Genomic DNA, 237,385 nt, shown 5'->3' with positions numbered 1-237,385 from the left:
GGTACTTTCAGACGGCCTTTAAGGGTGGCATTGCTTGACTTTTGGTCTTGAGTGGAGAAAAGAAAACTGTAGGGCGTTTTTTTGCCAGCTGTCAGCTTTATGTTCTCACTCATAGACAGCGTTACACATTACTTGGAGCGTAGGAAGGAGCAAATGGATACAGTCACAAACGCTTCGTGATGTCACAGCACACATACACTTGGTACAAAGCATCAGCAGTCACTCAAATTAACTCTAGTTTTTTAGGCCCATAAGTCCCTGTTAAACAAACGTATCGTTTATTTTTTTACAATTTGAGATCTCTACGTGGAGCTGCATGCTAAAATATTTTACAGGGCTTTTTTTTTTTTTACATATTAGAGATTAGTGAGTTTAGACTCTAAGTTAAGCTTAGATGTATTTTTCTGTGCTACTGCAGGCCCTCGGGCCATATTTAATTTCCTAACACTCAAAATCACAGAGGTAATTTTGTAACTCTCTCTTTGTCTCTCTTTTCTTTTCTTTTTTTTAAGTGTATCACTAGATCTGCCTTGACCTAAAATTTTATAATGAGATAGGCTGAACCATTCAAAGGCTAAACTGGAATAGCACGGTGTCCTTGCCATAGTATGTGTCGTGTAGCCAAAGCAAGGCCAGGGGGAAGATTGCATTTAGAAACTATGGAATCCACCTACTGTTCTTTTGCCCAGAGGCATCACACTAAGTGCTGGCATCAGTTTTATGGTAAAGAATACCAGGGTTTAATGAGCTTGGTCAGACTTTTCTTCACTAGTTCGCTCTCCAACACCGTCTTAAATACCCATTCTCTAAAGCAATTACTGGCGCAGTATGTCAGATAAACTCACTGCACTCAATACCCTAGTGCATGTTTTATTACGAGGTGGCACCTGTGCCAGGGTGACAGCATAAAGCATGCAGGTGTCACTGGTGAATAAATAGTTTCCCACTTTACAACAGAGGCTGATTAACTACATGTTATTAAATATGTGCCTCAGAGAAACACTTAAGGATCTGAAACAGTCTGCATTGTATAAATACAGGGAGTGCAGAATTATTAGGCAAGTTGTATTTTTGAGGAATAATTTTATTATTGAACAACAACCATGTTCTCAATCAACCCAAAAAACTCATTAATATCAAAGCTGAATGTTTTTGGAAGTAGTTTTTAGTTTGTTTTTAGTTTTAGCTATTTTAGGGGGATATCTGTGTGTGCAGGTGACTATTACTGTGCATAATTAATAGGCAACTTAACAAAAAACAAATATATACCCATTTCAATTATTTATTTTTACCAGTGAAACCAATATAACATCTCCACATTCACAAATATACATTTCTGACATTCAAAAACAAAACAAAAACAAATCAGTGACCAATATAGCCACCTTTCTTTGCAAGGACACTCAAAAGCCTGCCATCCATGGATTCTGTCAGTGTTTTGATCTGTTCACCATCAACATTGCGTGCAGCAGCAACCACAGCCTCCCAGACACTGTTCAGAGAGGTGTACTGTTTTCCCTCCTTGTAAATCTCACATTTGATGATGGACCACAGGTTCTCAATGGGGTTCAGATCAGGTGAACAAGGTGGCCATGTCATTAGTTTTTCTTCTTTTATACCCTTTCTTGCCAGCCACGCTGTGGAGTACTTGGACGCGTGTGATGAAGCATTGTCCTGCATGAAAATCATGTTTTTCTTGAAGGATGCAGACTTCTTCCTGTACCACTGCTTGAAGAAGGTGTCTTCCAGAAACTGGCAGTAGGACTGGGAGTTGAGCTTGACTCCATCCTCAACCCGAAAAGGCCCCACAAGCTCATCTTTGATGATACCAGCCCAAACCAGTACTCCACCTCCACCTTGCTGGCGTCTGAGTCGGACTGGAGCTCTCTGCCCTTTACCAATCCAGCCAGGGGCCCATCCATCTGGCCCATCAAGACTCACTCTCATTTCATCAGTCCATAAAACCTTAGAAAAACCAGTCTTGAGATATTTCTTGGCCCAGTCTTGACGATTCAGCTTGTGTGTCTTGTTCAGTGGTGGTCGTCTTTCAGCCTTTCTTACCTTGGCCATGTCTCTGAGTATTGCACACCTTGTGCTTTTGGGCACTCCAGTGATGTTGCAGCTCTGAAATATGGCCAAACTGGTGGCAAGTGGCATCTTGGCAGCTGCACGCTTGACTTTTCTCAGTTCATGGGCAGTTATTTTGCGCCTTGGTTTTTCCACACGCTTCTTGCGACCCTGTTGACTATTTTGAATGAAACGCTTGATTGTTCGATGATCACGCTTCAGAAGCTTTGCAATTTTGAGACTGCTGCGTCCCTCTGCAAGATATCTCACTATTTTTGACTTTTCTGAGCCTGTCAAGTCCTTCTTTTGACCCATTTTGCCAAAGGAAAGGACGTTGCCTAATAATTATGCACACCTGATATAGGGTGTTGATGTCATTAGACCACACCCCTTCTCATTACAGAGATGCACATCATGCTTAATTGGTAGTAGGCTTTCGAGCCTATACAGCTTGGAGTAAGACAACATGCATCAAGAGGATGATGTGGACAAAATACTCATTTGCTTAATAATTCTTCACTCCCTGTAGTTGAATCTGATTTTGCCTGGTGTTCCCCTCCAATGCATTTTAAAGTCAGCGAGTTTCTATTCGAGCAGCTTTGTTTTGTTGTTTTTGGCTGGATGGGATTGCCAACACTGACACTGCAGATTATTTAGTCAGGTAACATCTCCAGATCTCAGTTGTTTTTCCAGACATGCGACCTGCTGCTAGTGCCATTAGAGATGACAGAGATGTGGCTGGAGTCACCATCTGTGACTGCAGTACTGGATATAGAGCTGCTGCTACCAGGTGGCGCAAAGGTTTTTAGAGGTCATTTGATGTGAAGCAGCGGTCAGGACACTAATCCATTTAATAATTTATTACATTTCTTTTTAAATGGAAGACTGCGCCTCACCGAGCTGTTGAAACAGATAAATAGCAGAAGAAATGACATCCAGTGTTTTTATCTACACTTGCTGGCAATGTCTGGCAAGTTATTACATGTACAGTATGTTGTCTTTGTAGTAATTGGTAAGTGTTTGCCTTGCGATTGTTGTAAACATACATGCTAAAAAAAATGAGCTGTTAAGCATATTAAGATCTGTTGCAAATTATAAATGACACTGGTTTTAAAACATACTCAGCTCTTGTCTGATGTTTCAAGCATGCAATTCATTTTGCATTAATAATTAATTATACATAAATAATTATATTTGTTATGTGCATTCCATCTGTTGTTAGCTTCAGTGCCTGCTTTTCCAGATCTGTCACACTAACTCATCTATAACTCATCTCTTCATAGATGTGACACTTCAAAAGTTTACTAATCTTAAATCTCTCATTTTTATGAGAAAGATGCTGGCAATAAAAGCTGAAGTTTTCTTCCTCCTCAAGTGCTGACAAAGGTCCTGGGGTCCTCTCTCTAGCAAAAAGTTTTAAAACAGCCAGAGTCGACCAAAGAACTAAATGTAGACATTAATAGACCGGCAAGCTCAAAGAAATACAAAGAACAAGGCAGAGCACTTTAAAAGCTAAAATGTTAAGACCACTAAGAACAGCCTAAGGCCATTGAAAACATTTATGTCTTAAGATATCTCTTAAAAGTGTCAGTGAACGCAGTAGTGCCACAGATAACTGAAACAATCTTTTAAAAGTGGATACAAGTGCCAAAATTTGCATATTTGTCCCTCTGGAGCTATTAAATTGAAAACTCCCATTAGTCACTTGAAATCTGGCCATCATGCAGCATGGGGTCCGTGCTGTTTTTTCCTACAAAATTTCAACCAACTGGATGCATTTAGAAGGTTTTACTCTTGATTTATATGCTTTTCACTATAAGTAAGTAAACGTCTTCAGAGATTCTTTGTTTCGCGTAAAACAAAATAACTGCAATGACACATTTGTTATGTGTTTTTCCTTTGGTCCAGTGATAGCTTTAGCTGCATGATGCTATGCAGGTCAAGGGATTGACTTTTTACCTCTTTTACCACTATGATATATACAACCATGACATTTAACATTCACTTATGTATTCAGTGCATGAAGACTCCTTTATCCTTGACTCAGCTCTGAGGCGGCCAACAATGTCTTTGGACAGGTTCAAACCCACAACCGTCTTGTTTTAAGACAACTAATGACCACTGTGCTGGCAGGCTATCTCCCATAACTTCACTCTCAAGTTTGTGAGGTTAGTTAGTGTTCTGCCCTTTTCCTAGTTTAGTCCTGCAGTCCAGTTTATCGAACACCTTTTTACTTTCACCTAACATTCAGTATTTTTCACTGCAAGCTGCATCCACAGATACATTGTTAACATTCACACACACATGCAGAGATGGATGCATCAGATGATACTTGGGGTTGAGTACTTTGCCCGAGGATATTTCAGCATAAGTTTGCAAGAGCTGGGCATTGAACAACAGACCTTCTAAATAACAGACAACTGTACATCATAAAGAACAATATTTTCTATGACCATGATTGAGACATGAGTTACCAGTGAGGACTATAAAGACCCATAGACCCCACTCCCCTGTTTGCAAACTGGTAAAAAGTAATTTCAGACTTTTAAAGTCAACTTCTACATGGTTGAGTATGCATGATATGACACTAAGACAAGAAACAAAAGTGGCGGGACTTCTTTAAGTTTCTTGAAGATGTTTCACCTCTTATCTGAGAACCTTCTTCAGTTCTAAAACCAAATGGTGGAGAGTTCCAGGTATTTAAGCCATAAGTGTCCCTTAAGAGGGTTGTTGACCCACTATTGATCATGTGCCTCATTACAGGTGCCAAGGTGTGTAAAAGGTTGTGTGTCTGAAGAAGAAGCTTCTCGGATGACAGGTGAAAAATCTTCAAGAAACTTAAAGAAGTCCAGTTGCTTTTCTTTCCAAGCTCCCATCTACATCATCTACCATGACCTGGATGACTGAGAACCTACACAGACACACAAAGACAAGGCAAGTCTAGTTTACTTTACTTTACTGGGGGAAAAAAATCATATTTTCTTGCTTTTGTTGACAGTCATCTTTTAAAATGGCCACCGATTTTAGTTTTCAAATTGATAATAAGCTTAATCAAAAAATATCAAAAACTGTATGCACCACTCATCGCACTTGTATCCACCCATGAATGATGTCTCTGCAATGTTAAGTTATCTGCTGCACTACAGATCATATTGATGTTGAGTCATATTGATGTTGTATTTGCCAATACAAAAACCATGGTCCTCATTACTCACTAACCTGGAACAGTTAAAAGCAGTTGATGAGAGCAGACTACCCGTGTAATGCTTTTTTCTTTTTCTGGTACTAGTTAGAAGACTTGCAACTGCATTGTGCACCAGCTGCAGATGAGACAGTGCAATATCCAGGCATAGTGAAATGCAGTAATCCAGTTATGAGGAGATTAGCATGGTGGTGTTCATGACATTGAAAGAGGGAGAGAATGGATTTTACTTTGGTGTAGTTCCTCAGCTTAAAAAAAGCAATTCAAGCATCCTGTTGATATAGTTGCCAAATTTTAACATGAAATAACCCTAATCTCCAGTCTGCATTAAAGAGAGAAAACGTTTCTTAATTGTCCTTAAGATTAGAGTAATAGAAGTGGAGTCATGCAGATTAAATGGCATTATTCGTGTGTCATCAGCATACAAATAATAAATACAAATAAGCTGATATTATCTTTGTGGAAAATCGATCCAAAGGGAGTGCAATATTGAAATTTAAAGGAAACCTTTAGGTACACTACAATTGCATGAAGAAAAATCCCTGATCTTTCCAGAACAGACTCTGGCTGTTAACTATGAGGAAAACTGCCCAAGGACATTACCTCAAATGGCAACCAGCCACACACTCTCATATACACACATCTAAACTGGCTTGTGTGTCTTTCGACTGTGGGAGGAAACCAGAGTACATGGACAGAAGCTGGAGCATGAATATGGAGAACATGAAAACTCCACACAGAAAGACACTGGCTGACTAGGAGGTCTGTTTCCAAAACAGAAAATATAGAAAAACAACAAATAGGGGTTGCATACAGTTACACAGTTACATACATATTACATGATCACCAGGTCAATGAAAAGTTAAATTTTCCATCTCATGAGTTCGTTCATACTGCTTCTTATTCATCTTGAGCCAAAAAGTAATAAAGTTTGCTTTCATCGATGTATAAAGCAGGGCTCAAATCAACTCAACTCATTTTTAACCTGTTGGGGATTCACCCATATGGCAGGGATCACATGAACAAAACGAATGAATGGAAAAAGCGGCCCAAAAACAACCAAGTCAATTGCAGCCATATGCAATCCCTCTGAGTGGAAATCACTGCAAACTGCTTCTGTATTATCTGCTAAAATCTCTGGGGAGTACTCAAGTGTAGTCTGCGAACATAAAGCTGTCGTCACACCTGCGTAATGACACTTACAGTAGTCCTATAGCTGGCTAAAGAAAAGCCAGGTTCTTCAACAGTCATTGCACTGGAGCTCCCAGAGCTCTTCAGCCTAGTCATGCACTGTGGATGTCTCCCATTTCAAGCAGTCTTAGCCAAAGACAAATCACCAGGGCAAGGCCTGTATCCTGGCCTCTTCCCTTCACTGACGTCAGCCAACAGCCATCCTCTTATGACAAATGAATGCTCTTTTTGGAGTGTGGCTGCCATGAACATCAGTTTTCAGCCCCTGTGGGATGCCTCCATTGAGTTACTGGCCAGGTGATATATCCTCCAACCAGCAACCTTCCCACAGAGTGCTGTGTCGGACAGGTTAGAAGCTTACCTCCAACCACCTGCTGGGAACCCCATTAATGTTGGAGGGGATGGATGGGCGCACAGTTGAACTATTTGTTCAGTGTGATCAAGCTTTTTTGTTGAAAGTTTCTCACCTAAGGTGAAAAGAGACTACATGCAGCTCCAAAAGATAACATACCATCCGGCTATATTTTGCATTTTCTGGCGCATAAATTCCATTAATACTTGTGCGGGTAGTGTACGTCTGTGGCATTTTAAGCCAGACAAGAAATTATTCCTTTTTTTTTTTTTTTTTTTTTTTTTTTTCTCTTGCAAGGCTGGGTTACTGCAGGCAAATTAAGCAGGCGCCTCTAGGGACTAAGAGCTGCAGGTTTACAGTGTAGCAATTAGTTTCTGATCATTTGATTAATGTGAATTTGTTTGGTAATTACTTATGCTTCATTAATGGGGCCTTGAGGCAGTTTAAACATTTGTACCTAAACTTGAATTATTCTGTTCTTTAGATTGTCAAAAACAAAAAGAAAAACTGCTGTGAAAAAGTCTACTTGCACAAGAAATGGGAGAGGAGAGCAGTACATACCTTATTGCTCTTGTGTTGTTGGGCAGTTTTGTTTTATTGTCTTCTGGGCTCTCTAAGTTGGTAAATCATCAAATACATGTGACATATGTAATAAAACGTTCTTTTTACAGCACATCTTTAAATATATTCAAGCCAAGAGACTTCAAAAGAAATCCCTGACTCTTTGCATGACAAAAGTTCTGTCAGTACATCAAAGTCACATTAAAATATTTCACCTGGAAGATCCGTGCTGTGATTTGGGGGCAGGAGGGTCAAATGGACGTGGAGTGTTTAACTGGCAGTCAGAGGTTTTGTAAAATATTCAGAAAGGCCAGCAGAAGATGAATGTCTCCTTATGCCCCCCTGTGGTGGGGAGCCAGGCAGGACGAAAGCGAGTGATAGAGAGGTTACAACTGGCAAGAATTTTAAACATCCATTGGCCCAGGGGACTCCGGAGACATACAGCTCAATATAGATCAGTTGGATAGCGAGGAAAAAATAAGAGCAAGAGCAAGCTGAGGAGAAAGAGAAGAGGTGGATGGAGGGGTGGGGAAGTAAAGGAAGGGGGCCGTGTGAGAGAGGTAGGCAAGGGGAAGAACAGGAAAAGGCAAATATATTAGAAGCAAGAAAACATGGATTCATTGATATACAAATTCAATCTCCTCTCTTTCTTGCCTCCCTGAGAACAGAATGAGCATTTCAGAAAAACTCTTGTGAAAGACTGCAGTATTTTCCAACCGTGCTGCTCAGTCTTCAAAGGTTTTTTTTGGGGGGGGGGGGGATTTTCCCTTGTTTAAGTCAATATTCAGTTTAAGCGAATGATGAAATATCTATGCATGTGTAAGACGTTGCTAGAGGCAGGGAGGAAAAGGGCTGAAGAACTTTTCCTCAAGTTCAGCCATTTGAGATTTTTGTGGTATAAAGCTTCTCTGTGACACCCAATTAAAAGCATTCCTGAGATCCACTGGTTTGTTAGTGCATGTATGATATAACTCATTACTTAACTACACTCTACATGTACTATCAGCATCCAACTAAAAATCACTGCTGCCCCCCTGAGGATTGCTGTGTAACAGCACGACAGCAGCTGTACAAACCCCTAATAAGAGCAGAATGGAGGAAATAAAAGGTAAATATTAGTCTGTTGTTTATGCATTTTCGATTTAAAATGTACCTAAGACAATATTCTTGTCACCTTCAAATTCTTTCCCCTCCTGACTCCTATATTTTTGGGGAGCACGGTGATATTGATACATTTGCATGTGTTTCTGAGAAAGGGGAGAGCAGGGGTGTCGCTTTGTAACTGGGATGAGACAAAAGCACGTGGTCATGTTTGAGAAAACAATTTCTCGGTAGCTATAAATAATAATACAGGCATAATAATTCGTTTCCATTCCCTAAATGTTAACTTTAGTTAGCCATTTCTCTAAAGTATTGTTCCTTGTTGAAGACTTTCCTCACTTATCTTTACTGAATCAGAAACTTTGACAACACTGCAATTCAAATTCAAAGACTTTGACTCAATTGCCGAAGCTCACAGAGATGAACCTTTTTCACTTCCATTCCATTAAAGTGAAAATTAATGCAGAGTCAGTAATAACCCAGGCCAGCTGTTGCAGCCACTTCACTTCTGAATAGTACTTAATAGTACTTCAGTTATTTCCTGCAGACTCTATATTGCAGTTAATGTCTGCATTAGTGTTTTTTAAGCAAAGCGTTTAATGTTAACAGTCAGTTCTACAATTATAAGTGATCCACTGTGACTGTCCTTCATAAAAGATTTTTAAAAAAATCATTGTTACCTTCTCTTGTGATTTATTGCACCATCTAGTGGCAAATGGTAATTCTGACCGTCTATTTATAATTGGAAATGTGGCAACAAAGATCCTCTATTTCAACCAAAAACCCTGATCTTTCCCTGTATGTGTGAGACTCAAATGAATGACCATAATTTGTATGGTATTTGTATTACTATAGAGTCGCCTAAGAATTATTATTGTTTGCTATATTAACAAGGAACTACTGCAAATCTAACCTGCCATGTAAAGAAAAACACATGACACGAGTTTTTAAAAAATATCAAATTTAATTTGGTTATAAAAGTTGTATTTTTCACATGCACACCCACACATAGTTAATCACCATAAATACTGTCCAGTGATTTCTTTTTCTTCTTTTTCGTTGATTTGTTGTTTTTGTTTTTGTTTTATCTTGATTCACAAAGCAAGCACATACGGTGGGCTTATACATGTGATTTCAAAGGACACTATGGAGAATGCTTGCAGTTTTGTTTTTTTTTTTTGTTTTTTTACGAGAGGAAATCTCAGTGCACTGAAAAAAAAAAGGCTGTCGTAAAATCAAGTAGAAACATTTACAAATTATCTACAAATGAATCGAAGTACAAAAGAGCTACAGCGTTTCGAAACACTACGCCCATTCACAAGTGAATGATTTGGTATTGGAACACCATATAATTTCAACATTGTGAAAGACTGAAAGTGAAACTATACATAAACAGCTTTGGAAAATAATGAAATGTAAACTGATTGCCAGCCTAAATTCCCCTTTGGCTAACCTCTCATGTCTTTGCATGCCCTCAGCAATATTCACGAATGAAGGAACCCTGTGCCACAAAACAAACCCACATCCAGCTCATCTGTTAAATGCAGCTTCACATAAGAAACACAGAAGATGATTGGGACATAATAAATGTTTATAACTAAATATAATAATAGAAACTTAGTCTTTTTTTTTAAAGCTATGCCAGGTAGTAATTATGTTTGTGAGCTCCAGTAATCCTCTCCAAAGCACACAGAATGCTTATAGATGAAGCGGGGTCTTTCTTTCAATAATTCAAGTTCATTTTTAAGACTTTATTTCAATAATGTTGTCAAATTAACACACGCCTGTCACCTTGAAAAGTAAAGCAGTGGGTTGCCATTTAAAGCTAGTCCATTCCTGGGGGATGGATCTCATTACACCAGCCAGTTTGAGCATAAGAAATATATGGAAACGCTTAAATGTTTAAAAGTCAAAACCCAGAAAAAATGGTCTCGCCCATAAAAAGTCAAATAAATTTGTGTTTGCAAGCACAGAGAAAAAATAAGATGTGTTTTCTTCCTTTTTTTTTGCTTCATTGCAACAGTTTCATTTTGAATTTGTTCAGCTTGCTAAGCTACATTTTCCCCATCAAAGAGGATATCCACACCACCAAAGGATATAATTTAAACCCAGGAAGCCACTTTCAAACTACTTAAAAGAGAAGAGAAAGAAAATGAACTGTCTGGCATTCATTTTCACCAATTACACACACAAACTCAGCTTCTGATTCTTTTATATTTTTCTCCCTCTGTGAAGCCTGGTCTGTTGTTTGTGCAGCATTAACACTAAGAATTCATTGAATAAGAAACTGACTAATTAGACAGTCGGCTCAACAATCTGCAGGATATTAAGCTTCTGCTGATCTGATCATACTTTAATGGTGGCAATCTTTCAGTGGCATTGTGCAACTAAATTTGCTTTTGAGGACTTGATTAAACATATTAAACATTCAGAGAGTCAACAAACAAACAGAAAAGCAATAAAATATTGACTGTATTAAGTGGAATCACTTCATACTTGTTTTTTTTATATAATTCAATATCATGGGAATAAAGTAAAAATCTATTATGTACCATATCTTCTTATATAATAGCTGCATATTAGCTAACATGTTGATTCAGCACAGTATAGTTCTTTATATAATGAAAGTACAGGTCATGATACAAAAATTCATATTTCTCTCCACAGACAGCAGGTAGATGTAACAAAACCAGAGAACAATGCACATCTTAACATTTTGATTTCCAGTTTTTATGAGGCTTTAAGAGGCTTTATGAGCATGTCCCTCACTGGTTTCAAAAGAAAGTGCATCACCCAAACCTTAATAAGAAATGTTGGCATTTTGTGGCGTCTACAGTTGCCTGAAAAACAAAAATCTGTAAACTTGAGTCATAATTTGTGTTTGAACACAAGTTAATCATCTACAGAGATGGGCTGCTACAGATGAGGGCAAAACTATTGCCTCAAAATGTTCCCAAGTTGTTTTTTAACAGATCAAGAGATTTTCAACATACTGTTTCTAAACATACTAGTTTTCTTAAGAAAGCATGCATTATTTCTATTTGCCCACAATAACAGAATTATTTCAGAAAACAGAAATGACCAGGGTCGATATTATTTGCAAGCTTAAAATAATGTGTCTTCTTCTTATCGACTTATTGGAAGGGTTGTCTTCCAATTTACTCATTGTATGAAAACTTCAGCAAAAGTTTGAGCTGTCACTTGAAAAAGCATCACACTAAAACCAAAAAATCAGTTTAGACTCAAGAAAAAGAATCGTTGATGCTCACGAAGCAGGAGATGGATATACGAAGTTATCACAGCGTTTCCAAGTGTCAAGAATTGGACCGAGAAATTCAAAGACCGACAAAACAAAGAAACACGGCAAAGATACTGAAGGAAGTGAAAGATTTCCAAAACCCTGGAAAGAAAAACAGTGAGAGGTGCATCTAAAGACCAGTGAATGACTTAGCCAAGTCAAAGAAGCCAGTTACTAGAACCCTGCACAGGGATGAACTGCAAGGTTGCAAACCAAGAAAAACTCCACTTCATTGCAAAATACATCTTCAAACAACACTGAACTATGCATAGGACAAGGTGAACAACTCAAAGAAGACTGTTCCCATGGTGAAACACAGTGGTGGGAGTACTATGCCGTGGGGATGCTTCAATGTGTCTGGAGATGGGAATCTCATCATCGAGACAGGTTTTGTTAAGATTTTGAACAAAGCCTCAAGCATTCAACAGCAACACTGGGTCTGAGTCGTTCCTTGGTCTTCCAACAGGACAATAACCCAAAACATATATCACTCCTGGTGAAGAACCCCCTCCTGAAGACCAAAGTGAAAGTTATTGACTGGCCTGTCAAAGCCTTGACTTGAACCCCCCTGAAAATCTATCGTGAGATCTGGAGGAACTGGAGAGATTTGCCAAAGAAAAAAAGGCTCGTGTTGCACAGGAGACATTTGCGAGACTTGTTGAAAACTACAACTAAAACTGCAAAAAAGAAATACACCTGACTATTAGCATCAGAGGGGCTAATAATTTTGACCCTGTTAGTTTTTGTGACATAATTTTGTTTCTGTGTGCAAAGTAAAATAATGTAAGCATACAAAATAAAACCTGGATGTTTGGAAAAGATGTGTTAAAAATTTCTTGCCATGTTTAATAGCATGTTTTTTTTTTTTTTTTTTTTTTTAAAGTGGCATCTTTCATGGGAGACTAATAGTTTTGTCCTCACCCGTCTATAAGGTTGCAAATGTACATTTTGAAAAGTTTAACTGCACTCGTCTAATAATAACTAGCTTTGCTTTTACTATCAACGATTGTGTTAGCAAGTTAATAATAACATCATTCACATCTGGGTTACAAATGTGACATTTTGTGGCGATCCACTGTCTTTGAACACCAGTGAACATCACATAAGCTAAACAATGCACAGCCAATGGAGGTAGCAGCACACCACGAGATCACAGGACCAACAATTACATGGCCTCTCCTTCAGAAAAAAAAAAGATAAAGCAAGTGAACAGCAAACATGAAAGGTGCAAAATATGAATGCATCGCATACATACATGTAGTATACACGCGCACACACACACACAGGCACACAAAATATATCATTTACCAGTCGTCCGACAAAACACCCACCTTTGTGCAATAGGAAGATAAACACAAAATTTCGTCTTGAACTAGGCGTTTCATGACAGTTTGACAGCGATGACAACAAACATTACCGCTCTTTGTTTAATTCTCAAAAATGACAAAGCACAAGCGGCCCGTCATGAAAAAAAACCCTGGAGTTAAGTCAACCTTGCAATCAAACTAGGAATGTCGTGCTCATATTGTTTCATAAAGGCCACTGAGACAGCTAAACTTGCCTGGTGTTTCTGACGTTAATGCCCTGTTGCCAATCTGTTCTTCTCTTGCAAAGTCCTTTCATCTCAGAAAAAAAAAATCCTCTCTGCTGAATCACAGGTACAAGTGGAAATCTTATTCCCACATATGCTACCATCTCTCTATGATATTGCACTGAATAAAGGATTTTGTAATATTTTTTTAGCAGCCAGCATTACTTCACACAATGCCTCAATAACAGTGTAGTCTTTTTGAGATTTTCTTGGAGGAGCATGGTGTCTGCTCCCTTGTAGTGACATCAATACTCCATTTTTTTTTTAACATTTTATTTTATTATTTTTAATTTCTTTTGCTGAGAAAAGTCTTTTGGAAAGTTTTATAACCAGATGCTTTGATACCCTGCTTAAAAAATGTGCGAATTACTTTTGCCTAATGATAACAAAAATAGAAGAAATACATGTCATGAAAATCCTAGTTTGTTTTTGTTTTTTTAATCACCCCCTTGATTTAAAATACATCATAGTTACAAGATTTTGTGTCTGCAAGTGACCTCGCTCTTGATTTTGGCACTGCACTGTACATAATCGATTTGTGGCCACCTTTTTTTTTTTTTTTTTTTTTTTTTAATATATATATCACTGCACTGAAATAGGCTCAAGCAGTCAAGGAGACACAGCTCACATCCTCTCTGTCATGTGTTGTTAGATCAGAGTTGATTGTATGAATGCAATACACCGAGCCCAGCATGAGCACTTACTGTACATTAATTTTGTTTCTGTGTTCTTTTATTTCACAGGGGAGAGTTTCTTCAGGAGTTTCTTTCCCTTGGAAAGCAGTCCTTTCTTCTTCTTGTTTGCCAGATCTTGAGAGTCCCGGGGGTCCACTGGGACGTGGGGACCCCTTGTAGGGCTGAGGGGCCTCATGGTTCCAGGGAGGAGGGGGCGAACAATCGGGGACGGCGCCCGGACGGGTGTGGTGTCATTGTTGACGGCTTCGGTAGTTTCTGTGGTAGCCTGCGAAGAGAAGTGGTGGGGAGGTATGGAGGCATGGGGGCAGCATATTACAAATGAACCAACTCTTTCATACTGAAACTCTAAGCCTTTCCCTCTGCGTTTCCTCGGCTAAACGCTGTTTAAAAAAACACTTCATCTGCTTTAAGTTCGATCAGATTCCTTGAGTAACACAAAGAATGAAAATTAGCTCCCTTTCTAGCCTATTTCAGAAAAACAATTTTGTTTTTTAATAGATTTACAATAATGTCCCTCACTGTATTCATAATTTTCAGCTATTTTCCTTTTGACTTTTTTTTAATATGTTCAGAGCCAGATTTTCTTATACATTTTTAAAGTGGTCTCAATTGTTAGTTCTTCAGGCTTTCTAAAGCCCTTTTAAAGTTGTTTAGACATTGGCTGCTTTTTCCACTCATTTACAGTCCAGCCCTTGTACCTGACCATATTAGGTGTTATTTTCTTAAGCCACTTAACACTGACTCATTAATCTTTCAAGCATAAATAACTCGAGGGATGAACCAGTTGTGAACTTAGCACTTTGACACTTCGAAAAAATACATAATTTGTTATTTCTTTTGTTGAATCCAGGTGAAAAAAAGCAAAAATAATACAGTTGACAGACATAAAACAATCTTTTTTTTTTTAACGAGAAGATCATTCCCTTTTGCTTTATAACTGCTGAAATAGATTTCCACTCTCCGCAGCCCTGAATTGAGTGACCGGAAGAAAAGAGATGGAAGGTGATTGCCAAAGAGCTACTAGCCAAAAAAATGGCATATCTCATGGAGTGTCCTTAAAGAAATCTGAAGTAAGTGGACAACTGGGGGACAAAAGAAGTGTCAGGCATAAAAAAAAAAAACTTTCTACAGCAGAGGAACAGTTTCTTAAATGCGTGTCTTTAAGAAAAAATCTACCAGAGACCTGAGAGATCCATCTACTGTTCACTGAAGCCTCATCAGATACAGTGGGGCAAAAAAGTATTTAGTCAGCCACCGATTGTGCAAGTTCCCCCACTTAAAATGATGACAGAGGTCAGTAATTTGCACCAGAGGTACACTTCAACTGTGAGAGACAGAATGTGAAAAAAAAATCCATGAATCCACATGGTAGGATTTGTAAAGAATTTATTCATAAATTAGGGTGGAAAATAAGTATTTGGTCACCTCAAACAAGGAAAATCTCTGGCTCTCACAGACCTGTAACGTCTTCTGTAAGAAGCTTTTCTGTCCCCCACTCGTTACCTGTATGAATGGCACCTGTTTGAACTCATCATCTGTATAAAAGACACCTGTCCACAGCCTCAAACAGTCAGACTCCAAACTCCGCCATGGCCAAGACCAAAGAGCTTTCGAAGGACACCAGGAAAAGTATTGTAGACCTGCACCAGACTGGGAAGAGTGAATCTACAATAGGCAAGCAGCTTGGTGTGAAAAAATCAACTGTGGGAGCAATCATCAGAAAATGGAAGACATACAAGACCACTGATAATCTCCCACGATCTGGGGCTCCACGCAAGATCTCATCCCGTGGGGTCAAAATGATCATGAGAACGGTGAGCAAAGATCCCAGAACCACACGGGGGGACCTGGTGAATGACCTGCAGAGAGCTGGGACCAAAGTAACAAAGGTCACCATCAGTAACACACTACAACGGCAGGGAATCAAATCCCGCAGTGCCAGACGTGTTCCGCTGCTGAAGCCAGTGCATGTCCAGGCCCGTCTGAAGTTTGCCAGAGAGCACATGGATGATACAGCAGAGGATTGGGAGAATGTCATGTGGTCAGATGAAACCAAAGTAGAACTTTTTGGTATAAACTCAACTCGTCGTGTTTGGAGGAAGAAGAATACCGAGTTGCATCCCAAGAACACCATACCTACTGTGAAGCATGGGGGTGGAAACATCATGCTATGGGGCTGTTTTTCTGCCAAGGGGACAGGACGACTGATCCGTGTTAAGGACAGAATGAATGGGGCCATGTATCGTGAGATTTTGAGCCAAAACCTCCTTCCATCAGTGAGAACTTTGAAGATGAAACGAGGCTGGGTCTTCCAACATGACAATGATCCAAAACACACCGCCCGGGCAACAAAGGAGTGGCTCCGTAAGAAGCATTTGAAAGTCCTGGAGTGGCCTAGCCAGTCTCCAGACCTCAACCCCATAGAAAATCTGTGGCGGGAGTTGAAAGTCCGTGTTGCTCGGCGACAGCCCCAAAACATCACTGCTCTCGAGAAGATCTGCATGGAGGAATGGGCCAAAATACCAGCTACTGTGTGTGCAAACCTGGTAAAGACCTATAGTAAACGTTTGACCTCTGTTATTGCCAACAAAGGTTATGTTACAAAGTATTGAGTTGTATTTTTGTTATTGACCAAATACTTATTTTCCACCCTGATTTACGAATAAATTCTTTACAAATCCTACCATGTGGATTCATGGATTTTTTTTTTTCACATTCTGTCTCTCACAGTTGAAGTGTACCTCTGGTGCAAATTACTGACCTCTGTCATCATTTTAGGTGGGGGAACTTGCACAATCGGTGGCTGACTAAATACTTTTTTGCCCCACTGTATCGCCTCAATGGAAGGGCAGCTGTCAAAAAGCCATTCTTAAGAAAGGGAAACGGGGAGTAAAGACTGAGGTATCCCATATTACACAAAAAGAACTGTACTGGAAATCAGAGGAAAAGGGTGTTGTGGTGCGATCCAAATTTGAAATTTATGTTTTAAGATGTTGAGATCAATGTGTACAGGGGAGACCAGGAAAGAGTCTGTGTCGATGACCATCTGTAAAGCAGAGAGGCTGCAACTCAACATTACTGAAGCTGTGTGGGTTCACATTAACACAGAATGTAACAAAAGGAAGCAAACATCCAAAGAAGAGCTTTAAATGTGCTTCAAGAAGCCTTTGAGAACTATTCCTAAAGATTACTTTGAAAATGACAAGAAAGCTTGGGTAAGAGATTTCAGGCTGTGTTGAAGAATAACGGCAGTCAGACCAAATGTTTAACTTTAAACCTCACTAGAATTATGCAAACTGCTTTCTCCTTTACATAGTTTATTTCCTTTGTTTGCAGATATTTCAGTAAATCACTTCATATCCCATTTTCCTGGCAAAATATAAAGACTTTTGCACAGTACTGTAGTTTACATTATTGGTGGTTATATCTCAAAACCCCTGAAAACAAATTTATGAGGAATGAAAAAAAAAATCTTAATTTTGGGTGTTTTGGGTTCGATTATGTTTGATTGACAGCATGTAAATAACTCACTTGATGTGGCATGCTTCAGATTCAAGGATTCTTTCACAGATCAAAAGGTAACTAAAAAAATAAAGGTTTCTAGTTCTATATGAAATATTCAGTTTATTTTCAGCAATTGATAATATTAACTCTTAATATAAAAGTTTAATATTTTCTATACTATTTTACATTATTATTTCTCTGGAGTAAAAACTGATATTTCAGAGTAAAGCCGTCCAAACCTAGGTACTCTGCCTGTTAATCTGGATAAAACTGATAGTAAAGATGTTTTTACACACGAATACATGACTTCAGATAAAATTCTTCTTTTCCTTCAGAATTATTTTCACCTTAATCCTAACTGCCATTTAACATAGTCCCAACCTAAAAAAAAAAGTAATTTTTTGTGTTATTTAGGCTTGCTCTGTGTCCCTGTACATAATGCATGTCCTCATTAACTGAGTCCACAAACAGTTTAGGGTCTGCAAAACATTGTGTAATGCCTCGTCCACACTCTCTCACACACACAGAAATCAAACTGAGGAAGAAGCCATCAAATGCTGAGCACAACATCAGCACACCACAGAGCTGAAGAAGTCCATCATCAGTAGGCCATGAGGGAGTATACAGTACAGTCAGATACGGTACAACACCCAGGGACACAACTGTAGATACCAGGCTTCCCATCTAATGCAGCAGCTGCTATTTCGGATAAAGCTATCGTCCTATAATGAAATCTGAAATCTATTCCAAATTGTAACTATAACACCTACGGATGACAGAAGGGAAGCTACCCACTAATGTGAGTCAAATATTTTAGTGAGTCACTTAACAGAGAGCTAAAAATCAAACAAAGAGACAAATCTGCCTGATTCGAATCATGAAACAAGTCAATGACTTGAAAAGCGCCTCCGTAATATTGCATGGCATTTAAACAGCTTCTGCTGCAACAAGCTGTGTGCATTAGCACAGCGAGTCTGGTATCTCAAGTTGCCAACTTACTGTACAAGGCAGACAGAGCCATTTATGGTGTGAAATGAACAATCTTCCTCTGCTTGTTTGTTTTGTTTTGCCAAGCGGGTGAGGAAAAACAAAAAAGAAATCAGATGTGGCAGCACTGTCACTGTCGGTAAAACCCACACCACTATGACAACTGAAAACAACAACACCACCAACAACACACATGAACACAGAGCATGAATGTTTTTAATATCCAATTGCTTTCTTTTTATTGTTCCATTGTAACAACAGTACAGTATGGACGTCTCAGTGCTGCGGTTAGTTTTTTTTTTTTTTGTCTCTCGAGCTCAGAGCAAACATGGCATATCCACTGTCACCAGGGCTGAAAAATAGATCTGATGTGTGTGCAGTATACATAAAGAAACAAAGCCTCTTCAAGGAAATACAGCAGTCGAGCCAAGAAAGTTGCTAGAAAATGTATCAAGTTTGAAAAAGGCATGCTTTTGTCTTTTTGTTCTCAATATAATTTATTTCAGTGTCATTGGGTAGCAATTGTTATGTGTTAATAAAGCACTTAATATATTTATCTTTAATAATACAATACATAACCACAATTTGATTTTGTGTTTCAGTGCAAAGAGGCCCCAAATTATCTTGTGTAAAGAATGAGCCTTTTTCAAGTCCTCCCTTAACCAGTGTTACATGCATATACCACCTGCAGAGCTCCCACAGTCTATCCTCTCTGTCCATGTCAGGCTTTGCTTCTTCCTTTCTCTGAGACTCAGAAAGGTGTTAACACTGGATTTTGTCCCCTTTCCCCCCTCCAAAGGGTGAAGGGTGGAGAGGGAGTTGTTAGTCTGTATAGAGTCACCACTGTCACCACATGGACAAACACACACAATGAACAGCACACAGACGGCAAGTGGAGGAAGCGAGAGACGAAAATCAAGAGAGGACGTATGGACACAGGGCCTAGCGCTGAGAGCGGCGATGATGATGTACCCGTTTGCTCTCTGAGACGGCAGGGATGGAGTTGGCAGGAGGCCGGTTGGCGGGCTCTTCCTGGGGGTAGTGGGATGGAGTATCAGTCAGATAAACCTCCACGTCATCAGGCACTTCTTCCAGGAAGTTAGAGGGAACCAAACCGCGGTGGCCATTGATCTCACCCTGTGGAAAGAAATGAAGAGAGGTGAGAAGGCATAAACTTCACTGGCAGAATACCAACTCATAAGATTATGCTATGTCTGCACAGCTGCCACAGTTAACTGAACATAATGTAATCCATTCTGTGGACCAAACACATCTAATACATTTACATCACATATGTCAGGCCTCCAATTGATCTGAATCATGTCTCTCTCATCTTCCTACCCATCTGTTTCAAGTACACTCACCGGCCACTTTGTTAGCTACTCATGTTTAACTGCTTGTCAATGCAAATATCTAACTGGCAGCAACTGAGTTCATTTAGGAATGTAGATGTGACCAAGATGATACGCTAAAGTTCAGAGCATCAGAAAGGAGATTTTAGTGACTTTGAATGTGGGATGGTTGCTGAAGCCAGATGGGCTGGTCTGAGTATTTCATAAACTGCTGATTTACGACAACCATCTCTAGAGTTTACAGAGAATGTTCCCACAGAGAGAAAATGTCCAGCGAGAGCCAGTTCTCTGTGAAAAAAAGAAGAAAAAAGCCTTTTTGATGCCAGAGATCAGAGGAAAAATTGCCAGACTGCTTCAAACAGACATACAATAGTAACTCACATAGCCATTGATTAGAACCAAGGTATACAGTACAGTACAACATAAGGTGGTCAGCTTTAAATTTAAATGTATTTTCATGTTTTACAGATTTTCTTACTGCTTCCTCGCTTGATTTTAAACGAGTCTGATGTTCCTGCAGTAGAGCGCAACATGTTAAAATTAGCAGATGGGCTACAGCAGCAGAAGACCACACCAGATGACAGGCCCAGAACCACTAAGCTTCAAGCAGAAGAGGCATCTATTAAGAGTCATCTATTAATCGCAAGGTTATTGGTTCGATCCCTTCTTCTCCAGTTAGCAAGCCAAAATATCCGCGCATACGATGCTGAACCCCAAGTGGCTGCCCGATGTAAATGTTAGATAGAAAGCACTTAGATCTATGACTGTGTGAATGAGACCTGGTGAAGCACTTCGAGTAGTTTAATCAAAAATGGTGCCTAATACAAATTTTGAGGAGTTCTCTCGAGGAGAAACCCCAAAAACATGGACAAGCACTCACATAATAGAAACCATCTTCGTCAATGTCACCAAACACAGCAATGATGTCACCAGCGCAAAATGTGAGTTCAGCCTATTAGAGAGATAGAGAGAAAGGGATACACAAATAATACAAAGTAAAATCCTGTTTTTGTTCCAGTTTATTTAAACAGACTGAATTAAGGAGTACAAAAGTGCTATTTTTGGACAATCTTTGTGGTTTTGTGTAACAATCACATTTCTATGTATTTGTGAACCAAATTATGCACATATAAAAGTGTTTAGGTGTGTTGTAGTAGCTGGTTAGATATTTGTGCGTTACACTATAAACACTTAAGCATTGAGCAGTTTGTCCTTTACAGCAAACAATACCTCAACATCAACATTAGGAGAGCTCTCCCTGGGGTCGTAGTCGTACAGAGCCACCATCCTCCTGGAGGCCTGATCTCGACGCAGGCCTCTTCTGTTTTGCTCTGAAGGTAATTGTAAACGGCATTTTAACAGGAAGCGTCCCGTTACATGCTTTCTCTCACAATATCTAACCATTTTTTTTTAAAGCTGTACATGGTTGTTATTTGTGAGGGTGTGTATGCTCTTGTGGTACCTATTCTATCCACAGGTGTGCTGAGCGGCAGAAAGCCCTGTTTGATGAGCTGGTCCATGGTGTCCTCATCGTCTGCTCGTATCTCTGACACCATGTTACAGGGGATCAGACCCATCCTGCCCTTCACTTCACCTCTGTAAAACCCATCAGTATCTTTATCCCCATACACCTGGTAGATAAGAAAGAGCAATGTTTAAAGCTCATGCTACTACTACTTTCTTTATCCATTTGACATTTATGCTTGGTTTAATAGTTTACCTAACAGTATGAATTCACCTTAAAAAAAAAAGAAAAGAAAGAATGCATTACATGAAAGCACTTGAAACTCCCACCCTAATGATCTGCCCCTCTTTGAAGGGCAGCTCTTCATCAGCAGCATCCGGGTTCGGAGACATGGACAGAGGATCGTAGTCAAAGAGAGCCACAAAGATCCTAAAGGGCTCCTCTGGCTCCGACTCATCATAGTACGTGGGAGAGCGGCGATCCCGATCCCTGTAGCCATCTTCAGCACATAAAACAAAAAGTAAAATCCCATTATCCAACCTCACCAACCAATAGACTTACAGAAATGTGGATAAAGTACTGCATTTTTCAGACCATAAGGCGCACTGGATTTTAAGGCGCACTGTCGATGAAGGAGTCTGCTTTCATACATAAGGGGCACCGGATTATAAGGCGCATTAAGCGAAACAAAGCAGTCAGATAAGTCCAGTGTTGTCCAGTGTGCCTATTTCGGGTCACTTTTGCCGGTCCCAAGTCTGCGTAAAGGAGGAGGGTTGGAATTATTGAAAACAATAATAAGAGAGAAATTTAATTTGTAGTTCTAAATATTCTAAATATTTTTAGGGTTCTTGGGGGGGGGGGGTACTCACTTTATGTCTCTTCCACGATGTTATTTCTCTCTCCTACAGTGTCTGTTACAATTAAATAGGCAGGATAAATTGTGCAAATTAGGCGATGACGTCATTTAGCGACTTTTAGGATAGCCAATAGCAATTTTCCTTACTGAGGAGTTGGCTACACTGGATAAGTCAAACTCAACTCATTCTTCTTGCTTCCACCACTTCCGTACCAGTGATTGTGATCCTGTTACTCTTTATCCTTTATTATTCTAGTTAATGTTGAATTCTCTCACAGCTGCTCTATTCCCATGTTGTCGCAGTATATTCATGACTAACCTCCTATTGTGGATAGATTTTCTTAGTTGTTCTCCTGACTGAAGTTTGGTCCGTTTCCAGCGTCCTGTCATGTGATTGCATTTGTCCCTAACCATCTGGAATCTTGCCTTAACTTTTATAGAGCCAGTTCACTGTTGTTATGTTATGCTAGCATAGCTGTGTTGCTAGCAATCACGTAGCACATCACTATATACCAGCTAGTCCAACTTCACTGCTGTTTAGTTTCCTGTCTTCATTTATGTTGGAAGTGATAGCAAAGCTGTACATTTTAATTTTTTCAGAAATCTCTCAGTCAGAACATGGTATATCATCTTTAGGTGGAAACTAGCGAGCTAACTTCCTGCTAACGTCCCACTCAGTTAAATTTAATACATTCTGTTTGCATGGATGCCTGGAGTTAAACTTAATTGTTACACCTGGTAAAGCAGCAATGCTGATCATTTTATTAAAGTTTAACTCTCAGTGATGCCGCAGTGTTAGTTTGACTTTGAGACATGAAGAGAACTGAGTTTTGGACCCAGATTACTCCGCGAGGCTCCTAACTATAGTAGCCGTAATGCTCCAACAATCCATCAAGCAGTACGGCTTCATAGCTTACCAAAGTCGTACTAAAACATTTGACAGATTTTTCAGCGCTGTTTACCACATAAAATCGCATCGAGGTCAGTAAGCACAACCAGAATTCATACATAAGTCGCACTGTCGATTTTTGAGAAAATGAAAGAATTTTAAGTGCGCCTTATAGTGCGGAAAATACAGTAGATGACTGTACATTAACTTTACTTTGTGTTATAAAATGTCGTAAAGTGTGGCTTTTCTATTACTGTGAAGTAAACATGTGAAGTAAAGCTTTAACAGCCGGTGATTTTAAATCACTTCCACATTAAAAATTATTCACAAAACTTATTGCTGCATACAGTGAACGCCACTTCTGTGATAAGCAAGTCTGTGATGCCGTGCTTCCGGTCACAAGAAATCAATGAGAGGATCCTGATAAGTCTTATTGATTTGACCATTCAGTATTTGCATGACAGATTTCACTTTCCGTATCAGGCCATGATTGTGCTTCTAACCATGCAGGAAGAAATCTGTGACCCAGTGAACTATTTTCTGCAGCACGCACACATGCATCCACAAATACACACATGCTACGTGTGTTTTAATTACTTTATTTATTTTATAGTATTTTTTTTTTTTATGTTTGAATTTGTACATGGTGTCATGCATGAAAAAAAATAACTTTTTGATGTAAAACCTCATGAACTGTCAGGAAAATGCACAAACTATAAGCACACTGCATTAATAATGCAACAACTCAGTTATTGCAGTCATTATGAATCGTTAATCATGTTCATGTGTACTACAGTTTAGTCCCTTCTATGAGCTGCAGACGTAAGAAACTAAGCATAACAGCAGTGAATCTGTCAAAATGTTGTGTTAGTGGTTAATTAAGCAAAACTTCTTCATGACGTTACTGATACGCTGATAGTTCATAATGCTTCACATCAGTCAATTAGTACTTCTTCATACATAAAATCATGTAAGCATTCATAATAATTTGTGTGCCCTTTCCATTAATGGTCATCAAAGACTAACCATGGTGCAATACATAGACAAATCGTGATTTATGTGCATGACAACATCCGCGACAAACAAGACCCTGACATGCATGCTAAAGCCTTAGAGAAGAAAAAAGGAAAAAAAAAACCAAAACACCTGAGAAACAAACAATCTAAAACAACCACACTGTGCCAACCCTCAAGGCAAGAAGAGGTCTCAAGAAGAGGTCTCAAGCTGAGGCGGCAGTGTTGTTGTGAAGACCTGTGTATGTTTTTTGATTCGCTACGATAACACTGGGAAAATGCACCACCTAGCAAACACTATATGGCCAGTGCTTGAAAATACAAGCTTACAATATAAAAGAAAGCTAACATCTCAAACTCAGACATCTAAAGAAACAAGAAGCAATGCCAATGTGGTCATTCTTTAGTGCCTACCACTGTCATATCTTTTGAGTTTCATGCATGACTGGTGTAGTGGGTGTGGTTGTATCACAAAGGGAAGGGTTTTAGCAGGCGTCTGGAGTTCAGTGCAGTGTTGTGAGGCATTCCCTAAACAGTCAATCATTTATCATCTGCAACTGTGGAAATGTTGATCCTGGACCCAAAGCATGGTTTGCCAATGGGTCCACCATTTCAGTGCATTGCGGTCATGCTGTTCAACTGTAAGCATAATAACAATAACTATTATTTTTGAAGACAAAACATTTGCAAGTGTCCACAGCTATTTATTGCAATTTGCCAGGTGCTGGTGGCACTTTTGTTGCCATGCTGTGGTGGTAAAAACAGGACTGCAGGCACATACCATGGGGAGACCTGGTGCCGCCCATGTGCCTGCGGGATGACCAGGTCCTGTGTCGAGCTACTCTGCCATAGTAAACATCCTCGGTGATGGGAGAGAGGTTTCCCTCACTGTTATTCTCAGAGGTTACCTCTACAGAAAATACCAGTTAGAAGGTGATGAGGTTACAAATCAAAGCTCTACTTTCTCCTCCCAATATGTTAAGTGAAGATTTGCGTTGCCTCCTAAAACAGGTGATAACAAATTTTCAGTTATATATTTCTAGCCGTCGTCACTGTAGATTAACTTATCACTCTGTGCTGCAACAGTGCAAAGCGGTTTAATCATCATCATCATCATCATCTCCATCTCTGGAAGATCAAAGTCAAGGTACTGAAAGGGATGAGCATGGTTCGCAGACACAAAGGTGATCTGGAGACAAAGACTTCATGAGCTTCTTGGTATTTAAAAGAAAAAAGAAAAGAAAAAAGGAGCAAATGCGACTGCACTAAGGGACAGAGAACCTAAAATATAGCCATCTGCCCATACTGACCAATGGAGGGGACCATTAGGGGTCGTCTCTGAGGCTGGGGACCGCCGTGATGCGCTCGTCTCCCACTATCCCGATCATGGCGGCCTCCAACAGGGGTTGTTGTCTGAAATATACACAAACATAGAAAGCATCCGCAGACAAAGCATTCATGTGTCATGTGTTGTCACAGAACCGTGAACATACCCGTAAACAGCGTGTGAAAAAGTGCATGTTGAACATACTTGTACAAACTGTATGTAAACAAAATCATGCAGTACTCACAGGCAAGCACTGAAACATAGACGCACACACGTAGACTCACATTCAGACACACACACACACACACACACACACACAAGCCCATGGGAAATATTTCTATTCCAAAATTAAGAAATAACTAGTATCGCTCTACCCATCTACTAAAAAAGAAAGGCAAAGATATTTGTCAGTGCAGCCTAGGCTACACCCCTCAGCTATATGTCTCCCTTTGTCATGATAATCTTTTCAACCCAGTCTCACCCTTTAGCTCTCCAAGTTCTTTCCTCTGTGTTTTAATCAAATCCAGTCTATCCCCGTTTCACTGCAAAGCACCCAAACACAGAAAGAAACTATCCCTTTCTGTGTTTCTGAGAAATTAAAGGAGCTTTTTGGCAGCAGCAAATGGAGTCTTTGGTCCAGACTTTGAAGATTGCATTTTTCTACACTGACATGTTTGTTCACTGAAGTAAAATAACCTTCTGTAGTTTCTGCGATGACATGCTTTAAAAAAGTGGCAAAAAAAAAGTCACGTGTTTATGAAAGCAGCAACAGCGGTGCCTGAAAGCATCTAAAACCCAGTCTACATCTATCTGTGTCTCTCTTATATATATTCCGCACTATCTTTCTCAATAGTGCGGAAAGATTCAAACCCGACAGCTTTCATCATCTCTGTCTATGGTACTGAAATAGTCAAACCCACTGCATCTGCCCTTCTATCCATGGGCTTTTTCTTTCTGTATAAAATTTGAATTAAACTCAGCACACACACTAATGACACATATCAAAAGCAAGGCAGCAGTCTCAACTGAAGTATCTGTGCCTGTGCAGTTCACTTAATAATAATTTGCTTGGATAAGTGCAAAGAACTGCACCTTGGGTGTGTTGTGCGAGTTGCGTCGACGTCCCTCTTCCAGCTTCATCTCAGAGTACAGTTCCTCCTCATCCTCTTCCATGATGTCAGACAGGTCAGAGCCCCGGCTGCTTTCGCTGTGATAATCTTCATTGTGACTATAGTGAGGCTTTTGGTAGTTACACACACAAACGAACAGACGCGATTAAGTCCGCATACAAACATACATACATGCACACACCAAACACACATGGATAAGGCCAGCACGCCCACGTGAACACACATAAAGACACGGGTTAAGGAGTGTGTACACATGCAACCACCTCAGACGCACATGCACACACACACGTCCAGATGCACACATGTGAGGTTTTTCCACTGAAACACACGTTAGGTGCTTGAGCTCAGAAGTGTGATAAGCAAAGTGTGTCGCTTATCACACGGGTCTTACCGGCCTCCCCAGCTCAGAGCCTCTGAGGAACTCGTCAACCGAGGGTCCTCTCCGTCGACCGCGAGCAAACCCTTCCTCGTCTTCCTCTTCCTCATCAGAGTGATGCTGGTGAAATGAATGACCCTGTTCTCCATATCTGCCCTGCCTTCTGTCACCCTGAAAACATGTGTGCGTAAATAGGAATGGAACAGTGTTAACGGTGTCTTTAGGTTTTATTATAGTAACAATCACAGAAAGCTCAATATTCTTTTATGTTTAGCAACTTGTGACACTTCCCTTCTTCAGCTACTCTAAATTCAAATTAAAGCAACAGTTTAATCTCAGTGACTTGTGCTAAAATATATAACATCATTTTCATTAAGCATCTAGAGTGTTGTGTGAGCCAGCATTTCCATTTTCACCAGACCTTTCCGCTTTCTGCTGCCACCCTCTGAGCTGCTTCTCGAGCAATAGCTTTGGCCACAGTGTCTGGGATAAGCGTGCCTCTGGGCTGAGGAAGAATCCTCTGGGGTGAGGGAGACCGTGGATTGGCAGGTGATGGGGCTTCAAGGGTGTGGCCTTGCATGGGCACTGGAGGCTGGACAGAAGGAGAGCGTGTAGGATCCCAGCCAGGTTGGCCAGGTAGAATGGCTCCCCCGTGATGGGCCACATGGTCTTTGGCATCCAGGTCTCTGGCACTTACTGGTCTCAGAGGTATAAGGTGGGGTTGGGGGTGGGGCAGCAGAGGCAGTTGGTGCTGTGGCCTGGGACCTTGGTGGGGTGGACGAGGCTGAAGATGTAAGGGCTGCGGATGGGGATGGGGAGGACGAAGCTGGGGTTGCGGGGGTCCACCTTGATGGGGGAGTCTGGGATGGGGTTGAGCATGGGGAGGACGGGGCGGCAGTTGTTGTCCATGTGGTGGAGCGGGAAGTTGGGGTGTGGGATGAGGAAGGTGAGGGGATTGGAGGAGAGGTTGAGTATGGGGGTGTGGAGGGGGGCCCGTGTGAGGATGCACTGGTGGTGGCAGGGGAAGCGGAGGTAGAGGCACAAGCAGGTTGTTTGGAATGACAGCAACTTGAGAGTCCTGGGATTCTCCCTGGACCGACAGTGTCCTAACGATGACCTCCCTGGCCTCGAGGCATTGAATCCTTGTCAGTTCAACCGTAACATAGTCTGCCATAGGGAACAGCACCTCAGCTATCTAGAGCCAGAAAAAAATAAATAAATGTTAACATAAACAGTGGCTGCAGTTTCATTTGAACAACAACTAAAACATTATCAGTATCAGAGTCAATACATCCAAAACAAAAATGGACAAATCCAGCTGCTGAAATTTGATTAGCCCCCTGCACTTTTTAGTGCCAAATAAGTGATTTCACTGAACTAACAAAAATACCTCTTTAATTTGATTTATTATGGTGGGAAAAAAATGCTCTTAAGATTTCCACCTGCAGGGGCAGCTCAAAAACAGGTTTCTGCCCAGTGTGGCTGAATGTTGATTTTCCCTTTCAGGTTTACTGTGATGATTTACTTTAGCAGTCACCAGAGGGAGCGAGAGACCTTTCCAAGACCCAGACCTGCACCGCACGTTAATTACAAGTAGGTGGCATTGCTGAGTGAACTGATGGTAATGATGACATAATGCCACGCTGAAAGGCAGACGCTGTTAATGTCCCATCTGTGGTGTATATTCTCATGTTTTGACTGGATTACGCATGATTAAACATTTCACAGTGTTGTAAATACTGTACAGCATGTAGACCTTAGGAATATACATCCCATATGCTTAGGATTTAGCCACAAACTACTGTAGTTTCTCATAACAGAACACAATACATCATGAGCAATGCCTTTAAATCAAGATGAGCTCTGTGTGATCACTCATATCCTTTTAAAAAGAATGATATATAAAAAGTAAACTAGTCCAGGCAGGCGAGACCTAGACATGCTAACTCACCCTCTGCCCTTTAGTGCAGACTGCGTAACCAATGACATTTGCCCCATTGGATGTGCCTGTGGGAGAGATGTTGGGGGGCTTCCAGCAGACCTGCAGGACCCCTGGAGCCTGCCCACAGAGCACCTGAACATCCTGGGGTGGCAGCGGAGGCCCTGGGAGGTAACCAATCCAGTGTGTAAGAAAAATAATCTCTTACGGTTTACTGATTTAGTACATGTAGGATACAAACGAGAGGGGGAATGATGTGAAGCATTCATTAGATGCACACACACACACACACACACACACACACACACACACACACACACACACACACACCACCATGCACAGAAATGCCCAGACACAAAGGAGGAAATGAGGACGTGAGGTTGGGGTGGGGGGGGTGGGGTTATAATTTGACTTGCATATCTAAATTTATGAAATTACATAACAGCTTATTTGTATTTTGCAGAGATACACAGTTCATGCGGGCTACTTGATAGCATGACATTGCTGGTGGGAAACATTCACAAAACACTTCGTGTTGTGTTTAGACAATGTCATTTAAGTGTATGGTGAGTTTTTGCACAACACTAATATTTCCTAACCCAAGATGATTGTCAGATAAATCAAAATGAAATTTTTATTTTTATTTTTATATACAGACCTATATTTTTAGGTCTGTATTCCTTATATATGCTATTCTACTATAACCATTCAGTAATCTTTGGAAGAGATGAAAACTTTAAGGGTTGCCCCGAGATATACACTGCTGTCTCCACATGCAGAGAGCCTGATTAGAGCTCAGCATTTCTTTTTTCTGATCTCTTTGAAACATGCACAACTGCATTCGAGCAGAAGCAAATGCACACTGATAGAAAATGGTCATTTCAGTGAGCAGTGGAGGGGCACCGCTTTATATAGAACTGGCTATGTCAGGCTAGGCTATAGGCTGAGGAAATGACTCATCGTAATTATTGATCATATCTCATGCTGCTCTGGTATTCTCTAATTAGTGAAGTGCACTGTGCAGCAAACTTGGGCAAAATTGCATACAAATTTGGTTTCGAACAACAAATTGTGCATTTTCAAAGGACATGTAATGACAGACTTGTTTTTAAAAGGTTTTCAATCTCAGAACCAGAATAAGATGCCATTTTGCCCACATTTCATAATAAACTGCATATGCTGAACAACATGGCACAGTCACCCTCCCTGCAAAATGTGTCAGAGCACTAATGACATCCATTAGGTTTAGTGCTTGAATATATGGGAAACCAACCCCTCAAGCTTTGTTCTGACCTGTTCTGCAAAATGGTGTTGGACCTAGACAAAATACAATACACAACAACGACATGGTAAAGAAATGTGACGCTATACTATTCTAGAGCAGAGTACAATAACATTAGAATTCATATTACAGTACATGATCTTGCATATGAGAGTTAAACTAAGATTCTTAGAAGCATGTGAAAGTAATCGCCAGCTATTAAGCTGTGCATTATTGATACAGTATCTCTGTGGATAATAATAAACCTTTCTGACCTGCTGCCTGAGTGCAAAACTCCACGCCGGCTTCCTTCCTCTCTCTCTGCTCCAGCGGCAGTTGCCACGGCACCTGGTGGGGCTGCGCCACCACCGTCACTTTGTAAACTGTCAGGGGCTTCAGGTTGTGGAACCGTAGTCTATACCTTCCCGGTTTTACCGCTGCGTGCTCTACCCCGTCTAAGAACACAGTGTGAGCATAGTTGCTGTTGCTAGGCAACCAAGAGAGCTCGGCAGTGTCACGCTGAATGTCATCGACGCGCAGACCGCACGGCGCCACCACCACATTGGCTCCCACTAGCAAGGTGCAGCGCAGCTCATCTGACAAGCCCCGGTCCGTGACACTCTGCACTGACACACGGTGGACGCAGCCGTCCAGGTCCAGCTTCTCCAGCAAACACTTGGTCCGACCACCGTATGGTATATTGGCACGAAGCTCCCCATCTACTAACACATTGTAGCTAGAGATGTTCCCCCAGCCCAAAGGCACTAGTGGAGGCTCCCAGGCCACGATGACACTCCGTGCCAGCTGCTTGATCAAGGTGATCTTTCTGGGGTAAGGCACAACGTCTTCCGCCAGGTCCTCAGGATCCAAGGCCCCACCTGTCCCATTGCTACAGTGAACCAAAGCGTTTGCTGAGCTCAGAAGGCCATCCTGGGAGGCACCTCCATCCACAGCCATCAAGGCTAGGGATGTGTGCTCAAGTGAGCTGAGATCTTCCCCTGCGTCTCCAGCCTGAATGCCTGGTTTTTCCTTGTCCTGGACAAACTCCACAAAGTTGGAAGGAACAAGTCCTCTTTGGCCATCCAGCAGCTCCCCTGTCAAGCATAAACAAGTACAGACACAAAGGTAGAAAATAACAGAAATATGTTATTCATTTTTTAAATTGATATTTCTAGTTAAAAAGAATAAAAGTAGATAACAGAAAATCCTGCTACTATTTAATAAATGTCTCTTTAGGAAAAACTTTCTGTTTTGATGCCACCTGTAAGTGTTAAAATTAGGCTTCTCTCACAACACAAAGACAAAAGCAAAGCAATAACTTAAACACATAAATCGGTGAGAGCTTCTTCTTTTTTTTAACCTGCAAGGTGAGAATGAGTCACTGAGTGAGAGGTGGAAGATATGTAAACATACAGCATGTTCTATTCCCTAAGATGTAAGATTCCCCACGGGTTCTCTGATGCCATCTTTCATACTCCAACACACAACTTAGAAAACACTCCTTTCAACATTTCTAAGGACCTCAGCGTTTGAACATTTCCAGGAGCACCCCAGAGTACGTAGATGCTGCGGTCAATGAAGAAAAAAAAGAAAGAAAAGAAAGTGCTTAGATTTGCAGTGTAGTTTTTCCCCAAGGCAATAAGTTTGTCTTCAACAAAGCTCCCTATCATCTCGTCCTTCAATCCCTTTTTCCACAGAGGCCTGGGGGGCCTTAAGACCATCTTGGTGTGTCTCTACAAGTGTATCTGAGCGAGTGTGTTTGTTGTTTATGTGTGCTGATGATTAAGCTGAGCCCTGCTGGATTAGTCATCAAACTAAGAGACCAAGGTCCCCATCCTGACAACAGCTTGGTATGCAGCCCAAGTCGCCCCTCCTGTGTGGTAAATACAGGGACCGTCTGCAATACCATGCAATCTGACTGCACACAGCTAATGAATCACAGGGCTTTCTATGACGGTCTGTGCTGGCTGCAGGATTGCTAGCAAGGGGGATTAGGATTGCCTCTGATGGAGAAGCCTTCATAATTATAAAGAGATTATACAGAGAGTGAGTCCAGCCACCAGTTATGAAAAAGTGTCGGGAAACTTTTCTTCATGACACCACGCACTGACTAAGTGGAAGTCACGCGATGAAAGTAGCCAACTAGTATGTATGACGGACTTATTCTATATCAGGGTGACAAAGCCTGTCAAGTAGTCCTTGCAGCACGTTTACAAAAATGACTGCATCAGCATTACGTTTAGATTGTGCTGTATCATTACATAACACGACATAATGTAAAGAGACTGCAGGGGCACAAAATGCATCACAGATACAATGTGTCATTCTACACATACAACATTTTTGCATATACCACTTACTGCACAGTGTGCTGTAGGTGCAATGCAGTAGGGCGATCGTGGCTCAAGAGTTGGCAGTTCGTCTTGTAATCGGAAGGCTGCCGGTTCGAGCCCTGGCTCAGACAGTCTTGGTCGTTGTGTCCTTGGGCAAGACACTTCACCTACCACCTACCAGTGATGGCCAGAGGGGCCGATGGCGCGATGGCGCCTCGCCTCTGTCAGTCTGCCCCGGGGCAGCTGTGGCTACAACTGTAGCTTGCCTTCACCAGTGTATGAATGTGAGAATGAATGAATAGTGGTATTGTAAAGCGCTTTGAGGGGTCCCGAAAAGCGCTATATAAATGCAATCTATTATTATTATTATTATTATTATTATTACTACATGCTACAGTCAAAAACGCCACAGACATAAATACGATGGTGAAAGACAAAACAACTTCAGTGGAGAATAAATGCCAGCTGACACACACTACTCGGCATTTTTGTGTCTTTTTTGTGTTTTTGAGACAATACATAATGATGCATACACTTGTTTTCACTGTCAGGCAGCATCAGCAGACAAGCACTCAGGCAAAACTGCAGGCCTGAACAGAAGAAAACCTATCCTCCCAAATAGAAAATTTGTTGCAGTATTTTCAGATTTTTGCCAGAATTTGATTTATCGAGCCAGAAGCACATATCGCCTCACAGACCGCTTCAAATGCTCTATGTGTGTTGTGTACGACTCACCTTCATAGAAGCCATCGTCATCCATGTTTCCATACACATACAGATACTTTCCAGCCACAAGGGGGAGTTCTGCTTCAGGATGCTCATTTGGTCCATCGTAAGGGTTATAACTTGAAGGAAAGAAAGGTTTTTCATTCATTTGTGAAGGAAAATTAAAGATAATGCGCGTTAAAACCCAAAATGAAATTATTTCTGTATTTAAACTTGTCTTATGCACCTATAACGGGCAGTGCAAAGGCGGACCTGGCCTGTGTAGCGAGATTTGGACCTGGGTGATGGGCTGGCCTCATCCTCCATCTATAGATAAATGAGAGGAACAAATTAAAGTGTTATTAGCAGGGATAAGCGACTTTCCTACAGCATATTTAAGAATTAGCAGTTTGCAGCAACTCTTGAACCATTCCTTTTCAAGATATGAATATGTAAGTTAATTATTTAAAAACAATTAACATAATAGGTTATGCATGCATTATTCATGGATGTGGCATCACACAGACCCACCTCTGATGAGGGAAACTGTCGGGGGTGGATGGGGTGGTCCGTTGTCACGGTGCTGGATTTGACAGACAGCAGTTCTGGTGGTTCTCCGTCTCCAGTCTGCGGTGAGCAGGGCAAGAACTGGGATATCAGCAGCGGCGTGTCTGCCGCACTCTCATCACCTGGGAGACATTGATTTCCATAGCAAATAAAGAGTAACTGCCTTTTCCTTCCACAACCATTTCGCGCTCTTTGGAGCAAAACCATTGATCTCCTGCGGGTACAGCTAACACCCTTCATTTGGAAGGCTACTCCACCCCTATCAGCCCATCCTATTGGCAAAACAGACTTAAAAAAAATGCAGAAAACACAAAACGGAATTCCCTGAAGAAATTAACGATACGTAAACAACACAGATCAAGTGCATCACTGCGTTCTTGTGGTTTGTATGTAATATTATGCATTAGCACAAAAACATCAGTGAATTCTGCCCGAAGTGAAGAGACAGATAAAACAGGATTTTCAGCACTTCAAAGACCTTTGGTTTGTGCCAGACTGTATAAATCTACATCACTGATACGGCTCTATTTGCTGTATCTGCAGGTTGCACTGTGTTGTTAGAATACTAATGTGTTAAATTACATTCGTGTCGTACATCAGGCTTGTGATCAAGGGCAGATATTGATCATGAATAAGCACCGTCTCCATTAATGGTATCCACCTCTGGTTTGCAGTGAGTGGGTCCAGCTGTAATGTGAGCTGTCTGGGGATTAGATCACTAATTATCATTTTATCTGATCATAACCCTTTTAAGCACTAATAATTTCGCAGATGCTTTTATCTGGAGAGCACATGTGTTTTTAGAATAGTTAGACCCCACTAATATTTAACCCTGCTAGTCTACAGTTTTATATCACCACTTTATATTACACAGTTACATTAATACTCACAGAACCACACTCACACTCAAGTAAACACATAAAACCGCTCAGCTAAAACTGAGAAAAATAAATAAATAAATAAAAATCAGGGACTGACTTTCTAAGACTTTTGATTTGTTTTGATATGTCCCCGTTCCCCAGCCTCATAATTGCCTTTATGGCTCAATGTGTTTCATACAAAGCTGCCTGTGAGGTGAGACTCACCTGTCTCTGGTTGGGCTTCGAATCTGACCTGCGAGAGTTTCTTCTGTGGTGAGGGCGGGATCTGGGATGCAGAGGTGGTATTACTTTTAGGGATATTCACAGGTTCCGACTGGAGGCGGAAATTCAGCAGCTCTTTGGACAGCTGGTGAAAGTGTTCACTGTGTGACCGGCATTCCTGCTCCAGGTCACGAACCTTGACCTTTGGCAGTTAAGAAAAAAGAGCAGTAAGGATTGTGAAGACTGAGAGGAAAAAAAAAAGAAAAAAAAAAAAGAATGAGAGGTGAAAGGTGATTATTCTTCTGGGCTTTGGCAGTATATAATTTTGAATGTCTAGCAATCTAATCTAAACACGTGGAAGTGTAGAGTCATTTACTGATATGGTTAAATCGTGATAACCAAGCCTGAGCACTCCATGAAGTTATATCATAGACATGCTATCAGAGGAAGGCCTAGAGGGGAAAGCGTGAATATACATATAATCACTTTTGGTGATACAGAATATAATTTTGGTTTCACAGGTTTGCAATTAAAGGAAAATTCGAAGAGGAAAGAAAGGGTGATGTAACTAACTAATCAGGGATGAAAATAAATACCTGAAACATTCTGTCCTTATTGTTCTGTTCAGACAAAATGTGGAAATCAGAAGTAGTAAGTAAAGAAAGGAAAAAAATGCAAAAAGAACCAATCGTTAATAAAAGCAAACGGAAGGGGAACCAATGAGAACACAAATGTATTTATGAGTCGACAAAAAAATAAGACAAATGTGTTTGTCAAACTGAAATGGACTCCTAAGCACAAAAACACAGAGTGGAAAACATATGGGGATTTCACACCTACAGACAGCACAACTATGCTTTCCCTCCTGTGGCCATATTTGCCCATAACTATAGAGAAACGCGCCTGTGAAAGAGACCAACTGATTCAGGGATTTCTAGGAAGAGATCTCCTTGACAGAGTTTCAATTTCTCTGACCAAACTGTTTTTTCTGAGCCAAACTCAGTCTGCTTGCTCAGTAAAATCGTATTAGAGCGCTCCAGATGGATAATAACGTGACCTCATATGAGCCGCACACAAAGGAGTCTGCGACGTATTCTCGTAGCAAAAGGATTTAAAGTAAGACGAGAAAATAATTTTGAGTAGAGGTCTGTGATGAAACAGCGGGTCAACGATTACCATCCGGGGGGGGGGCGACGTGAAGCGTCAATGCAACGCGTGACAACGCAACTACTAAACAGAAGCGTTTGGAGCGCTATAACAAAAGCAGCCTGAATAAGAAGATAGAAATGTGACCGCAAGCACAAAGGATACGCTATTGTCTGACTAGTCTGATGTATGAGTCACAATCTGGTGTGGAGTACTGGAAAAAACTACACAATAGTGTAGCCAAGCAGATAAGTGTTTTGCTGGAAGAGAGACGGGGGGAAACTTACTTATGGGACTTCATTAGAAGAGAGTCCAGAACCCCAACGGTACCCATGTGTCATAAGTTCAAGTTTAGAATAAACTTGCGTCGTATGGCTCCACATTAAAACTCTGCTTGTCCACCCACGCAGCTGTTTTCAATTAGCCTGATTAGACGTCGTTGAAGGCCTACGTAGGCGTGTGCAGACGGTGCCTTTTTTTAACATCTCTCTTAATGTGTTGCCAGTTTAAATGCACTAGTTAGTCCAAGAAACGTCACTTTTCAATTTACTTAATTTAAATAATTTCCTGCGTCTCTGCGTTCGATTTCAGGCTCAGCAGAGGTGATTACTGAAGATGGTGTGGGTGTGAGTCACGCAGTTAAACTAATACATTCGTTTGACAAATATACCTCGCTTATTTTATTTTAGCCCCAAATGTAGAATGGCTCTGAGGATGGCAGTGTTGGTTGATGTTAGCCCAGGATAAAATATCTAAAGAACTGCACTGGAAACAGACATTTAAAAAAAAAAAAAAACTGCTGGGGTGAAGATTAAAAAAAAAAAAACAACCTTCAAGTTTCTGCATTTACACAATTGAATGTTGGAAAGAAAAACTCTATATTGTGTCTTGCAACATCAAAGGTGTGCGCTTTCATCTCCTTTTTGATGTCAGATTGTGAGCTTTTGATTAGCTAACATTTCCTCCCAGTTACGTTTATATCGCAGCTTGTTGCTTTGGCATGTTCTTGACAGACAGTAGATCGCTCTTTGCATTTACATTTGGACTGAGATGTTTTTCAAAATGACCTCAGAAAAATCTCAGTTTTAGCAAACACCCTACGTGTGGACATAGCCTAAAATTCTCACTTTTAGAGCCCAGCGTTGGACATTTTGACCATCTCTGTGGTGTCTTTGTGCCTCTTACAGTACTTTTAATATATCAGACAATTAATATAGCTTGCTGTGCAGTTGTTATACTATAAAACAATCGAAGAAGTCTCCACACTGCACCCATAGATATATGTACAATCAAGATTACTGGCCTTAGTTTATAATTTAACACTCCACTATCTCATTTAAATATGGCCACTTCCTGCTCCAGAAAAGAAGATGGAAATAACCATAAAGCTAAAACTGAAGCTAAAAGTTCAAGGCTAGTTCAAAGCACTGGGTGCTGTAGTAGAGCCAGACAGGATGTTTTACAGCAGCTAACTTGATACATAGACAAGCTTCGAGTCTTTTCCATATGTTCCAAAAAGGAGAGCTTCATCACCAACTTATCCATGTTTCCCCTTATTTCATCTGGAAAACTGACCCAATACTACATGAACCATCTTAAGGATGTGTTTTGATTCGCCTGGTTAAAACAGAAAGCTCCACTATGTTTAAGAAACACAGCAATCCAGGAAACATAAGGGTTTGTTCAGCTTACTGTACCTCTAACAGGTGTACTGCTTCCTCATGCTCTTGGTCAGTTTGAACCCAAGCCTGCAGAGAACACACAGAAACACACAATGACAGCTGACACTGTGATCACGGTCCATGAGGTAGAATAGACAGTACACAGCTGACATACTGTCAACGCAATACCCTGGCGGATGCTCACTGGTTCATCAAACAGAGCTGGTACTTGAAGAGATGCCTACTTCTGATGGTACAGCTCCAATAAAAAGCAACTGGCTTATTTTAGGACATGTTAGTGTCCAAGTACTGGCTGTTAAAGGCAGTGAAATTAAACCCACTCTTGAGCGACTGTGCAAATCAATTTGTCTCAGTTTGAATGATCTGCATCTTTGAACATTAATGATTCTCTTTTGAACAAACATCAATGCAAAAATGGGACCAAAATGAGACAAACAAACCTCACAGACTTCCGAGAAAGAGACACTTTTCATCATGTTAAACTTGTGGTCTAATCCAGAAGGTATTTGATATTATTTCAGTCATCATCATAGGAAGGAAACAGTAAGCAGGAACACATGCGCACATGTATATCCTTTTTTTTTACGAAATATCAAAAAAGAATAAAACAACCACAACAGGTCAGATCTTCATGCTGCAAGATATTTGTAATGTGTACAAATATATCAGCAACTACAAACGCAGCATTTTTAGCCGTGTTCTTCATCACACGATCAAAGGGACCATGGCTGCATTTGTAATCACATCTGCTGATTTTGGGGCGGGCTATATGAGGTATCTGTATTTTCTGATACAGTAGCAGTGATTCAGCATAAAGTGGCTCAAGACACATCATTATCCAAACAAAGACCTTTGGCATAAATTCACTACACAAAAGTTGATAACCAAGGAGGGATTCTGCCAAAAGTATTAAAAGAATAGACTTAAAGCGGTTTTTAAACATACCTTTTGCAATTGATTGATCTCCTTCTGCTTGGTGTGAAGGGCCACCAAGGCTTGCTCATGCTCTGTCTGCAACTGTTGCTTTAGCTCTACAGCCTCATGCATATGCTAGGAAGAAACAGAGGAAGCAGAAGGAGGAGAGATTATTTCCAACACTACTGCAAAAATAATAAATTACCCAGCTGCAATCTTTTGTTGAAAACAGTATTCTCACGTTTCAATGTCATCGAGTAAATCTATTCTCTCTACCACTCTGGCAAGAGCTTTTGAGGAATCTGAGCCCTGTCCACCTGATTTAGCGACATTGCATCCATTTCTGAGGAAAAATGAGGACTGCTTGGAAAAATAGGAATAGCCACAGTGTTGTTGCATCAGCTTCAGTGTAATAAATCCCACAAATTGAAGTGAAGCATTGCCTAATCCTCAAAGATTAAACCAAGCAATTCATTTGAAAGGTTGCCAAGAGTTGGATAAAAATATTAATACCAATTACCACCTAGTTTATCTAAGGCTGAAGTGGAAGAAAACAGCTTGCTTCTATATGACAGTTTAGAGATCTGCCAACTAGCAGCCCGTTAAGCTTAGTAATTAGCACATTATATGTTGGTTGTTTAAAGTTTAAAGATTTTGCACCCTCACATACGATGTCACTTAAGAGGCAAGGTACGTGAAGAGAAGAGCATTAAGTAACACTGGCTTCTGTAACATATATATCTCTGGCACCAAACATACTCTATAGTCTGCACTGACTTACACAAAGCTGTCACGCATAGTCGCTCCTGATCCAAATCTACCCTTTGCCAAATTAGCCAAGTCATGACTGTACAGTATCTATGCATGAAGTCACAACCAGCTGCCACATCTTGCAGAAACAGAATTAAGGCCATAGGATGTCTCTGTGAGCTTAAGAAGAAAAGACAGCTTAGAAAGCTCTGACATTCATATTTTTTTCCCTGTTCTTTCTCCCTTGAAAAAAGAAAATCTTCTTTACCTCCGGGAGTGGCTTCGAGGTGTCCTGAGCAGCCAGTCGCTGCTTTGCATAATCATGGAGAAGCTCTAAGCTGCAGAGGACCGGGGTAGCTGAGAGGCTGTCACTGGAGCCTTAGTGAAACTGCTTTTTTAACCCTTGCTTTTTCACACGGGAACCAATGGTCACGCCTGCATTTAAACACCTCGTTTTGTCATTTTAAAAAGATCTGCAATCTTTCACTTTATCTGCTTTAGTTAACTTATTACAATTTCAAACAGCTCCAACCCTTGGACTACTGCAGAGTTATCCAAGGTCTACACTGCTTGATGTGGACTCGAGGCCTTGAAAAGTTGACTAAGACTGGATTGAAACAGCAAAAGAAAGATGCTGACTTATTAGAGACAGGAATCAAAACAGACTCTATTTAACTGGGCATTAAAAGCACGTGACATCAGGCACCTGGAAAAAAAAATGCAACTGACTGCCTATAAAACTCATGACGTCTTATGAACTGACTTAAAATTATTGTCAAAAACTTCAGGCTTGACCTGATATTTGCTGTTGAGAAGTTTCAGACTTTATTTGGAGCTAATGCTTTGGCTGTTCCTCGGGACAGTCTCACTTGTCAACATCCATAAACTGGTTGTGTCTCTACTGAATGAGGAGGAAGACACTGGCAAATTAAAAACATCTGTCAACAGTATACCAAAACAAAAGCCAGGAGGTCCCCAAAATCCAACTGGAAGATAAATCACGGCCTGATAATGGTCAGCTCTCCATCACATTACTATAGTCACGCTATAATTCTATACTATATACTATACTATAATACTATAATTCACAATTTTTAAGACTACACTCTGGATTTACCTCTGTTGACACACATACATGTCTAACAAAGGTCTGATGTCACTGCAGATTATTAGTTTATATGTTTGTTCTCATTTCTAATCCTGTCCCTTCTGATCACTGCCAATGAAAATCTTACCATCTTAAACTCTGTTTTGTAAGTGTAACATGAGCCATGGCCACAGATAAGAAAAAAAACTACTAAATACAATATAGTGGGGTTTTTTCTTTTTAAAAAAAAATCTGTTTCCTAGTTAAATTGGTTGCTCGCTTTAACCTCTTAGGACCTGACATCCACATATGTGGACATCACATTTTGGGTTATTTAGACCAAAATACTCAATTTTGCTCTGCAAGGGCCTGATATCCACTTACGGGGACATTATACTGCTACTGTTCTATCGCAGTTTTAAACGAATATCCTCATATGTGGCTCTTATTTTTCTTAAAAACAAAAATAAGGTAAAAAAAAAAAATCTGGTAATTCTTTGTTTTTACATTCATTGGGTCCCAATATGCCCAAATATCAAAGAGAAATTAAAAATGCATGTCGTGGAAGAGTTCGGGTCTTAGGAGGTTAAAGACAGCAGTGTTTGATCCTCTGTATGTTTGCTCACAGAGAAATTAACAGTCTCTCATTTTTATAGTAGTTCCATTGTAATGGATACACAGAATAGTAACCAAAGATCCTGAAAAAACAAATTATGTGAAAATTATAAATTGATTTGCACGACATTGAATGAAATGAGGAAAACATGACTTAGTACTCTGTGGAGAAACCCTTGTTGGCAAGCACAGCAGCATTTCTTGTAGTTGGTTACCAGGTTTCCAAACATCGCAGGGCTAAGAGATCATGACCTTGAAGTTTTCCTTCTTTACCCACTCCTATGGTACCTTGGTGGTATGGTTTGGGTCACTACCATGCTGAAAGATCCATCCACAACCCATCTTTAGTGTTCTTGCTGTCTAAGTTCTCATCCAAGATTTCGTGGTACGAGGCCCAAACCACTGGCCCCTAAATGTGGTAAAGTTGTCTTGCACCCTCTGGAGAAAAACGTCCCAAAAGAATATGTTTCCACCTCCGTGTATGGCAAACAAGTTGATGCCAAAGAGCTTGATTTTGGGTTCATCTCTCCACAGCACTGCCTCCCAAGCCTTCTCTGGATCATTTAGATGTTCACTGGCAAACTTAAGTCGGGCCTGTACATGTGGCCTTGAGCAGGGGGACCTTACAGTTGCTTCAAGACTTTAATCCATTATGCCAAAGTGTGTTACCATTGGTGTCCTCGGTGACTGTGGTCTCAACTGCCTTTAGAATATTAACAAACACCTCCGATGTAGTTTTGGTCTGATCCACCACCTTTCTCACGATCATTCTCATCAGGATCTTGCATGGAGCTCCAGACCCAAACACACCCAATCGGTGAGAGCCAGAATTCAGGCTGGGTTGAAGAGGATCAAATGTCTATTCTTTTCTGGATAATTGGTTGATATTCTGTCTGCCTGCATTAACACTGAACTACCATAAAAATTGGAGACTTTTCATTTCTTTGTAAGTGAGCAAACTCACAAATTCAGCAGGGGATCAAATAATTATTTCCTCCCACCTTGTGTTCTAACTTGTATACCAGACTTTGACCAAAACAAACAACAAAAAGAAAACTTTTGTTATCAGATTATATGATTAAAAATAACACAGACAGTGCTGCATCTCATTAGTTTTGAACCAGGTCTTTTTCTGTTCTTTCACACTGTGTTTCTACCATCTCTGCTTTCTCCACCCACATTATCCTGTGTAATTTTCTCTAAATTATTTCTTTGTCTCCATAATCAATGCACAATGAGAAAGTGACAAAGCTTTCTCTGCTGTATCGGGGAGCTGGTCAGTTTTTCTCATGCGGGTACATTTCGCTCTCAAATATCCTGACAGACACACAATCGATAGGAGATGCAGGGAGGCGAGGATTTGTAATGAGAGTCCCTCTCGCAGTGCAGCGAGACTGTGTCTGATTACTATTGGCAGACCAGAACACAATAAAGAAAACAGCCTTTCCATGAAGCCGGTGACACTACACCTCATGTATTGCCTCAGTTTCCTTCTCAGGTTTTCTGAGGACACAAATGCATGGGAAATGGGAATATTTCCGAAAGAGTGACAGTAAAACTGGGCCTGAAAAATCAGTTATCGTGACTGGTGTGAGGACTACTGAAGTGAACACATGTTGGACTATGAAGAAGATGGGAATGCTGGAGAAATGGAGTGAGATGGATTGATGTAATGGAGAAAAAGAAGCAAGAAAAGGTGGTTTAGGCTTGGGTCATCACATCTTCTACTCATAGGTACAACAGGTGTGTGGTTGACTTTACAGATTGTTTAGTGGTCTGTTGAACTAAATTTAGACTCAAATAAATGCACAGAAACTGAATAATAATTACAGGTAATTACATCTGAAATCTGTGCGAAAAGTAGGTAAGACAATAAAATTTATACAAGAAATGAGTGAAATCTTTAGTCCAGGGGTTTATGTGTGGTCAAATAGCACAGAGGAACTCAAATCTGATATTATTAAGGCAAAAAAATTTGTCCCACCTTTAAAACGTGTTCCAGGTTATCCACTTTTTCCTGGAGTTGGCTCCTCTGCTCCTGGGCCACGTCTCTCTCCTGACTCACTACAGCAAAAGTCTGTCTCAGCCGATCATAGTCGGATTGCACCTGCAAGAGTTCGAATCATGAATTGAGCACAGACACAACGAAGGGATAGATGAGAAACAAGCGAAGGTTAAGTGGATTGTTAAAACATGAATTTGAATAACTGTGGGTGGAAAAGAAAAAAAGGTCAGCAGCAAAAGAGGCAAAGAGAAAACCACAACAAAGCGAAGAACGAAAACACTTTAATTGCGTCGTCGTTGTTTTACTTGAAGAGTCTCAAAATGCAGTCTGTTTTATAAAGAGCAAAACAAGCATGCAATTTTTATGAGGTTTGTTCTTGCAGCAGACCTACTTTTCACATTTATGAATAGAGGCTGCATTTTTGTGGCTCGAGGGTTGATTGAGAGTTCACAGTTTGAAGAGAAATTAATCAGCACATTTTCATTTAGCGTTGATGAGACAGCGTTGCTGACTTGAGCATTTCTGCCGCTCGTCTCTTCATCGGTCAGAGGCCTTGAGCTAAGCCGGTTCCTCAAAGGACTGAGCTGAACCACACCTATCATCTCGTTAATTAGCATGAGATGAGAGACACAATAGATAAGCTTACTCACAAAAATAACATTTAGAAGTACATCAAAGATACATGCGGCTTAACACGGATGAATATTTCTATTTTATCTAATCATTTTATTTAGAGATCAATTGTGTCACTGCTGATGTTACTAATTAAACCAGACAAGCAAAGGAGTTGTTTTTTATTCAACATTCTTTGCTTAACATTTCGATTTAATGAGTTATATGTCTGATATTTCTTAAAAACTCAGTCGCTAAAAGAAAAGTTACCACTAACGACTCTGAGCAATCAAAATAACACTGCTTCTGTGATAAACATAAAATAGTTAAGTTGATCAGTTCTCTCTAATCTATCAAAGATCCTACGAAGCAAATGCAATTTATGTACTCTGATTCTCTAATCACATCCCCCGTCTTGTTTCCCGTCTCTTCATTTCTTACTCTCAGCTTCTGTCGTTCTCTTCTCCCCTTGTCATTAATTCACTATCTATTTATGCACACGTAAATACATTTTCACTGTGCCTTTGTCTTAATTGCCCTTACAAGCCAGTCACACTCAGTTATACAGTATATGTGGCAGGACTGCACACACATTTGCCCCACTTTCTTTTCATCTCCGTGGCCACCTTGTCGGTGAACAGATGGCATCGTTTTCTGTGACACTTTGGAGCAAAAGCTCTGAGCTGAGTCCCTGGACACATGTCAGATCTGTCCCCTCTGTGAAAGTCACAATTAGCGCCAGAGCAGCTAATCGCCTACCATCACAAACGGTCACTGTCTCTCTTTATGGGTCTGTGTGCATGCGTATGTATCAGTATGTGAAGTCAGGAAACCAGGGAGCCAGCATTAGTAAAAGCACAATATTAGGAAAGGGAAAGTAGCAGTAGTGTGTGTGTGTGTGTGTGTGTGTGTGTGTGTGTGTGTGTGTGTATACAACACGTCACAAGTTTTGAGCAAACCCTTTTTTCTGTTTATTTTGCTAGAAAAATCGGAGATAGGTGCAGCAATTAATTGAAACACGTCCAAACATACGTGGAAATACAGTAGATAAGAGTTTGCACAATCCTAATGAGGTTAAAGTCAATAGTTGGTATGACTGTGTTTATTCTTTAGCACAGCTTAAACTGTCTTAGGTGAGCTTTCTAGTGATTTCTTCAAGCAGTCTTCAGGAATAGTTCTCCAGGCTTCTTCTTCAAGCTATTCTTTGAATGTTGGCGTCTGGTTCTGTTCTTTGTCAAGATGATCCCACAATGCTTCAATAACAGCTCCAAGGAGGTCAATCCATGACTGATAATATTCATTTGTGTGTTTTTCTATTCAGGTGTTTTACTTTTTTCCTTTTAATGCATTGACAGTGTGTTCGGGATCATTGTCATGCTGAAAAATTAAGCTGTAGCTAATTGGGGCAGGGATAGCTCAGTAGGTAAAGTGGTCGCCCCATGATCGGAAGGTCGGCGGTTCGAATCCACTTAACGGCTACCCTGAGGTACCCCTGAGCAAGGTACCGTCCCTACACACTGCTCCCCGGGCGCCTGCTTAGTGGGCTGCCCGCTGCTTCACTGAGTGAATGGGTCAAATGCAGAGAAAAACAAGTAATTTCCCCATGGGGATCAATAAAGTATCCATTATTATTATTATTATTAAATGCTTTCGAAGGTGGACCAAAATCTGACACATTTTGAATTGTAGGCCCAAACCATGAGAGAGCTTCCATTGTGTTTTCCTTGCTTAAGAATGGTGTCTTAATAGCCATTCTTCCACTGAGACCATTTCTGTCTGGTATATGTGTTATTTTCTTTTGTAGATTGACCTAAAGAAATTAGTGAATGAAACCAGCCAGGAACGAGGACAGGACTGAAAGTGAGTGAAAAAGAAGCCAATGTCCAATGAAAAACAGACCTTCAGAAACCCTGAAGAACTATTGCTCAAGAACAATTATATAATTGAAAGCAAAACATAAAAAAAACAAAACAATTGTGGCTCAACACTGTTAATATTTGGAAATCAATCTGATATATTGATCTGACAAGATGGACAAGTTCCGTCGTTTGACTGCTCCTTTTTCTCAAAGCCACTGTGTGTGCGTTTCTTTTCCTGCATCGTTGATACAGAAAAAACAGATCATACCAAGCTCATTCACTGATTTCTTTCATTTTCCTGTGTGTGTACTTCCAATGCATACTTGCACAGTACATGTGTGAATTTCTCACCTGGTCATACTTGGATGCCTTCAGATGGTGGTTGATCAACTCAAGGTTCAAACGATTTTTCTCCTGCAAGGCAGCATGGAGCTTTGCTTTCTGAGAAGGAAGAGAAAGCAACAAAGAAAGAGTTGGTTGTCTTGTTCCATTATCCTCCTGCTTACAAGGAAATTTACATCTGAGTGCAAGCCACACAGCAAAACTACACCTCAAAATTATTATATAAGTGAAAGAAGCGACCTAAGCAACTTAGGTTAGCGTCGATCGCTCCCTCCATATGTATGCATCTGCGAGTGTGTGTGTGTTTGTGTGGATAATCTTTTTCTAAGATGCCGTCTGGAGGACAAAACCCACAGCTGCATACTGTCACCCTCCATTTGGTATGTGGCTTTAGGAATGGAGGGTGAAAGCTGAAAAAGATGAGGGAATGGGAAGAAAGAAAGAGAGGAAAATGGGGTGTGGGTGGGGGGTGGGGGGGGTGGGGGGTAAATGAAGAAAATTGGAATTGTGAGAAAGAGCAACAGGAAGCAAGAAAATATCTGAGGGAGAAATAGGGGGAAAAAACTAAAGTGAGGAGAAAAAGATGTAACAAGGGAGTCCCAGAATGTTAGTCGAGTACTAAATAAGCAATCGTGCGCACACTGTCAGTAAAACCCTCCTAGCTAAAGACGAGATTAACTTGCAAACCACGTAAAAGGATTGAAAAGTGATGTGCAGTTCCTGTCTGCTCCCTCTACATTCAGAAGTTGTCATGCCGCTGGTGCTGCAGGTACTCAAGCATTACATAATTACGCCAGACTCAAACTAGGCCAATGCTCTCCTCCTATCACGCCGCAGCGCACTCAAGAGTGATTTTTACTGTGACTGTTCATATCCTGGCACGTAATACCACTTCACTGATACTGCTCATTGCCATTCTCAACACTACGGCATTAAAATGTGGGTAAGTATTTTATAATAGCAGCAAGGCCTTTCCTCTTTGTCTTCAAACAAAAAGCAACAGGACTTAATGACAGGTTTTATTTTCTTGTTATGTCTAGTCAGGAAAAAGAGCAGGGCTTGTTTTTAAAAATACTGTTTCCAAATGCAACAGTTACTGTCCAGGGGAGGTTTGAAAGTAAACTTGGATTTCAGATACACTGAAACACAACCTCTATACATTTATATTCAAAACGGCAGAGCCACACTTGTAATGGTTTATGTTATGTTTACTGATATTGGGTTATTCTTTGTTTCTCCTGCATTGAAAGTACTATATTACTACTTACTACTATTATTGTGTCATTCCTCATTAGTTTCAGTTGTTCCTGTTTAACCTGGCCTCCTTGTACAGAAGTCTTGAGCTACACTTCACAACATAATTTCTTTATATGTTGCTTCCAAAGAGCCATAACTTCTTGTCATTTTTAAAGACGTCTTGAGTATCAGTTCTCCTTTTGGTATTGGCTGTTTTCTTTTTTGTTTGTTTATCCACTTTGAAGTTCGGTTGAATGACCTTTGAACCAATCAACCTAACTGAATAAGTCCCTCTTAGCAAGATACCAATTATTAGTAGACTGTCAAAAACGTACATGATTTGTTCGCATGTCTTTAGCTGAATTTTTAAAAAAAAAAATAACACAGTTTGATAGGCATAAAATAGAATTTTTGCACTAAAACTAGCTGTAAGAAAGCGTGCTGTGGAGTGTGTTCTTAGAAAAATTGCAGATCAGACATGGATTGGCCTCCCCAGATCCCAGACCTCAACTTTACTGAAGCAGTGTGGGATCATTTTGACAGAAAATGAATCCAACATCCAAAAAAGAGCTCTGGATGTCCTCTAAGAAGCCTGGAGAACTGTTCCTGAAGACTGAAGAAGAAATGACAAGAAAGTTTGCCTAAGAGAGTTTAGGCTGTGTTGACGAATAAAGGTGTTCATACCAAATATTGACTTTCCACCTTGTTAGAATTGTACAAACTGCACATGTTTGTACATTTTTCAGTGAATTACTGCCCTTATTCTCCATTTTCCTAGCAAAATATAAAGGAAACCTTTGCACAGTATTCTATTTAGTTTGAGTCAGCCTTTGTCAGATTGTGTGTGTCTACCATTTTTTGTGCTATTGTATGTTTCACTGACTTGTTCTCCATCTCATTTTTTTTGTCTTTGTTGTGCTTCTCATTTGGATTGTTTGTTACCCTTCAACAGCTTAGTATAACAACCCTCAGTCTATCTACATTCTCTTTTGTATTATGCTTAACAGCGCTAATCGCATATTGACACACCATACATCAGCGCAATATGCTCTTGTGAACCTGACTGTCACGAGTTAAAAAATGGCCAAAGCTTTGTATCACCTTCTGCAAGAGAAAAGACTGTGGAGCTCAGAGGTTTATGATCAAATTTATCAGTACAATAAATCGAGGAACTCAATAAACTCTGGACAAGAGGAGGAGAGAGAAAAACAGACAAAGTGAGGGGCCAGCCAGATTCATTCATCTCTTTGTGTGCAGGCAGAGTGACAGCCAGGGATGTCAGAGAGACACAATCAAACCAAGACCGAGATAGAGAACAGACAAGGACAGGAAGACACAGAGACTGGTGAGTGAGTTCACTTGCTGCTGTTATTGTGTAACTCATGTCGCCACATCACAGCCCTGCAGACTACAGCGTTTTTCAATGTACAGAGCCACACCTACAGCAGCAGTTACAAATCCTCCAGCTATGCTGCTGTTAATTAAGCAGAAATGAAAAACAGGGAGATGTCAGTCTCAGTCACGCACTTCACTAAATCTCCAGGACATGGTCTTGTAGCAGACACCATAAGACAGGCGGGGAGGAGATGGACTGAATGTACAGATAACTGGAAAGAAGACAGCAATAGAAACCCTAAACTTTCTTTTGCTCAACCTTCTTTCCCATCAAGGAAAAGAAAGTTTGAAAGAAAAGACAGAGAGTAATAAAGAACCACAGAAAGAAAGAGAATGACCTTTTAAAGCCTTCTTTTTATGGGCCTCAGGAATGATGTCTGCTTCTCCACTTCCTCCCACTTACAGTGAATCACACATTCACAGCTCAGCTTAACACTCCCTAACATCTTGTATACACACAGCTAAACTGCGAAGCCAAAGGACACACACATTTTCGTGCCAATTTAAACCTCCAATATCCACAAATAAACAAAGAAATCTGGTTTGACGATATGAAGGATATGGAAATGTGGTGTACTCTTAAGAAAAAACGCAATTTAACACCACTGACATCTGTGCAGAGCAAGTGAAAGAGTAGCAGGCATGTGTGAATCTTGAAATCTGTGTTCCATATGTGCATGCAGAGAGGCTGGATTGGCTTAAGGGAGAGGCATCAATACAGCTAATGTCTAATTCACTCTGATAACTTTCTTTCTTCCTTTCCATACTGTCATTTCTCATTGCCTACCACACAACACCCACACACACTCATACAGACTCTCCCTTCCATCACCATAATTATCATTCTGTCCATAAAACCACAAATTTAGCTACTGAACCCACCTTAGTTCACGGCTGCCAGGCACCAAGGTCCTAAACTCTCAAAATGTTCTGTGCATCTATATTACTGGCTCATATCTTACTTTCTTGTTGACACTTTCTTTAGGAGCTTCATAATAGTAGAATTTCCAAAAAAATGAACTGGCACCTGCCACAAATAAGACAAATACAGTGTATTTAAGCAATGATTCATCAAGTCACGAAAAAACAAGCTGCAGCTACATTATTTTGTTATATGGATTGCACTATTGTGTGAGTTAGACTATAAATATATCTTTACCCAGGCCCGAAGATGCCCTTTTAAGAAAATATTTATTTTCTTATTCTTTTGTTCTGCCACATTTTACTGACACAATAATGTAGGATACAGCAGAGTGGCTTAGAAGTAATCAAACTCACAGGATAATATATTAGCTATACCAGTGTAACTGCTTGTTAACAGAAATATTTAATGGCAGCGACTCATTTAGACATGTAAACATCGAGTATCAGAATGGGGAAGAAAGATGGAAGAAGTGACCATGACTGTGGCACGGTTGTTGGTGATGAGACGATATGCATATATGATAAGCATTTTAGAATTAGCAGAGTTACTGGTAACCCTCTCTGGGTTTATAGAGAATGGTCCGAAAATGAGAAAACATCCAGTGAAAATACCTTGTCGATCTGAGATTTGCCAGAATGCTTTGAGCTGAATGGAAGGCAACAGTAACCCAAATAACCACTTGTTACAACACAAAAGGCACAGGCTCACCAAAATTGGACAAAAGAATATTGGAAAAACCTTCCCTGGTCAGTTATGTCTCGATTCTTGCTCCAGCAGTTCAAGGGTCAGATTAGGTATACTGTAAACAAGATGAAAGCATGGATCCATCCAACTTTGTATTAAAAGTTCAGTTGTTGGTGGCATTATGGTGTGAAGGATAGTTTCTTGGCACACTCTGGCCCCCTTAGTACCAATTGACCATTGTTTAAAGTTCACAGCTCTCCAGAGTATTGTTGCACGTCCATCTCTTTGACCAGTGTATACCATAACCAGCAAGGTCCAGCTAATAAAATAGTCAGTGACTGTATAATTATATTTGATCTACTCAGATTCATACACACTTGAATCTAAACTGGGCTACATAGGAAAAAGAAAAATGGCAAATAAGTCCTTATGTCAATCACAGAGGACACTCAGCTGTGTTTGATGAAATAACAAATTATTTAAAAAATATTTAAGAGATTAAATTCTTCTGTTTTTTAATTAAAAAACCAATTAAGTGACATTAAATGCAGCATTCAAATATCCTTTGCAAGCTAATATAGGATTTTATGGATGTGATCTTGGATTTGCTGAATTTAGAAAAACACATTTTGGATCCTAATAGCAATATTAAATGTTGCAAAATAATACTTGAGAAAATAAGCCAGGAGATGATGCATTTCTAATGGAGAATTGATGGGGGATGAAATCATGATTGCAGAGATTTGTGGGATGGCTACTCCTGACTCTAAATAGGATTCTTGTGGGGAGAGGATTGGTGCTGTTTTCCGCAGGAGGATTGTCATTAATTAGATGTCATGGCGGAAACACTTTGTTCCACTTAACTGTGGGCGGAAAGACACACTGACAACATCTGCCGTCGTCACTGTGAGCAGCAAGTCACAAACAGAGATGTGCCCATAATAGGTAATTACTACAGACATGACCTTTTTATACAAGTAAAATGCAAAAAGAAGTTCATGGCTTAAGTTTCTGAAACTATATTCTCCTCACTGTTGACAAACATTCGTATTTGAATGTAAATTTTATACCATTTTCCCGTCCAAAAGGCATATTCTCCTCTGTGTTTAAGATATATAACATTCATATCTTGCTACATTAGATTATCTCAGTCCTCTTTAAATCTTGAGATATTATAAACAGATTATTTCCTCCAGATCTCTTCATTAAACTCTGGACTGCCGTTGTGAGTGAGTGGTATAATAGGACATCTACAGTCAATGTATCTATGCATGCAGCTGTCCTTAATAACTGAGTGTGTGAGAGAGATTGTTCTGTACTTGTGGTTAGTGAGTGGACAAATTGGTAATGTTATATCCTCACTGACATCTTCTGCAAGAAAATCAAGCTCACCACTATTGAATAGTTGATGCAGTCAGGACCATGGACAGCTCCTTAGCTTTAGTAATGCAGACCAGCGCAAACGCCCTGAAAACTGACCTGGAGACTGTAAATGTTACCTTTAACTTTTTTTTTTATTGATCATAATTTTAAAAACAGAACAGCTGGTTTTGCTTTTATGTACATCTTTAAGGTTAAAATGTGAAGGGTTTTAACATCTATAAATTTGAAATAACATTTATGAACTTAATTGAAGAAATATTTCAGTTTGAACTCATCCTTTAAAAACCTCTATAAGCCTGCAATTATTTAAATCACACTCCAAGTACAGTGTGTCAGTGGGCCACGTTAGACAAAAGCAAGCCACCAGTCCTTTAATATCTCACTGTAAAACAACTGTGATATGGAAGCAGGTGACAGAGTAGCATATCAGTGTGATATATGCGATCATTTATTACACAAAATGAAATCAACAAGAGTAAAATAATACAAGTGAGTAATGTGATGACTTGTAGGACTATACATGGAGTATATTTACTTACACGTCCTTGTGGGTTATGCTATGTGAGTAAGACTAAGAGGGAGTTAAGGATTCGAATTTCTAAACACGAAAAAAGATCGAGAGAGAAGAAAGAGGTGCTTTATAGTGAGACATTTTCAGCTGACTGGATGTGGCATTTTTGGTCTACCGTTCAAGGGAATTGGAGTCATTATGTCACTGAAAAGAGAGAGCAATAAGAAATAAACTTCTTTCAAAGGGAAGCACATTAGACGTATCATTTGCAAACTGTGTATCCTGGTGGATTAAAAAAGGAATTTTATTCAAGTGTTTGGTTTGTTTTTGTCTGTGAGTATGTTTCAGTGTTTTGTGCACATTTTGTTGATTTGGTGGTTGGAGCGCACTGTTGGTTTTGCATGTTGACAAACTGTTAGTTGTTGCCATCTGTGCCTGTTACTGATTAGGTCCTGGTTGTGTTTTATGGCTGGCAGCACCCACTTGTATCAGAAACCCTGAGGAAAGCCTTATGCTGAAACACATCAGTTTTTTTTCTTACTTCCTTGTAGTATTTAGTACAGTATATACTGTATGTAATTGTTAGCTCTCATGAAATTCTCATTCATTATTATGATATCAGTGTGCTCACAAAGGCAGCGAAGAAGAGCGTAAACTAGGGTGTAGCAGAGTAGGATTTAAACTATACAAAAACGTATCTTTGGATATGTTATATGTAACATTTCCAATAGAAGAACTCAGTTTAGTGTTCAGAGTCAAAGATGCATATAAATCTGTTTGGTGTAATCATTCTAGTAATAAATTTATACTCTTGTATTACTTTACTTTTAACACGGCCACTGTGACTCCCGTGGTGCTGTCTACCCACTGGAAGGTCAGGGGAGCGATCCCTGCCTACTCCAGTCTGCATGCCGTATCCTTGAAGTATCCTTGGACAAGACAGTGAACTTGAGTAGCAAATGTTAGACAGCAGCTATGGAGAGATAAAAGTGCTGTCCACAGTGCACCTGAAGCACATCTGAACCAAAAGAGACCAACTAAGTCACTTCAGTGCCGATTACAAAGCACTGAGCTACAACATAACACAAAAGAGTCTAAAAGAGGACACACTCTCAAGGTTAACTTTAAGACAGTTGTACATTGACACTGTATGTCCCCACTTAAGGAATTGGTTTTGAAAAGCTGGGACATTTTGGAGGATTTATTGTATAGCATTAGCAAGCTTTACACTTCAGCATAAAAGATGATGTATAACACAGGCTTTGTCCTCTGAAGAGCTTAATAGGTGTTTGCCCTTTCGTGAGAGAATGTGTGACTTCCATCCCACTTGATCTTCAGCCAAACATTAGCTTCCTTGGCATAATGTAGTAAGTCTCAAGAGCATTTTGAGATCAGTCGTTTATAATGCAGTTAATACCGTGCATTACTTTTGGATTGGTAGGCATGACACAAAAGCAAATGCTGGGTTATAACTGTGCAGTCCATTCACAACAAATGATTTGCGTTAACATTTAATACGTAGTAGTGTTTATGTGTGTTTATTTTATTTGTAAACTCTGCCCTTCCGATGACAACTGCAACCTTCTGCATCGCAGATTGACTTAATATTGTTTCCCTTAGCATGGAATGTTGTTTTAGCAACTATACCATAATGTCATTTTTAAAAGACACTGTAAAGATGTCAGTTTTTAATGTCAGTTTCAAAGCATTTTCAGCTGATTTCTCTAACCTGTACTGCTGATTATGCAGCTACAAGTGCCTCATTCATAAAACATAATTGAGTGGCCAATCTAGTTTTGAGAGTAGTGTGTGTTTGGTTAAAACCCGTGTGTACATGTGAGCAGTCATAATAGAACGTCACACAAGACCTATGAGGTCATCTCTTTTATTTGCAAACTGTGGACACAGATGGCATGGGGTAATACCAATACAGTGAAGCGTGAGCTGAAGTGTGTGCGTGTGTGTGTGTGTGTGTGTGCATGCAAGCATGAATGAGTTGCATAACTAGCATCTCCAGGCATATATTAGCCTTAAGCCCTTCTGCGCCCACTGTGTCACAGAGCAGACCTTTCAACTGAATCCCACGCATTTACAACCCCTCGAAATAGCTCATGTAGTTAGAATACCTCATATGATGAACACGCTCCGTCACTTTAATACAGCAAGTTGTCCTAACATACGATACAGTAACAATCTGGGGAATTTTCACACACATGTAAATAAAGGCTTGAAAAAAGGTCTGCACATGAATTATGTGACTCACTCCTGCACATCTGTAGCCTATATGTAGTCCCAGACTTTTAAATTTAACACAAAAAGCTCCACTTCAGTTCAATGTGGCAACCAAATTTTATGCACATTTACAACCCTCTTGGAGAGAAGAAATCACAGTACAGTCTTTTGCATTTAGTAAAATCACACATATACAGATTCTTCTTGAATGTGTAGTTTAACGTTTTGCTCGCCTTCTAAGCAGAAATCAAACAGCTACCATATCAGCAGGACCAAGAGCAGGAGACCATCCGTGGTTTTATTCAGTGAAAAAACCAGAGGAGAGGCAGGGAGAGGCCGGCGCTACAGTCAGAAGAGATTAACTTCTCCTTCACGTAGCAAAACATCCTCACTCACGTCACCCTTCAAGCTACTTTGCCACTTCTCTCCTTACTCCTTGAGCTCAGCTAAGATAATACCGGTACTGTAAACTGTAGTATTTGCACTTGTTTATTTGTGTTACGGTGCTTGCTTTTGACTCAGCAGCAAACCGGAGTTGACTTTTTCACGTCAGACATCTCAAAGTTTCAAGCCTGAGGCAAGGTAACAAGTAGCTACAGCTGTTCCCCAGCAGGGGCACACTTCCCCAAATTTGCAGCAGCTATCAGGCCCCTCTTCTGTCAAACCAGCTCCCAGATCAGATTTAAGAAACAGACACTCTCTCTACTTTTAAGACTAGGTTTAAAACCTCCCTTTTTGATATAGCACATAACCAGGGCTGGATCAGGTAACCCTGAACCATCCCTTTGTTACGCTGCAATAGGCTCAGGCTGCTGTGGGAACGTCCCATGATGCACTGCGCATTTCTTCTTCACCTCTTTCCACTTTTTGTGTGTTTACACCTGTTTCTCTCTGTTCTCCTCTCCCCAGCACACCCCAGAGGTTTCTTTCTGTTAAAAGGGAGTTTTTCCCTTCCTACTGTCGCCAAGTGCTTGCTGACAGGGGGCCGTCTGATTGTTGGGGTTGTTTCTATTGTAGGGTCTTTACCCTACAATAGAAACTGCCTTGAGGCAACTTTTGTTGTGAATCGGCGCTATATACAAATAACTAGATTGAATTGAACTGAACAAGCTACATTCTCCTAAATGAAATAATTTTCAGTAGTTTTACTTTTCTTTACTTTTAACACATTTAACCAACCAAAACTGTGACAGATGCTACAACTGTGTATTACTACAAAATGATAAAGACACTTTGGGCACAGACAGCTTGCACTTGTTTTAGCTATAAGCATGCTGAACATAAAGAGACAGAGTGTCAGAAAAATGTGTTTGGTAACATTTGATGTAAGTATGTTTTAAGCTTTAATATTATACTAATTATGACCCCATTCTGGTCACAAAAGCTCTTAAATCATCAGGTGGAGAACCAGAAAGTAAGAATATGCAAAGGGTCCTGTAATGTAAGTAAGAGTAGCAGCCATGGCTTCCACCAAGCACTCACCAAAAATAGGTATCAGAAGCACAAACTGGAATATAATATAAAAAGCATTCAGTCTGAAAATGATCTTAACAGGGCGAGGAAAAAAGAGTGAGCCCAGATGTGCAAACTTAACTATATATGCTGTGTAGGAGTGATCCAGCTGGACAGAACATGCACAGCCCTCCAGGGAAAACTCTGGCTTCCCTTAAGAGTACAAATGCCCCACAGGAAACATTAAGGCATGGGAGTGTAAACACTGAAGTGTGTGTCTGTGTGGTATGTGGAAAAATGTGGAAGCAGGCAGTAAGAGTGAAATCAGGCCCGACTGACATGGGCAGTAAGGCTTCAAGTCACACTTATGACATAACACATTTGATGTGAGCACGACCTATTGTTCCCTCCGGCCACGCAGAGAATATCAGAGGGTTGGAAAATAAGTTCGGAGGAACGTCAGTGTAATGCTAATGAGGAGCCCAGGAGCTGGTTAGGGATTACATGTGCTTGGATGGAACTTAATGCTCACATAATGCTTGGGTGGACCTTCATGTTCAGAATAGAAAAGTGCATGCGCACACACACACACACACACACACACACACACAGACAAGCCAGCACATAACTCCTCAACCAAATTTAAAAAACTTGCTCACATATACACACACACTAAGCAACGAGGCGAAGCATGCACATACCCAATACCCACAGACACACACTCACATGACCCCAATCTGCAGCAGAACATACCACATAAATGCTAAATAATTTAGATCTGACCCCATTATGCAGTTGCTAAAATGTACAGTACGCTTAAAATACATTAGCAGAGCCTCACCACAGGTTTCTTCACCAATGTTTCAACCATAAACCCCTTACACATGCAATATATTTGTAAATGCATGCACTGTGAGTATATATAAGGTACATATCCAGTGGCAAATAGTGCAAAGCATTTTTATACTCATCAGGAGACACTTTGAAATCATCCAAAGCACTTTTATGAGTTATATTAGTGCATGCTTCTTTCCATTGTCACTACAGCTTCAAATTGATTATAATACTTTTGTTTTTAACCTATCTGCCACTGTGCACTGAAGCTCTTGAGTACAATTGAGAACAGAGTATGCTGCAGAGCCAGCCTCAAAAGTTGGTTTTTAAAATAATGAGAGATCAAGCGTTAAGCTGACTTGACTACTTAACTTTGGAAAGATACTTAGCAGCGTTTCTGTGACTGATTAACGTTTGTCAGCAACACATTTTTGTAGCCTTTGTGTTGGTTATTATTTAGGTTATAGTTCTTTATTTGTAAATTGCAATTAAAGTAACGAATTATATCTAAATCTTTTCATAGTGCAGGTATAGACTTAGTCTGTCTCTTATATTAGCAGTGTGTGAGCCACCAGATGGTTGATTTTGTGAGCAGAGCAATAAAAGAGCTGCAGTGCAGCATGGGACAAAGAATTAGCGCTGCTGCCGCTACATTTAGCCTTTAAACAAAACATGCAAAGCAGCACTTAAAACTCCCCTGGACTTCTGCCTTGTCACAGCTGTTTCAGAGTGTGCGATGAAAAAAAAAAAATCTAACAACACTCACATCTGAGCAAAAACCGCACATCTGGTTCCCAGCGCTGAGTTATAAAAATGTTCTTGGGGCTTTGATTTTACTGCATAACAACAGACTGATTTGCATCCGCTGGTTTCTCCAGAAATAGATTTAGGATTCAATGACAAAAGTATAGTTTTACAACTGCTACTGTAACACAGTGTGGTAGATGTGACCGCGTCTTAAGTCTCTACTGAGCAGGACTCAGTGTCACAGAGCAATAGGTGACACTTACAGAAGCACAGGTCCTGTCATGTCATCTATGTCCAAACAGGAGCGCCTGTCTGACATTGTGTACTCCTCTATCCCTCCTTCCTCCTTCCAGGTGCCCTTGATGTTCAGTTCACTGAAGGTTTCTGTCCTATGTTTAATCATTCAAGCCTTCCCAGACACACGACACTAGGGACTAAATGAAAGGGAGAAGAAGAATGGCTGAGAGACAAAAAATGCAGCAGTGATAGAGGAGCAAGACAGGAGATATTTGGAGTGTAAAAAAGAACTTTTGAGGGTGTTAAAATATTACATACTTATATTAGAAGGAAGGTGAAATTTAGTTAAAAACTGCAATCAGTATCTGATTTTTTTGTTAATCAAAGCTAACCTTACCTAAATAGGTATTGTTTAGGTAATAGAACTTAGCCTTTATTGGACAGTGAAAGCCAAGCGGGACAGGGAAGCATGGAGAGATATGCCACAGAGGGCCGTGGGTCAGACTCAAACCCGGGCCACTGCTCATGCGGGATGTGATTGCCTGCTCACCTACTGACATATACTGGCACCCAATAGTAACGACATTTAACAGCTGTAACTCACTAAGGAAGTTAAGGAAATTGGGCAGTCTGCCTAATACTACTCATCATGTTACACAACTAATTGATTGACTGATTGATTGATTGAAAGGCTTTGGAATTCAATAGGAGCAGTTGGTACAGCTTAAGCATAATCAAGTCGGTATTAAGAGGAAGAGAGACGACAGACTGGGAGAGAGGCGTATAATCAAAAGAGAAAGCAGCCTGAACACAGCGAGAAAGGTGGGGGAAAAAACTTAGAGGGGACAGTGGGGGGACTGTTAGTGATGTGGAATTAACAGGCTTTTATCGGCATGTTCCTTTGCCAAAGGGCTCACCTAGCCTGACAGTGTCACGCTGGGATTATGTACCAATACAGAACCAAATTTTTTTGAAAGAGAACCTCAAGCTGCAACCCTTTCCTACAAATATGCTAAAAATATGAACAGCATTGTATAACTTGGCTCAGAGTCCCAGAAGCTTTTAGAAATATTATCCAGCGGACATCTACACGTGTCCTTAAGTGATTCTCAGTTACAGTGATATAGATTTCAACAGGTCCAGCAGTAAATCTTGACTACCTGGAAAAACAACTAAAAACACATTTGTTTTACTACCTGATGATGTAAACAGAGTGCACACACTGACGCTCAGTGAGTTAGTTAGAAAGCAGCTAAAGCGAATCGCTGCTCAAGTGCAAATCTGCACCTACTTATTCCATGAGATGGGATATAACTTTTTAAAAAAGAAGCAAATACGCACCATGCATGACAACATAAATCAAGCACTACTCATTATTTTGTTTATTTGACTGTCTGTATTTAGACTTCAGAGACATCCATTTTCCACTGTGATATTAGCTCTTTCTCCCCTCACTTTCCTCCACTGCCCCACCCTCCTGCCTCTGCAGTACTCTGTGTCTTTCCTTTATCATAACTTCTATGTATCTTGAAATGCTGCCCACAAACGCTCCTTTATTGTTTTTATCTCCGTCATCCTCCCACCACCACCACCACCACCCGCTGGCTGGGTGACAACACATACGCTACCAATCAATACAGCGCTCACTCGCATTCGGGGCATGTGCAGGTACACATGTTGCATGAACACACACAACATGGATAGGAGTGTGGTGACGGTTTATGCAGTTGCTATAGAAACTGCTCTCTTTCAGGTATGGCGTGTCAAGATGAAAAAAGTAGCAATGAACTATCACATGCAACATATCTTATGCCCTGAGAGTCTGCACACAAGCACTGCAAACAAAAGCCTTCCATACTGAGGATGCACATTAAGATACACAGCTGTAAGATATGAAATATGCATGACAAAAAACACACTGAAGACAGACAGAATATCATGTGGATTTCCAGTAATCCAGGCTCTTCATTTATAATAAAGTGAAATTGTGCACAAGTATGTATTTAAAGACATGTAGTCTAGAATAAATTTGATTGTATGTCACGTCTGCTGGCATACGCTGTTTTACTCTCTTAGTAGATGCATAAAAATTGATATGTGCTGCCACACCCCTCCAAGGCTGTGACTATAGGGATTATTGCAGAGCCTGTATGTCTGGAGGAACATTTTGATTAGTCAAGGAGGCTGTCTTTTGGCTGCCAGACTCCCTGATTATCTCGAGAGAAGAGCAGGAGAGAAAATCAGTTGTAAGACTGAAAACACATGTTTCATTTCCCCTGCCTTCTTTCCTCTTTCTCTCTCCTTCTTGCCCTCTGGCATCCAACTGAACGTCGGTTGGCAACGCCGACCAGCCTGCCGCATGAAGATGAAGAAGGAGAAGGAGAAGAAAACAGGGAGGAATAGTGCAAAAAGCAAAAAAGCAAGGCATTCGTATCCTCACAGGGAACAGAAAAGGCAAAATTACTGTACACAGAGAACAAAAGTGATGCCAAATGTATAAAACAAAATGCAGTAAAGTAAAACTGTAAAGCTAACAGTACACTATTCGTCCACTGGTGTCTCACCCACCCACACAACCATATATTCAAACATATGCAAGACGAAGGTATATAACACACTCACTTGTTCTTAATATGCACATACAGGTTCGAACACATTTCCTGAAGAGGTATTTCAATATTTGCTAAGTAGCTGGTAGTGTAGTGATAGCTCTCATGTCTGAGAGCTGTCTCATGGCTCAAATCTCTGCTCTGTGAATTTAACACAACTGTCAAGTTTTCGTATCGTGAAACAATTCCAAGACGATTAAAAGAAGCATTGCGCTTTCCATTAAGTTTTTATTTCCAGTCATATTGTCATCATATTTAACTTTTACCATAACTTTTGCATAACCGTTCCCATTCATTAGGCAGATGAATGCCTAATGAATGGGAATAACCCTAACCCTTACAACCTACATGGCAGAGCAGTCACACCAGTGCTCACTAAACATGCCACTTATTTTTGAAGATTTCATGCATAAAAGAGAAGTGCTTCATGTATTATGAGGTGAATAAATTTAAATACTACCCTCACTTAAAGTCTACCCTCACTGCCATAAACCAGTGGCCAAAATAAAAGAAACGCCACTCAGTAGTGGTGTAGTTCAATAACCCCTTAATCTACAACCTTCCAGAAAGCCAGACGAAATAACACCTCTCTCAAACATTTATAGCCTCTACGAAGGCGGAATTTATTGCAAGATTATTTTATTAGACTGCAGACCATTTAGCCACTATAGTGTATATAGTAGATCACTTTGCCAAGCACTCACAGACACACCAAGACCTTTAGTGAGAGACTTTTGCTCATGTGAATAAACAACCAGCAGAGCGCAAACGTGAGTCAGTCATGAGTGGGTTAATATTCTTCACCAACACCTGGCAACCTCTCAGCAGGCAGCAACCAGGAAAAGCTCAGGTTACCGGAACTGACAACGCCAAAGCACAGACACACACACACACACACACACACACACACACACGCACACACCGAAAATCAAATTTGTAGCACCACCTATTTCTGTTTATCTGGCTTCCCGCATTCCCCAAGTGTCTATACATCTTGTTTTACACACATTTCTTACATAAGCACACAATGAGAGGAGGATTTATTCATTATTTAACATTTGACAGCAGTCACAAGGCAGCAGCACTCCTTCAGAAATCCATGCAAACACACATGCACACAATATCCTTATCATGCACTAAGCACACAATTAGACCATACACTGTAACCCCACCCCTCACCCCTCCATACACACCCACACATCTCCAAACAGGTGGCTCTGCCTCAGCCAGGAAACCGGGAAGCTGGTTGTTGCTTTCTTCTCATTACATCCCAAAAGAGACAAAATGTACAAATCCTCCCCTCCTCTCCGTCTCCCTGTGCACATCTGTCTCCTCCTGCAGCCACTGCACAGACAGGTTTTCCCCAGCTGCTTGGCTAAGCTAACCCTGAGCACTATATATAGGACTCAGCAGAGCCAAATCAGACACAAAAACACTCGAGCCGGTGATGCGGAGACAAACAGCAGCACTGAAGAGGAAGCAGAGTGGTGATAAAGGCTTTGTATTTACCGTTCGCGCCGGCTTAGCACAGGAGCATCTTTACTGAGGTGTCGCTTACTCCTTCTTCATCCTTGCTCTGATCTCCTCCCTTCTTCCGCGCTCTGTATGGGTGGGGAATTGTCAAACGGCTGCAGCAGCGGCAGCGGCAGCATCAGTAGCAGCTCTGGGGCCTCTCTCTCTCTCTTTTACTCTCTTTCCTCCGCCCCCTCTCCACACACTCTCTTTCCTAGCCTCCCGTTCCTCTCACTCTCTCACCCCACCCCCAAAGACCCTCCTTCTTAACAACCTTCCTCCATCATTTTCTCCTTTTCTCTCCTGCGTTCTCTCCCCCCGTTCTCCCTGGACCTGCATGTGTTTGCGGCGAGCTGCACAATTCCACTCTGTTGAATAAAAATCAACACCGCTACAGCCTTCGGTTACATCAGGAGTCCACGGAGGAAAGGTGTCACTGGCAATTGGAATATGAACAACCAAATAGACCCGCCCTCATCTCTGCTTCTCCCAATTTCATGTCTTAAGTCGTGGCACTAATTTAATAAGGTCTTGACTGATGCTGCTTTTTCTCATTTCGCCTTTTCTGCTAAGATACACATCTAATAAACGTTTATGGCATTAATAAATGAGGCGTAGCGTTAGCTGGCAGGTTTTGTAGTTATGGCTGTGCAGGAGCCTGTGTATAATATTTATACATTATATTACAGGAGTTTTATTGTTTGTTTTTACAGTATTCTGGTAGGATTTATGTCTCACTGTGTCTTTAAGTGGTGCTCTGCACTCTTATGGTCACAGGTTATATGTATATAAAAATCTTCTGGAGAAGTGATACCAATGTGTAATTCCTTTCTAATTGCCAGTGGGGGACAACTTTACGGTTGCAAAATACCTATGATTGCATAAAGTCTATGAGAAAACTACTCCACTTCTCACTTGAATGTTGTCCTTGGTGTACGCTTTCCTGGTGGGTTTATGATTTTAGTCTCTAGTTTCAACTATTACTGGTGTACTGGTTGCAAAGTTTCAGCCGCATTAAAAATCCAAGAGGGCTATAAAGTAGGCTATGCTTTGAGTAGCTGCTTTATGAGCATGCTGTGTAGTGTCCCTTTGTTTCTCAGATCACCCACCCTTTGCCCCTTCAGAGCACCAAGGAAGCAGATCTGAAAAGCTTCAAGATGGGCACTAACCAATGACTGGCATCACAGTGGCTACATATGAGAAAAGCTGGCCAAAGACACAAAAGCACCTGAACAATGATGCAATCAAGAACAACCAGACATCCCAATGTTTCCAATATTCCTATCTTGTAACATCACTGTCTATAAATATCTCCTAAACTATGTCCAGATCAATCTGGAACAGTGAGGGAGCCCCTGCTCAGGGCAGCTACACACACTAGGGGTTTGACCTGACCAGTCACCCAGCACATTTTGCTCCCCCCCCCCCCCCCCCCCCCCCCCCCCCCTTATTGATGCTGGCAACTTTTCCAACTTTAGCCAGAGGCAATAATGCTGTGTGCGTTGTGATCAACTCACAGATTCTTATAAACCTTGCGGAGGTTTTAGCAAGAGTTTAATCATTTACAAACAAGTGAGAATTTATCTATTTGCATTGTTAATGAACTACAATAAATAAAAGAACTGATATAGTTTGACATCTTCCAATTTACAACTTATTACACAACTTCCCGAGTTCTTAATAACTTGTAGCCAAAAATGTGGCAGAAAAAGAAAGAAATAATACAATAACTAATATTTTGTGAGAAACACTGTAATCATTACAGCTATCACGGCTGAAAATCAATTGTATCAACCCTGTCACAATGACCAATGGCTTATTCATAATCAAGTATACCAAACATATTTCACAGCGGTGTTTTTAGGCTGCAGAGAGTGAATGTTTCACAGGATCATTACTCCACATTCGTGGGCTGACACGTTGCCTGCTGAGATGCACAGACTGTATATAAAAGATGGGTCTGGATTCCAGGTCTGAAAAATGAAGCCAACATGAAAGTGCCTAAAACGTGCTTTCTTTCTAAAGGCCAACAGGGAATGACTCCTGCAGCTGCAAAAGGAAGTCGCATTATGTAGAAGTCTGAAGTCACGAGTTTTATCATATAAACTAATGTTGCTTTGTTTTTTCAGTTTTATGAGCGTTCCAAGTGCGATGTAGTTTCAAAGATTTGGACTTTAACTGCACTACTTATATTGTTGTAATAGTTATACTGACATAAACTTTCTATGATGTGCATGTGTGAATGTGGGTATGCCAATGTTAACCCCTAAAATTATTTAATCCAGTTAAGGTGATTTTTTCCTTCTAATGCAGCAGAATTTGGTTTCCTGTGTCACTAATGGATGAAATCACAAACCAACTCAGCCTTGCCTCTCAAACTTTGTCTCCAAACTGCTCAGCCTGAGCTGTCCTTCTGATGTCCTCATTTCTAATCCTGTCCCTTCTGATCACTCCTGCATCTTCAACCCTGCCACCTCCAGCTCCACCTCCTGTGTTTTAGTCAGTGTCACACTTTCAAAGCCATAGCTTATAGCAGGTATATATTATATAAGAGACAGAGTGCCATTTGGTTGGAACCAAAGGTCAAATGTGTTCGCTCGTATCTGGATATTTGAATCTGTTCTTGTATATGTTGTAATTATGTTGTATTCTTGGCACCATAGGGAAATGACATGACATTGACATCAACTGACACTGGTTTTATCATTTAAAAATTATTAGGTCATGAGCTAGAAAGCAACTCATCTGAAATTTTGTCTGGAAGGAACTGTCAGAAGATGTCTCAATTCGATCGTGGCCAGGCACGGCCCGCCCTGATTTACATCATATCTGCTTAGATTAGCACAAACATGAAGCTGCACAGGCCAGGCCTGTGGCGTCAGTCAACCTCTCTGCCTGGGTGTGGACACTGAGAAGGTGTGTGTATGTGTGTTTGTGCTTGCGTCTACGTTGTACTGAGCTGTTCTCTCTCCATTATCAGATCTTTTTCAAGACACTGTGAACGACGCCACAGAAAATAGCCATTAAAGTCGAATAACAGATTTTTAAAACTGTTTAAATTCATCATTAAAACTCATCCCACAGGTTTTAGAGGTCAATGTGGTGCGACCTGTTGGTTTTGTTGTTCTCTTTCTACTGTTTCTCCTACAGGGTAAATCTCAGTGTGCTCTGCTTTAACTCTCAGCAGTTTTACGTAGGTAAAAAAAAGGCAAGGGGATGAACTGGGGGGGGGGGTAATGTAGTTACACAGGAATATCTTAGAGAACACACCTGGGATGAATTGAGTTGGAGAGAAAGAGTAAAACACATCTTGTTAAATGTCAGCTGATACAACAACCTTGTGAGTCAAAACAGTGTGAGAAAGTGGGTGGTGATAGTGTTATTCCTGCTGAGTTGTGAAGTTAATTTCAGCATACTGTTCTATTGTTAACCTCGTTTTATTCGTGTGTCATTGATTGGAAGAACTTAAGATACAGATTGTGGGGTCAGGTAAAGCAACACAGCCATTTAGGATTATTGATTAGCCGTTGCTCCTCTTTGCACCGGCACAACTCATATCATTGTGAGGCCTCTCATCTTAGTTGGCCAGCTGCTAGCAGTACACAATTGTTGCCATAGGGATGGTGTCCAGGGAGACAGCTGTGGCCTTTTAGCAGCAGCCACACAACAGACAGAAGGTCATTCCTCACCGAGGGAACCTTTCTCCAACTGTCCATCACAGATTGTTTCCAGGCAACAGGTCAAAAGCCCTTTTTTTTCTTCCTTCTTCCATCTTCGCAGTGTTTCCTCTTGCCATTTAGGAAGCAAAATAACCAATTAAATTCAAGAAAAAGCAGACACATGGGAATATAACTAATAAGCAGGCAATGAAATTAAGTTTCAGCATCACAGCAAAGATTCAATTAAAAACTTTGAAATAGTAGCTTATATAACTTCCTGGTACCCTGGTCTCACACCTCCCTATAATATATTAGCACCTTTTTAAATTGACATGGGGCAAACATGTTAGCAAACTGTTTCCTTTTTCTCATCCAGTTAATACTGACCCAACATGAGCATTTAAGCTCTCCCTATTAGTCCTGAGTCTTCATGTAGTAACAGACTGACTCCACACCAAAAAGACCCATGAAGCCATGCTGGCCCAAATAAAAATAATTTAAAATGTTAAAAAAAATGTAAATATTTTCTCAGTTTATTATAATCCGAAGTAAATTGTATGCTATTGTTACCTTGGGAATATGTGATTATATACTTTATGCATTTAGGTATGCAGACATCGTCGAGATGACCTATTCAAGTTCAAACCCAGCATCAGAATGGGGAAGAAAGAATTTAAGTAAGAAACTCCTGATCTACTGAGATTTCTGAAAAACAAGCAACTGTTGGGTTTACAGAAAATGGTCTGAAAAAGAGAATGTATCCAGTGTGAGCCAGTTCTCCAGGTGAACATGCCTTGTTGATGCTAGGAGAGAAGCCAGACTGCTTCCAGCTGACAGGAAGGAAACAATAATTCAAATAACCACTCATTATAACCAAGGTATGCAGAACAAATCTCTAAACCAAACCTACAAGCAGAAGGGCTTCAGCAGCAGAATACCACACCAGGTGCCCCTCCTTGGTCATTGCTGCTGCAGCATTTCAATGGTAGGGTAAAAATATAGGGTAAATAACATGAAAGCATGGATCCATCCTGCCTTGTATCAATGGCCCATCCCATTGTGACCACAGTATACCAATCTTGGCTACTACCAGTGGGATAACACACCATGTCACAAAGCTTACATGATCTCAAACTGGTTGGTTGAACATTACAGTGAGTTCACTGTACTCAATGACCTCCAAAGTCTTTAGATCTCAGTACAATAGAGCACCTTTGGGATGTGTTGGAAGAGTAGATTCTTGCCATGAATGCACAGCTGAGAAATTTCCAGCAACTGTGTGATGCCAGACCTCAAAATCCAGGAAACAGTTCTGGTGTACTACCATATTTCTTCTCATCTTACATCAAAGTGTGTTTTATTGGAATTTGTTATTAGGCATCTTTTGACTGTGACAAAGTGGAAGAGCAGTTGAAATGCTTTCCATTTGTCCCATATGTGTTTACCTTTTTTTGCACATTGTACACATTATTCTGTTATTGATTTGCTATTTGTCAAGTAACATTGCTTCACTCACCATCCCGGGTTTGTTTGTGTAAGCGTTCTGTTGCCGGCAAATCAAACATTCTGCAAATTAGGACAAATACTAAGTTATGTTTCTCTATATTTTATTATGTTACAGATTAAGTCCTTTGTTCATACTGTTTTCAGCATTCTCAACAAGACAAGTGATGGAAGGGCTATCCAAAAATAGGCTCTTTTTGGTTTCGTTTAATGCCCCGACAAAGGCCACAGTGCATCTGCTTAAGGAAATGTGTAAAATGAACCCTTTCTCATTACTGAGCTTCTCTTTGATCCATAGCTGAGTCTGTCTTTGCATGAATGACCATGGTGCAGTGCTGACTGTGTGAGTGAAGCTATCAGCAGCAACACCAAAAAGATTGTCAGGCACCCAGCTGGATTGCCTCCTAACAGTATCTCCCGTATTTAAAAATAGCACGCACACACAAAATTACACAGCATTACTGCTTTATGTTGTGGTTACTTTGAATGTTAGGGAGGGGAAAAAAATAAAAGACAAGTTTTGCTTTGACGGTTTTCTGTTTACATAGAGAGAGCAGTTTATCAGAAAGTTTTACATATAACGTTACTTCTCAGTGGAAGAAAGACTGATGGGAGACAGAAAGTTTGGTTATTTTGTCATTTGTACAGTATCTAGCTTTAATAATTTTTGTCTGGAAGGAACTGTCAGAAGATGTCTCAATTCGATCGTGGCCACAACCTTTAACAGCAGGTTGTGGCAAATTTTCAAATATGAAATTATGTAATTGATGTTATTATTTTAACTTGAAAAACACATTCAAATAAAACAAATTAAAAGGCTGCAAAGGAGGAACGGAGCTTGCAGATTTCACTCTCGAACTGATTTCAAACGATTGCCGCTCATAGCAGCAGCAGCCACTACGCTCTGTCAGTTCCCCTCTGTCAGTGTGTCAGCGCTCCTGCTAATGGGCATGTTGCCAAGACAACAGCTCAAACACCTTGCCATCTGGGACCACCTGGTGGAGGCCTCCAAAAGACAACTTCACTAACTTGACTTCACTACACAAATACATGCATGAAGGCAGAGTGCAAACTGGCACTCGCATCTACAACACACACCCAACCACCCGCCTATCTGTTTTGCACTGAATTATGCTAGCCTACTGTGCTCCTTTAGTAATATTTCATCTGGTATATCCAAGCCAAAAGAATATATATCATTTGAAATATGACTGCGTTCGCTGTCAGAAGAGACAGACAAATGTAGAAATTATGTGTCAAAAATTATGTCTGTGGAAAATGACATAACTGGGGTTCATAAAGTAGCAAGCATACCACTTTCTTATACTGCTGTTTCTCCTGGCGAAGTGTGGTTACTTCAAGCTTTAGAGCTCGGTTTCTCTCCTCCAGCAGTCGAAAGCGGCTTGCGTGGTAGACAGTGGAGTGGCCTGTAGCTTGCTGAGATGAAACATCATATCTGGACTGCAAGACAAATAATAAAGATAAGAATAACCAGTGTTGAACATTCCTGTATTATTAAATACAATATCATTTTAGTAGTAGCTGTAATAGTGCTGGTAGAGCCAGGCTAACACTTCTGTGAAGCAGTCCTTCAAGACCAACATTATCCTGCTGCTAAGATGTTACAAGTGATCATGTTCATATGATGCCATGCAGGTTTAGAGGTTTAAAGCCTCAGGCAGACTGGGACCAGTTGGTCAGCCCCAGGCACCACTGGTTGTTAGGATGAATGTGTATTCCATGACACCAACAACCTATATATATACATATACATATATATAAAAACACCCAGCACGCCCCTGCGGGCGGTTTATCCTTCAAGCTCGGGTCCTCTACCAGAGGCCTGGGAGCTTGAGGGTCCTGCGTAGTATCTTAGCTGTTCCCAGGATTGCGCTCTTCTGGACAGAGATCTCCGATGTTGTTCCCGGGATCTGCTGGAGCCACTCGCCTAGCTTGGGAGTCACCGCACCTAGTGCTCCGATTACCACGGGGACCACCGTTACCTTCACCCTCCACATCCTCTCGAGCTCTTCTCTGAGCCCTTGGTATTTCTCCAGCTTCTTGTGTTCCTTCTTTCTGATATTGCTGTCATTCAGAACCGCTACATCGATCACTACGGCCGTCTTCTTCTGTTTGTCTACCACCACTATGTCCGGTTGGTTAGCCACCACCATTTTGTCCGTCTGTATCTGGAAGTCCCACAGGATCTTAGCTCGGTCATTCTCCACCACCCTTGGGGGCATCTCCCATTTTGACCTCGGGACTTCCAGGTTATACTCGGCACAGCTGTTCCTGTACACTATGCCGGCCACTTGGTTATGGCGTTCCATGTATGCCTTGCCTGCTAGCATCTTGCACCCTGCTGTTATGTGCTGGATTGTCTCTGGGGCATCTTTACACAGCCTGCACCTGGGGTCTTGCCTGGTGTGATAGACCCCAGCCTCTATGGATCTTGTACTCAGAGCTTGTTCTTGTGCTGCCATGATTAGTGCCTCTGTGCTGTCTTTCAGTCCAGCTTTGTCCAGCCACTGGTAGGATTTCTGGATATCAGCCACCTCCTCTATCTGCCGGTGGTACATACCGTGCAGGGCCCTGTCCTTCCATGATGGTTCCTCGTCTCCCTCCTCTTTCTTGGGTTTCTGCTGCCTGAGGTATTCACTGAGCACTCGGTCAGTTGGGGCCATCTTCCCAATGTATTCTTGGATGTTCGTTGTCTCATCCTGGACTGTGGTGCTGACACTCACCAGTCCCCGGCCCCCTTCCTTCCGCTTAGTGTACAGCCTCAGGGTGTTGGACTTGGGGTGAAACCCTCCATGCATGGTAAGGAGCTTTCTTGTCTTGATGTCAGTGGCTTCTATCTCCTCCTTTGGCCAGCCTATTACCCCAGCAGGGTACCTGATCACGGGCAGGGCGTACGTGTTGATGGCCCGGATCTTGTTCTTACCGTTCAGCTGACTCCTCAGGACTTGCCTGACCCTCTGCAGGTACTTGGTGGTTGCAGCTTTTCTAGCGGCCTCTTCATGGTTCCCATTTGCCTGCGGGATCCCCAGGTACTTGTAACTGTCCTCTATGTCTGCAATGTTGCCTTCTGGTAGTTCAATCCCCTCAGTTCTGACTACCTTCCCTCTCTTTGTTACCATCCGACTACACTTCTCCAGTCCGAACGACATTCCAATGTCATTGCTGTATAGCCTGGTAGTGTGGATCAGTGAATCGACGTCTCGTTCACTCTTGGCATACAGCTTGATGTCATCCATGTGCAGGAGGTGGCTGACAACTGCTCCGTTCCGTAGTCGGTATCCGTAGCCAGTCTTGTTAATGATCTCACTGAGGGGGTTCAGGCCTATGCAGAACAGCAGTGGGGACAGAGCATCTCCTTGGTAGATCCCGCACTTGATGGTGACTTGTGCTATGGGCTTGGAGTTGGCCTCTAGTGTTGTACGCCACATCCCCATTGAGTTCCCGATGAAGGCTCTTAGGGTCCCATTGATCTTGTACAATTCTAGGCATTCCAGTATCCAGCTGTGGGGCATTGAGTCATAGGCCTTCTTGTAATCAATCCAGGCAGTACACAGGTTGGTCAGTCTGGTCTTGCAGTCTCGGCTGACTGTTCTGTCTACCAGTAGCTGGTGTTTTGCACCTCTGGTATTCTTGCCAATCCCTTTCTGTGCCCCACTCATGTATTGACCCATGTGCCTGTTCATCTTAGCCGATATGATGCCTGACAGGAGCTTCCATGTAGTACTGAGGCAGGTTATTGGTCAGTAGTTGGAGGGGACCGGTCCCTTCTTGGGGTCCTTGGGGATCAGGACCGTCCGACCTTCGGTTAGCCATTCCGGGTGTCTCTCGTTAACTAGCAGCTGGTTCATTTGTGCTGCCAGACGCTCGTGGAGTGCAGTCAGCTTCTTTAGCCAGTAGGCGTGAACCATGTCGGGCCCTGGTGCTGTCCAACTCTTCATACTGGAGACCCTTTCTTGGATATCTGCCAGTGTGATGGTTACTGGACCCTGTTCAGGGAGGTCGCTATGGTCTGCCCTCAGATCCACTAGCCACTAAGCATTGCCGTTATGGGTTGTGTCCTTCTCCCATATGCTCTTCCAGTATTGCTCCGTCTCCAGCCTTGGTGATGCTTATCTCTTATTGTTCCCTTGCCACTGAGAGTACACCTTTGCTGGTTCTGTGGAGAACAGCTGGTTTATTCTCCTGCCTTCTATCTCTCTGGTGTACCTCCTCAAGCGGATGGCCAAGGCTGTGAGTCTTTGCTTGGCAGTTTCCAAGGCCTCAGGTATGGACAGTTTGCTGTATTTCTTATGCACCTTCTTTGCCGCACCTTTCTGCAACTCCGTTAGTTGGCTAACCTCCCTCCGTGCTACTTTGATCTTGCCCTCTAGCCTCCTTCTCCATGGAGGGTACTGCCCTTGTGGCTGTTCAACTTGTAGCCAAGTATCTCACTGATCGCTGTTGCTGTATTGTAGATCAGCTTGTTGGTGTCGGTAATCGTGGTTGTAGGTATCGTCCGTAGTGCTGCATTAACATCATCTAGCAGACCTTCTGAAGGTACTTCCCGTAATCTTGGTAACCGGCTACGGGGGATCCAGGTTTCAAGCTTGGCCATGATCCTATTTTTCAGGTCAGTTCCTCTCGCGCATATATATATATATATATATATATGTATACATAAATATTTGTCCAGATACAGACGGACAAAATGGTGGTGGCTAACCAACCGGACATAGTGGTGGTAGACAAACAGAAGAAGACGGCCGTAGTGATCGATGTAGCGGTTCCGAATGACAGCAATATCAGGAAGAAGGAACACAAGAAGCTGGAGAAATAGCAAGGGCTCAGAGAAGAGCTCGAGAGGATGTGGAGGGTGAAGGTAACGGTGGTCCCCGTGGTAATCGGAGCACTAGGTGCGGTGACTCCCAAGCTAGGCGAGTGGCTCCAGCAGATCCCGGGAATAACACCGGAGATCTCTGTCCAGAAGAGCGCAATCCTGGGAACAGCTAAGATACTGCGCAGGACCCTCAAGCTCCCAGGCCTCTGGTAGAGGACCCGAGCTTGAAGGATAAAACCGCCCGCAGGGGCATGCTGGGTGTTTTGTTTATATATATATATATATATATATATATATATATATTAGATAGTGAAAAACAGGAACTTTCTGTCATTTAATTGTTTATCTGTTACATAATTACTTTGCTGTAGTATTTATCGATGGGAAAAGCTATAAAAAGTTTAGAAATCTATGCACTCCTTCACATTTCACATTTTCCAGAGCCATCCAGTGGTCCCAATTGGAGTCTTTGCCAGGCTAATTCTGGCCCCCTGGATTTATGTTTGATACCTCTGTCCTAAACCAAAAAACTAAATCAAATGTGACCCTGTGCATATTAGCAAACATATTATCCACAGGGAAACATGAAAGTGTCTGTCTATTATCGTCTAATGGCAATTACCCAAAACCTTAAAAGTGAAATTCAGGTGGATCTCATGGAAGATGTGCAGCGGACAAGTTTTGTCATGAAATCCTCCAGTGTGTATAAAACAATCTGTTGTCCACACAGGAGTCATCACCCTTGTAATAATATTTAAACACACAATCACATTATATTATTAATGTGGATATCAGTGCCACATTTACTAGAGATATTTCACTACAAAACCTGGCAACCTCATGGTGACCTAACAGGAAACGTAAGGCAACCATTATCTGCATAAAATCATCTGGGACTTTATTCAAGTTACTTAACCAACCAATTCACATGATTAATATACAGTAAAGAGAAGCCATATTGACAGTGTTTCTTACAACAGTCTACTGCTTCAGTCCCATATGGTCAGTGACAGGAAAGGGATTAGTGGGTCTGATAATGAAGCTGCTGCAGCTCAGTCTGCACATCAGTGTATTTTTTTTAACATTTTCTTGATGGCATAAAAAAGCCTTTAAAATCCAAAATTTCACTTGCTTAAATTCTCAGTGGAAATGTAGTGCATATCTGCAACAGGCAGGCTGGAAGCATCCCTTGTGCTGCTGAGTTAGTCTTCTTTCATGAAAGACATCCATCGGAGCAGTTTGGTGGCACTTTTCCATTCATAGCTGTCGTGTTTTGGAATAGAACTGCTATGCTGTCTGTCTTTTTTCAAAGTTTCCAATCACGCTGGAGCTACCAGAGGGACTGTAGATAGCAGAGGTATTAGGCAGCTTTTTTGCTGAAGTGAGAGAAAATCTGATTTAAGATACAGTAAAAATGTATTTGTGCCTCCTGGAATTAAACACAACCCCGAAGATAGAAGGATGCATTTTGCTCTGATATATATACAGAACATTCCCCTGTACGTAAGGCTAAAGAAAGATTTGGTGCTGTGCTACACTCTGCTTACTTTAAGTATTACAGGAAAATGTTAGAGAAGTATAATCTGAAATGCCCGAAAAAGCATTAGTCTTTCATATTTGCCTCCTGAAAAAGCACACTTAGCCTGCCCAGACACACAAGTATTACCACATTAGCACCTCAAACAAAGGAAAGCTTTTGCCTGCATTACTTTGAAGTCTGTTCTCTTTTGTCTTTTCCCTCCCTATACTAGCTTTTCATCTAATTTTTTTTAAAGTTACTAAACCCATCTCAAGGAACTTTAAAGCTGTGGTCAAATTGTCAGCCCACTGTTCTCATCAAGCATTATTTCTTTTTACCAATCTCTGACAGACCAACCAACAGATGGCTCTCACTTCAGTTTATATTATTCTAATATATCAATTTGCTTGTTACCAGAACAGTTGGTATTTTGGCACACAAAACAATTCACACACTCGCACACATACAAACAATAACCAGATCCCCTTGATGGAAAGCCAAACCATCACACTCCACAAAGCACATATGAAAAAACAAAGTTGCAGACAAGATGACAGTTTACCCACAGAGCGTAAGCTTCTGAAGCCAGTACGATGGAAGTGCCAAGTAGACAGAAAGACAGCCAGATCCACCTGTTAATACACCAGACCCGCTAAGCAGTCGAGCCTACACATATATCCACCAGTGTAATATGGTGATCTTTCCAAGAACAGACAGAGAGATGGACCTGCCAACCAGTGCTGTTGGTTTTCCAAACAGACAGACAGACTAACACATTCTGTCAGGCTGTTCAGAGCAAGATATTAGGCCATATTGACGTCCCTATGAGAGCTGATTTTGTGAGTCATTTACCACAGAACCACTGGTTTCCAGATTTAACATGCTAAAAAATATATATGGCTAAAGGCAGGTAACCTCTTTAGTGACTTGACAACAAAATGAAAATATTTTCTCAGCTTCATTTAAAATATTTTGGACATTTTAGCATCTGGGTGACTGGACTCTGGAGCAAACACATAAACTCTAATCACAGGCAGTTAAGACATCCAAGGGAGACATGATACCATACAATCAGACTCCTAATTTAACAGAGTTTGGTGCATCTAAGCACTGTAACCAGTCCCTGTCTGGCAGGGCCCAATTGTGCCGTCCACACAGGAGTCGTCATCCTTGTACTGAGAAAGCTGGCAAAGCTGCTCTGACAGCAGTTACGTCAGAGTTTAGAATAATGGCACACTCATGCACACTGGGGTCACAGGAAATACCAACAGCATTTGCTTCTAAGTGTGAGCCAGAAAAGGCGCAATTAAAGGAAGATTATAAAAAGTCCAGATGCTAAGCTGGTATTTTATCCATTCTCTGCCTTTAATTCAGAGAGAATGAGCAAAAGGCAAAATGTTTTTCCATAAAACACATCTGAGTCACTCCTGGGTGACTAGGAGTGACTCAGATGTGTGACTAGGTAAAAGGTATAGGTGTAGCTAACAATTCACCTTGATCTCTTGATTTAGGCCACCAATGTCCAAAGTAAAACTTTAACAGATCTTTAAAAGGCCTGGAGAACTGTTGGTCAAGAGCACAAATAAAAATTACAAGAAAATCCAGCTCCTGAGGGGTGGCTCAAGATTTTTGCACAGTGCTGTACATCCAATATTCTGCACAAGCTATGGATAACCATAAGACAACAGAAAATATTACCAATATTAATACCATATAAATCGGCAGACTGAGGGCAGAGGGATGAGATGAATTAATTAGTTGAGAAAATTCAGACGCAATACAGTCTCAGAAACAATCAGCGAGAAGACCTTGCAGCAGTATACATAAGATTTTTACCATCTGAGAATTTTCTTTTGTATTTAATATCTCAATGATTTTACATAAATAGTAATAATAATTTACTCGTGTTTGTATAAATCTGCCACAGCATCTCATAAGTTGCTCTGAAGTAGTAAAATCTGCCTGTTCCCCATAAAACCAGTCTGTTTTACTTCCACTCATGCAGTCTCCGCCTGCGTGACAACCTTTGGGAATACAGCAATACTCCACTCTCAGAGGAAGTGTATGCCTCCAGTCTGATTTAATGCACTGGCCAAGGTTCTTACCTGTGTGCAGTGTGGTTGGTTTATATTGCTGTTGTGTGTGTCTTTGTTGATTTCAGTGACCCACAATGTAAGATACTTTCACTTCAGATTTTATATGTTCCGTCGAGAGTCTTTTTAATTTTGTTTTGTTTGTTTTTTACTTCCATCTAAGGGATATATTCCTTTTTTGTGTTTGCAATCGGTAAAGGTCACAGCTGTGGAGTGCTGTAGTGTGTGTACTGCTCAAAGGCAAGTCTGTAAAGCAGGTAACTGCTACAAAGGGATTTGTAGAGCTTACTGACTGCTATACTTAACTTCCATGACATATTTCACAGAGCCGTGTTCATAATTTTCTGATGAAGTGCCAAGGAGCAGCGCACTAAAAAAGGTAGGCAGGTGAATGACGCAAATATTTATTGCATTGATACCAACACTGGTATTGGTATTGGGTCGATATTAGTGTGACAGGATAGATACTTTCTTTCTATCCTCCACGTTTAGTATGATGGCCACTGATTTGTGTTAAATAATGAAAAGCTGAAAGGTGTGTATTGTGTTAACTAAGTATTTTGGAAACTGAAAATCTCACTGATTTAGTGGTTATTAAAATGTGTTAAGAATTTCTCAATTGATGATGATTAATCTCATAAACACTGAGGCACTGCTCTCTACTCTACATAAGCTTCCTTTATCAGATAAAAGTATCGGTATCAACAATATTGGCCCAGCGTTTACTTGGTATGTAATCTATGCCAAAATGTTCAATATGGTACAGCACAAGAACACATTTCTGGGAAATAAAAATAGCAAAATAACATTCATTAAAGGCTATGAAGGCAAGCAGCAGAAACCTAAAAATACAGGGAGCTTAATTTCTGCACAATACCGGTGACAACAGCGGTGATGGACGCACAGTGAGTGCATTATCCATTTAAAACTAATGAACAACTGGAGGCTGGGGGAACTGTTTATTAACCAAAGCAGATAATGTGGGTAGCTATTAAGATATTACAGCATATGATTATGTAATACGGGCTTTTTACTTCTTTATACCCCTCACAGTTAAGCTTCACTCCCATTTTCCAGCAATTAATAGCTACCAACTTTATCAGCACGCAGACAAATGCTGTGTGCTTTCAAGAGTCTGCTTAATAAGAATCACATTTTCTGGGACGTCTGTGGATTGCTGCTTTGTTTGATGACTCCCGCTAAAGGGACACAGTAGAATAGATTAGGGAGGCAGCATGTGGTGGCTGGACTTGAACCAAGGGCACTGTGGTTAAGTGGCGTGTGCTCAGCCAACCGAGCTGCCAGGATACCCCGAAGGTAATCTTTTTTTTTTGACTAGGGGGAATTTAAATTTATTGTCATGTCGCCATCTGGTGAGGAAGTGAAACACTTGCATCCGTGCTGCCTGATGCCTGAGGTGGATACATATGATCAAAAACAAAGAAAGAAAGGACGAAGCAAAGGAAGAAATCCAGCCAAGATTTTCAGAGAAACAATTCGCCCACTGCTCCTTTGAGGAAGAACCGTTTATATTTTTAATACAGTTACTTATTTATTTGTTCATTTATTTATTTATTTATTTTAGAGAGGTTTGCACAGTGATGCTAGCGTGCAGTGGTTTTGCAAAGAGACCCACGGTAATAACACTGTCCCTACTGCAAACGCAGTATCTTTTTTGTCCCGAATTGTCTCTCTTTTCTTCCCGTCACACCACGGACCGGCAGCGGAGGCGCAGGCGACACGTCACTGTGCGTAACCCACGTGTGTGTGTGTGTGTGTGTGTGTGTGTGTGTGTGTGTGTGTGTGTGTGTGTGTGTGTGTGTGTGTGTGTCGGGGTCTTAGTGCATCTGTGTGCGTGCTGCAGCTTCAACAGCTTGCCTAGTCCACACACACCCGTGGCTGGCCTGGATTATCACCTTAACAGCGAGACCAAAAACAGTGCCACCTTCCTGGCACCCAAACAGTTCCTGCACCCTCTCACCATCGCTGCCAAACACCCCCCACCTCCACCTTTCTACTGGTGTCAGTACCTTTCTCTCTTACTACGTCTGTCATCCAAAGGATGTGTTCAATTGACCAAACATCAACGTCACGCACGCGAAAAAAGGAGGGATGTGTTGGAGGGGCATGCACGGCATTACATCATACATCGTCCACTTCACCTGACCTCGCAGGTGAAGTGAGGCTCATATTTTGAGTTCAGAAGTTCTCTTCTGTAATTTGCTAAATAATCTTAGATAATCTTGATGTTAGATAATGATGTCTGCTTTTCTCACTTGATACGTACATGTTTCCAGAAATGAAGAGTTTTTGCTGAAACATACAACACTGTGTAAAAGTACTGAGCCACCCCACATTTCTTTATAATGTTGTAGGAAAATGGGAAATATGTGCAGCAATTTATTGAAAGGTGTGTGGAAACTCACATGGAAATGCATTATATAAGGCAAAAACAGAGTTTGTACCATTCTAATGAGCTTGAAAGTCAATATTCAGTATTTAGGTTCCTTTGTAAGTGCGCATCCGCCATTAGAGTGCTGCATCCTGTAACCTATAATTTCCTTCGGGATTAATAAAGTATTCTGATTCTGATTATTCTTCAAGACAGTCTGAACTCTCTTAGGAGAGCTTTCCTGTGATATCTTCAAGCAGTCATAAGATTATATAGTTCCTCCTGCTTCTTGAACTTCATTTAAAGTTGTTCTTTGGGTGTTTTTTGTTTGTTTTTGTGTTAAGTTGGTTGTTTTAGTTTGTTTTTGCTCCTTTATCTGTCGAGATGCTTCAATAATGCTGAGGTCTGCACTCTCAGGAGGCCCATCCATCACTCATAGTGTTCTGTATGTTTTTATATCCAGGTATGCTTTTACTGCATTAGGTATGTGTTTGGGAATACTGTAACGCTGAAAAATGAAGCCATTAACAATGAGATGCTTTCAAGACAGGTATTACATGATGGATCAAAATTTGATGGTACTTTCCTATATCAATAATTCCATCAATTTTAACAAGATCTCCAAGCTGAAAAGCAGTCCCAAACCATGGTAGAGCATCCGCCATATGTTACAGATAGACACTCACTGTTGTAGTTCTCTCCTGACGTCCTCTGCACATATCAATGATGATTCAAACCTTAGATTTACAGTTTTTACTGAATGCTTAAACCCTAACTGTGATTCTTATAGCACAATTTCTAAAACTATTAATACTTATAGCAAAACCACTCACTGAGTTTGCAAAACTAAAAGCACAAACACTGCTTTGCACTCAGTTTGCCATTTTGTAACACACACTTTGCAAACCTGTAGCTACAATCCACTGCACAGCACTCTTTTTGCAGAACTATAAACACAACTCACTGCTTTACACTCAATTTCCAAATGATCAACGCACTCCTAGCAAAGCTAAGCTATACTATACAACCGTGGCTCAGGGGGTTGGGAAGCATCTCTGTAACCAGAAGGTCGCCGGTTCGATCCCTGGGCTCTCTGTCCTGGTCGTTGTGTCCTTGGGCAAGACACTTTACCCTACCGCCTACTAATGTTGGCCAGAGGGGCCGATGGCGCGATATGGCAGCCTCGCTTCTGTCAGTCTGTCCCAGGGCAGCTGTGGCTACAACTGTAGCTGCCTCCACCAGTGTGTGAATGCGAGAGTGAATGAATAATGGCACTGTAAAGCGCTTTGGGTGCCTTGAAAAGCGCTATATAAATCCAATCCATTATTATTATACACATTTAAGGCCATTATTTACACTATTTTGCCAACTGTCTGGCACACTGTCACATGTGAAAACTTTTTTAGATAATTAGTTCACTTTGCAATCAGCCTAAGCACTATAATACAGGTAAGGTGTGTGTGCGGAGTACAATGGAGGGAGCAGAAAGAGTGAGAAGTAGAGGAGGCCGAGGAAGAGGACGTGGAGAAGTAGGATGAAGAGGACGACAAGGACAAGGAGGAGCAAGAGGAAGACGAGGAGGGGGGAGAGGAAGATGAGGAGGGGGGAGAGGAAGGGTAGGAAGAGTAAGAAATAGAATTGCTGATGACATCAGAGCTACAATAGTGGACCATGTAATCAACCGTGGAATGACCCTGAGGGAAGCTGGCCAACGGGTCCAGCCTAACTCGAGCCGCTACACTGTAGCAAGCACCATAAGGACATCTTGAAATGAGAGTCGGTTAGTACAGTCACTTCGCACAAAGATTTGTAGCACTGCCATATGCCAATGAGAAACACACCAATACCATTGATGTAAAAATACTGAAATTGTTACTTTACAGAATTGCTAGATGACCAGATGCTGGGGCAGAGGAAGCATGTTCACTGCAGACCAAGTAACCCATATAGTCATTATGGCGATTGCAAATAATCCTATACTTGGAAATAAACACTTGTGTTTGTTTTGATGTGTTTGAATAAACACCAGTACTTGAAGTTTGGATCCCTCTATGCTTATGGATCTATGACAGCAGTATGAGCTCAAACTGACATAGCCTACCTTGTGCACAGAGAAAGCAAAAGCCAGATGTGTTTTGTATTCATACCATCAGTGTGCAGTTGGCGCATTGTGTGCTTAGTAGATGATGGCTTGTGGGTACTGTTTGATACGGAAACACCATTTTTACGAAGGTGTGAAGAGTTAATCTAGCTGTGTTTGCTTTTGCAAGAGAACTACAATGTTTTGATTATTGGGTGACAGGTTTTCTTATTTGTGTGAAGAGTTTTGCAAAATTAGCCAATAGTTACAAAAAATGTGCTTAAGCAATCAGAAAAAACTGTAAACACCAGTACTTGAAGTTTGGATCCCTCTATGCTTACGGATCTATGACAAAAGTATGAGCTCAAACTGACATAGCCTACCTTGTGCACAGAGAAAGCAAAAGCCAGATGTGTTTTTTATTCATACCATCAGTGTGTAGTTGGTGCATTGTGTGCTTATTAATATGATGGCTTGTGTTAACTGTTGGATACAAAAATACAATTTTTACAAAGGTGTGGAGAGTTAAGCAAGGGTTATTCGCTTTTACAAGAAAACTACAATGTTTTGCTGATTGGGTGACAGGTTTTCTTATTTGTGTGTAGAGTTTTGCAAAAATAGCCAATAGTTACAAAAAATGTGCTCAAGCCATCAGAAAAAACTGTAAAATCTGGATTCATGACTCTGTGTGTTCTTATGTAATTTTGCATGCCTCAGCCTTTTCTCCCTGCTTCCCTTTGTTCAGAAAGGCTTCTTTACAGCCAAACTGTTATCTTTGGCATTTCTCACAGATTTAGATAAAGAAATGGGAAGAAAGAAAGGGGGTCTGTAACAAGAGAAATCATTTTTTTGCTAAAATGTTTGTTATCTGTAGCCATATCACTGGTTCATCCCTTGAGATAGGTCCCTTTTTATGCTTGAATGATTCATAAGTCAGTGTTATGTGGCTTAACAAACAAAGACAAAAACCCCTAACACTGGTCAAGTACAAGAAGTGGGCTGTAAATGAGAGAAAAAGCCTCCTATGTCCAAACAGAAACTTTGAAAGACCTTCATAAAACCTTGAGAACTATTGCTCAAGACAACTTAAAACATTACAAGAAAGTCTGACTTCCAAGTAGTCAGACTTTATTTGGAAGTAGCCACTTCTACAAACAAACAATACAGAAGTAGACCTTTATGCCTCAGAATCAACACCTTGTTAAAAACTCAGACTATACCCTCGACTCCACTCTGTTTCATCCATGTCTACCTATAGCATTTTAAGGTTTGGAACTTTTCTCTAGGATTAAAATCTACACTGTCATGTTCCTGGTCCCAGTCCTACCTTGCATCCTATTTGCTCTTTTCACCTCCTCTAAATCCCTGAGAGAGGGCTCAAATTAAATTAGGTTTTAGTGAGGTTACATCAGCACCAGGCACTCAATGTATTATGTAGTACTAGTTCTCGGTTTAGCTGGGACAGAGCAAAGAGTACGGAGGGGAGGACAGAATGAAAGAGACACATGGGACAGAGGACAGGACAGAAAGACAGGAAGGAGAGGTGAAAGTGGGATGTACGCACTGCTCCACGCTGTTGCTTAGCAACACGTGCTTGCTGTCTGTTCTCATCTTTACTGTAGGCACATTTACTCTTGCAGTGAACTGGTTTCCAGCCATGACATGACGCCCTGTGAGGCTGGGAATGAGGAAAAGATGGAAACTGGATTGGACAGACTGGCTCCTTTAAATATGCAAATAACTGAAGGCAAACTGTAATTCAAGTACTTCAAAACAGGGTAATTATGCTTTTCATTATCATTATCTCCTGTCACACATATATATATATATATATATATATATATATATATATATATATATATGTGCGTGTGTGTGTGTGTGTGTGTGTGTTTCCAAATATATATGGAAACACACACACATCACACCACTCGCATGTACTGTACCAGTGGTACCAGTATACTATACTATAATATATATGTGACAATAAAAGTGATTTGATTTGATTTGATCACACACATGTGTGTGTGTGTGTGTGTGTGTGTGTGTGTGTGTGTGTGTGTGTGTGTGTGTGTGTGTGTGTGTGTGGACATATAAAAATATGGAGCTGGAGATGAGAATGGCGGGTTTGTGCCATTGTGTTTTCAGAAGCATGCTGTCTTCTCTGAGACATAATTGTCAGTGACTTAGAATCACCAGTGATCCTCTAGAGGACAAGTGGTTTACCTGATAGATCAATAATTTTTCTTTAGGACAAGGGGATTCAATTCAAAGTGCCCGAATCACACAGTAGTATGTCTGCTGCTGTTAAAACCTTTACAATTGTTTTAATGTTGCTGACAGGTGTACATTTGTTGGGATCAAATAAAGCACAAAAAGAAAGAGATGTAAGCAGTGACAAGATAATCAAGAGATGCAACTCTTTGCACTCAAATCTCAGTGCTCGCAATAAATGAAGACTCCCATGTAGGCATTTAACATTTTAACATTGAATGCATGGCTTACTGTCTGAATAAAGTCTGCACAGTTAAAAGTTTGCACTGCAACATGGCAGTAAGTTCACTGTATCTACAGTCACCAGATCTCAGTTCAGGGGAGCACCTTTAGGATGTGGTGGAGATTTAAGCCAGTAAAAGAGGATCTGACCAAATACTGGCAAGATGTACCTGATGAAATGCCCAGTGAGAGTATATTAATTTATACAGTTTAATCCTATCTTATAAGATCACTACCAAATATTACTTAAAACTGACTTCAAATCACAAGTTAAAATTTTATCAGCTACTAGTAAATGCCATTTATCCTACACCAAGGTCAACACTAATGTTTCCACACTAAAGTTTATCTTAGCTATAAAAGCAGTAGTGTGTCTAAGGCCTATAGTATGATGTTACCTTGCCCTTGCTCTGCAGGTGGTGATGGTGCAAGTTTCTGGCAGCAATCATGGCGAGCTGTCTCTGGATCCACTGTAACTCCCTCTGAGACTCCCTCAGCAGGTTCTCCACATTAGCACTGGACTTGTGATCCCGCATTATCACCTGCAACACCAGTCTGCAGGTTACATAGTGAATCTATGATGCAAACCTCATATTCTGCACGCACACACACTGACGGTGCAATGCTGGAACAGTGCCATCAGCATATATACAAAGAGAAGCATGTACGCATCATTGAATAATCAAGAACTATTGCTTTTTGACCAGCATCAATAGGTGTCATTTATTAAAGTTGAATACTTAAGGATTTTGAGCTACCTTTGTAGTTTGTGTCTGGTTCAGATTTATATTTTAGTTTCACTAAACTTCACCTGAAAATAGAGCATATTTATGTGCATTCTTTAGTAGTTCAAAAACCTATCCATCTAATCACCATGTTTCCAAACAAACAATAACATATAGTGTGTTTGATCGATATTAAAATGACAAATAACTGTACATCATGAACAAAAAGCATTTCAAATATTTCATTATAATTCATAATTATTGTTTTCTCAATGCAAAATTCAAATTGTTGCAGTGCATAAGCTAAAAACGAAAGGTCTGCTGCTGAGAAAAAGCACTAATGCACTAATAAAGAGCTTTTGACACTTACTGTACAAATCCTTCATCTTCTTTCATTAAAAAAATCAACACGCAACTTGTTTTTTCATTTTGAGAAACACATTCAGTCCTTGAGAGTAAAAGCCACATTTTTAAACGATGAATCATTATTCCAGTTGAACTCCGTTGCCACCCGCACAAGTTCGTCCACATATACATGTAAGCACTGACTAGTATGTTCATGTGTGTGTCCATGTGCGTGTGCGTGTGTGTTATCACTGAGAGAGAGCTTCATTCGGTTACATAAGAGAGGATTAGTGCACAGACACACAGTGAAGGGGTGTGTGAGTGTGTGGAGGGTATGGTGGAGGGGGGCATGGAAAATACAACAGCTCATATTAATTGATACTAAATCTCCATCTATGTTGACATGCTTTGTGCGTTTGGTCAAACAGACACTGACTTCCACACTGGAGTGTTGCATTCACACTAACCATACAGAGCACAGATACATGCAGGGTAGAGACGGTTAATGATGCTTGCACCTCAGGGGATTTGACTTATTGGACTCTACCTAATCTACACTAACAAATGCTCCAATGTCTGACTGTCTGTTTTTTCATTTGTGTTTTTTTAATACTAACAAGATCAGATTCCTTCTTTTTTTTCCTTTTTGCTTTTCCTTTTTGATTCATTCATTCAAAAAGTGGCTTTTTTAAAATAAATGAATGCCATTGTGTTAAAAACTAATGACCAAAGACAAAAAAGAATAATAACTGGCCTCTTCTTCTTCTTCTTCTTCTTCTTCCATTGTTTCTCTAACCTCGGCCAAATGCTTGAACAGATTCTCTGTGCTGACTCACCTTGGACAGCTTTTACTTCCTTGCAGGGGATTGTGGAGGAGGAGGAGGACAGACAACAACAACAACAGCAGCAGCACACAGAGCTCAGGAGTCTTACAGATTTATGCAAAGCATCCCACCCTTCAAAGACCTCTATGAACCACCTCTGAGAGCCAAAGTATCTCTGTCGCAGATTTATCAAAGGCAGAGAGAGTGACATTATCCAGGCCTGATCATTTTTATTTATATATTAAATAATCTATAAATCCATTATTTTAATTAATTCCATTACAGTATTTTTTTTTAAATTCAAAACCATCCCCTTTCTCTAAAGATTTAAGTTTATTACTGTGGTGAGGCAATGTACTTAGCTCATATTGATTCTGAGCAAATAGCTCTTCACTGTTTACACACAAGTAATAAGAGCTCATTTAAAGAAGACAAATGAACTAGAAACTGAATTTAGAAGTGGATTCATTGCATTGTTTGAAATTATATTTTATTAAGTTAGCTGTGAATGGCTGTTAAGTGTTAGCGTTGTACACAACTGTTCAGGAGCTGAAAAAAATGTGTTTGCAAATATTATGGACTAATAGATATAATGCTGCATCATAAAAACTGCAAACGCCTTCATCTATGATGCTTTAAAACTTCTGCAAGGACTGTATTTCATAGTTCTTACCCATTTAACAAATGGTCTTCAGCTTCTCTCATCCTCTTCACAAAGATCGTGTTTGGCTGGGTAGTATCATGCCCATCTTGTAGTTCACCATAAGCGAAGCCTACAAAAATTATAAATAGATTTTCTAATCTTCAAAACTGTAGGGATTTACTGCGGACTCCGTAGCTTCCATGGTTTGTTGCATGTGGCGTGTGTCTCAGTACATTTTTGGAGCGCTTCTCCCTCATATGACTTGTTCTTTTGAAACAGAATTCAGTTATGATTCAGAATCTTTCTCTCACAGCGCTCTTGTACCCAAGGCGGCCTGCTGTGTGCCCATATGGCAAACTTAACAAGAGCATGAAATATGAACAGCAGACGGAAAAAGATCATCTAAGGCAAACCTTAACCTCACCTGTATGAGGGGAGAACACCCTCGATAAGGCCTGGCTGTATCCTTGCAGTGTAATTAACTGTGATGTTTTAATGTAGGTTTAAGATATGACACACAGAACTGTGCAAACGTTTTGAGTACTCCTTAATTTCTTTATATTTTGCTAAGAAATTAGGAAACATGTACAATGGAAATAAAAACAAAGTATATAACTCAAACATATGGACAACATTTATTCTTCAAACAGCCTAAACTCTCTAAGGCAGCTTTCTTCCCATATGGAAAAGATATATATAAATCTTATAAGGTTTTTATCTGTCTTGTGTGAAACTTGTATGAAAAGCATACAAGAGTGAAAACACATATAAGATCCCTTGAAAAATTATATAATGAAACTTGTATGTTTTGGATACTTACTAAAAAAATATATGAAAGTAATGAGAAAGTGGCCACTTTCATGAGTAACTCGTATATGTTTTTACTATTTCTTTTCCATATGGGTTCTTCTTTTCTTTAAGTCGTTTTCGGGAATAGCTCTCCAGGTTTCTTGAGGAAATTCACATCTCTTCTTTGGATGTTGGATGGCTTTTGCTCTATTCTCTGTCAAGATGATCCCACACTGCTTCAATAATGTGAGGTTCGTGCTCTGTGGAGACCAATTCATGACTGATAGTATTCCATTGTGTGCTTTTTTTCCCAGCTTTCCCCAGCTGGTTTTGCATGTAGGATCCAGGTCTGAATGTATCAATTTTGACGTGATCGCCAACACCACTGTCGGCAGCCCCAAACCATGACAGCGCCTCTACCATGTTTTAACCATGCCTATAGACCCCCACTATTGTACCTCTGTCATGACACAATGGGGATTTGAAGTAAAAACTTTAAATATAGATTCTCAATGCTTCTTGCTATTGATTTTTAGTCCAGATCAGGTGAAATTTGGCATACTTCAGCTTCTTCTCCCCACTCCCCTGCATTATGAATGGCTTCTTCACAGCCACCCTTCCACTAAGACCATTTCTGATGAGACTTCAATGAACATTAGACACATCAACTGAAGGGCCACATGCATCTCTCAGCTTTTGTATCATGTCTTTGCTGGATGCTTTGCCATTTTCAACAGTAATGACTTTAAGACCGTTCATCTGCTGTAAATACGTTTTTTAGGCCTGACACTACACACCATGCTGAGATATACCAAGTTTTTTGGCTAATAGCTCTTTAAGAACACCTTGCTGATGCAAATCATCATAACATTTCCTTTGTTTTTTTTTTTTCAAATATTCAACTAAAAAAAATTTATGTGTTATGATTCATAAAACAAGGGCAGTGATAAGTGGCTTAAGAAAAAAAACTGTTCCTCTGAAAATGGTCAGGTACAAGGACCGGAGCAAAGAAACAACCACTGTCCAAAGATAACGAGGGGTGACGAGATTTTTGCTCAGGACAGTATAACAAATTGAGCATCTCCTGCCTGATTTTGGAGGACCAAAATGCAGCCACATTAAGTGAAAATACGCACTGAATGACTTTGTTGTTTAACTGGAAGCAGAAAACCTGAGTTTTAGCATAGCTTAACATTTACCAACAATTTCCTGTTTACATTCTTTCTTTGAATTCTTGAAATTGTGTATAATTGATTTCAAGTAACAATGCCTTCAAAGACCATCAGTTCTAGAAAATGTTTTTATTGGCATACAACAGTCACACATCGAGGACAGTAATATAGAATTTAAAAAAGCAAAAAAGCATCTAATTTTCATGGAGAAGATTTGGGCAACACTTTCTGAAAAGCACTTGAGATAAAAGATGAACGAGTGTAAAAAGGTTCTAACAAGGCAAACGTGGTCCGTTGTTTTGACTCATTTTATGCCAGACAGAAGTGCTGTCCTAACACGTCTCCCCCTCCTTTTAGTAACCGTGTGGCAGTTTCAAATTCCAGTGGGACGCTCTTGATCTCGGGTTGCTTCAGGTCTTTTTCCATCAGCTGTGAAAAAGAAAATGAAATAACTTATTCATCTAAACCAAATTTAATTTGACCAGAAATAAGAGGAAAACTAATTCTTGAAGCGTCACCTCATACGTTGTGACCTCTAGTGTCTCACTGATGTCATCCTCCTGTTCTGACAAAGGTGTGTTGATCAGCAGTGCAGCTTTAGCCACATCTGGATGGTAATGCTTTTGCAGCGACTATAGAAAAGACGACAGGAAAATGTGTCATTTTAGTGACTCCTCCACTTAAATTGGACTTTCAATCGTTTGTGACATCTCTTCAACATGTTTTCCCCAAAGAGAAAAAAATGAGAAATATCAAAACTCAAAAGTCAGTTGTCATCAGCGACAGAGGTAATTCATTTGGGAATCTAAAGTTATTGCCTGCACACCTTAATTTCCCACAAGCTGCTTTCTAAGGCACGGCACTGAGCAGGATCCTCTTCATCCGTCAGATAAGGATCCTCAAAAGGTTCTGTCACCACACAAAAGCAAACATTTATCACATATCCTACAGACAATTCATAGACTGTTAACACACCGATCCCAACTACAAAAGTCTGAAACTCACCATCTTCTGCGCTGGGCTTGTGAATGAGGACTCTGCAGGACGGGTGGCGACGGATCAGGTTGTAGATGAAGGGCAGCACTATGAGAAGGGCTGTAGGCGGTGCCGTGAGAGCCAGGCGAGCCAGACGTTTGGCAAATGCAGCCACTAAGTAAACTGGCAAGTGACTGAAGGAAACCAAAAACAGAACATGCATTTTAGCAATGTAGATCCTGAGCTTTCATGCTCATTATTTAAGTAGTAGGACGCTTATATTTGGTCTGTTTAGCAGCTTAAATAGTTCAGCCAAAGCTCATAAAAATAACAGCAGGTCACCCACAAAACAACATTCATGCTGTGTAAAGAGTAAAAACCTGAATGCAATCATTTACAGATTTGATAAACTCACAATAGAACATAGAAAACATAATAAATGTTTAAACTGAGTAAAAGGAAAACATTTCAAAAAAGTCTGGACAGGGCGTAGTATCATCTTTCTTTTAAACATCTGGGAACTGAGGAGAGCAGCGGCTGGTATAAGTTTCTGATACAGGATTCTAACAGCTAACTGCTGGTGCAGCGCCGTGACTTTTCAACAGTGAAGCCACGCTTCTGTAACATCTCCAATATGGAGTTTAGCGTTGTCTTGGTAAAAAAATGCAAGGCCTTTAATTGGAAAAGACTTAATCTGGATGAGAGCACACGCTGCTCTCAGCAGTGATGACTCTATAGGCACCAATGCACCTTCATACCATCAGGGACTAAACAAAGAGCTAAAAAAACCTGAATGGTCCCTCTCCTCTGTAATCCGGAGGATGTGGTGTCCATGTCCAACAAAACAGTTTTCCACTTTGCCTCAGTCCATTTTAAATGAGCTTTGGCCAAGAGAAGATGGTGGCTTTATTGGATCATGTTCACATACGACTTCTTCTTTGTATGACAGAGCTTTAACCTGCAATTGTGAGCGACACAGTGAACAATGTTCATAGACAATGATTTCTGGATTTGCACCTAAGCTCATGCAGGGATTTCCCATGATCGGAAGGTCCGGGGTTCAACTCAACTGAACAGCTACCCTGAGGTACCCCTGAGAAAGGTACCGTCCCTACACACTGCTCCCCGGGCGCTGCACTGGTGGCTGCCCACTGCTTCACTGGGTGAATGGGTTAAATGCAGAGGAACTATTTCCCTATGGGGACTAACACGCACACTTTACACTTTACTTTTACACTTTTTACTTTACACTTTACACTTCCATGACAGGCTCAAGGATCATGGTTATCCAGTATTGACTTCAGCGTGAGATTTCTCCAGATTCTCCGAATCTTTTTATTTTATGTATTGTAGCCTACAACTGTATGTCAAGGAACATGATTCTGAAATTGCTGTAAAATTTAAAGACTCTGTTTTTGCAAATTTGTTCTGAGAAACTCTGCCTCTCTAAGATCCTCTTTATATATCCCATCATGTTACTGACCTGTTGCCAGTTATCCTAATTAGTTACAAAATATTCCTTCAGCAATTTCTTTTTAATACCACTTATTTTTCCACCCTTTTTCCCCTCAGTCCCAACTTTGAGATGTGCTGCCATTAAATTCTAAATTTTTTTTCATAGAAAATCTTAAAACTGTTTGCTATGTTCTATTGTGAATAAAATATCGATTTATGAGACTCAAAAGTCAGTGAATTCTTTTTTCTTTTTTTTTTTAAATGTTCCAACATTTTACAGAATCTGATTTATAAATGAATAAAAAAGGATTTTGAAATATGTGACTGAATTCTTACCTGGAGCTAAGGAAGACATTGGCTAAATGGAAAAAGCGTGCTCTGTACTTCACATGAAAAACAGAAGGCTCAAGTAGATTATACAACTTCTTGTAGAAATCAGGATAATCTCTGCAAACACACAACACGTGGTTTTGATTTATGTGATCAAATGTCTCCCATTTTACTGTAAATAATCTGATCTAGTAAAAGAGACAAAAAAAAATGTGCTTTTCACTCACAGGTTGTGTTGATGTATGAGGACAAAAAGGCCATTGAGTGCTAGCAGGCTGATTGCCCCACCTGTTCGATGAAGACAAGAACCTGCTGATTACCATCACTTTATAGCAAAGCTGTAGATGAACATATGAAAGTGTTGTTTTTCCACCTTTCACATTCTGAAATAGTATTTTTGAACATCTGATGGTACTTTTGTGCTCATAATTCTATCAAGATTCTCAACACCAAACCATGACAGAGCCTCCACCGTGCTTTACAGATGTAGACACTCACCTCATCCATACGCATTGACAATTATTTGAAATAAAACTTGTATTCATTACTTCATAAAATTTGTTGACATTGACGTTCAGTCCAGTTCTTGTGTAATTTAGTATACTTCAACCTTTTCTCCTCGTTTTGCTTCCTTAAAAACGGCTTCCTGAAAGTCCTCGTATGTCACTGAGACTCTTGGGTTCTGTGTCAAGTCTTTGTTGCATCCTCTCTTTTTTCCTATTTCTTAAGGACATGACTTTCAGATGCTGTTCATTTGCCATGGATAGGTGTTTAAGCCTGCCATGTCTTGTTTTGTCCTCCATTTGTCCAGTTTCCTTGAATATTTTTTAAGAACACACTGCATGCTATGCTGACATATGCCATGTTTTCAGCTAAAAGCATTTTGATGGAATTTTTCTAAGATTCAGCTACAAAAATGAAAAACAAAAAACAAAAAAAACAACAAATGATTTATTTTTGTGACCATGGTGCTAATAACAAAGTGCAGAGAGACAATTTAAAACAGGTTCTTTGCCAAGTTGTTTGTTATTCCCAGTGTTGGGGAGTAACGGAATACATGTACCGCCGTTACGCATTTAAAATACAAAATATGAGTAACTGTATTCCGTTACAGTTACCGTTTAAAAAGGTGGTATTCAGAATACAGTTACTTTGTTGAAATAAATGGATTACACTGCGGTACTTTCCTGTTTCATTTTGTCGCGGGTCAGGACTGTTTGGGTTTTGTTTGACAGCTACGTTCTGTTGTTCCAGGCAGCAGCGTTACGGTTGCCATGGTTACAGGGCGACGCTCTCTCTCTCTCTGCGACTGTGTGTTTCCTGGGTGACAGAGCGCCTTTTCGTTGTTGTTGTTGTTGTTATTGTTGTGCTAAGCTAACAGGCAGAATGCTACAAGTATAGCTCTAAAGAATGTAGCCTCATGGACAGTGTAGTCCGTGCTGCAGGAGAATGGACTGCCATACACGTTATGTGTCTGTGAGCGCGAGGAGGGAGAAAAAGGCGAGTGGAAAGGTACGAGTTGTCGTCGAGGAAAAACGGGAGCTGGAAGCATGTAAATATAATAATAACCACTGCAGCCAAGAAGAGTGCCTGACGAGCCCAGTTGTAAGTAAGCTATTAAGACTCGACTGTACACCGTGTTCGTGTTTTCCTCCGAAAACAATAAGTTCCGTTGGAGCAGTCTTTCAACGCCTCTCTCTGTCTCTCGCAAGAAAAGTTGACCCAGACAACAAAGTAAAGCTATTTTTCGGCTACGAGCCGACAGGGACCCCGCCGTATTAGTCAGAGGTCCCTTTACTACAGTTTGGAGTCGCGGACCTTCAGTAATAGTAATAAATCACACAGCAATAGTACATTCACGTTGTTGTAAAAAGCATGATAATATATTAAGTAATCCAAAGTATTCAGAATACGTTACTGTCATTGAGTAACGTAACGGAATACGTTACAGAATACATTTTGGGGCATGTATTCTGTATTCTGTAACGGAATACATTTTAAAAGTAACCTTCCCAACACTGGTTATTCCTCTGTAAATGATTAGGCACATGGACTGGACTGAAAAAGGTTAAAAAGCAGTCAGTGACTAAAGAAAAACTTTGAAAGACCTTCAGAGTGCTTGGAGAACTGCTGTTCAAGTTCATTTAAAAAAAATTACAGTATGGAAAGTGTACATACTGCACAGCCCCGCCAAAAAGCATGTCACATAAAAACAACTTGAATCCACAAAGCTCTCAAATATTTTTCATGTTTATAGGATAGCTAGACAAACAGATACACGAGTCAGGTGACGCAGACGCGTTATACTCTGCGTGAGGTTAGGCTTGGGTCCGAGTGCAATAAATTTGGTCAGAGGGCATTTCACTATAGAGGTCACTATAGTGAACTGGAAAAATAATATTCTAACAACTACTTCCCCCTAGTGTTCGCTGATGTCCATGCACAAGCAGATATAATCCCAGTTGAAGTAAGTAAAACAACAAAACACTGTTAAATTCTCATTAATCAATCTAAAACTAACAAAGCTAAAGAATCGCTTCACTGTAACTCTAATAATGAAATCTTCCTGTGTTTTTTATGGAGCATTTACATTTATGCTGTAGACAATGTACTGTAGCATTTTTGTTGTGTTTGTACCAAATTAATTATTTAATTCAAAATATTTAAATTTTAGGATTCTTTTATATTTCAAACACAGTCACTATCACTACAGTTCAGACTTCTAAAACTATCACAGACCAGATGTGAAAATACCTTAAAAGTTACAGATGTCAGTCGACCTCATGGTGAAGTACCGTCACCATAGAGCCACGAGCACACACATAACTTACCAATTTCATAGGCAGCAGTCAAGAAGTCGATCATGAGCGTGGGTTTGCTCATATACGGCAGAATGGAGTCATGTAGTATCACCAGGACCTTTTTATACATGCTGTTTGGCAACTACAATGCAGACATCAAACATTAATGAGACATATCACAGAGCACAAAACAGAGAAGAGACTGTTGGTCTAATCTACTTACCTTATACTTCAGAAAGCCAAGCCACATCCTCTCAAAGACACGCTTATGTTCCTGTGTGGCAGAAGATCTAATAGCATTCAGAAAACCTTTTTGTTGGCAAACAGAAATGTGAAGATTTGATTTAAAGTATTTTACTTACATGCAGCTTGGCAGCTTTCCAGTCCTCATGCTTGGCTGAGAAAAAAAATGCCATTATTGACTTATAAAAAAAAAAAAAAGTCCCCAAACTGGATTTTCTCCCTCTGCAGTGACATTTTATCATCACGACAAAAGACAGAGGGACTCCCACTGTGATTATCACATCTTAAAAAGTATTACCTTCCTGTTTGACCATAAAATTGGTCAGCTCTGACTCCTGGTTTGGCATGCTGATGCTGGACATGAGTGTGAACACATTGTTCTGATATACAGGCACCACAGCCTGGAAGGAACAAACAAGCAGTATTTAGCAAATCCCATAATGTCTTTAACACAGAAAGAAAGCATCCACCTAAACGTCTACAGCAGACAGGTGATGATTTCCTACCCCTTTGCTTTTGTCCATGACTTTGCCGACGTTGTCCCGGATGGAGCTCATTACATAATAGCGCACATCCTCCATCTCGAGAAACTCCTGGAACCTGGAGATCAGCAGGGAATTGTCTGTAGCTTTAGACAGAAGGTTGTCCACCAGTGCCTGGCAGTACAAGAAAAAAGAAATATCAGGAGGAGCCACAAATGACAAAGTGTATCTTTCGGGAAAAGCTATTTTTGCCTTGAGTAATAAGCTGAAAGAAGTACTTAAGTCACCCAAAAGAACACAGAAATTACTAATACTTATTAATCCTAGAAATCATAGCCAACATGCTACCTGGATCAGTTCCCTTGGGAAGCTGTAATGTTCACTCCAGTCCAAGTCCTCAAGAGGATGCAGTCCTTCTCCGGCAGCAAATTTCATCAGGCAGCACATGGCACTCTCCTGTATCCAAAAAGTTATCTAATCATGTATTTTTCTTATTTAAATGAATATCATTGCCTCCCTCAAGTCCCCAAGAACTGCAAGCAACGTAATCAATTGCACAATGCAAAACTGTAAAAGATAACTCCCCGTACAACACAGAAACTTTCAACACGTCTGTGCAAAATAGATACTGAACCCCCAGCAAACATGTCTAATGTGAGCCTTTCGTTCTAACAGTCAGGTGGATAAAAAAGTGAAGACATGTATTAATTTGTTTCTCTTAAGTTTAATTAACGTGTGACGGAAGGAGAAGTCACAGAGAGACAGCTCACCTTGATGTCATACTGCTCATGGCTGAGGTGCTCTAACAGGATCTCAACACAACTGGTGTACCGGTGTCGCATAAATATCCGGTACTTGTCCTCGGCGCTGTAGCCCCCTGGACCAGACAAACCCAGGTAAATGGCGACAGGAGCAACACGCATACATCCACCTCAGAACTGCTGTTGGTAATCGGGTTACAATCGTATACTAACCGCTCAATGCGTCCTCCTCTCCAGGGAGCTTTCCCAAGAACAGCTCCTTCCTCTCCAGCAGCGCACAGAACAGCTCGCTGCACGCAGCGACTGCGCTGATAACCTCCTTCTCTTGTTCTGCCTGCTCACAAACACGAAGGAAACAAACACGTATACTTACTGAAAGCTGCCCAGCGGTGATCATGCTAAGGTTAGCTAAATGGCAAGGTTTTAGTACAGCGTGGATGTTTAGGTGTGGAAATTTATACCTGAAGGCTCTCGAGAATGTCGAAAACATCGTTGGCATGCTTTCTGCTCTCGAGGATACGCTCGACAGTTTTGCTGAGATCTACTTTGGCTTTTTTTGCACTCTTTTCTGCTGTTTTTACCGAACTCACGTTGCGCTTTTTGGCCGGTGCCATGTTTACTTGATGGTGCTTCTTCTTTGAGGTTTACTGCCGGTAATAAAGCAGGAACTGGTGCGTTACCGCCACCAGCTGGTATGGAGTGTGAAGCGTCATAACCTCTCAGTGATGTTCGTCTATCTTCCAGAAATATGGCACCCTTATAAAACCTTTTGCTTTATAATATTAATTAGATTTTCCTTATACTTCTGACAGTGGACTGAAGGACACATAAGACAGATGTACTATGTTAAATATACTGCCAGGGGCACCTCCATATGGGGCACACTAAAGATTTTGGTGGAACACCAAAAACAGAATTTCATGTTTTATTATGCTGTTGTCAAATATAGGTTACTTGAAAAATGTGGCAAAATCAAGAGACGGTTGAAAAAGTTATATCACTGAAAATGGGCACATATGAAAACCAAATAAGATTTTGAAATTCATAATTATCTGTTTAGAACAACTCACTGTTTCAAGGCTCACCACAGGACATCTCTGTGATGTAGTGGCAGGCACTGGGGTCGTTTTGGCGCCCCTGTGTACTGCTTGCTTTACAGATGTGTTGATCTTTCTTCTGGCACGTCCTTGCTTTGCAACGCTCTCTTACATTTCTTCCTGAACCTCCCCACATTAAGTAATCACATAGCCATAGGTCATCATTAAATAGTTTAACAAACTGAAAAAGATTCCTTCAAAGAACTGTCAATGAGTGAAAAAGCAACCAGTGTCCAAAGAAAAACTTTTAGAGTCCTTCAGAAAGCCCAGAGGATTATTGCTGAAGATCACTTTAAAAAAACTTCTTCTTGAAAATAAAATATAAAGAAATGAGGAGTGGGGCAAGACTTTTGCAAAGTCCTGTAAATACAGCTCACTGCTATTATCAGAGAAAGTCATAAATGTGGGATTTAAACTTATTAAGAGATGAAACGTCATAAGTTGATGTTGTTATTTGAGTATGCAGTAGTACACAATTCTTCTGACAATTTAAATGTCGCTGTAGCATTAAGAGTCTATTTTCAAGAGTAGGCAGCCAGTTATTACTGCAGAAACATCAAACAAACCAGCTATCCAAAGTTGTTTTAGTGGTAAACTAATATTAGGAAACCAAGCAGGTTGCATTAAAGAACAGAAGCTTTTATTACTTGCTTGTTAATAACATTTGTATAAAAGAAACAAGATTTAATCCCAGTGAAAATGTCTGTATCAGCAGTTAAAAAAACAAACAAAAAAAAAAAAACACATGATGATGCATCTTCTTTCTGCTGGCAGAGTGGCCTAATCAGAGTCATTTCCTTCATCTGCATCATCCTGCAGGAAGAGAACAATTACATTTAAAAATAAAAAACAGATTTTCAATGTTAAAAAAACATTTTAAAATAAATGTATCTTCTTGGATACCTGTTTTTTAACTTTATCGTCTTGCACTTCAATAGATGTGGCCTCAAAGTCATGGATGGGGAGAGTGGCCATCCAGCAGACCATGGAGCCCTCTTCACACTCAGTCTCAATAATGGTGGGGTAGATGTGTGCCTCTTTAAAGGCCTTGATTTCCTCCTCCTCGCGATCCCATTCCAGCTTCTCATGCAGCCCGTCCCCCCCAAAACGTTTGTTGTACCGGTCAAAGTGAACCCTTTCCAGGATGAGGCCAAGTCCCGGAGCTTTGGGGACATCTACCTTCTCATGTCCCCAGCTCCGCTCCATCACCTCCTCCTTTGCATAGCCCTTGACCACTGCAATCACCAAGCCAATCATCTTGCGGATTTGATGCAGCATAAAGCTCTGGCCTCGCACAGTAATCACTGCAAACTCATAATTTCTGCGGATAAAAGGCTCCCCACAGGACATCTCTGTGATGTAGCGGCGGGCACTGGGGTCGCTTGGAGCCTTCTGAGAGGTGAAGTTGTGGAAGTTATGTGTGCCTTTGTAGAGAGCAAAAAGGCGATTCACCTTCTGTAGTGTCTCTGGTTCCAGGCGAAATGCTGCTATATTCCCGGTATCATAGTCTTTTGGGGAAAAGGCCAGTGTTGGAAGCATGTACGAGTACGTACGAGCATCACAGTTATTTTTAGAATTGAAACCCTGCGTCACCCGTTTTAGTCCTGTGGGTTCAAAAGTTGAGAAAAAAAATGAATCATACACACTCATGCCAACAGTACTCATCATACCAAAAACCTAGACTTGTAATTCACAATATAAAGTAGTGTCTCACCAAGCACTTTGATCTGCGGTGGCAGATGCTCGTTGATTTTTTCAATGATATCATCAATCAACCTCACTTTTAGAGACACCACTTGGCCAGCAGCAGACACACCCTGAATACATTCATATAAAAGTCAACGACATAACTCAACACATAAATAAATACTAACAATGAAATACACAATTTAATTAATTCTTATTAACAATTACATGATGACAAGAAATAAAACCAGCACAACATTAACAGACAGATAACACGTAAAGATACATATCCTCTAATCTGCCTTGTTGGCCAAGCTTTGACCAGTAAATTCTTATTGTGCACTGAGCACATACCTTATCTGTTCTGGCACATCTTTGGAAAGACATCTTCTTCATCTCATCACCGTGGTTTTCAGGAATGCAGCCAGATTTAATAAGAGCAGCAACCAGATCATCTTCAATGGTCCTGAACTGAGAGTTTCCAGGATTTCTCTGGAATAAATAAATAAATAATGAAAATAATAAGGATGTTGCACTTTATTGGCCAGTGTTTTCTATGTGCCATTGACTGCCACTAATTATGATGACATTCACTGATGGCAGCGGCTGATCTTCATCTGTTTCCACCAGTCTCATATCTAAGATCTGTTTCATCCAGCCAACCATTGACTTTCTTCAGCTTATTCAATTCAGGGATATGGGGGGCTGGAGCCCATCCCAACTGTCATAGGGTAAGAGGTGGCAACACCCTGAACAGGATGCCAATCTGTCACAGGACTAACACAGAGAGGCAGGCAACCATTCACACTCACATTCACAGTTTGGAATCACCAATTAACCTAAACCCACTGACAGCATGTCTTTGGAGTGTGGGAGGAAGCCTGAGTACCCAGGGACAACCCACAGACACGGGGAGAACATGCAAAATCCATAGCTAGATGGAGGAGTCAAACCCAGGACCTTCTTACTGTGTGGCTCACCTAAGATCTGTTTTTATAAACGTATATAACTACATTTATTCTCTATTGTCCACCCCAGAAGGGCATCCGGCATAAAAAATGCCAAATGAAACACATGGAGCTACCTGCTGTAGCGACTCATGAATATGTGAGCAGCCGAAATAAGCTTTTATCAAAAAAGTGTGGTAAAGGGCAGAAAAACTTTAAAACAAGACAACTGCAGAATATAAATGTATCTTTATCTGTTGTACAGTGTCCTTGGGTGCTTTGAAAGGTTCTATTTTTAAATAAAATTTATTATTATCATCATTATTATTATTATTATTATTATTATTATTATTATTATTATTATTAATACCTGCATCCCGTAATATCCTTTTCCCGAGTACGCCATGAGCAGGACCACTTTCTTCTTTGGATATTTCTTTTCATCTTCAGCGTGTTCCCCATCTGTCTTCACCCTTTTAGCTGCCTGGACCTTCTCAGCAGAGTCTTCATTTTCCTCATTGGTCCTTTTTAACAGTGTAGCTGTCTGCTTATCCATGCCTCCTTCACTCATCTTACAAAAGGGCTTATAAAGACCCCCTGTGAAGGAAACACAGTGACAGCTACTACCCTGTTCTGTGATACACGGATTGAGAGGCCTTTTAAGATTGGAAGTACGATAAAGACAATATAAAGGTAATAAATCTAAACAAAATAGTAATAAATAGCAAAAATCGGACAGACACTCGTGATGCCTTCTACATTTATACTGTGTGGCGATAAAACACCTTCACAAACAAATATACTACACATAAATATATATATGTTTACCACTGATGCATTTGTTTCCAGTTGGTTCGATGAGTGAATTAAGATACCAGAAGCTAACCAACCACAGTCTGGAGACTGCAAATGCACATACTGTCACATAGCTTCTGTCAGGTTGGCTTACCGTTTGTCTTTAACGTCTGTCGGTGGTTAACTAAGGCACTCAGCAGCGGTCTGACCCGAAACATGTCACGCTAAACCATCTTTAGAAGATCTAGCAGCTAAAAGAGACTGCAAAAGATTCAATCTGCTCTACCAGCTGAAAAGCCGAGGCTAGCGCGTATTAGCGAAGAATTTAACAAACTAAAACCAACTTTAAAAAGGTCTCCTAAATATTTAAACAAGGTTAAATAACCACGCTCATAAACATATATGAACACCGGGGAAACTGTAGCTAAGTCCCACAGAAACGCTCTGTAGTAAACCTGCACATACAGGCACATGCACACATGGAAAAGCCAACTTTGACCTCTAACAAAAATCTCGCGAGACTGTCGTCATTCTCCTTTCTGCTCTTGTCATCGCGAAAAAATAAAGTATTTAAAACAAACACAGAAAAGGACATTAGAATTTAACTCTTTGGGGAGAATTGTAACCGATATATACCTCTTTGTCCTTCTTTGATTAAATTTAAACTTTATTAACTATTTAACGCCAAAAGGGTACAAAAAGGTAGATATGACTATTTATACTTTTTATTAATTTAATAATAATATTCGTGTAAATCAAAAGTCTTTTTTATAACTACAACATAGGATAATTTTCAGTGTAACAGGAAATTATCAGAATCACAGTCTGGGCAGGCGACTCAAAAAAATTTGCTGTCTTGAGGTAGCAATGTAACAATAATGGCTCAGTGTGTTTACATTTAATAGGGAGAATAGAAATTAAGAAGATAATGAACACATGCCTACAAACTAAAGTTACATGGAACTAAGAGGAAATTCATATGTAGTTCTGTGCATATGTAGTAATATTTTCGACCACTTGAGAGCAGCAAAAACCAGTAAACACATTAATAATCATGTTTTCTTTTTCTTTTTTTAAATTCTTTTTTATATGAAGAGAACAAGTTTAAGTGCTTGCGGTGTCATCTTGCTTTCTTCAAAACAACAATGGTGTCAGTGCAGACATTACTGCAATGATCCTTTTGCTTTTTGCTGTTCGCTTCAGGATCTTGAACAGTAAAGGGAGTAAAGGACACACAATAAATTATATTATTAATCTAACATTAGATATTTATCATTGACATCTCAGGGAAGCCTAATGTGCTAAAGGCAAAGGCTAACCCTCACCGCCTTGTTGTGAAAGGTAGCTGCTTGTTTCTTGAGGGTTACAAAGACCTCACCTTTGCCACTTATAACATGCTGTGTTTATACACAGGTGTATAAACACTAAAGTCAAATTATGGAGACAAACAGGTTAAGCACCCCCAGAACAGTGTGTTTATGTCTTTCCCAAGAACAACAAGGAATGTGCTGGTTTCCAAGTAACAAATTAACTTTGCCATCCTTGAATGCCCTTATACAATTACACTTTTTTTAGAGAGCCTTATAAGGTGATCAGCTAGTTTTATGCTGAAAACCCAAAGCCAAACATAGGCAAGGTATGGTAAAAGGGCCTTGGTTTCAACAATTCGATATCACACAGTGTATGAGCCCATTTTTCCAGTAAAGTTAGAACTAACTGGATGCTCGACTGGGACCATTACTGTAATATAGTGATTCTTGAAGATTTGTAGAACAGCTGATAAATGTAGGTGAATAAAGGAGCTCAGAGGTGTACTTTTCTGTTAATTTATGACTTCATACAGCCTTTATACAGCCATCTTCACCACAGTATTCAACAAGGGTATGGCTTGTTGAATACAAGCTTAACCATAAAGATAAAGATACATCTGGGGGGGGGGGGGGGGGGGGGGGGGGGGTTGTTTTGTTTTTTGCAATTAAATCATTGCACAACAAACGAATCACATCATTGATGAACAAGGGGTAAGGTTCAACCACTGGTCTAAGTCTTCCTTTTATTCTCAACGTGCTGAGAGGTCTCATCCTAAGACTTGCAAGATATCAATCTAAAAAAAAAAGAGTTCCCAGCATGCCATTCAGCATACTAACAAAACAGACCTAAGCCTTTTTTTCCTTTTTTTTGCAAAGCTTGCACTCACCTGTACTCCTGTGCGCACTGATATATCCTCATATGAAAACAACTACAGTAGAACTTTTATGAGACTGGACTGAAACTCACTCCTTCCCACACATAAAAATGATTAAAAAAACTATCCTCATTGTCAGCAACAACATCCACACCATCTATTACCCTGCTGGCTAAGTTATGTAAGCCTCTGATTGTACCCGACATTACTAAACATGAGAAGAAAATGGATTTATTTTATGTGCAAATACTGAAACAGGTTCTGTATGAGTTTCACTGTCCTTAAATTCATTCTACTTAGTCCCGCATCTTGATTTGTTTACACTACATCGAGGAAGAGGTGCTTCAACTGTCAAGTGATAATTGCCTGTCCTTATTTGAGATAAGGGCAGTGACATACCACTTTGCTTTCAAACTGCAACCACTTTGTGATCATACTTTATTTTTGAACATTCATCACACTGCAGTAAACAACTAAAGTGACCAATCATGGCTCCACTTTGGTCCATTAATCCACAGTACCTACTTCAACGTAAGTACACCGTGTCATTTAGCTGTCCTTTTCTTTTTTTACTTCATGCGACACAAGGTGAGAAGTGTTTTATTGATTTAAAATTTGAGGGGGAAAAGTCACAATAATGCTCATGATTGTGCTGCCAGGATCCTTTTTTTAACAACAGGATCTGTGTTTTCAGCATAACAGCTAATAATAATCAAGTCTTACCAAGAAAATAATACATCCATCCACTTTCTTTACCTCTTATAACCATTCAGTGACATCTCTCTTTTGGATAGGGCGATCCTATAAAAGCTGTTTCATCACAGGATAAAGGTGAACACTCAGAGCAACTTGATGCTGGTATGCATTAACAATTCATGATAGGAGGTCGAGTGGATCCAATGCAAGCACAATTCCCCAGGGCCACCAGATTCTCCACACTGGAGATGTAACTATAGTTAAAACTATAGATAAAGCAGTGTTAAGCAAACATTCAGTTAAAGCACAGTTACTGCTGTTCATTCCTCATTTTTTATCTGAAGCTGTCGTGTGAGTAGCTGACTGACACGTTTTATTTTTTATTTTGTTTTCAAGTTATCTTTTCTATCCTGCAGAGAAAGCTCTGACTTTCCTTCTCAGTGAGGAGGAAAGTCTCAGTGCGGCAGCACACATTAATCTCCGTGGCTGAAAATAACTTGTCTTTTAGATAGACAGCAGATAGCGCAGTCTGCAAAGCCATTTTACGCAAGCAACACTATCTCAACATCTTTGGTGTGTTTGATTTTAACAGCTTAAAGCATGAAACTGGATTTTTCTTGCTATAGGCAGCCTTTTCCCTAAAGCAGTCATGTTTCTGTGAAAGAAAAGTTAGACATGGCACTGACCAAGCTGACTGTACGGTATCAGTTTAAAGATGGTTTCTTGGACCACTTCCACTGATAAATTCTCTCTGACACAACGTTAGAAGGCCAGGGAGCAAAAGATAACGCTGACTATGTTATATCACTGGTAAGGCTGGTTTGTAAGTCTGCCAGAGACTACTGGGATTCTTTTCACACAACTCACACTGACAAATATAAGATAATAACTCCGATGTGTTAAGTATTGCATTTATTGAATGAGCATAGAATTTATTAACATACACAGTAATGTTTTACAGGGTTGTAGATATGAATGCTTCAGTATAGAATTGTTGAGTTTTGTCAGTACAGTTAGCAAACATAACAGAAACCATTTAAGCTAATTCCTTCATCCGTTACTGAACATAGCATCTACACACATCCCCACTGCTTTGGTCTGGTTACAGATTCAGAAGCAGTCTATCTCTCCACAGTGTAGTGTAGCACCTCTTACAATTGGCTAGTTAAGGTCTTGGAGTCAACACTGTCAAATTACACACCTAATTTGTTACAATAAGCAAGTAAGCATTTTCATGGCATCATCAAGTGTCACTTTGAAACTTGTGCTCTATATCAACAAATCTTGTATTAATCCTGTTATTTTATTTGGAGAATACATCTGTGACTCCAGACTGCTATCATTCTACAGTGCAGTGAAAAAGTATCTGCTCCTTCCAGATTTATTTTCTTTCTTTCTTTCTTTCTTTCTTTCTTTCTTTCTTTCTTTCTTTCTTTCTTTCTTTCTTTCTTTCTTTTGCATATTTGCCAAACTTGTTTTAGAAATTTTACTATTAGACAAAGATAACTGGAGGGAATACAAAAGGCAGTTTTTAAAGGATGACATCATTTGATAAGGGGAAGAAAATGTCTACCCAAAGCTACCTAGCCCATGTGAAAAAGTAATTGCACCCTCAACTTAATAACTGGTTTTACCACCCCTGGAAGCAAGAACTGCAATCAAGTATTTGCAGTAACTAGTGAGTCTTCCACAGTGCACAATTTTTGTCCCACTCTTCTTAAATCAGCCACATTGGAGGGTTTTTGAGCATGAACAGCCTGTTTAAGGTCATACCAACGATCTCAATCAGATTTAAGTCCAGATTTTGAATAGTGCTCTCCAATGCCTGATGTTTTTCTTTTTTTCTTTTTATTTTATAGTCATTCAGAGGTGGACTTACTGATGTGTTTCAGTTCATTGTCCCGCTGTATTGCCCAAGTGTGCTTGAGCTTAAGGGTAACAGCTGATGGCTGGACATTCTCTTTCAAAAAATTTTGGCAGAGCGCAGAATTCATGGTTTAATTTTCCCCAAAGTCTTGGGGGTCATCAAAATGTTTTTTGGCAGATATGAATCAAGTGTCTTCTTTGTGGTTAGCAGTGTTTTTCTCCTTGAAACTCTCCTATGAATGCCATTTTTGCATCTTTTTCTTATTGTTGAATCATGAACTTGAATCTTAACTGAGGGAAGTGAGGCCTGCAGTTCTCTAGATGTTGTTTTGGGTTCTTGTGTGACCTCCTGGATGAGTCATTGATGCACTCTTGGAATAGGTAAGCCGGCCACTCCTGGGAAGGTTCACCACTGCTCCAAGGTCTCTCCATCTGTGGATAATGGGTGTAATGGTGGTTTCCTGGAGTCCCCCAACCTTCAAAGTAACTTTGTAACCCTTTTCAGACTGACTTTGAATGACAGAATGACTCAATAAATGAAATAACCATTTTTAAAAAAGAAATTTTTTTATTAACTCTATTTGTCTTTGGCTAATAATTTTATTAATTCATAAGGGTCTGGCAGTAATCAGATCTGGGTGTGATTAATGAAACTCAAAAAGCTGTGTGTGTGTGTGTGTGTGTGTGGGGAGGGGGGGGGGGGGGGGGGGGGGCTCACTTCCCACAGCACTGTGTATATGTATTATAACCAATATCCTATAGTACAAAATTTTAGGGAATTTTTAAAACTTTATCTGTTATTATTTTGAAAACAGGAGAACGGATATACTAAATAATTGATTTGCATTAGCTAATTATTTACAAATAATGGTGAAGCTATGTTATCGGACTGTTACTTTTTCTGGAATGTTCTATTATGAAAGTACAATTTGCCTCAAAAAAACCATGCAAATTACGATAGTTGAATATCAATAACAAATCATGTCCTTACAGTAAAAATCAATTACATAAGTATTTTTTTAAAGATACGATTGAAAATCATTCCGACTCACTGTCACATGTACAAACTGACTAAACACATGCTCCAGTGTACTGTTCCCACCGTGCAATGACGAAAAGCACTGAGTGTGTACGTAAGAGAGCGAGAAGGACTTCCGGTATCTCCAACCAATGAGGTGATTCCACATGCGGGCACCGAACACCGCATTCGAGAAGAAACGCTATTGGTGCTGATGAGGACGCTGCTGATTCCGCAACACACAGGCAAAGCGGGCGACGGGAGCCAAGCTGCAACTTACCCACATGTTTAAATCATCCATTCGGACGCAATTTTTCCGGGAGTCGCTGTTTTAAATGAAAGGGACAACATTAACAACATCCAGCTGAGACAGCAGCGTTGATATGGTTTTTTTCTCCAAGGTCTCACGAGGCAGCTAGCGAAGCAAAGCCGGCGAATTCAAGCAGAGCCAAAGGACCAGAGGCAATAGTTAGCTAGCTTTAGCCAGTTAGCCGCTCGCTAGCCCGGGAGCCGCTAATTTGTCCACTCTCGCCGCACACCTGTGCGCCGCGCTATCCTGTGTTGGAACTACTTAGCTCGTAACACTCATCGCTGTGGGTTTCCGCTTAAATATATATCTATTTTTAAATTTCAATTACGGTGACACCGAAGGAGGGGGAGTTAGAAAACCCACCTTGATAGGTTGAGGTTGGAACCAGCCAACTAAGCGGTGTCCTCAAGTGGCCATTCACCATGGACAACGCACACACAAAGACGGTGGAAGAAGTTTACAGCTTTTTTAATGTGAACGAAAGCACGGGTCTGAGTTTAGAAGAAGTGAAGAAACAACGGGAACGATATGGGCCAAACGGTAAGGAGCTGGTTTACATAGGTTTGTTCAAAAACAAGAAGCTATTCTCCCGGCGCCGCGTTATGGCCCATGGCTCCAGATATGTAACAGGCGAAAGAGCAAAAAGGAAGCTTACGTCACCATGTGCATGTTGAAATACTGGAAACCATCTCTTCTGTGACCAATTTTATGAGCAACTTGTCTTTATCATCCTACTACAGTATCATTGGCTGTTGATGTACTTCACTTGTGCTGAAATATGCTATTATGTATCAACTGCTTAACTTTAACTGCTTGTCCACCTTTTTTGCCTTCGTTATGAATGGGATGATCTACAGAACTACCAGCGGAGGAGGGTGAGTGAACCATTCTGGATGCTTTGGGGGGGGGGGATGACATGCATATGTTTAAAATGTATCACACTTAAGTTTGATGTTAACCCTCCCCAGGTAAATCACTTTGGGCACTAGTGATTGAACAGTTCGAAGATTTGCTTGTGAGGATCCTTTTACTTGCTGCCTGCATATCGTTTGTAAGTATAACACATGTTATGTTAGCAGTGCGGGTGATGTGTGCAGTGGTCTTTCAGACAATACTGGCTATTCATAGTGGTAATAATCAGTGAAGAGGATGTGACACTTGTACACTGGCAGTATTTTAATGATAGAATAGTGAGAGAGTCATTCATATGGAATACTTGAATAGAAGCACTCTCTCGCCTCAAGACTGATTACTTAGTACAAAATGTAATACTAAAACTTGGCTTTCAGCCAGTTGAACATCATTTATGTTCATTTCTACCACCATCCTTCTTTCAACCGCTCAGTGATGAGTTTAGAAAGCTTTTTTTCCCCTTTTCTCTCCACAGTTCAGCTTTGTCAGCCTACACATTGTATATAGTTATCATTTTGCAATTGATTCTGTGCAGATTATAGCTTAGGAAGAAAACTGTTCAAAATAAGAAAAGAAAGTCACCCAGAATTTGTCTGGTGACAAAACCCAGATTCATATTTTTCTTTTTTCTGATTCTGTGCAAACACGGCATTGCTCTTGAAGCTAATCATAAATTATCGTGGCTTCTTCAAGCATGTTGTTTTTATAGAGATTCTGTTAACACATCAATGCTCCAGAAGTCTGTAATTCAAAAGGAGCACTGACGCTGAGGCAGTTTGAGAATGGGTGAATCTGCCACTGTAACAAGTCTGAATGCGTGGCGTGTTGTTGACAAGAGCAGCAAACACTTGGCTGTTATAAAGAGAGAAGGCGACAGACACATGAGAAGTCGGTATACTTCAGTGGTGATTGATTTTACTGGTAACATACTGCTACAGTATAGCGAGGACTAATATTTGGAGTCATTAGTTGTCCGGTATGAACAAACATAACTTCTGAATGCTTTATATTCTTACCACCAATAAGTGGCGATCCCCAGCGTAGAGTATGCTTGACACAGTGGTAGGTTGAGTATCCTGTGGCTCTGCTTCTACTCAAGGATTGGCCACTCTCCCATTGGCTCAGACTATCCTGAGACACCAAGGCATGGTGACAACAGCCAGCTATGCTTTTCAGAGCTTATAAATCATCAGCTGTAGTACTCGGCCTTCTCTCAGTCACACCACATGCAGACACATTTACTTCAGTGTGAATATGAAGTTATATGCAGACATTTGTTAGATGTTACATTAAAACATTCAGGAACTGATGGGTGGAGTGTAAATTTCTTTAGTATAAAGTCTAAATTTGATGTTTGATTGGCAGTGTTGAAATAGGTTGGAGTAGGAGAGAGGCAGTTGACACACTTCTCTCCTGGCACAGTTTCTAAAAGAAGGGAAAGTGATTAATACCCTCTCACACACTTGGCCCCGTTCGCAATGCTGTCAGAAGCTGGCTTGGTATAAAATTTTAAATGATTATTGATGATTAAAATAATTTTTCCAACCACTATTAAGGCAAAGTGAGATTCTACCACAACTCCACCAACAGGCAAAGTTCATGGCAAACAGTGTAAGGAAATAACAACATGAACCTGACAATTACTATTGTCCAGAAAGTTGATTGAAAGGCCTCAAGTCCAAATTGTAAGTAACTGATCATAAATAAATATTCAGTGTAAGCCACAGTTTGACTTGTTTAATTTTGTTTGGCTGTGAGGTTATGTTTGCTGGTTTCTCACATTTAATTGATTTATTGAGTTCTTTTATAATATTTGTTCTATAAAAGGGTTGTAGCATTTCATGTGACATAAAGCTGGAGTCACTGCGCTTGTGGAGCTATTTGTCTTGGGCCATTAAATAGACAATCAGCTGAAAATAGCTGTGACCTTTTCACCTCCCTTTTCTCCATTCATGTGAATGACGCAATGTGGTGTTCAGCTCTGATATTTTCTGTTTCATGTTGTGATTTCAAAAGTCCTTTGTATTTTGATTTGGTTGTAAAGGGGCAGGTTTTGTGAATTTAGGCATCTTCACCATCAAGCCTGCAAGCTTGTTCTACTCGAGTCAACATTCTTGCAACTCTGTGAAACAAAGTAAACTCAAATGATACAACTTCAGTGAATAATCTAAAATATAATTCTGTGTAAATACTTTTTCTGACATATGCTAGAATATTCATTACTGGGTGTTCTTGGGTAAAAATATGCCATATCATCCCAGGCCAGGGACTTTAGTGTTACTTATAGCTCACACTTAAATATAAATTGCTTGCATTGTGTTTGATTCCCTTAATTTCTGTTTTGTCTGCAGGTCCTGGCCTGGTTTGAAGAGGGAGAAGAAACCGTTACAGCCTTTGTGGAACCTTTTGTTATCCTCCTTATTCTCATCGCAAATGCCATTGTAGGAGTTTGGCAGGTAAACGAAATTGCAGTTTTGAATCTGACTTCACATGGGTCATTAAAACTTGGCTACCTGAGTGAAATTTTCATGTACTGTTATGAATACTCGGCTTCCTTGTAAGCAGATAGGTTTTCCACATAACATCACACTTAGCTTAGATTTTAACCAAATCTACTAAATGGTGCTTAGTGGGGTGAGCAGGGAGTAGTTTTTTTTTTTTTTTTTTTTTTTTTCCCTACCAGTTTCTGTCTTGCCAGTTATTCATCGTGCCATTAAAAAGCTCAATATCACAAAAATATGCATAGATGTTGTGTAGCTTGTAGAAGTCTCTCTTAAGAGGAAACTAATAATGTTATGGACAAAGAAGGTTTGATCAGATTACCAGTCTCCATTATTCAGATTATCTGACAACTTATTTGCACTTCTTCCTGTCTCCTCATCCTACGTATGCTTTGCAGTCAGAATAAATCTGTCCCCTCTCCATCAACCCTTGTATTCCTAGTATTAGTTGTTAGACTACATCAAGACTAGTTTGGATTTTTTTTCCTGATATTGCCTGTTTTTTGTTTTGTTTTTGTAAGATCCAAACAACATTTCAGAAATGAAGAAAACATAACCTACCAGACATAATGTTTTATTGGCTTCTTATTTAATTTTATCAAAGGATTATCAATGTCTGAGGAACAACTAGGGGTAGCCCTTCATGATAAACTGCGCTTAATATCTGTAGACAAATTAACTTCTTCCCTGGGGTCAGGATTGAAAGATCAGGCGTTTTGTTAAATAGGTTTTCTTCTCTCACTCGGTGCTGATGTAATCCAAACTGCACATTTGCTTGTTAAAGCCACCTGGGGATAAAATTCCAATTTACTATTTTGATTTATTTATGTGATTATAAACCACACCACACTATATTTCGTCAAAGACACCTGGTAGGCGGGTGTATCTCCGCTGGATTGCCTGTAAAAGTAAATGTTCGTTGAACAGTCCTGCTGAGGCTTGTGTAAATGGTGAGCTGTTAAGTGCCTGTTTGCCTTTGCTTATTCCTACAAAGCCACTATGAATGATGTAGAATGGAAGGGTGATCTGTTTGCTGCTTATCATGTTGGTGGTGGTTTGGCGCCTGTAGTTTTGTATATGTTGCTTAGCTTCCCTTAACTGGCCTCACCTTTACTGGCAGCCATTTTAAGAGCTTTGTATCCATTTTTCTGTGCTCCCTTACAAAGGTCATAACTTGTGTGCCTGGTCTTGTTATGTCTATTCATGTGCAGCCTACTTACCGCTATGTTAAGAGTTGCCACTCAAACTATGCAGTCTGTAAGCGATCGGCCAGACAAAGAAAAGTGAAGAATGGTAAGGAAGGAAAATGGTGAGACTGAAAGGAATATTTGGGAAAACTGATGTAAAAATGCAGCTGTAGTATTTAAAATAAGGACAGTTTTACATAAATTAGGGGTCCTTTGAAGGTAACTGTAAAGTGTTTCACTTCTGAAAATGTAGCATTCCTACTATTTCAGCCTTTTGCAACACCGCAGTGTTTACTCTGCTTCACTTCCTCTCCTGGTTCACTTTGTCGGTTTGCTTACATAAAGATAACTCTCCATTATGTACATTGTGAATAGCTGTACACTGACTATCCGAGAGTCGTTTTAGTTTCACCTCCCTTTTCATCCTCAGCCTCTGAGCTGCATGTGTGGTGCTAGCTTGTTTTTAAGTCGAATTCCTGTTTCTACTTTTAAGGAACGAAATGCAGAAAATGCCATCGAAGCCCTTAAGGAGTATGAGCCAGAGATGGGGAAGGTGTACCGCCAGGATAGGAAGAGTGTCCAGAGAATCAAGGCAAGGGACATTGTGCCTGGGGACATTGTGGAGGTGGCAGGTAAGACTAAAAATATCAGGTGTACACTAATATAAAATAATATTCCAGATGTTGTTAGATGCTGCCAGCTTGTCATGAAAAAAAGCAAACAACAAAATTAAACACACTGTTCAGGATATATTGTGAGAAATTTTTCATCTTTTTGTCGCTTTGGTTCAGGTCATTGAAATCGCAACAGGAAGTGCAAAGCAACATAACGATTGTTAGATTTATTCATGTTTTTTTTTTTTCACCATGCTTTTCTAACAGGATAGAATGTAATTTCCTATTGATTGGTCTACATCAGTATCTGGTTTTAGTTTCCTTTTTTAAACTGATTGCATGCAGTATTGGTAATTCTTATCTAAAAACTTAAAGCTGTTTAAAAGCATGGCTGTAGTCCAGCAGTCATGTGCTATTGTTAAACATAAGATGATTACAGCTCTGTAAACATAACCAGTTATGATGTGCTTTTTACAGTGTTCAACATGTAGACACACAGCTGATCTCTCATCCTGTTTATCTCCCTAGACTATTTCAGAATAATTGTAGTACCAAGTAAATTATGCAATACAAGAGCAGCGGTTCAATCTGTTATTGAGCGTTAGTTGGCTGACCTCAGCTTGGATAGAGCCACACATGTTTATGCGTTTTGCGTCACTGCTCCTCATTACTCTGTGTTGTGTGTTTTCTTACCAAGACTTCATTTGGTCTCTTTTTATCTTTTATCTTTGTTCTTGTACTCTGTCTTGGGTTGTATATTTTTTTCCCTTTATTCCAGAGGAAAGCTTAGAGGAGTGTGTCTGTAATGTTTATCACAAGCTGACAGAACGGTTGTAGAATGAATGAGGATCCACTGCCTCTAAAGTAAATGCTGTGCTGTGCTCTGACAGATTTGTACTTGAAAAACTATCCCAGTAGGGCTGTTCGATATAACGATATATATCAGATGACAATATAAAAACGTCTGTTTCATTTTACGCTATCGTTTGTTTCGTGGTGTCGCAAAATAAACTGTTTACGGCAATATTTTTTCATCGTTTTGATGGTCACTGTAGTGGCTTTATTAATTTCTTAAAGTTCTCTCTTTCGCTTATATTTTATATAACCACACTACGGCACAAACGGCGGCCTTTACAACTTATGTCTAAAAATGTATAGTTTCATATATCGGTTAAAACACTCGACTCCAGCTACATGACGCGCAGCTGGAAACACTTCCCGCAAGTCAAGCTGCCCGAGATTCACAGAATTTACAGAAAATGTTACATTTTTGTGATTTATATTGTTATCGGGACGATAGAATTCTTATATTGGGATATGAGATTTTGGTCATATTGCACAGCCCTAAATCCCAGTATAACCTGATGGATTATATTCACTTTTTGTTTTTATTTTTTTAAATTTGCCACTCTTCACTCATTTTGTCATGATATGATAAGTTACAAATGCATCCATCATATCATGACAAAATGAGTGAAGATAAACCAAAATGTAATTGCTTCTGCCTGTCTGACATGACCTGAATAGATCCACTAAAGATAAGTATGAAGTACTTTAACCATATATTCAACAATTATTAACATTCAGCAAATCTGACATTTTAGTGGGACGGTCACTAATTCAAACAGCCCACTTTGCAAGCTTTATCAATGCAGTTAGATCAGTGTGATTTAGGGTCTGTGATAACAGGATGTTTGCGTGGCCATTAATGAGATAAATGGTTCCTTGAGTACTGACAATAACATGATTAACGAATTGTGTGCATATGTTTTTGTTATCAGTGTTGGTGAAACCAGTAAGTTGTATGTGTTATAAAACAGGATAGTGATGGGTATAATGTCAGTTGCAAAGTACCCTGCTGGACTGGGGTGCATGTGGTTTATATCTTTCTTTCACAATCTCCGATGCTTTGTCAGACCAGTTGTGAAATGCTAAGCTGAAGTGTGTGCTGAGTGTGTGAATTGCTCTGGTTTTGTGCCTTGCAGTCCGTCATTTGTATAGACATTTTTTTTCTCACTCTTGCTCTCTTTTCACTCACTATAATCCATAAGAGCAGTTTCTATTAGGGCTGAACGATTATGGAAAATAATCTAATTGCGATTTTTTTGCCCCAATATTGCGATATGCGATTATTTTTTTAAGGTCTTTGTCTTCTGTATTATTAAACAAAGACAAGCAATACATCATATACTATGGCCAATACTATATTACATTAATTTTAAACTGTTCTTTCCTGGAAGACAGACCTCTGTTATGATGACATGAGGTGATGCATGAATTGATGACTGACATTTTTATTTAACTTCTTCAATCACAACAGTATATTTGAACATACACAATAGTTTATTTTTAGCTTACAAACATCTGAGCATAAAGTGCTGACAAGGAACCCTGGTGTAAACATTAAAATGAAAGTCAGTACAATGTGCAGATTGCAGAAATATACATAAACAAAATCAGTGGCTTTACCACACTCAGTTTTTCGACATCTGTGAACTACTAGACAGTCATTCAATTAAAAAATAATATTAAATAAATAAAACTAATAAATAAAAAATACACACATCTTACTGATCTCTGCAGTCAGTAACATTACACATAAAGTGCAAACATAATAGCAATTGTATAAACACACACACAAACACGCCTTTAAAATTTAAAGGCGTGAAATTGGACGGTCTAGTTCTGATTAGCGTCACCGCTGTCTCGGTGGAGTTTAATAAACTCGGCCGTCTGCTTCTTGCTATCTAAAATATAACCAGACACTGGCGTAAATTCTCGACTGTCTCATACTTCTGTTTAATAAGTTTTCTGTTTGACGTTTAGTCAGCTGTGTGAAAACCAAGGAGGAACCCACCCGGGGGATTAATAAAATTTTATTTTATCTAATCTAATAACTTTAATCTCAGCCAAACCGATTTACTCACGAACAAACAAAACACTGAAAAAAGCCCAACAATAACATTTTTAGGTTGTCTAAGTGACTTATATATTACGTTTAACCCGAGCAGCGAAACTCCGCGGTGATCTGAAAATGATGTGCCGGGAGTTGTGCCGTTCTCGGCCGCATCAGTAACCCTCGAGCTCCCGGCTAGCTGTCGAGCTGGTGGGTAGCAGACGCCTCTGAAAACGTCGAAGCACTTTTGCAAATATGGGATATCTTGATAAACCGAGCAGATATTTGATGTTTACACAACTACTTTCTCGCCTGAAAATATGTTAAAAGTTTATTTTGTGACCCAGAAAGATTAGTATGAGTAATTTTAAAACTTAGTAGCGGCCGCCATTGTTGGAAACTGGAGTTTGGCTGGGCCGCGCTATGAATTCTGGGATATGGTAGTAATTTGGACAGCCTTCGGCGCGTCGCTGTGACGTAATCGGTCTACAAATGCGGCCTCAGGAGGATGCAGCCCATGAATTTGGACATGTCCAGAGTATAATCGCAGCCTTTGCGGTTAGAAAATTGCACTTGATCATGTCGCGATATTATCGCAAATGCGATATATCGTTCAGCCCTAGTTTCTATCTCAAAATTGTCTCAATAGAAACACTAGTTAGTTATTCATTATTAAATTAAATTGTCTCACAGCTGATATTAAACAAAAATCCAGTCTGAGTAATTTTTGTGAGCAAGAGGGTCAGGATCTGGCATTGTCTGGGTATAGCTGCTGCTACTGAGAAGAGCAAGCTGTTACTGGATGCCCTTGCTTTTCTAAAACTACTGTGAAAGCAAACATTAAAAATGTCTCCGATATATCAACATTCAAAACTGAAAGCAGTAAACACAAATTGGTAGAATGAGTTGATGTTTTATGGAGCTCTGATATGCAAAGTTCAGGCTAAACACACTGGCCATCCATTATATTAAAAATGGAGCCACAACAGTGACTGATTAACATGGTGGTAGTTTGAAATCAACTCTGAGCAGAAGTTAGCAAATGGGGAAGGAAAAAAATTGGTTTACCCAACAGTCATTGTTGCATTTTCCAGTGTGAGTGGAGTCTTTCTCCTACTTAAAAAAATAAATAAAAAAAATGTATCAGGCCAGAAAGGCTGACGTAAAACTCCTTAAAATCACTCTGGAAATTGTCCTATTAAAAAAAATTGGTGTGATAAGCACACATTGAACAAACAGTTAGCCTGTGCGTTTCACCGTTTTCCATCATAAATATTTTCAGGTGTGTTAGTTTGTACCAGTGTACTCAAACTGTGGGGCAGACCTCACTGAGGAATGTAAACAAGAGTTTGCTGATGCAATTACTGACCTGTTATTTGCACAAAATTCAACTTGCATCTTTCTTTTTCATTTTTTGGTTAATGATTGATTAAAAATGTGGAATGGAGGGCTTGAACTATTTTTAACATCTGAATCAGGGCATGCCAAAAAACATGATGGCTGTTGGTGTAGATGGAGATTAACTGCTAAAATGCTCATCTTGTTAGAGATCAACTTTCCCGTTAAAATCTTTTTGAAATGGAAACACATTGGTGTCAGTGTAGCAGCAGCTGATTTATTTTATAGGCTTTGTTCTCTTAACTGCGTACTTCGTTTCCTGCGTTAATGTACTGGTTTTATTTGCTTTCTGCACTCGACTGACGTAAGAGACAATTCTTTGTTTTGTTTTTTTTCTTTCTTGACATATAAAACCCATCAGCTCTGTTCTCATTGACTTACAGTTTTAACCCCAGCCTTTGGCCAGTGGTCACCATTAATGTGTTTTAGCCCAGAGGAAGAGACTAGACAGGATGTAACATGTAGAAAAGATACAGATTCAATTTGATGAATAATTTCTGCTCCAGATGGCCAGATTTCCTCTCTCTTTCAGGAGTGCAGGATGGCCTGTTTATTGTCATCACCCCTAGGTATTTCTTTGTTGATTTTTGGCCACGAGAGAGGAAGAGGAATAAATTAAGGAGAACAGAAAAGTTGACAAAAGTATTGATCCATTGTTGTAACTTACTAAACATTACATGAATGGACAATGTCCTGTGTTTGTGTGTCCTTAGGGGTTGTCTTGAATTTTCCCCCCCCCAAATTCTTGAAAGAAGTAGAAGTCATTGGGGAGGTGGATGAACTCATGAAAGGTCCCAGGAGACTGGAAGCCTACGTGCTAGCACATCAGAGAGTCTGAGTCACTGGGAGAGAAAATATACAGCCCTCACTGGACCCCCTGTGAGTGGGTGCTTGTTGTCTTGATTACAGACAGATTCATACATCCTGAAAATTCAGGCTATATTTTAAAGTCACATTGAATCATGGTTTTGGTCCACGATAAGGTTGGAAAGTGGGAACACAGACCCTGAATAGTGTCTGAAAACAGCTTCTGTCTTTAGAAACTGATGTGGCCTAATCGGTTAAGTTGCTGCCTGACATTTGTCCTGCACTCGAGGGAGCAGATAATACAGATAAAACCCTTTTGTTCACAAGGGAAAGGAAGGGGGTCCCAATCCCAGGGGCTGTCCACTCTGGAAAAAATAAAATGCCTCTAAGTTTATACAGCTGCAGTCCTGGGTGACTGCAGCAAATTTTGTTTTGTAGATAATTGAAAAATATTTAGAGTAATTACTCTTAACAAAAGGAAACAGCCACTGCACAGAGGCACTGTTAACTGCAGTTTATGCTTATCGACCTAATATTAACTAATGCATGCTTTTCCTTTTGGAATTAAAATACGATCACAATTCCCAGATAAGCAAGCTTGTCATGATGATGAACATATTGTACATCGTCATTGGGTAATGTATGCAGTTAAGGGTCTTACTGTTGAATAGCATTTATAGTCTGTGGTTGTAGGCAGAGTATTCTGTGTATTGTCTGTGAAAGTGGGTTAGTCTGCTTGCTGTGACCTTATTCCTAGTATACACCAGTGGATTGAAAATAGCGACATGCTTCACTGTTACTCTAAGGTAACAACAAAATAAACTATCACAGCTATGCAGATGACACACAAATATATATCACAATGTCACCAGGAGACCGAGGCCCTGTACAGGCTCTTGGTAAATGCATTGAGGAAATCAATGACTGGTTGTGCCACAATTTTCTCCAGCTAAACAAAAACAAAACTGAGGTAATAGTCTTTGGCGCCAAAGAAAAACGATTACAGGTCACCAGAGAACTTCAATCTATACATCTAAAAACCACAAACCAGGCGAGAAATTTGGGTGTAGTGATGGATGCAGACCTAAACTTAGAAAAACACATTAAGACAATAACAAAGTCAGCTTACTGTCACCTCAAGAATATATCAAGGATAAAAGATCTGATGTCTCAACAGGACCTGGAAAAACTAGTCCATGCGTTCATCTTTAGTAGGCTTGATTACTGTAACAGCATCTTTACAGGTCTACCTAAAAAATCAGTCAGACAACTACAGCTCATTCAGAACTCTGCTGCTCGAGTCCTCACTAAGACCAAAAAAGTGGACCACATCAGTCCAGCTCTGAGGTCCTTACACTGGCTGCCTGTCCGTCAGAGGATAGACTTTAAAGTTCTGATGCTGGCCTATAAAGCTCTGAATGGTTTAGGACCAAAATACATCAATGACCTCCTGACCCAGTATGAACCATCCAGATCCCTCAGGTCATCTGGATCCGGTCTTTTATCAGTTCCCAGAGTCAGAACCAGACACGGAGAAGCTGCATTCAGCTTTTATGCTCCTTATATCTGGAACAAACTCCCAGAAAGCCTCAGATCAGCTGAAACACTCAGTTTATTTAAATCCAGGTTGAAGACTCACCTGTTCTCAGCTGCATTTGAATAAAGCACCAAATCCACACTTTAAGCTTAAATTTCAAAACTTACATTTAACTACTGATTTTATCTACTGTTCTGATTTTATCTGTTTTGATTTTATATACTGTTGTTTGTTTGTTTGTTAATTAGTTAGTTAGTTTATTTGCTTGTTTTAATCAATTTTAAATCATGCTTTTTATTTGTTCTTGTTTCTAATGTCTCTGTAAAGCACTTTGAATCACCTTGTTGTTGAATTGTGCTATACAAATAAACTTGCCTTGCCTTGCCTTGCCTAAGGTAGGAGGTTTTCTAATTAGTGAGTTTTAAAAGTCCCACAGGGCCTTCTAATATTTCCAGTGACTACAGTTCCTAATTTCTTTTTTGTCCTCCCCCATACTGCACTTGTTCATCTTCTTCACTGTCTCATATCTGTTAATGGTATTTCGTTTGCACGCAGGTGACGATGATAAGGATTTTGACAGTGTTTGGACAACTACAGAACCAAATTTGGTAGTACAGCTGGTGCAGTCCACGAGCATTACACTTAACATGAACCCAGCATTAACACGCTACAGTAATAACATTTTTATATGAATTGTGCGCTGTACACATGATGTGAAATGGTGTGGTGATCAGCTTATATTGGTTTAGTTTTAAGTAGAATTTCCTCGCTTAATTCTGTTGGTGGCAAAAGCTGTCACCAACTCACGAGACTTGTCTGAATTAACGAGCTATCTGTATGCAAGGACATGTCATATTTGTTTCTATTTCAGCTTATCTGACGTAAAACGGGTTTTCCTTGCTTAAAAAAACTTTTTTACTATCCCCCTCTTCAAATCCAGCTGCATGTTTTCAACTGATCAAAATAGTTTTCCCATTTTTGGATGTGTGGTTTGCAGGACTCATCTAATCCCTCTTCCCATTCCTCTCCTACATCCTTTTTCTCTTCCTCTTCTCTGAAGGGTACCGCAGGCCTAAGGGTTGGTTTACAAGTCTGTCATCACTCTCCATTATCCAGGGGTCTATTAAGAGCTTCTGGGTCATTGCTTTTACCTTTACACTTTTAGGCCATGTGATGTTTTAGTGCATGATGAAAATAGTGTTAGTGTATATTTGAATCCAAAGTGGCTTTAAAAAAAACACAAACATTTAATTTAAAAAACATTTTTAAGGTGAAGTTTGATACCTGAAGCACAAGTCTAGTAAGACTTTTTAAATGTTTGTATTTCCAGCCTCATCCCTGAAACGTTCAGTAAGTCTTTGCAGATCAGACCCACCTGCATGAGGAAATCATACAAAGTAGTGGTTGCTAATAAGTCTGTTGCTTTAATTGTACTTACTGTATTTATTCAGAGAAAACACTAGTTTGAAATTTGGTGTGTATTTGCATTTTGTGATCGTGTTACTGGGGCTCACTGAAGCCCGGTGTTAGTGGAAAAAATGAGCCACGATCTACTTGCATCCTGTGCAGGAGATGAGTGGAACATTAATCATTTTTGAATTCATGGCGCTCTCAGGCTTGAGTTTGATTATTTTATTACTCCCAGGGAGCATGAGATGGGATAACATGGCAGTTCATGTGTTTAGCATTTGTGTGTGGTGATTAATATTTATTTATAGCTTTTAACCCAGGTTTTCCTTTTCATGATAAAATACTCTAAATTTAGTAGAGTATTTTTACATGTGGGGTATGTGCATGCCTCAGCATAATGTTGCATCGGATAATTACAAAACTGCTTTTGTAAGTTGCATTGTTCAAAGTATCTATTCATTAGTTGTCAGTCCCATTCAAAGATGCATTTAAGTTGTTAAGAGGTACTTAGTTATATCCTGTTTTGTTTCTCTCCACAGTCGGCGATAAAGTGCCTGCAGACATCAGGCTCACTTCTATCAAGTCAACCACACTGAGGGTAGACCAGTCGATTCTTACAGGTAATTTCAGAGTTCAGCCATTTGCTTTTTTAAATATTTACTTTGTATTTGTGAGCTCTGTGTCGTACCCACAAAGAGTGATTGTACATATACCACCATCTTTTAATGCTTTTCCATAGCTTTATATTTTATGGTTTCTTTCTTGTTCACGCATTGCTGCTTTTTTTTTTTTTAATTTATTTTTTCGCCCAGCTACCTCTGACCTTTTGATCAACCCAGACATGTAACAGCAGGAATAAGCACCTTGTCTCCTTTTCTGCACATTTCATTGCACTTAGTTGTCATGGCTGCTCAGCTGTGACAAAAATGAGTGATGTGAATAAAAGGTAAATGGATGATTCTGTGGGTGGATAATTGGACAATGAGGTAGATGGAAAGAAAAATAGAAGGGGAGAATATTGAAGGATGGAAAATGTAGGGGAGAAGAGTTTATGTGAACCAAGTCCTTAAATCGCTTGTCTTGCTCCGCTGCCTTAATTGGTAGCAAATTCCATGGGATATTTTAGTGTTTGAGCTATTTTTCTCCCCTCTTTCCTTCCCCATTCATGGCCATGCCGCCTGTCAAATGCTCCCTGCCTTACTCTATCAGAAAATGTGCAGTCTTGCACAGTTGATTACACACAGAGACATACACACATCAGATGAGGGGTTTGAAAGGCAGTGGAATTGCAGTATTTGATAATTGTCGGGCCTGCTCAGTCAGCTGCAAAGCCTTTTCTGCACATATCTGCCCAAAATGTCAACCAACCATCACAAGTACCACTACATGCTCTGCTGTGTAGAAACTGTGCGTCTGCTTCCCATTCTCTTATCTTTTGTTTTCCTCTACCTGCAGGAGAGTCTGTGTCTGTGATCAAACACACAGACCCAGTGCCTGACCCGCGTGCTGTCAACCAGGACAAGAAGAACATGCTGTTTTCAGTGAGTCACTCACTAGACCATCTTAGGTGGTTTGGTGTCATTTTACACTTTTACGCTTTTTTTTTTTTTTTTTTTTTTTTTTTGAGGGGGAGCATGATTCCTCCTTTCCATCTTTTCTATCACCCAGAGCACACCTATAAAAGCAACAGTGTGCTGCTATTTACATTTTAAGCGTCTGTTTTTGAAATTTGTTTATAAAAGTTACTTCTGTGCGTCTCTAACTGGTCTCAGAGAAGTAGTTATTGACAAAGGGGAAAAACTGTCTTAAGATTTTTAGTTTTCTACTGCCTCTTTATTTTCCCTCATTACTCCACCAGGGTACCAACATTGCAGCTGGTAAGGCTGTCGGTGTGGTGGTTGCCACAGCTGGCAACACGGAGATTGGCAAAATCCGAGATGAGATGGCTACAACGGAGCAGGAGCGTACACCCCTGCAGCAGAAGCTTGATGAGTTTGGGCAGCAACTCTCCAAGGTTATTTAAATTGCATTGTTTTGCTTTTTTAAAAATAAATGAATAAAAATCTAATGTTTATTCCATTTGATATTAAAAGATCTTTAAATAAAAAATAAATTTTTAATTCAAGGTTATTTCACTGATCTGCATTGCTGTGTGGATCATCAATATTGGACATTTCAACGACCCGGTTCATGGAGGTTCCTGGATCCGAGGTGCTGTCTATTACTTCAAGATTGCTGTGGCTCTTGCAGTAGCTGCAATTCCTGAGGGTAAGCTGGACATTTGCAAATGTAGTTCTGTCCTTGATATGCTTGCTTCATTTTCCACTACTTCACGAGACGACTAAAGAATTTTCATCATTTAATAATCCTCTTTTCTGCTGTGGCTCCGCTGTTGCTGTTTTGCAGGGCTGCCGGCTGTCATCACTACCTGCTTGGCTTTAGGAACACGGCGTATGGCCAAGAAGAATGCTATTGTCCGCAGTTTGCCCTCTGTAGAGACCCTTGGCTGTACATCTGTCATCTGTTCCGACAAGACTGGCACACTGACGACCAATCAGATGTCTGTGTGCAGGGTAAGAAAACAGTGGGCAGTCGTTTTGAGTGCATGACGGAAGGAAGATGGATCGTAGTGTATCTTTAGTGGATTTAATGTATTTTTGTCACACCAACATCTAGGCACATCAGCGAATCTGAGTTTGGTTTTGGGGTTACTGCTAAGTCCACACTGAGGAAAACTGGTTGGAATCTCTGTAGATTGGTTTTTATGTGCTAAAAATGCCTCACTGTGGATCTGTTAAATGGTATACCACTGTAATTAAACATTATGTGATTATGTTGAGTGAAAATAACTTAATGCGGAGTTTCCTAATATTTTCTGGACTCTGAACCCAGCAACTAGTACTGAATTGTGGTAATATTAACTAAACACTGTGTCACTGTTTGACTGTAAAATTCCCCCAATTCGTCTTTAAACATAGTGATTTACTGAGCAATAAAGCCTACTCGGGCTGAATGGCTAACAATAACACAATGAAAGAATTGAGTTTTACATATTTGGGGATGAAATGAGATTCAGAATTACAGGTGTTTCTTTTTTTTTTTTTTCATCCCTTATTAGTGCATGAATAATTTTATACTGCATCTTTTTACAGTCTGTTGTAGTACAGCAGAATATGTATTCTTCCCCCCTTTTCCTTCCATCTTTTTCAGTGCTCTCAGCCCCCACCCTCATTCAGGCAGCATGCTGATCAGTATGCAGTAGTTAGTCACTTGCAGCAAAACCAGTAGAGTTGCGTAACTGACCTTGTGTCTCTTTCGGCTGCCCCTGTGTCTCTATCCCTTGCTCATCCTTTAATTTTCTGCAAGCTACCTCTGCAGTGGCCAAGATGCTGCTGTCCAACTAGGGCACTACTGAAATTTGCTGCCATGAGTGACCGAAGGCTTCTCTTCAGTGCAGTGCCCTTTTCTTGTTCTTGTGTTTTGTGTAGGACAGCCAGTGACGTCACTGCCTTTTGAAGTCTTGCTAGTGCCTGAGGATAGTGCAGCCATAATGCCAGCTCATCATTTTATTCAGATATTTCTATTTTCATCCCCTGAGCAGCTTTGTTCTGCTCCTCTCAGTTTGGGGCAAATGTGGAATGAATAATCCATGTATGTTTGAATTAATGCACACTTCTGAATGACATTCCTAACAGAGCTAGTGCTATCTGCCTGAAAACCTCTTTGTTTCCTCTCATGTTATCCTTGCTCTTGTTTTCTGACATTTTTGCCATATTAATTTTATGTTTAAGCAATATTTATAGGCTGTAATTATGTGTTAGGCAAAGAATCCCTGTGTGGAGTCCTAACTTGTTGTAAGATGACATTTATTGAACCCTCCCATCAAAGCCCTTTGTGGTGTCTGCTTTGGCTCACCATTTCATCATTACACTCTGTTCAATGTTAGAGTGGACTGAAGGTTTCTTTGATGTCGATTGTAGTCTGATGCCATCTGCTGGATGCAGTGTGCATCAGTCTCTCAGCTTTCCCCCTTTGCCATCTTCGGACTTTGATACTCGAGTTATAATGTAATGAATACAGCATTGCACACATTGGACAGGAGGAGCTGGACGTGATAGTGGAAGACGTTGAGTTTTTCATTGGGAGCGATGAAATGAGTACATCAGAAAGACGGCTTAGGTTGAGCATTTTGGAGAAAAGAGTTACAGAAGTAAGGTTGAGATGGGTTGGTGGATGTATTGGACAAAGGATGTTGAGGAAAGGGTGAAGACCTCAGAGGTGGTTTGTGGATGTAGTGTGAAAAAGGACATGTCTGTTGCTGTTTTTCTTTTCTTTTTTTTATTGTACCTCTTACATTCAGAACTGCAGAAACCCTGAAAGTTACTTGATGATCTATCCATCTCACTGTATCTCTAATCCCTAGCAGGGAGACGGAAGCGACCCCCTAAAGGGAGCAGCCAAAAGTTATTTATACAGACAATAAATATGTTATGTGTGTTTCAAATATTATAATAAATTCAAAAATGTTTCTTTTGTTCCTCTAGATGTTTATCATTGATCGGGCAGAGGGCGATCACTGTTCATTAAAGGAATTCACCGTTAGCGGCTCCACATATGCCCCAGATGGACAAGTGTGAGTATTCAGTCTTCTTCTATGCCTCTAAGTTTTATTTGGGGCATCTTATAGCAAGATAGACATAAATGCTCAATTTCTATTTCTGCAAATGTGAGTTTCCTAACTGTTCCTCTGATATTTTTTATTTTTTTGTTTAGATTCCATGATGGAAAAACAGTCAAATGTTCCCAGTATGATGCGTTGGTGGAGCTGGCCTCTATCTGTGCTCTCTGTAATGATTCCTCGCTGGACTTCAATGAGGTTTGCAGTATTAATGGTTCTTGATCCTTGAAATGACATTTACATGTTTTGTGTGGCAATTTCCACATAAAAGATTAACATTGGTTGTTTTTTCTTCTTCCCAGGCCAAAGGTGTGTACGAGAAGGTGGGTGAGGCCACAGAGACGGCTCTCACATGCCTGGTTGAGAAGATGAACGTGTTTGATACAGACGTGAAAGGCCTCTCCAGGGTTGAGCGAGCCAACGCCTGCAATTCTGTATGTAATTGAATGCTTTAAGTCTGCTTTTCCTTCTCTGTCAGTGTGCAAAAATGTACAGCTTTTCACTTTATTAGAGAAATTCTTATTGGTGGTTTGGTTTTGTTGCATATTTAGGTGATCAAGCAGCTGATGAAGAAAGAGTTTACCTTGGAATTTTCCAGAGACAGGAAGTCTATGTCTGTGTACTGTACTCCTAACAAAGCACGCTCCTCAGTTGGCAAGATGTTTGTGAAGGTAAGAAATGCAACTACTATGCATTATTACAGGATTTGAAGCCTTGACACAGCTGCATGTTAAATTATTATCTTAGAGGTTGGTCTTTGCCTTTCTCATTAACTGATTTGTTCCTGTTCATAGGGTGCTCCTGAGGGAGTGATTGACAGGTGCACGCACGTTCGTGTAGGCAGTAACAAGGTACCCATGACCCCTGGAATCAAGGAAAAGCTAATGTCTGTGATCAGAGAGTATGGAACGGGCAGGGACACCCTGCGCTGTCTGGCTCTGGCCACACGAGATAATCCCCTGAACAAACATGAGCTGATGTTAGATGACTCCTCTCGATTTATCGAGTATGAGGTGAGAGCTGAAGCAGATGGATCGGATCACTTTATTATCTGAAAGCAGTTTTTTGTTTTTTTTGTTTTTTAAAGTTCCTTAATCTGTGATTTTCTTATCTTGCAGACTGATCTGACATTTGTGGGTTGCGTGGGCATGCTGGATCCTCCCAGGGCAGAGGTGGCAGCCTCTGTTAGGCTCTGTCGTCTCGCTGGCATCCGAGTAATTATGATTACCGGAGACAACAAGGGTATGTGACAGTTGTATCTGAAAAATTAAAAGCGAAACAAATCAGAACACTCTGCTACTCTACAGATAATAAAAAAACATGGCAAATACGGCTTAACCAGCTTGTTTCTTTCCCAGACGCCTGAAGTAATAATTACTGCGTTCTCATGTATATTCCAGGGACGGCTGTGGCTATTTGCAGGCGCATTGGTATTTTTGGAGAAGATGATGATGTTTCCAGCATGGCTTTCACTGGCCGAGAGTTTGATGATCTGTCACCTGCGCAGCAGAGAGAGGCTGTGGTCAAGGCTCGCTGCTTTGCACGGGTTGAGCCTTCACATAAATCCAAGATTGTTGAGTATCTGCAGTCCTATGATGAGATCACAGCTATGGTAAGAAAAAATGGTGTTCTTCAGTCGTGCATGCACGAAAGCATCTAAAACCAACCGTGCCATTTCTTTTCTAGATTTTTAATGTCTTATACCTTTTGGCTTTGTCACAGTTTTCTGCTGTTTTTCCCTTTTTTTTGCTTAGATTAAAGGAGCACTTGGATAAAGACGAGTTTCATTTCATTTCAGACGAGTCATTTATTTCAGACTATAAAACTCTGAATATTTTCCTGTCCTGCTTTTCATTCTCTCCTCAGACTGGTGATGGTGTAAATGACGCCCCTGCTCTGAAGAAGGCTGAGATTGGCATTGCCATGGGCTCGGGTACAGCTGTGGCCAAGACCGCCTCTGAGATGGTGCTGGCTGATGACAACTTTTCCACCATTGTTGCTGCAGTTGAGGAAGGAAGAGCCATTTATAACAACATGAAGCAGTTTATCAGATACCTCATCTCCTCAAATGTGGGCGAAGTTGTCTGGTGAGAATGACTTGCTTTTACAAACACACTTCATTCTTCTGAAATAAACACACATTATGGTTTTAGGGCACTTGATCATTTGTCATTCCTCTTTTTTTGTGCAGCATCTTTCTGACTGCAGCTCTGGGCTTTCCTGAAGCTCTCATTCCCGTCCAACTGCTCTGGGTCAACCTGGTGACTGATGGTTTGCCTGCCACCGCTCTAGGTTTCAACCCACCAGACTTGGACATCATGAATAAGCCTCCACGCAATGCTCGTGAGCCGCTCATCTCTGGATGGCTTTTCTTCAGATACCTAGCTATTGGATGTAAGTAGTGAAAATCAAAGAGTGTACATATGCGCTATGTGATACTCTGCTTTATACTGTATACAGCAAATAATTTGCAAGACGGCTGCTGCTACTCCTATATGTTTAAGTTTTAATTGCTGTTTCATGAGCATCTGTGTTATTGTCTGTGTATGAATGATTTTTTCTTTGTGTGCGTCAGGTTATGTTGGTGCTGCCACTGTTGGTGCTGCTGCCTGGTGGTTTGTTGCAGCTGAGGATGGACCAAGGATCACCTTTTACCAGCTGGTAGAGCTTAATAACGCTATCATGCTAATTTGCTGCACTTTAATATGCCAGATTCTTCTGTTGGAGAACGTTGCTGATCTTTTTTTTCTTTCTGTCTCTTAGAGCCATTTTCTGCAGTGTGGTCCAGAAAATCCAGACTACCAGGGCATGGACTGCAAAGTGTTTGAGTCTCCTTACCCGATGACCATGGCCCTGTCTGTACTGGTCACGATTGAGATGTGCAATGCCCTTAATAGGTTAGGCATCTTTCCCAGCTGTTGATCTTCAGCTCCTCTTTTACGTTCACTCTCCGTGTGTGTGTGTGTGTGTGTGTGTGTGTGTGTGTGTGTGTGTGTGATGTTGGGAAATAAAGATTCATGAGTTTTTCTTTTCGAGTGAGTGACTTTTTAACAACCATCACCATTTGTCTGTGTTCCTCACAGCGTGTCAGAGAACCAGTCCCTGCTGCGGATGCCTCCGTGGGAGAACGTGTGGCTGCTGGGAGCCATCTGCCTCTCCATGTCCCTTCACTTCCTCATCCTCTATGTGGAACCTCTGCCAGTGAGCATTATTTTTCATTTTGACACAAAGAGTTTGTTTTACTGTCATCTGGATGCAGAGCACAAGAAAAGAAACATTGCTGTGTTGGCAAATTTCCTAATTCTGTTACTTTGTTCATTGCTGTTTCTGTTGTTTCTTCTTTTCCAGATCATTTTCCAGATCACACCCCTGAATCTGACCCAGTGGCTTATGGTGCTCAAGATCTCGCTCCCTGTCATTCTACTGGACGAACTGCTCAAGTTTGCTGCCAGGAACTACCTGGAGCCCGGTAAAGACCTGGAGAAGCCTGCCAACTCCAAAGGCTGCTCCCTGTCTGCATGTATGGAGGGAATCTCGTGGCCCTTTGTGGCCATTTCCCTCCCGTTGGTCCTCTGGATCTACAGCTGCGACACTAACATGGCCGACATGTTCTGGTCCTGACTGACTTGAGCACAACCTCGACTTTTCCATTCCCCACCCACTGCCATCACTTCCCTCTTTCCCTCTCCTCTTCTCTCTCTGCCTCTGTAATGTGCGTAGCTAGTGCGTGTGTGTGTGCATTTGTAGAGTTAGTGTGTGTGCCTCTGCGTGCCACCACGTGCGTGAGAGAAAGGACCAACTTTGACACATAACAAATAATATAAAATGTTAACACTGAGAAGACGTCTGTTTTGAGGTGGTATAGGAATAATGAATGGGTGAGGCTTTAAATGTGAGTGTTAGAAGACCATCACTCCCATAGCTGTGGACTTTTTTTGTTGCTGGTGTGAAAGAAAATGTACCGTTGCCAGTTATTATTTTTGTTCATGTCAATATTGCCTTTATGGTTCATATTTTAATGATGGTGGGAATAACATGTCCTGTGTCACTACAGTATAAACAGCAAAATTCGGTCTTTTTTTGTTTTGTTTCCCTCTTGATGAAAAGGAAAATTAGGATATCAGAAATAATTTGATCTGTACAGAGACTGAACACTATTTTATGCAACTTTTTTTATGGCTTTGTAAATTGTTTGACCAGCGTGGCTTAGACATACCGCCTTGATTTATTTTCTGATGTTTACCATTGTGTCTTCAGTATAAACTCAGAACTCTTTCAGAGAGGACGAGCTCCATGTGGCAGACAAGGACGGGGGGGAAGGTTTGGGAGTGAAACATTTGAATGCTTAGCTAACAACAAAAAAAGACAACAAAAGAAAACCTTTGATAAACAAAAGCCGCATGTCCTGTGACAAAGCATGAACTGTATGTGTTTCTCATTCTAATTTAATTGTGTATGGTCCCCCATGTTAGAGCGAAAATTAACTTCATAGATGTTTTTTGTTTTTTTAACTATAATGATCGAAAATAAGTAAGTTTTTCTGCACTGGGCAGAGCACAGCTACCTCAATATAAGATTTTTCTTTTGCTCATCTTGAGATACTTTTCCTCAACAGTCTTGCTAAAGCGTAACATCTGAGGTGTGCCCCTATTTGCTTGTGCAGAAAACAACGGACAAAATCTCTCGTCCCTCTAACATTTTAAAGAATATATTTTGTGTTGATTTGTGACATTAACTTTATTTGTGTGTGTGTTCTGAGACAGAACTGGGTGGGGATGTTGTAAGGTGACTACCATCTCCATGGCGTTTGATTCAAAGGATCATAATATTAAAATTTTAAGGAAGAATACTAATACAGCAGCTGCTCCAATGAATGGACTTTGGATTACAAATTAAAAAACGCCCAAATGTTGTCATTTTTGTTTTTTTACTTTAAGAAAAATACACTCATGAACCCTTTGAATCAAGTGTTTTCTGTCTTTATTTAATACAATATAGACCCATGATATTCAATATTATTCATATCCATTTTTTGTATGTGCATATAATACTTGAATACAGACCATTTCAGACATGTGAATGCTTCGGTTTTCTTGGCACAACATTGCAGGCATGAGCTATTCATGGCATAAGAACCTGTGTGTTTGACTCTTAGACTATTCTTTAGGGGACTTAGTTTATGTTTGGTATACCATGCTTTACAGTAGTCTGTACTCGTTGGATCAGAGCCTATTCAGTCTACACTCATCTTAAGCATCACTGTTTGGAAATTCTGACGTGAGAAAAGCCCATCATTAGCATGTGTTTTGAAGCCTGGGTTTATTCGTGCTTGTGCGTGTTCCTCTTAACAGCTGTGTGCTTTTTTTTTTTTTTTTTTTTTTTTTTTTTTTTTTTTTTCTTTCTTTCTCTCCTTTCTCCCCCTCAATGCCTACCACTGGCCACCCTGTCACTAGAGTGAGTATCCATTTCCAGATATGCTAAATTAACAAGAGAAGACTCTTATAAAACAAAACGAATGGGTGTCTTGTTATTAAATTGGGAAGCATACGAGTAACTGAAGGGATGCAAGGGAGTCTTTAAGGACTACCAGTACATAGACAAACAGAACAACTTGGCTTTGGCCACATGCCACTACTGTGAATGCCACCGAGTGCTGTTCTTTTCACCCCTCTCACACTTGCTTATGTTCACGAAATCCTCTCTTGTGGTAGAAAATGTACAGTGTAACAAATAATGGGAATACTTGTCACCATTTTTAAGAGTTTTGTGCTAACTGTTTTTCCTCTTCCTTTTTTAGGTTGGCTCTCATAAATGCTTCGTATATAAGAGTAGCCTCTAAAGTTGCAGCCATCCTACAACCCAGGGTGTCCACTCACTCTGGCTTCACACACCTCAGACACCATGATGACCAGCAGTATGTACCGTTGTGCAGACAGGAAAAAAAGTAAATAATTAGGACACGTTTTACAGTAATGAGACCAAATATGTAAGGATGTACTTCAAAAGGGTTTGGGAGCTTATCCTAGCTCCTTTTGCCCAATGCATCACGACACGTGACCACATACTTCTCGAGACACTTGTACCTCCGCGTGCAGATGCTAAATCATCAACACTTATGTTTTGTGTGCAGGGAACTTCTTAACGGCCTCAACGATCCCTCTTGCATGATGAACATATTTCCAACTTCCATGGTAGCTTGTCACATAGAGAATCTTTAAAACACTGGGTTGAATGGTCTTAGGTCTACATCAGTGTAAAAAATAGGAACATTCATGCATGCGTTTCAGCTGTATGTAGGCTTTGCAGTTTGTATTTATAGATTCTAATGTATTATAGTCAGATAACATTAAGATATATTGCAAAAATCACTTTTTATTGTAATGGTTTGGGTAATTTGCACAATATTAATGTGGATAAATGAGTGATGCTAAACTTGACTGTACTTTGGTCATTTGAATTTTACTCCTACTGTAGGCTGATCACTGACCCATTTACTTTGAAGAAGTCTTTTGCGATGAGTACAACAGACTGACACTGATTCATTGGTAATCCTGCAATACAACAGTGTTCTGTTTTCTTATTGCCTCTGTATAATTCTGATAATGTATCCTTATGAACTGCTGTAAAACTGTGATCTAATTCGGGGGAAGGGACGGTAGAAACTCTTCAGCCAAACCTGGTTGAAGAACAATAGTAACCATATTTTAATAAAACAAAACAAAAGACGATCATTATTGAAGACTTGTAATGGTTACCATGCATTACTGAGGTTGTGATTTCAGGTAAATAAAAATACATAGCATTTGAATTGTCTGCTTCTTCCTTTTATTATTGTACTGAAGTTATGGTAAATGGACTGGTTCTTCCTCTACTCTACCTGAGCGCTCAAAGCTCTTTCTACAGTAGGCTTCATGTACCCGTTCATACACGCACTTTTTTCTGTGCTTGAGTTCTAACATTCACACTGATGCACTTGAAAGCAACATTGGGTTAGCATGTTGCCCAACCGTATTTGGCATTCAGACTGGAGGAACCAGGTATCCAACCACCAACCTTCAAATTAGATGATGGGCTGCTCTACTTCCTGAGCTCACATTTTCACTGTGCACTACGGGAGTTTCTTCCTGTTAAAAGGGAGTTTTTCCTTCCCACTTCCAAGTAAGTGCTTGCTCATAGGGGGTCTCTGTATTACTGTAGGGTCAGACCCACTACTGTTGTGATTTGTGGATATATAAATTAAATTGAGCTGACCTGAACTTTGTGGTTAAGAAAAAAGTCAGCTACGGAATTACATTACACGTTCGCCGTATGTACGTTACTCCACTGGGTGGCAGTGTTAGGTTATAGATAGCAGTACACCTACACGATCAATAACACCTGCTACACAGGTAAAATTCAAATGAACCCAGAAGCTGTAATAATTCTTAATCTATATTAACTGCTCTTAATAAAAATGTATAAAGCAGCGAGAACACTAGCAGTAGTGGTACCCTGTGTTTCCTGATGTATTAGATGGGATATGAGTTCAGATTTTACTAAGAGCCATTAATTTATGACAAACTACAGTAGTGTATTTGAACTTGCTTGGACGGATACATTTTATTTAAAAGACAATTAAAGCTCAATGAAAACCAAATATGTGTACCCCAGCTCTGTCTCTTTAACCAGCAGACTCACTGTGGCTCTGGTCCCTCCCATTCTTGCAGCCCTCCAGTGCTACTGGCCTGAGATGGGAGCGCGCACAGCGGCACTTTCACGGCCGAAGAAACGGGATAAATCTGGAAGGGAACTGATAAAAAAATACCACATAGGTGCTGTGGAAAAATGGGATAACGAAACGAGCAATATAATTAATACCGGATCCACCGCTTGATCCCTTCCCCTATTAAACAGATGTTGTCGTGGCTTGCATTTTGCGCTTTTTATCCATTCTCCTTCAGCGCTGATGGTACAAAGGCGCTTGGTCAGGACCAGCAGCAGCACCTGGGATTACAGCCATATGAATGGGCAAGAGTGAATGAACCGCGCACAAACCTGGGATGGTAAACACAGACAGCGAGTGAGTAAACCAAGCAGGATTAAAACACTTTCTTTCTTTTTTTTTCTCCGTGGGAAACAGACCACCAGTGTCACCCAGCGAAGACATACTGTCATTGTTTCGACGCTGATTTAGGGGAGAAAAAACGATTCAAAAGTGGCCTTTTCTGGAATAATGCACAAGAATTATGAACTCGATTACAGATTTTTATTCATCTCTATATCTCGCACATTCCCTAGTTTTTCTGTAACTGAACAGCCGGTTTCTCTTGTTCAGAATGGGATGTATTGTTGCGACTGCGCAACCTAAGACAAGTGTGTGCAATTAGACTGTGTGCTTGTGAACGGGTTACCTTTAACCATTGTCACTGCTACTGGAAGTGGCCATTGTTGTCGATAAGGAATCTGTGGTGATCGGAATAAAAACAAAGGAGGGTAAAACAGTGCACACTTGACATCACCCCCCGCCCTCTGTTTGTGAACCAGAGCTGGTCACAACCCCCCCACCCTAAAAATCTCCACATAATATGGTGGAGCCGGTGGGATTCATTGAGGCGTGGAAGGCGCAGTTCCCAGAGTCAGAGCCCCCCAAGATGGAGCTGCGGTCTGTCGGGGGCATCGAGCAGGAGCTGGAAAAGTGCAAAGCATCCATTAGACGCCTGGAGCAGGAGGTGAACAAGGAGCGCTTCCGCATGATCTACCTCCAGACCCTCCTGGCCAAAGAGAGAAAGAGCTATGACAAACAGCGGTGGGGCTTCAGAAAGACACCTTTGAATGAGGGGATGGACCCTGCAGCCACACAGGGTGCTGAAATCCAATCCCAGCAGCCACACATGCAGGAGACTGGTGTAGTTGGCATAGGAGGAGGTGGTGGAGGATATGGTGGTGGTGGTGGTGGTAGTGGGGATAGGAGCCGTTTTCAGCCTCTAGGAGATGGATCTGGCAGGTCCAAACCCAGACCTCCACCTGCCAGGAAGTCAGCCTCCCACGGTGATGGCCTGGAGTCAGCCTTTGATGTACCTCAGCAAGCAGAGTCAACTTCCTGCGACAACCTCGATGGCCTGTCGCCATCAAAGCAGAGAGGTGGTGTTACTGTGTCACCCCGCAGGCCCACCCTTCCACCCCCTGACAAGGACCTTCCCACTGACCCCAAGGACAAGCTTGGAATGGGACTTGGTGTGGCAGCTCTTAGATCCAACTTTGAGAGGATCAAACGGGCGAACTCGCACTCAGCAGGTGATGTAGCTAAGGGCCAGGAGAAGCAGCCGCTGCCACCACCACCGCTATATACCAACATGGAGTTCCACCATGACAGGGGTTTAGTCAGGGTCAATGACCGTGACGTCTCTGACAAGATCAGCTCACTAGGCAGCCAGGCCATGCAGATGGAGCGAAAGAGATCCCTTCACTCCCTTCCAGGTAATCTGGCTACGGTGGCAGGGGAGCTCCGTGCCAGGCCAGTCTATCGAGGAAGGTCCACTGAAAGCACCTGTGGTTATGATGCAGAGTATGAAGATGGGGAACCCAATCAACGGCATTCAGGAAGGGCCAATGGGGGAAAACCACCTCCCCCTCCTTGGCAGCCCTCTGAGTTCCAAGCCTACTCCAGCGTCTATGTTGGTGGGGTGATGATGGGTGAAGGTGGCAGTGGAGATGGACGAGGGGGTGGTGGAAGTAGCAGCAGTGGAGTCACAATGAGAGAACATGGTGGATGTGATGATCACCTTCTGACCTGGCCTCGTCGCTCCTATTCCCCAGGTAGCTTTGAGGATGTAGGTGGAGGTGGCGGTTATACACCGGACTGCAGCTCCAACGAGAACCTGACATCCAGTGAGGAGGACTTCTCCTCAGGTCAGTCCAGCCACGTCTCCCCCAGCCCTACCACTGCTTTCCGCCGTCCCTTTAGAGAGAAGAGCCGTTCACCCTCTCAGAACTCCCAGAACTCTCAGCACTCCTTCGACAGCAGCAGCCCTCCAACGCCACAGTCCCAGAAGCGTCACCACCGGCAGCAGGGAGGCCATGTGGTCATGTCTGAGGCTACTATTGTGAGTGTTCGCAAGACTGGTCAAATCTGGCCACCTGCTGCCCATCATGACCTCATGCCTCACTGTAGAACATCCCATGACAACAGTTTCCATGGAGATCACATAGGTGAGTGGTGGCTGCTGTCTGTAATATATGTTTTGTTAGAGGTCAGGTGGGCTGGAGGGCGAAGGACATTGTAGGACATCTTTCTGTGAGGAGGGAGGGGGGAAAAGAGTGAAAGCTTGAGTGAATGAGTATTATTTAGTCATGCTGGAATTATGTTGGTATGTTTTCATTTTTCTTATGCATTTTTAGACCCTTCTTCATGTAATTTGTATTTCCTCTTCAAGCCACAAAGCAGCCAAACGTTTTCGTGAGAGATACTGTTAGCACAATTTTGTGCGTGCACGCAAACACTCTGGACTGTGTGTCCTCTGGACAGCCTTGCGTGGGAGAAAGATGAAAGATCCACCTCTGCTTATTTCTGGAATGTGTGTCGGCTGGGTGAACAGTAAATGTGGTCAGTCTGCGTTGAAACGGCAGGTCTAGCCTTTCCCAGATAACTCTTGCGGCTGTTAGTATGGAATTCGAACAACTGTCTGTCTTCCTGCCTGTCTTTCTTTCTTTCAGAATTTCGAAAACTGTCCCTGAACCACAGCCTGAAACTCTTCACCGGCAGAACAAAAGAAATCCAGTCTTATCTTTCCAAACAATTATCTACAATTATCTGCCATATACCTAACAGCTAAAGTGCAGCTTTCCAGCTATGGCACCTGTAATAGAAACCGCTAGCAGAGAGATGTGCAGCCTGGAGCTGAAATCATGGGTACTGGCTTACTGAGCTGTCATGCTGAAGCCCAGCAGGAGTGAAGTGTGTTGCTTTGAGGAAAAGCACATTAGGAGGGCACAGTTTACTGTAATTGCGCAGTAAAGTTTCCATTTCAGAGGCTGGGCCAGGTCACAAGAAGGAAAAGCCAAACACTGCTTGGGTAGTTCAAATATTTGATATATATGTATATTTTTCAGATATAGATTGTTGTTTACCAAGGTGTGGTTAGCTGCACGTCCGCTCATTTTGGAGTGTTGTCTCACTGGTTTTCTGCAATGGAAGTGAGGAGTGTTTTAGCACTCACTTGTAACAGATTTAGGACTGGCATCCTGCTTGACCAGACAGGCAGCAGGATGCTGGCATCACACACGTGCTCCAGTGCCAGGATGAACTGGAAAGACAGGAGGAGGTAGTCTGATAGATGGTAAAAAGGGAAAGAAACACAAGCAGTATTATACAGGGGGACCAGAAGAATTGAAAGTTAAAGAGAAAGTGTGAAAGCAAGGAAAGTTTAGGAACAGTGTTAACAGCTGTACAAGTACGCAAAAATGTAGCTAATCTAAGTAACATTTCTGTCTACCTTCATTCTCGAAAGCATTATTGTGTGTATACCAGTACTGCTATTTGTCTTAATATCCTGAATGTTGAACAGGCCTCTTTGCATCTATAATTCATTTATTTGAATTGAACCACTGACACAGTGGTCCTGGTGGGATCAGCTAAAATGCTTTTCCAGGCCGGATGCGATCGTCAAGGTGCGTGATTGCATCCTGTTTCAACAACCACGCCAGAAATACTTGTAGTGAAAGGAAAATACTTTTTGTTTTAAAATAGCAAGTAGCAGTTTAGAGCAATGCTAAGCTATTGGCTCTAGCAATTAAGATGTTAAGATGTTTTCATTTAGCAGCAAAACCCAGATAGCTAGTCCACAGCAAATGGCTATGTTATCTCCAGCTGGTATGTTTAGGATTATCACTCCACTGTCTGCCCTCTTTGTTTTAGCATCTTTTCCACAACAATGAGCCCTGCGGGAAATTAGGCGAGCCGGAAAAGCAGGGATGGAAATGCAGGATGGGGGTGATACATTTAGTGGGATAATCTGGAATTTGAGCAAAAGATAAAAAATGATGGTTAGACACCCTGCGGGGATGTCTTGTTTTCTAGTTGGGGTTTAAGCTGAGGGCAGATACATATGATGTTGATAACAGTGAATGTTGCATCATGTTTGGGCCCTTAGTGTGTATGTTTTGTTTTTGTTTTTTTTGACAGGCAGGTAAAGGGATAGTAAAGGAAGTGAATGTGTTTTTAGTGGCCGGCTGATTATAATGAAGAGCGGGATGGTGTTGTGAGGAAGACTGAGGGAGGCAGAGTGCAAGGCAGAGCTGTCGTTTCTCGCTTCATTGGTCAGGGATGCGGGGGCTGGAAAGAGGCACAGATGGGAAGAACTCTCCCGTTGTGTAACAGAAACACACACCCAGGCTCGCACACAAAGAGAGACATGCTTGATGCCCACTCTTATACCTTAAAGTTGGAGTGCTTTTAGAAGTAGGTGTAAACGTCCACTATTTGATCCATTGTTGTATTGTGAGATAATGCCGACTGGCCAGGTCATTCTCTTCTCTTCTCTTCTCTTCTCTTCTCTTCTCTTCTCTTCTCTTCTCTTCTCTTCTCTTCTCTTCTCTTCTCTTCTCTTCTCACAAATATAACAACCAGATCTTTTGAGGATATGACCGAGTGAAAGATAATGGCAAAAGCAGGGAAGATTGGCAGGTTACCCCTCCCCCCCACCCCTTCGGCTGCTTTTCATTTTTGAACTTGATTGAACAAATATGAGCTCAGCAGTATACCCTCAAACATTTAATCATTCATCCTGACTTAGACTGACACATTTCTTTTACATTTTGACTTTGAGTTTTCTAATTTGTTTTTACAGCGAGTACAGAAAATCGAATTTAATACAGTAAAAATGAAAAAAAGCTACACAAAAATATGGGGACTCTTGGAGGTCATTTGGTTTATGTATGGTAAACCTACTGATGGGGATTAACTGATAAAACTCACATTTTTTAGCGGTAGCAGGAAAGTGTCCCTACTCAGGTTTTGCTCCCCAGCCCAGCCCCACCCACACATCTCACCCACTCAAAGTTTTTAGAGGTCAGTTCATTAGAGAAAGTGCAATGATTCTTGTGCTGCCCAAAAAATGGTTAGTGTCTTCATACATTGTTTCCATGAATTAATCTGAAGGAAAGTCTGACGAAATGTTTTGTTTCTAGCGTAACCCAGGTTCTCTGAAAACTGAGTGAGATATATCACTATGGGGGAAGCGCCTTCTGGCATGACCAGTCACGGAAGCGCCGCTACCACCATGTCTGTCTGAGATAAATCATTTCAAGAATACGGAGTCCCCCATCACCACTTTAAAATTGCCCCTTGCGCTATACCAGGCAGGATTTTCTTACATTTGCCCATGCAAGTGCTAGCTGGGTTTATTGCTGGGTTTTGCCTTGGTGTCAAAATAGTGGGGATCAATCTTTGAGATCACCAACACTTGCAAACGCTGCTCAGGGATTCTACCTGTATAGCATTGTTTTCAGAAGTTGGTGTTTGCCAGCAACGCTTGTGCATGTTTGACGCCCATACATGCGATGCAAAGGGGATGGAGGGTTTTCACCGAGTTCATCAACCCACAAACATTTTGGCAAGTCCAGGTTATGATGTCCCTTACTTTGCTGCCACCAGTGTTCCCTGGACAGATCCAGTGGTTGCCATAACTACTAATGCTCAACTTTGACAGCCAGCAAATGGCTATATAAACACAAGCTCAGTTGACGTGCTAACTTGATAAGGTGCGGGAATGCAACAACACAACAACCTGTTACCAGAAAAATCTTTCCAGTAATCTTTCCTGAACCCACAACAACCCACATTCAGGGACTACCTATCCTGGTTCAGAACCGCTGACGAACTCTAGTGATCGTTACTGGGAAGAAAGTGAGAATGCCTGATGTTGGGTCAAGAGATCCGTGTGGGATAGCAGGGATAGCAAAGGACAAACCTAAGAAAACTTCACCCACTGTATCTGTCCTATTTATAAGTACTGCATGCTTTATGTGCAGGGATTATCACAAACTAACCATTTTAAAGTAATTGCATTTCTTAAACTCTCTATTATAGAAATGAATAGGTTAATACCTTTTTTAAAATCTGCATTAGGATGGTGCTAAATTTTACACAGGCAACCAGTCGTATTAAGAAACCTGTGGTAGATATACAGTCATGTGAAAAAAGTTTTCCTTTGACTCTGTGCAGTCCTGTGAAAAACTAAACGCACCCTTTGGAATCCAGAGGAATTAAGAGGGTAAATGACAACAAAACTTTTGTCATTGCAAATACGTATTAAAACATGTGTAGGAGAAGACAAAAAAACAGTCATATAGAAAAACCATTCCTGAGGGCAAAAAATCTGATTATGTCATCAGTGTCTGTCTGCGTGCATTTCTGGATATAATTCTAATATATTTGTCACCTGAAACACCATAATGTGAAATGCATACACACAAGATCCTCCCCGTGAAATCAGAGTTAAGTGTGTTGCCTGTTTGGCTGTCGCAAATATTGCTCAGCATCTTTAAATACTGTAACAAACTAGTGATCAGTGGAGTGAGCATTGTGAGAGGGAAGCCAGAGAGGATCTGAGAGGGGCTGTATGTTTTGCATCATATGATTCAGCATGTATTTCACATATGTACAGAAGGGGGAGAGAAAATGGAAAGGAATGTTTTATAGTATCCTTGTGTAGCACAATGACCCCCTTTTTCACACGGGGATGGCAGTGACTATAAAAAAGATGCATTTAGCATGTGTAGTTGAGTGAACTGGGGAGTGAAAGCAGGCTGCAGGCTTACAGTCAGGCCTTGAGTGGTTGAAGGAGTAGTGGAAAGAAGTATGAGAGGATAAGGAGAAGAGGTTGGAGGCTGAAGGAGGGGAAGCCAATCTGCCTTTCTTGCCAGCTGGGTGCTCAACTCAGCCTTTCATTGGCCTGGCTGCACCAGGCCAATGAAAGGCCTGGCTGCACCCTTTGTTCCCTTGGCGAGATCAGTTTTGGAAGAAGAAATCTTCTTTGCTAGAAAAAAACCCCAAAAGCCAAATAATAAGTATTTACTGATGCGCAAAGATATGTAGGTATGTAGATTGTTGAAACAACTTTCATATTACAAATGATGTATTTTTATATTTTATTTGTGCCACAGTGGACATAAAAATTTATCCCTTTTTTTGTTATGAGGTGCTTACAGAAATAAAAGCTTCCAGTAACATCTTAACCAATATAAATTACAGCTTTTAAGAGATTACATAAAAAACCCCACCAGATCCAAACAATATTCTGTATACAAAATAACTTTACACCACAAATTCTTACCAAAATATGTCCCCAAACCACCGCATGCATGCCACAGATCACCGCTAATTGATTCATATGCATTCAAATATATAATGCGGATAGAGGTAGAGTTTCCTTGTAGTGTTCAGTGATGATGTTGCATTGCTGTGTTTCTGATGTAAGAGTCCAGTCTGGCACAGAGGCTGGCCTAGAATTGCTTGGTTGGCACTGGACAGCAGGGTGGAGCAAGTCCAGCATCTCCCCAAAGAAAGTCAAACTGCCTGGCTTGGTTTGTGAGCCTGGAGCCTCCTGTGTGTATTGTTGTTTGAGGTTGTGTGTGTCCGTGTGCACTCGCGTGTGTGTGTGTGTGTGTCCGCTGTCCATGTTTTGCAGGCTTGGGGACAGTTTTGGACATTCAAACCACCCTTAGGGTGAAGGGAAGCAGATTGGATGATCATAACTGAAAACTGCAGACAGACATGCAAAGTCAAACACACATAAACAGCACACACTCATATCCCTCCACAGGGTAATTACTTTTCCCTGCTTCACTTAATTCTTCTTTTTGTATTTGCTTGTGTATTTCCTATGTCAAGCATCCAGCCGCAATCTTTTCTCGGCCGCTGACGGCACTTGGAAAATCCCTGTCATAAACTTTGGTGACTTGACACCCCCCCCCCCCCCCCCCCCCCTTTATTTTTTTTAAAAACTCCCCTTACTTTTGAACAGTGGCCATCTTGGCTTCCCCTAACACAGCCCGTGCTGTCCCAGTCACTCAGGTTATAATTTTGATTGGCCACACTGCATGGAAACTGTACTAGTTAGCGTGCACAGCTCACCACTTACCGCAGAGCTTTGTACTTGCAGTATAAGTGCATGCTGTTGTGTGTTTTCTGGTGTTTTGCATATCTTCGGTTAGCTGCATGGGTTATTAATCACAGCCAGGTCTCTAAGGGGCCAGGTTAAGGTGGTTGAGACCACAAGGCTCCGTACTGATTTGTTTACACTCATTTACTTTTGTCTAGACATAAAGGAGCATGCCACCTATTTATGTCAAGGTTGTGTTACTAGTCACAGAGCTCGCTATATAATTAAATATCTCAGTTTAGAGAATAAGAAAATTACTAAATAACTAAAAACATGTGAAGTGAAACAGTGACCATCATGTTTGTAAGACATGGAAACGCAAACACAAATTTACAGTGACATAGTATTAATACATATGATTTCCTGAGAGAAAGCTTATGTGAACTAAGCAGAGGGGTCTAGCTTGCTGTCTCTTGTCAGGTGAAAATAATTCGGCAATGTAAACCTCTTTGTAACCAATTTCACACGATTGGCTGCTGACTTCCTCCAACAACCACTCATAACCGGTTAGAGCATACACATTTTTCTCTTTTAGCCGGTGGCTGCCAGATGGTCGCTGGCAGGACTTTAGACCTGTGTGAGTGAGGCCTCATATTCCGTGTCTACTTCCAGGAGATAGTTTGACACTGTGACCAATATAAAGCCACATTTTGATCTCAGTGAGAGCTGCTTTATTAACAATGTGAGGCAGATAAGCCTATAGTGCTGTGATGCATTTTCACGCACATGTAATAACTGGAAGCCAAACAGTGTTGCTTAAAGAGCAACAGAAACCTCTCTAGTGATTGAAATCTGTAAGCCTTAATCGCCACTCTTCAGTCAGGGTATTAAAAATTGCCTAACATTTTTACTTTTCCTCACTTAACACAGCTCATATTAAAGCATTACAGCACCAATGCATCATGTCCTATATGCTACACTTAGGATTGACATGTATTCACGTTCAAAAGTCATACAGAAACGTCCCACAGTGAATCGTGTGTTATTGGTGGGCTTTAGCCCAAGATTTTTAGATCGGTTACCCCTGAACTACAGTGGTTACAGATTTAATACATTTATATGACCATTTTCCCTTCTTTGCCATTTCTTATACTGTCTTTGTTTTGTTCTTTCCAGCAATGCTTCATTAAAACATCTGCTTCTGGTTTCCTTTGCTTGGAACCCTTTAGTGGCACTTCACTTCTCTGTCTTTATTCTTCCTGGTTTTCCACCAAGCAAGGGGAAAAGCAGAGAGACATCAAAGTCAGGACACCCCTCACAGTGAGGCCTCTGTGTGTAATTGTTGAATAGGGGTTTACCTGACGAAATCTCTGTAAAACAACACAATCAGTGCCAGCTGTTAGCAGCAGGCGTTCTTGTTACAAAGCAGAAAAAAACTCTTCCCGTGCACCTGCATCTGACTTTTCCTCCAGCTATGTTTCCATACATGCACTGTGTGTATGTGGAGGTTTTTTTTTTTTCAGTGTACCAGTGTAAGATGCACTCCTACCACCTCCTGCAGCTATACCCTTAAAGGCTTATAGTTCTTCAGAAAATGGCTTTAGTTACATTCATAGTGTTAACCACAGTCCTCCATCAGAACTAAAGAGGGTTAAGCTCTAAATAGGTTGTAATATCCCCTGTCCTCGGCTCCCTGAATGCCCTCAATATCATGCTGTCTTTTGTCTAATATTGCAAAAAGAAAAAAAGTGAAGGACATGTTGTTTTCAGAGTGAACTATTACATGTGGTTGGTTCTTGATGTTACCTCGGATTCAGCAAAAGAAACAGCCCATATGGAAAAGAAATAGAGAAAACTTATAAAAGACTTGCATCAGATTTGGCTTGCTTCATATAGTGAATCATATAAGGCTTATATGATTTACTCATGAAAGTGGCCACTTTCTTATTACTTTCATATATTGTTTTAGGAAGTATCCAAAACATACAAGTTTCATTTATATAATTTTTCAAGGGATCTTATGTCTGTTTTCACTCTTGTATGCTTTTCATACAAGTTCCACACGAGACAGATACAAACTTTATAAGATTAATATATATCTTTTCCATATGGGAGAGAAGGTGCAGAAAAGTCTAAAAATTCATGAAAATTTTGAAATTGTGAATCTTAAAGGGTGAAACGGAGAGAGGAAACTCTTCAGGCATTCCAAGCTTTCTGTGGCTGCAGATGATTAAGAGCCGTCTTCCCCTCCACATTCCCATGTTTTCCCTCAGACTGTGCTTCTATCAAACACACATGGAGGAAGACATCATTATCTCACAGCAGACGTGTTGCTCGGTTTGTTTTCAGCTGCATTTAATCTCAATTCAGTATGAAATCTGACAAAACAGGCTTCGAGCCTCATTGACATTCACAACATGTAAGAATAACCTGAAAAAAGAAAATGAGCAACAAATGACATCATGCGCCTGTTTCCCTAAAGGTCTTCTCTTGCACTTTATTCATCCTCTTTATCTCATCACCCCCGGCCTTTTCCCATTTGCCTTTTCCTTGCCTGCCTCATTCACTTCATCTGAGCACCATATAAAGTGCTGCTTCTAATTTCTTTCTATTTGAAGCCAATTTCCATCTATATACCATCTTACAGCTGAGGCAGATGCATACTGCTAAAATTGACAGAATGAGCTCACCAGGATGGCTTTTAGTAGATAAGGCTGACTGCTCTGTGCTCTGTACAAAGCTCACTCATAGAGCGCTGTTTCTTCTTTCACAATAGCAGTTCGTGTACAGTGTTTGAGCAATATTGGTTATCTTCAATGACATAAAGAAGTAGACTATGAGCAGGGACTATGGACTATACCAGTAGGCTATAGGCAGTCTACTGGTAAACTGTGCTGAATAAAATCCAGTATCCTACTTTCTCAAGAGTTCCACATTGTCCTCTGATAGAAATGCTTGAACATACAAGTCAGTCCAGGTGTTTTTGTCAGTCTGAAATGATTCCAAATTGGAACAATTGATCCAAACCCAACCCCCAGCCCTCGGTTGGAATGACACATAAAAGAAAACAAAGAGCTCATTACAGCCAGCCATTCCCTCTGCTTGTCCTGTTACACTGCGGGCTTTCTGCATACTTTGAACCTGTCAGCTGGCTCGCTCTGTTTCTTTGTGTGTATGCATGTACTTGTGTGTCTGTTTTGTTTTTTCCCCCCTTCTCTTAGGCTCTATAAGACTGTGTTTAACCTAAGTAGCAAGACGAGTTTGTTTAGTCAATAGTTGTTGTAAAGTACTGGCCAGGCAAGGTGTAGGTGTGTGTATGCATTTTATTTTTTATTTTTTAGATTTAATGATTAAAATATTCCTGTGTGGATATTCTGGCTAGTATTACTTATACAAATGCTTCATTGAATGTCAGCACACAGCAGGATTATAACAAAATGTAGTTACTAAGAAAACTATGACAAACCTTTGTAAATAAAGCAAACACATTTTTACCAGCATCATGTCCTGTAACAAGGATGTCATGCTGGTGTGTATTAAGCAGCATATCAGATGATTATATCAGCGAGGCTCTATTTTGTGGTGCCAACGTTCTGTGAAAGTAGGAGGTGGAGAGATTAAAACTAAAAATACCACCTTATCAAACTGATTCGAGTTGGACTCCTGACCCAGATGTTTACAGACCAGAGCGAACGAGCAGAAATGACTTAACCACATTTTTCAGTCCATCCTTTTTTTTTTAACTGTCAGAGTGAAAGGGAAAGTATTTATGAAGACAAGTTGTGTTTTAGAGATCTATTTAAAAAAGGTATCTGGGTATAGGCAGTGGCAAAGGATTTGACTGCAGTTCTTTCAAAGGTTCCTTTTGGACTTTGGTTGCTTTTTCTCTCATTTTCAGTCTAGTCCATGAATCTGGCCAGTTTTTTGTTTACTAAGCCACTTAACAAGGACCTGTGAGTCATTCCAGCATAAAAAATACAATTAACTCAAGGCATGAACCAGCATTGTGTTTAAAACATAGCAGGCAACCAAAGAACCAATTTTATTTTGTATCTTTATGCATTTTGTTATAAAAACTAAATTTGTTCTTATTTCCTTAGAGGAGTGTAATAAAAAAATACCAAAGCCACACAGTTTCACAGACATAAAATAGCATTTTCCCCAACAAGGTGATTTCCTAAAAAGAATCAGCTGAAAACTTGGTATATCTTGGCAAATGTGTAGCATGTCCTCAAAAAATGGACAAAAATGGATAAACCCGAGAGATGCCTCTGGTCTTTCAGTTGATTTGTCTACTGTTCACCAAAGCCTCATCAGAAATGGTCTCAGTGGAAGTGTGGCTATCAAGAAGCCATTGATCCAAGTAACAGGAAACGGGGAGGAAAAGCTGAGGTGTCCCAGATTAAATAAAAACTGGACTGAAAATCAGTGGCACCAGGTCTTATGGAGTGATGAATCCAAATTTGAAATTTTTTGGTCAAACCATCTGTAAACCTTGTGGAGGCTCTGTCATGATTTGAGTTTCATTTCAGCCAGCGGTGTTGGGGATCTTGTCAAGAATATAGAATTATAAATGCAGAAGTGTACTGTCCGATTTTCATCCGTCATGGAATACCATCTGGAAAGCATCTGATTGACAGTGGCTTCATTTTTCAGTAGTGTAATGACCCCAAATGCACTTCTAATGCAGAGCTTTGAATGTCCTTCAGGATGCACTGAGAATTATTCCTGAAGACTCGTTAAAGAAATTAGGTTTGCCTAAAAGAGTTCAGGCTGTGTCAGGAATAAAGCTGTTCATACCTGATACTCTTGTGCATTACTGTATTTCTCCAGTTTTTATGCATTTCAGTGTCATTTTAGGACAAAGAAAAATTAAAACTTAGGATAATGTCCACATCTTCAGAGACACTTTATTAGGCACAAAGAGCAAAATATATGTGAAACTGACTGCAATGTGACTTTGTCAGTTTTGAGAGGATGAGGATCTGCCCAGTTTAACAGACATGTGTTAAATGTCAAAAAGCAACCTTTCGGCAGATGTGAAGAGATGTTTGAAATCCCATTATGCTGTCTCTCACTCTAGCTCCCTTTATTGTCTGTTATTCGTTGAGCTGCTAGTTGCAGAGGGACTGGATAACTGTAGGCTCCTGGGGAAGATCAGATTTCATGTTGCGATCCCCCTCCCCTTCATCCATCTCTTCCCTGAATGCCCTTCGGTAACATCTTTCCTTCTGTGAAATCTCTTTTATGTCACTCAATATCCCTTTATCCATCCCCCTGACCATTTTGCTCTCTCCGGCTGCCTCTCTCATTCAGTGCTGTTCAGCCTGGAGCGCACTAGACAGTACAAATGCTGATTTTTAAGCCCAATTTGGCCATGACAGCTGATTTTCAGCTGTGGGGAGACGGCACTTGTCTGCAAGAATACAGAACACATAACTACGGATAGTGGCAAATGCTGTTTTTACAATTTTAATTTGTTACCTCGAAGTGCAAACATGATGTTTTCAAAAGTGTCCCATAACAGCAAGTAAGAGAAATCTGAGTGTTATCCTGAGCAGGTTAGAATGTGAAGTGTGTCTTCAAAAATCTCTTATTAATTGTTCAAATTTTAAAAACCTTTTATCTGCATCAGCATTTTTTCTTTTCTACATTTCTGCTCCAATCCAATGTTAGTCTTATTTTTTTCTGACAGGCAACACAATCCAATCCAAGACTTCGTATATGTGGATATAAGAAGTCCAACTGTCCAGCTTTTTCTGTTTTACCTGTACATAGCTCTACGACAAGTCTGGGTAATTTCCCTCACAGCACTTCAGTCGTAATGCGTGATATCTTTAAGTCTTCAACAGAAACCTTGTGCAAATAATCCTGATGGCAAGAAAACAAAGTCACAGTGAAGGCGTGTGATGTTTGCACTGGGCTGATACCTTGTCCCACTTACTATAAAAGTCAAGGAGCCAATTTGAATCAAACATAAGTACATCTAAAAAACAAAACCAGGAAATTAAAAAGACCTCTCTAAAATGTCAGGTTAAGCAGAGCAAACTTGCCAAATAGCTTATCTGACATTGATCTTACTGATGGTTTACAGAAACTGAATTTGGATGCAGGAGGAATGGATTATGAAGCTATTCTGCATGCGCTGCTTTGTTGTGGGATTCTGAGCTTCCTCTGTTATGTCCACATGGAGTCCACATGGTCAAAGCTAAACCCTGTTGTGTGTTTAGCTTTTTTCCCCCCTGCCATTCTTTATCATGTCTTGGGTCTTTCTTTCTTTCTCTTTGTTTCCTTTTCTCTCTCCGAGTGCTCCAGTTTTACATACCACACTGTGTCATTTTCATCGCAGCTCTTTCTCATCTGGCCCACTTTATAGACCCACGAATACTCAGAGTAAAGTGGCTGTGACTGGCTCGTAGTGACTACTCAAGAAGTCTTTTCTCAGCAGCATCTGTAGCACTGACATACTGTGGCTTGCTGAATTTGTACAGTGTTTATGTGAGTTGGTTGTAGACGCTTCTTAAAGTAAACCTTTCTAACCATCTCTGTGCACTATACAGATCTGTGTTGTTCACATTTATAGCTGCATATCCAATAATCCCACTCTTGACTTTTGACAAAAGGGTGTGTTTGCTTGCATGCATGCACCACTCTCTTTTCATCCATTATTGATGGTTGGGGCCCCTTTGCTGAAAAACTAGAAACTGACTATTGTAACACAGGGTGTCATATTACTCATCTCCACCCACCCACCCAGTACTCAACCTAGTATGTCCGCCTATTCTAATTCACAGAAATAAAACAAACATACTTTTATAGAATTGTGAAAAAAAATTGTCTTAACACGCTGCAGTGATGTGTTCGGTTTGCAAACCGGCACGCCACAAGCCGAAGATTTTAAGTAAGTGTTTAAAGTGAAAGATAAAGGAAGTGAGTCATCACACTGAGAAGGTGAAACCAGAGAATATTTGTCCTTTTAACTAGAAAAATGAATTAGCCATCCATTTGTCAATTTTCTTAACCACTTATCCTGTTTAAGGTTGCAGGGAGGATGAAGTCTTTCCAAGCTATCATAAGACAAGAGGAGTGGAAGCTAGCCCATCCCAGGGATTGAAAATGAAGTAGCTGATTTTAAAAAGCATTGACCTTCTTTTTAAATGCACAATCATCATACTTACTTATCGTCTGCTCTCTGAAAGTTTCTGACAGCATTAGAAGTGATGACTTGTAGATTACATAAATATGATGTACGTTTTATTTTGTAAAATAGTTTTGTGACACCAAGTTTGGGTCAGAGTCTCCTTCACAGTTAGAATTTTCATGTTCACCATTTTTTATTCTGTATTTTCAACTGCAGTTCAGAACATGTTAAAAACAACATGCGACACACAGAAGTTTTACAAGCTTTGACTGAACACCAGTAAAGCTAAAAATACCAAGTATTATAATGTTTTTGTGTTTGTTTGAAAATTTCTTTCCTCCAAAATTTGTTATGGAAACGATTTATTAAACCCTAATAACACAAAATGATAAAATCTTGCTAATTCTGTTGTAGTTACAGAACTGGACATTTAGCACTACAGCTGATTGTAAAGTATATAAATATAGTTATAACTGCACTGAGTAACAAATTAGCATGCAGTTAAGAGCAGTGCTATGTGCATGTGCTTTCACGTGATTTCTTTTTGAATTGTAATGTTTTTGGTTTGGTTTTTGTTTAGTTTTTTTTTTAACTCCGTGACCATTATTATTGTGGTCATAATTTTTGAGATTTTAAATTAAGTTTGAGAGAAGAATGCCACATGTGCACTGGGTCCAGTATTTGAGTAGTGTTACTGGTAGTAGTAGTGGATGGAAAAGGCGAAAGAACACAGTTGAACCAAGGAACTCAAAAACCCCCCAAAAAAACACATGCAAAGATAAACACCCAGCAGAAACCCTCACACCTATATCACTATTTACTAAAGGCACACACTGCCACTTTCTTTAGGCTTTGTCATGAGTGTGTCTTAAGGAAGACTGTGTTTACCAGGCGCCTGTCCTGATGCAAGCACACTTTATGTAAATATCACTATCTGTAAATATCACTATATATCTGTCACTCAGGGGAACCAATGCTTCTGGTTCTCTGAAGACTTCTTATTCATGTGTATTGTGCATTTATCCAGAGAGCGATGCCACTCCCTGATGTTGATGCGCGAGCGCAAATATGTTTCTGTATTTACTGTGTAAATGTTTGTGCTTTTGCCTTGAGAGTGACTTTGCATTAAAAACAGAAATGATCTGTCTGTGGTGCCCAAAGTCTGCTCTTCAGACCAGAGGAAGGTAGAATAATTCTATTACTAATGTATCGTGCCTTGAGATATTTTTAACTCTATTGATTACTTAAATGAGTCAGTGTCCCATCAGAATACCTTTGTGCATCTTTTAGCAGTTGGCTGAAAGATGAATGGCCTCATCTGAGAAAGGTGATATGGTGGTGGTTAGGTGTATTTCCTGGTGTTGGCTGAAATTATCCTTAATTTTGACAATGCTTCTCTTTCCTGAAGTTGTCTCTTAAAGATATTACATCTGCAGTACTTTATACAGTCTTGAGCTACCCTTAATTCCTTAGGTAGTTTTATTCCAAGGAGCAAGAACTTTCTTGCTTTGTGAAGGTCCTTCACCCTTTTATTTGGACATTGGCTGCTTTTTTAATACATTGTCACATTACACGGTGTGCAGTGTGTCCTTAATAAAATCAAAATAATTTCAACAAGCGTGGCATAAAAAAAATGAAGTGAAAGGCCTAAAAGCTATGTACAGCAGATGAACAGTATTTGAAAGTGGTGCTTTAAGAAAAAGGAAAATATTCAGGAAAGTCTTGACACAGGCCTTAAGAGATGCCTCTGACTGGTTGATCCATTTACTGTTTGCCAAAGCCTCATCAGAAATGGTCTAAATAGAAGTGTGGTGGTAAAGAAGCCATCCTTCAGGAAGGGAAATGGGTAAAAGAGGCTGAGGTATGCCACATTACACAAGAGCTGGACTGAATATCAGTGGCAACAGATCTAATGGAGTCATTTTTTTTTTGTTCAAACTGTCATTGTTATGCACGGAGCAGGTAGAACACGGTGGAGGCTGTGTTATGTTTTGGATTTACATTTCAGCCAGTGGTGTTGGGGATCTTGTCAAATTATTAGAATCATAAATGCAGAAAAGTACCATTATCATTAAAGCCAATTATCTGATAGGTAACAGAGCGCTCTTACTGTTCTTTGATACTGATGCTTATCACTCTTAGCGGTCATAATCTAATAATATGAACTAATTTGGTGTAAAACAAAGAAAAGCACATTGATACTCTGGCAAGCTCATCACAGATGCATTCAGTAGCTACACCACCTCACATTTTCAGTGAGATAGCCGGCTGGAGTGCACTGGACATACAGGTGCAGCCACTTTACTGAAGCAAACGTGCACACAACTTTGGATTTATGGAATTTGCATTTGTGTTTTGTGAAGTTGCCGTTGTTACTCTGTAACTCCTGTCAGCTCCTCTTCTTACATGCAGTATTTTGCATATAGAGTAGCTGCATTTTGGTTTATATAATGAAGCATAACGGCAGAGCACATAATGTAATCACGCAGTTACGCAACATCCAAAGTGGCATGTGTTGACAACAGCACTTTTGTCATTGTATGAGTTCTCTCTCCACTGTGGAAACTTCCAGTGTTTTACACAGTAAAAACGAGCTTTAATGAATTGATTTAGCCTGCCGAGGTAGCAATGATTATAGTGAAAAACAGAACAGACAGAAAGAGATTCACCTCTGGCAGACACATTGTGGCATCTGGCTTCAAGGCCTCCGTTGCTCCAGTGAGGGAAACAGATGTGTTAATGTTATGAAAGCGTGTGTGTGTGTTTGGGTGAGTGCTCAAGCACGTTTTTGGATCCAAACCTCTATCTGTGTGTGTGTGTGTGTGTGTGTGTGTGTGTGTGTGTGTGTGTGTGTGTGTGTGTGTGTATCTTTGTCTGTTTAAGTGTGTGTTTTACCCACAGTGTGACCATCCAAGAGTTGCATTACCCTCTATGTTGGATACACAGCTGAATCCATAAATATCTCTTCCTGTCTCGCTCACTCGGTGAACACAGGAGCCTTGTGATTGATAATTGTGTAATTGCCACTTACAGATGCCTCTCACAGCTCCATTGTTTCCTTGGTTACATGTTGTAAATTACAGACACACTGTGGTCTCAAACTGCCCCCTTAAATTGCTGTTGGTCTCAAACAAACAAGTGTAGAACATGCACTGCGAGCATGTTTTAGAAGAGACCGAAGGAGCACTTCAGAGGCTTGCATCTACATTCTCCAGTCGATGGCAGTTGCCCTGGTCATAGGACAGAATCTGTATCACATTGACTGCCAGTTATTTGTGAAGACTGGATTAAGATCCACACAGGGAAGGAAAAAAGCTGTTCATATAAAGAGGAAGTGCAAAACAGTCTGTCACGAGTCACGAATAAAACTTAAGTGGCGAGTTTCCAAAAACACTGAAAGAGAATTACATCCCATCTGTGTTGCTTGGAGTGTTGACCATGGTTGCTAAATCTCCACAAAACTGCTTTTGTGTGCTAAAGACTATGACTTCAAGATGATTTGTAGGAAAATTTTTAACAAGGTGTCTGAGAAATTTACAGTGATACATATTTTAAAAAAGCCACTCCTGACGCAAAGTACATTTTAAAACTAATTATAGCTATGTTTCATGTTCTGTAAGTGTGCTGGACCTTTTTAGCTGAAATCCACAGGCTTATAGCAAACTGTTTTCTACTCTGTATTTCCTCTGTTGCTGTGTTTCTGAAATTCCTTTCTCAGCTTAGGCTCTTATGTAAGTGAATTAGCTAGCAGTGAAGCAATTAATTTTTGATTTGCTGTGTTAGAGATCAGAAAATAGCTTGCTTTTGCTTTCCAGCCAAGGGAAAGGGTTTAAACATGAAGTTTGTAATGAATTTGCAAAGCTTTATTACCACATCTTTTTGTGTTTGTCTCTGGTGCTCTCATTATGAATCTCTTAGCAGCCTTGATATGAGCTGTTAACTCATATGGTTATGGTGCCCACATACTTTAATCATTTAGTGATAACCCTCAGCCGTCATTTTGAGATCATTGTTTGAGAATGCAGAGTTCACAGATGATAATTTATCTAATATATTTATATTTTTTAGACTTGTATTTTTTTATGGTTTGGTTCCCCTCTAAAAAAGTTAACGAGGTCTGTGCAGCAGTACCAACTTATGTATTATAGAACATCTGAGGCTAAATTTGAAAGTGTGTATATCCAGGTTTTAGGAGGTTATTCTGTTCTGGTGGATAAACTGGTATTGACTGTAGGCTTTCTGTTGCCATTTTAGTCACAAGGCCTGTTCTCTTGAGAAATAGAAGCTATCTGCCAGTGAGGCAAATATCCCCTGTGTCCCTCTGCAAAACATAAATGGATGTTTCACTGCTCAGATTGATTTTTGAGTTCACTTTAAGGGAAACCGAGGTGAGATTTAGGTAGAAATGTCAAGTATAGATTGTCATTTGGAATGTTAATTATCTAGATCTCTTTTTTCAATGCTATGTGAAACATGTAGCTACTAAGAACTCGGAAGCATGTATGCAGGAAAAAGGGGTCTCAGCTCTGAACAAGGGGACTAATTATCTTACTTTTTGATGTGATTCTGAAGGAACCTATCAATGTGTTGGCAGATAACTTATTTGATTGGTCACCTTGTTTGTAAGCACCCTATCGTTCATGGCATTTATGGCTTTGGTTTTAGTCTCTACCAGCTCTTTTCAGAAATATCTGACACTAACTGTTTAATGCTCAGTTTTCACCAGCTAGTTGCTTACAGTATGTGTCTGCCATTTGATACAGAATACATTTTCTGTTTACTTTCATTGAAAACAGACAATTTTACTTAATGCATATAAAAATGATGCTATATCTAAACGTCTGTTAGCCTTAAGTAGAACGTTATCTTTGCCTCTTGGTTCTTACTATGTGTGGATGAGCTGCTTGAGCCCTGCTAGGAGTGAAAGTCTAACAAAGAGGCAGTTTAACCACAGCCAGGATGGTATATATGGTCCATTAGTTTTACATTAGTTTTAAATGCCCATGCACTGTGTTGTTTGTCCTGTTTGGGGTGTCGGCAAATTAAACTAATATACAAATCAGAATAAAGATGCAAGGAGCAGAGATGGTGAGCGTGGATGAGTTTAAATACCTGGGTCAACCATCAAAAGCGACAAACGGTGCACAAGAGAGGTGATGAAGAGAATGTGGGTAGGGTGGAGTGGGTGGAGACGAGTTTCGGGGGCAATTTGCAATAGAAGGAGGGTAGCAGCAAGAGTGAAAGGGAAGGTTTACACAAGACTGTAGTAAGACCTGTAATGATGTATGGTTTGGAGACAGTGGCACTGATGAAAATGTAGGAGGCAGAGCTGGAGGCTGGAAGATTTTAACTGTGAGTGGAGAATGTCATTTTCACTAGTTGGTTCTCAGCTTTCGTGGATACAAATTCAATATTATTGTTGCAAAATAAAAAGAGACAATGTGTTTAAAGGTGTATAAAAATGTGCCATTTTTAGCATGTTGTTAGGTGGTTGCCAGGCAACATGATGATGTCAATGTATCTGATAAAGATCAGATCCTTCAGGGGCCAAGTTTGGTTGCTTAGGCCCTGATCGTGTAGGTGTTATTTGTGGACAAAGAAACCCACAGATGGACAGACAGAAGTAGATTTCCTGTATTGTAATACGATTTTTAAAAAATAATGATTAGAGCCATGAGTGAGAAGAACCACTTAGAATAGCCGCAGCGTGCATTTGTCTGTTCAAGGACATGCTGATATTTAAATTTTATACCATACAGGAAATTATGACCAAACCATCCCTCTTCCTGTACTGGGTACGTCTGGTATACTACCCACCGTATACTACCCATTTAATGATTCTGGAAATACCTTCTGTGTTGTGGAGAAATCTAACAACTACTGTCTGGCTAATATTTACTGTTACATTATTATGGATTTATGCTATGTGGGTGTATTTGTACTTGGGTCTGGATGGAAGCAGCAGCAGGCAGCGCTGCTATTTTTTGACACTGATGTCACTCGTCTTGCCTATGTGAGACTGATTCATGGACCTCAGGCGGAACATTTTAAGGGACAGCATGGGTGGGACGTCGCATATTAAAGTGTGAGTGTGTTTAGTCATGTCCTCGTTGTTTGCTTGAATGAGAATTATTCTATTTTTAATCTGGTGCTGTAATGTCAAGCCAAGGTGGGGAACATCAACTCTGCAAAGAGGAAAAAGAAGGTGAAAAAGGGTTTTTAAATAAATTCATCAGAAAAGTAAGGAAGAAAAGGTCTGCGAGGAAAAGAACTACAACCAGCAGAGTGATTATGACATGAGCAAGTGCTGTGAAGCCGTTTCAGACTAGTACACAGCATAAGCACAATTAATTTTGCTCAGGAGGCAAAGCTTGTTATAGCATATTTAAGACATGTACCTTTTGTTGAGTCAAATAAAACAAACCTCGGTCCCATATGGCTGCTAAAGAAACAATCTGGGTAATGCAGGTACTAATTTAGATCTCAGTGACATCTGCTGCAGTGTATTGGTGGGACTTTTTCTATTTGTTAATAGCGAAAGCCTGACTCATCTGTTTAAAAAACTCTGTTGTATTGGATTTTCTGTTAAAACTATACATTTTCAGGGTTGAGAGATCCACTGTGTCTGTCTACTGACTACATTTGTCAGATTTATTAGGAAGAAACACAATAAAATTCCTAGAAAAAAAAATCTAATAAAGATACTGTATTAAATGTCTGTTGTGAATGCTACCCTACCAGATTATAAAAACATCTTCCTCCACTATTCTCCACTATTTAATAAGATAAATCAGGTCAGATCAGATGGATGTCTTCATCTTTCTGCACTCCTTGCTAGCTGAGGAATTGCAAAATACAGGGTGTATCAAAAAGAATCATTCGATTTCAGTTTTTTGACTTGCTCTGTGTTAATATACAATAACATTTGGATCAGGAAAATGTTTAATTTTGTGTGCCTTTTTGGTAACGCGCTCGGTGTGTAACGCCTTTTACAATGATAAATCACTGTAGTTGGTTTACTTTCTAACAACAGTGCTAAATTACGTTAGCATTGTAGCGGATTTAAACTGAGCCTCCGCTAATGACAGTGGATGTGTTACAGCAACAAAAATGGAGAAAGCTGTAAATTTTGCAGAGCTCCACAATAGTGTGTGTCTGTACGCGTGGGTGTATGTGTGGTAAAATAGAATTTGTGGCCCGAGACAGGTTGTCAGCTCCCTATTATCACAGTGGGACCTGTGTGTCCGAGTTATTGATGGCTTCAATTAGAGACTGAATCTCCCCAAGAAGGCGCTCTCAACTTGCCATACCTGCTTATTATTTCTCCCAGCAGCTTTTTCTCATGGGTTACAAAGCTCTCAGGTAGCTCTCCGGGTGCTCAGATAAATATGTTGCTGAGCAGGCAGAAAACCAACCAGACTGAATTTGGCCAAAAGGACTGATGTTTTTTGGCCCTAGAGGCCAAAAACATAAAGCAGTAAGGTTATTATGCTACAATGTGGCTTTTAATTTAGTTCACAGAAGAAAAAGCAGTCGGGATTTCTCTCAGCTTGGTTCATTGTGATTTGAGCTTAACTCTGTGTTTTCTATTTTTTTACTTCATTTTTGTAGACAAAATCAATTAAAACACTAAACAGTAGTTGTAGTTCATTTTCAAACTATAGCCAAGGTATAACAGAAACAAAGAAATGGGGAAAGGAGACAGCAAAGTGTCAAAGAAGGACACATATCAAGATAAACTGCAGCACATGCTGCTTTCCCACACCCCTCGCTGTGATCTCTCCTGACACACAAACGCATCTTTCTCTCCACTTTCTCTTTCTCACGCTCTCACTCGTGCACACACACAGCCTCACAAACTTGTTGATTCTTTTGGTGTGCACTTGGAATATTACTGGACCCGTGATATCCCAACTCCACTTCTTAGACAGTGCTAATGGTTAAACTGGGTCACTCGAAGGTCTTTTCCCATCTTTTGGTTTACTATTACTTGTTGTCACTGGAGTGTGGTGAGGCCCCGCTGCCCTTTGTCCCACTCATCAGTGAATAATGGTCTCTCTCTCTCTTCAATCCTTTCTTCAACCTTTCTTCAAGTTGACTCGGGGTTGCCAAAGGCTCATGACGTTGTGCTAAAAGGCTACTTACTCTGCCCAGTGCAGCCGGTGATTATGTGAGATCATTCAAATGTTAAGCTGAGTGCTCTTACAACAGTGTGTTAACTCGCGTGAGACTGTCTGTTTACTTGTGTGTTTATATTTCAGATTTGCTGCCATGATTTTGAAGAGTGAATGTTTTCCTAATCGACACAAAAACCTCCATTTACTTAATTTGCTTGAAGATTGTGCTTAAATATAGTTCTGAGACTCTGTTTCATGTTAATTTATGTGCTTACTTTAGGACACTTATCCCACACCTATCCATATAAACAGCATATAATGGTATACAAAGTAGTTTAGCTAGTGTCACATCAGTTTTTTTCTATAACATTAATAAAGTTTTAAAGGAGATTTACAAAATGTAATATTACTTTTTGGACAAAGCCAGCCAATACTGTTAATAAATACATTTAATTATAACCTAGATATAAAAATATAAGAAACTAGGTAGCTGCCTCATAATTGTGTGCCTAAGCCATAGACTGTATATAAAAGATGGGCTCCTTATTTTGTGGATAGCAGTTTTGAAGCTTTGAGTTCTGCTTTAGAGCATAATACACCAAAATGTCCTGGCTGGTTCCTGGACGTTGCTAGTTGCTGGAAGAAATGTTGTATTTAAAAAAAAGGCCTCTACCTCACATTGACTGCACCTCACAGGGTGGTACTAAAATAGGAAAAAGTGTGACGTGAAATGGAAACAGAGGACTTTTGCCTTCAAAATAAAAGTTGTGCCTCAGCGGTGCAGCCATTTTGAAAAGAGGAAACTTTTACTTTAAAGGTGAAAAACAAAAAGGGGTGTTTTTTTTTGTTTTTACATTTGAATGCATTTGCATATTTTGTCATTATTCCTAGCAGAGACCACATTCATTGTAAAACATAATACAGCAACTGGTTTAACCAGCTTGGAGGGATAAAGAAAATACAAATATGGTGGGTTAAACAGATAAATGTTACTTTGCTACTCTCATACACTGTTTTGGAACTTTTCAGTTAAACAAAATAAAATTGATGGCTGTCTACACGGCTGATCTGAAGAAATCCTTCATGATGATTTGTTATGCTTTTAATTTATTTCTTTTTCTGTCCTGCTGTGTACTGCTGTAGTGGAAACTACCTCTTTGAGATTGAAGTGTTACTCAGAAAAACCACAAGTATAAATACTACTTGTCCTTGCAGTTCTGTAACTAATTTAGGTTAATTGTTTCCATGCTCTCTCTTGCTTCCCTACATGTGCAGAGCCTTTGCAGAGCCTCTCTGACAAGTGTAATGACACACACACACACACACACACACACACACACACACACACACACACACACGCGCACGCACGCACACACGCACGCCTTTGTGTGAGAATTTGTGCCTGACCCAAATCCTGCACAATGTCTGAGTAGGAGGGTGGGACAGGAGGTGTGAGTGTGAGGGGTCCTGGCCTCTGTAGCCCACTGATATCCTAACAGTAGCTTAGTGACATCTCTGCTTAGTGTCAGCGGATAAGCCTCCTTTAGTGCTATAAGAAGGTTAGAATTTTGGCCCATATTGGAACACAATAGGCAGCGTATATGGTTTAGTTTTAGATGTAATCATTGCTTTCATTTAAACAAAACTTAACACAAACATCATCACTAAGTTCTTTTTGGGGGGGTTTCACAGAGGTAATTTGTGTTTTATGTCTGTCTGTATTTATGTGTGGCCCTATTTGCCACCTCAGTCGGTTTGATATAGAGAGTTTGTGACGGTGCTGTCAGCAGTCTTTGTGTGTCTCTCTTTGTCTAATCCTCCTGTCTGTGCTCAGTCTATGTTTAAGCTTTTGTTGTTCTTCATTGGATCATTTCGACAAGGATTTCAGTCGCCTGGTGTTTGACTGGTCTATTATGCATAATTAGAAACAGGTTTGCAAATCATTCACATTCACACAACAGAGCAAAAGTGGTCACTTTGTGTTGTTTGACTTTGCATTCATTTGCAGGGAGGTAACAACGGTAATAGTTTCCGTATTATCGTTCTAGTCTTTAAAGACACTAATTGTAACAGATGATATTTGTGTTTCAGTTCAAGTCATTTTAATGTATAGGAGTGTAGTGCCTTACTAGCGTAGAATTTGAGATATTTGAGTTCTGCTGTAAACAGAAATGCAGTCTAAGGATCTAAATGTTGTCTTTTTTTTTTAGCATATCTTCAGCTCCTGTTGTGCTGCTAGGAATGCTTTTGTGTTAGCTTCATTTTTATGAAATAAATTGTTGATTTTTGGAGCTTTTCTTGGTTGATGTGCACATCAAACAAATCATCCTGAACTAGAAAGACTCATAGACATGACTTGATCTTGTAGCAACAAAGACAGAAAGTTGTCAAGAGCTTCACGAAACATGAAAACAATTACTCTCTCTTAAACATTTCAACACCCAGAAAGTTAAGAGATTAAATCTGTTTTTGTGGCTGCAGTTGTGGTTCTTGTTTGTTGGATTTTCTGTGTGTAGGAGTACTATTAACTCAGACACTGCAAATCTTATGACTCATTCTATCTGTCTGGTGAGGATTTATCTTTCTGGCTGTAAAAACATTGTATACCCAGTTATGGAGCTCTGTGATGTGGATAAAATTAATATTAACAGATAATATTAAATCTACAGTGTGGGACTATGGTGTGGCACCTTCTCTGGTAGAGGTGGGAATCACCATACATCCCTCGGTACGATATTATCACAATACTTAACGCACGATACGATATTATTGCAATTTTTTAAAAATATTTTGCGATATTCAGATTCTCTACATAAAGGTAAACTTTATCAATATTCATTTTATCTAATATCAAAGTCTCACACTCCAACTTAACTGAATGCAACCATCTGGTACAATTATAGCTATTCTGAACTATGCAATTTATGAAAACTATGCAGCCCCTTCAGCAACTGAAGAATTTGAAAGTAAATTAAAACAAAATATAATTTTACATTAAATAAAAAAGTTTTAAACTTAATTAAAATAAAACATTTCTTAAATTAAAATAAGTAAACTGTCATGTTTATTGCTGCCAAAAAAAAAGTTAAACACATTTGGACAACGAAGGAATATCAGGATTCTTGCTCAGAAAAAGGATCAACATGCTCTGACTTCAGACTTACTTTGTATAAGTAAGTGTGGCATTTACTGCATATTAAACTCCTACAATATAAAAAAAACTATATGAAAATATATAGTAGTGTACTAATTTAAATAGGTTTTCATGAAAACTAAACATGTGTTTGAATTCTCCTTAACAAACAAAGCAAAAGGACTTGCAGTCAGCACTATATTGTCTGGGGACTCTCTGCTGCCTGACTGCCTGGCTGCAGTGAGCCTCGTGTGTGTGTGTGTGTGTGTGTGTGTGTATGTGTGTGTGTGTGTGTGTGTGTGTGTGCGTACATGTGCTGACAATGTTTGTTTAAGCAGCATGAACACTCATTAAAATGAACAAAGCTAACTGCGGTTAGTAAGTCAGAGGATAAATCCTATAAACAAACAAAAAAAGCATGCACATGTTAAATGTGACACTCACAGATGGCTTCACATATATTTGAAGACAAGATTGCACCCGCTTCTGTCATCTAACTTCTTCTCCTCTTTCTTTCCACCATTCTGACGCTTTGCTGGGCAGATTAGTGAAGCGCGCAGATGCCCTTATGGGAATTGTTGCATTTGTAGCTCTGCAGAGGAGAACCTCTGGGAGACTCGAGTTTTAATTTGATTTTTGTTCTTGAGGTCACAGCTCTATTTTGAGCCAATTTCCAACTTTTTTTGGGGGGGGGGATGCATACAATTTTTGGCTTGGACTTGCTGAGCTGAGCAAACAGACAAAATTTTTTATATTTCTTCCATGCACTACAGAATAATATAGCTGGTTTGCAGGTGGAGTGCATTAGTATCTTTATACAAGTTTGTGCAGATCCAATGGATCATTTGTCAAATGAAAAATGTGACAAACATGAGACTTGTTTTACTTGTTTTTACCATCTGCAGGTGAACCATGAGAGCAGTTTTGAACCCGAAGGACAAAGCTGAGTGAGAGTGCAACCAAAGACAGAGTGTCGTGTAATAACAATAAATCTACTCTTCCTCTGTTGCTGTAAAGTGATATCTGATTATATTATTTTAATTACACATTAAACAAACTGCAACTGTTACAAATCAGACAAGAGATTTGTTTTTATAGCTCCAGCCTCATGAGAAAAGAGGCCAAAAATACTCCAATGGTGTTGTGTCCTCTTCTCTCCCCCACTCTGCACTGTTCCCCAGAGTGTTTGTGGATTTTGTTTGTTAACCTTGTGCATCAGCCTGTATCCATGTGTGGTTATCGTGCCTACGTGTCATGCAGTTTAAATGTGAGTCTGTGTGTTTGGATCATAAGGAGTATTGTCAATAGCTTGTCAAGCACTTTGAGTTGCAGTAACCTGAATAAAAGGTCATCTGGAATAAAATAACTGATTTATAGGAATCAGAAAACGTTGTATGGTCACTAAGGATGGGTCTTCCTAGAAAGGATAGTGAGTAATTGCTAAAAGTTTCTGGCTGTTGCCAGGTGAAATTGGTTGGAAAGAGGGTGTTGCAGTACAAAAACCTCCTTTTGATTGCTTTGATAGCAGATTGCCTCAGTCACCTGCGGTTTGCATAGAAGACATTGTCTTATAAAACACTGACCAGTAAATTAAATATGATGCTAGCGTGTGTTGCACTTTTCACAGTTTCACTGACACTCAACTAGCAGTTGCCAAAGTCACCATCTTCCATGCAAGCTACAGGCGACCCTGCGTGACCGTACCTATGCAGCAGCCTTAAACAGCCTCTCACCACATTTTTCCCTGGCAAGCAGGGGTTGCAAGGGGGCCGCCCATTGCTTTGCAGGCATATGTGACTGGAGCTTCAAGGAATCTCTTCTTTAACCAAAGTATTCAGTGATTCAGAATTTACAAGAAGAGTTCAGGGAGTATTTCCCATCTGTTAATAAATTTTGAACCAGAATCATATGCAAGGCTGCACAGCATCATAGATTATCCAAACAACAGATAGTTGGACAGAATTAATAATGAGAGATCACATGGAGAAATGAACATGATTATTGAGATAGAGAAATTAATGTATTTGGCGATTATACTCTGATGACCCATCATGGTAGAATGGAACCCCAACGGTGATAGGATTAGGGAAGGACACCCCCCCCCCCCCCCCAGAGTCTAGACTCCGGAGGTGGTGAAGATGAAGACTGAGGCTTGAGTAGAGCTCTGGCTGAGGTGTCTGAGGTGGAGATGGGGAGGAGGTGGGTGGCACGAGAGTCTGAAAGGGAGAATGACAGCGAACACAGATTTAAACCATGCGGAGTGGAGGCCGATTGGCTTAACGAAAGTGGTCGTGAAGATAATTGGACTAGAGAAATGATGTCAGTATTGGGATTGACAGCATGAGAAAGTGGTAGACATCACTGATTTTCAGTGCATTATCAACCAAAGCTCATGAGGTCACTGTGACTGGGCCTATACTATCCGATTTCCACTGGGAACTATTCACCTTTTCTTTGAAGATTGCCCCACCACACACTGATCTGACAAGAACTTGTAGTTGTGGTAGATTTGTGACATGCTAGCTTTACCTCCCTTTTCCCTTATTTTCTAAAGGAGTTACAACCAGAACTTTTTGATAGCTGCAGTTATCTTTGGCTTTGCAGGTTTCTCCTTTAAGTACATTACCTTAATCTTTCTCTGTTTGATGCCTGCTAGTCAGTAGTGCATTCTGCTTTTGTTTTCCTTGTTTATTACTTGTTAAAAAATAGCTTCTGACTGAATTACTGCAACCTAGAAGCACCACTAGAGGATTTGATCAAACGTAGTGTCACATTGATATTTTTACAGGAGTTTCAGTCGGGAATTAATTACTTGCTGTTATTAAAAAGGCCAAAAAGTAAAAATTTATAGTGAAAAAGTGAGATTGAAAGAAAAACATATCTCATGGTAATGATGAAAAGTTGTTTAAAAGACAAAAGTCATTGAAATGAAATCTGTATCGTGAAAATAGGAGACCCAGGATAGCAAGCTATAATTTCATGTAGGGCTGTTGGAGCGTTGGAGTGCGACCAGATTTGCCAGACCACCTTCAGAGCTGGTTTGAACGAGATCTCAGCCTCATTCACCCAGAAATAAGCCTCTCTGTGTTTGTAAGTGTGTGCACGTGCGTGTTACTGGGTGTGTATGACTGGTAAATTTACTCAAGTGTATTTCTGCTTTACACATCAGCACTAAATATACCCTTTGCTATGTATACTTAACTGTTTTTCTTCTGTCGCACAACTTTTTGTAAGCTAAATGGTGCTAAAGCTAAATCAAGGGTTTTCAGACAGGAAATGTTTAAATTCAAGGGCAACAGGACATTTTGGGGCTTTTGTTTTAGGAAGCTGTTTACAGTTTGCTGTGCTGCACATTTCGAGGGCCTGTAGCTGCGCTTATCTCACATACGCTCCCAAAATGGCGAGACAGGCTTGATTCATCGTTACACCTCCAAGCAATGGTGACAAAAATGACTCCTTTGTTCGTCTACTGTAGCGACACACTCGCTGTCTCTTTTTCCATCGCTGACTGCTTTCCTTTTTTGGTCATATAGAGTTTAATGTTGTGGTAGAAAACACGCACATCTGGGCTGATGTGTACATACTACAGTTGCGTGAAAATATGCTTCAGTGTTGATAGATGGCATTCATGTGTCCTTGCGGTGTATTCTGCTCTATATGAGGTCATGTTTGCCCAGGCATGTGTGTGTGTGTGGCTCCCTTGCCATGCCCTTGGTGTGTAATAGGCATGTCGACAGCAGATCTTTGCACATCTGTCTGGTGGTTGAGAAACATTACAGTGCTGATGTGCACCATTTCAACCCACAGCAGCCCCACCCCCCACCTGCTTTGCCCTCCCAGTCACACACACACACACACACACACACACACACACACACACACACACACACACACACACACACACACACACACACACACACACACACACACAAGAAGAGGTCGTTTCCACAGAATTTGAGGACACCGACACTCCATGGGGAAATTTTCTTTGTCTGAATGAGTACAAGAACCTGCTGTGCTTTTATTATGTCATCATCTTATGTCTCCATGCTTTAGGCCCTAAAGCTAAAGTTAGAATTGTTTCAAAAGTAAAGCACAAAGTAAACACAAAGTCTGTATCAAATCTGTTTAGTGTGACTACCACTGATCTTCAAAACTGGAGCATTTCTGGGTGCTGGCTTAGCTCAGTGCGTTGAGCAGGCAACTACATGCCATACGGCTGAGACTGGCCCTTGGCCCTTTGCTTCATGTCTTCCCCCTTCTCTCTCTGCCCCCGCTTTCCTGTTCTGTCTTAACTGTGTCTGTCAAATAAAGATGAAAAAGGCCCCCCAAAAATAGAGCATTTCTACTGGGTACACCTGACAGTTAGGATCCAAACATTTAGGAAACCTGCTGCAGTTTTTCTGTGGATTGTGGTCTGTCTCATGGTGTAAATGTGGACTTATTGGCTTGCCTCTATTAACCCTAAGCACAAAGAAGCAGCACTTTTAGCAAGAAAAGGTAACTCGTGATATCTTAGGCAGCCAAACTGACTTAACATACTCTGCAGCTCTGTCACTGGAAATAGTCATTTGACATACGTCAAATTACCATTTACGAAACTGCAGCTTCAATAAGATGTGTCCATTGCTGTGGTGTGAACGACCTTTCACCAAACCCTGGCCTCTGGGATGGAAAAGAAACAGTCACCAATAAGCAGCGTGGTACAAAAGAAGGAATTGGAACCTATGCGTTATTCACCTCAGCGAATATGTGACAATGTACTGTAGTTTCTTTTTTAGGGTGTGTTATTATTAATAATACTGCCTGCTGTGTCATTAACTGTACTAACTGTAAGTCCAAGAAGTCTGTGCTCCAACTCTCAGACTGAAACTGTAGTGTGTTTGTGTTTGCACCAAACTTCACACTTTCTGTGTAATGTATTCATTTAGCAAGCTAGATAGCAAGATAATTACACTTACTGCCTAGCTGATGACTTAGCAATCCACCTTCTCATTCAAACATTCAAATATCGTCATTTCTGACTCTGTAAAATCAACATGAAATGTGAAATGCTCATGTTGATGCTTCAGAAAACATGCTTCATATGTAGTCTATGCTTCCCTGTCATGTGTTAATGCAGATTTTTAACAAGGTCCCTGCTTATTTGAGTCAAAAGTCCAGCAAAACCAACATTCGCTCAGCTGCCTGTTGGACCTGATGCTTCAAAAGTGCTTATATGCTTCTTTGCTGTCTCATAATGTACTGAAGTTAAATGACACCCGTGGGTGTACACCCGTGCATACATATGAGGCACTACAATCTGCAGTGCCTTGCTCTCCCCTGCTTGTAGTGTTGTGTTACATAAGCAGGCTAATGTTACCCCAGCAGGCCGTGTAACTGGCACCTCAATATCAGTCATTACCCCAGAGAGAGAAGGGCGAGATGAAAGGGGAGGAGAGCAATGAAAAGATTAGTAGAAAGTTTTAGACATGAGGGGAAGAGGGCTGAGAAATAAAGGGATGTGGCTGAAAAGGTAGATGAGTGAGCGAAGAGAGTGAAGCTGGTGAAGAATCAGTAGGTCAGGTGAAGATACAGACTTATACAGTTTTGAGTGACACTCAGCTGCTCTTGTAGTCATGTTTCACTGACGGCTTGTAGCCTTGATCTGGCTTTGTAAAAGCTTCTAATTTCCATCTAGCATTGAAACACAGAAAAGCCTTCAACGCCTCAGATCCGTGTCTTGCATGCACTCCATGCCCATCTGAGTTTTTCCTTTCCTATCGCATTCTTTTAACCCAAATTTAATATATCATTCCTCCCTCGAGGCGCCAGAGAATAAAGACTCTAATTCTTACTGCCTCGCTCGCTGTCTCACAAAGTAGATGATGCTTTTCAGAGGCTCTTCTCATCTCTTCTCGCTGTTTTTTCCTCCTTTGAATTTTTCGGTGGAGTTGTGTTCCCAGTTTGTGACAAGCCTAATGCTTGTGATCATTTCTGTGGAGACAGTTTGTGTTGGACTTGTTCGCTATGTAACGCTAACCACTTTTAGTAAGCAGAACATACTAACAGCAAAATAATTGATTGGTCTTCAGGACTGAAGAAGTCACTTGGATGAGTGACGAAACGTTTCTCCCACTCGGTACATCCAGATGAACAGAATCAACCCTTTGGGATTTACTTACCTGGATGATTGAGCATCAAGACATTCATGCTGAATGCACGTGCTTGGCCTTTATGTTTTAAAATATTAAATATTGCACAAAGCAATATTTAATGCATACATGTGCCCTGGCTTCCCTATTTTGAGGATATTTCCTATATTTGCTCATGCTTATGGATGAGTTTATGAATACTGTCAGTATATTAAAGTTATGTTCCTGTGGGAGAATAGTGGAAGGCACTGTCCTTAACCCCTGTGTGGCCCTGGGACCATTTATGGTCCCAGGGCCACACAGGGGTTAATTTCACCTCTGGAAAGCAGGAATAGAAGCACACGAAGACTTACACAGGCCTGTCCAGATTTTCCTGTGCTACTCTTCGTCTTGTTGTCAGCAGTAAAGGGTCAAGGCTGAGCATTTGGGGTAAATGTATGGTAGAATTTATGCGTTAAAGTCAGGAGGTTTGCTTTGGTTCAGCCTGCCTGTCCATCATATCACAGTGCAGCCATGAATATACAATAAAATGCAATACAGTTGGCAGGGCAGGCTTGCTGTTGTTGGTGTTAGCATCAAATGTATCTGGGGAAATTTAACAAAACATCCTTTATTAGATCTGAAGAGACATGTTTAATGCTGTTAGCTATCATTGAAGTGTTTTTAAGCTTTAGAAGACAATCATCGCTTTGTCCTGATAGGGAAGATTCTGTAGTCCTTTAGGTTATTGATGAGCTCTAGCCCCGAGATGTATGGAGGGGAATCAAATAGCAAACTGGTTACTCATCACTGAGTCCCTTAGGACACAGTGGTGAGCTAAGCCCCTAACTTTCAAGAGATAGCAGCCGCCAGACAGCCGGAGCAACACAGATAATTGAAATGACTTTCTGTATAGACTTTCTTTTATCTCCCTTATTATTCACTGTCCTCATTTTGTGAAAATGAGCACTCGTATGTTCACACGAAAAAAAAAAGTCTTAGACTGAGTCTACTGTGGGTTTTAGAAAGTGTGTTTATGCTCCACTATCAAATGGGTGTGTGTTTGAAAGGGCATTGTGTGTGTGTGTGTGTGTGTGTGTGTGTGTGTGTGTGTGTGTGTGTGTGTGTGTTTTAGAGTGATCATGGGAATGTGTGAGTGCTGGATTCAGGTAATTAATGCTGGGACGCTTGAATCTGGCAGACAGTCAGACGGGCGCAGTGCCAATGTAAAGAGGGGGGAAGGATAGTAAAGGGGGTGGAGGAGAAGATTAGAGCAGAACTGATACAGGCCACGGAAATTTAGTTGCAACTAGGTTAGGTGAGAAACACTGTTAATGGATGTAAAATGACAGCTAACCATGTGGCGCGTTGCCGTCTTTTTCCTCCTCTTTGTGGAAATAAGACTTATTTGATAGATTGGGGTGTGTTAGATCCATGTGTGAGTAAGAAAAAAAATGTCCCTGAGCCACTGTCTGTTATAATAGGATTAGAAAAAAAATATTTAGCTATAATATTTTGTAAGTAGTATGAATAAAAGCCTCTTGTGCATCCTGACAGATTACATAATCACAAATGAAATTCCCTTCCTGTTAGCTGTGGTAACCCAGGCAACAGTTCCCCTGGAGACAGGCTTTGGCAAATCTCTGTGGTCTGTTTAGAAAGTTCTAACGCATGTCCCCCAGAGCAGCTCTGGCATAAAGCAGCATTTATTGCCCCAAGCGGTGATGTTGCTGCGGCTTGTGTTTGACCAGAGATTAGGAAGACTGGAGCCTTTTGTGTTCGTTCTGCTGTTTGCCGATGATAAGCTCCGCTGCAGGCCCTATTGTTTGAGTCAGAAGCTGAGGGACAGGGACCAGGGTTGAAGTAAACTGAGTGTTAGCCCTTGTGGGTTGGTCTTAGGTTGGAGATAATAAACATATATTATTAATTAATGATTTTCCCCTTACTACAGTGTGATGGGGGGGTAATCACCAACCCATCAAACTGTGTGATTAGACAGGAAATATATTGGGCTAGAGATTTTGTTGTTCACAATATGTATAATGGTCAGATGTCATGTTTAATTATTAAAATGACTGGCTCTAAGGGCGTTGCATTGGCTATATGGCGCTAACTGCTGAGTTGCAGAAGTGCAGTTGTCTGGCACGCACGCCTGATGTGAGGAGCTTATTTGGTTTCTTAGAGACAATCACAGCAGCAGCAGGAGGATAACACCACCTCTGTTACAGGACTCTGGGAATTGTAATGATGTGAATGACATGACAAAGAGATGTAAACATACAGCATTCACTGAATGTGGACTTGCTCTGTGAAATGTGTGCAAAGTGAAGTAGAATGGCTGGACAAACATTTTAGCCACACTCCTAATTTGTAAAAGTGGCATTCCCAGATATTTCACATGGAAAAAAGTACTGATGAACCTATACATTACACCTATAGAAGCTGCTCAGCCATGGAAACCCATGCCATGAAGCTCCTGGCACAGGTTTTTGGTGCTGATGTTAATGGCAAGGAGGTGTGGAGCTCAGTCCAGAGCACTGGTGACCTTTTTACAGTATGTGCCTCAGCATTTGGTTAGAGCACTCATGGTTGAGTTGCTTTGGTTCCTAAACACTTTCCCTTTGCAATAATAACACTTACCCTGATCATGGAATATCTCTGAGGTTGGGATGTCACAATACTGGTGGAATTACACTATTCTCAATATCCACTTCAACACCAAAACAAAATAATCATCCCATGTACTTAAACATAAACTTCTTTATTGAAAAGACATTTTAAAACGCCGACATGACTGCGGGTCATTTATTTAAAATGTTAAGACACAGAATGAAGTTTTAGGATGGTTGCTGAGTAGACTGCTGTTACATTATGTTAATATAAGAATTTAATGTTAGCTATTGGAAACATTTTAGGCTATGGGACAAAGCTGATTTCTCAACGGCACCACCAAAACAGGTACATGGATTTCAGGATCACATAAGAGGATAACAGCTTGGATGCTGTTAATATAAACTGAAACTTACTCAACTTCAATTGAGTGGTGTTTTTTGGCGCTTTTCTGTCCTATATATAGCTTTCCCTGCATAATTGAACCAACAAATAATTTATGTGTTTACATCGCTTTACATGCAGAAAATCAGCAAGTGTCATCTGCTACAGCTGGCTGAAGCTTTTGTGGTATCTGCTCTGCTTCTACACTGAGATTCTCATTAAACAGTGCACACCATAATCCCATTATAAAAATCACAATCAATTCAGACTGCTTGTAGGATACTAACATACCATTTTTAGTGTTATAGTATTAATCTGTTAGTCTGATCAGCCATTGCACTGTTATGCTGTTACTCTGAAAAATAATGAGATGTCTGCTAAGCATCTGCTTGTCAGACGTGTTATCTATCTTCATTTGTGCCCTGTCGTTGATAGATTATTGTTCATTCATTTTCTGCTAACTGTCAGCATAGTGTGTTATTTCAAAAATCTAGTGAAAGTCAGAGTGGAGAAATCATGTGGTACGTATTTTAGGCATTAAAATTTGTTTACAGTGGACGAAGTACAACAAATCTTTCCTCAGATTCCCTTCAGTCTGGGCTTAAACAAAGCAACGTTAACGGGGGGGATTTCTTACACTGACATAAAGCTTGAGGCTTCAGGGTGAAATCAATAGAGTGATGAGCTTTAGAAAATGTTGTGTATGGACAGCAACTTAAAAAATGTCAATTACAGAGGAGTAGCTGACCTTTTTTTATTTATTTATTTATTTATTTTTAGCTTTTTTATATACTCCTGTTGCAAAAATGTCACACCTGGACAACAGATCTGCTCAGCATTATAGGAGCATATTTCTCTTTAAAGACTGTCTGCAACACCACATTCAGTGCTTTCATTATTTCATGAAATGAGTGAGGTCCAATAGCTGATAAAGTCCATTGTGAGCTTTCTAGCTGGTGGTTTTATTGATTGGAAAAGTAATATTTTTTGGTAATTGGTTTTCAGCTTTTTTCCCTCGAGGCATACGCACAGAAACACGCAGTAAAAAAAAAAAAAGAAAAAGAAAAGAAAAACAGGCGACCTTTGTCCCCATTCTCCTACTGCGGTAACCTTTAACCTTTGCCTTCAGCTTCCAGCAACAGATACACAGAAACACCTGTGTTCCCAGTATACATATAGATATGTTGTACTTGTAATTGCTACACTGGTTACGTGGCTCTTTGGATGAGTTGATCAACAAAATTAATGATGTCACTGTTACCCTCAGTACTTTATACTCAGCGCTAATTAGCAAACAGCATGCTCTGACACTGATCTGCAGTGGCTTACATAAAAAGCACAATGTTAACACACTGCTAACAGCTTGATATCCTTGTGAAATGTTACATGGATGTGTGTAATGCGCTAAAATTAGCATTTAGCTGAACACATGTGCAGCATGTGCATAAGTGTACCCTCAGTGAGCTGCTAGTGTGTTTACTCATGGTTCTATTAGTTCAAGCTAAAGTGAAAGAAATCAGCTGACAGGCTGCATTTGCTCATCCGCCAGACCTGTAAGTTACCTCAGATGTAACAGTATTGGTGCACTTTCAGTAACAGTCAGGCTGAGATCAGTTTTTCTTATGCAAGGCACTTTCTGGTTCATTTTCAACCTCTGTATGGCATCGTTTTCGCTTCCTCTGCAGCTGCTGTGTGTGAAAGCAGCTTTTATTGAGATTTTATATTGAATATTTTCGTGAAACTATTACTTATTTGATGAAATCTTCACATCTTGGTTTAATGATGCAAGCACCCCAAGCTTAACACCCCTAAGAGACTTTAGAGCATTTTAAACACGCACATTACTTATGGCGGGCCGCAGAGTGATTTTTGGATATCAGTGGAGAGTGCCAGCTTTGCTGTAGACAAATTAATGAGGCTGCTCTCCGCCCACATGGAAACACACGCAATCACCACGGTGCTCATGATGCATTAAAGAGATTGTCAGAGAGCTAAGGTCTGCCCTCAAGATTTAACGCTGTGGCGAGATCGCAGGCTGGCTCCTGCAAAGGCCAACTTGGAAAGGAAATGAAAGGAAGCAGACAAACGCACAAATCAAGAGATTGTGAGGAAAGATGGTATGTAGCGTAAAGCCTCAACTAAAGATTAAGAATATGGACTTGTTATAATAACACATGGAAATACAAATAAATTAGCTCTACCTTAAAATTTCCTTAGTGTTCCCTTTCCCTTAACAACCTAAAGCCAGACCGTCTTTGCCAGTAGAAACCACTTTCTAATGAGCACCGTCCATATTCCAGAGTGGAGAAAGTAATTTAACATGCTGTATTATTCATCAGAGTCTCTGTGTGATTTTTGCAGCAATTTGAACACTTATTTCCCCCATAACGCTTCGGGGGTCGGAGTAATGAGTCTCTTTCCTAATGACTTTAGCGGTTGACGAGAAGGACGCGACAGGCGCTTATGGAATCAAAGGTTTGTCTGGTAGAATTAAGGGTAAGAGCGGTGTGTTCTGAGCGCGTGTCCACCGAGACAGGAGCGCGCTCTGCTCTGAAGTACTGTGTGATGAAAGGAAGTGGAGGCAGGAAGGAGAAAGAGAATTAGAAAGCTGGCGGGTACAGAGGAGATGTAAAAACCCACAGCACCGAGGGGAAGATGACAAAACTAACGAGACATGACAGACTCTGCGACTGACTCTGCATGATTGGTGGTGCGGTTTTATTTGTGTATGTGATCTCTTTTGTTGTGATTCTGTTTATTTTTGTGTTTAGGTCATTTCTTTCCGTACACTATATATCTTCAACCCGCCTACTTGTCAACTTGTCTGTCTCTTTTCATCTTCCTGTCTTCTTATCACATAATTTTCTATTGTATTGCTTGTCTCCCTGTTTGGGGCAGTGATGCAGCATCCATCCAAGCACGAGGCTTGTGAAACAAAGCATTCATTCAAAGCATCCTGAAGTTAGTCAATATACTGATGGGTACTTTAAAAACAAACAAATAAACAAATTACACAGTTCTTTTTTTTTAGGCAATAAATTGAAAAAATGAGCTGGATGTGGCAAATGTGATACAATTTAAAAGAAATTAATCATAGAAAATAAAAACACTGGCTTAATAAAGCTATAATAAAACATTTTCATCAGTGTGATGTCTGTTTTAAAACTATACTGTGTGTTGTGGTGTGTGTGTGTTACTGTTCTGTTCATGGTAAACTTTCAGTGGTGGTGCCGTAGTTACCGCTCTCAACCACCCTGCCAACCTGAATTGGCTAAGTGGCAAAAAATGGATGGTTGGAGAATATTCAGTAAAATATTTCTTTTTTTACTTTCTAGAGCCACTTTAGACACAATTTAAGGCATAATAGAGTAAAAAAAAAAACCCTTTCTGACATTGTTTTGTTGGAGATTCCACTTTTTACATCGCGCCTGTGCCTGGTTCATGCTGCGCCATAACACCAATGTATCTGCGATGCCACAAAATCACAAACCTTACTCCTGTCAGCAGATAAATGTGCACACTGCTGTCAGATTCTGCAAACAGAAGGTTTGAACAGCAGGTGGATGGAGCTGCTGTGCTCACAGCCTGAACTATGTGCATGAGATGATCAGTTTAAGGATATCAGAAGAAGAAAACGGTCTCAAAGTGAGCACTGGGAAAGTCATGTGTTACAAAATGATCTACATGTAAACACAAGTCAGTAACAAAGATAGTGTAAGTGCTGGCTTACATTTATTCTACCTTAAAACTGTGGTGTTGTGCTACTGTGTTACTGCTTGGGTCTGGTTTTCTCATTCTTGTTGTAGTGTATGGTGTTATCAATCCAAGGGCCAAAGAACTCTCTAAGGCCGTCAAGAAAAAAAGATTGTGCATGCCCATGAGTCTGGGAATGAATTTGAAAATATTTTTTTTAATTATAAATCATTATCTGTAAGGGAGGTAGCTTTCAAGGACTCCCGGTTAGTCCTGAACTAGCTACTCCAGCAGGGGCCCAGTTTGCCCAAGAAACAAATAGTCGTGGACCTCAGGAGTAATGTCTTCTGGGGAGACAGAGACAGAGCTGCTTTGCTGCAGTAACAGCAGACAGCTTTTCAGGAGCAGGAACTACCGACTGTGAAGCACAAAACGTTTTGAGCTGCTTTGCTGCCTCAGGGATTGGTCAGGTTTCAGGTATTGATTCAAGAAAAAAGCAACAGATTTTAAAATGCCTTATAATTTTTTTGAATGGTTAGTAAAAAAAAAAAAAGGCCCACCTGTTGGTTTCACGATGTACCGTGTGGCAGGCAAAACAGTGTTAACAAACAACGTTCAGAAATACGCACAAGAAAACATGGCCAGGAAAACAAAATACTAGGAAATATGGTTTTATGATAAACGCAGCAAGGGAGAACAGCAAAGTGACAGAATAACAAAGGACAAGGTGAGGCTCAGATAACAAATGTACTAAGTAATGAAGCTAGAGGAAAACTGGTGGGAAACACAGCAGGAACAAATCAGGGGTAAGGAGACAAGGGAAGTTAAACTCAATAGAAGGCACATGAGATAAGACACTATCAAAATAAAACAGGAATTAAATAATGTGGGGCATTTTACACCAACAGAGAATAAACTGAAACTCCAAGAAGCAAAATAAGCAGTCGCCTCAAAACCCGGAAAACAAAAGAACTAAAATTGGGCTCGAAGGCTAAGAAACGAGAAGATCCAGAAGCTTCTAAACCGAGTACTCAAAACATCAACTGAGATTATAACCATAAAAAGCCAAAAAATAAACTTTGGGTAAGAGACTAAGGACGACAGCTTGGACTTCAAAAAGTCAGTATCTTGCAACTGAATATTTTTTGCATTGAAGAATCATCAAAATTTTACAGTATCAGACAGACTGTGGTCCCTGAGGAACACTAACGAGTACGTAACAGTAACTGAATAAGTTTTCATTGTGGAAGGTAAGGTGCTTCTCAAAATAGCCTCGTTTTCCATGGAGTTTGCCAGCAGTCGTTCAGTAAAAAAGGGAAATCCTCATGCTTTCTGTTTTATTCCTCAGGTTGCTGTTTTGCATAGGCTGTCTGTGATGCAGCTTGAAGGATTGCTGCAGGGTTTTTTGCATTTTTTAATTTTGTAAAAAGTGACAGAATCCACTCCCAAATTTTGGGGCCTCTTTCCTAAATCACGATTCGTCTCTTGACCAAGTTTCATAAAATTCCGCTTGCTCACCGTGCGTAATCCCACAGACAAACAAACAGGCAAACAGCAGGGAAACCGTACCTCCGTGGAGGCAGCGGACTAACTGGTGAATGATAGCAATCTGGCATTTCGTCTCTGTGGCAGGGATTTGGAAAAACATTTGCATCTGTTTCCATGCGTAGTTTAGGAAAATACACAAACCACATAGCACAAACTGTAGCATTGTGAAGCCGCTCAGCACACAAGGCCCCACTTCATGCAGACATACTGTATATACAGATATCTTTGTTCCTCTACTCATCTTCTGGTATCCCTTCATCCACTGGTGTGATGTCAGGCCCCACTTTTCCTCTGTAAACATTTTTTTGCATCACAATTTTGTCTTTTATCCCTCTGTTCTGAAACAAAGGGATGATTACATCACTGCAGGCGGTGCTGTTAGTTTTTTTTAAAGGAGCTGTGTCTCTGGCTTGGCAATAGCACCAGTTTTATAACTGGAACCGGCTGCTGCTGCTGCTGGGTGGTTTCCACAGAGATTATCAATGGTGAGTCAAAAAGATTACCTCCAGCAAGCAAACTGGTTTGTTATAATTTCTTGACTAGAATATGTTAATACTGCCAGGAAGCAGGAAACAAGAAATTCACCAGCGGATATGCATCAGACGGCCGTGATTGCTGGTTCATTTGGGGAAATCATCTTTATAAGGAATTGAAAAAAAAAAGAATAAAAGGGGAAAGTCGTGTCTTTATACTTGGCAATCTGAAATACAAAAATAAATGAATCATCAAAAGAGTTTCCTGGGACACATTGTCTCCACGGGAATGAATTCTGCAGCCAAATATTGTGTCTACTTTGGTTTTTACATGGCAGCCGAGACAGTCGTCTCTTTTTTCAGCAGTTCTTTTAGATGTGAGCAAAGTGCTCACTCTCCCGCATCTCCCGAGTAGCTAAAAGGAACCGAACATCCTGGTTATTTGTCTGAATTGGACATATTCAGGAGTAGAATCCAGCTGTGTGCAATTTATGACACTAAAGTCTCTCCTCTAATGACGAGATACTGACATTTATCAAATTAACTTCCGTCAAGCGGCTGTGCAGTTGTGGGAGGATTACGGTAGAAACGCTGTGTTCAAGTTCATTTGACGGCATGTCTGTCCCCTCCGGCTCTGCTGTAACCGAGGCTTCACTTTAATTTCCACAGCTTGCCACTTTTACTCGTCTACCAGCCCCCCCCTCACTTCTGTGCTAAATTGTCTCTAAATTGGATATTAAGGGGATGGAAGAACTCAGGGGAAGGGTTGCCCTCCACGTTTCTTTTCCTCCCTTTTAATATTCTTCTTTACAATATTACATATACACTGTATACATATTTGACTGTAATGAGAATTGCAGCATTATCCAAGAGACTGGGATGCATCTTATTTATCTCCAGTATCCAGATTTGGCCTATTCAATAAGCTTAGTCCTCCCAAATGCACCCTGCCCTAATAGCGCTCTGTATATGAATCACATTTGGATTGGGGAGCTTTGGGTGGGGGCATGAGACACACCCTTCGACCTTTGATTGCATTCTCCGCTTTGATCAAATAGCTGGGTAAAGAAAAAAGGCTCTGAGTGTTGTAGCGTAACATTAGCATCCTGTGGGGCCGGGTGGAGCTTAAAGGTGTCTGTGTGTGTGTGTGTGTTGAACCAGAAGTGGAGGTATAATGGTAGTTATAGGATGACAGACCTCGTCCCCAGGTCCAATAAAGGCGACAGCAGCCTGTGCAGATTTATAACTGCCTTCCTGAGTGAAAAGCGGGATGGGGGATGGAAAGGCAGCTCACTATCGAGGATATCTTATGCCTCCTTTGAGAGTCCCTCCCTTTCTCTCTTTAATTTCATGGCTCTCAGAGTGCTGCATTGTCTCTACCCCCTGTCTTCATCTTTTTTTAAAATCTCCTTTCTTTTTGTGTAATTTTTAGATCTATTTTTGCCTTAACTGTGGTCTTGTTTTTTCCCCCTTTGTTTTCTTTACTCTCGCCCCTCCTTTGCAGGGCTTTAGGCAACAAATGTTTCCTTTGTCTGTCAGCCACAGCTCTCTTTATTACTCAGCCAAGCCTTTTAATTCCTTGTATGTGTGAGACTGACTGGGGCAAATAAATGGCTAGCTTGTGTTTATGCTCCGACAGTATGACTAAATGTTGTATACAGTACAATATAGCTGAGACTAATGATGATGTTAATGATAGTGCAGAAAGAAGAAACACTGAGATGTGTAGCATAAACTAAGCACACCCTCTGTCAAGTGTAAGGTTTTAGCTGTCTATGTAACTAAGTACACCCCATTTTTCAGTGGCTTAGTATTTACCACTTTGAGGAGCAATACCTTTTGGACTTGCTTTAGCTTTTTGGAAAATGGGCTCACATTTGGCTCTAATATACTTTGGTATACAGAGGAGTTTGACTCAATGAGTGCAAGTGCCCAGGTTCTGTGGCTGCAGGGAAAGCCCAAATCAACACCCCTCCAGCACTGTGCATGGCAGAGGGAGATGTTTGTGCTGATATGTTGTGTGTGGTGTACCATACGTCCGGCGCTGCATTATGACCAAACATCTCCACTTCGGTGTCGTCTGTCAAAAGGAAGTTGTTCCAAAAGTCATGTGGTTTGTTCATATGCATGTTTGCAAACCCAAGCAGTGCTGTCATGTTTTTGTTTTTTTCAGAGAGAAGACGCCTTTGCCTCGGCAACCTTTCCAAACCAGCCATACTTGTTCAGTCTTTTTCTAATGTTGCTGTCATGAAGTTTAACATTTAACATGGTAACCAAGGCCTGTACAGTCTGAGATGTAGCTCTTGGGTTTTTGCGGTTTTTCCAAATTTAACTGATATGAGTGACCAGAGTTTTTCAAGGCTGTTCGGAGGTATTTTTCATTTTCCAGCCTAAAAATATCAGCGAAAAGCAGGTTTTGTCTTAACACCTACTACTTCCTGCAGTAGGAAAAGCTAGTTTTAGTCTAAATAAGTATTGAGTAAGTTAAACTGCAGGTGCATTTTTTAATCAAAGGATTATTGAATCTTTTAAAATTAGTGACAAATAATAATGACCTTTGCTTCCTGATGCCATTTAGGATTTTCACAGAATTAAAGCTGGATGCATGATCCAAAAACAAAACAAAAAAGAATCCATCATATACACCACACAGGAGCTATATCGACTTAATAGCTGCGAACAGCTCCGATATACAGTATTCTGTTATACAGCACATCGCATCAACAGATATATCACATGACACCCTCATACCCCTGCCTGTGATGTTGTTTTGGAAAGGCCGCTGTGTTCCCATGGCAGCCTAGCACCAGTTATTCCCAGTACGATTGTAGTTTTCCACCTGCAGCAGGAAAAAGACCTGTTCCCCTCCCAAACACTGTTTCCATGTAAACATTTTGCAGGAATGTGTGTTCATGTGAGCATGTGTGTGCGTTCCATTTCTGTGGTTCAAAGCTGAAGTTTGGTTGTTCTGTTGTGCCTAAAGCTCCAGGTAGAAATCAATGGATTGTTTTTTGGCAAAAAATATATAGAAGGCAGTTTGTGTGTGTGTGTGTGTGTGTGTGTGTGTGTGTGTGTTTGTGCTCTTTAAGCATCGGTGCTCTCTGTCGTATTTTCAGTGTTACTTCTGTCCCGTTGGGGATGATTACAAGAGAGGAGGGGAAAGTGTAGGAGCTCAGAGCAAGAAGACGAGGGTGCTAATCTGTGAGCAGCATTAGGATGAAGAGGGTAGCTGTGGGGGCTGCACAACAAAACAAAACACTAGCTATCAGTTCACAAAAACACAAGACAAAAAAAACCCACAGTGTGAGAGATGCAGCCAAACAGAAAGTGACTCAAGGCAATGTTAGAAGCAGCGTCTTGGCTAAGATCAGGTCAGACGTGGGCAAAGAGAAGTGGTGTTTGAATACCACAGGCTATAGTGTCCCATTAACAGACTTGTAAAAACACAGTCCCTCCCCCAGTGGAAACTGCAGCTCATGCACATAAACACACATGTGCAGATTGCCGTTAAATATGATAAAGTGTTAAGATTGTTCAAAGGTCCAGGAACATTAGAGTAGGCGAGCCTGAGAGTAGGCTAGTAATTGTCTAATAAATCAAATGTGTTAGTAGTTTTTTTTCACTATATTATTAATCTTACACCTTTTTTAAAAGACAATTGCACATTTTCTGGATTGTCTTGGTGTATTTGTAAAAAAAAAAAATCTGTTTAAAAAATAGAGCTATTTCGTTTTTGTCAGCACTTTTTAAAAAAACTCTTCATGTTGTATTTAGCGGTAAGTCGAACAAAATTCAACTGCGGATACAAATTTTAAATTCCGTGTGGGTGACACATGCTGAAGGTGAGACACGAATGAAAGACACAGTGAGAAAGTAACATCACATTTACAAGGATACAAATGAACATGATATATACATAGGAAAATTAAAAGAATTGAGATTCATGACATATTTCATCTATATATATTTTTAAACGTATAGATGTTAAATAACTTGAGTAGTTTCTTACTCATTATTGTATCTTATATAAAAAAAAGAGCGATCGTGCCCTCCTAGCAAATTAAAGTATTTATCTAAGAGGCTCTGCAGCAAATATCACCTCTATACCTCCTGTCTTTGACTGACTTTAAGCACAGTGCTGTACTTACAATGGTCGCAGGACATTTTAAGATTGATGCTCACACTGAACTTGGAAAATCTCGATTTAAATTCATCGGTGCATGTAAATGGAACGAGCTACAAAAAAAACATGAAGCGGCATTCTCTGATTTCACTTCTCATTTTAAAAGGTTGAATCTGTTCATCAGCAACTGCTCTATCACATGTTTTTCTTCATTTGTAATTTGAGACTGTATGTATACTTTTGACCTTTTTGTGGATTAAAAGAAAAACAACTCAAAACAAATTTAAACCTGTGCACCAATTCTTGATTTTTTTTTTTAATCCTTAAAGACGTATGCTGGCCTTCTGTCTAGTCAGAGTCAGAGTTACAGTGAGTCATACGCTTCCATATAGCTTTATTTGATCTAAATTGTTTATGACCGTGGTCTGTGTCTGTGCTCCTTTTCTAACCAGGAAGTGGTTTGTAGCCTGAAAGTTTTGTTTGGATGCTCAGCTGCCCTCAGGGCTGTGTGTGGGTGCTAAAGGCATTCACATGAATAGACACACTCTGCATGCTTCTAGTAAACGCATTAACCCAAAATGAGGTATCAAAAACAGAAAACTCTCACAGTTCTGCAAGTGTTCTGCAAGAACCAGCTGGAAGAATGATTTTGTGTAAATGTCAGCTTGTGATGTTAGGCCTCCTAACATGAATCAACAGAGGTGGGGCTAGAAAAAACACAGAAGAAGTCACAGCAGGATGGTACTCACTCATTTCCCACTCGGTGTTTTCATATCCGCACCCTGTATTTTTAGACAAACAATGAATCAGTTCTAAAAACATGCTTTTATGAAGGTTTTTACTGTGCAAAGCTGTCTGAAAAGATAAAGGACTCTAACGAGTTGTCGTAATTGTGAACAGCGCAGCATTTTTAGCTGGAGTCAGTGGAAGTTAAGAAATACAGTATTTCCAACAAGATACATGCAAGTGCTGCAAAAATAACAGCCACAGTGTATTTAAAAGCTGTATGTGAATGAAAAATGCTTATTACTCTACTAGGTTTGGGTTTCTGAAGGATTTGGCATTTGGGGCGAAGAAACTATTTTCACCAGACACAAACATGAAACCTTTATGTTGGTCTTTGCCTGGCTCAGTGCCACTGGACAAAGCAGGCCCAGTGGGCAGTGCTAACCCACAAGCAGCAGCGAGTACTTGGAGCAAATGGTGGGTGGGCTGAAGGTCATACGGGCTATGGACACACTGCCATTGTTCACTGCCCTGTGTGCTGGTATACGATTCACAGAATGCTATGAAAAGAGAGAGTAGGTGCATCGGAGATATCAGACAGTAAATACTCGATCAGATGTTAGCTGAACGTGTTTTAAAGTGATATAACTGATATGACTGAAGGATATGTGTGCATGTTTGTGACACTGCACAGTGGAGCAGCATGTTTTTGGTGTGAGTCAGCACTGTGTGAGGAGGCACAGCTAGCTCTGTGAGAAGTGCAGCTCTGTTGAATGTACAGTAGGAGTGGGAGGAGATGAGTAAAAAGCTCTTCTGTGACACTCAGGAGATGCATGATGTCTTCCCTTCAGCTGTTGCACACCACATTCCCCGAAGGGCTGACTGTACCTCTTCATCCTGGAAGAACTTTGATAAATGGAATCTACAACCTGAACTGCGCATGTATTTTCTCACTTAGAGGCTTTATAAAATGGGTCAGTTTGTTTGCATCCAACGTTCTGACCTTTGTTTCTTGTTAATTCTGCCTCTCCCACTCCTCTTTGCAAAGGCCAACACTCATGATCACAGGCAAAAGCACTTTGTGGCAGAGGCATTTATTCCTGCAGAGTGATAGCACCCGCTGTAGAAGCAGGTCAAGGGGAGGTTATTAAAATTTCCCTCGAGATGCTGCGCTCGGTGTTCAAATTATTTGCACCTTGACCCAGTTTATAGTTGGCCTTTTCAAGTGTTTTCTCTCCAAGCTTTAGGTTTTTGTGCGAATATATGTGAAGAAAGACGCAGGAGGGGGGAATTCGTTTTGTCTGCCTCACTTTCCAGAATTGCATTAATTAGTGACCCTGCCAGGCACATCTAGCGACTTTTGTCGTGATACTTAAGTACCAAGCAGAACACTTATTTGTAGTGGTATGAATTTAGTGATTAGAAGAGCAAAAAAATGTCTTAAAAAGATGGCTTCAATTGAGTTTAAAGGGAAGAGGCTGTTAACTGTACACTCTACATTTTATTTAACTGTTGTTTCAGCAGTCACAACTGTCAGTGACATGCTTAAGTACAGCAGTCAGACATCATTTAATCTGCAGTTTATTAGTAATCCAGTAATCAGCCAGCTTAAAGTACATTACAAGGAACTGCAGCACAGAAATTAAAAACATCACAAATCACAAAAATCTCAAGAAAATTCAACACTAACACAACACAACACTAACTTAAAGTTTGAATTTCTCCCATCACAGATGGTCACTTCACCGGGACCCCTCCCACATACGGTTACGACGCAGACCGAGCAGAGGAGCAGCGAAGGCACCACGACATCCTGCCGTACATCGATGACTCGCCGTCGTCATCTCCTCACCTCAGCTCCAAGAGCCGTAGCAGCCGGGACACTCTGTCCTCCGGATCGCTGGAGTCCTCCAAATCGGTCAGTATGACATCTGGGCGTGTCCTGTTGTTGACAAAGCAGACTTTGATGCTCACATCTAATCCAAATGCCAAGCTTTCTCACGTCTCCTCAAGTGATTCAGCAACTTAGCTGCAGACAGAGCAAAAACAAATCTCGCTGGTAAACTGTGCTCATTCTTGCATACATTATTTTTTTCCCATTGCAGAGCAGGAATTGGGCTAATCTATTCTTAGAACAATCCCATTCTGTCTAAAAGTCTTCAATTGAAAAACCATATCTGCTGTTTAAAGGAGATTGATAAGGGACATATCTCCTGCCTCATAGCTCCCGAAGCAGTCATCCAGTGAAGAAACCCATCCGCCTTAAGAGTCAGGGTTTTTTTCGTCTAGTGTATTAGGCAGAATTACCTATCACCTCAATCACCACATCGCTGCCTTCATCCTCTTACGCGACCTCCTTCCTCGTCTGCAGTGAAAACCAGTGATCTGTGACGTCTGCTCTTCAAAGGTTATAAGGGAGAGGATACATGTGTGCGCACACAGACACAGACTCACAACCTGTTTTTCTTGTCATCTGTATTTATTCTATGTTATTTATATATGTTCTATGATGCAGTCCTCAGTGGAAGCAAAGGACTTTGTGTACCAAATGCTAGTATATACCAGATAAACATGTTGTAGCCATAGGTTCAATTACAATAGAGGGGTATCTTGGGAGAATATAATAAGCTAATGCTGCCTCTACCCCCTGTGCCCTTGGAGGAAGTAATTGCATCAGTGGTCATGAAGCTGTATCGGTTACTCTGCCCCTTCAATCTTTGCTCACTGTCTGTACTGGTGAGCAAGCGACTGTCAGACTGATTGATGGCTTGAAAATGTCAATAAACGTGCCCCTTGACTGCACCGACCTTTGACCTGTGAGGTTTAACACCCGGTGGTTTTAATTTGCGCACACATACTTAGCTTGCATTTGGACACATACAATCCTTCTGTTTGTATGGAAAAAAGAAATTCAACACTACATGCTTAGAGCCTGTAGATGCATCGTCTGATGGCTGGATAAATACATTATGCACTGTGGCAAATATCCATCAACAAATTCCCCACAGGCTTACAATCAATGTTCTCAAAATGGAGTTACCATCATCCTTGATTTGCCCTTGAACAATCTGTCTTCAAACGTCACCCCACTCTGCTTTTCTAATTGATGAGTCAGAGTCCAGGCAAGCTCTGATTGGCTCAGGGGGAACTGATGGTTTAGTGATGTCACTGTCATGAGTCATCACTTTCAGTAATTCTGCTGATTTAATTTAAGAGTGCTCTGGGCTCTTGTTCACTCACAATCTGGCTCTGCCCAGCACTTGAAAGGGAAAAGAGGGTCACTGATCAGAAGTTTGCTGAAAATTCAATAACATCCTTAAACTGTTTTACCAAAAACACTGACCACGTGTGCTATCTGTGTTTCTGCATGATCATAGTGTACTTTATGACATCTACAGAGTGAACCTACAGAGTTCACTCTGCTTAATTTCCCATCAAGTTTGTGGTAATGATGCGTTATTATGTCTGTATTTAATAGGAGAAATTTCAAGAGACTTATGCTGCGGTCACAAAACTGTTTGGAGATTGCAGCATGACCAAAATTACTGTGACCACGTACAATGAACTTGCAATCTTGTTGCTCGAGACCAAGACTGCGACCTTTTGCAGTCAGCTGCCATCTTTAAAGTAGCTTTACTGCTTCATGACGGTGATAAAATGACCAGTCTGTGATTGAATGGGGTCAAACTGGCAACTAACTGTCAATTAACTGTGATAAATCTGCACAAATCATAAATCAGTTTCTGTCTGCATACAAAGAAACACACATTAACTACTTACATTCAGATTCCAGCCACGACCTCATAGATTTGACTGCAAAATGACACAGGAACTTTCCAACCTTGCTTTTCTATAAAATATTTGGCTGGCGAGTCACCTGATCGCTGAAAATGAGTCGTGCTCACTGGAACAGACTGACTCAGATTGACTGCAATAAGTTAGGGAATAAATGCCAGTCTAAGTCTGATTATTTGTAGACAGGGTGCTTCCCACCAGCTGATCTATGCAGTCATCTTTTCATTGAAAATGAGTCACCCAGAGGTTGTGGGTGATAGACACTCAACCTCTGGATGGCCAATTAGTCTTACAGTTAGTTGCTGACAGGGAAAAAAAAGAAAATCAGTGCAGTCCCCAGGCAAACCCAGATTTTTCCTAGTTGTAAGGAAGTTTCCATATTTTTACTGTAGTGCGACAGAGCCTTCCAGCTGGATTCATAGTCCTGTGTTTGTTTGCAGAGCCCTCAGGCTACAGTTATCCAGGGAAGCCGTCGGTCATGCACGATAATGATTTGGGTCTTCTTCACAACTGGGGCCAGGCTAAGTGACTGACACCAGCGCAAACATGAACAAGAGTAGCTCCGTTAACCACATATTTCTATTCAAGTGGCGCGACACAGCGTCAGCACATACGCGTGGGTCTGGTGAGCAATGTGTAGCACCTCCGCAGTATCATGCTGGGGCCTGCTGCCAGATTTAAATTGAAGATGTTGCAGGTAATTGCTTGTGCTTTGACCTCCCCGTGGATCATCCTAGTTCATGAGCCCCTGTATATTAAAACAACTAACTCCTCTCTCTTATGGCCCACACTTAAGGTGTGCAGTAAGCTTTATTTTCTGCTCGATCAGCAGAAATACTCTAAATGAGCAGCATGTGCACCATCAGTGTGTGTCTTATCTGACTGAAGACCTACACCTCCACTACATAGCCGATGTGGCGCTAGGAGCCAATCGCGTTAGGCTTTTCAAAAAGCCAGGGATAGCAGAACAGGATGCTACACAGATTAGAAAATGAAAATTGAAAAGGGTTGATAAAATGTGGGGTTGTTGTTATCGCAGTCACTGTTGTCCGTCCCATCTGTGAGTCCACTAAATAAAAAGAAATAAAAAGAAACATGTTGCTAAACAAACCCAGTGTACATCAGAATTCTTAAAAACATGCCAGGCTGAACTCCAGCTAAGTGATGCTGGGGCTGAAGAGGTTTAAGTGTAGATTTAAGTGTCAAATATTATTTTTATTGCTTCTTATGTACACTGCAGGGAGAATGTTTTCTTTTTTTACTTATTTCATAACCAAACATGCACACAGACACTTCTTTAGTCTTCTGAAATTTTAACTGAAAATGATAAGTATATATCATAAATACACATCTCATCTTACGATGCACTTTTGTTTGTAAAGACAAACATTTACCTCTTTTGACTGTGTTAGTATCTACACATAATATACTTCATTATCGGCTTTCGTGGGAACCTAATGTTCTTACATTCAGTCCAGATACCTAGAAGGCTCTGCGTGATGCATGTTACATGTCTACCACAGAAATGATAAGGTGAGAAACAGTGTAGTATACTGTGCAGTAGAAACTGTGAGTACAAGACAGTTGGTAGAAGATCCAATATTTTTGGAGCAAATGAGAAATCGGGATAATAGCAGAATATTAAATTATAGAAATCCTTGAGTTGCATCTTAGGATCTACTTTTTGCCTCATTCCAATAATAACTTGGACATCATTAACTAACATGCTAAGAAATTACAGCAGAGAGTAAAATATTGTATTCAAAACCTGGACAGCCATACATTTTTTTAACATCCAATTACATTGGATTACACGCCCTGGTCTACCCAGCACAATTTTCTTTTTGCTCTCAGTAAATAGATCTACAAAATATTAAATATATTACACAAGGAAGAGCAAAGACTACACATATATCTTCATACCTGTCCAAACGACCGGTTGTTAATAGTTCTGTTTAATCTTTTTTTTTCGTTCATTCAGTCAATTTGCTGATGTAAAATAAACGTGAAGAGTTGAGAACGTGTTTGTAGCAGGCTACTGAATCAAACTGACGACATATAAAAGCATATTGAGCCCGGCAGAAACTATGGTGGTAATGGACTCCTGTGTAATGGAGTCCATAAAAATCCTGGAGCATTTCATAATCTTCTGGCTTGTAACAGTCCCCTGAGATCTGTGTAAGCATCTGCTTATGCAGTGGCCATGGAAACAGGTTTCAGACCCATTTACCCCTTCATTTAAATAAATGCATGTACGCCCACACACATCCAAGTAGTCATGTATGCATGTAAAAGCAGTTCACACGAGCATCATGCATGGTGCACAGGCAGACATAAACGTTCCTGACAAGCATTTATATAATTTTCAAAATAACATAACTGTATTTAGTAACAAATCAATATAAAACAAAAACAGCTTTTATGAATATTGTATTTAATACTGTTGTTTTTTTTATGCTGTTTTTTTAATGCTGTTTTTACTGTTAAGGTAGTTACAGGTAAAAACAGCAAGAAAAAATGATTAAAGAAGAGTAATAAAAAGAAGATGTTATTACTTAATGCAATTTTACCTGTTCAGCTGATATTCATCCACTAATTTCCACTAATTATGGTCATCATTCATGCTGCATCCAAATGCGTTTAATGATGATCCAGGGCTGTTTCACTGGTTTAATCCCAAGCTCATGCAGTCACAACTACCAGGAAAAAGGTTTGTGTGTCTCAGTGTAAAGATGTGTAAACAAAAAACCTAATGTATACACACATCTCTGTCTGCATCTGGCTTTGTAAATTATTTTTCTGCATCTTCTCACATGCTTTTGCCTCTCCCATAACACACAAACACACTCATACATACACATATTTATACCGCAGCCGTTTTTTTCTTGTCCTTGGTGACCCTGCCCGTTTGAGTTATTTCAGATTTGGTGGTTAATCAAGGCAACCCGGGGAGTTTATCTTTTATTTTTTCATATCTATGCCCTTCAGCGAGCTTTGACTCAGCTGAAGGGAACGGAGAGGCAACCAGGGATGATTTTCGGAAGGTGTTTAATTTTCCTGGACTCAGGCGCACAGAAGCAGCATGAAAGGTCCTTTACCAAATATATACATATAAATAATAGGATGTTATGTTTTGATGTTGTAACATAGTCACAAAAGAAGCAAAGGGCTTGCAGTGTGAAAATAGTTCCTAAAATATTTTAAATAAGCAAAAGAATAAGTTAGGCTAAGCAAACAGTTGTACATCACATTGCGTTACTGGGTGTTCTTGAAACGTTATTCTCTGTGTGTTTGTTACAGACCGAGTGTGACCTAGAAAAAGGTTTGGAGATGAGGAAGTGGGTCCTGTCTGGGATCTTGGCCACCGAGGAAACATATCTCAGTCATCTGGAGGCACTGCTTCTGGTGAGAACACACATCACTTTTAATGTCCTCATAATGTCCAGTATATAATCAATCTACCAACTGCTCAGGAAATATGAGTGTTTACAATGGAAATGATTGGTTTTTGAGTATGAGAGTGAAAGCTTTAGATATACAGAAGCTTTTCAAATGTTTAGTAGATTGTTTAGAAATACTATTTCTCCCTTTGCTGGTCTACTGAAGGGGCAGCTAACATTAACGTCCCCCTAACTTATAGATGCTTAAACAGTACTCTCACTGGCCACTTTATTAGGTACACCAAGTTAGTGTTAGTAGTAGTAGGTTTGCCCTCCAAACTGACTTAATTCTTTGTGGCGAAGACTCAACAAGGAAACATTCTTTTGGTCCATATTGACATGGCAGCATTTGTCAGCTGCTCATCAATCTTCTGTCCACCACATCCCAGAGGTGCTCTATTAGATTGAGATCTGGTGACTGTCGAGGCCATTTGAGTACAGTGAGCTGTCATATTCAAGAAACAAGTGATGATTTGAGCTTTGTGACATGGTGCAGTAAAGCTGCTAGAAATACCAGTAAGAAGATAAACACACTGAGGCATTTAAATACTGCTGAGTAGGTACTAAGCTCTGGTTTAGACTTCTGCAGGGAATCTTTGTGAAGTCTGTGACGTAACCTACTCCAGTGGTTTATGTCTTTGCCGGCATTTATCCTTATGCACCACGCATGTGTTAATTAAGCGTGTGGTTGTGTCCTGGTGTTTTATATGCAGTGCCAGCAAGTACAAACAACGTTGTTTGATTTTATTTTATTTCCTGGGTCTCTGCTCTTTGTTGGGGTAAGATTTTTTTCAGGGGCAGAAATATTTGTCCCTCTAGTTTTTCCACTTCTTTGTACATTCCCTCATATCCGTTCCGATAGTATCGTCGATTTCCTTACAGGAATTTTCTGGCATTTGTGGCAATGTGGCAGATTCATCACAGCAGGCATCTGTAGTCCAATTTTGGTGAGCCTGTGTAAATTGTACCCTCAGCTTCCTGTTCTTAGCTCACAGAAGTGGCGCCCGGTGAGGTCTTCTGCTTCTGTAGCCCATCTGCTTCAAAGTTTCAGAACGGCTATTCTGTTACCTTGATTGTAACAAGTAGTCATTTGAGTTACTGTTGCTATTCCTATCAGCTCAAAGCAGTCATTTTCCTCTGACCTTTGACATCAACGAGACATTTTCACACAGAGAACTGCAGCTCTCTTCTTTTGGGCCATTGTCTGTGAACAATAGAGACGGTTGTGTGAGAAAATCTAAGATCAGATCAACAGATCAGCAGCGTCTGAAACTCTCACACCAGCTCTTCTGGGACCGACAACCATTCAGCGTCATAAAATCATCTTTCTTCTCTATTCTGGTGCTCTGTTTGGACTTCAGCAGGTCATCCTAAGTGTGTCTACATGCCTAAATGTTTGTTTCAGGCATAAAAGGATTTGAAAAGGTGTGCCTAATACAGTGGTCGGTAATTGTATCCTAACAATACCGTACATGTTACTGGTTATCCCAGATCAGATAAGGCAGGTAAGGTAGCAGTAAAACCTGTAAAGCCTCCTTGTTGCTGTTTTAATACTGATGAGTATGACAAAGAAAAATGTACCATACTTGAAACAAAAGACACCTTGGTGTAGAATATGTGATACCAAAGTGTAACCTGTAAAAGTCTTTTACTGTTTACTTTAAATCTGAATTAGTTCATACATTATAGTAGTGCAATATAACAGTCACTTAATCTAGTCATATTTTTTTTTTCTATAAGATCTATAGAATGCTTCTAACATAATAAACACAATAAAGTAAATTTATATCTGCTCTCTTGGTCCTCCTCAGCCCATGAAGCCTCTGAAGGCTGCTGCTACAACATCCCAACCAGTGCTTACCGTGGCCCAGATAGAAACCATCTTCTTCAAAGTGCCTGAGCTCTACGAGATCCACAAAGAGTTCTACGATGGACTTTTGCCTCGTGTCCAGCAGTGGAGCCACCATCAGAGAGTCGGGGACCTCTTCCAGAAACTAGTAAGGCTGGAGCGTAGTTACCTTTAGTGCGCCTTTAGAGCTCATAGCCAGAGAGAGAAATGAGTCAAAGGGTGGGGGGTTGTAGGGTGTTTGTTAGAGTGTGTACCCTTGACAGCAGAAATGTCCCTCTGTGTAACTGCTTGACATTACCCCTAATAAAACTTGACAATATGGGCCACCCAAAAAAACTTGACAGCACTGATAAGAACAGCTACAGCTGCATTTCTGACCCCAAACAAACCAACAGGGTTCACTAGGGCTCCATTACTCAGAGTAATGTTATTTCTTCCATCGGAAGGCTTCCATGAAAAGCTGAATTTCTTAAACCAATAGTAAAAGTAATTTGATTTTTGGAGTAAAGCTCTTATTATCATATTAAATTCCAAACAAACTGATTCTGAATCATCTCCCCCCCCCACATTTCCGCCTAAACAGCCGTTTTTGTCCTTCCCAGGATGTCAGGGCCAAATCTACACTGGGTCTGTTCAATCATTTTCACAATGGGTCAATTAACCCACAATGAATCATTTGTTAATTCTCTTAGAAATACTGCTCCTTTCCCACTCGTGTCTCCCTCCATTGCTCTGTCTCTCTCTATCCCTCTCCCCCTCTGACTCACTTGTGCTTGGACACACACACACACACACACACACACACACACACACACACACACACACACACACACACACACACACACACACACACACACACTGAGGGAGGTGCAAGCGTCTTTCACAATGCCGCCTTTCTGCCTCAGGCAGCTGAGACCATCACAGTACTGTGTGTTTCACGTCTAGAAGAAGCTGCTATAAATAGGAGCCTCTCTCTCTTTCTCAGAAACACACACACACATACACTCTCTCTCTCTCTCCCTCCCTCCATCTTATTCTCATTAACTTATCTTGGGAGGCGCCCCTTGTGGCTTGGCTAAGAAATAAGAATTTAATTGGTTTTGTCTTCATGTCAAATAAGCAAACATGAAAATCCAGTCCATCAAATTGTTGTATCCATCCTCCTTGTTCACACTGAACTTCTATCTAATAAAACTGCTTCACGGTCACCTCTAACATTAAAGAGATGACATGGTTCTGATGTTAATTATTGAGCAGAGCGATTGTTAGCTGTGAGATGTGTTTGAAAGGAACGCTGCATGTTAAATCTGGCAGACTGGCATCCTACAAGACACAAAGAGGCACCAGTAGAATAATGACTTCTTCACTGGTTGCCGAGCAAGGTTGAATGAAGGGCAAATTTGACCTCTGGGGCCCCCCAGAGGATTATGTCAATTAAGAACTTCATTTTTGACTATATTAGATTTCATTTGAACTTAAATTGGAAGGTGTAGCTAGTATTTCCATAGACTGGTGCTAGTTTGCCCATATATTTAGAGAGCTTCTTTGTCTGGCTCAGCAATTACGTCACTCGTTTTCATTTTGTGTTTTTTCTTTCTTTCCCCACCTTGACAGTCTGGTGTAGCTACAGTAACTATTGTTACTAACACTGTAACTGTAAATAGACATCTTTAGATTGATGCTCTCATGCTTATACATTTACTACCTCATACACTTCCCTTCTCCAGACTATAGTTAATAAAAGTCAAAAGGTGACCATGCTGAGCCTTGAAGAGGGGGGGAAAGGGAGAAAATGTTGGATGACAGTCTGCATTAGAAAGAGAAGGAGGGACGGGGATTAGTTGAGAGGAGAGGAGGTGATACAGACAAGGACCGGGGGGTAGGGAGGGTTGAGAGGAGGTAGGAGTTGACTAGGCAAGAAGATTTAGGCTGCTGCAACTGTGATAGAGCTGTCTTGCCATGACTCTGAAATCTTTGAGGAGAGACAGGCTTACGAATCGTAAAACATCAGAAGGAAGCAGGCGAGAATCGGAGAGAAAAGAGGAAGTGCCAAAGCATCAGTGACAGACTATGAGCATGACTGTCAGAGAATAGTGTTTGAAGACTGAAAATAGGGCAGAATCATGCTCATGTTTCTGCTGCTCCCTCACACACAGCAACAAAGTTAAGGCTTTGCACCATGAAGACAGCCAGGCAAACTGATAAACTGTCTCTGAGCATTTCAAGAAGAAACAAAAAAAACCTGATGACACATTTTTGCTTTCGGCCATGGTACTGTTGTGACTCTGATAATGTTCGATGCTAGAGCCACCATCATGATCCAGACTGATTATTATTATTATTATTTTTTAATTTTGGATGGATTGATGTGAAATTTTGTTCAGCCTTTTAGGAGAAGCTCAGCATGAATTTTAAGAAAAAAAGAAATTCAAGAGTATTTTTTTAAAGTAAACACTTCTTGCTGTGAGACACGGGTGCCTCACAGCAAGACGGTCCTGGGTTCAAATCCAATGGCCAGCCTGGGCCGTTGGATTTGATTCCTCCCACAATCCAAAGACATGGATGTTTTGGAGTAATTGGCAATCCTAAATTGGCCATAGGTTTGAAACAGATTTCCCTAACATTTGTTACGTGTAGTTATTTACGAGTCCTCACTAAGACAGTATGACAGTGCAATTTAGAAATATAATTTTATTGTCACAGGAAATTACTTGTTTAAGCTCTACCTTCCAGCCATCAGCTGGCTGTATTGTGTTCCAAACCTGTGTCAATAGGGAAGTTGTATAGTGCCCTCTGGTGGGCAAAGAACTGCAACAACGCTCATAACATGATTGAAGGGTGTTTCTCCTGGCAATTTTTTAAATTTTGTTAATTTTTATTTGTTGGTCATTATTAATGCTGATAATGATATATCAGCAAATGGCTATTACCGACCAGTATATCAGCCCCGTTGATAAAAAGTCATAATTGTTATTAATCTTTAGTGAGGAGCATAATTTCTACCTCAAGACTTATTTTGACTTTAATCAATTAGCAATTGCTGAAAAGCAGCGACTTCAAAGACATTAAGTGAAGCCTAGAAAAAATAATGAAGAAAAAACAGAACAAAAATTGAATCGTTTTACAAATGCATGCACTGTGTGAAAAAGTATAATAACTTCTGTGCCACCATCAAATCAAAATCTCTGGTTCACTTTGGTTCACTGCAAGCCTCAGTTCGCTTTGTGTTTAGATCTGATGAGCAAGTGTTGCCTGCTAACTTGATAAACTGAAATATTGTGGCATATTGGTGGTTTCATTGTGAGCATGTCAGTGTACTGGTGTTGGCACTCAAAGCACTGAGGTAGCACCATAGGACTAGATTCTTTCATTAAACTTAAAACAGAATTAAAGTTTTTTCATTCTGTCTGTTCTTGTATTATTATGTCGACATAGACCACACTGATCTTTTTTTAATTTTGTCTTTCTCATATGTGTCAGAAGGCTTAACTAACTGAGGGCAAATTCAGCTTCCTCATAGAATGACCATAGTCTGTCATGAAGCTGTTTTCTTAATGTTGTTTTCCACTGTGGATTACACACATACTGTCACAAAGGGACAAATCCGGAAGTGAAAAATCCAGACACCTAAGCAGTTCTTTTCATCACCCAAAGGCATTTTCTGCTATGATACTGTAGCTGCATTTGGTAAGCCTCAGTGCTGTTGTGTGTGGAAGTGGCTGGCAGACACAGTCAAACTGTCACGCTCTGAATGGCTTCCGCTGTGTCGCAGATTGTGTGGCCCAGGGCAGGACTGGGGATTGCAGGACTATGAAAGCTACTTTACTCCTCACCTTCCTCTTTGCTGTTTCTTTCTGTGCGTGAATGTGAAACACATTTTGAGACAGTTTTGTTGCCTAAAAATGCATCTGTGAGAACCTGATTTAAAAACACAGTTAATAGGGTGCAAATTCCAGTCAGGTGGCACGTAGCATGTTGCCTCAGAGCTGTAAATAGTTTTGGACACACAAAGCGAGATCTGTCACTCTTGAACAAGTGTAAACAATGTTTAGAAAACTTGTGACTGCATTCCTGACGTAATAAGCTCTCACACCCCATGAATTAAAAAAAAAGATTTAAAAGGAAGAATAGGCTCAGTTTGAGATGTTTTAGGTTAATAATTGAATTAAGTAAGGATTGTGGAAAAGTGGAAGAACATCTAGGTCAACAAAATACATGAAGCCTCATATATATTTATATTTAAAAAGTAAAAGCAGTCACAAATCACCTGGCCTTGCTCAGAGTCAGGCCTCATGCCGAGGCTTGTAAAGCCTGTATTCTCTTTAAATTAAACGGAGTCTCACTTGTTTGCCATGTAAAACATTGGGATCGTGCAAAATCTTTGACCTTCCCCATATTTCTTTATATTTTGCTTGGAGACTGGAAAATAGGTGCACCAGTTTACTGAAAGGTCCAAACACACATGGAAATAAATGTATGTTTTATGTATACATAGACATTGTCGTTGTTTTTAGGATCGTTTTCATGCTGAAAAATGAAGCTGCTGCCAATCAGACACTTTCCAGTACCATCAAGATTTGATACCTTTTTCATATTTCCATCGATTCATAATTCCATCGATTTTAACAAAATTCCCAACCCCGCTGGCTGAAAAGCAGTCCCAAACCACAACAGACCCTCCGCTGTGTTTTACAGATGGCTGTGAACACTCATTGTTTTACCTCTATCATGACAAAATGATGATGATTTGAAGCAAAAATGTAAAATTTGGATTCATCACTCCTGTCACCAACGAGTTTTGCTCCATTTCTTTTGTAATTTGAGGTAGCTCAGCCTTTTCTCTCTGTTTTCTTCGTTAAGAATGATTTCTTGAAAGTCACTCTTGCACTGATGCTGATGAGGCTTTGGCAAATATTAGATGGGTGAACTGAAGGGCTATATGCATCTCTGTCAGGCCTGCCACTTCTTCTGTCCTCTGCTTGTTCAGTTTCCTCAGATTTTAAATGTCACTCTGCACACCATGCGAATGCTGACTTTTTAGGTCTTTGGGAATCAACTTGTTAGTGCTAAAATACCATTTCATGCCTGCCATCATGTGTTGTTTTTAGATTTTGTAGAAATTATTTGTGGATAGTTGAGTTGGTGGTGTCTTTTTATGCTTGATTAGTGGTCACCCCCCCCCCCCCCCCCCCCCCCCCCAAAAAACAAAAAAACAAAAAAAAAAAACCAAAAACAAAACTTCCTCTAAAAATGGTCAGTTAGAAGGATTGAAGTGAAAATGAGTGAAAACACGGCCAATGTCCAAAGAAAAGACTTTTGGAAAGCCTGAGGAACTTTCAAAATAGAAAAATCTGGTTCTTTGGAGGCAAAATATAGAGAAATTAAGGGTATCTTGACAGTTTTGCACAGTACTGTGCATTAAAAACATACATTTTTTTTGTAAAATTAAAGAGAACAAAAACTACTATTAGCCACATCATTATACACCTGATACTGGAGACATCATCTGGTCAGCCAAAACTAAAAGATGTAATCACAGAAACTGTAATTGTGTTCATGTTTTTGTCTTTTTCTGAGCCCTTTTTCAGACGGGCTCAGACCAGGTAATCAAATCTGGTGTGACTGGTGACACACGAACAAACTTGTGGTGCACAGAGCCATTTGAAGTTCTAGAGGAAGTGAATTAGACTTTAATAAAATCTGAAAACGAGTGTGAGATTGAAAGCCTTGGAGACAGTCCATAGATTGTTGATGTGATGTGCCTCAGCTGTGATCATGTAAATATGCCTTGTGTCTGTTCTTCACCTTCTTTACTTTCAGATGAAGTTCTTAAAACACTATTGTCTTTTTTTTTTTTTCACAATCTTACTAAAAATCAAATGGCTTTTTCTTCAAGTGTAATCTCAAAAAGTACTATATTATGATTGCAAGTGATGTAAATGATGTGTAGTCTAAACCAAACGTCTGAAGCTTCACACAGGCTAAAAAGGTCTCAAGTGCAACAAAGTGCTAGGTGTTTCATGCTTTAAATGCATTCATTTCTGCTCAGTGCACTCAGGTAAGACATGCTTACGTACATGCTAATCATTTTAGAGGTGTGTGAGAGTCTGCGTCACTCTCGAGGCACAAATCTCCACTGTACTCCGTCCGCATCCATCGGCTTTTGTTCTGGAGAATTGATTGTCCTTTTGTTCGCGGCAGAGATGGATTGCAGCGCTGGCAGGCAACGTTCGATGGAGTTTTATTCAGTCACACAGCTCACTAAATGTGCTTTCATAGCCTCTGTTACACCAATCATTAATTACTCACCCAAGCTCAGTGCGGGGCTCGCTGGTTGCTATGGCAATGTGCCGCAGAGACCACCATGGTTACACGCTGTAGCTGTGATCTGTCTCTCGCCGGTTGTTTTGTTCAGTTGTCTGCCGCTCATGTACAGTCCCTGGGACACACAGCTGAACAGACTCTGTGTTACAGTTCAAATGCACTTTGTACACATTTGTCCAGTGTTTCGGACATCTGTGCTGCAATTTTAGAATTTCTTTTCCCACTTACTCATTACTTAACCTGTGGGCATTACAATAGCAGTGCAGACAAGTATAACTGCACTGTCTGGAAGGCACTACAGAAGACTTTCGGGTAATTTTGTGTGTCTGAATTTCTAACTTAAAGTCTGAAAGCTCAGGAAAGATAGTTTGCCCTTATTTAATCCTCCAACATAGAAGCTTTTTAAAAGTTGTTCAAGCTCACTGTCACTGCATTGCGAAACTGCACTGTATATAAGTTTAAGTATGTCTGATCTGCGAATTAAAGTTTTTTTCCTGCTCTCTCTCTCAGGCCAGCCAGTTAGGGGTTTACCGGGCATTTGTGGACAACTATGAGCTGGCTGTGGAGACGGCGGAGAAGTGCTGCCAGGCGAACACGCAGTTTGCTGAAATTTCTGAGGTAAGAAAGCGAGTAAAAAGAACAGTTAAGTCACTTGATTCCTATTTACCAGCAAACTGAGGGTCACAGCTTGTGCTTTTTTCCCCTTGATGTGCTACGCAATGCTTTACAAGGATCATAAAGCTCTATAAAAATGTGTCTGTTCTCCTTTTAAGAAGTCTTCTCCTTTTGCACTTCAGAATAGTATGAAAGCTTGGAAGCACTGAAAAGGCAGTCAAAATGTCGGGCTAGTATCTCCAGATTTGAACTTACTCAACCTGCTGTGAAAATAACTTGAAATTGAGAAAATATGAAGAAATTTGGGTTAAGGCAAAATTTTGGAATAATAACATTCAGCAACATCACATGATTTATTTTTGTTAGGTTAACCTTTTTATTTTATGCAACTAATGTGGTGTTATAACAGCATCTGATGATGAAAAACATTAGCTCACTAATCCAATCACAGACCAAAGTGATAAAATTAACTGAACGCAGTATGAATTGATGCTGCATCGCATTTTTGTTGTCATGACTCGAGCCACAGAGCAGTTTGTGATGGTAAAGCTCTGCTGGGGTTGGGGTAATTACTATTATTTCTACATGATGTTAACATAAACTTTCCTTAGCTCTGTACCTATTTATACAAGAAGAGCAAAAATGCACCTAGCTGCTTGTGCAGCTGGAGACAACGCAGAATGAAGATGATGACTAACCGTCAGCTGTGTTCAATTAGTGTGTTCAGTCAATGAACATTGCCTAAGAGGTATTGTAGACTCTGAAAGAGTCAGTTTAGTCACTGCTTAACATTTTTGTCCCCGATTAAATGCACTTGCAAAACACACTGCCATCGTTCACCCAAACAGCTTTTATAATTCCCTTGCATTTAAATTTTAATGCTCTGCTGAATATTTCTGTGCAAATGCAGCCAGAGGCAAGATGTGATGTGTGCCCATGCGTTTAATATTGTTTGAGGATAGCGGATGGTGTTTTCTGCAGTTTTCTTTGGTGAAGGCCTCTATTTGGCTTCATCTGCAATTAGAGCACCTGTAAAATAGGATCTCTCCTGCACAGGGTGTAGAAACTGTCTCATAAATTGGAGTATTTTTATCGAAACTTGAGTTTCCAAACGCTTCATGGGCTGAGAAGATATTATACTCTGGCCTCAAATCTAGCTTTGAAAGCTGATATAAAATCCGGTTTAAACTTCGTCTCCCAGTAGAGTGTTGTACTGAGGCTGTCCAACATAGATAGGAAATGTGCAAGCTCCAGCAACATCGCAGCTCTCGTCATACATTTTGGGATATTTCTGTTTGAACGGCAGCCAAGGATTTAGATTTTTTGAGGGGGATTTGAGGAGAAGTGTTTTTTAAACTGCTATGTATGAATTAAACAGAAAAAAAAATATTGATCCTAAATAATGATCTTTTATTATGTGGAAGAAAACTGCAGTTGTGAGTTAAATTAGTTCTCATGCCATTTCTTTCTCTTTTTTGTCAAGCATGCGTTAGTTTCTGCCACACCATCAGCACATGTCTGTGTTTTCTGAGGACCAGTAGTCAAGAGTGGAGGCTGGTATCTACATGCATATGGGGAGTTCATCATCGAGGGTTGTTAATGGCCTTAGTAATGATGCATGACTCAAAGCCATCTGAGCAAGATGGTGGGGGGAAAATCTGCTGAATATTGCGTAATTAATTTGGAAGTAGATGACCTTAAAGCTAAAGAATGAAAAGATAGTAACTTCATCGTGTTTTGTCACTGAAGAGACTTTTAAAGGTCTTTTTATACATTTTTAAGCCACTGTTTGCACCTTTGTTTTGTACCCAAACAGAACCTGAAGGTGAGGAGCCCCAAGGACTGTAAGGAGACAGGCAAGAACTCACTAGAAGGTCAGCTCGTGCCACACTTTACACCCCTTCTGTGTAAACATTTTTATTGTCTATATGTTGCAAATGGGCTCAGTAAAAAATCTGTCTGTTATCTGCTCTTTTTTCGTTTATAGCTTTGCTTTATAAACCAGTGGACAGAGTGACACGCAGCACTTTGGTACTTCATGTAAGTAATAGAGAACGTGCAGGCCCAGCGATGCTCATTAATAACTGTGTTCTACTGTATTTTGGGAATTGTGATGTTTTCTCACAAATTAAACCATGAAAGAATGCGTTGGGTGATCAAAGAACAGCCTGTGTTTCATTTGTCATTGGTTAGCATAATTGCATATATATATATATTTTTTTTTTAAACCTGACAGCCCGTCTTTTTTTTTTTTCAGCTGTTTTATTGTACTGAACGGTTCTATGGGTCTATAGTTTATTGAATCTGTGAAATCTTATTGTAGAAACATTGAGCCATAAAGCTGTGTGACTCATCCATACATTTCCTGGACTGTGTGTGTAACACTTAAAAGGAAAAGAGGATTATAGTTAACTCGTAATAAGTAAGATTTGCTATACTGTAACTTTATAAGTTGAAAATATGCTTCTGCATCTCAATGTTTCTCCTTGTACTGCTAGGACTTGCTCAAACACACACCCATCAGCCACCCGGACCACCCCCTTCTGCAGGACGCCTTGCGGATCTCCCAGAACTTTCTGTCTAGCATCAATGAGGAGACGACGTCCCGTCGCCAGACTTTCAAGAAAGGAGAGGTGAGTGTTACAGAGGTTTAAAAGTCACGCTGAGGTCTGAGCTGATGTCATTCTTTGGTCCAATTATTGCCTTGAGCAGCTCATAGGAGGTGTGGTATATTCTGTTGTCTCGAAATTGTAACTATGACTTTAATAAACTGTAACATTAAGGACACATCTTTGACTTGAATCTGTTAAAATGAAATGAAATTACATTAAATTAAATCAAAACTCACATAGTGCTTGTTCAGTACACCCTCTAAATGACCTTGAAGTTGCTACCATAGGGGTCTACCAGATGCACCAATCTGCAGCCTAAAGCAGAGCCCATGTCCTTATATGGTCATACCAGGGTTGTCTAGTTGAGAGCAATTCCCCTAACGCTAACACAGTTGATCACAGCCGCCCCCACCCCCGCCCCGCTGTCTCTCTCATCCCTGGAGATGGCTTGATGCACATGAGTGGATGCCTCTTGATTGATAGCTTGCGTGACAGTGCCGTACATAATGCCTTGTAATGAGCAACCAGTCCGCTCTGACTGGCAGATTCCAAGTTAATTATTCATAAATTGAGAGTGGGAGGGAGCGAGCAAAAAGGCTCCTCCCTCACTCACCGGGAGGTCATTACCGCACCCTTTCCTCACACGCACGCACACACACAGCTTCACATGCTTTCTCATTCTCCTGGTCTTGTTTGCTTTTGAACATACATACACACGTGCCCATCTGTCCCTCCAGGCGCCCATTTCCATCTCCATGCCGCCATACCACAATCATGAAATTTTTATCATGGATTCATGAAAGCAGCACAATCAATAAGGCTCATTATATTGTGCCTCGCTATGGATGGAGCATGCGACAGACTTGATTTGATTTTTTTCAGTTCCTTGTTGAATTTACAGACTCCAGTCTGTACATACATGTCACAGTGTTGATGTGAGTGGTTTACATTTAAGTTTATTTCAGTTCAGCTGTCGTAATGTTTTTCCTTTCTTCTGCTGTTATGCCATAATGAGAGGACGCGAGAACAAAAGGAAACAGGTCAGAGCGCTCAATTATGATCTGACCTGAAATCTGCTTGTGAGCAGTCTGTGTTTTTAGTCACTGGAGGCATGCAGGAGCATAGCAAAACAGGTGCCCCCCAGAGGTCCTGGCCTGGCCACATGAGTGGGGGGCGACACAAACACAAACTGCTTAATTAAAATGCAAACGATGTCGCTCACTCGGCTCTGTTTTCCTTGGGGGGAAAAATGCTCCTGATGTGAGTGGAGCTAAATGTACACAGTCATCTAGACCCTTCAGCCTGTTAATAAACAAACGTGTCCCGAATTTTTTGTACAAGATAAAAAACCACACACACACATGCACACACAGACGCAGTGTGGCCCTCTAAGCATTTACTCTAAATATAAACACAGACCTTTTGTAAACTCACGTCAGTGCTTGCGCGCTGTCAGCGAGGCACCTCCAGGAGATGGTCAATATTTAATCGGCGTCCTCTGCGTCGGCGTGCTCCGCCCGATGTCGCTCTCTTTCCACACTTACGCTGCTGATGTTCTGCTCAGTTTTTACAAGGAAAAAAGAGAGACGCGTTTTTTTCCGAAGATTCATGCTGTAAAAAATGTCATCTGATGTGCGCAGACGGCTGGTTTGTTAAAGATGTCTTTTTTTTTTCTTTCCTAGTTGCAGAGCAAAGAAGCTCGATAAAACGAATGAGCTCGTCTTCCCATATTCTCATTTCTGCCTGCATCCGCATGGTGGCTGTGAAATAGTGCATTTATGCATCTGCATTAAATCTACGTAATAGATGCACAAACTGGTCTGAAACCCTGCGCTTTAATATACATCATAAACTAATGTGCACCTCCTAGAAATGTAGCTACACATTACATCGAAGCAGTCACCAAACAGCTCTACGAATATTCAGTGCAAGAATCTAAATTAAGCCTTTTTTTCATGACTTTTTAGATATTTTATTGTTGTTTTTTTAGTAGCAGAAAGAGGCCACATCTACATATCTTTTGTCCCATAACCGTCGGCTACATGGTGTTTGAAGCGTCAGCTTTAACGATCATGTAAAGACCAGATAATGCTATGCTGTGCTCGTGCTGTTAATATGCATGCTTACAGTACAGATTCATATTTTTTAGCGCTGGTTCCCTCTGATGTGTCAAATCTTCAAACTGCTGCGCAACACTCTAAAAATAAACTGACTTGACAGCATGTAAGCTGGCACATGTATGACATAGACAGAGCTTTTTGATTGGTTGTTTCTTTTCTAGATAGGAAGTATCCTCCGGGGGTAATGTTACATGTGGAGCAACTTCACAGAACATCTGAATCCCCATGCAAACGCATGGAGACTGAGAGATGTGTACACTGCTCAACAGTGGCTGGGACAGTATAATCCTGATTAGGCAAATAGACCTGGACAGAAGAGAAGAAGGCATAATGAGTTTTTCTTTGTTTTTTTAGGGATCCTCTTGTCGTGGTTGAACTGACAGATGTAGATGACAGTTTCCAGTAGAGATGGCTGTCAGACAGACAGTAAGCAGTTCATCCGGAAGCTATCTATCACAGCACTTGGTCGTGATCACAACCTTGATTGTGTAGCTCGTGATGAATAATTATATCCTTCAGTGGGAATTAGTTTTCTATTAGATTGTTATTTCAGGGATCAGAATGTGATCGTAATGTGCTGTGGGATAGGCAGCGAGTGCGTGCCTCGACAACAGATCACTGCAGTGGAGCTGCTGTGGTGATATGTCACTTGGTTCGCCGTCTATCTACAGCTAGAAACTGCTGCATGACATCTGTTCTGTCGAGAGCTACTACGTCTCTCTCTGGCTTCTTCTCTCCTTTCCTTCCTCTCTCCCTCTCTCAGACCTTTCCTTTTTATTGGGTCAGAGAGCCCCCCCCCCACCCCATCACTGACACTTTTCTTTTAAAATCATGCCCCATTATCTCTTTCCCTCTCTGTCTTGGTCATCCTCCTTTGATTCTCTCAGGCTTAAACACTGAGTGACACAGCATGATTCTCCTCCTTGTTAGCAGATGCCCAGTGAGAATTTGTAAGCACATAAACTTCTCTTTCATTAGCGTCATGTCCACTTCAGTGTTTTCAGGCGGTGACAGTAACTGTGTATTTGTGATGGAGAGGGGAAAGGAGAAAAACTGCACAAAGATGAAGACGAGGCATGTCGTTGGTTCTGGAAAGTGTGATGTCATGTTTCAGGGTTTTCCTGTTAGACTGACAGGATTTGGGAAGTCAAGTGCTGGTGTGAAATTGGGGTCTGCGGTCATTACATGAAGAAAAATATGGTTTGGTTGCAGTGGAAGATGTAAAAGGAGCATTAAAGCCTCATTCTTTGGTTGGACAGTTTTTCTGGTAATTAGCCAAAGGAAACCCATACAATCCAATAAAGCGTGTGAAAAATTGAAACTTTACTAGATAAATTTGAACAGATTTAAAAAAAGTATTTAAAGCAATTCAGTAGAAATGATCACGTGTACAGTCAATCAGAAGAATAAAAGTGGTGTCACAAATGAGTGAAAGGGATTTTGTTGTCTTTTTCCAAATTGCATCTCCTTTTTACAGTGAACCACTTGGATCTAATCTCTAACCACAAGTAAAACAAAGGTTATGACCATTTAAAAGCAGATTGTTTCCTTCTGAGCTGTGGTTTGAGCTTCATTTGCTCTCTGTTTTTGTTTTAATGCCCAGTCTCGCGTCTCCTTCTTAGCAAAGGGCATCACTGCCCTCTTTTGGCAAATGATGATATTACACATCTCATTATATAGTCTGACATCAGTGATCAGAGCTCTGGTCACTGATGTCACAAACATCACTCTTCCTCCTCTCGTTTCCTCCCTCACTCATCCTTTCCTGTGTGATCCCATGGTTCGTGATGATGATGCCAGATCAAGCATTTGAAAATAAATTTTTTTAATGTCTTTTGGGCGATGGGGAAAGTAATGATTGCACACAATGAGCTAATGAGGTTTTTGTCATTTTTGATGCTGTAAAGCTAAACTCCTCTCTCCCTTCCCTCCTTCACCGTCCTTTCCTTCTAGTGTCCTCTTTCACACACTTGTGGAAGAGAAGTAGGAATTTGGGAGAATGGAAGGAGCGATAATGCTTTTAGATGCGGCACCTAAGAAAAGGTTCTGCAAACTGATTGTGACCTTTCCAGAGAATTTCACACATTTATTACTGTGACTCTTAAAATGGTCTGAGCTCCCTAAAATGCCGCCGCCTCCATTACCCCCATTATCCAGACTGCCAGCAATTCAGTTTGGATGCACATTTCTCCAAGTGACTCTGTTTTTTCTTTTTGTTTGTTTTTTGTGAGCTGTTTAGTTATCAGCATAAAAGTGTTGTCTTTTTTACTGACCCCCTGAGTGTTGTCTTTTGTTGCCATAGAACCGCCAGCTGCTGAAGGACAGTTTCATGGTGGAGCTGGTGGAGGGAGCCAGGAAGCTTCGGCACGTCTTCCTCTTCACCGATCTGCTGCTCTGCGCCAAGCTGAAGAAACAGATTGGAGGGTAAGAAGAATCTGCTTATTTTTCTCAGTCTCAGGGATGAGATACACTGACATGCATCCAGCAGATTAGCAGCAATGCTGGCGAACAAGTCTAAAATTAGTAATGACAGTTAACATCTATGTTAGAACAGGACCTAAGCTTCACAACAACAACCAGAGTTATTGACACAGATTTAATAATCTCTATTATTTGAAATATTTTCCCAAAAGACCCTCTTGATATTTTTTTTTGTTTTACAGATAATAAGTACTTTTCTTCATTTATCCCTGGCTCATCGTCTTTCATGTACCCCTTTTTTTTACTTTCTTTTAACCAACACTCTCCTTTTAATTTCCTGTCCTTCTCCTGCTGCAGTAAAAACCAGCAGTACGACTGTAAGTGGTACATCCCCCTGAGCGAAATGACCTTCCAGGGCCCCGAGGAGGCTGAGCCACTTACCATCCCTCAAGTCCCCGATGAAGAGCTGGACGCCATGAAGGTCAAGATCTCACACCTCCGCAGCGAGATTCAGAGAGAGAAGGTATCGTAGATGTGCTCTAATCCAGATTTCTGCATGCAGATATTCAGAAGTAGACGCTTCTTCGAGTTGGATATGTGCAGTAGTTTCACCGATATCTGTTTGGAAACTTAAACAAGATTATTTCTTTTTTGTTTTTTTTGTATTTCAAGCAGTCCAAATGTAGCAGTTACTCACAGTTGAATAGGTTTTTCACGCTCTTCCAAATAAAGTCAAATATTTTCACCACCAGAGAGCAAACAAGGGTTCAAAAGTCATTGATCGCCTCCGGAAGAAGCTGTCTGAACAGGAGTCTTTGCTCCTGTTAACATCCCCAAGCATACCCCTCAGATTCTACAACAAGAATGGAAAGGTAATGATGCTTTCTATCCTAAACTACCTCTGCTTTTATTTTATCAACAGCTCTTTCCCATCAGCTTCCCCTCACTGCTCCTTCTCCTCATTTTAATTGTTGTTTTTAAAGTTATTTTTATAAATTTTTGGGTTGCTAACTTCTGTTGTAACTGCATACTTTCTTTTTATGAGTGTGTATCAATTTCTGCATGACACCTTGTACAATTATGCTGGCTCAACGTCAGTACATGACAACAGGCATAAAGAGAATATAGACATATAGACAGTGAATGCATTAAACAGTAACCGTGAGACTTGGTCACTGCTGTGAGAGTTCGAGAAACTTAAAGGATGAACATGAACGTGCATTGAGCTATCGTGTTGGTCTTCCTGTTATTTTGTGACCATCTGTTTTTCTCAAACGCCTCTCATGTGTTTATTTTTCAGAGCTACAGTTTCCTGATTTCATCCGACTATGAACGTGCAGAGTGGAAGGAGATAATCAAGGAGCAGCAAAAGAAGTGTAAGTGTCAGTCAGGCTGGACCGGCTCAGTCATCTGAAGTGCAAGATACTAAAATTTGGGCATGTTTATGTAAATACTACCAATCGATTGAGGCTAAGAAACCAATATTTTTTTGCATATCTGTACGGCACGTGGTGTTTTTTTTTAAAGTACAGTGTGATTTAAAATTGAAATATACTGTCTCCCCTCAAGGTTTTAAAACAGTTTCCCTGACGTCCATGGAGCTGCAGATGTTGACCAGCTCTTGTATAAAACTACAAACTGTCCACCACATTCCACTTAGTATTAACAAAGAAGGTAGAGTGACTGTTTTTATTTTGTCCAACATAATTTTGTGTTTTTTACAGACTTCTTTTAAGTTAAAGATATTCATGAGTGCTTATGAGGCAGTTTTATTTACAGCCTTGGTTTGTCTGTGCTTTTATTGGAAACCTTGAGCTTTCCCATAATGTCCCCAGGAATGAAGTAATCATTAATAACTGGGAAAATTGAGGATTGGTTTTAAACCCAGATGTTTAATACAGAGCACGTCTGTTAAACCTCTTCCTTCCTTTTCTCACTCTGTTCCAAAACATGCAGAGATCGGCATGCTTTTCTAGTGCCTCCTAACTTTTTATTACTGTCTGCTCACTGACCGTTTTTCCAGAGGATGAATCCTCCGGTCTCTACGGGTTCCTGAATGTAATCATCCACTCTGCCTCCGGCCTCAAACAGAGCTTAAGTGAGTCACTGACCTTCACCCACGCAACCTTTCAGTTCAATTCAATTTTAATTTGTTCATAAGCAGCGGAAACAGTGTTATTTTTGTTTAAACTTTCAATCGTGAGTGTGTAATTGGATCCACGGGCTGAAATTCGTAGACATTTGATTTGATTTATTTTCCTAGGGTAGCATCAAACATTCAGCCCATTCTTTTACTAATGTAATACATTCACAAAGACGACGTGATTTGCCATATAAATGTAAATTGTATTAAATTGTTTCCTCCCTGCCAGATCTCTACTGCACATTGGAGGTGGACTCCTTTGGGTTCTTTTCAAATAAAGCCAAGACGAGAGTGTATCGATACACCAGTGAACCCAAATGGAATGAGGTAAGAGATAAAGCGTGTGCAATTCAACATACACATACCTTCAAAGCTGGATTTGATGAAGTAGACATGTAGTTGTTTCTGTGACATTATAAAGAGATTGCTCACCCACATGTACCAGCTGGTGCCTGCATTGAATCCTCAGTTGCACAAATCTCTCCATCCTCTCCGTCATATCAGTGCAACTCAGGAACACATACCTGCACACATTTCCGTCTTAGCATAGTTCATGTAGCTGACATCTGGTCTTTTAATCATTTAGGCATCCATCTCCGAGCAGTTAAAAGATGTCTAAACAAATCCAAAGCATCCAGAGCTTCAGCAAGAATATACAAAACACACATATACATACTCCATATATACATGGAAGCAAGCACACGTGCACAAACAAGAATGCATTAATGGCATAGCTGGGTGAAGCAAGAAAAGCTCTGAGACATAATCACAGGATTAGTTCATGTGTGACAGGGTGTGCTCCATAGTGGACCCAATGACTCTTTGAGGATTTTGCCCAGCAAAGTGGAAATAATATTAACTAATGAAGAGCTGCTGGTGATGACTCACATCTGGTCAAAAGCTAAGTGAACCAACGTAGTGTGGGCCTCAAAAAATATGTGCAAAACATATGCAGTACGTTCTCTTACATAATTACAGGAAGTGATGGTCAGCTGCGTTTTGTCGTTGGTCGTATTGAGATGCAATGCCATGGTGATGTCTCTGAAGTTATCATGGCTCTTTTGCATGATCTTTATCTGCAGACATCACTGTATTCAAATATTTCCCGCCCTTTGCTTTTATTTATTCTTTCCTCAATAGCTTTTTTTCTGTCTCTCTTTGTTCGCTGAAGGAGTTTGAAATCGAGCTGGAGGGCTCTCAGACCCTGAGGCTGCTCTGCTACGAAAAGAGCTACAACAAGACCAAGCAGAACAAAGAGGATGGAGACGGTACAGACCGCATCATGGGGAAAGGACAGATCCCGGTATGACATGACGTCACCCTTTTCTCAGCCGTGACCACCATGACTCATTGCTGATAAGCATTTATGCCACAATAGGTGCCGCATACCATATGATCAGTGAAGCTTGTTAGAGGAATATGTGATGGATAGGTAGAGGCTGGCTAAATGAAGATGGGTTTCAGTGAAGTTGTCTGCACTTGCAGGTGACTGTAATTTAAAAAAAAAAAGAAAAAGTGGAGTGACTTTGTAGTGGTTTAATAAAAGCTGTAAAAAGCTGTACGTGCTCACTGCTTCCTGCCAGGCTTAGCTGTTTCAAATATTTATCACCACCCTCCACAGAGGAAGTAAATATGAAATCAGTACCATAAAGTATTCTCTCCATAATAATGCCAGACCCATAAAATTGCCATTATGCTGAACCCATCTGACTGACCATAGTTTGATGGCAGATTTAGGTAGTCAGGAATTTAATCACGAAGGCAACCCCACCCCGCCGGATACTGCAAAGTGTCACCTAGAAGATTAACAGAGACAAAGGCAAAGATAAAAAACGTGAAAAACAGGAGTTGCTTCTTTCATCCATTGCTACCAAAAACAATCCCTTTTTCTACTCCTTCGTCAGCTTCAGTGTGCGTCTGTGTGTGCACGAGTATGATTGGACATTGCTGTAAGCTTTTTTTTGCTCTGTTTACCACAAACACTCACACACACTAACCTTCATGTATATAGCAGCCCATTTGCTCTGGAGTTAAAAAAACCCCCCACAAAATAATAGCTGTAACCTTTTAAATGATTGTTACAAATACACTGGTGCAACATTGCGTACATGTTGTTTCATGCCGTATGCACACACACGCATTACGGAGGACAGCTGTATTTATTCTGGGAATTCTGCATCCATGCTGGTTGGAAAAAGCTATCTACACTAGGATAAGTTTCCAAACTGTGACTTACAGTCACATACTCCACCTAGTGGCTCCTCTAAGCCTCAGACACGATCCTATTTTGACAGATGATGTCATTTTAAAAGGAAAAAACTCACAGAGCTGTTGGAAGGTTACTCAGCAGGATTTTCACAAATCCAAGGCAATGTTGCTGCTGTGTTCAGCAAAAGTCACGGTGGCTTATTGAATCTACATTTTACTCTGCAGCTTTTTTGAGTGTTTGATCAGTCAGGTGCATGCTGAGATTAAAAAAATGACTGTTTAGTTTTCAGACTGGCTGGTATCTAGCATAAGAGGCAAAATAAGAGGCAAAACATGGGTGCTTAAGGATTGACCTGATAGATGGGTAATAAGAGTACATATAACATGGATGTACACTTGAGCAGGTCCTTGGTGTGTATTCTAGCTAGTGCAGTTTTTCCTGCATGTTTGTTCTTTATCTTAGAATCAAAGTAAAAAAATGAAGTTTTCTTTTTCTATGATAATTTCACGTATGCTATAAGGGAAGATCGGTGACTCAATCCATGGCTTCTCCAGTCTGCAAGTTGACGTATTCTTGAGAAAGATACTAAACCCCGATGCATCCGTCTGAGCGTTAGTGTGAATGTTGTGTGAATGTTAGACCAAGTGCTGAGGCTTATAAAAAGCACGAGTGTGATTGTGTGTGTGACTGGGTTTGCTCAATTAGAGTAGAAAAGCACTACATAAGTACCAGTCCATTTTTGTTTGCTTGTTTTTCCATAATCTTTCCTAAACTTAAGGGTCACTGTAGTTCAGGAGGTAGAGCAGCTCATCTATTAACCGCAATGTTGATGGTGCCATGCCTGGCTGCCCAAGTATCTTTGGGCAAGGTACTGAACCCCAAGTTGCTCTACGATGTGTCCATTGGAGTGTCATTGTGTATGAATGTTAAAAAAGAACTTGTACCAAAAAATGCTTGTATGAATGGGTGAATGAATCAAGCTGTATAAAGTGTTTTTAGTGCTCAAGGAGAGTAGAAAAAAACCAGAATGTAAAAATCACTCAGCCCACTAAAGTTCTAAAGTTTGGTGTCAGTTTGTCACATCATCAGCCTGAATTCCCCCATTTTTACTGCATCATTAGTACTTTCCCTTTCATTCTACACCATAAACATCCCTCTTGTTTCATACTTTCAATTTTTAAACGTACGCATCCACACCTTGCATTCATGGATTGTGTAAAGTCCTGTCTCCATCTGAATGAGCTGTGACAACTATTGTTTACCCTCGTGTTGCAATGCTGGCTAAATTCCAGCTTTTATCACCGTTCACTTGACCAGATTGTCGAATTATTGGAAAAAAAAGCCACTAAAAGTCAGAGACGACAGCATCATGTTTGTGTCTGAAAGCTTTTAGGCCGGCGAGGATGCCAGCTCTTATGGCTTTGCTGTTTTTTAGTGGAATGTAATTCTTTATAGATAAATGGCTCAAACCAAAGAGCACTCCAATCTCTTCAGTTTGATTCGGTTGTGAGAAACTTGATCCAGCTTTGCAGCCAACCAGATGGGGCTTATACTAGGTAAACACACCCAGCATGCGTATACTGTGTATGAGCGTGTTTGTTGCGTTTTGTGAGTTGTGTTTGTTCGCACTCAGCCTTTATTGCCCAGGATGGCATGGCTCTTTGATTTGAGTGTAGTTAGTACCTCTGAATAAATTACATTTGTTTATCGTGCTTCTAAATATATAGCGAAGGGTGTAGTGTGTCTGCAAATCACATTTCAAAACATTCTGCTACAGCAGAGTAAGACAGTTGATGCAATTATAACTTTATGCTCTGCTTTTCTGACATAACACAGCAGCACAGTAAGTAGGACAACAGTATTTAAATATAGCCTTGACTTTTTAAGATCATCATAATAAAGCAGATAAACATCAATAATTTATAAAGCTGCAGTGGCTCCAAACAAAATACTGAAGTTATTCTTTCAATTGTAAAAAAGTGATCATTTTTTGATCCGGTTAGATCTAAAAGGTTTAATAATATAGATTGTTTCATGTAAATGCACTGCAAAATTAATATTAGGTAAGTACATGAATATTATCAGCTTATTAAAGTAGTAGTTTCATAGTAAGCTGTCCTTATACCTGACATATTATTAGTTTGTTAATGTTCCATCAATGCATAAGCAGCATTTTACATGAGCAACCTGCTTTGTCTCATGCCCAGTCAGAGGATCACAAAATAAATGTTGCATAGTTTCATTGTAAAAGAAAAAATCTGAGGATAATTTCTAAATATAAAAAAATCTACCATTGAGTATTTGTGTCAAATAAAGGTCTTTAAAGAACAGTGTTTCCATTTGAAAGGTGGTGGAGTAGAAGAAGAACGTAACTGAAGTACAGCAAAATTTCTCAAAATTGTACTTTCTACCACTTCTAATAGAAGACTATCATAAGCACTTTTACTGTTCGTTTATTTTGTTTTTTTTCCAGCAAACATGCACAATGGATCCTGAAACATGTCTTTAGTTTGAATGTACTCTCTGAATCTTCACATGACTCAAATTTCCAAATAATATTTTTATCTGGGCCTCGGTGCAGCTCATCCACTGTCTGAAATCGAGCCATTTTAGCTTCTAACCCAAGGGTGGGGAAACTCCAGGCCTCGAGGGCTGGTGTCCTGCAGGATTTAGATGTGTCCTTGATCCAACACACCTGATTTAAATGGCTAAATTTCCTTCTCAACATGTCTTGAAGTTCTCCAGAGGCCTGGTAATGAACTAATCATTTGATTCAGGTCTGTTGACCCAGGGTGAGATCTAAAACCTGCAGGACACCGGCCCTCGAGGCCTGGAGTTTCCCACCCCGTTCTAACCCTTTAAGACAACCTTTGAGTGGTTGGCTGCCATTCACAAACAGAAGATTTGTAAAGCTGGTGGGTGGGGCCTCTGTCCACTCTCACTGAGATCATACAGATCCAGAAGACTGAAGCCTGAGCTTTTAATTTTTGACTTGCGGTGATTACTTGCATTTATGTTGCTTCATTATTTGAAACTTTCTCAATGTTCAGTATGAGTATCCTTCAGTGTGAGCATTTATGTTTTTTTCTTTATCATGTTTCCTCAACTCAGCTTGATCCTCAGACTCTCCAAGGCAAAGACTGGCAGAGAACAGTTATTCCCATGAATGGGGTGAGTGGATCACACAAAATAAAGATATCAAAACTTAAACAAGATTTTCCTCCTGTATTACACTCACTAGCAGCTCTAATGTAGCTTTACATTTAGATCATAGTAGTATGCATTAATGAGAAATGGGAAGCAGGTCGATTCAGATTGTGTAATGGTTTGATTTGTTTTTTAACTTTGAGTTCTGTTTCTCATCAGATTGAGATTAAACTGTCCATGAAGTTCACCAGCAGAGAGTTTAGCCTGAAGAGGATGCCCTCGGAGAAACCCATGGGTGTGTTTGGAGTTAAGATCTCCACAGTGACCAAGTGAGTAAATAAATGAAGAGTGACTATTTGCCCACCAGCACTGTGAAATGTCCAGGTCATTACTATTTGTGTTCTCCTCTGACATTTTAGGGCTAGGACAGTTGCTCACAGTAATTTTTCTGTAATCAGAATAATCACATCTGTATTATTCCCTGTGTCAGGTTACTCAGTCTTATCCCAAACTGTGGTAGACTGTCATGTTTTAGAGAATAGGCCAGTGAATGGCTGAAGTCAGTTGGCGTAGCATACTGTATATACAGTTGTAACAAATGTTATTTCAGACCCTCCTTTTTGATTCCTTTTTTGTTTTCATCCAGACGAGAGCGCTCCAAGGTGCCCTACATTGTCCGGCAGTGCCTAGAGGAGATTGAAAGGAGGGGCATGGAGGAGGTGGGCATCTACAGAGTGTCAGGAGTGGCCACCGACATTCAGGCCTTGAAGACTGCCTTTGACACCAGTAAGTATCTCTGCCATCCGTATACCTGATGACTTCTTTTGTTTTGGGGGTTTTATTTTTGCATATTTGTCAATCTTACATGTTTCATTTTTAAATGATCATTTATTAAGGGACAAAAGCCATCCGAACCAACTTGGCCCTATATAAAGACATCATGAAGAAGACATCAAGAGGTTAATGATTTGAAATCATTAACCAGACTGACAGGGGAATCAATTTATGTATTAACGAATAATTGGGTATCCTACTTTGCACTTTTAATTCGACGCTAACAGTTAGGAGGCACGGCAGTTTGTTCTGAGGTGTTTCCTAGCGTTATGATTGGCAAACATCCAGTTTCAGGCTGCTCTCGTCTCTCCTGCAGATAACAAAGATGTGTCAGTGATGATGAGTGAGATGGATGTCAATGCCATCGCTGGGACCTTGAAGCTGTACTTCAGAGAGCTGCCGGAACCGCTCTTTACCGATGAGCTCTATCCCAATTTTGCAGGCGGCATCAGTAAGATACTGACTTTGAGGTTTTCCCACACATAAGCAGTTTGAACTGCTTTATTTACAAGAAATGTATAAGCAGCTGTATCTTTCCCTTCCCTCCTCTGCAGCCCTGTCTGATAGTGTTGCCAAAGAGAGCTGCATGCTGAACTTGCTGCTGTCACTGCCCGAACCCAACCTGGTCACATTCCTTTTCCTTTTGGATCACTTAAAGAGGTATAAACAACTAAACACAAAAATAAATGCACAGAAAGTAGACATGACCGCACACCAATGTGCACAGAAAGAAAGACAAACCAAATTCAAGAACGTAAATTTTTATAGTTGATGCATTAGGTGGTGATCACTCACGAGTGTGTTTTCAGATGGATTTTCTTTACATTTGTCTCCAAAACATCTAAATGTTAATATTGTTTTAAACTTGAGACAGTTTATTGTGTTATGTGAACATCATTATGGTGCAGTGTTCACCTCAGTGATTTTCTGTATTGATGTAGCTTTTATACTGTTAGGTATAAATCACTTGCAACTGCAAACAGCCTGACTGTGCACTGAATAGAACTGGAGATTTATTACTTTTACTTTTAATGTCTTTATAGAGTCAAAGCTTTTTCAGTATTGGTTGACAATGTTATTGTTTTGTTATCATAAATCGTTTAGCCCCAAAAATTGGCCGTTACTACGATATCCAAGAGAATGTTTTCGGATAGTTTCATGCCTGTTTGCATATTTAGAACCACAACATGTTCTTGTAATTAAGGTAAAACAGAGACATCCTCACACTGCAGAGGCCATATTTAGCAGACGTCGCTCCACAGCCAACTTAAATGATAAACAGAATATCAGGATTGTTGGGCAGACTCATAATCTTTTTATCGGTATTAATTATTGGGTCTCTCTTGTAAATGAGACATTAAGTCTCAGTGGGACTACCTGTATAAATAAAGGTTAAGGAAATAAAATATGTAAAAAATGACAAGGAATGTCAGAGGTGGAGGAGCTTGTGATTATTATTTGGATGGAGTGTCTGTGGACAGTTATCCCGTTTTATCCTATAAACTCTTCTGCCGCACTTACTGTAGCATCTCCAACTTGCTCATATTTGCGCTCAGAGCAGTCCATCTCCATCCCTGCACATTAACATCGCTCTTGTTCTGCATCTTTATTACTAATCTACTCAACTCTTCCTCTCCTCCTCTACTCAACAACAAAATAAACTATCACAGCTATGCAGATGACACACAAATATATATCACAATGTCACCAGGAGACCGAGGCCCTGTACAGGCTCTTGGTAAATGCATTGAGGAAATCAATGACTGGTTGTGCCACAATTTTCTCCAGCTAAACAAAAACAAAACTGAGGTAATAGTCTTTGGCGCCAAAGAAAAACGATTACAGGTCACCAGAGAACTTCAATCTATACATCTAAAAACCACAAACCAGGCGAGAAATTTGGGTGTAGTGATGGATGCAGACCTAAACTTAGAAAAACACATTAAGACAATAACAAAGTCAGCTTACTATCACCTCAAGAATATATCAAGGATAAAAGATCTGATGTCTCAACAGGACCTGGAAAAACTAGTCCATGCATTCATCTTTAGTAGGCTTGATTACTGTAACAGCATCTTTACAGGTCTACCTAAAAAATCAGTCAGACAACTACAGCTCATTCAGAACTCTGCTGCTCGAGTTCTCACTAAGACCAAAAAAGTGGACCACATCAGTCCAGCTCTGAGGTCTTTACACTGGCTGCCTGTCCGTCAGAGGATAGACTTTAAAGTTCTGATGCTGGCCTATAAAGCTCTGAATGGTTTAGGACCAAAATACATCAATGACCTCCTGACCCAGTATGAACCTTCCAGATCCCTCAGGTCATCTGGATCCGGTCTTTTATCAGTTCCCAGAGTCAGAACCAGACACGGAGAAGCTGCATTCAGCTTTTATGCTCCTTATATCTGGAACAAACTCCCAGAAAGCCTCAGATCAGCTGAAACACTCAGTTTATTTAAATCCAGGTTGAAGACTCACCTGTTCTCAGCTGCATTTGAATAAAGCACCAAATCCACACTTTAAGCTTAAATTTCAAAACTTACATTTAACTACTGATTTTATCTACTGTTCTGATTTTATCTGTTTTGATTTTATATACTGTTGTTTGTTTGTTTGTTAATTAGTTAGTTAGTTTATTTGCTTGTTTTAATCAATTTTAAATCATGCTTTTTATTTGTTCTTGTTTCTAATGTCTCTGTAAAGCACTTTGAATCACCTTGTTGTTGAATTGTGCTATACAAATAAACTTGCCTTGCCTTGCCTTGCCTCAGGGTGGCAGAGAAGGAGAGTATCAACAAGATGTCTCTTCATAATTTGGCAACGGTGTTCGGGCCGACCTTACTAAGGCCCGCTGAGAAGGACAGCAAGATCCCCGCTAACCCAACACAGCCCATCAGCATGGGGGACAGCTGGTCCCTGGAAGTGATGGCACAGGTAAGCCACACAGTTTATCTTCAATCTCTGCCCTCTGCCATTTTGTGTTTGTATTTTCTGTAAAGGTGCTTGGCTCATTACGATACTTATATTTTTAATTTGCTCATTTTTTAAACTTTCTCAATACAGGTCCAGGTGTTGCTGTATTTCCTCCAGCTGGAGACGATTCCCACCCCAGACAGTAAACGACAGAGCATCCTGTTCTCCACTGAAGTATAGAGCTAACGCTGACTCTGACCACCGCTGCGTGAACAAAGAGACGGACACTGGCTCAGAGCGAGCCTCCTGTCGTGTGTTTTTTATTTGACTGACTGCACTCCGCTCAGCTTTTGCAGCTGGGAAGGATTTGTCTCCGGTGATGCCTGTTGTGCTTGAACACAAGAGGGCGCCACTGGGCCTCTTAAGTACAGAGTATGTGAGGTCTTTGCCATTCCTATCTGTCATTACCTGATAATTAGTATGATTCCATGTACCTCCAGTGTAATGCATCCACCACCTGGTTTTTGTTGGTCTCAGTGGTGAACCTTTGCAGCTTTTACACAGTTGTGGTTCATAATTCGAGAAGTTCGAATGAACAAAATCGCACAGAACGAGTCAGGATTGTTGATTTTTCTGGAATTGGTTCGCCAACAAATCAGAATCTCCACGAACTTTTGGGCATTGTTCTCTGTACGTCTTTATTTTAACCAATCGCAGGAAAAAATGTTGCAAAATGTGTTTCTCCATCTCAAACGTTGCTTCATGTCCAGTTGAGGAAAATCCTAAGTATGTTTTACATAATCTCAGCGCATTCTTTCAAACAAGTGCAGACATTTGATGGAACTGAAAGTCAGCGTGTGGCTGTCGCCGTCGTGCTGGCTTTTTCTTTTTTTCTGTATCACAGGAAGCCAACACCTGTATGTTAAAGTGTTTACAACGTAAACAAACCCGGTTGGAGTGAAACGCTACGGCTTGGTGAAGTGAACCCAGTGATTTGTAATACACTGCAGTCTGACTGCCTGCCGTTTGTCCGACCACAAAAGCAAGTTTCCTCTATTTGTGTTGTGTCTCAAAGTAACCTTCAGCTTAAATGCACAGGAAGCAATATATTTTCTAACATAGGAGTTGTCTGTGTTCATATCTTTGCTGACGAAATGTCCTTCGCATTGTAACATAGGACGTCTTGCCAAATCAATATGTTTTTTTGGGGGGTTTTTGTTAGGAAAAAGTAAGCGGTTGTATTTACAGATAAAGTACATGTACATAATCTTAAAGTTGTATTTTTCTTTTTGGTTAACAGTATAATCATTGTTGCTGTTACTGTAATTTATTTTGGGGTCGTCGGGGAGAAATTGGTTTGTTTGTTTTTTTCTATGTGAACTTAGGTTTCTGTTTAAGAAAGTAGTAGGTTTTAGCCTTGACTTCAAGTCTTGCAGTAATTAAGCAAGATTTAGCCTTGTTCTAATAGAAACTGCTCAGCTGTTCTATCAGTTCTTCATTTCGATATTGTTATTATTATTAATATTATGAAGGTAACACACACTTTGTAGTTCATACTGTATGTTGCTGTGGAAAAGACTGAAGTTCTATGACTGCAAGCTGGTCCTTATCAGCACAACTCCCATCCAGAGATTGCCTGTCTAGTGTAGACATTATGCAATGTCATGATACATCTCATACACACATGGCGTTGTCTCCTTTTGTAACCATTTAATCTGTAGCTGCAGAAGTGCACTAATGCAATGTTAGAACTACTGTATTACCATTGAAGTGACCTGAGCACTCTGCGTTTATGTCCAGCGAACAGCGCATCTTTTGTCTTAAATGAAGGAATATTAATTTACTTGCGCACACATGGCAAAATGTCCTCCTAATTATTTGTCCACAACTCACTGGCCAAGTTAGAGACAAGCTCTTAAAATGTTGTTTGTTTTTTTTTTTTTTTTCTGCAGTATGATTGATTTAACATGCAGGCATGTTTTGTTCATTTTATTTCTGTGCGCTCCTGCTATTGCTGTGTTGTATCCATGATGTGGGATGTAGTTCATGGGGATCTTTATCCTTTCTTTGTTCTTTTTTTTTCCTAAAGATTTTTATATCACTACTGCTTATACTGCTTACTTTTTATAGCCAATTCAAGGCTAGTTATCATGACTGGCTGTAAAACCAATGAATGAGTTAAATGGATCTGATAAGGGTTCACGTGTGCTTGTGGCCACGATGAAGATGGAGTGGAAAAGCGCACATGAGTAAATTATGATGGAAAACACAGTTCTTGCATTCGGATACAGGTGAACCCTCTAAACGTCGCATTTGCTCTTGCTTTGCCCTTGCAGCATCTCAAAGATATTTTTCTTGCCTGTACTCGTGTAGGTTGTGAGAGGCCGAATGCACCACCACCAGTCATTTATTCATTATTACACTTGTTACCTTTATAGCAAGTCCTAATTGCCTGCTCTACTCTACCCTATCGTGCCTCGACACTTACGCTTTTGTTTAGCGCCCGTGGGCCTCTGAATGTCAGTGATAGTGCTGACTGTGAAAACATTCGTTCTCCCGTTGCCTTTGCTGAGGACAGCCACACATCGTTCATCTCACTGACGACTAAGACAGGACCTTAAACTTAAGTGTGGTCTTAGCTCATACTCTCAGCTCCATGCCTATCCTACCTGCCACCTTCATTTGACTGTGATGCACATAATGTTAAAAGAGAAACTGTGTTAACATCTGTCTTTTTAGGGCAATGGATCAAAACATTTTCCCCAAGTCCATCTTTGTTATTTTCTTAAGTTTTATATCCTCTATTTTTATTTATTTATGCTTTTGCACAGCCTGGATCTATTTATTTAAGATGTTGCCATCTAAAGCTAAATTAATGTTCAAAAACTGTCTTTATCTGGTGTGCTTTCTTTGGGAAAATCTTACGTCTTAGAATTACAACTGTTTGTCTCTATTTGGCCCCGACTATGTAGAACTGCAGTGATTTTTCAACTCTCAGTTCCTGCATTGTCAGTTCATATTTAGTTATTTGTGTTGAACAACAGACTGGCCACTGTGATTGTCTAGCTAATAGGAAGTGCAGGTTCTTCTTAATTTAAAAGGTAGATTCTGTGAGTTCCTGGAACTCAGACTCCTCCTGCTTTTTCCATAGAGTTGTATAATGTGTATAATACTAGAGTATGCATAATCTGGTTTCTCTTTTATTTAATGTGGCGTCCGCTGATCGTTGGGGATTGAGACGGTACATCTCTAGTCTCTTTCAAAATCCAAACTATCAGTACAGTATGTGGTAGAGGAGAAAAGAGTCTTATATTAGTCTAAATCTGCATTGTTTTGGTCTGTTGATTGTCACCGTAACTGCATGTACCCTCCATAATACAGTTCCCTCCACAACCTCAGTCCCAACCGAGAAAAAAAAAAAGGTTTAGTTTTTCTGTGGAGTACTCTGATCATATATTCTTCTATATGAAAGTTCCAAATCTCTTGCATTTACTGTACACGACACTGCTATTGCCACTTCTTCAACAACATGCTGCCATTAAATTAGGCTTTTCCAACCTTCAAAAAGTATTCTTTTGCGTTACTGAGCATATAACGATGTAAAGGTGAGGATGAGACTTGGTGACCAACAACACTTTTTTTATTCCTCAACTTTTAACTCTTGTTCCTGTTAAATATTCAATGTTCTGCTTGTAGAACTGTAAAAAGGAATAATGAAAAAAAGGAATACTGTATTCTGAGGGCAAACATGTTTGGAAGGCATTTGCGGCCTATGTTTGTACACAAAATGCTAAATAAAATCTCCTGTATCTAAACAAAATCACCCCCCTTTTTTTTGTGAAGTCTGTGGTATTATCCAGAAAACCTAGAGAGGCTAAACAGTGTTTAAAACATTAACTACATATGCATCGTAATGTTGCTGGGCATCATGTTTATCATTTGAGATAGTTTGTAAAAAAAAAAAAAAAAGGAAAGAAAAAAATGAATCTTTGGATGTTCAACATTTATAAAACTCAGTGTACAAAAACGCTAATGAAACATTTAGAAATTCCACAAAAATAACACGATAAACATTTTTCTAAATCATTTAAAACATTTATTTAATTTAAACGAGACGTTTGTATCTGAAATGGATTGTTTTTTGGAGAAATACTCTCAGATTTTATTTTGATTCTAGAAACCCCAAAGTGTTGGGACACGGCATTACCACAGTGTTGATTCATGTCACGTTTTGGCAACTCTGCACATTTTTGGGCAACTGAGGAAATCAATAAAAACGTCATTCCATTCTTGCGTAACATAAAAGTTTCAGCTGTTTTTGTATTTTTTTTTTCTCAGAATGCATCAAATCTTTTCAATGGCTGACAGATTAGCACCTGGACTCTTTCTCTTCAGAGTCACTTTTTAAGAGCGCGCTGATAACAAGCCGGTTGGTCCCTCTCCTCCTGGGATCGTGGGATGATGGCTCTGACAGTTTTCCTGTTCTCCTCAGTTCATCTTAAATGAGCTCGGCCTACAGAAGCTGGTAGCTGAATCTTGTGTATAAATATTTTTTCCTTACATGGTGATGTGTTAACCATAGACTGTAGATGAAAAATGGACATGGCCACCATAACATCATCCACTGTTGTTAAACATTAGCAGTTTTAGTGATGCCATTTGTTTTTTTTAGGAACCATAAATAAAGTTTAGGAAGCTTTGTTTATACACAAAACTATTTTCTGGTTAATACTAAGTAAGCTATTTTTTGCTGCTCCTATATTTACAAGGGACCACCACAGCAGGTATCAGCACATTCGATATTGCAGACTTTTACACCGGATACCCTTCCTTATACAACCTCCAAATGTTTGTTTCCACCTGGGACAGAATCTTTGGCTAGCTAAGTGAATGTGTACACCACATGGAGCCAGTTACTAAATACTTGAATTTCACTATACAGAAACTAAAAAAGCTCAAGCTTCTTAAGACACAGCAAGCTGTAATATTAAATCAGATCACTCCATTATGTGCTCCTAAAAGCACTGTAGTGTAAAGGTTTCAGTCAGTGAGTCGAATTAGAGGACATGAGCACTAACAGACAGGTATTGGTTACAGTTCCCTTTGTTACCACATCTGACAATCAAAGCAGTCACTTCCCTAAGTTTAACCCTTATCAGTATCTCAAAGGTTACGTTATTAAGGGAAAACTATACCTATAAGATTGTATAGTTAACTTTTGTATTTTTAACATGACTCTGTGGGAAATGACTCGCTTTTGAAGCCAGCCTCAAGTGATCATTAGAGGGACAGTTTTTGGCATCTTTGAGATTCCTGCATAGTTTAACTTGGATGCACCAACAAACTTTGTTTGTTGTTGTTTTATTTAAAGTTTTTCTGAACCCATACAGTGATTTCCATCTTTCTTCCTTTTTTAGTAGTGATGCCCGAACATCCAAAAGATTAACACCATGCAGTACGGATTTGAGCTTTTCCCATGTGTTTTTTTTTAATGTGCACCATATTTGATAAAGTCCTGAATAGCCTGTAAGAGCAGCTTTTTATTTTACTTCAAATGTAAAGTTAATGCATAATTTATTAGAAGCAGGAACCAGAACTAATATCTGACTCCCAAACCACTGATATAATAAACTCGTCACATGACTCAAAGGATGCCATAAAAACTGACATTTTGCATACAGCATTCTTTGGTTCTTTACATACCGCAGTTTGGTGTATTGCAAATCATCACTCAGCACAGTATAGAGGAACTCCACCGCGCATAATCATTCAGGATATGCACAGTTTATAGTACTATTTGACGTGTAATGTACAAACACACTAATTCAGACTAAATAAATAAATTGGCGAGCTCAGAGGACACGTTACGGCTGTTTATTTATTGATATGGAAGTAGTAGTCGGTGTGTTATTTATTTTAATTGAGTTCTGCTCTTTAAATATCACTTTCTTTCTTCTATGATCGGTTATTTCCATTCCTCTAGGCCACTCACCCACACACAGTCGTGTTTCTAACATCAACAACACTGCGCCGACCTGAATTTATTTCCAAGCCTTTCCAACTCCAAACCTTACCTAAATATATCATTTTCTTGACTTTAACCAGAGTTCAGTCCACACTCGAAAAATTAGTGGCTCATAGCAACGGCTTTGGCTTTGCTCTCAAAAAGAAGGCGGGACCCAAAAGAGTATGACTAAACAGATTTATGTCCCCACAACTTAAGCAGTATAATCAGCCTACACACTCGAGAAGCGAGGCGAGGCTGCGGGTGAGCGTTTTCCTGTTGCATCGAGTCGGTGCTCACCTTCAGACCTCTCCTGTCAAACATACGCACTGCCTCGTCTGCCGGTTTAAATTCTTCCCCCCTTTTTTGATCTTTTTTCTCAGCGCTTTTAATTTATTAAATTTGAATTTACTGCGGGAACAGTGATCATCTGAACACGTGGAGGAAAAAGGACGCCCCCCCCCCCTCCCAATCGCTCTAAAAATAAGGTAAGAAATAACTAATAGCTTTCTTCCTATTCAGACATAATTAGTAAGTCGAAGTTGTAAGTTGACAGAGGAACAGGTGTCTCCCGGGTAAACGCCCACTCAAATAACATCGGTACGTCTGACACGCTTGGATTACTCCTTATTCTTCAACCAGTAAATCAAAGTGTCATTATTTTATATATTAAAGTTTTATTGCAATGGAGTGGGGACGTTTTACTGAAAATTGTTTTTTAACGCGGCTGAAGTTTGAAAAAGATGTAGTAATGTAGTAAACTTGTTATAATAAGATGAAGCAGTGCATTCACTGTACCTCAGTTCATGTAGTTAGTACGTATTTTTCCGTCACAGGGCAAATATTATATTACACCGTTTTGAAGCTTTTCGGTTGCCCTGCACATTGTTTACCTCTCCGTTGTCCTGTCTGTTCCTGCTGTCAGGAATTCCCAGTATGTTGTCAGATCAGTTCTTCCCTCATCCCTCATTCCCTCATACCCACAGTGCTGCCAGGAGTAACAAAACCAAATTTTCTTATATTTGTTTGACTTTTGGTGAACTTGCACATTGATTGGCAGGACTCTGGCAGATCCCCTCCAGCAGGATGTGTATTTTCTTATCACTTCCTCCAAGGCTGCTATGAGAATCTATATATATGTACAGCTATGACCATAATGGTAAAGTGAAAGGGAAGGTTAAAGCAATGTGCTGGAAAAGTATTAGGTAAACTCAGAATGTATATCTTATGTTATAGTCTCTAAACTAAAAGTCCAATTTAGTTTTCTCAATCAAACTCTGAAAGTTTTCCATGCTCATGCAGTCTCTTGCTTCAGTTTTGTAAAGCTGCTGGACCAAGCCTGGTTTTTAAATTCCTTTTGCTTCTAAGAAAGCTCCAGTAGGAGAATAAAAGAGGGAAAAGTCGGACTTTGGTCCAGTGTACTGCCAGGATTAATGCAAGTAGAGCTGCACATATGTGATCAGCAGAGTATGAAATGTGCATCTGAAACTGTATTTAAACATTCATGAATGTCTTTAGGGACAATAAACAGCTGTTCTTTCACTTTATATGTTTTGCTGGCTGTGAGAGCACATCTACAGAGCATACAGCACAGATGCATATAGCAATAAAATATCTATTTATGATAATGCCTGGGGATTAACTGCAACACACAGGATATCGCTACTTAGTGTAAGTAGAGTATGGAAAATCCATCTATATTGAAATCAAATTCACACAATATAGCTCAGCACTGAAAGGGAAAAATCTTATTTTCCATGCACGGCATTGCAGTTCTTTGATATTACTCAATACACTGCAATGAAATTAAGCTGAAACTTAAAACTGAAACTTTAAAAAACCTCTCACAAATATTACAATAATATCAACATTTTTCAGATTACTTTACGTTTAATACTGAAATTGAGTCACAGTCCTAAAAGGCATTAAGTATGAACAGAAGTATTTTATGTCTTACTGACGCAAGGAGATCAAAGCAGCTTATGAGGATGTTCCTTCCACGTTCCTCATCCCTTTAAAATTCTTTAAGCGCTGGTTTCACGTCCGGTTGCTCGCTCTATTTTTCCCTATCTGATCATCAACATCCTGTACACAAACTGTCCACCTTTTTAACAAAAAATCATTAGAACCAGCCTATTCTACTAAAAGCTCCAAAAGAAAAACAACCACTTTAATCAATTAAGTTTAAGCATATAAGCAATTACTCCTGTATACATTTCATCATAGCTAAATGCTGCCTAAAAACAACTCCTATGTGTTAACACTAACTTCATTTTAAAACCTCACATTTCCTATATTATAATCTGTTTTTGGTATAGCCTTTTTATTTCATTTTGCTCCTTTTAATATAACAATACCTTCTAATTCTAGTTTACCAGACTTAACCAAAATATATGCTTTCCTTCCTCTTTGGTCCTTCTTTAAGTTCAGTTAAAAGCTAAATGAATTTGAGGCCTTTCGCCTGGAATCAATACTGTCATGTGTGTTTATGGACTCTGTGTCTGTAAGCGCGTGCAATCCTTCAATAACTTCAATAACTCATATCAAAAAATGCAATATGTATAAAAATCATTTCTATTTATAAGCTCTCCCCTTTATCCTAAAAACACCTCCTATGTAATATCTGTATGTGTAAGCCTACATTATAACCACTACTTCTAAAGATCAAAAAAGAAATCAAACCTGTTCTCCTCCTTCAACCCTCACTAATTTTCCCCAAAGGATTTATTCACAGCTTTGAAAAAACGGCATTGTATCTTCTAAACAGGATTCAGTTCTTTAATCCTTTAACCTTAACAATAGCTCATACCTTTTACACTTTTACACATGCAAAAAAACCCAAAAAAATAACATTTCGGTTGATGCCAATACTCCTACGTATATTTATTTTCTTAATTATTTTTTGTTTAGGGTGTTTTTGTTGTGGATTAGGTGGCTGTGACTCAGGAGGTGAAGGAGTTCATCATCTTTTTTGTAGGTCAGTGGTTTGATCCCTGACCCTTCTAGCATGCGTGTCAAAAAATCCTTTTCAATTTTCAATTCAATTCCATTTTATTTATAAAGCGCCAAAGCACAACAAGAGTCACCTCAAGGTGCTTTATATTGTAAGGCAGACCCTACAATAATACATACAGAGAAAAACCCAACAACCAAATGAGCCCCTATGACCAAGCACTTTGGCAACAGTGGGGAGGAAAAACCAGGCTCAGGGAAGGGCGGCCATCTGCCATGACCAGTTGTGGTGGGAGAAGGAAGGCAGGACAAAAGACATGCCTTGACAAGACCTTGACAAGACACTGAACCCCGAGTTGCCCCCAGTGCATCCACCAGACTGTGAATTTTACATTAAAAACTATCAAGCATTAAACAGGGTGCTTATAGGAATTTGTGTGAATAAGTCTTGTACTAAGAAACACTTCAAATCTTATCAAATCGTCAAATCTTATCTCGTATCTAGACCTCACACCTCTGCAGGAAGTTGGTTGTATCAAGTTTGCTTTCACTGTATTCAGTAACTTCCACTGTTCTCTCAGAATAGTTTTGGTATAATAAAGATGTAATCAATAAAAATGACCGAACATGTTTTATTATTAACCTAAAAAAAAGGCTTGGTAGGACCATGTCATGATCTGCTCACAGAAATTGAACATACCTCAAAAATATAATCTCAGGCAAAGGAACATGCTGGTTATCAGTGTATTGTAAGTCTACTATAGTTCTTTTTTTTTCAGGAAAAATCTTGAAAGAAAGTCAGATTTAGTCATATCAATGTTTTGATCAGGTAAACTAAGAAGGCGTCATTAGCATGTTCCAACAGCAGTTACACCCTTGAGCTTCCAATCAGCCAGCCCACACTTAAGGGTAAAGGGAAAGTTTAGAATTTAATGCAGAGGGGGTGAGTACTAAGAAGCTGTTGCTGAGTCTCTGAAGAATATTCCTCAGTGTAATATTACTTTTAGTTTATTCTCACTGGAGGGATTTAAGAGAATACTATGAAACGACAACAACTTGAGATCATCTAAAATACAGGTGCCAAACATAAGGCTGGGACTGGCCTGGAAATGTGAAGGAGATTTGTGGATGTTTAAATGGGTTTTAATGAGTTTCACAGATTTTTCTGCTGATGAAAGCCTCCACCATGACAATTCATATTACATTACAAATACCAGCTCTTCAATGTATTTTGTCAGGTAACCATGAAACCAAGCATCAGAATGGGGAACAAATGTTATTTAATTGGCTTGCAATGTCACATGTAGTCAATGCCTTGTTGGTGTTAGAGATCAGAGAAGAATGGCAACACTGCTTTGGGTTGATAGGAAGGAAATAGTAACTCAGATAACCACCTCTTACACGACAAGGTATGCAGAAGAGCATCTCTGAACCTGTCAAACAGGAAACTGAGGCTACAGTTTGCACAGACTTGCCAAAATTGGAGAATAGAAGATTGGAAAGCATTGCCTGGTCTGATAAGTCTAGATTTCTAATGCAACATTTGGATGGTAGTTTCAGAATTTTAGTGCAAACAGCATGGAAGCGTGGATCCTTCCTGCTTTTTATCAGGCTGCTAATAGTGGTCCACTGATATTTTCTTGGCACATGTTGGCCTCCTTAGTGGCAACTACACATCGTTAAATGCCATAGTTATCACAAACTGGCTTAAAGTAGGAGACAAGGAGGGAGTTCAACCAAGTAGTTTACTAGTTTACCCCCCCCCCCCCCCCCCCAAAAATAAAAAAACAAAACAAAAAAAACAAACAACAACAACAAAACAAAACCAAACACAAACAAAAAACATGAAGGCTCCTTGTTGGCATTTCGAATTATTCTGGAAAGAGAAAAAGCAATAACAGAAGGCAAGATTAAAACATCTCCATTTATTAAAATGGCAACCACACAACCAGGCCCACAAACAATAACCACGTGACTGTGTAGTCCAAGTAGTATCTGCTCTAGATAGCAAATCTATCCTTGCAAATTGATTCAACAAGGGGGAGACAAAACAAAGCAAAAAAATCAATTACCCTAGGAACAGCAAGTGAAAATCTAATCGTTGCTACCTAAATGAGCACCAGATCTCATCAGAACTGCCCAACACCACATACACACCAACACAACATTGCATTGCCAAAACTCCAGCAATAGACAACCAAAGCTGGAATTAAAGTATGAGCATCAACCACAGTAACACACAACAAGGTTCCTACAAACAAAAACTTCCACGCTAACCAAAATGTCCAAGACACCAACGAAGAGGGAACCAAGCTACAACAAAGCTCACAGCAAATCAAAGCAGTTAATGGGGTCTACCGCAAAGCTACCAGACAAAAATTACTAAGCTAAATATTTCGCAACACTATTCAAGGTTAACTTTGCAACATAGTTACACCACAAGATCAGTCCAGCCATGTGTTTAGTAAGGCCAGAAACCCACAAGAAAAAATACAATAGTGAAGCACCAGTCACAGAGTTTATGCTCCCTAATCCTAGTTATTCAGTATAAGTTAATCTTAACCCTCGTCTTAACCCTGGTCTTCAGACAGATACTTGTGGTGGGTATTTATGCAATTCTACCAGCACCAAAAAGCAACCAGAAACTGGGAGCTTCCTGGAAAACAGGGAAATTCTCCAAAGACATTGTCTTCAACCACATTCTGTCACACTGAAGAGAAAACATGTTTGGTCTGTTATTGAGATCAGACAATTAAGCATACAAAGGAGGATGCATGCACTCCTGTGCCTTACTTACTTACCTATATATGTATGTGTGTGTGAATGGGTGGATGACTGAACGTGTAAAGCGCTTTGGGGTCCTTAGGGACTAAGTAAAGCACTATACAAATACAGGCCATTTACCATTTTCCATTTACTATATATATATGTGTATATATACACACACACATATATATATATATATATATATATATATATATATATATATATATATATATATATATATATATATATATATATATATATATAACAGCCAAGTACAATACTAATGCTGGTCTCTTCCATCATCAACCACATAATAACAACAACAAATCCAAACTAATGCTGTCTTGTGTAGAACTCAATAGGATATTTGTCACAATGATAAATACCACAACTACTTTAGCTGTACTCAAGACCCAGTTCAACTTAGATAAGCATTTGGCAAACCACAAGCTAAGTTAGTAGGTTAACACGAACTGGTTCAAAGTAGATGACAAGGAGGGAATTCATGCAAGAAGTTTACTTAAATATAAAATGATTTATTAACCTCAACCTAACCAAAACACAAAGCTCATCAATAGGTTGATGTCAGGTCGAGTGGAAGAGAGACTGAGCAGTTTATCTGAGCCAGTTTTTTTCTCCCATTAGGACAATGCATTTCTGGAACACAACTGAGCTTGCAGCACTCAGTTGGCCTCCACGGTCTCCTGATCTCACTCCAATAGATCATATTTGGGATGTGGCGGAACAGGATATATACATCATGGATTTTCAAACAACAAATCTGTAACAACTGTGTGATGCTATTGTGTCAACATAGGCCAAAATCTTTGAAGAATATTTCCAGCAGCTTGTTAGATTGATGCCATGAAGAATTACAACAGGACTTAGACACTTATAGTGACAAGACACAAAGCCACCTGAGAATTATTTTCAAACATCTCCAATTACGTTTGTCCTAGGAATGTGGGGTCCAAGTTATAAAATCTCATGTATTTTACTTAATGCACCACAGTTCCCAGAATCCATTGGAAAAGAAAGCTGAGAGTACAACCAACACACCTTTCATTTAATTTTGTATCGGTTTGTGCATTGATTAAGGAAATGAGATAAAGTAGTTTAATAAGTGAGCTTTTTAATCTGTAAGGCATATTGTTGGTCTTAGACAAAGCTGAGCTAGGTGGTTTCCCTACTTTCTCTGGGCTTTATGCAAAATTAGTCTTGTGGCCTCCAGCCACAAGCATTATCAGTCTTTTTATAAACTCAGTCCGGAAATGATTAAGCCCGTTGGGTTGGACCAGTACTTGTTCACCCCACACATAGTGTTTTAACATTTTACAAAGAAGAAAAAAAGGTTCAACACATTAATCTGCAATATCTCATTAAAATTCCAAGCAGGCTTCCACACGAACTTCTACAACGAGTTTAGTTATTAGAACAATAATGCACTACCTGCTTTCCAGGCTTAGTGCATCCTTGACCTGTTTCTCCTTCTCACTACCCTGTGGTTTACCTCAGCAAACTGAATACAGGTCTATTTTTGAAGGTTATCATTTTGTAATGTGTTCCTATAATAGACCTAACATACAGAGTCGAGAAATGTAGTAAAACGCCCAGCAAAGAAAATCCAGTAATAGAACAATTTCTTTGAAATTTATGGGTGGTTTATTTTGCGTTATTATCAGTGACTTCATAGGAAACCATGCCAGTCTGGGGAATGATTAGCACGTAGAAGGGTTTTGGGAAATCTTTCCTAAAATAAAAGGTCCATTGTTGGGCTGTCTGCTTTGGCCCTGTATGGTTAAAAAAAACACCTGCCCCCTTGTCTTCTAGAGATAAATGGCTTTTTTTTTTTTTTCGTTTCTTTTTTTTTCAAATCCTGTATGTGTATGTGTACGGCCTGCAATCTGTTTTTACAGAGATACTGTGTTCTCTTTCTTTCTCTCCAGAACACTGCTCTTAATTTTGCAGCCACTGTGGAAACTTCCCTCCTGTGCATTCTACTGCCACCTGTGACCAAGTTTACCCAACAGAACAGAGATTGTTATTTTTTTAAGACACAAAAAGAAAGAGGAAGACAAACAGACTGACGCAGGGTTTGTGACGCCAAAGGGTGCGAGAAGACCTCAAAGTGCACTGGCTTGTGGTGGGAACTTCCTGCCTTGGCTGTCCTTTTGTGACACAGTCGCTCTGTTGTTCAGTCATACCATGTGGTTTGGCGAGCAGGTATTTAGTCTAAAAACATGTGAAGCAGCTGAGTGTGTGGGATGACGGCACAAAGAAAGCAAAAACGTGGAATAAAACAACCATGCCGAATAGCAGTCTGGTCTATATTGGCCTGGAGCTGGTGATTGCTTGCCTGTCTGTGGCTGGGAATGTCCTGGTCTGCTGGTCTGTCTGCCTCAACTCCAACCTGCAGAGCATCACCAACTTCTTTGTAGTGTCACTGGCAATCGCTGATATTGCTGTGGGACTGCTGGCGATTCCCTTCGCTATCGCTATTAGGTATTGTTTCCTTCTTATTCAGTTTGGAAATGAGACAAATTTTGTGTTACCTGCATCCTTTACTACAAGATCTGTCACAATGTACTGTTGCTTTTTTTTGGCAGGGTTTGTAGTGATAAACACCCTTTTTGAATCTGTGATGTTTTCAGTACTGGTTTCTGTGCAAATTTCTACGGCTGCCTGTTCATCGCTTGCTTCGTCCTCGTGCTCACTCAGAGCTCCATCTTTAGTCTGCTGGCTATTGCTGTGGACCGCTACATCGCAATCAAAAACCCACTCAGGTGAGAGAAAGTAATGAAACTTCAACTGAGATATCATACATTCCAGCTGCAGAATCAGCAGCAGATGTCAAATGTTCACATGCACTGCAGTGGTGTAGCAAAGGGCATTAAATTATAGAGAGATCCTATTTTTAACTGAAGGCTAATTTGTCCAGCTGCGGACAAACATGGCTCCATCGCTCGACAGGCTTAATTGAGTTAGTATTGTTGAAGGTGAACTGGTTAAATCTACTTAAAGCTTTCATGATTCGCATTCATGTAAATCAGCAGCATTCAAATAGTATTGCTCTTTAATGGATCATTTATTTAGAAGCTTAAAACAAAGCTCCTTGTTTCTGCAACACATCTGTTGACACACCACCGAGCCATAATCCAAAGCAGGTGACGCATTTGCATAAGCGGTTGCATAACAGTTTGATTGTGTCTTTATGTGACACAGCCCCAGCACCAATGACCAGAGAACAACTAATCATGTAGTTATTAGGAGGCTTTACGAAGCCTAGTGCTACCAGGTTGGCCATGCAACATCTCAGTCAAAAATACACAGACAGTTAAGTCAGTGTATGCAAGGTGATGCTGGGTATACTGATAATTCATAGTGATTTTCAAACTTCTATTTCCTTAATCAGGTTTCTGAATTAATTCTTTTCCTGCATCAAAAGTTGTGCATATGAAGATTTCAATACAGTGCTGTGCAAAGACATGAGCAAACCCTCTTTCTTTATATTTCCAATGCTTTTATCCATCCATTCATTTTCTACCACTTACCTGAGGCGGCGTGACAACTAATCAGAGAAGCCCAGACCTCCCTCTCCGGAGTCACCTCTTTGTGCTCAAATGGGAGTAGGAATGCCAAGGCGTTCCCAAACTAGTTGAGAGATGTAATCTCCCCAGCGTGTCCTGGGTCCTCCTGGGGACTTGTTTGTAATTTCTTTCAAAGCGGTCTTGAGCAGTATTTTTACCAGGCTTTCTGGTCTTTCTTTGGACAATGGCTGCTTTTTCACTCAGTTTTCAAACAGTTGTTGTACTTGACCATTTTCATAACAATTAATCATTGAAACATAGAAAACGGCACCTAACTCGGGAGCTAAACCAGTGTTGTGTCAACACATAATAGAACCAGATTTAATTAGTATCTGTTTTAAAGATTTAAGTAATTACAGCCACCACGGGCATCCGGTAAGCATCCGGAGAAGTATAGCAAAGAGACTTGAGGTCCTCTTAAAATCTACATTTACTGACTGAGTGTGGTGCTCAGCATAGACCACAGTAATCAAGGATCCACTAAGTGGTTTCACAAAACATTAGAGACTTGACCACACTGTGCATTGCTGTAAGGACAGCTATTGGTCAGTAAATCCAGATCCGAGAGAGCTAAACACTGAGCCAATAAAATCAACCCTTACTGAAGACATTTTCAGCCATATCTTTAGACACTTTGTTTCTAGCAGTCTATTGAAAAATACATAATTTGTTTCCACTTCTTTAGTTGAATCTGATCTGTGAAAAATGCCAAAGGCAGCACAGACATAAGTCAAAGGTAGAAGAAGTGGCAGGCCAAAAAATGTATTTACAGCAGATGAACAGTATCTGAAAGTCATGTCCTCAAGAAATATCAAAAAACAGAGCAAAGACCCAGAACCTGACACAGAACCTGAGAGATTTCTCTGGCCATTCAGTTGACCCATCTGTTGTTCACTGAAGCCTCATCCAAAATGATCTCAGTGGGAGAATGGCTGTCAAGAAACAGGGAAAAAGGGCTGAGATATGCCAAATTACCCAAGAAGGTTATCGAATGGTGAATCCAAATCGAAAGTTTTTGGTTTAAGTTGTTTTCAACATGTATGGAGGAGGTCAGGCGAGCAGTAGAACATTGAGAGTCTACAGCCATCTGTAAGAAACATAGAGGCTTTGTCATGGGTTGCACTGCCAGTGGTGCTGGACACCGAACTACGAACAAGAGACATACCATGAGACTTTGATCCACCATGCAGTACCATCTGGAAGGCATCTGATTGGTACTAGTCTAAGTTTTCAGCATGGCAACAATCCCAAACCCACTGCCAATGCAGTAAAAGCATACCTGGATAGAATGCAACACTATCAAAAAAGACCCTTGAATGTCCTTCAAGAAGCCTGGAGAATTATTCCCAAAGCCTACTTCAAGAAATTACAAGAAAGTTTAACTAAGAATAAAGAATAAAGGTAATGATACCAAGTATTGACTTTCAGGCTTAATATAATTGTACCAGTTCAAATTCTTCCTTATTTCCAGTTTTATTTTTTGACGATTGCATGTGTAGAGACATTTTAATCATGTTTTAATTACCATTTCTTTGTGACTGAAAATTTAAAATGCAGTTGAAAAATACAACATACTAAATACTAGTATTAATAATGAAATGCAGAAAGGGACTGGACTCTAAACGTGCAGGGTGAGGACTGGGAAAGGGAAGAGGTACAGGACAGGACATAACTTTTACACTGCGTTTACAGTGCTGTGTTATCTTTCTGATGACATTTCCCTCTCTCATTCCAAATAAATGAACACCAACTATCATAAATCCCACAACTAAAACAACACAAGCTTTTTTTCCAGTGTTAAATTTAGACTTAACTGGCTGCAGCAAAACTTGATAAATCATATTTGTATGAGTCACTTAAATATCCTTCAAGAGTTTTTGTTTTTTTTTTGCTGTGAAACAGAAACATGCATAACGAGGCCGGCCACAATAAATACATGTCCACACCTTCATTAAGGTTTTGTAGGTTTGGTTCTGGTGCAGAGCATTAGTAGGCAAAACCTGGCCTATGGGAACAGTTATTTTTGTAGCTGACCTCATTAGAAATACATATATAAATGTATTTGTATTTGACAACTTTATGTTCTTGAATTCAAGCTTTCTAAGCAAAATATAAAGAAATCAGCAGTAGCTCCAGACTTTTTCACAGTACTTTACCTTTAAAGCTAAAATATATCACTCAAATGTGACATGTCAGCATGAAAATTATTTGATATTAGCATCCACTATGTGATTTTCATTTAGTAACTTGACCTAAATGGAAATGTCCTTTACAACAACAGCAGTTTCATTTACACTTATGTAACACAACGGGAGTGTTGTACAAAAAATTCAATGCCCTAATGAAATCAATATATTTTTAATTTTAAGAAATCCTTATTTTTTTAAGGGATTTTTGAACACTTGATTAGTGCTGTCTTTAATTACCATAGCCACAAATGGGCATCAGCACTGCAGAGATAATCAGATTACTGTAAGTGCATTTTAAAGCGGGCCAATTGAAGTCCTGCTTTCGCTTATTAAATGAATAAAGTGTTAATGCTTCAGCGCACAAATCATTTTCTCTTCATTTAAACTGTATTGACTTTGTCTCGAGGGAATGCTATCACTGACAGAGTAGATAAAGCAACTGGCTGCATATATAATGCATGTTTGTGTTCTGTTCAAACTTTTAGGTACAACAGTCTGGTGACAGGGAAGAGGGCAAAGGGCATCATTGCACTGTGCTGGGTTCTTTCAGTGGGCATCGGCCTGACACCGATGTTTGGCTGGAACACAGGTGGGGAAAGATTTTTGCCAATTCCCACACAGAGTCAATGCTTTTAATTGATGCTGTGTGAAACATGAAACGACCTTCCTTTACATAGTCAAAATCATGCAGAGGAGGTATTTTGATGCAAACAAGCAAACATTATTCTTGTGTAAGGGAGGATGCCCCGCTTCTGTCTGTATATCTTCCCACTGCTTATTACAACAATTCTATTGCATTGTATAGTGTAAATGGATAAATGCATCAACAATGTATTTCTAGAAAGGTCTTGTGTTCTTATCTGCACTGGCAGTGGCAAGAGAGACATGCATACATTTATTTATTCATGTTTTCATGTTTAAGTTGCATATTTAAGCATGTTTAAGTGGTCCTAACTGCTGAGGAGATTGTTGAGGAAAACTGAGCTGAGCTGAAACCCTATAATTTTGCTTTTGGATGAAACTGGCAATAAATCACAGTTTTCTTTACACAGGTTGGAACTCCACTACAACTGCCACCAAAAGCCAAGGCTGCCCTGAAGGAATGACTCATTGCTTGTTTGAGAGAGTGGTTCCCCTTGACTATATGGTCTATTTCAATTTCTTTGGCTGCGTGCTGGTGCCCTTGGTGATAATGTTGGTCATCTATATCCATATCTTCATGGCAGCTCGCCGACAGCTTCGAATGATGAGCCTCAAAGTTGCACACGTACCTGCTCCTGGACAGAAAACTCCATCTTCTGGCTCATCTCGTTCGATTCTGCAGAAGGAAGTACACGCTGCAAAATCACTGGCTATTATCGTTGGTTTGTTTGCTCTGTGCTGGCTTCCTGTGCATATTATCAATTGCATCAACCATATTTGCCAGGACTGTGAGCGCCCACACATCTGGGTGATGAACATTGCAATCATTCTCTCCCATGCCAACTCTGTGGTGAATCCCTTTATCTACGCCTACCGCCTTCGAGAATTCAGACATACCTTTCGCAAGATTCTCTATCAGCACATCCTGGGGAAGAGGGATGGGCATGTGTTCGGGGTTGAAAGTGCTGATGGCAGAGGTGTAAGGAGCACTAGTATCATGCAGACATCTGCCCGTACGAGTAAAGAGGATTTATCATGTGGCACAATGGTAAATAGTTATGTTCCAGATTCCGGTGCTGAGAAAACTACATCAAATGCCTCTCATGAGATTTTAGATTCTGTACCTAACAGTAATACACCCAACGGACACCAAAAAGCAACTGGCACCCCATCAGAAGTCCAGCATCAGCCAGGTATTTTGGCATCTTCTGCACAGGAAGCAGCAACGTCCGCCACAAATCTGGGAGGAGCAACAGATATTTTGGAGTTGAAAGACAGAGGAAGCTGCATTACTTTTGTAAATGTTCAGGCATTCCCATTAAAACAGAATGACTGTTCCCTTTCTTCAAAAATCACAGAAATATCATGACAAAGACATTTAGTTATTTCAAATATCTTGCTCTCAGAACACACGGAATGTTCTGCAAACGTGAAATTTCAGCAAATCAGCCTCGACAGCAAATCTGTTTTTTTAATGTAAAATTTTATTTTTTTAGTTTGGAGTTTCTTTTTTTAATGTGCACTTTAATGTTTAAAGATAATATACTTTTTGTAATGTGCAGGTTTTTGCTATCTGTGTTGTTTGTATGCCATCAAAATTAAATATCTTTAAATATGTCACAATTATGTGGTGTTTTTGTGCTGCAGCACTGAACTGAACTTTGTCACTCATCCAGGTTATGATACTCTGAAGAGCGTGAAAAAAGAAGGAAACTAGACTTTAAGTTGTGAAGATGTTTCACTTCTCATCCAACAGGCTTCTTCTGTTTCAAAAACACCTTGGCTGAAGTGACCTCAATAGGTCACATGACAGGATGTGACCTACTGCCCCCTAGTGTGGGTTGTTCCACTTGGAGGTGGTTGTTAACCCAATATTGATCATGCGAGTCATCAGATGAGCCAAAGTGTGAAAAAGATGTTGGTCATGACCATCGTCAGGGGTTGTGGGGGAAACCACTCAGAGCCTGTGCCCCTATTGAGGTCATCTCAGGGAAGGTATGAGTAGGGGTTAAAGCACCTGGGAAAGGATCTCAAGACTGCATTGTAGGTGGCTGATAGCTGGTGTCACCACCTCCGTTCAATGATGGTCATTCACAAGTGACTGCTTGGTTTCTCCTTGATGCACTGCGAAGTATACGCTATGTTGCTCAGTTTGTGTTTGGTCCTTGAGATCAACCAGTTTTTCTCTAAGGGTGTGGCTGGGTCTGAAGTGCACTATAATATCATGAGAAGAAATTCTCATGAGTTTCTCTACAAACCTGCTACATAAGAGATGGCAATAGAAGACCTCCTTTACTCCTCCTATAAATCTGGCATTATGTTTGGGAGTTTTGTTCTTAGGATGGACCAGTTTTTGTCTGAGGGTGTGGCTACTCTGAAGTCTGAGGATCATCCACATACGTGTACCAGTAGCTAGGTGCTATTCCTCTGAGGAAGCCCAGAGCTTTATTAGAGGTTGGTATTTGTATAGTGCTTTTTTTAATAGTCCCTAAGGACCCCAAAGAGCTTTACACGTCCAGTCCATTCACACACACACATGGTGATTGCAAGCTACGTTGTAGCCACATCCACCCTGGTGGCTGGACACTGGCCCAGCCACACACTCGCACTGATGGAGGCGAGACTGCCGGACACTGGCGCCACCGGGCCCTTTGACCACCACTAGTAGGCAACGGGTGAAGTGTCTTGCCCAAGGACACAACGACCGAGACTGTTCGAGCCCCGGCTCGAACAGTCTCGGTCAAGGCGAACTCCCAACAAGGCGAACTTCTTGAGCCACGATCAGTTGGATAGAGGTTCCTGCACATCTAGGATTTTTTCTGTAGAAAAACCTTGAAGTATTTAAAATATGTGGTATCATATGTGGAGATGTCTAACAGTGTGCAGATCTGATGTGGGATGTAACAGATTCTGTTGTGTAAGGTGCTGTATTTGTTTTCTGACAGTCTCCACTTCCTCAGTTGTAACTCTATAAGTGAGAAGTGTGATGACATCACAGGCCTTACAACTAAAACTCTGTTTGTTTTGCTGCTGTTGTGATCAGCGATTTGATCAGTGCCGGGCAACACATGTTCACTGTTGTTCACTAACCATCCAAAACAAAGAGCTTGTTTGCCTGTACAGATATGACCCCATATGCCTGTATTGTAGATGCTTTTAGTGTAAGGCTTGCTTGCATAACACTATGAAAAGGACACACATACATAGGTAAAGTACATACACATGACCACAGACCACTCTGTAAGAAATGTTTACAGAGCAGCCTGGCACTGACGCCAGTCAATAAGCCTAATGCAATGGAAATCAAATGAAGGTTCATTTGATGGTGTCTTTTATTATCCCATAATGCTTTCCCTTCTCTCATTAAAAAGCTCTTCCACTGTGGCAAAGACCTACATTAACCAGCTTTTATGTGCCCTAAAGCAATCCCAGAGAGAGTACCCAGGAATACGGGTACGTATCTAACTTGCACTGTGTTTATTCAAAAACTTAAATGTATTTGCGTTTATTACACATTGTAATCATGCAAGAAGGGAATTAAAATGGGTGAAACCATTTCATTTTAATGTTTTTTGTTGTTGTTGCATGTTATGATATTTTGATAAGCATGAGAAGGGTTATCAAAATGATTTGGTCATAAAAAATAAAAAAGATAAGGGACCATTGTGGTATGATGACCTGGAGGAAAACAATCCAGTGTGTACATTTATAGTGTGTCATGCTGCCATAAATTACACATGTGTGACACCAGCATGCAAAATGATTAAGCTATCTTTTAGAAAGAAATGCAAATGATCAGAAACTCAGTAACAAAAGATTTATTGCAGCAGAGACCACAGTGTTTATTTAAAGAGTCATACTCTGTGCATTCCCTCTCTGGCTGATGATTTCAGTCAGCCTCATAAATTACCCGCCTCCACCAATGCACCGCATAACCATTACAAGTACTGCATCCTTTGTTCTACACCTCACAAATGTTCTTCTTTTTAAACGCCTCAAACTTAAATTTGTTAGTACATGTGATTCTTCTTACCCCATGGGTTTTTTTTGTTGTTGTTCTTATTGTTGTTGTTTTTTTCTTCAAATCTTAGTTCTTCTGGTGTGACTTTTTCTTTGCAACCTGGCAAAACGGGTTACCCTCCTTACTGTTAATGTTAAAACTTGTGTTTTGGTGATTCTTAAAAGTTACCAGAGAATCTGAGAACAAACTATTTCTCAAGCTGGAGACTCTGGTGAATCTATCCAACTGCTCAGTTGTGCACCAGGGCCTGCACCAGGGAGCTACTGTGATGCTGTTCTGCGAAGTGAATGGTAGGTGTAAAAGTGTAATTTCGGGAGGGAATTTCCCACATACGATAGCCTTCGCTACTAACAATAGTATGCAACTATGCAACTTTATTTTTATTTATAGTCAGCTCAACAGCTATTTTAACATAATTAAGGTTTGTTTGGTCATTGGTTTGCCTAGATCTTGATTCATAGACAGCTCATGAGAGACAGATAAGAATGTCTGCTCATTCTTTATTCTTTATTCAGATTCCCACTAGTTGTCCCTTGAGTCTAAAGATAAAACAATACAAAACATCCAGCCATCAATCTAGAGACAAGCAATCAATAAACTGGAAAAAATAACCTATCAAATAAAAAGAGAGTAGCTCCTGCAACTTATATGACAAACAATGACATATTATGGAATAATAAAAAAAAAAAAATACAATAAACGGCATGTATAAAAGATCTACTGATGATCATTTGATGTATCATTTTTTTCGCCAAATTCCTTGTGAACCTGTAAAGCCATAAAAATACAGATCCCACAATGCACTGCGGAGCATCGCAGGAAGCATTCGATTGACCCGCCGGTGGATTGTGGGAAAGCGGAAAAAGGGCTCAAAAGGTAGGGAACCGCGTCTGGCGCACGTTGCAACGTCAAACGAAGAAGCAATAACAAAGAAACTAGCTTTTACGATAGACTCCAGGTAAGAAACAAAAATACTCGTAATTCAACTGAGACCGTAATTTTTTTTCCGTGCTCATTAGCAGCGTTGTTTGTTTCTTGGGCGTTTGAATCAAGCGCGTTCATTCAGGAGCCAATATGGCTCCGTCTATTTGCCGAACTAATAACTTGTTACTGCAATAAAGAGGCAAACGTTAATGTTGAAATCGTATTTGTGTAATTTTAAGTTTGGTTTGTTACACATGGCATTAATTGGATTACATTGTTGCATGCAACCAGGATATATTATTGTACATTAGCCTAGCTCGCTAATGAAGGCTAATTCCTCTCGCAGCTTCGATATTCAATGATTTGACTGAGAGATTCGCTTTATTGATCAGAAGTTAACTGTAGCCTGCTTATCCCATCTTAACGAGGGTCACTGATTGTTATATATCAACTCCCAGCAACTCCTTAAACGGTATAAGAGAGCTGATTGTCGTTACACAGGCAGTACTCGAGTGAAAAATAAATTGGCGAGGATAATGTGTGGACAAGTGATTGCTTCCCTGGTGTTTCTGTAACTAAACGCATCCCAAAATTAACAAGCCAGTTAACTGTAACCAAACTTTATGGCTAAATATAATTTTGAGTCTGATGTTTGATGGTAAAAAAATAAAATAAAATGCGTTTGCAGGAGCTTACAGCCTATGAATGTGCACAGTGTAACATTTCTTCTGCTAAATTTTGTTTTCCAGAAACTTTCTTGAAAAATGTCCATCGGCGTTCCAATCAAGGTCCTGCATGAGGCAGAAGGACACATTGTGACCTGTGAGACCAACACTGGAGAGGTTTACAGAGGCAAGCTGATTGAAGCAGAGGACAACATGAACTGCCAGGTCAGTACATGATAAAGAGTGTAAAGTGAATGTGGATGGTGTTGCTCCTCCCTCCTGGGGTCCCATCAACCAAAGTGTTGGTATTGTATTGTTTTTTTTTTTTTTTGTTTTTTTTTTTTTTCTTTTTTCTTTTCTGCCTTCATTAGAGTAATCAACAGTTTAGTCTTTAATAGGCTGCTCGATAATTTGAACAAGTTTTGTTTACTTTATTTTCAGGTACATGCCCATAAATGGCGTAATGTCTTGTGTGGCAAAACAGATAGAAAAGCTTAATGAGGCTCAAAGGAATTTTCATTACAAATAATAGTGTCTTTGTTCTGTGTCTCTCTGTTCTGAATGTTCAGGTTCAATTTGTGGTGTTTTTATTTTAATTATAACATTTATTTCTGTTTTTTTGTGTTTTATTTTTTTCCCCATAGTTGTTTAAAGGTTTCCAAGCTTTCCACCTGTTGGTGTCAAATTAAGAGTGAATTGTGCTAATCAAGTACTGGAGACCCCAATCTGGTAGCTGCATTAGTAAAAGCCAGTTAATTAAAAATCGGTCCCGGATCAGATGGTAAAAAACTGTTCCTTTTATGGCTTTGTAAAGTTTAGATAACTACTGTTGATTTGAATAAAACACTAAAGAGCAGTTTGATTACATTTGTTGAAAGAATGATCTTTGTTTCTTACAGATGTCTAATATCACAGTGACTTATCGGGATGGCCGCGTGGCACAGCTGGAGCAAGTTTACATCCGTGGCAGCAAAATCCGCTTTCTGATTTTACCCGATATGTTAAAAAATGCTCCTATGCTGAAGAGTATGAAGAATAAGAACCAGGGATCTGGTGCAGGAAGGGGCAAGGCAGCTATTCTTAAAGCACAAGGTGAGTGAAAATTTGCAGTAGATTGATACACCTGTCAAGTATGTTCAGTAGTGGGCGCAACTGATGGTGATTTTATACTCATTGCATACATTGATTGCCTTTTTGTGTTTGTGCAGCATAACTAAATCCTACCATGAGAAAAGTGCTTTCTGTCCAGTGTTGCTCTGTTCCTTGTTTAATAAGTACAGTCTTGTCATAGGTGTGGGGATCTGTCAAAAACACTGATTTAAATGTTTCATTGTTGTTCAATTTGTCTTCACATCCCCTTTAAGATGGAACTGATATTTTGCCAAGTGGGTGTTAAGGATACAAAATTAGACTTCACTGTACTTCTCGCAACCAAAGTACTGAATGTGTTATTAAAGTTACTGAACAGTTGGTGTATTTCTGATTCAGTGAGGTACTCTACGTTTAAAAACTGATAGTATGCCATCTTTGTTTTTTGTGCTCTCCAGTGGCTGCAAGAGGACGAGGGCGTGGTGGAATGGGAAGGGGAAACATCTTCCAGAAGAGGCGATAATTGCTCCAGCTACATTAACATTTTTGCATTGTATAGTTTTTGTTTTCCCCTTGAATTTGATACGTTGGATATCATTTGAAATCTCGTACTTTGCAGTCTGTTGCTTTAATTTCTTTTAATTAAAATAAAACTTTTTCAATTTGATGTGTCCTGATGTTTTTGTTCTGTTTTTCTTTTCCCATTTACAAGAGATTCACTTGTGCCACCTGCCTTTTTTTCAAATGTATTTAATAAGTAATGTACTAGGAATGCGGTGTTTAGCCTTATCCAAGTAGTTTCAGTGTTAACCCTGGGTTTTCTGTACTATAAAAGGTTACCTGAGTATGTTGCCTTCTGCTGTGGACCAGATAAAATCGGGCATAAAATCACCACATACTAACCAATCAATTCTTTGGAAACTAATTTTACTAGTCCCAGAGGAGTCCTTGGCCCTCTGCAGATGGCAGCATTTAATGGATTTCAGCACCATACAGTCTTTTTCCCCATAGTAGGCATCAGTAGTAAGTACGGCATTGATTCTTAAATGCTACCTCTTTTGTGTTGGCTGCAGACAACTTTTTTTTTTTTTCAACAGCTTTATTGCTCTTTGAGCATTAATATAGAACCATAAAACAGGATGGCTGTACTATAGTTGCTAACCTTGCATAAAATGTGCATGTAGCCTAAGCCTACATATGAATTTTTTTTATTTATTTTTTTGCTTACTCTGCAGCTAAAAAGGCCAAGTAAAACCCCTTTAAACATTAATGAAATGCTCAATTATAATCCATGAGATTCTCCCCTGTTTCGATACTAGAAATGTGATATTCATAAGTCTGTTATCTCGCATATCATTTTCAAGTGTTGTTAACCAAAACACTCAAAGTGCTCACACATTTATGCAGAGCCTTTAATACTTAACTACTGTATAGCGCTTCTTGTTTCAGAAACTGACTGCTGATTCCAGTCTGCGTTCTGTGTTTAATATCTTAATTTTTTTTTTTTTAGTTTTAATCTTCATCTCTTTCATGTGAATGGGCAGAACCCTGGATTACTTGACACCAGCTTTGTGTTAGAGGGATTGTTTATCACATTTTTTTATGCATAAGTGTACCCTTTAAAAAAAACAAACAAACCCACAATGTTTTGGATTGTAAATTAACTAGTTATGACCATGAATCATCATTCAGGATTTCTAAGTCTGAAA

At 40.2% G+C, this 237,385-nt stretch overlaps 7 protein-coding genes across 17 annotated transcripts; 4 read left to right on the top strand and 3 right to left on the bottom strand.

Annotated features, from left to right (window-relative positions):
- Nucleotides 1-13,619: 13,619 nt before the first annotated feature.
- rimbp2a (RIMS binding protein 2a) lies at nucleotides 13,620-83,452 on the bottom strand. Of its 9 annotated transcripts, none has more exons than XM_004538252.3 (26): nucleotides 83,286-83,451; nucleotides 82,589-82,732; nucleotides 68,091-68,237; nucleotides 45,867-45,956; nucleotides 43,024-43,146; nucleotides 38,618-38,722; nucleotides 37,688-37,738; nucleotides 35,441-35,464; nucleotides 34,848-35,046; nucleotides 33,727-33,884; nucleotides 33,443-33,522; nucleotides 33,226-33,335; nucleotides 30,433-31,251; nucleotides 30,190-30,213; nucleotides 28,909-29,060; nucleotides 27,379-28,152; nucleotides 26,973-27,128; nucleotides 26,544-26,690; nucleotides 25,435-25,537; nucleotides 24,906-25,034; nucleotides 21,696-21,865; nucleotides 21,364-21,532; nucleotides 21,132-21,232; nucleotides 20,782-20,853; nucleotides 19,522-19,686; nucleotides 13,620-14,323 (listed from the first exon to the last, which is right to left on the bottom strand). In XM_004538252.3, the coding sequence occupies exons 2-26, from the start codon at nucleotides 82,724-82,726 to the stop codon at nucleotides 14,096-14,098; spliced, it is 4,434 nt and encodes a 1,477-aa protein (XP_004538309.1). In that variant the 5' UTR covers nucleotides 82,727-82,732; nucleotides 83,286-83,451; the 3' UTR covers nucleotides 13,620-14,095. The 9 variants fall into 9 exon arrangements, with proteins under 9 accessions (XP_004538309.1, XP_012772527.1, XP_012772526.1 ...); XM_076886411.1 differs by lacking the exon at nucleotides 13,620-14,323 and adding an exon at nucleotides 16,882-18,610 and having other exon boundaries at nucleotides 83,286-83,450; XM_012917073.3 differs by lacking the exon at nucleotides 26,544-26,690 and having other exon boundaries at nucleotides 83,286-83,452.
- A 3,350-nt stretch (nucleotides 83,453-86,802) lies between these two features.
- On the bottom strand, nucleotides 86,803-94,399 carry noc4l (nucleolar complex associated 4 homolog). The gene is made up of 15 exons (XM_004538254.5): nucleotides 94,197-94,399; nucleotides 93,949-94,069; nucleotides 93,745-93,851; nucleotides 93,323-93,430; nucleotides 92,999-93,148; nucleotides 92,791-92,893; nucleotides 92,612-92,646; nucleotides 92,473-92,523; nucleotides 92,280-92,391; nucleotides 89,676-89,736; nucleotides 89,455-89,565; nucleotides 87,694-87,857; nucleotides 87,515-87,597; nucleotides 87,207-87,320; nucleotides 86,803-87,117 (listed from the first exon to the last, which is right to left on the bottom strand). Exons 1-15 carry the CDS (start codon nucleotides 94,347-94,349, stop codon nucleotides 86,998-87,000), a joined length of 1,593 nt encoding a protein of 530 aa, XP_004538311.1. The 5' UTR covers nucleotides 94,350-94,399; the 3' UTR covers nucleotides 86,803-86,997.
- A 1,051-nt stretch (nucleotides 94,400-95,450) lies between these two features.
- Nucleotides 95,451-98,774, bottom strand: pus1 (pseudouridine synthase 1). Its single transcript, XM_004538255.3, has 6 exons — nucleotides 98,415-98,774; nucleotides 97,836-98,062; nucleotides 96,873-97,010; nucleotides 96,547-96,649; nucleotides 95,736-96,436; nucleotides 95,451-95,645 (listed from the first exon to the last, which is right to left on the bottom strand). Exons 1-6 carry the CDS (start codon nucleotides 98,476-98,478, stop codon nucleotides 95,613-95,615), a joined length of 1,266 nt encoding a protein of 421 aa, XP_004538312.2. The 5' UTR covers nucleotides 98,479-98,774; the 3' UTR covers nucleotides 95,451-95,612.
- Nucleotides 98,775-104,193: 5,419 nt separating this feature from the next.
- On the top strand, nucleotides 104,194-129,083 carry atp2a2b (ATPase sarcoplasmic/endoplasmic reticulum Ca2+ transporting 2b). Of its 2 annotated transcripts, none has more exons than XM_004538257.6 (24): nucleotides 104,194-104,875; nucleotides 105,193-105,210; nucleotides 105,304-105,386; nucleotides 107,599-107,703; nucleotides 109,429-109,567; nucleotides 118,137-118,217; nucleotides 119,053-119,138; nucleotides 119,456-119,611; nucleotides 119,724-119,865; nucleotides 120,004-120,170; nucleotides 122,142-122,230; nucleotides 122,371-122,473; nucleotides 122,578-122,709; nucleotides 122,827-122,946; nucleotides 123,070-123,288; nucleotides 123,394-123,517; nucleotides 123,676-123,887; nucleotides 124,142-124,362; nucleotides 124,467-124,669; nucleotides 124,851-124,936; nucleotides 125,039-125,172; nucleotides 125,359-125,476; nucleotides 125,624-125,744; nucleotides 128,073-129,083. In XM_004538257.6, exons 1-24 carry the CDS (start codon nucleotides 104,758-104,760, stop codon nucleotides 128,084-128,086), a joined length of 2,991 nt encoding a protein of 996 aa, XP_004538314.1. In that variant the 5' UTR covers nucleotides 104,194-104,757; the 3' UTR covers nucleotides 128,087-129,083. The 2 variants fall into 2 exon arrangements, 1 of the variants encoding a protein (XP_004538314.1); XR_190854.4 differs by having other exon boundaries at nucleotides 104,195-104,875; nucleotides 125,624-127,729.
- Nucleotides 129,084-130,005: 922 nt separating this feature from the next.
- On the top strand, nucleotides 130,006-214,657 carry bcr (BCR activator of RhoGEF and GTPase). The gene is made up of 23 exons (XM_004538258.4): nucleotides 130,006-132,463; nucleotides 178,149-178,333; nucleotides 183,511-183,615; nucleotides 185,462-185,647; nucleotides 192,334-192,441; nucleotides 194,255-194,312; nucleotides 194,426-194,478; nucleotides 194,937-195,071; nucleotides 199,473-199,594; nucleotides 199,949-200,114; nucleotides 200,344-200,463; nucleotides 200,892-200,967; nucleotides 201,161-201,265; nucleotides 201,615-201,689; nucleotides 201,964-202,061; nucleotides 202,906-203,037; nucleotides 207,055-207,114; nucleotides 207,310-207,419; nucleotides 207,737-207,876; nucleotides 208,241-208,375; nucleotides 208,479-208,584; nucleotides 210,696-210,858; nucleotides 210,988-214,657. Exons 1-23 carry the CDS (start codon nucleotides 130,840-130,842, stop codon nucleotides 211,075-211,077), a joined length of 4,152 nt encoding a protein of 1,383 aa, XP_004538315.1. The 5' UTR covers nucleotides 130,006-130,839; the 3' UTR covers nucleotides 211,078-214,657.
- Nucleotides 214,658-217,088: 2,431 nt separating this feature from the next.
- On the top strand, nucleotides 217,089-230,600 carry adora2ab (adenosine A2a receptor b). Its single transcript, XM_004538259.2, has 5 exons — nucleotides 217,089-217,329; nucleotides 224,506-225,061; nucleotides 225,211-225,342; nucleotides 228,821-228,924; nucleotides 229,388-230,600. The coding sequence occupies exons 2-5, from the start codon at nucleotides 224,865-224,867 to the stop codon at nucleotides 230,344-230,346; spliced, it is 1,392 nt and encodes a 463-aa protein (XP_004538316.1). The 5' UTR covers nucleotides 217,089-217,329; nucleotides 224,506-224,864; the 3' UTR covers nucleotides 230,347-230,600.
- A 3,204-nt stretch (nucleotides 230,601-233,804) lies between these two features.
- snrpd3l (small nuclear ribonucleoprotein D3 polypeptide, like) lies at nucleotides 233,805-236,343 on the top strand. Of its 2 annotated transcripts, none has more exons than XM_004538261.3 (4): nucleotides 233,805-233,874; nucleotides 234,672-234,812; nucleotides 235,487-235,679; nucleotides 236,135-236,343. In XM_004538261.3, exons 2-4 carry the CDS (start codon nucleotides 234,687-234,689, stop codon nucleotides 236,197-236,199), a joined length of 384 nt encoding a protein of 127 aa, XP_004538318.1. In that variant the 5' UTR covers nucleotides 233,805-233,874; nucleotides 234,672-234,686; the 3' UTR covers nucleotides 236,200-236,343. The 2 variants fall into 2 exon arrangements, with proteins under 2 accessions (XP_004538318.1, XP_004538317.1); XM_004538260.4 differs by having other exon boundaries at nucleotides 233,829-233,956.
- The last annotated feature ends 1,042 nt before the right edge of the window (nucleotides 236,344-237,385 follow it).

The sequence above is a fragment of the Maylandia zebra genome, linkage group LG7, assembly GCF_041146795.1.
Source record: "Maylandia zebra isolate NMK-2024a linkage group LG7, Mzebra_GT3a, whole genome shotgun sequence".
In the NCBI taxonomy this organism is placed as follows: domain Eukaryota; kingdom Metazoa; phylum Chordata; class Actinopteri; order Cichliformes; family Cichlidae; genus Maylandia; species Maylandia zebra.
This window is presented reverse-complemented; position numbering and strand designations above follow the sequence as displayed.

Bases quoted from the DNA above. Each gene is read 5' to 3' on its own strand.
- adora2ab (XM_004538259.2), top strand. From the start codon at position 224,865: ATGCCGAATAGCAGTCTGGTCTATATTGGCCTGGAGCTGGTGATTGCT. The intron at 225,062-225,210 runs GTATTGTTTCCT...TGATGTTTTCAG, and splicing joins CCCTTCGCTATCGCTATTAG to TACTGGTTTCTGTGCAAATT. The intron at 228,925-229,387 runs GTGGGGAAAGAT...TTCTTTACACAG, and splicing joins GATGTTTGGCTGGAACACAG to GTTGGAACTCCACTACAACT.
- bcr (XM_004538258.4), top strand. From the start codon at position 130,840: ATGGTGGAGCCGGTGGGATTCATTGAGGCGTGGAAGGCGCAGTTCCCA. The intron at 183,616-185,461 runs GTGAGAACACAC...GGTCCTCCTCAG, and splicing joins ATCTGGAGGCACTGCTTCTG to CCCATGAAGCCTCTGAAGGC. The intron at 207,877-208,240 runs GTAAGTATCTCT...TCTCTCCTGCAG, and splicing joins GAAGACTGCCTTTGACACCA to ATAACAAAGATGTGTCAGTG.
- noc4l (XM_004538254.5), bottom strand. From the start codon at position 94,349: ATGGCACCGGCCAAAAAGCGCAACGTGAGTTCGGTAAAAACAGCAGAA. The intron at 89,737-92,279 runs GTAAGTTATGTG...TTCATCGAACAG, and splicing joins GACTGCTGCCTATGAAATTG to GTGGGGCAATCAGCCTGCTA. The intron at 87,858-89,454 runs GTAAGAATTCAG...GGTTTCCTTCAG, and splicing joins AATGTCTTCCTTAGCTCCAG to TCACTTGCCAGTTTACTTAG.
- snrpd3l (XM_004538261.3), top strand. From the start codon at position 234,687: ATGTCCATCGGCGTTCCAATCAAGGTCCTGCATGAGGCAGAAGGACAC. The intron at 234,813-235,486 runs GTCAGTACATGA...TGTTTCTTACAG, and splicing joins AGGACAACATGAACTGCCAG to ATGTCTAATATCACAGTGAC. The intron at 235,680-236,134 runs GTGAGTGAAAAT...TGTGCTCTCCAG, and splicing joins AGCTATTCTTAAAGCACAAG to TGGCTGCAAGAGGACGAGGG.
- pus1 (XM_004538255.3), bottom strand. From the start codon at position 98,478: ATGTTTCGGGTCAGACCGCTGCTGAGTGCCTTAGTTAACCACCGACAG. The intron at 97,011-97,835 runs GTATTAATAATA...TATTTATTCCAG, and splicing joins AAGGATATTACGGGATGCAG to AGAAATCCTGGAAACTCTCA. The intron at 95,646-95,735 runs GTATCCAAGAAG...CTCTTCCTGCAG, and splicing joins ACGATAAAGTTAAAAAACAG to GATGATGCAGATGAAGGAAA.
- atp2a2b (XM_004538257.6), top strand. From the start codon at position 104,758: ATGGACAACGCACACACAAAGACGGTGGAAGAAGTTTACAGCTTTTTT. The intron at 123,289-123,393 runs GTGAGAGCTGAA...CTTATCTTGCAG, and splicing joins CTCGATTTATCGAGTATGAG to ACTGATCTGACATTTGTGGG. The intron at 124,937-125,038 runs GTAGAGCTTAAT...TCTGTCTCTTAG, and splicing joins GGATCACCTTTTACCAGCTG to AGCCATTTTCTGCAGTGTGG.
- rimbp2a (XM_004538252.3), bottom strand. From the start codon at position 82,726: ATGCGGGATCACAAGTCCAGTGCTAATGTGGAGAACCTGCTGAGGGAG. The intron at 33,336-33,442 runs GTGCATAAGACA...CTTTCCTTCAAG, and splicing joins CTTTGCACTGCCCGTTATAG to TTATAACCCTTACGATGGAC. The intron at 25,035-25,434 runs GTCAGTATGGGC...TATTTTCTGTAG, and splicing joins CCTAATGGTCCCCTCCATTG to AGGTAACCTCTGAGAATAAC.